General features: G+C 38.9%; 2 protein-coding genes across 7 annotated transcripts; both read right to left on the bottom strand.

The window, feature by feature from the left end:
* Positions 1-24,740: 24,740 nt before the first annotated feature.
* Positions 24,741-50,474, bottom strand: LOC114651850 (C-C motif chemokine 4 homolog). 2 transcript variants are annotated; one of them, XM_051928225.1, is made up of 3 exons: positions 50,302-50,474; positions 48,510-48,627; positions 24,741-25,394 (listed from the first exon to the last, which is right to left on the bottom strand). In XM_051928225.1, exons 1-3 carry the CDS (start codon positions 50,375-50,377, stop codon positions 25,277-25,279), a joined length of 312 nt encoding a protein of 103 aa, XP_051784185.1. In that variant the 5' UTR covers positions 50,378-50,474; the 3' UTR covers positions 24,741-25,276. The 2 variants fall into 2 exon arrangements, with proteins under 2 accessions (XP_051784185.1, XP_028657709.1); XM_028801876.2 differs by lacking the exons at positions 48,510-48,627; positions 50,302-50,474 and adding exons at positions 27,864-27,981; positions 29,926-30,130.
* A 71,735-nt stretch (positions 50,475-122,209) lies between these two features.
* Positions 122,210-261,145, bottom strand: tbc1d14 (TBC1 domain family, member 14). 5 transcript variants are annotated; one of them, XM_051928218.1, is made up of 15 exons: positions 261,048-261,145; positions 260,374-260,534; positions 227,816-228,563; positions 191,953-192,076; positions 163,636-163,754; positions 148,229-148,311; positions 140,566-140,683; positions 137,556-137,662; positions 137,272-137,352; positions 135,364-135,458; positions 134,308-134,379; positions 130,826-130,954; positions 125,892-126,001; positions 124,980-125,238; positions 122,210-122,734 (listed from the first exon to the last, which is right to left on the bottom strand). In XM_051928218.1, exons 2-15 carry the CDS (start codon positions 260,375-260,377, stop codon positions 122,669-122,671), a joined length of 2,115 nt encoding a protein of 704 aa, XP_051784178.1. In that variant the 5' UTR covers positions 260,378-260,534; positions 261,048-261,145; the 3' UTR covers positions 122,210-122,668. The 5 variants fall into 5 exon arrangements, with proteins under 5 accessions (XP_051784178.1, XP_028657707.1, XP_028657708.1 ...); XM_028801874.2 differs by lacking the exon at positions 261,048-261,145 and adding an exon at positions 260,888-260,994; XM_028801875.2 differs by lacking the exons at positions 260,374-260,534; positions 261,048-261,145 and adding an exon at positions 260,888-261,001.
* Positions 261,146-288,358: the final 27,213 nt, after the last annotated feature.

Here is a 288,358-nt window from a genome sequence, read left to right as displayed (position 1 = left end):
GTCCACCTTTAAAACATCTTGTGAAAGCAGTCAGTAATAAGGCAGGCCTATACACAAAAGAGACCTTTTAGAGTGATGTGTGAACAGACCAGAGTGGAGGTGTTGAGAAGCAGAAAGTGTGGGCACCTATATGTCAAGGCATGAATTTACAATGAAGCCTAACCACAACCAGAGATGTCTCCGCATTAAGGGCAAGTGGAACACAGACTTCAATCCCCCGGCCAATGGCATTTTTTTTTTACAAAAATTAAATAGGTGGTAAACTAATTTCAATGTTCTAAAAATAGCAAATTCAACCCATAACATTCATGATCACATTTTTAGAATGTCCCAAAATATCCTCAATGAAACTTCTTATTTAGAAAAATATTCATTTGTTGAGGATGTGAGATTTTCTTGGTGCTGCTAGCCTCTTTCTGCACTGCCCTTCAACCCTGGTGGGTTCAAGACATACCTTTGCCCTTGAGTGCACATGTGCAGCCTAAATGTCACTTTGGAATTTAAAGGCTACAGTCCTTTAACTGACGCATTGAATAATTTTTTTGTGACACAATTTAAAGAGCATGTGATCTTACACACTTCACTATTTTGAAATAGACACTATTATTATTATGAATCATATCAATTACTCATGTACAGTACAATTTAGCACATTGACCATAGGAAATTTATTATTTTTCATCACCATTTCTGCTTTTAGTGTTGGGTATTTGATGCTGAAAATACTGTTCTTTGTTGATTCTACTCTGTGACCAAATAATTTGTTGATAGTTTTTTCATTTTGATTTTCATAGCGTTATTGGTGTTGGTGGCCTAATACATTGTGAAATGTAGTGTCTCTCCCTTTCTTCATCAGAACAAATCCTTCCTTCTTTGGCTGCCCTGCAAAGCTACTACACCTGTTCTGCTCTTCCATGGCTCCTTCCATGCATTTGCAAGGATCTTTTCTCTGCCACGTGCACCGCCTGCACATTCACACCAACAATTTACCTCATACCACTCATTCAGGGTCAGAGGCAACAATGCACTCACTATCTCCAAATCCATAGGACGATCTAAGCCAGGATCCTTCTTAAAGTTCTCCAGTGGCCATATACCCAGACCAGTGGATTTTAGCAGAGGAGCAGTTGTTGTAAGTCCCGCTCTGTATGTGCATGATCATTTCTGTCTTTCTCTATCTCACTCTCTCTCACACATATACATATATACGCTGTATATACACTGAATCTTGTATGGTCGTCCTATCAGGATTGCTTCACCTTCTGACATCATGTGACACGTTTCTCTCCCAGGTCATGTGGCCAAAAACACCACAGGCTGCAACATGAAGCCATTGGAGGGAGGGAAGCAGGGGGTGGTTTAAGTGAGGCTGGGAACATTATACACCAGTTAAGTAGAAACATTCAGGATGAGTTGTACGGTTTGCTAACTGTTACTAGGAGCTTTGGCGAAAACAAGTGCGTTAGTGATGAGCTGAGGAGCACAGGCTGCGAAAAATGGTTAAAACTTGTAAAAATTTTCAAGAAGTGTCAGACCTGGGTCAAAAATGCATTACTTAAAATAAAGGAAGGAAATGTACTGATCTTTTTTTAAACTGATGCTCTTGTGGTTCATGACTCTGCATTTGACAAAGAAGGTGCTGCACAAGCCATCTCGCTTTTTCCCTCATCTGAATGCATTAAAATTTCCTCTGAATTGTCATGTGGTGAAGTGACAATCACACCTGTTTACACCACCAGTCACATGGCATCAGTGGCCTTTTGCACAGGGTGCATCACGCATCATACCTGGATAGCACAGGCTGCCTTATGATTGTGGTGATATTCTTATTAATTTTTATTTCTGGTTTCTGCAGATTTTTGTGTATCTAAATTATCATGTCTCTGGAGGTTGAAGATGTAGTGAAAAAGATTTTCTGTGAATTTTATACAAGTAAGTTTCCAGGCAAGATTCTTATTTTAGAAGTGTGAAATTTAAACTCACATTGGCATAGTTTAATTTTTCAGTAACTGAACATCCTTTGCTTCCACTATTTTACTTTTGTCTACTTCATCTTTCAGGCTATACCAGAAATAAATTCTTGTTGTTGTTTAAAAGTTGATTACTTTTCTTTATTTATGTAACACTTTTTGCAAAGGTCACATGACCTTGATTGTTGTATAGATAATATAACAGAAGTTGCACTATAATTATGGAGGCGTTTATACTATATAATAATAATAACTAATTACATTTATATAGCACCTTTCTAACCTACTCAGCCACCACCAATGTGCAGCATCCACCTGGATAAACCACTGACAGCCATTCTTGCGGCAGTAAGTTCACCACATCTTAGCTATTAGTTGGTGAATGGATGAGAGAGATAGCCAATAAGCGACAGGGGTGACAAGGAAGTCAGAATGAACAAAATCATGGTGGGCAATATAGCCAGGACTTTGGGAACACACTACTGTTTTGAAAAGATGCCCATGAATATGTTATGACCACACAGAGTCAAAACTTTGTGTTTTATGTCTCATCCAAAGGAGGGTACCATTTTTTCAGCATAATGTTCCCAACACTACACTGAGGCACAGGGATCCACACAGACCACAGAGTAAGTGTCTCCTGCTGCCCTCATCAACACCTCTTCCAGCAGCAACCCAAGATTTCCTGGTTGGTCTCCCATCCAAGTAATGGCCAGGCCCAAACATACTTAGCTTCAGGTGGATGACCTGTTCTGAGGTGCAGGTGCATTATTTTGTTTTTACTATTTGGATAAGGGGCGGCACAGTGGCTCAGTGGGTAATGCTGCTGCCTCGCAGTTTGGAGACCCGGGTTCGCTTCCCGGGTCCTCCCTGCGTGGAGTTTGCATGTTCTCCCCATGTCACCCCAGTGGGTTTCCTCCCAAAGACTTGCAGATTAGGTGCATTGGTGATCCTAAATTGTCCTTGGTGTGTGTGTGTGCCCTACGGTGGGCTGGCACCCTGCCGGGGGTTTGTTTCCTGCCTTGCGCCCTGTGTTGGCTGGGATTGGCTCCAGCAGACCCTCGTGACCCTGTAGTTAGGCTATAATAGATGGGTATTTGGATAAATCGACCTAAAGAAATCTTTAGCAGTAGTTAGTTTATTTCTCGAGTAGGTCTTTGATTCTCTTGTATTGTCTTTTCCTTTTGTTCTTAGGAGACCCAGTTTCTTCTGATGTCACAGCTCTGACACTTGCTTTGCCTGACCGTGTCTTGTTCTTATTACCTCCTGGCAATTTTATAAAATAATAATAATCTCCAGGTACTTCTGTGTCTATAACACATTGGTAGTGAAAAGACTTTTAAGTAGTGGCTGATTTTCAATATGCATGTGACACTAATGTAATTGATGCATATGATTTTGAAGTAAAGACTCCATTACAGTAAATCATACTCCAATGATGTTTTCAGTTCAATAATTTAATTTCAGATTTTCAGTCATAGATCCAGATGTGACTACTTGGTTTCATTTGAACCAATTTTATAATTAAGGGCTGCTTCTTGCTTCTAATAATAATTACTTAATTAGGCTTCTGTCCATTCAATTCCCTTTGTACAGTATGTACAATATAGTTTGTCTTTATTAATTTTTGCATTGAAGAGTCTGCATCAGTTTGTTTGTACAGATCCCTGACATGTTATTTATGTTGAATGCCTTTAACATAAGTAGACATTATTCAGTGCACAAACATTTGCATGTAACACAAAGCATGCTAATCCAGAATATATAATAAAGAAAGAGTAAAAGTTATTTTTATGTTGAAAACATGAAAAGAATGTTATCAACGCAAAATTTGAATGTTTACTGAACCTCCTTAATTTATGGAAATTATTATGCCTACTCAGCCAGCTTCATCAAACAGACAGGAACTGGAATATGCTTATTGTTTTGTTCATAATTTTCTAACCTTCTTTTTTGTTAATAGAAGTTTATTAGCATACTTTGATGGACCGGCTTCGTTTTATTCCAAGGCATCTGTTAATTCAATGTTTTCATTTTTTAATCTTTGCTAGCTTTTTTATATCAGGCTCACTTTCTTACAACTAAAAGAACATACGTCTATTCTAACCTCAAGTTCTCTGATCCAGATTTCACACCCACCATTTTTCTATAATGTCAACATAATTACACACTTTAATCTTTTTGCAGATCCCTTCCTTTTTTCCTTCTTTTACTTAGAATGCTATTTTCATGCTGTCATCTTTTACTCTTCCTTTTATTCTTCTATTCTGTCTGATATCTTTAGTTTGTTGTACCCTGATTGAACTGAAAAAGGACAATAAAATGGCAGAGATTGTGTTGCAACTCACCACACTGAAAAAAATAAAATCTAAGCAAGTTATATCATGACATTAAGTCTTGTTTTCCTTATTGAAAGAATTATTTAAGATTATTTAGCTTACTTGAAGAAATCATGTCAAGTAAATTTTGCTTACCCCATTGGCAGATTTTTTTTGCTAAATAAAAGTAAAGCAACTTCTATTTAAAGTTTTTTTTTGTCTAGTTTTTGCATATGCATTTTTTGCAGTGGTATAGCTTGAAAGCTTTCTTACAGGCACTGGCGCCATCAGGCAGCACATTATTCGCTGTCAGACTGCAGAAAAGCTTGTGATACTTTGGAAATGTGAAACTGTGCCACAAAGTCCGCATTGAGTCACATAGTTGTCGTCCCCTGTGATTTCTAGTCATGAATTCAGACATCTTCACGGATATGAGATCCAGCAACTGAGTTTGACATCTCCTCCAACTAGAAGTTGTGTCAGTTTATCTGACTCTGAAGAGCGATATGTTATGGTGATGGGCAATTTATCTAATACTTAAATGATTTTGGTTAATATCTATGCACCAAACGTGGATGATAGAGCTTTCTTCCAAAATGTATTTGCACCTATCCTTAATGTGAACACTCAGAAAAATTATAATGGCTGGAGACTTTAATTGTGTTTTACATCCAGACCTGGATAGATCCTCAGATACAACGGCAATAACAAAAACAATTACAGTTTGTAATGGATCATAGCTTTTCAGCCCCTTGGAGGTTCTTAAATCCTAACCTAAGACCATACTCCTTCTTCCCATCCATAAATCATTCTTACTCAAGAATTGATTATTTCCTTATAGGCAATAATTTTTTGTCCTCTGTCAAATCTTGTAAGTATGACGCTATTGTTATGTCTAACCATGTCACCTCTGATCATGGAGCTTAAATTACTGCATCCTACACACTCATCTCATAGCTAGCGTCTTAACACTTTGTCATTAGCTGATGAGAACTGTACAGAATTCATATCCAGGCAAATTAATTATTTTCTTGAGACAAATGCATCCTCAGAGGTCTCAGCTGGTATACTCTGAGAAACTCTTCTAGATATGTGCTAAGAGGCAGGGAAAAGGTTTAAGTGTACTTTTTAATTGGAAGCCTTTCTTTAGTTACAGGAACATGCTGAGGCATTTATAACAATTAAAAAGATCTCCTGACAGCACCCGTAATTCAGTTATCATGCAGATTTAGTTATAAGTAACATTATAATACATCAGAGATGCCTACAACTGAGTTTTATTAAAACACAGCACAGCCAGTAGAGTCAACACTGCTACCTCACAGCTTCAGGAGACTCCAGTCTGGTTGCTGTCTGGTCACTGTCTTTATGTTCATTCACATGTCTAAAGACATATAAATTAAGTGGCTTTGTAAGTCTATATTGGCCTGGTGTTAGTGTGTCTTGTCATGGTCTACTGTCTCATTTAGTTGTGATGGATACTGCCAAAATATTCTTAATCTACCTTTAACACTGAACTGCACACATCTGTTTGTTAGATGCTAAGAACTGACAAATGTTGAAGTTATAGTGTAATAATAATATTCTCAGTTGTTCCTAGACAGGAATGTGTTATTAAGTTAATTATTAGGTCAATTTTTTATGATCTTTAAGGGAGCTCTGCTCTTGGGAGACAGAGACTATATTGGCACCCTGAAACTTTATTAATGTATTTTCCGTCTTGCTAAAATACGTCATCGCACCTCTTGTGTCACATGTTGTTCACTTTAGCGCAACAATTTAGGCATTATACTAAAGGAACAAGGAGTGCCCCAAGGATTCTTTTTTTAATAAAAGCACGCCCTTCTTGTACCTAAAGATTTGCACTGTAGTACAGAGTGAAGATTTATTGCAAACAGAAGCCTACGTCTCCATTAAAATTTCACTTCCATGTGCATGACTTAACTCAAACTTTTAGCACAAGGATAAGACCAAAGGAATGGAAGCTGCTTGATTATTTTAATGTAGTCAATAATTTTTTTTATCAGTGCTCCAAAATTTAGGGTATTTATTTATATACTGTGAACATTCAAGAACATTTCTTTTATTCTTATAAATCAGGAATTATATGTAATATAAATGTTACTATTTTCCTCACACATCCAAAAGTTATGTATGTTTGGCTAAACTCTAAATTGGCCCCCAGTGAAGGTAGGTGTGTTTGTGAGTGAGACCTATGATGGACTGGTGCCATGTTCACAGGAGGTTCTTGTGGTGGTGCTGCTGTGCTATTGCACCAATGAATAAGATAAAATGTTCAGTAATGTATGGCTTGCTGGCTGGATGGATGAATGGATGGAATTTCTGTGGCTTCAAAAGGGTGTTTTGGCTCATTGGACTCATTGGTTTTCAAGCATGTACCCTACATGTTAGTCTGTACCTTTCTAGCACAACATAATAATCCTACCACCTTAAAATAAAAGATCTGGATCTTCATTCATTTTCACATACAGTATAATCAAAGGATTTTAACATGAAACTTGTTGCTAAAAACTGAATTCTGCATATTACACTGCTGAAAAAAAATCAAGAAATTCTAAATATTGTAGGATAAGAACAGGGATGGTTTATTGCCTGGACAAGAAGCCAGACCAGAAAGACAAATGGATTGGCCGGTGGGAACAGAAAATATCTTTGTGTCTGGCCGGTATAAAATAAAGGAAGCCAGGAGTAGGGAGCAGTCGAATCCTCCATACGTTAGGTGGCAGTTGTCCTCACATGGGAACCCAGTCAGGACACCCACAGGGGTGCTTGGGATATGGAGTTCAGAAGTGCAGCCCTTTCTGGATCCCTTCATTCCAATAGAGGGTGCTGTTTGGGGGGAGAACCTCTCTACTTTCATTATGACCTGGAAGTGCTTACCACATGATGTGGATTGACCCCGGAAACATTCCCGGGTCCAGCATGACTTGGATGAGTCAATAGTTGGGAGGCAGTGGGCAACATTCAGCTGGAAGAATGAAGGAGGAAATATTGCACTTTATTATTAATTTATTGTATTATTGTGGCTGATTACTGGAGACAGGATTGGGAAGAAGTGCCTCTTTATTTGATCCTAATAATGTGTGGTACTTTACTGTGTTTGTGGTTTGGAGTTCTCTGGCGCCCCTTTTAGTTACAATATGTAAATAAACTCATTCCGCCTAAATACTAAGCAAAGTATATTTCAAGACTCAAAGGTGTACATAAAATTGGTGAATAACATGAGATAAAACTTAGCTAAAGCAGTGTCTTTGTAGTAAAAAATGTTGTTCAACTCTGAGGCTAGGGATTTGCACTGGCGATCAGAAGGTTGCTGGTTCGAATCCCGTAAAATGCCAAAAGGGACTCTGCTCTGTTGGGCCTTTGAGCAAGGCCCTTAACCTGCAATTGCTAAGCACTTTGAGTAATGAAAAAAGCGCTATATAAATACAAAGAATTATTATTATTATTATTATTATTAAATGTTGATTTGTTTAGCCACAATAAACTTTAATCTATCTATCTATGTATCTATCTATCTATCTATCTATCTATCTATCTATCTATCTATCTATCTATCTATCTATCTATCTATCTATCTATCTATCTATCTATCTAAGTGACAAGATGAACACCTTAACTGGTACAGTGCCCCTAAGGTGTATATGAATGAAGACATCCTTTTATGTTGTCCCAGAATGTTGGCATTTTCCAGCTTTGGTTAAACACCTTTATGATAATATTAAACTTCACTAAACAGTCTCCTTTTATTTCTATTTCCAGAAAGCGTGCAACTGTTCAACAGCACTCCTCAATCTCTCTGTAACATTCAAAGTGCTAAACTAAAGATATTCCTGAAATTACACAGGCAAATCTTAGATAAGGGAAGTCTGTCGCCTGAGCACGTGGAAAGCTAAGTCAGTGTACTCTGACATTTCTTCTGGTTTATATAAGAATTCATTTTTTCTCAACAGAGTTGCCCAATACTAACATTTTGCAATGTCCATAATTATTATGTAAATATATGTGTGTGAGTGCACTGAAGCACATTCATATTGTCTAAAAAATATCATTTTAAAATTTAGATTTAAAATTAATTTATTACATCACACCTTAGTTTGGACAGTCGTCTCGTGTAATTGCTTTGGAATTTGAGTTTTCAGGAACTCAAACCATCACATGTCTGGTTTATTATCACCTAAAATGTAAAAAGCTGAAAAAAATCTGTAAGTTACTTACAAGAAAAGTTGAAAATAAATTTGTCAACATTTGACTGTGATTGAACACCATATGACACAATAAATACAACTGGTTGAATCCTCATACTGTCTTTTGCTAGTTTATCCATTTTTTTCTGTATTCTGAACAGACCCCAAACAGAATCTTCCAATTTACTTGCACACTGATACCTTTGTTCCACTTGTATAAGCATAGAATATTCTTCACTTTCACAGAGAAGTCTTGGTTTTGTACAGTGACTTAGCTTATTACTAATCGTGACACTCACTTTTCCATTTCTACACACCTCACATATCCATCTGCCTTGAATGTGCACACACAGTAACAATCAAACAGCAGCAGACAGCCTCTGCATATCTGTGGTGAAAAACCTGAGGGAAGAGCACTTGACGAAATCCTGAGAGCACCTTCATAATTTACAGTTTGAATGTTAAATAGAAACTTACTTTGAGCAAACCTTTCTGAACACAGAGTTCCAAGAACAAGAGCCACAACAGCTAAGAAGTGTGGTTTCATCTTCTTTTCTTTAGAATCCTAGACAGACTGCCATTGATTACCATGCAGTATTTTCACTAGGCTGCATAGAACTGAGCTTTTGAAGTTTGTTTTTGTTTGTTTCCTTTTTCTCATTTTTTGGAGGATAAAGTAATTATTTAATCGTGAAAAAATTAACAACTTTAAAACGAGTGTTTTTCTGATTAGAAGTGTTTAAAAAAGCACTTGAAGTGTTGCCAGGAAGCTGAGGGTAGTTAACAACCAGCTTAGCTAACCTCACTGTCTTTCTTAAGGGAAATAGAAAAAGGTGTCACTATTGTAATGAATTGTTTATTTCTTTGAATTAGATATGGTTATTTATAAAGTGCCTATGTTAAAACAACACCATGACTTGTCACATTTTTTTTGTGTGTGTTCACGTCACAACGGCCATGTATGTTAGCATCCATCCATTTTCTAACATTCAATTCAGGGCCTTTTGTAGCAGCGTTAGACTTACAGTGGGCAGAATGGCAGGCCTTCTAAGAGTCACAAATAACCAGAACTTATGAATTCATCAAAGGTCACACTCACACATACACCTACAAATATACTGGACCAGTTTAGAGCCTAAGACACACATTTTTGGAATGAAAGATCAGAGTACCTATAGAAAAACTTCACACAGAAACAGGGAGAAAAAGCAGATGGTGATATTAGAGTACAGCTTACAGTATAAGAGGTGCAGTACCAGAGAATAAATGAATTTACATTTTTATTACCCTTGCAACAGTGGCCCAATATAGTATGCATAATTTATATCACACTGTTCTGGTCTGTTATGGTTTCCATGTAATATTTTGACTAAACATTAAATGAGTGTGGATTAAAATATTTCACTGCAAGTTCTATCTATCTATCTATCTATCTATCTATCTATCTATCTATCTATCTATCTATCTATCTATCGTGAATGCTGAAGTCGAAAACAATGGGATACAAAAACACCAATTTAAAATTAAAAGCAATTTCGTTATTCTTGGTGAGTTAAAGAGACTGGAGCCCCCACCCCAGCTCAGTGTCACTCACTGGTCAGAACAGACAATCTGCCTCAAAAGAAAAAAATTCCTCTCTTTATATTACATGACTTGTTCATTAGCCAAAGAGAAAAAACATGGCATTCATGTTCATTTTGAGGTCATACATAGATTGCTGTAAGTTACGGTTACATCCTGATTTATTACATTCAGGAGAGCACAGAGTTTCTTACCAAAATAAAGAGTTATCAGGCACTCACATTCCTAAGGAATACGCCCTTATCAGCTCACATACACAAGACCAGTTTAAAGCAGTTTCTTATAGTTCAGTACATTAGTTATAAAGAAATTACATTCTTATAGCTTTAATATCTTCATTAGATTTTGTCTGGTTAGATTAATAAATCCTTATTTAATAAATCCTTATTTATTAATTCATAAGAGACATGTTTTTTATAGTTTTAGAATTCAGAAAATGATCACATTGATTTATAATAACACAGGGTGTTCTGTTAGTATAAAGAGATCAGCATTTTCTCATAAAGAATGCAAATTAGTCCCTTAAACTGTGCACAAGCTTAATTCCATCCATCCATTTTCCAACACGCTGAATCCGAACACAGGGTCACGGGGGTCTGCTGGAGCCAATCCCAGCCAACACAGGGCACAAGGCAGGAACCAATCCCGGGCAGGGTGCCAACCCACCGCAGGACACACACAAACACACCCACACACCAAGCACACACTAGGGCCAATTTAGAATCGCCAATCCGCCTAACCTGCATGTCTTTGGACTGTGGGAGGAAACCGGAGCGCCTGGAGGAAACCCACGCAGACACGGGGAGAACATGCAAACTCCACGCAGGGAGGACCCGGGAAGCGAACCCGGGTCTCCTAACTGCGAGGCAGCAGCGCTACCCAATGCGCCACCGTGCCACCAAAATAAATCATATAGAAATAATAAATCATATAGCTCTCTGCAGCATGATTAATACAAAATACAGTCCTTGATATTCATGAGTTAAATACTTATAATCATTACAGTTAATAATGTTTTTTCTTTCTCACTATCTATCTATCTATCTATCTGGTAAAAAATATAACCTGTTAAAAGTAAACGTAAACTCAGAATTTTTCCTTTACCTGGAATTTTACAAATTTTGTTTTGCTCTAAAATACTAATGACATATATACATGGAGAAAGTAACAAAGAGCCTGAGTAATGAGTCTAGGTTCTGTTTCCAGAATGCAGAAGGCATTTTAAATTAAGTTAGAAATGTGTGTACATTTTAGAAAGCATGAGCTTAGAAAGGTTTACAAGGTGAGAAAGTTTAAATTGGCTTTGCAAATATTATCTGTTATAGTGAGAATAATGCCTTGCTATCAGCAATGTGTTGTTTCTTGGCCTTTTAGTATCATGGTCTCTACAGTAGTTGACGAGAGTAGTATTTCAAAATGAGCTGCACTGCAATAAGCATCATCTCTAATTTTCATAACATAACATTCTCAAACCTGCCCTGGCCAGGTCACAATCACAGAGAACCAGAGCCTAACAACATCAAGCACAAGGCAGTAACCAACAATGGATGGGTCACCAATACATCACAGGACCCACTCACATACAAACCCTCACTGGTTCAGTTTAGAGACCCCAGTTCACCTAAACTGCATGTCTTTGAAGGTGTAAGAGGAAAACTGGAGTAGCTGAAGGAAATCCATATGGACACGAGAAGAATGAGCAAACTACACTCAGACAAAGGAAGAGCTGCAGGATTCAAACCTATGATGCTGGTTCCATGATGCTCCATAAAGACAGCAAGCACTGTTTAACATGGCATTGTTGTGCCGGCCTCTTAATTTTCGAGTAATGAAACAAAGTTGATGTGGCAAGTTACATTTCTTTCAGAGCAGTTTGTATGATTCATTCATATTTTCCTATATAAGCCTTTGCAGGTCTTGAAATCAACATCACAAAGCAAATGCTGGAAAAATTTAATGAATGGGTAAACACCTATACATTTCTTTGAAAAATGCAGTTAACAGGAGAAACACAAATTAAAAATCCTGTCATCACAGGTGCCAGGTTCTTAGACTTGTGGTCCATTGGTGCACAGGCTGTAGACAGTGGTGCATACACTGGAGTCTGCAAACTGGGCAAAAACAGACAACTTTTGTACAGTCTATAAATAGAAAGGGATAACCTACCTCTCCCCCAAATAAGTACTGAAGTTGAAAGATATATAAATTGCTTTACTAAGTCCACCGGAAGTTCAGTCATACCCATAGCACCACGCAGTGGCAGAAGCAGAAAAAAAAATAACTAGCGGTTCCCCTTGGAGGTCCAAAAGTGCTCTGACATGCATAGAATATATCAAAGAGTATGGGTGGTGGTCACCCTTGGACGTGCAAAAGCTCAGGGAAATATGTGTTGGTAAATGTGTCAAAGTGATGTTACACAGACATTAATTATGGGGAAGTGGTGAAGTGCCAGTGCTGGTACCCACTTCAAGCACTGGCATTGCACCATTTTCTTCAGCAGATCAATGGACTAGCGATTTCTTCAGATTGTGCTATTTGTTATTTTAACATCTCTCTATATATAAAATCCAACGTCTGTCTGTCTGTCTGTCTGTATGTACAGTATGTCCACTTGTTACGAGAGAACTACTTAACGAATTTAGATTGGGTTTTTTTCTATAATTTGCTTGAACATTCCAGTTGATTTTGTGACTTCTCTCATTCACTTCATAGTTTGCAATATATTTGCACTAATCTGAGACAGAGGCTGAGGGCCAAGGGGAGGGGGAAACCTGACGTCAGGAGTAAGGAGCCGAGCAGGGCCCTCCTCATTGTCCTGTTTCACTACTATGTGGGCTGAGCCATGGGGGATGGCTACTTATATATAAGCCTATAACTCAATGATAGTAACCATTTACTTTTAGATCTACAGACTAGAATATGGTGAAAATATCTTTACTGTATTATATCCCTTTATCAGTGAAAGGTACTTGGTAAGCCAACTGGAAAATATCTGCTTTACACATTCCAGGAAAACTATAATACTATGCTTTTATGAAACTATAACTCCTAAAAATGTGAAATTGTGCCAGAGTAAAATGAAGCTGTTCAAATTTAGACAAACAAATATTAGCATTGGCAGGGAATCCATCCATTCATCCATTGTCCAACCCGCTGAATCCGAACACAGGGTCACGGGGGTCTGCTGGAACCAATCCCAGCCAACACAGGGCACAAGGCAGGAAACAATCCTGGGCAGGGTGCCAACCCACCGCAGTTGGCAGGGAATACTTTTATTTATATTTACCATGAGCTCAAAAAACTTCTCATAACCTTTTATTGATAGCACTAGCTACCAAAACCCAATTAAAATGGCCTAAAATCAAAGTAATCAATATAGGCCTCAGTGTTAACGTTTGCAGTCCACAGGAAATGCAATGTCTCTGTTATATGCCATTTTGAATTGGATTAGTAAAAACAGTGTTAGCGTTTGTGATGCGCCATCTGTTGGAATGACAAATGCAATGCATTTTGTGACTAAATATGTTTGTGATGCACCATCTTTTGGAAGTACAGAGACCTAGCAACTGGACAGACACACATACACGTATGCTTTTTTTAAGATGGACGTGTTGAGATTAAGGACAGACATTAGAAGTATCGTCAATCAACAAGTTAACTTGTCTTTTCAGGGCCCCTTCTAATTTTTCTGAGCATCTGCACCATTGGAAAGTGAAATAATTAAAAGTAGTAAAGCAGACATCTATGCCAAATATCATAATTAATAGCAAAAAAAAAGTCTGTTTAAATTATTGAAATGAAGTAAGAAGTACATTTTGAGTACATGTTTTTCCAGTTTAAGATTTTGGGGCCAATCCTGAGCTTACAAATGAAGAGTCCTGTTATAATATCCACTTTTTTTCAAAATGTCATTCTGCAAAAGATTATTGTAAACCCAGTACTATTTAATAGATAATGAAAACTGGTTCACCCAAAAAGGTTTACATTTAGAATGATTGAATCACTATAAATTAAAAATTAATCAGATTCTTTAAAGAAATAGATTATGAGCACTCACTTGGACCTAACATTTTATTTCCTGAGCACTCCAGGAGCTGGCAGTACATTGTCCAGTACATTATTCAGCCAAACTCAAAATCAGTTCTCCAAAATTCAGAATTTATAACACAGGAAAATAGAGCAACAGGCCCCATTATAAGTTGCCATATCTATGCTTTTACATTAAATAATTACATTTTATTGGTGTTACACAGTGTGTGCTTCTGAAGCCATTTTATTTTTTTTACAATTGCACGCTTAAAATGTCTTCATTTTTGAGTGGCCCTTTAGAATATTCCCAAAAAATTTGCCCTACCAAGAGAAGTGTGTCTGATGCATAACTGTAAGCTGAATTTCAGCATATTCTGCACAAGTTGATGAATGATTAATAATAATATTACCTGCGATATTTATAAAGAGCTCTCTTCCCAGCAGTGAACACTGTAATAATAAATGATGAAGTGTAAAAATACTGTCAGTGCTCCTCTCATTACTAGTTCAGATATTTTCAAGTATAAACATTGATGCATAATTATATAACCTGGACAAATTCTTGAATAAAGTTACTAAGTTTTAAACAGAAAAATATTTGTGATGAGGGACCTCCATATCTGCAACAGAGTTGCTCAAACGGTGGCAAGGACTTTCTTAATTTAAAGATCTCTAAAGGTTGAGATACCTAATGATTTCCATAAATTAAATACTGTGCAATTGAAGGAGAGGTGAAATGCAAAACTATCCCTTAGCAGAGCCACAAACAACATTGCCTCTGCCTGTGTTTCCTACATTGGTTCTATATTTTAATGAACTGATCACAATATTTTCTTTCCAGAACTGACCAAGTAGGTTAATTCTACCTCTCCCCATTATCTAAAATTATGAACATAGTTAAATATGAATGTATTGGAAGTCAGAAAGCACCGTGCCACCTTCTGCTTTCAGTCTATGCAGTGTGTCATATATGCACGTCTGTGGACCACCCTCCGCTCTCATCTGAAGCAGGTACTACCACCCCGGGTAGAGAGGGGACACTCCTGCTAACCTTCTCCTCTTTTCTTCCTTCCATAGCACTGAGAAGATACTCAGTGAGGGCAACTGACTCCACCCCTTCCAGTCTCCCGGCCAGTCGTTGCTGCAGGAAGGAGACAGCCCATTGTGAACAGATAGCACTGTAGAATGGAGCTCCCTCTCACTTTAACAGGACAATGTTATTAGAGCCAGATGGTTTTCCTTGTTTTTCTATTTGTAGCAGCAGCCTTTTCTCATTATTTTGTGACTGAAGTAAACTGGGAAGCCCGGGTTGGCTCCCCAACATTTACCTGTGGGAACCTGCATTGCTTTATTTGACCACAAGTGTCATCTTTAAATATGTGATTTTTATGCATTCCATATAAGCAAGACTAGAATGTGATTTGTTTTAAAGGATTTGTTAATAAATACGGTAATACTGTGAAAAGGAAAATAAAAAGTTGTGGAGGATATCCATTTCAACTATGCTAATTCTGTTCACCAGAGAGATCTGAAGAGTTGTCCATCTATTATTATCTTATTTAATAACTTCCATCAAACTGCAAAAACTGTTTTAATAAGATCTTTGAATTTCTTTGTAACTGAAACATCCAAAAACAGAACTTTTCTGAGAATATCAGTATAATGCCCTCGAACATAGCATAGTACACTAGTGATTTAACTGAAAAAAGTAACTTTTATCCAAATTAATTTTAAACCCATAAATCTTGGAGTTCTCCTCCAACTTATTTTCTGCACATTCCATCCCTAGTCATGCTGAAATTGACCCTTTCTTATTTAATTTGAGCATATCTAGATTCTTCATAGATTAAATTTTTACTCAAGATGTCCCATGACCATTATTGAAATTAAAGAGACTTTGGACTCTGTGCAGTCTCTGAAACCATCAGAGCCAGATGGGATACCACCTGAACATTTGTCAATATTCTGTAAGTAATTATCAGGACCTTAATTTCAAATGCTCTGTTATCTCCTTCACTCAAATGAATGACACAACAGCACATGATTTGTCTTTAGTAAGGGCAGAAGATCAGTAAAAGGAATAACATGTACCGTATATACTCACGTTTCAGTTCTCCCGTGGATAAGTCGGGGCTCACTGTATAATTTCCGGTAATTTATAATGTCGGTTGTATAAGTCGAATGCGGAAAACTCACACTATTATTCCACGAGATCATGATATGCTAACACCCACCTGAGAGAGAACCACGGAGCACACTGCCTTTTTTTTCTATGTATTGTGCCTACGTGACCACACGGTAATACCCGATCTATTCCGAAATGACGTTTGCACTGTTTTGTGTTTTTTTGTATCTCATGCCCTCATACACCTTCATCCTATTTATCCACCTTAATAAAAGCATCCCTTATCTACGATGGAACGTTCAATCAGATGAAAATATGAAGCTGGTTTTAAATTAAAGGTCGTTGAAGTGGCGAAAGAAATTGGTAACTGTGCTGCTGCAACAAAATTCGATGTGTCTGAGAAACTGATGCGAGATTGGAGGAGACAAGAAGAAGTAAAAAAAATATAAAAATGTAAGTGTCATATTTTTGAACAGGCATATAAGTCAGGTCTGATTTTATGATCGATATTATTAGGTTTCAAGACCTGACTTATACGCGAGTATATAAATTATTTTATTCATTCAAAAACATGCTGCTACCGTCCTTGTCTCCTCTTTTTTTCTACTATGTTCTCAACTTTTGCTTTGTTTTGCTAAATAATTCAAACCTTTGACATAGATCATTTTTAATGTAATGTAAGAAAATAGTTATGAAAGATGCTGATCTGATTAAAAGTAAAATACGACAGAGCAAGGTACATGGAATAGAAAATGGAAAGATAAGCAAAGATTAGAGACAGGTACCTGCTTAAGAACCTAGGAATCTGCTCAAGGTCCACTCTTTCCAGCAGTCAAGCAAAAAGAGATTTTTTTTTTTCCACATAAAGTAATAATAATAATAATAATAATAATTCATTACATTTGCATACCAAATATCAATAATTTGTATCTACTTTGTAATGCCAGGTTTGGGATGAGATCTGGAAATAGATGACTTATAAGGAATACACCTACTACTCCAGTTTTGAAGCCAGTCCCATCCTGAATTCCAAAAAAGCAAAAGAAATTTGAGAAACAAATAGTGCTTTGCCACAAGCAGAATTTGTGCCAAATATTTTATTATAAATTTATTTTATTACACTGAAGATATAACACTTTGATACAATGTAAAGTAGTCAGTGTACAGCTTGTATAACAATGTAAATTTGCTGTCCCCTCAAAATAACTCAACACACAGCCATTAATGTCTAAACCGCTGGCAACAAAGGTGAGTACACCCCTAAGTGAAAAATGTCCAAATTGTGCCCAATTAGCCATTTTCCCTCCCCGGTGTCATGTGACTCATTAGTGTTACAAGGTCTCAGGTGTGAATGGGGAGCAGGTGTGTTAAATTTAGTGTTCTTGCTCTCACACTCTCTCATACTGGTCACTGGACGTTCAACATGGTACCTCATGGCAAAGAACTCTCTAAGGATCTGAAAAAAAGAATTGTTGCTCTACATAAAGATGGCCTAGGCTATATGAAGATTTCCAAAACCCTGAAACTGAGCTACAGCACAGTGGCCAAGACCATACAGCGGTTTAACAGGACAGGCTCCACTCAGAACAGACCAAAGAAATTGAGTGCACATGCTCAGCATCATATCCAGAGGTTGTCTTTTGAAAATAGATGTATGAGTGCTGCCAGCAATCCTGCAGAGGTTGAAGGGTGGGGGGGGGTCAGCCTGTTAGTGCTCAGACAATACACCGCACACTGCATCAAATTGGTCTGCATGGCTGTCGTCCCAGAAGGAAGCCTCTTCTAAAGATGATGCACAAGAAAGCCCGCAAACAGTTTACCTGAAGACAAGCAGACTAAGGACATGGATTACTGGAACCATGTCCTGTGGTCTGATGAGACCAAGATAAACTTATTTGGTACAGATGGTGTCAAGCGTGCGTGGCGGCAACCAGGTGAGGAGTACAAAGACAAGTGTGTCTTGCCTGTAGTCAAGAATGGTGGTGGGAGTGTCATGGTTTGGGGCTGCATGAGTGCTGCCGACACTGGGGAACTACAGTTCATTGAGGGAACCAAGAATGCCAACATGTACTGTGACATACTGAAGCCAAGCATGATCCCCCTCCCTTTGGAAATTGGGCCGCAGGGCAGTATTCCAACATGATAACGACCCCAAACACACTTCCAAGACGACCACTGCCTTGCTAAAGAAACTGAGGATAAAGGTACTAGCCTGGACAAGCATGTCTCCAGACCTAAACCCTATTGAGCATCTGTGGGGCATCCTCAAATGGAAGGTGGAGGAGCACAAGGTCTCTAACATCCACCAGCTCCATGATGTCATCATGGAGGAGTGGAAGAGGATTCCAGTGGCAACCTGTGAAGCTCTAGTGAACTCCATGCCCAAGAGAGTTAAGGCAGTAATGGAAAATAATGGTGGCCACACAAAATATTGGCACTTTGGGCACAATTTGGACATTTTTCACTTAGGCGTATACTCACTTTTGTTGCCAGCGGTTTAGACATTAATGGCTGTGTGTTGAGTTATTTTGAGGGGACAGCAAATTTACACTGTTATACAAGCTGTACACTGACTACATTGTATCAAAGTGTCACATCTTCAGTGTTGTCCCATGAAAAGATATAATAAAATATTTACAGAAATGTGAGGGGTGCACTCACTTTTGTGAGATACTGTATATTTTCATTCTATCTGCAGTCGTCTTGTCCATGTACAAAAGAATTGTAAAATGTATTCTGGTGTACAGCATGGACAATGGGGCATAGCTGGAGGGTTCTATTCAATAAGGGCGCGCACAAAAAGGCGACCTTCAAAAGGGCGACATCAATTGGGCGCGGAGAATAAAAGCGCACATAAATAAAAGCGATCTTCAAAAGGGCGACCTCAATTGAGCGCCGAATAAAGGCGTGCGTAAATAAAGGCGAGCTTCAAAAGGACGATCTCAATTGAGCGGCGAATAAATGCGCGTGCAAATAAAGGAGCGCTTCAAAAGGATGACCTTCGGAGCGAATTAAATTAATTGTCCTTGATTATGCTAATAGACAGCATCTCGAATATCTACGTGGCATTGCACATAATCTACAGCTTCAAGTGTAAGTTGCTTTCACCTTTTTATACATTCAGTCATTGCCTTAATCGAATTTTCTGTAATTTTGAAAACAACGAAATATAGAGAGCTTTAGCAATAGTTCTTTAGAAGTAGTTCGTTAGAAGTTCATGCATTAATTATTTGGATGTTTTAATATTCTTGCTTTCACCTTTTTATACGTTCAATCATTGCCTTTAACTAATAAATTTTCTGTAATTTTGTTGCGTTTGCCTTTATTCGCTGCGCCCAATTGACGTCACCCTTTTGAAGCACTCCTTTATTTATGTGCGCAGTTATTCGGCGCTCAATTGAGGTCATCCTTTTGAAGCTCGCCTTTATTTGCGCGCGCCTTTATTCGGCGCTCAATTGAGGTCGCCCTTTTGAAGGTTGCCTTTATGTGCGCGCCCTTATTGACGGATACCTAGCTGGAGAACACTTAACCTGCATACACTTCAGATGCACTTCTCAGATCCATTGGCCTGCGTATGTGGCCTGTGGTGAGCCTCAAGAAAGAATCCTAGATTGAATCAACTTATGGAGCTGGGAAAAGTCAGCAAAGATGGTGTTACCTCTGACCACAAGTGAGCAGTACGAGGTGGAATGTGAAGGCAGTGCGCAAGACAAATGAGAGCTTGTGGAGCCACATGGAAGGAGCCATGGAAGATTGGGGTGGTTTTGGAGAGCAGCTGAAGAATAACCCTTAGGGAGCAATATTCCTTGCTTTCCACCCCATCAAACTTTAAAACCAAATTTTAATGATTTTTACATTTTGTAATGGCAGAATCACATGCAAAATAAGTTTTCGGGGCAATTTTGTGAAATTGTATGCAAAACAATTTTGCTCATTGCTAATCATAAACGCAAACAGCAAGACAAATGAGAAGGAACAGTTCAGTCCATCAGGTTTGTTTGGTAGAGCTAATAACTTCCTTGTCTCAATATCTCATCCAAACACTTTAGAATTGCCACATTTCCACTTCAACTACATGACTTGGTCATTGATTCCAGATGTCCACAAACATTTCAATGAATGCATCTAATTTTTCACATGATGTCATTCTCTTTTCAACTGAATATGAATTCTTCTGGGTTAATTCTATCAATGCTTTTGAGTATCTTGAATACATGGATTATTTCCCTATACAGTCCAATGCTAGATGATACACTATCACTATAAACACGCTCCACAGTTGGTGGATTCTTCAAGGAAAGCATATCCTACAGCATAGTAGGAGATTAATAGGCCTAAGTAGTGTTGTGATGCTTTTTGAAAGTTTGTCTGTTCCAGAGAATCTTGAACTTCACTACAGTGGGAGAAATTTGTATGATCAAGGGAAGCTCATTCCAATGCTTGCAGGTAATTCCTGGAACTTCAACTTATCTGGTGCGTAGGCCTGCAAAATAACTATTGGTCAAGTAGTTGTCACTAGAAGCCAATGAAGCGAGAGAAGTAGAGGAGTAGTGCAGTCAAAGTAAGGAACAGTACACGAGATTCAGGATGACTTGGAGAGCTGGCTAACAGACACCAGGGACTTTGGCAAGAGAGAGAAAACAAAAGCTTGAGCAGTAAGCTGAGTAACACAGGCTAAGAAGAGTGGCTAGATCTAATAAATATTATGAAAGAAGAAGTGATAGACCCTGGACAAAACCTCTCTTTTACTTGATGTTTTTAAGATCAGAATTCTATGTACAGGAAGGAAAAATACTGATCTTTTTTTTTCTTTTTAAATTGGAGCTCTTGTGGTTCCTGACTTTGCATTTGACAAGCCATCTCTCTGTTCTACTCTTTGTAATGCATTAACGCTTTCATCTGAAGTTGCAAAGATGCAATTGCACCTGTTTACATTACCAGTCAGATGGTATCATTGGTCTTTTGCACGCAGTGGCCTGCTCACCATTCCGGAAAACACTGACCGCCTTATCATTTGTGTGATATTTTGTTTATTTTACTTTCTGCCTTGCAGCTTCATGAGTGTCTAAATTATCACATTTCTGGAGTTTGAATAATAAATTTCTTTTAATATGACAATGATGGCCATTCAAAAAACACTTTTCTGAATATCACACAAGGGAATAACTTGGTCCTTATTTCAGAAAAATGCAAAAAAGTTAGATTTAACGTCACATTTACATTATTCATTTCTCATTAAGTATTAGAACATCTAAACATTGTCTGCTTCTTTTACTTTTTTAATAACTGCAGGTTCAGGGAGCTAAAGGCTATCTTTGTGGCAATAGGCACACGGTGCAAAAAAAAGATCAAGCCAAGACAAAGATGTTATGTGTGTGGACTGCGGGAGGAAGCTGAAATTTGGATGTAATGTGGATTTAATTATTTGTATTTTAAAGGGCAAAGAAAACCACAATTAAGAAAATGAACACTTATTCAATTTATGCAGCAATTACAGCAAAAGAAACCCTTATGACAATGGAACACTCTAGCTTGTAAGTGAACTGAACTGGAAACCAAGAGCTGCAAGACACCCATGTTTGGATCAATTGCGGACTGGAAGCAAGGTTGCCGTGTCAGTCAAGACCACTGTCGCACTGTGTGAGTTTAAGCAAGTCATTTAACCTTCCTATGTAGCACTTAAAACGAATATCTAAAAAACAATAATCTCATGCTTCTCTACATACGAAGCACAATGCGATAGTATTCATTAAAGAAAATGGAGGAGGCCACTACAGCCACACTGTTTATGGAACTTGACCTTGTTGGTGACTGCTACTCTACCTGCAGTTAGTGAAAAGGCATAACGTGGTTTGAGTAACTGTAGCCCTTTAGTGACAAGCTGTAAAATCTGACATGGCTCTCTAGGCACCACTGTTTTAGGGCTGCAGCTGTTACTCTGCTCAAACTCTGTCAACATTCACCAGTCCAATACATCAATAATCTGCCACCATTGGAAATGAAAAGAGTCGAGTTTTTGGAGCAGGCCAATGTAGCTTCTCTTCTTGAAATAAAACTGTTCACTGTTCATTTCATTTCAACATTTTAGGCTGTATTTTTCAGTATTTTTCTTCATACAAAAAAACAACATTCTGTAAGTATACTGAGAAGGGACTTCATTCCTAAAGTAACAGTCTTCATATTAAAATGCATTTCCCCTTTTCTCCTAATTGCACAATTAAAACTGGGTTAATAAAACTCTTTGAAATTAATTTATGAAAAAAAGATCTACTTGTCATATAAGGTAATTATTCTCTTGATTAGCATCCCTACCATTGTATAGTGGGGTGGCAATTCATTTTCACAGATGGAACTATAATATGGAAACCTGCATCACCTGGATGCTCTAAGAAGTTATAAGCAGTTGAACAAAGTTGTTAAGGAAGTATCTCATAAGCCGGTAGGCACTGCTCTCTTCCAACTCCTTATTTTTACTGTTCCTTTTTATTTCATACTAGCTGTGTAAGCTGGTGCTGTAAAAAGAACAGGCTCCTAGAAACCAAGGATTTTGGAACTTCAATCAATCAATCGCATCGGTTATGCGTTAGTGGCTAAGCGAGGTTCTCTTTCCTCGGCAGTTTCGTTATGCAGACGTGCTCACCTTCGTTGTCTATCAGCAGGCCCGGCCTTAGGCATAGGCGAAGTAGGCGACCGCCTAGGGCCCCGGCGTCCGGGGGGCCCTGGATCGACTCCTTGGTCTAATTTTCACGCATTTCGCAGAGCTTCCAGGGGGGCCCCTGTACCCCCCTTTCGCCTAGGGCCCCATAATACCTAAGACCGGGCCTGCTATCAGCGGCTACGCGAGTTTCTCTCTCTACTCGGAGGTTTTGTTTTTCCGATGTGCTCACCTTGCTTGTGTATTAGCAGCTAATCGAGTTTCTTTTCTCGGCAGTTTCACTTTGGCGATAGACTCGCTTTCTTTGAGCTCTATGCTGTAGCCTCGCACTTCCAGGCCGGACAGACAGAATCAGACAGACACACACACTTCCACGAGTAAGCCATTTGTGTAGCTTTTAGTATACAGTGTAGTATTCAAAACAGTTTACCCACCTGTTATGTGTATAATTAAAACTGGATTCATGATCTCTGGGCAGGTAAGTCGAAGGCTGTCGGTTCGAATCCTGGCAGTGACAGAAGGAATGCTACTCCGATGGGCCCTTGAGCAAGGTCCTTAACCTGCAATTGCTGATACCCAACTACTCCATCTTTTTATTGATACATTTTACTTCTTTCATGTATATTTAACCTAAAACACAAAACTCAGGTTATATAAAAATATGATTAAGTTATTCCTGTTCCACTGCCTTGAGAGGATGATACATCTCCAGACATAATTTTCCACTGTTTTAGTACAGTTCAGTGCATGGTCAACAAAGGGAACTGTTTCTTCAAGAAATGTAAAGTCAAATTTCATGGGGGCCTCCCACCTTTCCTCATTCTGCTTTACAGAAATTTCTTCAGCAGTTGGTTTGACACTAAAAAGTCCTGACTCTCACATCCACCAGGGTAGGATGGTGTTGGCTATTTAATATTACTTAAATATATTCAGTTAATGGGGCGGCACGGTGGCGCAGTGGGTAGCGCTGCTGCCTCGCAGTTGGGAGACCTGGGGACCTGGGTTCGCTTCCAGGGTCCTCCCTGCGTGGAGTTTGCATGTTCTCCCCGTGTCTATGTGGGTTTCCTCCCAAAGACATGCAGGTTAGGTGGATTGGCGATTCTGAATTGGCCCTAGTGTGTGGGTGTGTTTGGGTGTGTCCTGCGGTGGGTTGGCACCCTGCCCAGGATTGTTTCCTGCCTTGTGCCCTGTGTTGGCTGAGATTGGCTCCAGCAGACCCCCATGACCCTGTGTTCAGATTCAGCGGGTTGGAAGATGGATGGATGGATGTTTAATGTTGTTCTATCTTTAAAAAGGGCGGCACGGTGGCGCAGTGGGTAGCGCTGCTGCCTTGCAGTTGGGAGATCTGGGGACCTGGGTTCGATTCCCGGGTCCTCCCTGCGTGGAGTTTGCATGTTCTCCCCGTGTCTGCGTGGGTTTCCTCCGGGCACTCCGGTTTCCTCCCACATTCCAAAGACATGCAGGTTAGGTGGATTGGCGATTCTAAATTGGCCCTAGTGTGTGCTTGGTGTGTGGGTGTGTTTGTGTGTGTCCTGTGGTGGGTTGGCACCCTGCCCAGGATTGTTTCCTGCCTTGTGCCCTGTGTTGGCTGGGATTGGCTCCAGCAGACCCCCGTGACCCTGTGTTCGGATTCAGCGGGTTGGAAAATGGATGGATGGATATTCAGTTAATAAATAATAAAAGAGGAAACGCTGTTGCAACATAATACAGAGAAAGAGACGGGTGGCACACTTCCTTAGACACATTCAGATGTTTCCTCAGCGTTGGTTCATGATAAGAAACGATACTAAAAAGTAGCAATTCTGTATTTGTATGTCACAGTATAAAGAAGTAAGTAAACCATTTCATCAAAACTGGTGCTTAGATATTTTATTAAAATAGATGACTTTTTTCAAAGTAAGATAATCGATACTTAAATAAGTGTTGTGCAAATTTCTACTTTCATCTGAATTCCAATCCTATGGGGCTGGATAGAGACCTTTTGACTTCATCCTTTGACTATAATAACAGTGTGTTGATAATCTTAGACTCAAGCAATACATTGAACTCTGCAGATGGAAATTTGCACCTCCTACTCACACCATGCATGTGCATAATGATACTGGCCTTTATTCAGAGAAAATTACAGAAATGCTCCTACATTTATGGCAAAAGCTGTCTTAAAAGATATTGATTATATTATCAAGAGTATTTTTGTAAAAAGTTTAGCTTTTCATTATTTACATACATATAAACAGGTTATGTGTTTGGTAACCCACAGCGTACAATAGATGTCTAATATTGCAATGTCATGCTTGGTAGATTCGGGTATTTCTTTGTTCAGAACAATTGAAAGAGAAAGCTGAGTAAAGAGAGCATTGGGGAGAGGCATTAGATGCTTGTGAATCCTTTCATTTCGGTGTCTGTCCACTTCCTTTGGGTGCTTGCTGATCAAAGTAATTCATGTGCCTCTTGACCCAAGCGTATTTTGGATTGGCACACACTCTTTTTCCATTTTCAGCAACGAGTCTGCAATGCAAAATATGAAGGTAATTATTTTGAAAAAAATAGGTAAAGGTTATTTTTCATTCTGAAACCACAAGAAGAAAGTTAGAGACACAACATTTTACAGTTTGGGGAATCTAGTTAATTGAATATACACAGTATAAAAAATCATGTCCTTACCTAGCCAGTCCTATCAAACAGGAAAGGATTGGTAGGCATTTCTTGTTTCTATTTATATGCATTGTTTTTAGTACTAGGGTGTTGTACCGTGTTAGCCATTATGAATGTAGTGAAAAGTCAAGCAAAATTACACCTTTTATTGGCTAACTAAAAAGATTACAATATGCAAACTTTCGAGGCAACTCAGGCCCCTTCTTGCATTGTTTGTTAACCTCTATTTTTGTTATTTTTTAGTATTATTACTTTCCTGTATACATAGTATAGAGAAAGTATAGTAATCACGAAAAAATTCGACCTCAACATTTTGATGAATCTCCACATTTCATGTGCTCCTGAACACATTTTGACCATTTTTGCAATCATGTGTGTGTCTGTGTGTATGTAAAGAAACACGATAACTTGAAAATACTTTGAGCTAGAAAATAGAAATTTGCATATGGGTGTTATATCATAATGTTAGTTTTCTATCGATTTTTGGATAACTTACGTCAACTGGAAGTGGTACTTTACCTGAACACATTTAAAAATGTTTTCAAATAAACCGATGCATAGTTTAAATAAACAATTCATTGAACTTTTGTATAGTAGTTTTTCATGTGAAATTGCATCATAAGAAGAGAAAAATCATTTAAATTTTATATCGTTGTTAGTTAGGGTAAAAAACACATAGATATAGAATTTCACCTTAAACGGATAACTTGGAAATGATATCTTAACAGGTATCAGCACTGTTACATACAGTATGCATAAAAGAGATAAATAATTAAAATTTTGTATGATCCTTACTTATCGTTAGTTGACTGGAAGTGATATATTACTGACCACGAAATTTCATTTTGACTGGATTTACCGGAAGTAGTTCTTTGCCATATAAACTTGCATAATAAACAAAGATAAGTGATTGAAATTTTGTAAGAAACGTACAGATTTGAAGTTTCATTATAATCGGACAACCGTAAGTGGTATCTACTTTAGCTGAACAGGTATAAGGAAAGTGGAGTGGAGAACAATTCAGATAAATTTATGCTTTATTTGTGGTGCTTTACAAAAGAATGACAAATTAATTTGCATTCATCAATGGCCTTAACAAAATAACTAACTATAGTGAGCATACAGAAGTATACTTCCGACATTTGGTATGGTTCATTGTGACACAGCTGGTATAATAAAAGTTTATTGCCTCGTAGGAATGACGTTTTTAATTTCTGTCTGCCTTTTTCACCTAAAACTAGGGATTTTCTAGAATTTACCCTGTGACAGACTTCCAGGGACCTTGCCCCACCAGGATGCCGGGAGAAGGGAAGTGACGTGGCCACCACCAGGGGGCGCCCGGACAGCTCCACAGGGTTGGATTCCCCGTGGCCTCCATGCAATCCAGGGAGGCTGCCCTTTTGCGTTCCAGGGAAGATGTTGCCCTTCTCCTGGTCCTTCCCTTCTCCCGGCGTCCCAGTGGGGCAAGGTCCCTGGATGTCTGTCACAACCCCAACAATTTGATTGACTGACAAGATTTCAATATGAGTTGTTGAAGCAGACACACATACACACAAAGATATAATTGCAAAAATGGTCAAAATGTGTTCAGGAACACATGAAATGTGGAGATTTGTCACAATCTCCAGGCTGAATTTTTTCACAATTACTGTACTTTCTCTGTACTAGAGATGTACTCTTAGCCAAACGCTGTAATCCAGCAATGCAATGAAACTATTATATGAAGTAGTTGAGAGGGGAAAAAAAATAAGGTAGCATCTGTGGTCTTACATGAGGTTTTGCTCTTGCCAGTGCTCTTATTTAGGTTTTGTGTGCACCAATGAAGGCTTCCTCCCATCAGACCAAACACACTCCATCTGCCTGATGAAAATTGTAGTCCCCTCTTTGTCACTGCTGCAAGGTTGCAGATGAGATGAACATATGGGGCATAAAAAATGTTTTTATATATACTAAAACACCTTTCTTTCAGGCATTCTTGTTGCAAAGTGAATTTCACTTGAATCACTGGCTTGTCACTAGTAATGAACAAAAGTGGCTCAGGCCTGAATCTATGCTGTCGGATAAGCCTAAGAGCGTACTGTATATCTCAGCAGAGATCTCACAGATATTTTTGAGAAGCAAACTGTAGTTAAGCACTGAAAACTCCATGCAGGAACTGAAGACATTGTAAACTTTAATTCCTAGACTGTAAATTTTGTAAAGTCTATCATTTTTATTTAAATAATGTGTGCGTGTGTTTGTGTGTATTTACAATTTACCATATGTACTTGGGTGAAAAGCTTCATTTCAAATTATAATAAAAATAGAAAATGTGTTTCTTACATTACACCCAGGCTTGGGCAGTCATCTCGAAGGGTTACATAACCAACAAAAAAGTGCCTCGGAACTTGTTTTTGCTGGAAGTTGAAGCAACACTCATCTGGCTTATTTGCATTAAAATCTAAAATGTAAGCACATCAACAAAATGATCAAAGTTATTTTGAAGCAATGCATTCATATTTAGCAAATTACATTTTTATTAAGTACGTTGCATCTACTGCAATTGAACACCATCTGACAACAACAAATACTACTTGTTTTATAAATCCATCCCATACATAAGGAAAGAAATAAAAAATTCAGTGCAGTCTGCTATTAATGTTAAAGACACTCACAGGAAAAAGTTCATTACAAGAGAAAATCCTGCCAGTTAAAGACCACAATCCACTAAAATATTCAATTTGTCTGTATCAGGAAGCTTTAAAAAGACGGTATGAAGTCTGAGACAGTGGTATGAATTGTTTTTAATGTCTGTGGTACTTTATCCAGCTTCACTTAAGAGGATACTTTTACTTAAATGCTTGGACTTTACTTAGGAATAGCTTTTAAATGGAAAGTGATATTTAAAAAAAAATCATCTTCACTGCTTGAGAATTGAATGTCTGGCCCTAAATGAAAGTAAATTTTCCTTTAAATTTTGTGTCAATTACTTTGCTTTGCTGTTAAATGATTTGCATAACCTTTATTGCTTTATTCTTGCAGTCTGATAAAAGCACGCATTTTACCAGACAGAGAGAGAAGGAGCTGCTGTGCAGATGGCACCACAGCCACACAGCAAAGCAACTGATGTACCCTAATAAAGTCAAATACCATGAACAATTAGGAATAGAGTGCCATTCAGTAAATAAGGAGCCCAGCGTCACATATCGTAATTTATACACTTTGAAGTACTTTTATAAATAACACACTATTCTCAAACCTACTTATTTAAAATTGCTGAACCACTTTAACACCCATCTAATACAACAATATATCTTTATTTTATAGTCAAATACATTAAAAAGCTTTACACCTTTGTCTGAAAAGCACATTAAGGCATTTTCTTCATTCATTTCATCCCTAACCCAATGGTGGTCTGTGTGGGGCTTGAATGTTCTGCCTTTGTATGAGTGGAAATTATCCATAAAAAAGATTAGTGGAGCTTAGCTAGTGACCCTAAACTGACCTGGTGTGGGTTTGTCCTCAGATGTCCCACCCAGGATTGTCTTTTTAACTTTCACCCAGGGCTGCCAACATAGGTTGTAGGATGAAAAGTAAATAAACCAGAATTTGAAGATTAAAAACAATTAAAATGGAGAAGCTTTCATTAGCACTTCATTTGAGTAAATACACATTTTACATTTATCATCATATAGTAACCACATACAAATAAACGCACCACTGACTGTATAAGTAACCGCATCCTGAAGTGCTTTGAAAAACCAAACCCATGCTTGTTTTCTGATTAAAAGCAAATATTTAATAAACATTATTTTGGTCTGTCAGAATTGCAAACCTCCTTTATCCTTTAAAGGGTTGTGCAGAGATGATGCCAGTGCTGCCAGCATCAGAGGCACAGACAGCCTCTAGAGAGATGACAGTCCATCACCCTTCTAATTACATCCACTCTCACTCAGACTGAACCAAATTCAAGTCATTAATTTACTCAAACAAAAATGTTAAAGACAGTGCCCGGGCCAGGAATTGAACTCAAGTCATAGGAATCATCACACTGTTTCATCTTTAAGTTTCACTCATTGCCCTGCAGCTGCCTAGACTCTGAGCAGACCTCCAATGGACTCTTCTCATCTCATTTTCTAGCACGTAGGACTCATGCATGTTTGTGTTCAATATTCATCCAACATTCTTCATTTTTATAGAGAATTATAGAATTTAAACTGAATAGGCTTATTAATAATCATATGACTATTATTAGAAGCTTCACTTCTTTAGGTGCCTTCACTATGCAGTCAGAACACCAGTACACTTGTGAATAACCACAATGAAGAACTTGATGACAGAACACCTCCTAACATGCTGAGCACAGTGTTATAGTATACAGTACAGATCTTAAACAGACACTTACGTTGAGCTAACACTTCTGAGCATACTGTTCCAAGAATAAGAGCCACTGCAACCAAGAAGCAAGATTGCATCTTCATTTCTCTAGATTTGTAGACTGGCTGTCAAATCTTCACTAAGCTGCTCTAGACCCTAGCCACCTTTTAAAGGGTTTGACCAAGCTTTTTTTTTCTTTTTCTTTTCTTTTTTTTTGCATTATTTGCCATTACCGTGGCAGGCTGAATTAATGATTTAGTGGAAAAAAAAAACCTACAACATTAAGTGTTCTTCTGGTGATGTCTGTTGTTAAAAAAAGCACTTGGTGCTTGGGCAGGAAATTATTAGTTTTGTTAACCTCGTTGTCTATTGAAAACTGAATATAAAAAGCTTCATCTATTTTTTTAAATATGTGTGTTTGTTGTTCAACGCATTTTGTTCTAACAATACTCTAATGTATCACACTTTTATTTTTTGTGTTCTCTTCACCACTGACGTACATGTTAATAACCATCCATTTTCTCTCTCACTCATTCAATTCAGGGCTTTTCTTGTCACCATGAACTCATGATGGAAAATGGCCCTGGACATTTGAAACCTGCTCAGTCCAGTTCAGAGGTGACAGATAGCTGGAGGCTACGGATTGAACAGACAGGATTATGCAGGACACATTCATACAGACAACTGAAACCACTCACAATGTGCATGGGATGAAGACCTTAGTGCTTAGAAAAAAATTTAACACATATACAGGGAGAAAAAGATAACTCTTATTATTATTATTACTAGAATATGACTTGTATAGTACTTGTATGGTGCCTAAGAATTCTTCATCTAGAATTTTACAAATTGCATTTGCCCCTAAATACTAACAAGATGCACACACTGAGTGAGTAAAATGAATCACAAAATGTGCACAGATCAGTTTACTTGTACTCTGTTTTCAAAATGGGGGTATTTCCAATTACAGTACATTAAATTTAAAAATATATTGATATGAATAAAATATGGTGAACATCTTTAAATTGGCTTTCCAAATCTCCTCTTTGTTGGACTGTATTGCCAATAGATATCTTTACTTTAATCTTTCTAAACTGTTGCTGGGGGCCTTGCTTTGTTCTGGACGTGTTCTGTCTCTAGGTATGTCAGAGGACTGGGACTTTGTGAAGTGTGATAGCCTCATTTAGGGAGGCAAAATGGGGGGGGGGGGGGGGGGAGTGAGGAAGCTGTGGGGAAGAGAGAGAAAGAGAGCAAGCGATTTCGAATCTTATCCTTTTTACCCCACACTTGTAAGTACCAACACAATAATAGGCTTCATAGCTATAACTCCTGGAAAAATTGGATATTAAGGTTAAAGCTATCTTAATAGTAATAATAATGCATGTGCTACCTTAATTTAAGACTATAAAATGTCAATAAAAGTTTAGAAGCGATGTCTCTATGACCAAACAGTGAACTTTGTGAACTGGAATGTCAAAGGTCTCAATCATAAATTAAAGAAAAAGAAAATATTCTCTCACCTAACAAGTCTAAACTCCAAGATAGTATTTTTACAGGAGATTCACTTATTAAACCAGGATCAGTTTCAGTTGCAATGTGACTGGACTGGCCAAATATTCCACTCCAGTTATACAAAGAAAACTAGAGGTGTGGGGATCTTAATTCACAGAACAATTTCATTTGTAGTATCAGATATGGTATGTGATTCTGAAGAGAGATATGCAATCGTTATAGGTAACTGATTTAATTTTAAAGTTATTTTGATAAATATATACCCACCCAATGTGGATGATAGAGACTTCATCCAAAACATATTTGCATCCATTCCTAATGTGAACACAATTATAATGGCCAGAGACTTTAACTGTGACCTGGATAGGACTTCAGCCACAGGGGGATAACATAAAACACTGCAGAAACAACTACATGGTTTGTAATTGATCGTAACTTATCAGACCCAAGGAGATTTCAAAATCCAATTTTAAGAACATATTCCTTCTTCTCCCCAGTACATCATTGTCAGTCAAGAATTGATTTTTGCCCACGATCAAATCTTGCAAGGACATTATGGAGCTAAAATCAGTATGCCCCCACATACTCATCTCGCAGCTGGAGTCTTAATCCCATGTTATTAGCTGACAAGAACTTTAAAGAATTTGTATCCAAGCAAATTAATTGTTTTTAGCAACAAATTCATCCTCAGGATGCCTGCTGTCACCACTGCTGTTTGCAATCGCCATTGAGCCATTGGTTGCTCGTTTTTGAAATGCATGTGAGATTAAGAGAAGGACTTGAACTGAAAATATCACTGGATGTAGATGATATAATACTACATATATCAAATCCACAAAATTCTGTGCCGGCAGTCCTAACAGCGCTAGCGAATTTCAAAAGATATCTGGACTCAAAATTAATTTAAATAAAAGTGTGCTTTTCCCAGTGAACTCTCCAGCAAACAACATTAAATTGGACATCTTCCCTTTAAACATCACACATCAGTTTAAATGCTTAGGGGTAAACATCACATGTAAATGTAAAGCTCTTTTTCAACAAAAAATTGCTATCTGCATGGAAAAATGTTAAACAAGTCATGCGTAGATGGTCTACCCTCCATCTCACTTTAGCAAGGAGAATTAAGATGAAGATGAATATCCTTCCTAAGCTTCTTTTTCTATTTCAAAGCATCCCCATGTACATTGACAAATCATTTTTAAAGATATTAGATTTAACCATAACCTCATTTTTTTGGAATTCAAAACATCCACATATCCAAAGGGCGACTCTACAATGACCTAAAGCAGAAGCTGGCATGGCTCTACTGAACTTTCAGTTTTATTACTGGGTGGCAAATTTTCAAGCTATAAAAACCTGGACATTGACATAAATAGATGAACACACAGAAACTTAGTCCACAATAGAAATAAAATTGTGCAATATATCTTTATATTCCTTGCTTTGTACCCCAGTAAATATAAATTATTGTCAATATACTAACAACCCAATTGTCCTTCATTGACTTAGAATATGGAACCAATGTAGGAAGCACTTGAAGATAGAAAAGCTTTTATCTGTGGCACCTCTATACAATAACCATCTTTTTCCCCCCTCTCAAACTTACGCAGTTTGAAATGTTTGGAAAATGTACATGATTAATGTCTTTGCATCCTATGAACAATTACATTCCAAATTTAGCTTCCCATCAATACAATTTTTCCACTATTTCCAAATTAGAAACTTTGCTAAATGAAATCTGCCCAATGTTCCTCACCTCCCACCTATTTCTATTCCTGAAGGAATATTGATTAGACAGCATTTCTATAATATATAAAAACATTTTAAAGTCCCTTCCTTTCAAAGATCCCAGAGTACAGTGCACCAAATTAACATAATTCTGGGACAAAATCATTAACTGCCTATCAGACTCCAAATCCATTAACAGCTGTGTATGGTGGAATTAATGTGGTGAAGGACAAAAAAACTGGAATTGTCTTTATTTCACTGCTAGCATGTAGACTTATCTTGCCTAACCAGAAGAATCCTAGCCCACATCCTTTAGCTCAGTAGGAATCTGATTTTATATACTATTTGAAATTGGAAAAAATCTAATTCTCACTTAGAGGATCTGTTCAAAACTTTTTGAAAAACCTGACAGGATCTAATCAATAACATTTTTTAGGGAAAAGGATTCTCCTCCCTTTTTTCTACTCTTAAAGTTTTACTTTGACTATTGGCCTTCCTCTCTTTCTCTTGGGTCGGGCATTGAATTGAATTTAGTTTTGTTAAGTTTGACTTGTTTGTATGAAATGTTACTTGCCTTTAATAAATTCAATAAAAAAAATATCATCTGTGATTGTGAGAATAATTTCTTACTATGAACAATGTGCTTTATTTGTTCAATATCATGGTTTCTACAGTAATTGAAAAAGGCATTATTCCAAAATGATCTATATAGAAATAAACAACATCCCATAATATTATGTTCTTAAGCCCTCCATGCCCATATCATACAGAGTAAAGTCTAACCTGCCAGCATTAAGCACAAGGCAGGAACCAACACTGGAAGGGTCCCCAGTCCATCATAGGGCCCACTCACCCACACTGGGCCAGTTTAGAGTCACTGGTTAACCAAACTTGCACACTTTAGGGATTTGAGAGTTAAACTAGAGTACCAGGAGGAAAAGCCAGACTGAGAGCAAAGTTCAAACCCAAAATACTGGATCTGTGAGGCAGCTGTGTTTAACATTGTACAGTAATCCTTCCCTAAAGTAATTATGTTGATGTGCAAGTTACATTTCTTTTAGAACATTATGAATGATGAGTGAGTACACTGATCAGCCACATTAAAACTACCTACCTAATATCGTGTATGTCCCACTCATGCCATCAAAACAGCTCTAACATGTCAAGGCTTGGACTCCACAAGACTTCTGAATGTCTTCTGTGGTATCTGGCACCAAGACATTAACAGCCGATGCTTTAATTGTACGTTGAGAGGTAAGACCTCCATGGATCAGACATGTTGTTCCAGCACATCTCACAGATGCTGAGTTGGGTTGAGATGTGGCGAATTTGGAGATCAATTTAAAAGCTTTTCCATGTCATTTATAATGAAGTTGGCATAAAATATGCTACAGCATGTGCTCAAGTTCAAATGCCTGTCCACTAGAGATCATTGTCATGAAATAGTCATTGTCCATGTGAGTGCCGTATGGGCGCTGTTAAGGTATGTAATAACCCGTAAGGAAGAGAGGGAGCACTATCGCTAACGTTGACTTCTCCTTCTTTCCCTGAAGCACAGAGGAACTGCCCAGTGAGGGCATCTGACTCTGCCCCTTCTGGTACCCTGTCCATAAGATCCCTAGCTTCCCGGAAGGAGACATCATTTTTACAAGGGCAACCCACTGAATGGAACTCCTGATCAAACTGACCCCACGCTAAAAAGTTATCTTTTTCTGTTGTAAATTTCACCAAAAAAGACCAGAGCAACGACACCAAAATGGGCGATTCTTTTTTATTTTATTTATTCATTAAATGTGACAACCTGGTTGACACCTCAAATTTTCTTCTGCCAGTCTGTTGTTTCTGCATGCAGCAATAGTGTTTTGTTATTTCAGGTATACTGTAGTTATTTTAATATGTTTATTAAGTTGTACATATAATTTGCTAGTATATCACAAAAATGTAAACAAATACATTTTAAAACAAAATAGTAAATTATAAATAGAGTAGGGTTTGGAGAAAAAAAAACTCCACATAAAAGAATAATTGGGGTTAGCATCAGGTCATGAGCAAAGCCAGTGCACAGTGTGGAAAACGGGGCATTGGGAGTCAGTGTTCTTCAGGTGGCCTGCAGAGGAACAAAAGGAAAAAGGGTCAGGTGACAGTGTCAACCCCCTGGTCCAACTGAAAAATAGTTCTATTTTATATACGTATATCTCCCATGCATACGTGTGTTATAAAAGATAATTACAAAGTTACATAGCACAATAACTGAGGCCCACTGACGCAATAACTGAGGCCGGGTAACACAGTTAGTCTTCTATATTAGCTTTTACAGGTCTTGACGCTATGTTCATTTCATAAACTAAATGTGGAAGTTTTTAATGAATATATTATAGTATATATCTTACTTTTACAAATTCAATTAACAGGAATATCACTGATTTAAAAATCCTTCCTGAAATGGCACCAGATTCAGTGAGTTTTGGACTCCTCAATTTTTACTGTAACTAGGACAGGCTGAAGGGAAGTGGCATGTGCAGTGGAGTCTGAAAGAGAAACCACGCACCTTTACATACTAACTGATGTTAGGTCTAGGTTGAATGATAAATAAATGACATTAAAAGCCCATCACCCATAAACTTTGCTCCATCAAGTCTACTGAAACTTTAATAGCATCAAGGAGTCTTCTGTCTTTAGATCCTTGGAGCAGTCAATTTTTCAGATGATGCTACTGTATTTATTAATTAAAAGTAAATAAGGATATGACTTATTCTTAACAAGCAGTTATATGGACTTGTATAACTGGCTGAAAAAATCTTCATATTTGCTGTATCATTCGTTCTTACTAGTGAGAGGTGTTTTTTGGAAAATACCTGCTTGGGGGAAAAACTGATTAAACAGAGCTTAGTAGTTTTGAGAAACACTTAAACACTCTTAAATGTGTCCAACTTTGTGGCCCAGTAAAGTGACACTGTAAGGTTTTAGCAGACAAGCATTAGTGTTCAGAGAAGACACCTTTGCTCATTTTCACCTAGAACTTATCTTATTTTTTATTTGAAGAATATGTTGCGGTAAACATTTTACAATAGAAATATAATCAAACATCCTGAGATTCACCAGATAGTGGTAGTGGTTGTGAATTCATCTTCGAGCACTGAAATATAAGGTACTAGCAAAATACCCGCGCTTCGCAGCGGAGAAGTAGTGTGTTAAAGAGGTTATGAAAAAGTAAAGGAAACATTTTAAAAATAACGTAACATGATTGTCAATGTAATTGTGTTGTCAGAGAAAAAAATAAAATGTATGTATAAAATAAGTTTAATTGCCAAATTTATTTTTCCACAAATAAAGAGCACTTACAATAACATAGAAATCAATATAAACAACATTAACATCATTATCATTTGAGAATATGAAGTAATATATAAGAAGCACATTGCATATAAATATAAATTATTAAACATTAAAATGTTCTTCTATAAAACAGTACCGTGGCTATTAGTTTGTCTGTCCAGGATTTTAAATGAGCTGTAGCTCGCAAACCGTTTCACCTATTGACTTGAAATTTGGTACACAGATACTACGTCACGTCTACTATTCGCTTTCCCACACATATGAACACACATATATATATATATATATACACACATACATATACACACACATACACATATATACATATACAGTGGTGTGAAAAACTATTTGCCCCCTTCCTGATTTCTTATTCTTTTGCATGTTTGTCACACAAAATGTTTCTGATCATCAAACACATTTAACCATTAGTCAAATATAACACAAGTAAACACAAAATGCAGTTTGTAAATGGTGGTTTTTATTATTTGGGGAGAAAAAAAAATCCAAACCTACATGGCCCTGTGTGAAAAAGTAATTGCCCCCTGAACCTAATAACTGGTTGGGCCACCCTTAGCAGCAATAACTGCAATCAAGCGTTTGCGATAACTTGCAATGAGTCTTTTACAGAGCTCTGGAGGAATTTTGGCCCACTCATCTTTGCAAAATTGTTGTAATTCAGCTTTATTTGAGGGTTTTCTAGCATGAACCGCCTTTTTAAGGTCATGCCATAGCATCTCAATTGAATTCAGATCAGGACTTTGACTAGGCCACTCCAAAGTCTTCATTTTGTTTTTCTTCAGCCATTCAGAGGTGGATTTGCTGGTGTGTTTTGGGTCATTGTCCTGTTGCAGCACCCAAGATCGCTTCAGCTTGAGTTGACGAACAGATGGCCGGACATTCTCCTTCAGGATTTTTTGGTAGACAGTAGAATTCATGGTTCCATCTATCACAGCAAGCCTTCCAGGTCCTGAAGCAGCAAAACAACCCCAGACCATCACACTACCACCACCATATTTTACTGTTGGTATGATGTTCTTTTTCTGAAATGCTGTGTTCCTTTTACGCCAGATGTAACGGGACATTTGCCTTCCAAAAAGTTCAACTTTTGTCTCATCAGTCCACAAGGTATTTTCCCAAAAGTCTTGGCAATCATTGAGATGTTTCTTAGCAAAATTGAGACGAGCCCTAATGTTCTTTTTGCTTAACAGTGGTTTGCGTCTTGGAAATCTGCCATGCAGGCCGTTTTTGCCCAGTCTCTTTCTTATGGTGGAGTCCGTGAACACTGACCTTAATTGAGGCAAGTGAGGCCTGCAGTTCTTTAGACGTTGTCCTGGGGTCTTTTGTGACCTCTCGGATGAGTCGTCTCTGCGCTCTTGGGGTAATTTTGGTCGGCTGGCCACTCCTGGGAAGGTTCACCACTGTTCCATGTTTTTGCCATTTGTGGATAATGGCTCTCACTGTGGTTCGCTGGAGTCCCAAAGCTTTAGAAATGGCTTTATAACCTTTACCAGACTGATAGATCTCAATTACTTCTGTTCTCATTTGTTCCTGAATTTCTTAGGATCTTGGCATGATGTCTAGCTTTTGAGGTGCTTTTGGTCTACTTCTCTGTGTCAGGCAGCTCCTATTTAAGTGATTTCTTGATTGAAACAGGTGTGGCAGTAATCAGGCCTGGGGGTGGCTACGGAAACTGAACTCAGGTGTGATACACCACAGTTAGGTTATTTTTTAACAAGGGGGGCAATTACTTTTTCACACAGGGCCATGTAGGTTTGGATTTTTTTTCTCCCTAAATAATAAAAACCATCATTTAAAAACTGCATTTTGTGTTTACTTGTGTTATATTTGACTAACGGTTAAATGTGTTTGATGATCAGAAACATTTTGTGTGACAAACATGCAAAAGAATAAGAAATCAGGAAGGGGGCAAATAGTTTTTCACACCACTGTACATACATAGTGCGTTGCAACACGGGCTGTGATTGTTACATGGGAGGGAGACGACAAATCACAGCTTCCCGCTTTGTAATCGGGCTTGTGATTGCTGCTTTGACGGATGCCCAGATCCCACAGTATTTCCCCTTAGGAGAGGCGTTAGGCAAGTGTAATTGAATAGCGGTGGTGCAAGTTATTACTCTTTTTATCTTTATTTTATTTTATTGTAGAATCAACTCAGAGCTGCGCGCACCAGTGCGTGCGTGGCGGATGCGTACGGCTGACGTTTTCATTGTCTACCACCTTCACTAATCATTCTTGAGGCAGATTGAAGACTCAAGTGCCAGCTTAACTGAAAAATTAAAGAAAACATACTAAGTTTTAAAAGAAATCAGTTTTAACGGGAAAAGATGCCGACGAAAGAAGAGAAGCAGCGGGACGCTAGGGTGAACAGCTGCTCATTAAGCAGCAAGCGCATCAACCTCTGAGCAAACGAATGGTAAACGTACAGAGAAAGAGGATAAATACTATGAATGGTCATGTCAAGTGTATTCACTCCACGTTATCGTGCAGTGCACTGTTACTGGTATTTTGATAAAAGAATCTGAATAACATATAAGAATCGTATAAATTATTAAACAGTAAAACATTAACATTTAAGAAGTAAAGATACATTGAGTACTACTGTAGTGCTTTCGGGTATAGTACATTTTTTGTTTGCCCATTACATGCATAAATGTATAAATTTTTTGGTGTACCTACCCAAGAACACGCGACATGACCCGGCAGTTAAAAATTTATCGCTCCAGCAATTTTAACTCTGTTACAAAGTCATCTAATATGGTATTGCAAACGGCAGCGGGAGCGTTTCTATAAACTCAATTTAAAGTTACTGTTTACACCGTGCTTTGAAGATGCATAGTATGCGACACGTGTTTCGCCGTAATTGTGGGCTCATCAGGAGTACACAGTCACGGCACTCCCTTACGGGAATCGATCCTCGGACGTAGAGGCGAAGCCCCTAACGTTGTGCTACGGCGTGTGGTTCGTTCATTTGACAGCATGTAGATCGGGGTAATTACATTGCAGGCATTCGTAGTCTGATTCACAATCTGATTGTATGGGTGGTTACCTACCAGGTAACGCTTGTGGTTGGTGAGCAAGTCGGCTAACTTCTGCCACGGTGCCCTCTTTCAGTTGCAAGAAGCAGATCATACAATGGTTGAAATAGTTTAATATATATAGCAAAATCACCGCGCTTCGCAGGGGCAAATATGGTATTGCAAACGGCAGCGTTTCTATAAACTTAAACTTACGGTTTATACCGTGCCTTGTTTCATATTCTTTTCCTACCTTATCAATTGTGTAATGTGTTTTTTGAACAGGTTTCATTAATGGAAGTGATCACTCCTGCTGCGTTCAGTCACTTCACGTGAGCCACTCTCTTGTGTGATGTTGCGATGTCCACGGGTTTATTTAATGTTAGCTAAGACCCGGCAGTTAAAAGTTTCTCGCTACAGCAATTTTAACTCTGTTACAAAGTGATGCAAACTGTCGTTTATACCTCGTGTCTTCTCATTAAACTTGTATCTCGCGAATATGGCATTGCAAACGGCAGCGGGAGCGTTTCTATAAAGTTAAGGTTACGGTTTACACCGTGCTTTTTTATACCTCGTGTCTTCTCATTAAACTTGTATCTCGCGAATATGGTATTGCAAACGGCAGCGGGAGCGTTTCTATAAAGTTAATTTAGACTTACGGTTTACACCGTGCTTTTTTATACCTCGTGTCTTATGAAGATGCTTGTATGCGTCACTCACTCGCTTCTTATTGTTTCGCTGCCTTGTCAACTGTGTAACGAATGTTTTCTTCTGCGCTCTTTGGGGCTCCTCCTTCTTTTCTACGTACTGAGTTCACAGTCAGTTCACGTGATTACGTGGGAGGCGTGATGACGCGACACGCAACTCAGTCTCCTACGGCCATCTTGCTGCCTACCATTACAGTATATGGACAAAAAAGAGGTTCCAGTTATGACCATTACGCGTATAATTTTGAAATGAAAACTGCCTAACTTTTGTAAGTAAGCTGTAAGGAATGAGCCTGCCAAATTTCAGCCTTCCACCTACACGGGAAGTTGGAGAATTAGTGATGAGTCAGTCAGTCAGTCAGTCAGTCAGTGAGTCAGTCAGTCAGTCAGTGAGGGCTTTGCCTTTTATTATTATAGATAAGGAGGAGAATATAAATTAAAGTCTAATGAATATATGAATATAATACTTATAATAATTAAATTATTAATGTGAATAAGTGTTATGTCTTGGTAGAGTAATATATTACTCTACTTTCCCCTTTTGTATTATTAATATGTAGCCTTTGTCAGAATGCCTCAAATCTCACAGACTTACCACTGCTTATAAGATATTGTACCATATAACTTCTCCTCACCTTCCCTTCTGCATTGATAACCTCAAGCAATTAGGCGTAGTAAAAGACAAGCAGGAGTTAAGTTACAATTTAAATAATGTATTATTTATAATAGATAGATAGATAGATAGATAGATAGATAGATAGATAGATAGATAGATAGATAGATACTTTATTAATCCCAATAATATTCATAAATAATAACAATATGCAAAGTACATTTGAATATTGGCAACCATACAACCTGATAAATGGTGATGTGTAGTTTCAGGCAGCACACAGACTTGTTAGTTACTTAAAATATCTCTAGTTAAGTCTTCATTTTTGGTCAGCTTTCTTCACAACAGGCCGCATGCCTGTCTCAATATGGCTGCTGAGCTATGCTCTTCTTTGTGTTGTCCTTTTCATTTCATGGTGTGGGATCGTCATTCATCAGTTTGGTAAGAGAGAGAGGGTGAGGTAAAGCAAGTGAATTTATAGGCTTTCTGTCCAACCCCTAGAGCCAATAGGGCGTCATCGTACTTAACTGCTTCTGATACAAGCCAGTTCCAAACAGCCATACTTCAGACCAATGGGGCAGCGAACATCATCATACCTGCCCCCCAAAACCATATGTTAAGGTAAAGTTTGGCAGTTAGGCAGCCTGGCTTTGTGTGGGGGTTGACTGAGAGACTTCAGCAGAGAAATATTAGCCAAACTTGTTTGAGGCACTTCCCTCAACCCTGTCGTAAAATTACAAAGAGACTCATTCCTAAAAGGGGGGAAGGGGTTCTTAAACCATCAAACCATTGCTGTTATTAAGTATATTGTAACACTTATATTACATTGCTTTGTCTAAGTTACAAATAAAGACATACAAAATATTTATCAACTTGTATGCAAAATTTCACATCACAACAATAAGCAATTGTTAAAAAACAAGCACATTATAATTGAAACTGAAATGTGTTATCTGTACATTGAAATATGCACCACGCTTCATCCACATTGCTATCTAGGAGACAAGTTACATCTCCCTGATTAATGTTTATTAGCTCAGCAACAGAAAAGATTCACACTGTTACTAATATCTAATAAATAAATCATTTTGTCCCTAGAATGCTGGTGACTTCAACCAGGTGAAGAGTGGAACAAACAAGCCTCTATTAACATGTTCCACTCATGGCCACAACAAGCTGGACCATCTCTATTTAAATGTGAATGCCTTTAAATGTAAACCTGTGTCACAACTGGGCAGGTCTGACCACAACTTTCTGCCAGCTACAAGCCTGTGAATAACAGCAATAGTTCTCTTATTATCTAAGCCAGCTGATCTTATGTGTATTTAGGTTAGAGTGCCAGCTGGGTGGAACTGATCTCCCGACCAAGTTGGTGGGATTCCTGTGTGTGCAAAACCCTTGTGAAATGGACGGATAAGAGAAGACTAGTTATCAGAACTGCATTCTCCCTAAATTTGGCAGGTGGCAGCATCCTGGGGCTAGAGCACCCATGTGCATACCAGTAGGGTAATCTGGGTATCATGGTTCTAGAGTACAACCCTGCTGGATGCCATGGATACTGCCAGGGGACGCTGCTTGTAGTAAGCATCCCTATTCGGACTGGGGTTTGCCTATCCATGAGGCACTAACTCGGTGGGTTTCTACCCTCTCAAACCTACGCAGCATTTAATCTTAGGAAAATGTCTGGGGTTAAAACACCTAGCGAACTATATATAGATAATGGTGTTGCATCTTATAAACAATGACACTTCAAATTTAACTCCCAGCAGCACAATATTTCCATTACTTTTAAATCAGAAATTTTGATAAAATATCCTACCCACCCATTTCTATTCCAGAAGAAATACTGATTAGTCTTGAAGACTCAGACAACATCTCAATAATATATAAAAACATACTAACGTCTCTTCCTTCAAAGATCCAAGGGTACGGTGGGGAAAGCATTTTTCACTTATTATCTCTGGAAAGCAGTGGAAGGCAGTCATGTATAGAATACACTCGAGCTCCATATGCACAAAGCATACAATTATTCACCGTAGAATCTTTTATCAATCACGTTGTCCAAAATGTATCCAGGGCAAGAGCCAACCTGTGAACGTTGCAATCGAGCTCCTGCCTCACTAGGTCATGTGTTTTGGAATTGCACTGAATTAACATCATTTTGGACAAAAATCTTTCCATGCTTATCAGACAACTTTGGTATCACAATCACTCCTAACACATTAACAGCTGTTTCTGGTGTACTCCCAGATGGGCTTATAGTAATATCATTGCCTGCACCACACGACTCACACACAGAACAATCCTAGCCCACCTGTTATAAGTCACCGGGTAACTGGTGTTAATATTCTACTTGAAATTGAAAAATGGTTAAATTCTTGCTTAGACGATACGGAAAGACCTAATTTATTTGGGAAAAAGAATAATTTCCCTACTTTGTTTTTGTTGGTTTTTTATTTCTATTTTTGCACATACGGTTGGCTCGACCTCTCTTTCACTTGGGTGGGGGTTGAATTCAGTTTTGTTGCTTTCCTTTTTTTTTACTTTCTACATTTTCTTTTCATTTTTGTTTTTTATGAAGCCATTTGTTGTATACAATATGTTCAAGTTGATTGTATGCATGGAATTTATTTTTCTTCAAAAAGAATTTTCTTTACTATATAAGGTATCCTAAAAATCTTATGTGCCTTTTCAGATTTAATTAAGTCACTCAGTGTGTCTGTTAGACAAAAGACTAGACTTAACCTGGTATGAAGGCTATTTCTCTTAAAGTTGAGACATTTGCATTTGTTCCCATTCCTCATAAATCGCAAAGAAGATTATCTCAATTCTTTCAGATTGGAAAGTTTAACCTGTAACTGTAAATTCCAAAATAGGTCGAACAAGATCTGAGATTGAGAGAGTGCTACCCTGGTCAACAAATCTTCTGCGAATGAAGCTCCTCTATAATGAAGTTCGGGTAGGGGTGGTTGCTGGAGGAGTGTGGTTGGGTATGGTTTCTGTTGTAAATGATCTGATTCATTTTAATTAATTTATTATACTGGAAATATTTTATAGATAGATAGATAGATAGATAGATAGATAGATAGATAGATAGATAGATAGATAGATAGATAAAACTTTGTTTGTCTCATTTGTCCCCAGGGGAAATTTGGCTTTCTACACAAGCTCTTTAAATAAATATATATTTAGATCGGTACATAATTAAATAAAAAAATAATTATATACACACACACACACACACACTTTGGTCTGAGCACACATCAGACTATATGACTATAAAGCAAGAAAATGAAAAAGAATGAAAAGTTCTGCCTTGGCTGTCATGGTCCCAGTGAGGCATTACGCAGACATATTATTAGTTGCTATCTAATATTGTAGACAGAGGAAATTTTCAATATTCATTTTGAAATGTAGGTGGCCATTATCACCCGAAAAAACTGTTAGAGTGCTTTCCAGGAGTAACCTTCACATGTTATTACTATAATAAGTACAGTAATCAAACAGGTACACATTCATTTTCTCCAGACACTTTAGTTTCTTCTCACATCCCAAAGAGGTACTATGTTAGGCTTAGACGAACTAGTGATCCGAAACTTATGTGTTGAAAGTGACTATATGGATGATTCCCTCCATGATTATGCCCTGTCCTGTCTTTATCCAGATTCATTTATTATTTATGGCATCTCTAAAATCGAAAAAGCAGGTTCATGAAGTAGATGGGTGTATAGTTGTGCATGTCAGGCCTTTTTAGACCACAGAGATGTACATACAGGACATGAAGATACCAGACATTTAAGCCAAGAAGTTTATTTATTAGTTCTTGAAAGGTATGCTGTGGTACAGTACATACATAGAAGAAGAAAATCAAAGATTACTGGTACCCAACTTCTCCATCTTTTTATTGATACATTTTATTTCTTTCATGTATATTTGACCTGAAACACAAACTCAGGTTATATAAAGTATATTATATAAAGTTATTCCTGTTCCATTGCCTTAAGAGGATAATACATACTCCAGGTATAATTTTCAGTGCTTGGTCAACAAAGGGAACTCTCTCTTCAATAGTTTTAGAAATGCAAGTTAATTTTCATGGAGGCTTCCCGCCTTTCCTCATTCTACTTTACAGAAATTTCTTCCGCAGGTGGTTTGACACTGAAAGTCCAGATTCTCACCTCCACCAGGGTATGAGGGCATTGGCTATTTTATAATACTTAAATATATTCAGTCAATAAATAGTTTTATCAAAAAGAGGAAACACTGTTGCAACATAATACAGAGAAAGAGACAGAGAGGGGGGCACACTCACACTTGTCATAGACACATTCAGATGTTTCCTCAGTGTTGGCTTATGATCACAAAAAATACTAAAAAGTGGCAATTCTGTGTTTGTATGTTTACAGTGCATATAATGCAAACATGTACAGTAAGATCACAATATAAAGAAGTGAGAAAAACATTTAATTTAAAATTGACATTTAGACATATTATTAAAGTGAATGATTTTTTCCAAGTAAGATAATCTATACTTATTATGTGTTGTGCGAATTTCCACTTTTGTCTGAATCCCAATCCTATGGGGCTGGATAGAAACCTTTTGACTTTATCCTTTGACTATAATAACAGTGTGTTGATAATCTTAGACTCAAGCAACACATTGAACTCTGCAGATGGAAATTTGTTTCCAAACTGAACTTATACTCCAAGAAAATTCCAGAAATATTCTCTCTCATACAGCAAAGACCTCCATGTCTGTGTGGTTTTCCTCCGAGTGCTCCGGTTTCCTCCCACAGTCCAAAGACATGCAGGCTAGGTGCATTGGCATTTCTAAATTGTCCCTAGTGTGTGCTTGGTGTGTGGCTGTGTGTGTGCCCTGCAGTGGGCTGGCGCCCTGCCCGGGATTTGTTCCTGCCTTGCTCCCTGTGTTGGCTGGGACTGGCTCCAGCAGACCCCCGTGACCCTGTAGTTAGGATATAGAGGGTTGGATAATGGATGGATGGATACAGCAAAGACTGTCTTAAGAGATATTGATTTTATTATCAAAACAATTTTTTATAAACATTACTAGTAAGTTCATGGAAGCATGCTTTTAAATAAGAGGCGCAAAACCCACATTTTTCCTGTGGTTGGTTACCCAGATTGACCAGTAGATTCTAATATTACGATGCCATGCTTGTTAGATTCTTATATTCCCTTATTTTGAACAATTTAAAGAAAAAAGCTGAGTAAAGGGAGCATTGCGGAGCTGCATATGAATCTTTTAATTTAGGTGTCTTTTCTTTATTTAGTCAGTGCTTTCTGATCAAAGTATTTCATGTGCTTCTTGACCCAAGCGTCGTCTGGATTGGCACACACTTTTCTTTTACTTGCAGCAATGAGTCTGTAAAATACAGAATGTGAGGTTAATCATTTTTAAAAAATGGATAAAAGCTAGTTTCATGCTGAAATCACAAGAAGAAAATTAGTTGCAACATTTTACCATTTGCTGACTCCAGTTAATCCAGTGTATTGAGAGAAAATCATCATCTCACCCATCAAAGAGAAAAGGTTGGCATGTGTTTACTGTTTTGCACTTACAGGTATTGTTTGTTAACCTTCCTTTTTTGGTATTATTTTATTCCGAAACATTCTGTTTCCTCACACAACCTCATGCATTGTTTGTTTGGTATTTTATTTTATTCTTAATACTTGACTGTCTAACCTTTGTTGCACATTCTGAAGTTCTCGTCTGCTGTGTCACTTCCATTGTCTGTTATAAAACTTAATTTCTTAACTACAACTACTCCTTAATTCCAAAAAAAAAAATTTTGAATAGTGTGGACAACTGTAATAAAAAACAAAAAACAATTGATTTATTAATTCTGTAGATTAGCCTGTAAAGGAGTGATCTGTAAATTCTATAGTTTAGCCTATAATTTCATGAAAATATCACATTCATTTACCTGACTTAACCTAAATTAACCATTTTATATTATGTCCATATTTTATAATGTCCACACGGATAAGAAAAAATAAACCTCTTTCATCACTCTGATGTAGTTTTTAAACTGAGCGGCATGTTCTCTAAAATATACATTGTGAAATGTAATGGAGAATCAGTGTGTGTTGTCATTTTTTTACACCAGACATTGACACCACCTCTTTAGTCGACCATCCTCAGGTTGAATCTTGTGCCTGAGTGTTGTCCATGTGGAGTGTGTGTGTGTGTGTGTTTGTGTGTGTTGTCCCCATGACAAATGTGTTTGTGTAATTCATGACTGTAACTTGACCTTCTGTGAGTGTGACTGCTTATGTGCACAGCGCTGCCCTGCAATGAATCGGTGACCCATCGAGCGTTTCTCCCTGTCAGGCTCTTGAGGCTCAGCACCAACAACCCTGAACTGGATCAGGAGGGTTCATTAAAATATATCATCTTGAATTTCAAGAAAGTTTTTTGGCTGATTGTGCTAACACACATTTTTTATTCCATACATTTTAAGTAAAATATGAGGAAAGTCTATAACCTTTCCTCCCTGCGTGGAGTTTGCATGTTCTCCCCGTGTCTGCGTGGGTTTCCTCCGGGCGCTCCAGTTTTCTCCCACAGTCCAAAGACATGCAGGTTAGGTGGATTGGCGATTCTAAATTGGCCCCTAGTGTGTGCTTGGTCTGTGTGTGGGTGTGTTTGTGTGTGTCCTGCAGTGGGTTGGCACCCTGCCCAGGATTGGTTCCTGCCTTGTGCCCTGTGTTGGCTGGGATTGGCTCCAGCAGACCCCCGTGACCCTGTATTAGGATATAGCGGGATGGAAAATGGATGGATGGAAGTCTATAACCTTGCAATAAGAGATATTGGTGTCTGGTTTTGTAAAATTTGCATTTAACAAAATATTACGTTTGAGTCAGCCAATGCACATACTTTGGTGGCAAATGTGCATTTGAGCAAAACTCAGATACAGTCCAAATTATTTTTTAATGATAGTACATTAATACAGTAAACATCAGTATCCTGCTCTATTCTTCTTGTCTAACAGCCACACTTAATAAACCAATCTAAGAGAGCACTGTATATCTAAATACAAATTTCAGAGGTGTTTTCAAGATGAAAGCTACTCTTAAACAATAAACGCCATACAAAGAAAATAAACATTGTTTTGTAAACTATTTTTTTAATCTCTAATCTCGTAAGCTTAAATGTTAGGAAAAGTGTCTCTTGGGATGAAAGGAATAAATAAAAATTGAGAGTAACATGAAATGAAAGTTTGTAGTAAATGTGGATTAGTTTAATGTAAAAGCAACAAGAACGCTGATTCATCAGATGATCAGCACTTTTAAAAAGGGTGGACGTGGCAGTCTGTATTCTGTCTAGGTGTCTTAGAATGTATTGCTTTGGGCTCCACATGTTTTAAACAGCAGCAAGCGTCACTAAAGAGCCATTCTTTGTTATTGCTAGAGAGTAACGTGCAACTGCTCAAGAGCACTCAGGATTGCCAAAATGCAGTCCTCTTGTTGCGTAGACAAATTATACACAATGAATTCTAATTGCGTAAATATGCACATTTTTTTCATAACAGAGTTTGCTCAACAGACTGTAAAATTTGCAATGACCGTCATTAGCATGTCAATAATCTGTGTATTTGTGCATTTCAATACATTCAGCTTCATTTCAGATTTGAATTGAAATAGAATTGTTTTATCTTCTTACATCACACCCAGGTTTGGACAGTCATCTTGAGTTTCTTTATAACCAACCAACAAGTGCCTCGGTATTGGAGTTTTCTGAAACTTGAAGCAGCAGACTTCTGGCTTTTGTGCATTATTAACTGAAATATGAAAACAAGAAGAAGATGAGAAACGTTCATTTGAAAGAAACCCTAGAATTATTTTAATTGTTACACTGCATCTACTGCTATTGCGCACCATCTGGCACAACAAACACTACTTGTCTTCTAAGCTGAGGGCACCTTGCCAGAGAAGATCCTGCCAGTTAAAGTCCAAGACTGGAAAATGTAAAATGTAATATTCCATTTGGTTTTATCTGAAAACTTTAAAAGTCGGTAAGAAATTTCATTGTTTAGCAGGTATTGTTTTTAATGTGGTGGTTTAGTTGAAATGTACAATGCTGTACTTAAGAAGAGTAATTTTTACATGAACAGAATGATATTCTGAAAAAATATTCTGCACTGCTTCACAGTGGAATGGCTGACCCTAATGATTGCATGTTTTCTTTTAAGTGATTCTTTATTGCTTTGATCTTGCAGTCTGTAAAAAGCACATTTTATCTAACAGAGAGAGACGACACCACAGTCACAAAGCAAAGCAGCTGATGTTCCCTAATAAACTCAAATGGCATGAACAATTCTGAGTGCCATTCAGTAAATTAGGAGCCCAGTGTAGCACATCTTAATTTATAAATTTAGTAGTGTATATTTTCATAACATAAAATTGTCACCCCCACCTAATCAAACTCGAGGCTACATTAGGGCCCAGAGTCTCCGTTGGTAATGCTGGGCTCAAAGAAGCAACTAACCCTGGACGGGTCACCTGCCCTTCACGGGGTCCATTCGTGAAAACTATTCACTACTCACACGTGATCAATTCAGAGTTGCCAACTAACGCAATCTGCACATCTTTGGGAGGAAAACTGAGACAAACACAGCATAGACACTGAACAGGACAACCTGTATTTGAAGATAAACAAATGTGAAAAGATAAAGGCTATACAGGGCTTTGTTCACTTGCTTTGTGTAAATACATTTTTATATTTATGAATCTATGCTTGTTTTAGTGAGCAGCTTCTTTAATAAAGGATTGGGCAGTCTTTATTCACTGCTGCTTGCTTAAGCAATGGTAGTATGAAGTGCTTTGAAAAACCAAACCCATGCATGTTTTCTGATTAAAAGCAAATATTTCATAATCATTATTTTGGTGTGGCAGAATTTTAAACCTCTTTTTTTGCTTTAATGGGTTGTGGAGAGCCAGAGCCAGTGCTGCCAGCATCATTGGCAGATACAACCTTTGGAGAAATGCCACCCCGTCTACTTAAATCCACACTCACTTAGACTGCACCAAATTCTAATCACCAGGAATCGAATCCAGGCCCTAGGAATCGTCACACTGTTTCTATTTCATTAAGAGTTTATTTTCATCTCTAACTTTCACTTGCTGCCCTGCAGCTGCCTAGACCCTGAGCAGACCTCTAATGGGCTCCCCTCATTTTCTGGCACATCGGACTTATATTTGTTTATGTACAATATTCATCAAAGATTCTTCATTTTTATAAAGAATTATAGACTACACTGAATAGGCATGTCAATAATCTTCTGATTATTATTAGAAGCTTCACTTCTTTAGGTGCCTTCACTATGCGATCAGAACTCCAGTACACTTGTGAATAACCCGACTGCATTACAATGAAGACCCCGATGGCAGAACACCTCCTGACACGCTGAGCGCAGCTTTATAATATACAGTACAGATCATAAATAGACACTTACGTTGACATAACACTTCTGAGCATAAGGTTCCAAGAATAAGAGCCACGGCAACCAAGAAGCAAGATTGCACCCTCATTTCTGTAGATTTGTAGACTGGCTGCTGTTGATTATTACCCAGTTTTCACTAAGCTGCTTTGGACTCTGACCACCTTTTAAAGGGTCTGACAAAGGGGTTTTTTTGGTTCTTTGCTAACACCATAGAAGGTTGAGGTAATGGTTTAATGGAAAAAATGTACTGTATATACAAAACAAGTGTTCTTCTGATGTTGAGTTTGACTAAAAAAAGCACTTGGTGCTTTAGCAGGAAGTTGAGTAATCAATTTTGTTAACCTCACTGTCTATTGCAAAGTGAATATAAAAAAAATCATCACTATAAATAATTTTTAGCTCTTTAAATGTGTGTGTTTCTTACTCAATACTCTAACGTATCACACTCCTTTACTTTGTGTGATCTCTTTACAAACTGACATCCGTCCGTTTTCTAACCCGCTCAATTCAGGGTTTTTCCTGGCATCACTAAACTCATGTTGGGAAATGGCCTTTGGCATCTGAAACCTGCTCAGTCCAGTTCAGAGATCATAGATGGTCAGAGCCTACAAATTGGACAATAGACAGGATCCATTGCAGGACACATTCACACAGACAACTAAAACTTCTCACAATAAGCTAATTTAGAGCCTAAACACACACATACTGTATTTGGGATGAAAACCAGTGAGCTCAGAGACAAAAAGGGAGACAAAGGTGACTGTTATTATTAGAATACTGCTTACAAAATTATAAGATGTTCAACACCAAAGAATAATAACATAATAATAATAATAATAATTCATTACATTTATATAGCGCTTTTCTCAGTACTCAAATAAATGAATAGAAATTTTGTTCAGGCATGCAACAATGGCCCATATAATATTTATAATTTAAGTCACACTCTTGTGGTCTGAGGGCAGCACAATGGTGTAGCAGTAACATTGCTGCCTTACAAAAAGGTGACTGGGGTTTGCATACCTGTAAGTAGTTTGTATGTTCTCCCGTGTCCACAGGGGTTTCCTGTGAGTGTTCCAGTTTCCTGTTACAGTGCAAAAAAATACAGGTCAGGTTAATTGGCATTGGTAAATCGTCACTGGTGTGTGTTTTCCAAGCAACGAACGGATGCCCTGTCCAGGTGTTGTCCTTGCTTTGTGCCCGGTTTGTTTTTATTTGAAAAGAAAACAACATTCCAAAATGAGCCATACAACAATAAACAAAATTCTAATGTTCACATTACATTCTCTTCGGTGGGCTGGTGCCCTGCCCGTGGGTTTGTTTCCTGCCTTGTGCCCTGTGTTGGCTGGGATTGGCTCCAGCAGACCTCCGTAACCCTGTAGGTAGGATATAGCGGGTTGGATAATGGATGGATGGACATTACATTCTCAAACCCTTCTTGCCCAGTTCAAGATCATTGGGAAGCAGTACCTAATCTGGGAATACTGTCCAGAGAATAATGGACAGGGTCATCAGCCAATCACAGGGCCCACTCACCCACACTGGGCCAGTTTAGAGTCACCAGTTAACCAAACTTGCACACTTTTAGGGATTTGAAAGTAAAACCTGAGTACCGGGAGGAAAAGATCAAGGTTCAAACCCAAAATGCTGGATCTGTGAGGCAGCAGTGTTTACCACTGCACCATAATCCTTCCCTTCTAATTTTTATGTAAAGAAAAAAATGTTCATGTGCAAGTTACATGTCTTTCTGATCAGTTTGAATGATAAATAAGTACACTAAAAACGCATGCCTGATAATGTGTAGCCCAGCCTCGTGCTGTCAAAACAGCAAAACAGCTCTAACGTGTCAAGGCTTGGACTCCACAAGACCTCTGAAGGTGTCCTGTGGTATCTGGCACCAAGACGTTATCAACAGATGCTTTAAGTAAGTTGTGAGATGAGGCCTCCATTGATCAGACTTGTTTTTCTTGCACATCCCATAGATGCTCGATTGGGTTGAGATCTGGAGAATTTGGACATCAACTGAACACCTTGAACTCTTTGTCATGTTCCTTAAATCATTCCTGAACAAGTTTTGCAATGTGACAGTTCACCTTACCTCGCTGAAAGAGGCCACTGCCAGGGAATACCGTTGCCATGAAGGGGTGCACGTGGTTTGCAACAATTTTAAGGTAGTTGATATGTGTCAAAGTAACATCCAAATGAGAGTCAGGACCCAAGGTTTCCAAGCAGAACATTGCCCAGAGCATCACATTTCCTCTGTCAGCTTGCTTACTTGCCATAGTGCATTTTGCTGCCAACTCTTCCCCAGATAACCAACACGTGCACACCCGACTGTCCACATTGTCTAAAGAAAACATGGTTCGTTACACCAGGCAAGCTTCTTCCTTTGCACCATGGTCCATTTCTGATGCTCATGCTTTCAGTGGTAGACAGGAGTCAGCATTTGAATTGAATTTTTTAAGTAAAATATACACCACTCAGACCCAACATTAAAACCACTCACAGGTGAAATGAATAACACTGATTATCTCGTTACAATGGCAGCTGTCAACTGGTGGGATATACTAGGCAGCAAATGAAGAGTCAGTTCTTGAAGGTGATGTATTGGAAGCAGGAAAAATGGGCACCCATAAGGATGTGAGTGACTTTAACAAAGGACAAATTGTCTCATTGCGCCAAGAATCATAGTTTGCTTGCGGGACTGATTTATTTGCGCGAATCCAAGAGAGACACATTTAACCGAGGGGAGGAGGCGGGGTCCTCCTCACTCACGCGCCAGCCTCGGGGCATACCTTACCTCTGCTTAGCTAGCGAACGAGAGAACTACTTAACGGATTTAGATCAGGTTTTCTTCTATAATTTGCTTGAACGTTCCGGTTGATTTTGTGATTTCTGTCATAGTACTAAATATAAGAGTTTACTTGCATGAATGATTTTGTAGCGTGGCTACATAGTTAGTGTTGTTAAATGTCAGTTCTGAGTGCGTCTTGTTTCCATTGTGCCGTTTGCTGTTTATGTGTGTGTATCAGTAAATGCCGTCACCGTAAAGGGGGACGGATGATGGAAGAAGACCGCAACCTCAAACCTGGAAAACACCTGTTCTTAATTAATCAATTACAGCCGTCACAAGGACTATTTAAGTAATCAGAAAGGAGAGAGGAAGAGAGAGAAGAGAGGAGAAAGGAGACCATTTGTTTTCAACCACGTATCAACTTACTTGCTGTTTTTCCACATCGCGCCTTTGCACCAGTTTGTTTTTCATTTTGCCGGACTGTCTTTCAACCTTCATCTGCTGAGACCCCGGGGTTGATTCGCCATCCACCATACGCCAAGGAATCACGGTGAGGTTACTCCGTTTGCCGGGAAAATCAAACGACTCATTCATCATTAGTTCATCCATCCATTTTCCAACCCGCTGAATCTGAACACAGGGTCACGGGGGTCTGCTGGAGCCAATCCCAGCCAACACAGGGCACAAGGCAGGAACCCACCCACCGCAGGACACACACAAGCACACCCACACACCAAGCACACAGTAGGGCCAATTTAGAATCGCCAATCCACCTAACCAGCATGTCTTTGGACTGTGGGAGGAAACCGGAGCGCCCGGAGGATCATTAGTTCAGTCATCCGTATTCAGGACAGTTTTTATAACTGGACTCAAGTTCACAGTCATTCAGTATATCATTCATTTTTGTTATTCGTGTTGTGTGTTATATGTTACAGGGGCAAGGGAGGGTTTTGTTGTATTTATATATGGTGGTGTCTCATTGTTGATGTGGTGGAGGGATATTTATGTTTCTATTTTTGCATTTGTCTTGTGGTTTTATTTAATACATTTAATCAATTTATTTTTACGTCATCTGCTTTTTGCGTGCTTATATTTACACCGTCGATTGTGGGGGAAAAGTGTAATTTGTTAAGAGGTACGGCTTGATAGTTTAGATTCATCTCAGTAAATTATCCAGGCCACAGGTCTTGGAGGTGTAGCTGCCGGCTGGGTAAGGGGTCGGCCGTTACAATTTATTCAAGCGAATCTGAGACAGAGGCTGCAGGCTGAGGGGAGAGGGAAGCGTGATGTCAAGAGTAAGGAGCCGGGCTGGGACATCCTCACTCACGCGCCAGCCTCTATTCGAATTGCTCTACCTCTGACCATGTTTTGGAGTGGACCTTGCCTCCGATTACCTAGCAATACCTGTTTGTTTGTTTATTGATTTTTAAAGTCTGTCCTGTTTCACTACTACGCAGGTGGAGCCCCAGTGGACGGCTAGTTTGAAATATATTAAGAATTCCTGCAATATTTGCGGTATTAAGTTACTGAATTAAATTGTAAAAGGAGGCATTCTAGTCTGAAACCACAACCAAGAGCAAAAAAGATTAATTTTAATTGATGTGATCAAGAAACATTTCAGTTTTTGACCCTGGGTCCAAACATGAATTTATACATTGCCACTAGTAATGAGCCCCACCATTCTATCCAATTCTTTCAAAAGCCTTTTCAGCACCAAGTGGCAAGTGCGCTTCTAAGCATTTAGTAATCTATTCAATGAATCCAGTCTGGCCGTCCTACATAGATTTTATAGTACCAATGGTTTAAAATAGTGTTAGTGGTTGATTCAATGCGGTTGTGAATTCATCTTATAACACTGAGATATCAGGTATGACAAGGAGAGCATTTATTAAAATCTAATGTCATATAATGTTGACAGTAATTTGTAAATAACTTATCTCATTTTGTTTATTAGTTGTTGGTCAATCTTTTTTTATTGATTTTAATTAGAACCAGAAAACATTCCATATAATCAAGTCAAACTTAACAAAGCAAAGCAAAGCAAAATTCAACTTCCGTCCAAGAGAAAGTGAGGAGAGCCTGCAACCAAAGCTACTCTGTAAAAGGAACAAGAAAGGAAGGGTATTCTTTACCCTGAAATGGAAGCTTATTCCAAAATGTTATTGGTTAGATCTTGCCTTTTTTTAAAAAAAGTTTTGAACAGATCGTCTAAGAGAGAATTTGATTTTTATCCATCTCAAGTAGTATAGAACATCAGTTGCCCACTGACTTGAAAGTGGTGGGGTGGGACTCTTCCAGTTTATCAAGATAAGTCTACGTGCAAGCAGTGAAGTAAAGGCAATTACAGTTTGTTTGACCTTTTATGCTTTAAACCCATCTGGAAGTAAACCAAACACTGGAACAGTGTGAGTTTTATTACAGTGGCTGGAGTGCAAATCATGCTTCCAACTCCCAACTTTTCCTGTAAATTGGAGGATCTGCTTGCAGGGCTGGATGTAGATTAACATCATACCCAGGACGAAGCAACTGCAGGTTTAGGACCTCGTTCAATCTGTGCTGGCATTCAGATATCTTGGAATAACATCTTGGAACAACATTCGGACAACATCTTGGAAAATATCTGTCATATTTCAGACGGGGTTCCTTCCCTGGCTGGTGTTCAAATTACTGTTTTATGTCTTCTTTGTTCATTTTTGAGTCTTGCACTGATGTCACTGTTACTTTTGTTAATATTTTGCTCTATTCCCTATACCTGCATTATATTCCTCGTGTTTTATTGAATGGCTCCACAAGAGGTGGGGCCAGCTCTCCTTCAATACAAGGGAGTGCCCTCAGCCCTATAAAGGCTGGGACAACCCACAGTTCCTTTGGGTTTATTTGAATGCGCTTGGGAGTTGGTGACGGCTGTGATTATTTCTGTGCTTTGTCCTTCTGTGATTTATTGGATTATCAACTTTTTTGCAATGTTTTTCACAACACTTTGGAGTTCATATTGGGACTTTGTTACCATTGGATTGCTTTTGCTGGCAACTCCTTTTTACTTTTTGTCCTCTGTGGAGCTTTGTGCTATTACAGAGCATTTTTATAAAGAATAGCTCTTTAATTTTGTAAAAATCCTGTGTTGGCTCTTGTTACTAGGTGGCATTTGACAGTCATCCCTCTATTTGGCATTTTTGGAATTCTTTCAAGACTTTGTGTTTGGAAACTCACAGCAATATCAACTTTGTTATCTGAGACATTACTGTAACTGGCAATTTGTTACCACTATAACTATATGCACATAATAGAAAAAAAAGAATATTGTATTGAAAATTAATCTAAACACTCGATGTTTTGGATATTTACTAGGTTTTTCGGAAATTTTAAAATACAAAGTCAGATGTTTGAAAGAGCATTAGGTATTGAGAATGAGCAATCCACTCCTAGTCTCCTGCTAGTATAAGCACTTTACATGTTCACCCCTTGTAGTTTTGGGAGAAGAGGTAGAAATAGTAGGTGAAAGTAAATCCCTAGGAATTTATGTCAATGAAAATGTAATCTGGAATATAAAAATAAATACAGAAAACATCAGTAGTAACAGCAATCAACTTTATTTCTACTCCACCAACTCAGACTGTTCAAAGTGGGCAGGGATCTTATGCTCTCCATTTGTCAAAGTGTGATCCAGTATTTCATCACTTTCAGTTCCGTTGTCTGGCTTAGAGTTCTGACACATCAATGTTCCAGCAGGTTATCCAGCATGCAACAAAAAACACTAAGATTTATTGTGATGACATAAGCATGTGTAAGAGGGTGATGCTGAAGAAACTGTAAATCCTCTCAGCAGATGACAGACATCCATGTCATACAGCACTTATTTTGAGTAAATTAGGGAGAATAGGTGCTTCAAAGACTAACACTATTCACTGTGCTCCTCTGTGTTATACAGCTTTTAACAAAAATAAAGAAAAAGTAGTAAAGGTTTTGAGGTTGAAGAGTATCTTCATATGTATATTTGTGACGGTGCAGGTCAGCTCCTTGCTCCCTCTTCATTTTTGGGAGCTTTTCGAACCCGACACCGTGTGGGTGTCTATAGGGTGGCTATAGGTTAAGACAGGGGTGGGCAAATTCATTCCTTGAGGGCCGCAGTGGCCGCAGGTTTTTGTTCCAACCCAGTTGCTTAATTAGAAAACAATCCTTGCCAATAATTACATTTCATGGCTTGTTAGTGCTTTAACTCTGCTATGTCAAGTCATTCTCATATCCTAGATTTTGTTTTCCATTCTAAGGATATCATCCAAATACTTTGAAGTGTAAAACGGATGGGTAATTCTCAATCCTTCACTTTTTTCTCTTCTCTTTCCTTGCAAGTATTTAATTAAACCAAATAATGCACGATAAATACACACAGGTGTAACGGGTAACAAGCAAAATGGATAACTGCTGGTTTCTTTTGTCATTTGCATCTTATTGCTAATAAGGAGCAATTAAAAAACCAAGAATGCAGCTGTTTAAGACTTAAATAAGCAATAAGGTTCATAATCTTAACGAGGGAGATAACTAAAATGAAGCAGAAGTGTTTCTAGAGCAATTAGTGCTTTTTATTAAGCAATTGGGTTGGAACAAAAACCTGCAGCCACTGCGGCCCTCCAGGAATGAATTTGCCCACCCCTGGGTTAAGACAAGAGTTTTACACTGGATCCTCGTCACAATTAGAAGCCAGTGAAGGACTTAGCGTTGGAGAAGCAGGAAAAAAAATACACACCATTCGAACAGAAGCATTCAGGATGAGTTAAAAATTTGCTTCACATTTCCTGGGAGCTCTGGCAGGAGAGAGAACACAAAAGCTGAGGAGCACAGGCTGTGAAAAATGGTGAGATTGTACAAAATATTATGAAGAAAGAAGTGGCAGTTCTGAGTAAAAAACCTTTTACAAATTCTATTCTTTTACTTCATGCTTTTTAGATGACATGAATTACAACTAAAATTCAACTTTTTTTTTCTGCTGTTGCTTTTGTGGTTCCTGCCTCTGCATTTGACGCAATTGCAGCACAAGTCATTTTGCTTGTACTGTGTTTATGGTTTCAACTGAAGCATGATGTGGTCAAGATGCATTCACATCTGTTTACACTACTGATGGCAGCAGTGGCTTTTTGTACAAGATTCACCACTGATAGCCTGTGCAGCACTTATGTTTTTTGTCATATTCTCATTTATTTTCTTTATGTTTTGATGATTTTTGAGTAACTTATCACTGGAGTCTAAGTAATAAATAGTTCTTAATTAGGTAGTGACGTCCATTCAGAAAATATTTTCTGAATATCACGCAAGAGAATTATTTAGCAAGATCCCATTTTAGGGAAAAACACTGAAATAGAACATTTAAAGTCAGAATGGCATTATTTAATTTTTCTGCTTACATTTTTTGTATACTTGGTATTTCTGAGAGCTAAAGCCTATTTCAGCAGTAAACGGTGCAATGTGTAATAAAAAAGCACCTTAAAATACCCAGTTTCATAGCTACACTTGTTAGACTGAAAATCAGTCAGACTGCATGTGTGTGTGAACTTCAGGAAGTAACTAAAATTAGAAGACAACCCTCACCTAATTATTTACATTTTAAAGGCCAAGAAGAGCTGGAAATAACAAAATGAACAGAACTAATATCTTACTCGATTCACCTTTGGCAGCAGCTACATCAGAGGAAACTGTCCCAAATATGGGAGAAATATGAAGTTCTCTGCAAGGCTGGTGGGGAAATCAACATAATTGTCACAATGTGTGAGTTTGAGCAAGTCACTTACCTTGCCTACGTACATTAAAACGGTAGTCTGATGGTTCTCTGCATGTGTTGACAGGCACCATGAAGTATGCCGCTATAGTGACACTTTCTTTATGGAACTTGACAGGACTGGTGACTGTTATATGCCATTAGTGGAAAACCATCAGTGGTCATGGTTACTGTGGCCCATATACTCTGACATGGCTACTGTAAGTGTTACTTCGCTCAAGTAGTGTCAGCCTTTATCAACCCCTGTCATCTGTGCCATGCTTAACCCCTTAAGACTAACATTGGAAATAACAAGTGTCACAAGTAACTCTACTGACCAGGAAAATATCAGCAAGTTTGCAATATGTCTGCAGCATGTCTGGCACCTATTACCATGCTATATTCAAAACCTTTTTAATCCCATCCATTCTCTGTCTTTATTCTTGACAGACACGCAATCTATTAATTCCTGCCAATCTGTGTCTCTGATGCGAGTGTGAGCAACACTGGAGCAACACAAGGAACAGTCCTGTCTCCTTTTCCCTTCACTCTGTACATCTCAGACTATGAATATAACACCAGGGGCCTCATGTATAAACGGTGCGTACGCACACTAATGTTGCATACGAATGTATCCACGCTCAAATCGTGATGTATAAAACCTAAACTTAGCATAAAGCCACGCACATTTCCACGGTACCTCATACCCTGGCGTACGCAATTTCTCCGCTCAGTTTTGCAGACTGGCGGCACTCAGCGTCAAAGCAGTGCTACTGTTCCTGTGTGATCACCCTTTCTTTCTTAGATCCACATTCCTGACGCGGCTTTATAAATACACTGAAACTAACTGCATATTGTTTATTAGTGTAATGCATCTGATTGTAATTAACCTGCAGCAATATAATGGTCCAGGGAATAGCCATAGTATTCCAAATACCATAACTGCTTTAGCGTTGTTACTCTCAATGCATCTTCTTCTTCTTTCAGCTGCTCCCATTAAGGGTTGCCACAGCAGATCATCTTTTTCCCTATTACTCTCACTGCACCACTCGGAGTATTTATATCACTGTATCTGAGTGGGGAATCACAGCAGCAGCTGATCGGAAAGAGAATTATCGGTACACAGCATGAAGCAGACGCTGCCTGAGCCACGGCAAAACATTTCAGACTTCTCTGTACGGACTTCGCGGTTTAGAAAACGTTTCATCCCAAGAACTGTAAACGCACTCAATCAGTCCATCAAGTGCTCCTTGTAGAACTGTTTGGACTTATAAGTACAATTACCTCACTGTAAACTTGCACTACAGTTATAATATTGCACAACCTGCGCCACTTTATAAAGCGCGCATTTACATATGATGACGATATCATTTTTAAGATGAAATGCAGCAAAATATGTTGATTATATTATACAGATAAAACTTTAACTTCATTTAAATAATCTGTATTGTTAATAATTAAACATGTGAGGACACAGTGCCACAGCGCTAGCTAGTTCAGGGATTGTTCCTGCATTGCGTTGTATTCTTGCTGGTGCTGACGCGACACTGGAAGGATAGACGGATAGAATACTTAAACATGTACTACAAAGATATTTCAATGTTCCTTAAAAGTTTTGAAGAATCTGCGTTCTAAGCTTACAGATGGCTTCACGTCTGTTACAGAGCTGATTGTGTGGCGATTGGGTATTTGGAGAAAGAAAAGTAAGGACAGGAATTGGAGGTTAGTACGTTTGAAAGAGACAGTACTTCTGTAATAAATTATTTCATCGAAGGTCGCGCATGGCGCAGCAAGCCTCTTGCGTGAGACATGAACAAGCACTGTGCCACTGTGTTCCCATGTTTAATAACATGCTTTCATTCCTATCATCATGAAAAAGATATCACGTATACATCTCAGTATTTTAATTATCCAGAGAGATGTAATATCACGAATGTAATGGATTATGTGTCCTGTCAGAGAAAGAGAAAGCCCGTTTAAGAAGCAGGTAGTGATTCACACACATAGAAGATCAAATACAGAACAAAGCATTTAAAGTGCTACTTTAGTTACAATGGGATTTGAGAAACTAGTAATTTAAACGATTTTAAGATGAAGTTTATAATGTTTTACTTTAATGGCAAAATAAACTACGTGATTAAAGTGGACATTTCGAGATTAAAGTTGACATTTCGTGCTTTTTTCCCACTGTGTGCCTATTTTTTTTTTTGTCAGTACCCTAATAAGCTTTCATATGACACTCAGACGGTGGGCTACAACTCGCCTTTTCACGGCGACTTTGATATGTGATTTCTTTTTTATTTTGGGCACTGTGCGACTTTGTGAACTTGAGCTTTTGAGTTTCTCCTACACTCTGTCACTCGATCAACTTCCTTTTGTTGTTTATATCACTGTTTAAACCAACAAATAGTACGTTTTTCCTTTGCCTCCACTTGGTATTTGCTGAAATTCTTATATTTTTCCCCGTGCTTTTCCCATTGTCTTTTCACGGAAGGCTATTTATATTGATTTGCATATTCAAAGAGGCGTAATTCTGGGAGGAGTTGGGGCGGGACAGAAGGCGCGTGCACGTGCGTTACTTTTCATGCTGATCGGGATTTATGTAGTGGAAGAACGTGAAAGCTTGCGTACGTACAGATCCCTGCATCTGGATTTTTCTGTGCGTACGCACATTCCCGCTTTTGTGCTTACGCCATGTTATAGTGTGAGTTCTACGCAGGGCGTTATACATGAGGCCCCAGGTCATGTCACCTGCAGAATTCTCTGCATCCTAACATCAGCAAAACTAAGGAACCAGTGACTTTCACTGCACCAAAGAGCCTTTATGTCCGGTCACTATTCAAGGAGTGGATGTAGAGGTGGTCCACTCCTGCAAGTACTTGGAGGTCCACAAGTTTGGAGTGGTCTCTGAAGGCAGAGGAACTAGATAAGAAAGGACAGAGCAGGCTCTTTTTGCTTGGGAAACTGCACTCTTTTAGATAGATAGATAGATAGATAGATAGATAGATAGATAGATAGATAGATAGATAGATAGATAGATAGATAGATAGATAGATAGATAGATAGATAGATAGATAGATAGATAGATAGATAGATAGATAGATAGATAGATAGATAGATAGATAGATGTTCTACAGCTCTCTGATGGCCGGTGCGATTTTCTATGCTGTAGTGTCTTGATGGGTCACAACCTTATGTCCTTTACCTTTCTTAAACATGTGTGTATACTTTTTGGATTTGGACATCAGAGAATCCACCACAAGTACTAAATCTTTCTTATAAGGAATCTTTACTACTTTTAGACCTCCAATTAGTAATTTTCTAGGTTTTAGAATATTTTTGTTTTAGTTTTACTCAGGTTTTTTGTTCTGTTTTTTAGCTTTTTATTTTTAGTTTTTCAGCTGTTAACTTTTAGATTTTGTTACATTTTATTAATTTTGTATTATTCACTAAAGATGTCCACACATATTGGTATTGTGAACTTAATGATGCTGTGCAGATGCACCACAGTGTTAGCTTTTTCATAAACGTGAGGTTATGCACTGAGAATAAAAAAAATCTGGTGTAATCAATTGATCTCAGATTTATTGTCACATGTCACAAAGTGATCAACAATGTTTCACGATGTTTTTCTTTTCACCAATAGGACCCCACCTCACTCTTCTAATCACGCTCGATACATGAAGTGGGAAAACACCCATGCAATTTAAATGATGTCTTTGGCTTCAAAATGGACTTAAAAAGATAAAACTGAGTCCCAAGGCCACAAAGGTTGAGAATAACACTGCTCTAACATAAACGCTGGAATCCAGAGAAAGATAATGAAATTGATATCCCAAAGAAGTTGAGGGAAAAAAATGAGCGATGATGAAGTAGCGCATTGGCTGAATGGAATTGTAGTCCCCAATTGCACAAGCTAGCACTCACAAGCTAGGTTTCTTATATAAACACTTTGAAACTTATTAAATAAGGATCACTAAATTCTATACTTCAATGACTTTACACCTTCTATTATTTCTTAAAGTAACTCTTCCCATCACTCAAATGTGATACACAAAATTCTCATGGGCAGTACAATGACATAGTGATTGGCAATACCACCTCACGGGACCTGGGACTTTGAATTTCACCGTGGAAGTTAGGAAGTTTGTGTGTGTCCTGTGTTGGATTGGCACCCAGTTCAGGGGATGGTTCCTGTCCTGCAACTAACCAGTGTTGCTGAGTCAGACTGCAACTCTCCATGCCCTGAAATGGATTAAATGAACTTGAAAAAGGACAGATGGCTTTGTCTAGTGAAGGATCAGAGTCAGGTGGAGCCAAAATGAGTTAACATTACAGTGATCCCTCGCTATATCGCGCTTCGCCTTTCGCGGCTTCACTCTATCGCGGATTTTATATGTAAGCATATTTAAATATATATCGCGGATTTTTTGCTGGTTCACGGATTTCTGAGGACAATGGGTCTTTTAATTTCTGGTACATGCTTCCACAGTTGGTTTGCCCAGTTGATTTCATACAAGGGACGCTATTGGCAGATGGCTGAGAAGCTACCCAACTTACTTTTCTCTCTCTCTCTCTCTTGCGCTGACTTTCTCTGATCCTGACGTAGGGGGTGTGAGCAGGGGGGCTGTTTGCACACCTAGACGATACGGACGCTCGTCTAAAAATGCTGAAAGATTATCTTCACGTTGCTACCTTCTGTGCAGCTGCTTCATGAAGCGACATGCTGCACGGTGCTTCGCATACTTAAAAGCTCGAAGGGCACGTATTGATTTTTGACTGTTTGTTTTTCTCTGTCTCTCTCTCTCTCTGCTCCTGACGGAGGGGGTGTGAGCTGCCGCCTTCAACAGCTTTGTACCGGCGATGCTTCGCATACTTAAAAGCCAAACAGCCCTATTGATTTGTTTGCTTTCCTCTGTCTCTTTCTGACAGTCTGTGCTCCTGACGCGCACTCCTTTGAAGAGGAAGATATGTTTGCATTCTTTTAATTGTGAGATGGAACTGTCATCTCTGTCTTGTCATGGAGCACAGTTTAAACTTTTGAAAAAGAGACAAATGTTTGTTTGCAGTGTTTGAATAACGTTCCTGTCTCTCTACAACCTCCTGTGTTTCTGCGCAAATCTGTGACCCAAGCATGACAATATAAAAATAACCATATAAACATATGGTTTCTACTTCGCGGATTTTCTTATTTCGCGGGTGGCTCTGGAACGCAACCCCCGCGATGGAGCAGGGATTACTGTACATAGAGCCAATGCTAAATGAAGGGACATGCCATTGTAAATTTTTATTTAGTATGTTGTGGCTCATCAGATCAGATCATATCCCCCATATAATGTGTTGAATAAATAAGCTTAAGGATTTCTGCCTCTAGGGGTGTTAAAGGGGGGTTCTAAGCTTATACTTAACCCTGGTGTGAAAGTTGTTAAGTCGTGTAGTTCTTAAAATGTAAAGTAACACCTTTTGGTCCAAAGTCTAAACAAAGTCCTGATTACACTTTGAAGCAAAGTGATCTACCACAATCAAAATTAAGAGCATAACACATTTTACAGACAGGAAGAGACCATTTAAACCATTATGGTAGATAAAAGCTGAACTGTTCTTACATCTCACCCAAGGGTTATTTTTTTTATAGATGATGCAATTTTTGACTCTGCCATTTCCATTCAACTGTTTGAGAGTGCCGTGTTTCCAAAGAAGTGCTCCAAAGATGGCACTCCGAGGAAGGTGACCAGGTGTTACTGTCTGTGTTAGTTTTGTCACCGTTGTTTGTCCTGTATATGTTGTCCATTGTTCAAATTACAGAATTGCTAATACCATTCGAAATCTTTGGAAAATACATTGTATGATGCCAAACAGATTTTCTGCAGTTTTTCTGTCTTTCAGAATTCTTTCTCACTCATCCGGCCTCACCAAAGTAGCCATGGTCATCATAGTCATCCCTAACAGAGGCCTGGGGCACAGTGTCATAGTGGTAGCAGTGATACCTTACAGTAAGCAGACCAGGGTTTGCATCCTGGGGTCCTCCATGTGTGGAGTTTGCATGTTCTCCTTGTGTCTGTGTGGGTTTCCACTGTGTGCTCTGGTTTCCTCCAACAGTCAAAACTGAACTGGCCCTGGGAGTGTTTGTGTGTATTCAGCCTGTGATGTATTGGTGCCGTGTCCAGGCTATTGTTCCTACCTTGTGCCTTATGCTTGCTGGGAAAAACTCCAGCCTCCTCTGACCCTGCTCAGAATTAACTGGACTTAGAAGATGGTATAGTGTATATTCAGTGTATAGTAGTGACTATCACTCGTTTAGGTAGCTTGTTATCCTTAAAAGGACCACTCACTGTTGCCTCACTGGATGAAATTGATATGCAACTTTTGGTAGGCTTGCCATTTTTATAGGCTCCTCTGCCACTGACTCATTTCAGTGATGGAATGGTAGCTCATGTTATGGGGCTGATCCATAGTCCTTCCTTTGAATTTTCTGCCCCTTCCCTGGCATCCACTTCTAATTCCTTGAAACAGCAGGGAGGTCTTCATTTCTGGAGTGGTCATGCAGACACATTGATGGGGGTCTTGAGCACTTTCTTGTCAGGTGGCAGAGCAGGGATGTTCAGTGGTGCAGAGGTGTTTAACGCTGCACTTCTCACTGAGATTCATTCATTTTATGTGGGTAGGTGAACCTTCTTGTATGAAACTGCAGATGGATCTCTTGGCTATTTTTCTTAACTGAACTGATTCTGCCAGTGGTGTTCCAAGTCCAGACCTCAGCTTTGAGAATCTTCGTCCTTGGCTGTTCTGTAACACCTCTACAGTCTGCCTCACCCTTTGCCCATGCTGTTTTACCACCGGCAGTACTTCACACTGCTCACCTGGGGTTAGTGGTACCTCTGGCTCCCACACTTTTTCCCAGCATCATGAGCCTATTTCTTTTACTGTGAATATCATGGCAGTGTGCAGGTGGAAGCATCTGGAATATCTGTACTCTTTGTCTCCCAAATTTTAATCCAGGTATGTCAGACACTGCAGGTGGCTTTTACTTTCAAGTTGTATGTTTGGAACAGCAATGTATAAAAGGCAGTTTGAAAGCCAAACGGAGGTAAATGATGTTGTATGCTTTGTTCGTCATGAGAGAGGCTCCTACAGCTCCTGAGGATTTCAGTGTAGTACTGCAGCCTAGCTGTTTTATCCTGACATTTCTGAAATAATATCCTCCCCTGTGTCTTATATCAACATGTCATATTTTGACTTTGTGGATTTTCAATTTTTCTGCTAATTGTACAACTCTTTCAATCATTCAATTGATTTCAGCTCACCAGAAGCCAAATTCTATTCTAGCACCATCAGTTGCAAAGCAGAAATGAAACATGTCTGACTTGCAATCATTTCCGCATTCAACTTGGGACAATTTTCAGTTGCTAATTAGGATAGCTCTTGAATTGGTGGATGATTTATTTAAATGTTCCTTAAACTTATGCCCCTGTGATGGAAAGACTGGGGGAGAAGACATATTCGTGGCAATACCTCCCCCCAGAACATGAGGGAGCGCCTGGACAATTACGGAATCCTGGACTCCAGCACTTCCCCCACACTCGGACGTGCTGCCAGAAGAGGATCCAGGTGCACCCGGAGTATTTCTGGGTGCCCATGCAGCACTTCCACACCCGGAAGTGCTCCTGGATGACCGAAGAGCACCTGGAGCACTATAAAAGACGCTGCCTCACTCCGTTCAAGGAGCCAGAGTGGGGTGGAAGGTGGACAAGCAGGTCAAGTCGAGTCTGTGGATTTAATCAAACAAGTCAATTCCATTTAAATCTTGATAAGACTTGTGTAACAAAGTACTGACATTTTCCCCACTACCTGCAGCTAATCTAACTACAATCACGTGTGATGTATTCTAACAATTAATTAAATGGAGATCAGACATTCTTAGAGAAAAAATTATTAAGAAGTAGTATTAGCAGTTTACATATAAATAATTAGTTTAACTTGAAGTAATCTGCAAGTGTATTATCATTCACATTTTCCTCATAAGTGAATTGCATCTAAAACACACTGTACTTAAAAAAAATAAATGTTGAAATGCCACAGGTATGTCACTTTATATTAATGTAGTGTAGCTATATAATCTGTTCTCATTTTGAAATAACTACATATTCCTATACATTTATAAATTGAAAAAAAAATATGTAATATATACTGTAAAGCAGAATCTATGTTTGTTTGTCCGCCATACAAATCTGCACCGGGCGTCCGATCGCCACCAAACTGGGCATGGGGCTGCTTTGTGACCAGGAGGAGGTCATGGGGTATGTTTGGTTGGGAAAAATGGCAGCACCATCTAGCGGCATGTTTGGTCTCTGTGCATCCCTCTTTACCAAAGTTTCTTTAAATTGCCAAGACATTGCGGAAGTGTCCAAGTATGAGAAAGCTGACTGCTTTCATCACGTGAAGGGGAACAGCCATATGGATGTAAAACGTGAACGACCCAGTGCGCGTGACTGGCTTTGCGTATTTGCGGTGCTATTTGCTCGCTTTCTGACTCACAGTAAGATTTCAGTCTTGGTCTTTCTGACTGACTGGTGCTATTTGTTCGCTTTCTGACGTATTGTAAATAACATACAGTACATTCATCTCACTCTGGTGCCTATTCCGTACGTAATACCATGTGACACATTATAATTGTCCTGCTTTTTGCTAATATACCCATGCCACCAAAAAAAAGACATGGCATTAGAAAGTCCACTTCCAATGCCACAAAAAAGTCTATTTCAAGGCCGTCTCAAACATTGCGCAAGATGTCAAGATGTTTTCATACCAAGAATTCCGCTGATTCCAAATGATTTACCCTTTGATTTCAAAAGGCTAGAATTTCCTATTCGTTTGGATTTTGCTATGTGAATTACTAAGGTTGAAGGGCAATCACTCCAAGTTAAAGACATCAATTTCGAAAATCCATGCTTTTCACATGGACAACTCTACGTTACATGTTCTACAGTGGGCAATCCTCACAATTTGTTCATTTTCAGAACCCCAGGACAACACAAAAAATATACTGTATCCAAAGCCTCTAAAATGACCACTTATATTACCTATTACAATAAAATGTTGATCAGAAAAATGTTTGTTTGATTTCTATGTTCTGTTTCTTTCATTTGGGAAATTCACCAGTTATAGATTCCCGGGCAAAGCTGGGAACTCCTGCTAGTGTATATATATATATATATATATACAGTGGGTACGGAAAGTATTCAGACCCCCTTCAATTTTTCACTCTTTGTCATATTGCAGCCATTTGCTAAAATCATTTAAATTAATTTTTTCCCTCATTAATGTACACACAGCACCCCATATTGACAGACAAAAAAAAGAATTTTTGAAATTGTTGCAGATTTATTAAAAAAGAAAAACTGAAATATCACATGGTCCTAAGTATTCCGACCCTTTGCTCAGTATTTAGTAGAAGCACCCTTTTGAGCTAATACAGCCATGAGTCTTCTTGGGAAAGATGCAACAAGTTTTTCACACCTGGATTTGGGGATCCTCTGCCATTCCTCCTTGCAGGTCCTCTCCAGTTCTGTCAGGTTGGATGGTAAACGTTGGTGGACAGCCATTTTTAGGTCTCTCCAGAGATGCTCAATTGGGTTTAAGTCAGGGCTCTGGCTGGGCCATTCAAGAACAGTCACAGAGTTGTTGTGAAGCCACTCCTTCGTTATTTTAGCTGTGTGCTTAGGGTCATTGTCTTGTTGGAAGGTAAACCTTCGGCCCAGTCTGAGGTCCTTAGCACTCTGGAGAAGGTTTTTGTCCAGGATATCCCTGTACTTGGCCGCATTCATCTTTTCCTCGATTGCAACCAGTCGTCCTGTCCCTGCAGCTGAAAAACACCCCCACAGCATGATGCTGCCACCGCCATGCTTCACTGTGGGGACTGTATTGGACAAGTGATGAGCAGTGCCTGGTTGTCTCCACACATACCTCAGTGCAAGACACAGGACAGCCCGCATGGAGTTTGCTAAAAGACACCTGAAGGACTCTGAGATGGCGAGAAATAAGATTCTCTGGTCTGATGAGACCAAGATAGAACTTTTTGGCCTTAATTCTAAGCGGTATGTGTGGAGACAACCAGGCACTGCTCATCACTTGTCCAATGCAGTCCCCACAGTGAAGTATGGCGGTGGCAGCATCATGCTGTGGGGGTGTTTTTCAGCTGCAGGGACAGGACGACTGGTTGCAATCGAGGAAAAGATGAATGCGGCCAAGTACAGGGATATCCTGGACAAAAACCTTCTCCAGAGTGCTAAGGACCTCAGACTGGGCCGAAGGTTTACCTTCCAACAAGACAACGACCCTAAGCACACAGCTAAAATAACGAAGGAGTGGCTTCACAACAACTCTGTGACTGTTCTTGAATGGCCCAGCCAGAGCCCTGACTTAAACCCAATTGAGCATCTCTGGAGAGACCTAAAAATGGCTGTCCACCAACGTTTACCATCCAACCTGACAGAACTGGAGAGGATCTGCAAGGAGGAATGGCAGAGGATCCCCAAATCCAGGTGTGAAAAACTTGTTGCATCTTTCCCAAGAAGACTCATGGCTGTATTAGCACAAAAGGGTGCTTCTACTAAATACTGAGCAAAGGGTCTGAATACTTAGGACCATGTGATATTTCAGTTTTTCTTTTTTAATAAATCTGCAACAATTTCAAAAATTCTTTTTTTTGTCTGTCAATATGGGGTGCTGTGTGTACATTAATGAGGGAAAAAATTAATTTAAATGATTTTAGCAAATGGCTGCAATATGACAAAGAGTGAAAAATTGAAGGGGGTCTGAATACTTTCCATACCCACTGTATTTCAACAGTCACATTGAATGCATTGCATTTGCTGAAAAATAAGCTTGGCCAGAATTTATCACTTGTTTGTGAATGATGTGGCTTTCTTGTCACCCCTCCATGACTAAAGACAGGGTGCTGGCACTGCCAGTATATAAGCATTGGTACTTTGAATAGAGAGGGTAATTAAGTTTGACTGTAGCCAAAAACAGAAGTTCTTCATTTAAGAGTAGTAGGCCATCATACACAGTGAAAGGCGGAAGAAAACAAGTATGTCCTTAACCGACTTTTAAAAACCTGACTAGAGGATGAAGACCTGATGTGAAAAAGCAAGTCATTCCAAAGCCTAGGAGCAATAAATGAGAAATAGTAGTTATAAAAGATCAAAGACGTTAATAAAACAATAGATTTTACTGTATACCTTTGCCAGTGTTTAACTCTTTATCATCAAACAAGCATATTCCATCCATCCATTTTCTAACCCGCTGAATCCGAACACAGGGTCACGGGGGTCTGCTGGAGCCAATCCCAGCCAACACAGGGCACAAGGCAGGAAACAATCCTGGGCAGGGTGCCAACCCACAGCAGGACACACACAAACACACCCACACACCAAGCACACACTAGGGCCAATTTTAGAATTGCCAATCCACCTAACCTGCATGTCTTTGGAATGTGGGAGGAAACCGGAGCGCCCGGAGGAAACCCACGCAGACACGGGGAGAACATGCAAACTCCACGCAGGGAGGACCCGGGAAGCGAACCCAGGTCTCCTAACTGCGTGGCAGCAGCGCTACCACTGCGCCACCGTGCCGCCCTAACAAGCATATTTTCAAATCATTTGCTAGGTTACAGTGAAAGAGCACAAAGGTCTCTAAACTAGCATTCAGTCAATGAGTTAAAGAGATCAAGCAATCTTAACTGATGTCACTTAGTTTACATTTAGTTCCTATGCATTTCAGCCTTCTAAACAGGCATTTAATTAATGTCATTTGCGACTCATAATATAGGTAGTGGATTGTAACGCATCGTCCCTTCTGCAGCATTGCTATGAAAAGAAACCCTGCACAGCCCCAATGGGATGGCACTTACTGCACTTGATGCTCTCCTCTGTTTCCTTTTGTGTGACTTGGCAGAGGTTCTCCCAATACTTGGATCGGCAGATCACAGTGATGTGGAAAGCCAGTGGAACATGTATCATGTTAATGGGAAGAGTGTGAAACGCGAAGTGGTGCAGGAGAGTGAGGTTCAGGGTTAGAGAAGAGCAGCGTGAAACAGGGTCTTTGGAGCTGACATACAGCCTGTGATTCCTGACCCACAGATCTTAGATGTTGGCTGTCCCTTTCTTTGGAGGACAATCTACAGTAATTTGGGAATATCCAAAATTAATAATCATTGGTGCACACTGATTACCCCTGATGACTTATGCAAGTATGGAGCGCGAAGGGTATATTATAAGAATGTAAATTAAAGGAATGCAATTTGACAAATAATAATTGTGGCGATATAACGTAAGACTTGGTAGGTCATTTGTCTTCCAAATTTGAGTCATGTATAAGCACGACTAAGTCGAGTTTTTTTTTTAAAACATTGATAAGCAAGTCATGAATCAGAAAAATTAAGGCTCATGTCAGACTTGAGCTGCCCACCCTTGTCACTTAGTAATGAATCTTAATATTGGTTAATCCCTGCAACAGTGTTCTGTGTAACGGTCACAAAACTTCCACCTTCTACAGATTGTCCAATCAGTGTCATTCAGCAGGAATTGGGATTCATCAGACCAAGTGATGATTTACCAGTCCTCCTGTGTCCTATGCTTTTGTTTTTATAGCACTATTAAATGCTCTTGATTTTTTGTTACTTGTAGCATTTTACCTGCAATTGTTCTCTGATCCTTAGTCTTAGTTGCACCCCCTCGGCTGCATAACATATGCTGGTTTCAAAAGATGAATTTGAGACTACAAAGACATTTTGGGGTGGGGTTAGTGTTTCCCTCTTAGGAGTAAAACATTGTCTACATATTAGAAGAAACCTTAAAACATAACATTATAGATTTTGCGGTATGTGTACTTGAAGGTGAGATGCACAGGTGTGAAGCAGCGACAGAAAATACAGAGGTAGGAAGTTAATAACAAAAATCACACTGTCAGAATGGGTGTGAAATGTGGCCATCAGAGAAGACAAAGGCTAAAGTTAAAAGGTCGCTTATTCGGCGGTGGGTATATGTGTGACGTATGAGTGATCCCAATTCACATTTAAAATTATACGATTCAGTTATCAAAAATAAGTAGACAATATCACTAAAATGTTGTAATGGGTTGCCTAGCTGGGAAGGTAATGCCAATAAAGAAAGGTTGACATAGACAGAGACCTGCATGGCTCTTGAGAAGAGAGGGAGAAAGCTGTAGTGTCAGGCGGGGATACAAATCCAATCTAAGGAGGTGGTAAACGCTGAAGGTGTAGCTAGTAAACAAGAAGCAACGAGAGAAAGGGGAAGGGAAGCTACAGAGATCCCTTTGTGGTGGATGGCCGGCTAAATATTCCGGCCCTCACCTCCAGGCCGCCAGGTGGAGTTCTCTCGACAGCATGGAAGTTCCCCGAATTCCAGCAGGGCCTCATGGACTTTGTAGTTTGTATGCACAGCCCTGCTGGATACCATGGGGGCCACCAGGAGTCGCTGTAGGGAGGCGGTCAGACTGTTATGTGCCCTATAACCTGGAAGTACATCCTGGTCACATGAACAGGAGAAATGATGTACTTCCAGGTTGAAGAAAAGGACTTTGACTCTGACCCAGAAGTAATACAGACTTATTGTTGGACAGGAACCACTTCCAGGTCAGGGGGTATGAAAGGACTCTGGGAAAGCCCAGACGCTGAGCTGAGCTGGGAGGAAGGGTGGCGAAGTGTCTGGGTTAGGAGGATTGGTATTGTGATTATAGAGAATAGTATTGATTTATTGTATGTGTAGTGTGGAGTGGAGGGTGCTTTATGCACGTAATTATTATAAAATAAATAAGTCTTGGACTTTTACCTGGTGTTTGGCGTGGTACCTGAGGGTTCAGGAGGTCAATAAAAGCCTCTACTGCTACACCTTCAAGATACCCTGAAAGCTGGTATTCCAGAAATTTCTGGAGATAGAAGTCATAGGAGCCTGGGAGAAAGTCAGAATGCCTTCTAACTGACTGAGGGCAACACAGCATTTTACATGACAAAGAATCACAGAAGGTAATGCATTAAACTACTCCCTCACAAAGTCTCTCAGCACAAATTTAAACTTTCTAAGGATGTAAGCTCTCCCATTTTGACAGCCTGACATGCTTCTTGACTGAGTCACCAATTTTTTTGTTCTAATGTGGGAAAACAAACAAGACACTTTGATCAGATAAGGCTTTCATGTGTTTGCATGGTCAAGAACACCTGCTTTCCTTCTTTCCTTTCACTGACATTGTACAGTATTTCGACTGGCTGCTCTTTGTCTTTCAGCTTTCACATACAGAAGTCCACCGTATGACTTAAGAAAGTATGATTTTGATGTGATTTGTGGCAGAGTATTACGACTATATTTGATAATCTCACCAAAATAATATAAAGGAGAGTTAAATCATGTAAATATTAACAAAACATCTATTTGTTCATTTATTTTTTTAACACAATGCCACTGTGGCCAGTGGTTGTCCCATAATCTTTTTGCCCGAGGCAAAAGCCACTCAGAGGCCAAGTATTGAGCAGAACACAGAAACACATTTTATCAGTAATTGTAATATGGAATCTATGAATGAAATTATTTAGGTAATGCGTGTGACTAATGCACTTAAAAGAGTAATGTTTTGAATGTTATGAAGTAACATTTTAAAATTCTGCTTTTGTGAATTATAGTAAAGTGGTCAGTAATATATCTAATTTACATGAACATAAAATTGTACAGTTTGCTTCTTTGATGTTTTTTGTTTCATTTTTTTTTGTTCTCATTTCTGCTTTGACAGGTTTAGAGTGTGTTAATTAAATGGCTTTTATTATATGAGTGACAGTGTAGAGTCGTTGTGTGTGCGAGTCATGTTTTTGTGGAAGAAAAATGTGACTGTGTAGTCTAATATCAATATTATGTTAGTTGTGGCAGAGAGTAAGAAAATATTTTTCTTCTTTATATGTAGTAAAAATTTCTTCATATTAAGTGTTCTGAGATGGAATTATTATTATTATTATTATTATTATTATTCAGCAAAACAGTTTTTAATCAGGAGTATAAAATTTACAAATGACGCTTCTATGCACAAATCTCATTCATTACACCTGACACTGACATTTTATGACGTGCTGTATGAGTATCTGGTAGCAACTCTAAGGTTGATTTTAATTCAGGATAAATTTTGATGAATCCATGTTTTTGACATCTTTAGTGTTATTTTTTTATTTTTGAAAGTTCTGTATGTGCCTTTTCTGTTGTTTATTTATGGTGCCAATATTTTGTAACTGTTTTCATATGGTTGCAGTCATTTTGTTAATGGTTGTTCAGCCTGATCCCATTCACATGACACAGAAGTCATGTGACACATTGCACCATCACATTCCATGTATTTAAGCTGGCAGCATTAGGGTTGTCTTGATACTGAAATTTCAAATTTCAACAAGTTCTTTGAAAAATATCAATATTTAGTACCATTTCAATACCACCAGAGGCCCTGGGAAGGGGAGCGCACACAAAATTGAATTAATTTTTTTTTGTCAAAGAGATAAACTAAATAAAGCTATCTATCATTGTTGGCCACAACACTGCATGAACCATCCCTACTCTTACTGCCTTTTTGCACTTGCGAAGGAATACTGCAAAATATCCGACGTACCAGCATATCTGGAAACAGCAGTTAACAGACTACTAGAATTTAAACAAGGCTCAAAATCAACAGCAGAATAGTTTGTTAGTTCAGAATGTTAGCAGCTTACGTAAGGTAGGACGAGCCACCCTTAAATACAATTTCTTTAAATTAAAGACTACAGATCCACATTGTATGGGTACTGCCCCCATCCGGGCACCACACAACCTTTAGCAGTGAAATTAAAGACTAGAGCTCCAGTCTAGTTCCTGTGTTGAATATTTATTTGTATTTTCCATCTCTGCGTCTCCTATGTCACATCAGTTTGACGGGTTATTATTATTTTTAACGTTATTGTTAATATATGTTGTAGCTTGTAATTTTTGCCCTTGCCTGCTCTCCCATTTATAATGAATTGTCACCCATGAACGTGGGACAAAGCTTTTCCAAAAAATGCACAGCAATAAATGGGCTCACATTGAAGGCATTGCCTCACCTTTTCTGCCAGGAGTATTTGCAAACACAATTCTCCCTGCAAAGCGGCTACTGGGGCTAACAATTTTTCAGTCTTGAACAGTTGCTGTGGGGTAAAGAACAAGAATTCAATTTAGTGGATACCTTAAAAAGCAATGAGTTAGGTTTGCCAGCACATTAAATGTTATTAGTTTTACATTTTGTGCCATGTGATCATATTCCCGCCATGTCCCAATCAGGAAATGTCCGTCGTAAACATTGCTTGCAACAATTATTACTGATTTCTGGATGGGCACCACTTTAGACTTAGACTATGAGAGGGATTAAACATTATGTGGAGCTATAAACTGCACAGACTATCCAGTTATTCTTTAATTTACATGATATTGTACGAGTTTTTGGCTTCAAAAGGTTCAAAATGTACCTGAATGTCCTAAAATATGCATTACTTGAAAGGAAGAAACTAATACAAAGTCTAGTTTGTAAAGATATCCAAAATCAGGTTCATTATAAAAGAAAACTCTTATTGACAGAAGGCAACAAATAATAAAAATGGAGTTGCCTAAAAGACAATCGTAAGCTAACGAGTCCTAAATCATAACCAAAAGGGCAGAAGAAAACAGACAATGCTCATAGAATTATTGTAAACTCCTAACCACACTCAGTGAACTGCTGTTGACTCCTCTCTCCATTGTAACAACCATATTCATGCTCATATGGTGGCAAGTTATCCGCTCTGGCTCAGCTACTTCAAAATTCCTTTACCCTTCCTTTCCCATCCTCCATTAAACCTGAAACAAATAAATTAGTCAAAGATAAAGGTTCAGTATTTGTAAAATGAATATAACGGAAGACAATGAGATATAACACACATATCCCCGTATTCCCCAATCTTGGTGCAGATGCAAATATATACAGTAATACAAAAAAAATCCAAAATGGCTCCAACCTCTCTTGTCTTAACTTGGAAACATATATAAATTACAAAATGAAAAACAAACATTTATATACACACAAAGTCCATTGTGAAACCAAGGAAACTGCAGAGATTGAGAAATGGATGAAACCCAGCCAAGTCCCAAATGATGAAATGACAGCAAATCACAATTCGAATGGATGATGAAAAGTCCTAACCACCTTAATGCCGTGTGTAACTGGATGAACAGCGCTAACCTGTGGTTCCCTTTGATGAAATAACAGCAGCATTTGATTTGATAAATCCTTCTTTTCAAATGCGTGGTCCTATAAGGAAACCCCACTTTCTAAAGGGTCAAGTGCCGTGTTTGGGGAGTTCCTTGCAGATGCAGCGAGGAAACTCTTCTTCAGATATATATATTTTATACATGAAAAAGGTCAGACAAACACAATACTTAATAAACATTATACAAACACAATTGACGTTTTATGTAGCCCTGCTGCACCGTTTAGTCTTGCTAGGTCAGACGTGACTCTCAAATGAGAGCATACGTCTCGGGGTAACTTGCTAAACAGTGAATAGTGATGAAATCTGCCACTGAAAGGTTCCTCCCACATGCTTTATTTTTACAAAGCCCACCCAATTTCATCCTGTTCACACACTTTAAACAGGCAACTGTGCAAAATAACTATGAAAAGACAGGAGGAGAGAAAAAGAAACTGAACAGAAGTCCTGACGCTGAGAGAAGACAGAAAGGTAAAATTGCTGTTATCAATTCAGCAGCTCCTTAGCACAAAGTAACTGGATCTTAATGAATAATTTATATATTATAATGAACGCAACAGGAGAAGACACACACACACACACAAGTAGTAGTCCACTGCGGGAACCTGGCCCCAGACAATTTAGAATTGCTCTGTCTGCTATTACTCACTACATAGTATAATAACAGCAAATAGGGTTTGGTAAGCATTGTGGTCTATTCATATATTCTATTTGTTAAAACTCTGCAGCTATTTTGTCTTGGCATGTTTGCATTTTCAGGTAGACATTAATGTTAACTTATTTTAGTTATTCGCTTAGACATGCAGTCAGATGGTGGATGCTTTGCAGCTTCACCCGTGATTCTGCTGGAGTCGTGTCCGTATTGTTAAGCAAATTTATTGGAAGGGTGTTTGGGGTGCAAAAGTCTGCATTTCCTGTGGTTCTTCATTATTAAATCTCTTAACATCAGTCATTTTCACCTTCTTTTCATGGGATATGACACACCATTTACTTCAAATGCATCCTGAACTCTACCAACAACAACATATCATTCACTTTTACCATTAGTGCATTGATGTCTTTCAATGCCAATATTATAACCTGATGTTACAGAAAGGTTTTACCTTTGCAACAGGCTATGTTTATTTTTAACACATGCAATGTTCTCTTCACACATGTGACACACATTTATATTTTTAATACAGATCCTTTTAGGAGACTTTTTGGCTGTTGAGAGTTTCTCATAATCAAAAGCTCTCTGCCATACCAGGTTAACAAGACCACCATTGCTAAACGTACTTAGAGCGCCACCTTCATGAAGTGATTTAGAAATGTGATACTCCTGGAGCCTTCTACTGGTTCCCAACCACTTTTAAGCAAAACTCCATCAGGAGTGTCTCCAGACATATGTATTATAAGACTCTCCCTGAAAACAGAAATAGTCAGCAACACTGATGTCAGGGTGGCCCTGCCTCCAGAGGTACCACTTACAAAATATATCAATAACAAATACATAGAAACATATTAACAAAAATTACATAAACACATGTATCATATTCAAAAGAAAACAAGGTAGACATAAATAAGGAAAATACACATAAGCTAGGGAGCAAATGTTGGCTAATAAATAACAGCTAAATTTTCCATGGTGCCAACCGTGAAAGGTTTCCCTTGTTGTGTGACCTTTTGCACGTTACTTGCTGCATGTTACACTGGATATGTCACAAATGTGCCTGACTGATGCCCAAGTCACTCATCTGTCTGTGCCACTGCCTGGGTGGTCAGGTTAAGTTTGTATGTTCAGTTGTAAGACAGGGCACTGCAAGAGCCTGCTGCTGTATGGGTGCAGTAAAGACTCTGCTCTCCTGCCATCGTGGCCATCAGTAGCTTCCTGCCAGCTGCAATGCTTTCAGTAGCTGAGAGTCTTAGCTGTGTTGACCCTTCATGAGGTCTCAGAGATGTTTTTGTTTTTTGCTATCAGCTGAACAGTTTGTATCAGTTTCTTTCTGTGGTTAACAACTGAATGATTCTGTACGCCGATTTTATAAAAGGCTCATATCTTCATGCAAGTGCATCCTGACTTCAGGCATGAGATTGGTGCTAAGCAATAGAGGACTCGCCCGACAGCTTGTGTGTCTGTCTTTTCACATGAATTGACTTTGATGACATTTTATGATCCTATTAGCACGGCGACATAATGTTTAGCTTTTTTGCTGTAGAGACCAGGACTGAATCTGAAGCCCCATTGCCTACTGTCGTGGTCCCCTGTTAGGCCTCTCTTTTATGAAGAGGTGTTCCTGACACATTCTCTGACAATTTTCTAGACTTTGGAAGCTTATTCCAGCACCTATGGAAGTAAGATTAACATTCAAAGTGCATTTTTTGGTTAAAATGTTACTGTAACACATGCATGCAACATAACTAATTCTACAACTGAAACAATTCTGAAAGAGACATGTCTGCCTATTATTTTGAGTGGCAGAACATGAATATCGAATAAAGGATGATAAAGTTAAGGCCAGTTAAATAAAAGCAGCAAAAAGGCTGAGTTTAAAGGGTTAATTAAAGCACTGCAGATTTGTTGTAGAATAACATTAATGAAATCTTGCCAAATTCTAAAGAAGCTCTGCACAGTTCCATGCAAGGAAAACTAGATTTTAACAAGTTTTAGATAATACGTATATCGTTTTCCCATTGAGATATGGTGGAGGTTTTAGTCACATGACTTTCCACGACTTTTACTTGTAGGGAGTTGGGAGGCAGTTACAAAGTGTTCCCGTTACCATCTGTTATGTAAGTGTGACATATGCAGCAAATCAGTCCAACTAGTCTGCAACTTGCACCAACAAAGTTTGATTTTGGCTTTAATTATATAGTGTGGGACTGACAACCGATGAGTGCTCAGCGAGAAGTGCAATGCACAGAACGCAGTGACAAGCAATTAGGAATACGAGTGTTTGTCTGTCTGATGTTTCGTGTTCTACGGACTATAACAGAATTGAAAAAAGGGGGCTGAGATAATGGCTTCCGGTCAGACAAATGGGGGTAAGCTTGCAATTCTTTGAAATTTTGAAATTGTGCTGGAAAATTGCCACAATTTGTCTTGCGCCATGATTTCAAGTCATATAAATTGACATACCCGGATGACAAATTTATCCATAGCAGTCATTAAGTTTGACATACCCTCTGACTAAAAGCTATAATGATACATTGGCTTCAGCAGACACACAAGCAATGTATTGTACTTAATACCTGTCAGTTTATCACCAGATAGTCTGAGCTTGTCTGAAAGAATTTCAAAAAATACAGTAAGATGACTTGTGATGATCAAAGATTATATAATAACTGATAGATAAGAAAGAAATCTAAAGTGTGATGAAGGAATTCATTCAGTATTCACAATAGACCCAATTGAAAAGTGCAAACATTTATTATTAATATAAAGATCTCTGAGGACTGATGTCTAGTATCTTCCAAAACTTACATACTGTGTAAATGAGGGAGGGCCTGAATGCAAAGTTACCATGCAATCAAGCAGCAAACAACAGATTTATTTCTTAAAGAAATCTCTACATTGACACCATCTTTTGAGTGAGTGAAGCACAACGTGATTACTGGTATATTGGCAGAAATTAATAACCTGAGCACAGAATGGCACATACAGTACAGACAGGACTTATTACAAGATTTTCTTTCCAGATCCAACCAGGCTGGTGTGTATTGATCAATGTCTTCTTCTTTCCATTGTCTAAAATTATAAATATTCACAATCTAATAGCATCGCTAAAGATCATTCAGTGCCAGGCCACCTTCTGCTTTCCACCTTTTGTAGTGATGATATCTCAGTACATAGTTTTTTTTGCCTTTTGTATTATTGAGCTGATAATGATATCAAGCTTTTTTTTTAATAGAAAGGATTAATTAATAATTACAGGAATACCCTGAAACAACAATAAAAATACAATAAAGATAAGGAGAAGCTATATTTTAACTACCAGTAATGGCGCACTGCACAATAACATGCAGCGAATACACTTGACTTGAGCATTCCTAGTTTTCATACTCTTTCTCTGTACGTTTAGCTTTTGTTTGCTCAGAGGTTGATGTGCTTGCTGATTGCTGAGCAGATCTTCTTTTCTCCACCCTACCGGCCCGCTTCTTCTCTGCTTTCATCTTTTCATGTTAAAACTGATTAAGTCAGTGTTTGTGTTGCTATTACTTAGTACGTTTTCCTTAATTTTTCACTTAAGATGGCACTTAAGTCTTCAATCAGCCTTAAGAATGATTTAAGATATGAAGAGGTAGGGGAAGTGATGGCAAAGGTGGTAGGGAATGAGAATGGCGCCTGTGGTGCCACACTGCCACCCTGCTGGCTGCTGCCAAGAATTGATTCTACAATAAAATAAATATAAAAAGAGGAATAACCTTGGAGGTCAAGCATCACCCCGAAAGCAGATAGTACATGTCACATAATATGTGTGTACCAAATTTCAGGTCAATAGGTCAAACGGTTTGCGAGCTACAGGTGATTTAAAATCCTGAACAGACAAAGGGAGAGCCGCAGTAGCTTATTATATATTCATTCTGCCTGCTAGAAAGAAGTGAAGATTGACATCTTGTCTGGTACTTTCCATAATACTGTCAAAAAATGTGTTTAAAAAGATCTTGAGGCTTCCTCATAACTGTAACTCTCAGATATTTAAACTGCTCTGAAATTGTCAGCAGATAGCATTCTAATATATAGCTCAGTGCTAAAGAGTGTGCTGGAAAAAGCACACTTTTTTCAGATTAATTTTAAATCCAAAGATCTTGTGAAAGATATTTTAATAAATGAATCTGGATCAGCAGAGATGCATTTGGGTTTCTAAAAAACAGAAGCATATTGTCCACATAGAGAGAGATTTTTTGCGTCAGTCCTTCGATTATAATTCTCCTTAGTTTTCCCTAACCCGCATCTTATCTTGATTGAGGCGGCAACAGAAAAAAACAACATCAACATGTAAGGATGTGTCAAAAGGCATACATGCAACCATGGCCACCTTCTCTACTCCAACCCAAAATAATAATAATAATAATAATAATACATTTTATTTGAAGCGCCTTTCAAAAAACTCAAGGTCACTGTACAATCAGGTTAAAAAATAAACATTCAATAACTATAAAATTTAAAATCCAAATAAAACATCAGATAAAACACCAATAACAGTTACAATGAATAAGCAATTTTGAACAGATAAGTTTTAAGATTAGCCTGAAATTGGTGAAGGGTAGTCATATTCCTAAGATAAGCAGGTAATGAGTTCCATAAGGAAGGTGCCGATCTGCTAAATGCTCGATATCCCATCGTAACAAGACGTGCTGGTGGATTATTTAAGTTAATGGAAAAAGAGGATCTGAGCATACGAGAGGGTTTAGTGACTTGTAGGAGCTGTGAGAGATATGTGGGGGCAAGATTATGAATGGCCTTATATGTAAGGACTAAAATTTTGTAGTTGACCCTAAACTTTATTGGCAGCCAATGAAGCTGCTGAATAACGGGTGTAATGTGATCAGAATAGGGTGTTTTAGTAATTATACAAGCAGCCGAATTTTGAACAAGTTGAAGTTTATGTAGTAACTTTTGAGGCAGACCAAAGAGAAGTGAATTGCAATAGTCCAGGCGGGAGGTGACCAAACTGTTGACTAAAATGGCAGTAGAGTGATTTGACAAAAATGGACGCAAGCGATTAATGTTTCGCAGGTGAAAGTAAGCTGCTCGAGTAACAGAACTGATGTGAGACTGGAAAGATAACGTGCTGTCCAGAATTACACCAAGGCTTTTTATCTGATCAGTACAGGTAACAGAAGTATTGTCTATTAATACTGAGATCTTTGATGCCTTCGCTATTGCAGATTTCGTGCCCATAAGAAGCACCTCAGTTTTATTAGAGTTCAACTGCAAGAAGTTGGAAGATAACCAAGACTTGATCTCAGCAAGGCAATCAGTAAGTGAGGATGGTGGAAGCGATGCAGATGGTGAAGTGGAAATATATAACTGGGTGTCATCTGCGTAACAATGAAAGTTTATCTTCCATTTACGAAAAATGACACCCAAAGGAAGCAGATAAATGATAAACAGCAAGGGGCCAAGGACAGAACCCTGAGGAACCCCAGATACTACAGGAGTGGGAGTGGAGGTACATGTATCCAGCTGAATGAATTGAGTTCTGTCTGTAAGATATGACTTAAACCAAGTTAACGGAATGTGAGAAATACCTAGTGCAGATAGCCTTTTTAGCAGGGTGAAATGACAGAGAGTGTCAAATGCAGCACTGAGGTCAAGAAGAACAAGGATTGTGATTAGGCCTGAGTCTGCAGCCACTAAAAGATCATTCTTGGTCTTGAGTTACATTTTACATCAGTGAACTGTTAATGTTGTGCAGCGCTGAAATGAGCACGTAAAGGCTCTTAAATCAAGCTACACTTTGAAGGATCCTTCACTGAGCAGTACCTCTGAAATGAGATTTGAGCTTTCCCACACCGAATCACTTCATTATGCTCTTTTTGGACCTCAAGTAATACTTTGCAGCACTCAGATTAGTTGACATTCCCCTCATTCACTTTCTTGTGACAATGCAATTGAATCTGCAGGTCATGAAAGGTGCGTGTTGCTGCTCTTCAACTGCAAATTTTGTTCCTTGAGTTTCTGAAACTTGTCTCTGAGGTATGAAAGGAGCCTTATTCTGTTGATCAGTCATAGAAAATCCAAATTAAATCCACTGCGATTCATTGTTGTATAACATGTCACATGCATGCGCATAGGAGATAAGGGCGTTGCCGTAGTTTAATTTGTGGGCAAGTTCATTTCCTTCTTCCTCCGAGAAAATTCTGATCTCATCCTGCAGGTCAAATACGTTGGATACAGTGCATCCGGAAAGTATTCACAGCGCATCACTTTTTCCACATTTTGTTATGTTACAGCCTTATTCCAAAATGGATTAAATTCATTTTTTTCCTCAGAATTCTACACACAACACCCCATAATGACAACGTGAAAAAAGTTTACTTGAGGTTTTTGCAAATTTATTAAAAATAAAAAAATTGAGAAAGCACATGTACATAAGTATTCACAGCCTTTGCCATGAAGCTCAAAATTGAGCTCAGGTGCATCCTGTTTCCCCTGATCATCCTTGAGATGTTTCTGCAGCTTAATTTGAGTCCACCTGTGGTAAATTCAGTTGATTGGACATGATTTGGAAAGGCACACACCTGTCTATATAAGGTCCCACAGTTGACAGTTCATGTCAGAGCACAAACCAAGCATGAAGTCAAAGGAATTGGAAGGTTTCAGAAAAATTTCTGCTGCTTTGAAGGGCCCAATGAGCACAGTGGCCTCCATCATCCGTAAATGGAAGAAGTTCGAAACCACCAGGACTCTTCCTAGAGCTGGCCAGCCATCTAAACTGAGTGATCGGGGGAGAAGGGCCTTAGTCAGTTAGGTGACCAAGAACCTGATGGTCACTCTGTCAGAGCTCCAGGGGTATTCTGTGGAGTGAGGAGAACCTTCCAGAAGGACAACCATCTCTGCAGCAATCTACCAGTCAGGCCTGTATGGTAGAGTGGCCAGACAGAAGCCACTCCTTAGTAAAAGGCACATGGCAGCCCGCCTGGAGTTTGCCAAAAGGCACCTGAAGGACTCTCAGACCATGAGAAAGAAAATTCTCTGGTCTGATGAGACAAAGATTAAACTCTTTGGTGTGAATGCAAGGCGTCATATTTGAAAGAAACCAGGCACCGCTCATCACCAGGCCAATACCATCCCTACAGTGAAGCATGGTGGTGGCAGCATCATGCTGCAGGGATGTTTTTCAGCGGCTAAAGGGATAAAGGGAAAGATGACTGCTGCAATGTACAGAGACATCCTGGATGAAAACCTGCTCCAGAGTGCTCTTGACCTCAGACTGGGGCGATGGCTCATCTTTCAGCAGGACAATGACCCTAAGCACACAGCCAAGATATCAAAGGAGTGGCTTCAGGACAACTCTGTGAATGTCCTTGAGTGGCCCAGCCAGAGCCCAGACTTGAATCCGATTGAACATCTCTGGAGAGATCTTAAAATGGCTGTGCACCGACGCTTCCCATCCAACCTGATGGAGCTTGAGAGGTGCTGCAAAGAGGAATGGGCGAAACTGGCCAAGGATAGGTGTGCCAAGCTTGTGGCATCATATTCAAAAAGACTTGAGGCTGTAATTGCTGCCAAAGGTGCATCGACAAATTATTGAGCAAAGGCTGTGAATACTTATGTACATGGGATTTCTCAGTTTTTTTATTTTTAATAAATTTGCAAAAACCTCAAGTAAACTTTTTTCACGTTGTCATTATGGGGTGTTGTGTGTGGAATTCTGAGGAAAAAAATTAATTTAATCCATTTTGGAATAAGGCTGTAACATAACAAAATGTGGAAAAAGTGATGCGCTGTGAATACTTTCTGGATGCTCTGTAAGTATGATGTGTTTTGATAATGTGCAGCGTTCAAACATAGTGTTCAGTCTGATGGCCAAAACACTCACTTTTGATCTCATCAAACCTTCTTCAACTTGATTGCAGAGTCTCCCTTATGCCTTCTAGCAAACTCTCTGTGGCCTCCCTCACTAGTTTTCTTCTTGCTTGATCACTCTGTTAATGTGGATGGTCTGCTTTAGTCAGATCTTTCCAGAGATCAGTTTCCACATTAATATTAAAGAGCCTTTTTCTGTTGATCATTCACAGAAAATCCAAATTAAATCCATTGGGATTCAAAGTTGTATAACGTCACATAGGGGACAGCTGAAGGGCTCTAGTGACTGTAATTCTACTGCCGCACCAGGGGTTAGTGCTGTGTCCTAATGCCTTTCTCTGTTCCTCCCCCTGCAGACCGGATTGACAGCTTTAACACCTCTGACATCAATCCATCACTTGGACTTGCCTCTTCCAGTTGGAAGGTTCCAAAAAAAGAAGCTCCACCATCTTTGTCAGTTCAATCTTGAACTTGTGTCTGGAAAGGTGTCTCTGCAATTATTGTGTATTTTCTTTTGTTTAACAAATTAAATTATAATGGGTTACCAGACTGGTACCCCAACTCTTATCTCTGGTGTCTTGTTTCTCTTCAAACAATAAAATGTGAAAACTACCAAGTGGTGATTGCTTTTTATAGGGACTGTCTGTTGGACAGTCTGAACCCCTCCAAGGTTTTTTTGGAGTTTTCTTCTTACTCTAAACTAACACCTGCACTTAAGGACACCTGTGAGTTAGGACATTTATGACATGATGCAGACAGCCTGATCCACCTTGTCTAGACTGTCAGCATTCTATATAACCAATTTTTTTAATCTAAAATCATTTCAAGGCTAATGGGAATTCCAGTTACATTAGCCATTGACACAAACATAGAGGGTAACATGTCTCAAGTTCAAGCTTACGTGAACATCATAATGAAAGAAAGACACACTGCTGAATTTGGATACAATCCATTGATATAGTCAGCTGTATTTCACTATCAGGGACTGGCATCTACTGTACGACTGCAACCTTTGGGCACACGGCAGGAGCCAACCTCAAGACACGGTGCCAGTCCACACTGTCTCATGTAGACTCGACTGAGAGTTACCCACACATTTCTGGAGTGTGCAGATCTCCCACCTATGTGAATTTTTTAACAAAGTCACAAGTATGCAGCTCTTCAAAAGCACCAGCCAAGCTCATTTTTGTATAAGCATGCTTTATCATTGTGAGAAGTCCCTTGGGTGCAGACCTGTGGTTTCTTGGGTTTTTAGACCTTTGCTGGCAGCCACCCACATTTTGCAGGCTCTAAGACAGCAGGTTGTTGCATGATTTTCTATTTATGTAACCACACGTTTCTTTCTTTTTATTTTGTTCAGGTAAATTCATAGTAGACTGAAATGCACAATGACGAAGCTGAGCGTCCATTTACGTCAAGGCTACTGTGGGCATGAAACATATTTGGCAGTTCAGCAGCACAGAGTAAGGAGAAGAGGTTATACAATCACTACTGAAAGGGAGCAAGCAGCTCATAAAATGTGCAAAGAAAATGACTGTAACAGATATTCACAAGAAAGGCGACTCGTAGTTGGTCGTGCCTTTGCACTTATATTAAGATGAAGCAGTTTCCTGCCCAGAGGGCTGTGGTGGCCTGAACCACAGAATTAGACTCCAGCAAAGCTGCATTTCTTAACTATGTAGTTGAATGAGGCATAAAATATTAAGAGATAATGTAGCATTTTAATTTGTACACAGTAGATATTGTACCTTTTATAAATAAACTGTATATATAAGTATCAGTCATAGGTGAACTGGAAATTCTGTCTCACTGTAAAACACAGTTTTTCCAGTTCAACTACAACGTGTTAGTAGCCACATTTAGAAATACACCCACTAATAACTCATAATTCAGAATTTAATTATGAAATGATTAAGAGTTTTGAATGAAAAATTTGCTTTGGCATGTGGACTACGGCATTGCGCATTACCATATACAGTACGCTTGACATGTAGCCATTTACTGAGCACTCAGTTATGCACGAAAGACAACTTTAACTAATTCGTGTACTGGCCAATCTGTGTAAAGAAAAACTTTCTAATGCTTGTGTGAAATTTATCCTTAAGACGTTTCTAACTGTGTCCCCGTGTTCTTGATGAATTCATTTTAAAATGACAGTCTCGAACCACTGTACTAATTCTCTTCATAATTTTATGTCTCCTCTTAATTTATTTTTGCTTAAACTGCTTAAACTGAAAAGGATCAGCTCTTTTAATCTTTCCTCATAATTCATTCCCTGCAGTCCTTTATTTAAAGGTTACGATTTGCACCAAACTGGGAAGAAGGGTGATGTGGAGATTCTGAATAAAAAACTCATCAACATTAAACAGTAAAATCATAATAGGAAAAATTTTGGTTAAACATTTTTGCAACATTTAAGATTTTAGCATCACTGCTGTAGAGTATATTAAAAATTAAAAGATCTAAATACAAAAATACGTCACAAACCTGTACTACACGTTAAAAAAAGAATTTCTCACCTGCCTAGACACATTTCCACCACATAGTTTCAGAACGCCACAGCTAAGTTTTTTCAGTGTGTAGGTGTTCATATTACAGTTTTTCTTTATGCCATTTCACATAAGCACACTGTCATGAGTCAAAATGAAGCAAATATATTTACACTACTATAGTGCATCTAATCAGCTGCAGCAGAAATTAAATATGCTATGGTATATTGAAAAATATCATGAAATATGTGCTTGCTCCATATTTCCTGCAAATACAGGTGAAATATAATTAAAAGTATTTCTTCAGCAATATACTTTAAAAACTATAATTTTTTCTTAGTAAAATGTAATTTGCAAAAGAAAGCACCATTTATCAATTTTTTTTTACGTGGTTATATACAGATATGGATGAAGTTGTTGGTACCCTAACAGCTGACTGAGAAAGTGCTGTATGTCTCCTGAAAAGTGATTACATTTGTCCCATGAATACCTGCATGCCTTTAATAGGTAATGAAGTAAAGCAAAGCAAATGTGAAAAGTGAGCAAGTATTGCTTATTCTACAAAAATATTCTCAAATGGCCTGGACACGTTTGTTGGTACCCCTAGAAAAGATCATAAATAATCGGATTAGAGTCATTTTTCAAACTAGCTGTTTTCTTTAATTACATGTCTCTAAGTGTACAATCAGTCATTCAGCCTATCTGAGTAGAGAAAAGTCATCACTCTGCTGTTTGGTATCATCGTGTGTCCCACACTGAACATGGACCAGAGAAAGCAAAGGAGAGAGTTGCCTGAGGAGATCAGAAAGAAAATTATAGACAAGCATGTTAAAAAAGCTATACGACCATCTAAAAGCAACTTGATGTCCCTGTGACAACATTTGCAAATATTGTTAAGAAGTTTAGGGTCCATGGGACTGAAGCTACAAGAATAAAATTGACCCCAGAATGGGCAGAATGATAGTGAGAATGGTAGACTAAAAGCCAAGGACAATTTCCAAACAGATACAAGCTGAACTCCAAGGTGAAGGTCCGTCTGTGTCTGATCACCCTGTCCGCCACTTCTTGAGTGGGAGTGGGCTCAATGGAAAGGCACCCAGAAGGACTCCACTGCTAAAAGAAAAACTTAAAAAATCCAAACTGGAATTTTTTAAAATGCATATTGACAAGTCACAACGTATCTAGGAGAATGTCTTTTGGACAGATGAGACAATAGTGGAGCTTTTTGGCAAGTCTCATTAGCTCTATGTCCACAGACGAAAAATTAGGTTTTCAAAGAAACAAACTCCATACCAAGTGTGAAATATGGAGGAGGCTCAGTTGCTTTGCTGTTTCTGGTATAGGGTACCTTGAGTCTCTGCAGGGAACAATGAAATCTCAAGACTTTTAAGACATTCTGGAGCGAAATGTACTTCCCAGAGTCAGAAACCTCCATCTAAGTCGCAGGTCATGGATTCCCCCATCAGGATAATGACTCAAAACACACAGCTAAAAGCATCTAAGAATGACTGGGAGCAAAACATTGAACTATTCTGAAGTAGCCTTCTATGAGTTCTGATCTGAATCCAATCAAATATCTACGAGAAGAACAGAAACAAACCGCCTGGAGAAGGCACCCTTCAAACCTGACACAGCTGGAGAAGTTTGCTCAGGAAGAGTGGGCCAAAGTACCTGTTGATATTCTCACCGAGAGCTCCAGGAATCACTTGTTTGCAGCAATTGCCTTTCAGGGTTATATAACAAAATATTAGCTTACAGGTCCTATCATTTTTGTCCATGCCATTTTCATTTGTGGTATTATTTGAAATATTCTGTTGAATCAAAACTCTAAAGCAAACTCTAATTCTTGTTAAATACAGAATAAACAATGATGGGTGCCAATTACTCTTGTCAATTTCAAGTGATTTCAGAGACAATTGTGGGTTCCTCTTTTTTGTGGAGGGCTACCAACAAATTTGTCCACGTCTGTAGTATGTGAACTCTTCAACCATAAAATACCTAATCAAAAACAATGATTTTTTGGTGTTTCCTATATTTATTGAGTTCTAATAGGGATTTACATTAAATATTATTATCTGTTCTGCCATAGCTTCACAAGACATTGCACAGAATGCGTTTTATATCAACAATTGTGAAAGTTTAATTAACTTCACTTTACTATTCTTTATTTTTTATTCAATTAAATAAATGTATATTTTATTTTTATACGCAATAGTGTATTTATTATAATAAAGTCATCAAACATTGAAACTATATCATACTATAACTGAAATGACTTTTACTTTTATATTGTTTGTTATCGGATCTTTTTCTAGGTGAAAGTGACTGCCAGATTTGTCTTGATTACAGGGCTTATATCAATAAAGGTGAAATTTCAGTAAGGAGTTCTAGACTTGAAAACTGTAAATAAAATATGTTTATAATATGTTGAGACACATATCTTAAAATATATATGCATATATTAAAATAAAATACTGTATGCATATAAGCACATACTATATTTATGTATGTACGTACAGTATACATGTATATGCAAGCATACACACTGTTCAGCCACAATGTTAAAACTACTGACAGGTGAAGTACATAACATTGATTATCTCGTTACAGTAGCACCTGTCAAGGGGTGGGATATATAAGGCAGCAATTGAACAGTTATGTTTTGAAGGTGATGTGTTAAAAACAGGAAAAATGGGCAAGTGTAAAGATCTCAGCGACTTTGACAATGGCCAAATTGTGATGACTAGGCGACAGGGTCAGAGCATCTCCAAAACAGCAGATCTTGTGGGGTGTTCCTGATGTGCAGTGGTTAATAACTACCAAAAGTGGTCCAAGTATGGACAGCTGGTGAACCAGAGACAGTGTTATGGGTGCACAAGGCACATTGATGGCAAGGGGAATGAAGGTTAACCTGTGTCTAATTCTCCAGAAGGGCTATTGCTGACCTCTATCCAAACCACTGCAAGGAACTGGGCCATGAAGCAATGGAAGAAGATGGCCTGGTCTGATGATAATGTTCTCTTTTAGATCATGTGGATGGCTTGGTGTGTGTACATTGTTTACCTGGTAAAGAGATGGGATGGGGAAATGGGGAAGAGGTGGGACCAGGATGCACTATCTTCTGGAGAGAAGGTGACCTAGCAGGTGTTCGAGACGTCCATCCTTTTGATAGAAGAGTGAATATTGATGCAAACATTTTCTGAAGCTGCTTAATTCAGTGGAGGGTGGCAAGGAGCAAGAATTTATCCAATGTGAATTTAGCGCAAAAAGGAAACCAATCCTACACATGGTGCCAGACCATCTCAGAGGATTTACATTGATATTAATCAACCTAATGTTTACATCTGTGGTATATGGTAAGAAAACTACAATACTTGGTGGACACAAAGAGGCAGACAATGTCACACAAACAGCGGCCCTAGAACGGTGACATAGCACCTATAAAAAGCCAACACTGTGTTGCTTAAGTAGTGTTTAATTTTTTTCTAGAACTATTCATTCATCCATAGATCTGAAGGTTATGGACACAAGACCTGAGCCTTGAATGCCACACCTGTTTTTTGTGTAGAATTTGCTCCTTCTCCACCTGTGTGAGAGGGGGGTATTCTGGGTTTTCCACCCACATTCCATAGACGTCCTGGTTAGGTTGACTGGCAATTCTAAACCCTCACGTGGCCCATGTAAATGTATGTGTGTGTGTGTGTGAGTGAGCAGTGCGATGGACTAGCACCTCCTGTAGATTTGTTTCTGCTTTGTTTCATTCTTGCCAAGATAGACTCCATCCTCTGGTGACTCTGGACTGGTACGAGAATCTTATGCTATTATCTGGAGTATTCATTAAAATATGATTTACAAAAATATTGAAGGGTAAAAATAATCATCTTTAATCTTCATAAAAATTTCTCTGACACATGGTGGAAATATTTCTATAACCTTCAAGTCCCACCTCATTCACTTTATCATTTGTCCAGGTGACAATTGTGGTGGTAACAGCCAGAACCCAGCAGATCAGACTTTTCTTTTTTCATTTCCTCAAGTGAATTCCCAGGTGATCATCGGCTCTAGGAGAGACATAAAACCCCACCAGCCTGACCTGAATCACCCCAAGGTAAGCTGTACCCATGAAGTGCCATGGGTGACACATAGCATGTTCCTTCACTAAATGCCCCAATTCCTACAAATAGGTAATTTCTTTTCCTGCCCCTAGTTGTTAGTTGGTTGCCAAGTTTCTTATCCCACCACGTTCAATGAACTCAACAGCTGTTTACAGGAATTTCATTTTGTCTGCTTAAGCCTAAAATTCCATGTTTTTACTTGCTACCCAAAGCCAGTGAGTATAAAATGGAGAAGTACATTGACAGGAAAATCCAGAGCTTGGTCTGTTGCCTCTCGCTTTACCACCACACAGTACAACCAACCTATTTGTTAATTTCTTTATTCTTTCCTCTTTACTCATAAAGTTCAATCACTTGACCCACAAACCAACTTTTCTTGAATATAACTCTAACCTCAGATTTAGAGGTGCTCCTTTATAGTTGACTGCAGAGCACTTTATGATGTGCTGGAGATCACAGTCTGATGAGGAGAAAAGGAGAGTAAGGCACCCTGCTTCTCAGTATGGAGGAAAGCTTCAAGAGCATTGGGATTCTTTACAGTTATACCGAAGGAACCATACACTTCTGGTAAGATTATCCATCTAAGGGGTCGTGTTAGACAAAATGATCCAAAATGTTATCATCCACTACTTTGTTCACAGTATGAAGCCCATCACCAGTCCCTGGAGTAAGGCTTTGGAGCAGGAGATGTTCACAGATGAGTGTCCAGTTTTTGAGGGACTCGGGTAATCCAGATATGTACAGCCAGCAATTACTCTGTGTAACCACAATCTGGACTCACAAGCTCCAAAGTGAATGGTCAGGTGCCATGCCAATCTGACCTGGACCCTCCTGAGTTTCATTTTATTCACAGAATTTAATCATGCTTGTCTACTATTCGAAAATGCAAATTCAGTGTTCATCTTTAAAAATATGATGTTTACCTTTGTACAGTAGGTACCTTCAGTTCTGCCATATTTCTACAGGTTTTTTTTTTAAATAAACCTGTTGCCCACTAGGTATTGACTCATTAACACATACAACGAGCATAATTATTTTTAGACTTCAGTAAACTCAACTTGACAGAGAGGAAAATGAGTAGGAAGTAAGAGGTGTGGGACAGCTCAGCCGTGGGGGTTGCTTGAAAGCAGATGGTAAATTCGTTTTGAATGACACAACTCTGCCAGGGTTTGCGTTTGTAATTCAGAGATAATATTTAATGAATGCATCAGAGATATTGAAGCAGTATTATTTATAATATTGATTTTCAGGTACTGCTTTCAGTTACTCAAAGAATTTTGGTTTGTAGTTGGTATCAACTAAGTGAAGGAATGAAAGGGCATACTGTGCCATACACCCTATAATAACCATACAAACCTATGAACTTATGACAATCTGGAGAAAGGTCTGGTCCACATCTGTAATAATCCGGAGCTCCAGAAGATTCTTGCAATAAGTGATGGACAGTGCTGAACCATGAACCATGTCATAAAATGGAATGGAGTGAATGGGTTTGAAAGAAAACTGCTGAAATAAACGGGCATTTGAACTTTGTCCACCATCCTGTAAGGTTGTAGAATCCATTTAATAGTAAGTTAAGCACACAATATGAATGTTCCTTAAGGAATAGCCAGTCAGAGATGGTCCCAGTTATGAAACAAACATACAAAAAAATAGTCTCCCTAAGCCTTCGTGTAGCACCATCTTGTCCTTGGCTTTCAGAGTCATGTCCCTCAGAAAGTAAGTTCATTTTTGAAGCTGAACTAATTGGGTTGGATCAGGTTTGTGCTCATTTTGTTTCCACCCAGGGGTCTGTACATGTTTGAAAATGAAGAACATCATGTTGTGAGGCAGTATCTGAAGTTGGAAAAAACGGAACTACTGGTACTTCTTATGATGTGTGCTGAATAATTTAGAGGGGACCGATCCCTCCTTCAAGCTCAAAAAGCATGCTGATATGCACAGGTAATATCACATAGCATAGTCCCCCTCTGAGGGCTGAAACCATGTTAATAATGTAAAAAATCAGGTTGGCACTGTGGAGCGAAGTGATTGGTACCCATAAGCCAGGAACAGAAGTGCTGGCATGGACTGAAGGTGTATTTTGCCCCTTCACACAGTGCTGTGAGGTAGCTGGAGCTTTGTGTCATGTCTCCTATGGCTTTCCAAGTCAAAAATTGTAAGACAAAGCATACCTGAAGAATGTAAGAAGGTTAAAAAAGAAAAATGACAATAATACACAGGGGTATTAGACACTGAGGGCCACCTTCAAAACATAGGCAAGTGGGCTAAGGGTGGTGGGTTAGCTAACTGGAGATGTGCGAGTGTGTCTATGAATGGGCACCCTGCCTTTGTGGTAAAGCACATAGCCAAAGCCTTACTAGAGTAAAGACTTTGAATTCAGATTAAGTTTGCATGAAAGACAAGTAAAGTAAAGGCACTTACCTTTTTAAACATTTGAAGTGTGAGGGAGCGCATCTGCTAACATTTTAGCACCCGGGGGCAGGTGGCAAGGGTGGTTGTAGTATGGGGAGTGGGGTTTAAATTGTAGAGGGCTGAGGGTTTGTGTTGCAAGATGTAGATGGAGAGATGTAGGAGGTCCATGCAATTTTGCATGGTGTCTGGACCAAGCATTGGCATCTCTGTGGCCAGCTGTTTCTGTGGAGAAAGAGGTACTGAGTGTTTAGTTTAGTGGCAGCTAACCCAGGTTAAAAGTAAATTAAAAACCTACCGTAGAGTCGGAAAGTGTCGATATCCTTGGGCTCAGCACTGCACAGACTGAACGTGCCCCCTTTAGCCACAATTGATGGAATGAGACAACAGAAGGCATTAATGGTCAGACAGAAGTCAACAGAGTATATGCCTTCAGGGGTCATCGTTACAAGTCTATTGATTCTTTTGACCGTTTGAAGTGGTTTATTGCAGAGCATTTTCAGGTTCAATAAGAAATTGGAGATTTTGCATATTTTTATATATATATATGTTTTTTCTTATATTGATATAGATATCTCCTAGTAGTAACGATTGTTTGGCAACTGTGTTTATATGTTTGGGCTTTTGGTGCACTTTTGGCAAATACTCTTACTTTTTCTTCTTGTAAATATGTTTGAGACTGTGGGTTGTTTTCATGTTTCTAGGGTCATCTTCCTGAACTGTGTTTAATAGAAAATCATCTTAATTCACTACTGTATACACATTTTTCTTTTTTCACTGTAATTATTGTAAATTACCTTTTTCTTTAAAATTGGTTTCTGTGTATCATTGTGGGTGAACTGTATTACTAAGCTCACATGACACTGTTCTTGTCCCTGCACTTGTAAATAAGTTGCACCATTGTGTCTGAACCCAACATTTTTGTCTGTGGCTCTGTGTCTTGCATCACTCCGGTTGCTCCTGTTTGGTCCGAAACTACAAGGACACCCAGTGTTTAGTTTGGTGCCCAAATTGCCTCTACCTGTAGTGTCACAGCCTTGTGTCCAGTACTGCCAGGATAGGCTTTTCCACCTTTGAAATTCTTGATTTGATTTATCTAGTTTGAAAAGGCTCGGGTCTGTTTTGTGTTTTATGGGAAAGAGCCTTCACCTGCTAAATACAATCAATAAAGAATAAAACCTAAAGCTTATTGAAAGTTACTAATGGTATGTAGCAACCAGCATGCCTTCAATTAGTGTTTGACATTTGTAATATGCAATTCCAACAGATTATTGTTGGAAATGTATGTAATTGCTGAAACCTATATTAATTCTTTGTACACAGTATGAGCAGCATGGGATGGACTAATAACGCATTCTTGATTTTGCTTTCCCTTACATAGTGTCAATAATTTGTAAAAGCATCACCCCATAAAATATGATTTATCTTTCAGGTAACAAATACAGAAGTTTCCAGGTCAGGGTGTTCTACTCACTGATCATGGCGCTGGAGAGTGGGGATGTGATGCCTGTCAGTTAGCACATACTAGCAAGAGCTTCACTGTACTCTGCACACATCAGAGTGATGAACCTAAACACATAGAAATGAGAACTTGCATATTATTGGAATGGCACTGAAAGCAGAATTATAAAAATAGGATTATAATGAAATAAACAGAGCAGCAAAAGTATGAGAACAGAGTGGCCTATCTGTCTACCAACAAACAGCGCCCACCCATCCTTCATTTGGAATTGCTCTCCCAGTGCAAATAATTAAAAGGTAATCTGCTCGAACATTCTTAATAGAATTTTATTTTTAATTTATAGTTACATTCCTTGTAACTATTACAAGGCTGATGTTATTTTATTTTTACTCATATTTCTTACGTAACAGATGGATCCGCGCTCTTACATGAACAGTTGAGTTTTAAGTTGTGAGAAATAAAACACAAAGAGATCAGTAGGGGTTGGGGTACTGGCTGGTGATTCCCATATAATTGATACAAGTTGCAGAAAGATTTGACATCTTGTCAAGATAACATCTGTTCACATGGGCGACCAAACAGAGACTGAGGAAACTTGGTGGCGGAGACGTTTGTAAGACAAGGTAGGTAGAAGGGGATGATTCAGACAACTGGAAACCAGAAGTGACGTCAGATGTCCTCGCACCGTCGATCTTCTGGTCTACAGCTAGAAGAAGAGGAGAGGCATTAGGTGATAACACCAGCCCTCGACTCAGGGTGGAATTAACCATTCAAGAAGCCCTGAAGTTGTCCCCCAAATGTATGTGTGTAAAGACATCTATATATATAAAATCCCTATGTGCATCCAGGTGTCCATGTGTGGGTGTCTTCTGGTGAAGTGCGCATGCGTGGGGCACGGTGCTATGTGCGATATTACTGTCAGAGAAAGTTAGAGGCGTTTTACGGAAATACAAACCAGTATTACTGCGAGAGGAAATTAAAGGTACACAATACAGTGACGCATATTACAGCCACATACAAGCCAGTATTACTGTCAGAGGAGATTAAAGGCATATTACCGACGCGCACACCTGTATTACTGCCAGAGAAAATTAAAGGTATATTACGGACATACGGACGTATATTACGGACGTACAAACCAGTGGACGTACAAGACGGTATCCTTCAATAAGGGCGCGCACAAAAAGGTGAGCCTCAAAAGGACGACCTCAATTGGGCGCAGCGAATAAAGGCGCGTGTAAATAAAGATCTGCACCTGTTGCTCTTCACATATTCCAGAGCCATTTGAACTAAATTATCTACGCGCCCTTATTGAACAGAGTCGTACAAGACAGTATTACTTTCACAGAAAATTAAAGACACACAATACACGGCGGCAGCCCACGAAGAACGGTCAGCTCAGCAAGTAAACATCAACAAAAGAAAGGCAGAAAGAAAGAAAAATACGACCAACAAAAAGAATGAGGTCAAAGTCCCATGCCATTTAATATAGACTGTTCCTACTAATGTTTATGCACTACTGTTCTAGCGCCTGTTATTGTAACAGGCTAAATAACTAGTATAAGAATAAAATTAGTGGTTAAGTTTAGCCTGTTTCTTTTTAAGCATTGTTTTCCTCTATTCTTAACAGAACAAATTTTCTTTTTGGAAAAATACATTTTTCCTTCCATCCATTATTTTTAAAACTTTGTTAATGCTCTTCAGGGTCATGGAGGGCTGGAGCCTATCATGACAACATTGGTTTGGACTGGGTGCCAGTCTTTTACAGGACTTAACCTGAGATTTAAAAAAAATGAGTAAGAGTAGTATTACAGGTTTGCATGGCTAGTTCGATTGTACTGCATCAGGCTGGCTGACCATATAGGCCTCTCTGTCCACAGTTACCAATTGCATCCTTACAGGAGCTTGAAAAACGTGTAGAAAATGCAAAATGAATTGCTAATCTTTGTGAGTCTTAAGTTGTCATTACATGCATGGAAGTATATTGAAACACTGACTACTACATATGAGTTAAAAAAAGTTTCCCTTTTTGCATTCACACGTATCTTTTCATTAGAAATTAAAAAAACAGAGGTGTTATACAAAAATAACATTGACATTAACTCTGAGTTTCCTACATACTTGCAGCGGCGCATCGTAGTGATGTACTACACAACGCCAAGGGGGACAGTTCACAGGTCTTCATAATGGCTTGCTCAACCACAAATTGGAAATGCCAAATTCCATTACCCAGAAAAAGAGTGAGTTCACTGATAGCGGACCACTGATGTCATGCCTAACACTATTTAAAAAAGAAAAGAAAAAAAAAAGTGTGAGCTTCACTGTCACTAGAGTGTGGTTAATGCACACATCTCTAGGTATTTCCATTCTCTTTCATGATGGAAATATGTAACATATTAAAATATTTATATAGAGGCGTTGTAAAGCAAATAAGGGCATAAGTGCAACGGACACAAACCCCACATCATATACTTATGCTGTTGCTTGGCTCATCCCTGAAGAGGAGGCTGTAGGAAATATCTAGCAATACACTTTAATTACAGAGATAATTGCTTAATAATTCATAAGTAAGTACTCAATAAATAGTTATATTTATGTTCACATCCTTCAATATTAGTACAGTAGTGCATACTGCATAAAAATCATATTTACCTACAGCTCATAAACACAGAAGTTCTCATAAATCTCCCGTCTATGTTAAGCAGGCATTCAGTATATTTATTTAGTATAAATCTACTGTATATAGTTTTATTGTGTACCCTGCTGATAAATGGTCACATCTACAATATAATATTGACACAGTGAATATTGTGGAAGTACACAATCAGTATAGAAATCTACAGATGAAGTAAATCATCTTATGTGTAGAAATATCAACAGAAATTTGTACACTCAGTGTACCTCGGTGTGCACACTTGGCAAATAGACATTCAAAATTAGCAACATTATTGGAAATTACTGTGGACATGAATGGAATTATACAGACATATATTTAGAGCTTCTATATAGTAATTAAGGTATACAAACATGATGAAGAGGCCTACAATTATAGTGTACCTATACAGTAATTTTGTATCTACATAGAATGTTCAGATCTATAATTATAATATGCCTACATAGTCATTAATGTGTACAAGAATGGTTAAGACTTCTTAAGTTATAGTATGCCTAAATAATAATTGTGGTGTACATGAATGTTAAAATAACACAACACCTACCCAGTAAATAATGTGTACTCAAGGTAACGAGATGTGTGATTGCAGCATCCCTACAGAGCACCTACATAGCATTCACAGAGCATTGTCAATATGACGGTGCGGCGGGTGTCGTTTCAATGGTGCACAGAGAAGGATTTGGGTGTGACATGGCCTATTCCATGTTTCTCATTTAAGCCCTCAGACCTGAAGACCTTGATCCCAATGACCCCCAAGTGCCACCTTGACTCCTGGCTCTTCTCTTTAAAGATTACAGGAAGTGGTCATTATTTGCAAGACCATGCCTAGCACCAGGCCTATCACCGTGACCCCATGCTCTGGCACTAAACTGCTTATTGAGTAATTTTATTTTTTCAGGAATGTCTTTTATTTAGAAATTAAAAATTACAACAGAACACAAATCAATCAAGCAAATAACACCGAAAAGTACAAGAGAATGCTTTGGAAGAAATCCATAAAAGTCAGCATTCAACCACCACCCAAATGGGGTCTTAAATAAACATGGCTAAGAATTATGGCACTAACTGGGTGGAAAATCTTCTATAAATGCCCACAGGAGAGCAATGTGGACAGGTAGATGTCCCCCTCTGCAGTGCGTTTAGAGCACCTTGAATTTCAGAGAGGTTTGTCTAGCTGTGGATTGAGCGCTGCCTTCTTTACACTGTAAGAACCTACAGTATTCCTTAAACACGTTTCATTATTTCCCCTACTACATTATTCATTTATAAGTTTCTCTTTTTCATTTGTAGTCAAAAAATGTAATTCTGATCTTAATGCCAGCCTTTTCCTATACAATGCCTCATTTCGTGATTTTGAAGAAGAAATATTGGTAATCAGCTCTGGTATCTTTCTAGTTTGTAGTTTACTTTTTTGTGAAACGTACATTATCTGAAATGTGGGCTACAATGTGAACTGTGGGCACATGCGAAGATGAAAAGCGAGATAAAATCTCTCTCTTTGCCTCTAATGGCTATTAAATGGGCTTATTTTGAGGTACCCCCAATGTTTTTATGTGCTCCATTTACAGTACACACATGCTAACTGCTGTGCCCTGTATATTAAACACTCAGATATATGATTACAGTGCTCCTAAGGTATAAAAAACAGTAACTGGTGATCCAACACCTTCAAACATTCAGTACTGTATATAAACATATCTACATAAGGCTCACTATGTATGTATAGCGTGTACATGGTACTTGAACATACAGGCATCGTGAACATTCACATTTCTTAACATGTGCATACATGCTTACCATACATAGTGCCCAAGCTCATTTAAATTACTCTCAAAGCACCCGAGCAGTGACAGGGTAAAGCACATACTTTCTGAGTCATAAATGACACTATTGGTGATGATAAAATTCTTGTCATTCATTCAATAACAATATTCGTTTGTGAGGGAAAGCGGAAGAGAGAAAACTAAGCCTGAGAAGAAGAACAGAGTCAATGTGAAATGTAGCATTATGAGAAGATGGAGGAGATGAAGCGAGAGATGAAAAGAAAAGTCATTCAGTGCTGTCAGGTATGAGAGACAAGTTTTAAAATGAATTTGGTCGTTGCTGCTTTCCTTTGACCGCTTTGCTCAAAGCTAAACTTGTCTTTCAGTTCAGTTTACACAAATGCTCCTAAGTATTGCAGAAATATGAGGTATAGTATCAGCCTATTAGGAAAGAACCAATTCAGGCGAGAATGATATTTGCCTCTATAGTTTTACTTTAAAAGCCGAGGCCATGTGCAGAACAGCATATCCTGTATAAGGAGGCAGCCCTTGGCCAGGAAGAACCAGAAGAGACGTGAAAACTGTCCTGGCTATCATGACCACACCGCCTTATGCGCTACATTTCATTTGTCTGTTAATCTGTTAGCTTTCTACAGTATTGGCCAAACCTTTGACACAATAATCAAAAATAATATGAATTGCCACCACAAAAACTGAAGCCACAAATTTTGCAAAACACATCAGTTGTGTTGCTTTAAATTAAATCAAAATTCACTTTACAAGGGCCTGTTGAAATTCTTCTTCTTCTTCTTTCGGCTGCTCCCGTTAGGGGTCACCACAGCAGATCATCTTCTTCCATATCTTTCTGCCCTCTGCATCTTGTTCTGTTACACCCATCACCTGCATGTCCTCTCTCATAACATCCATAAACCTTCTCTTAGGTCTCCCTCTTTTTCTCCTGCCTGGCAGCTCTATCCTTAGCATCCTTCTCCCAATATACTTAGCATCTTTCCTCTGCACATGTCCAAACCAACGCAATCTTGCCTCTCTGACTTTGTCTCCCAACCGTCCAACTTGAGCTGACCCTCTAATGTACTCATTTCTAATCCTGTCCATCCTCGTTACACCCAATGCAAATCTTAGCATCTTTAACTCTGCCACCTCCAGCTCTGTCTCCTGCTTTCTGGTCAGTGACACTGTCTCCAACCCATATAACATAGGTGGTCTCACTACCGTCCTGTAGACCTTCCCTTTCACTCTTGCTGATACCCATCTGTCACAAATTACTCCTGACACTCTTCTCCACCCATTCCACCCAGCTTGCACTCTCTTATTCACCTCTCTTCCACAATCCCCATTACTCTGTACTGTTGATCCCAAGTATTTAAACTCATCCACCTTCGCCAACTCTACTCCCTGCATCCTCACCATTCCACTGACCTCCCTCTCATTTACACACATGCATTCTGTCTTGTTCCTACTGACCTTCATTCCTCTCCTCTCTAGAGAATATCTCCACCTCTCCAGGGTCTCCTCAACCTGCTCCCTACTATCGCTACAGATCACAATGTCATCAGCAAACATCATAGTCCATGGGGACTCTTGTCTAATCTCGTTTGTCAACCTGTCCATCACCATTGCAAATAAGAAAGGACTCAGAGCTGATCCCTGATGTAATCCCACCTCCACCTTGAATGCATTCGTCACTCCTACTGCAGACCTCACCACAGTCATACTTACCTCATACATATCCTGTACAACTCTTACATACTTCTCTGCCACTCCCGACTTCCTCATACAATACCACAAATCCTCTCGAAGCACCCTGTCATATGCTTTCTCCAGGTCCACAAAGACGCAATGCAACTCCCTTCTGGCCTTCTCTACACTTCTCCATCAACACCCTCAGAGCAAACATTGCATCTGTGGTGCTCTTTCTTGGCATGACACCATACTGCTGCTCACTAATCATCACCTCACTTCTTAACCTAGCTTCCACTACTCTTTCCCATAACTTCATGCTGTGGCTCATCAATTTTGTCTCCCTGTAATTACTACAGTCCTGCAGATCCCCCTTATTTTTAAATATCGGCACCAGTACACTTCTCCACTCCTCAGGCATCCTCTCACTTTCCAAGATTCTATTCAACAATCTGCTTAAAAAGTCCACTGCCATCTCTCCTAAACACCTCCATGCTTCCACAGGTATGTCATCTGGACCAACGGCTTTTCCATTCTTCATCCTCTTCATAGCTGTCCTTAATTCCTCCTTGCTAATCCATGGCACTTCCTGATTTACCATCTTCACATCATCCAACCTCTTCTCTCTCTCGTTCTCTTCATTCATAAGCCTCTCAAAGTACTCTTTCTAACTGCTCAACACACTCTCCTCGCTTGTGAGTACGTTTCCATCTTTATCCTTTATTACCCTAACGTGCTGCACATCTTTCCCAGCTCGGTCCCTCTGTCTAGCCAATTGGTACAGGTAATTTTCTCCCTCTTTAGTGTCCAACCTCTCATACAACTCATCATATGCTTTTTCTTTAGCCTTTGCCACCTCTCTCTTCACCTTGTGCCTTATCTCCTTGTACTCTTGTCTACTTTCTGCATCTCTCTGACTATCCCACTTCTTCTTTGCCATCCTCTTCCTCTGTATACTCTCCTGTATTTCCTCATTCCACCACCAGGTTTCCTTTTCCTCCTTCCTCTTTCCAGATGTCACGCCAAGCACCCTTCTTGTTGTCACCCTTACTACATCTGCTGTAGTTTCCCAGCTGTCTGGTCACTCTTCACTACCACCCAGTGCCTGTTTCACCTTCTCCCTAAACTCAACCTTGCAGTCTTCCTTTTTTAACTTCCACCATTTGATCCTTGGCTCTGCCTTCACTCTCTTCCTCTTCTTGATTTGCAATGTCATCCTACAGACCACCATCCTATGCTGCTTAACTACACTTTCCTCTGCCACTACTTTGCAATCTCCTTCAGATTGACTCTTCTGCATAGGATGTAATCTACCTGTGTGCATCTTCCTCCACTGTTGTACATCACCCTATGTTCCTACCTCTAGTTAAAATACGTATTCACCACAGCCATGTCCATCCTTTTGGCAAAATCCACTATCCTCTGACCTTCTTCATTCCTCTCCTTGACACCATACCAACCCATTACCTCCTCGTTTCCACTGTTCCCTTCACCAACATGTCCATTAAAATCTGCTCCAATCACCACTTTCTGTCCCTTGGGTACACTGTTCATCACTTCATCCAACTCACTCCATCTTCTTTCTTATCCATTGCACACCCAACTTGCGGGGCATATACACTAACAACATGCATCATCACACTTCCAATTTCCAGCTTCATAATCATTACTCTGCCTGACACTCTTTTCACCTGCAAAACACTCTTGACATACTGTTCCTTCAGAATAACCCTGTTGTGATGTAAGATTTTGCATATAACTTGATAAATATTTTGTATGTATTTATTTGTAATTTAGGCAAAGCAATGTGATTTAGTGTTACATTAGTGAGTGTTTACTCCCCCAACCCTAACCCCCGCAAGAAAGCCATAAAGACATATGATCTTGGGGGTGGCAGGTTTTAAGATGTTGTATTCCTCCATTGGTCTGAAGTATGGCAGTTTGGAATTGGCTTGGATCAGAAGCTTTTAAGTACCATGATGTCCTATTGGCTGTAGGGGTTGGACAGAGAATCTATAAATCTGCTTGTTCAACCACATTCTCTCTCTCTTACTAACCGACATATGATGAAGAAGTATCTCTCTTACTAACATCTGATGAAGACCATCACACCATGAACTGAAAGGACAACACAATGGAGACCACAGCTCGGTAGCCATTTTGGAACAGGCATATGGCCTGTTCTGAAGAAAGCTGAGCAACAATGATGCCTTAACTAGAGACATTTAAATAAGTCTTTGTGCAACCTGAACTATACATCACCATTTAATCAGGTTGTATGGTTGCCAATATTCAAATGTACTTTGCATATTGTTATTATTTATGAATATTATCAATAATACATTATTTTATGTGCAACTTAACTCCTGCTTGTATTTTTACTACACCTAATTGCCTGAGGTTATAGATAAAAAAGGGAAGGTGGGGATAAGTTATATAAAATAATACCTTATAAACAGTGGTAAGTTTGTGAGATTAGGCATTCTGACAAAGGCTACTTATTAATAATACAATAGGGGAAAGTAGAGCAATATATTACTCTACCAAGACAAAACAACACCTACTCCATTTCTCCTCCTATCCACACCATGATAGAAGAATTTGAATCCACCTCTGATCCACCTGGCCTTACTTCCCTTCTATTTAGTTTCTTGCACGCACAATATATCAACCTTCCTTCTCTCCATCATATCGGCTAACTCTCTCCCCTTACCAGTCATACTGTCAACATTCAAAGTTCCTACTCTCAGTTCCACTCTCTTTACCTTCCCCCTCTCCTCCTGCCTCTGGACAGGTCTCCCCCCTCTTCTTCTCCTTCTTCTTCTTCAGCCAAAAGTAGCCCAATCTCTGCCAGCACCCTGTTGGCTAATAGTACTGGTGGCGTTCGTTGTTAATTCAGGGCCCGACCGATCCGGTATGGAAATTTGTATTGTTGTCCGCATATTAATTTGGCAAAATTTTACACCGGATGTCCTTCCTGACGTAACCCTTCCCATTTATCCGGGCTTGGGACTGGCACAAAGAAACACACTGAACTATTGGCCTCCAAAGAGGAGGGCATAAAAGGCTATAAAATAAACAGCAGCACATAAGGGTCAAATAGACCTTAAAAATTGAAATTGTGAAATTGTCTTCATCACTGTCATAAATAGTCTTCTGTTTTAATACATCTGCGCCATCAGATGTTCCATGGAAATAATCTTGCCAACAGGTCATACTGGTTCAAAGGATGCAGAAAGGCACAGTGTATAATCTAAAGAAAATAATTTCATTTCATCATGGTGCAGGCAGAATCTCCACTATCTGAGATGACAGTGAATTGAACTGAAGGGTGCCAGTCATGACATACTTAGGAGTGCAGCTCTGACTAAAACCTAAAAAGCCTTTTGTCACTTATTAAATAGAGCAGTATAGCAGTGTAGGGCTTAGTGTTTCTGCTGCACAGCTCCAAGGATCGGGGTTCAAACTCTAAAACTTTTCTATATTTTGCTCTGTTTTGATCTGACAGTGGAAATTTTACATTTTATTACAAGATGCCTTTTTAAGCACGGTTACTTAGAACATTAGAACACTCTAGACGAGAACAGGCCATTCAGCCCAACAAAGCTCGCCAGTACTATCCACTTATTTCTTCCAAGAAAACATCAAGTCAAGTTTTGAAAGACCCTAACGTCTTACTGTCTACCACACTACTTGGTAGCTTATTCCAAGTTTCTATTGTTCTTTGTGTAAAGAAAAACTTCCTAATGTTTGTGCAAAATTTACCCTTAACAAGTTTCCAACTGTGTCCCCGTGTTCTTGATGAACTCATTTTAAAATAACAGTCTCGATCCACTGCACAAATTCCCTTTATAATTTTAAACACTTCAATCATGTCACCTCTTAATCTTCATTTGCTTAAACTGTAAAGGCTCAGCTCTTTTAATCTTTCCTCATAATTCAACCCCTGTAGCCCTGGAATCAGCCTAGTCGCTCTTCTCTGGACCTTTTCTAGCTCTGCTATGTCCTTTTTGTAGCCTGGAGACCAAAACTGCACACAGTACTCAAGATGAGGCCTCACCAGTGCATTATAAAGGTTGAGCATAACCTCCTTGGACTTGTACTCCACACATCGTGCTATATATCTTAACATTCTGTTAGCCTTCTTAATGGCTTCTGAACACTGTTGGGAAGTCAATAGCTTAGAGTCCACTATGACTCCTAAATCCTTCTCATAAGGTGTACTCTCGATTTTCCGACCGCCCATTGTGTATTCAAACCTAACATTTTTACTTCCAATGTGTAATACTTTACATTTACTGACATTAAATTTCATCTGCCACAAATCTGCCCAAGCCTGTATGCTATCCAAGTCCTTCTGTAATGATATAACGGATTCCAAATTATCTGCTAATCCACCTATCTTGGTATCATTAGCAACCTTAACCAGCTTGTTACTTATATTCCTATCTAAATCATTTATATATATTAAAAATAGCAGCAGCCCTAGCACTGACCCCTGTGGAACACCACTCTTAACATCGGCCAGTTCTGATGAGGTTCATCGCACCATCACCCTCTGCTTCCTTTGTCTGAGCCAATTCTGCACCCATCTACAAACATCACCCTGAACTCCCACCTCTTTTAATTTGATGCCCAACCTCTAATGTGGCACCTTATCAAATGCTTTCTGAAAGTCCAGATAAATAATATCATAAGCTCCACTTTGATCGTATTCTTTTGTTGCCTCCTCATAGAATTCCAGCATGTTAGTAAAACACGACTTCCCTTTTCTGAACCCATGCTGACTGCTTAGAATAACTCCTGTCCTTGCCAGGTGTTGCTCGATCTTATCCTTAATAATTCCTTCCATTAATTTTCCTGTGATGCATGTTAAGCTTACTGGCCTATAGTTGCTTGGATCTGCCCTGTCACCCTTTTTATATAATGGGATGATATTTGCCATTTTCCAGTCCTTCGGAATCTCTCCAGTGCGCAGTGACTTCCTAAAAATATGCATCAAGGGTTTATATATGTACTCACTAGCCTTAAGAACGCGAGGATAAATATTATCTGGTCCTGGTGATTTGTTCGATTTCAGCTTATTTAATCTGAGCAGTACTTCTCCCTCTACAATTTCCAAATCCCTCAGTACCTCCTTAGTAGTCACGTTTACCTCTGGGAGGTTATCCACTTGCTCACTTGTAAACACCTCAGCAAAATGTAAGTTTAGGGCATCCACTATTTCACTGTCTGTATCTTTTAATTCCCCTTTACTATTCCTGATGCACTTGACCTCCTCCTTGACTGTTCTTTTACTACTAAAATACTGAAAGAATCTCTTAGGGTCTTCTTTCACCTTATCGGCTATATTCCTCTCCAACTGTCTTTTAGCCTTCCTGATATCCTTATTAATGGTTGCCCTCATGTTCTCATACGCTCTACAATTCACTTTGCAGTCATTAGTCTTATATGCCTTATAAAGCAGTTTTTTCCTTTGCAACTTCTTTTTTAAATCTTTATTAATCCACCGTGGAGTTTTTTTTAGTTTCCTATTAATTCCAAATTTAGGTATGTATCTGTCCTGCATTACATGTAAAACATTTTTAAACCTGTTCCACTGCTCCTCGACTGTTTCCACACTTAAAAGCTTATCCCAGTGTATCCTACTTAGACTTTGTCGCATCTGCTCAAAATTAGCCCTACCAAAGTTCAACTTAACAATTTTAGTCTTTGCATCTGCACTCTTACAAAATACTGAGAACTGTATTACATTATGGTCACTTGACCCTAGTGGTTCAATCACCTCTACACCCTCAATTCTATCCTGATTATTACAAAATACTAAATCCAGACAGGCTTCACCCCGTGTTGGTGCTTTAACTTACTGTGTTCAAAAACAGTCATTGATTACTTCTAAAAACTCCTGCTCTTGTACTCCGCCATCTGTAAGGTTATCCCAGTTAATATTTGGATAATTAAAGTCCCCCATGACTATAATATCTCCCTGTAAACTTGCCTTTTTGATATTACTAAAAAGATGCGTGTTGAAATTACTGTCTGAATTGGGTGGTCTATAACACACTCCTAAAATAAGACCTCTTTCCCTAATATTTTCCAGGTGAAGCCACATGTCCTCACTAAGATGAGGCTCATCATCTAACTGAAGAAGACTTGCATTTAAATCCTGCTTGGCATAAACAGCAACCCCACCTCCTTTTCTGTTCTGTCTATCCTTCCTAAAAAATGTGTATCCCTCTATGTTATACTCATCCCCATCTTTGTTATTTAGCCAGGTTTCCATTATTGCTATAATATCATAATTATGCTCTGCTACATATAACTCCAACTCACTTACCTTATTTTTGATACTTCTAGCATTAAGGCAAGCTATTTTTAATGTATTACTCCTTCTACATTTAAATGGTTGCTTAGAATTTACATTACTATGCATTCTTGTTTCTACACCATTGTTTGTTCTTCCATGTATAGATCAAAACCTGGCCTGTCCTAAACTCCCTGCCCCCCCATTCCCTAGTTTAAACAATCCTCGACTAGCCTACACATACGCCTCCCCAATACATTGGTGCCCCTCCAGTTCAGATGTAACCCGTCACGGCGGAACAGGTCCCATCTGTTCCAAAAGGAATCCCAATGCCCCATAAACCTATACCCTTCTACCCTGCACCAAGATTTGAGCCACACGTTAAGCCTTCTAATCTCCTCAATCTTACCTGGACTGGCGCGTGGCACAGGCAGAACTTTGGAGAAGACTGCCTTGTCAGTTCTGCTCCTCAGCTTAGCACCTAACTCTAGATGCACATGTTTGTGGATATGAGATTGCAAATACCATACATTGCATCAATGTTCATATTGCTAACTACACATCAATATTGCCGCTACTTCGTTGTCTTGTCTTTGCACAATGTCTTGTCTTGTTTGTGTTTTAATTTTAAATTTTAATTCTATTTTTAATGTATTATTTGCACGTCATGTTGTTACACTGTGGACCCTGAGCTTAGCAATTTCATCTATCTGTATATTTGTATATGGTTGAGGTGACAATAAAGTTCACTTTGATGATCTGTTGAGATTTTTTGTTGAAAGTGGTTTTGCTTTTATTGACCTATTGAGTAGGGACCTTTGACAAAAATAATATGTATAACAAAACTCAATGTTCAAACTATTGTTAGTCTTTATTGTATGGTCTGCTGCTAGTTTTTGGCTCCCAGTTTCATCTCCTGCCAAAGGTGGCTACATTAAAGCTGGCTGATGTGAGTGAGCGTGCTCTGTGATGGACTGTTGTGTCTTGTCTGGCTAGGTTGAGACCCTGTAATTGACATAGCCATTGCAGAAGAGATAAATTAATTTAATAACTAATGGTTTATAGCACAAGAGTACCAATAAAATCAAAACAATACAAGCTGAGCTATCCTATTATTAAGCCAGTCTGTTTGTATTCCCTCCCATTCATACAATAAGCCCCCACAGCCTAGCTACACTACTGCCCTGACAGGTCCTGTCAAGTGGGGACCCTTCCTACTGCTCCAAGGGTCCGGTGACCCATACGTCTGAGCTGAATAATCAAACAGGTGGAAGTCACCACAAGGTACTGCTTTCTGATGACTCAAGCCTTAATTAAGCCTTACATAACCTTTAATATTTGCCTCATGCTAAGGCCATTGAGGGAATTCCCATGTAGAGTTTTATCCACCTTCATGACTATCTGCCCTACAATATCCAAGTCGTGTTTTCTTTGGATGGATTCTCCTTTCAGCACTGCATATCCCTCAATAAGCTGTTTTTGTGTCTTATTCTCCTGGGTATCTGCAGGAAGCACTTGAATGAGTAGTTAACTCACCACATTAGCAGAGGGAACTTCCAGTCAGAGTCTCAATCCACAAAAAATAAAGAATGGACATGGTCCAACCAAAGCCGAGCTAATGCACCTTTTGAAATAAACAGTTTTGAATAATACCCAATGCGAAGACAATAATAGAAGTTACCACTTCTGTCTCATAAATCTAGCATCCCAGGTCTGAACTCAGTCCTTGCCTATATAGTTACTCTGATTTTCCCCCTACATTATAGTGGTGCATGGAAGATGGATTATAAGGTCCAAGCTGGCTTCTTTCCAAGCGTGAGCAGGGTGTGTGTGATTGGGAGGATGGACTGGCATCCTCTCCACTATTTTTCCCATCATGCATCTTATGGTTCCAGGGAAGGCTGTGGCCCTGTCACACTATGAGTTGGATGAGCTGGGATTGAATATTTAGGATGTGTACAATTACAGGATAAAGAGCTGACCGTTCCCTTAATCTTTCAAAAATGAAAGCACTGGCTTGTCTTAATAATCCTAAAGCTTATGTCATCTCATTTGCAGGAGCACCACAGTTGAAGGGTTAGGATTTCATTCTAAATTCCACTCTAGAACTAGAGGAGGCATATTAAAACATAAGTGAATGACAGTGGGGAACATCAGACAACAACTTCTAGTGCTGATGTAATGGCCTGAGAGAAACAATGAAGTCAGCCACTGGTAATTCTGAGAAACAGGTACTGCAAAAAGAAAAAGGCAGTGCCTTCTAACAGGAGCAGAAACCACAACAGCAGATAATTCCTAACTGCATCCAAGCAAAGATGTTTAAAACTAACCAATTGTGAAACAGGATCATCATGATTTAGGCGAGGTTATGGAAATTGATGGCTCTGCTGGAACTTACAAGATGTCCTCCTAAGGTGTGGTGTGCTTTCCAGCTTCAGATCCTCTTAAGATCTTTTATGTCCATTATAGTTAATTACATTAAACATAATCTGCCACATATACATCCATCCATCCATTATCCAACCCGCTATATCCTAACTATAGGGTCACAGGCATCTGCTGGAGCCAACCCCAGCCAACACAGGGCATAAGGCAGGAAACAAACCCCAGGCAGGGCGCCAGCCCACCGCAGGGCACACACACACACCAAGCACACACTATCAGTCAGTCAGTCTAAAAAACTTTAATGTCACATCACAAAGACATGCACAATTGGTTAACTGAATGTTTAAACTGGCCACGATGGACAGGCGCTCTGCCCAGAGTTTTTACCTTCCTTCTTTATGCTTAATGTTGCCAGGAAGGACCTCTGCATGGATAGGACTTAAAACCATGTCACATTAGATGACTTTTCCAGCAATTTTCCATTGCAGCCAACATTTACATAATCTTAGAGTCGGAGGCAGTTGACAGGGCATTCCCGTGAAGAACAGTCATCTAGTGTGACATGCCCAGTGACTCACACCAATAAAGTCATACATGTTATGTCTTTAGCCGTAGGGACGGACTCAGTGTACATGACAGATGACAACCAATGAATGCTCATCTGGAAGTACAAGTACAATGCATTGCATGTAGTGATAATAAATAAAGAACACAGGGGCTTTGGACTTCACAAACACAGGAGAGGCTTTCCTATCTGATGTTGTGTGTTTTATGTACCACAACAGAAAAGGAAAAAAAGGACCAAGCCTGAGACTGAACCCCTACAGTTAACTCTTGTATAGTACCTGTTCTGTCAGGCAGCAAATTATTAGCTGTCACAAAAAGGGACAAGCATGACTGCACTGAAAGGTTGACACTGAAGTCATTAAATGTGACATGCCTAGTGATTTTCAGCCATTTAAACTGACGAGTGACAACATCAGCAACTGCAGTCAGCAAGTCTAACACAGCCAACAACTAGAAGTCATGTAACGTGACCTTGCCTTTACTGTAGACTTTATCTTCTTAAGGGTTCAAAACATTTTGAAATCATAAAAATTACTCAGATTGTTCATGTATTGAGCTGCCATGCCTTTTGTATAAAATGTTAACTGTAGGGGATACTATTGAGTCTTCCCTGAATATAGATACAGACATGGGAGGTCAAAGGAGGAAAACATGTGTGGTGGACATCTGGAAGGTGGAAGGACCGGGAAAGGGACAATACCTCCCCCGGGACACGAGAGGACAGCTGCCCTGGTTTGCATCAGGGCCACAGGATCAGAGCTTAGAAGCTCAACCCTGTTGGGGCCCGTGGTCACCACCAAGGGGCGCCCGGAGGATTACAGAGCCTTGGACTGCAGCATGTCTGCCACACCAGGAAGTGCTGCCGGAACAGGAATCAAGTATACCAGGTACACCAGACCCATTGGTCTAATGCAAAATAGTATGTTTAAAGCAATCTGACATTAAAAATATCTAGGTGGTTTCAGACTTCTGGTTCACCTTGTACATTCATTGACAGTGACTCTCATTTCTCTGTTTTCATTGTGTATATCTTGTGCATAACAACTGTTGCAGTCTGACAGAGCTGCATAGTCTCTCCCACCCACTTCAAAGAAAGGATCACAACTGAGACACTGGAAGACCATCTTGGAACACTCAGTAATGCAGGCAGGACCATCAATAACCTTCATTTCGCTGATGACATTAGTTTGTCTTTCAAAGAGGAAGAACATGTAAAAACCCATGCTGCCCATGGAGAAAACATCTGCAGTGCATGGCATGAAAAGACACACTGAAAAAAAACAAACTAAAAAGACAAACAACATAATTGGCATCAGAAAAGACATCAAAGTAAACAAGCAAAAACTTGAAATCATGAAAAGCGTCAAAAATCTTGGTTCACTTGTTCAAAGTAGAAGGTCTCTCCAGAATTTGTAGAAGCAACAGTAGTTTCTACAAAGCTCAAGACCATATGTAATGAAAAGAATATCACTCTCAGCTCCAAAACAAAATTGATGTGAGCACTTTTAATTTATGTCTTTCTCTAGGCTTGTGAAACATGGACCCTGACTGTGGACCTCTAAAGAAGAATCCTGGCCATTGAGACATTTTCGTAAGATCCTGCACATGTCCTACAAGGACCATATCACCAATGCAAAAGTGCATTGAAGAATTTAAGCAGCCAGTGGATTTTTTGGGGACCTGCAGACAACTGTATACAAGAGGAAGTTCAGGTGGTATAGGCACATTGCTAGATCATCCATGTGCACAGAAACCATCTTACAGGACACTGTACCAGGAGAAAGGAAATGAGGCAGTCAGAGAAAGAGGTGGGAGGGCAACATCGAGGAGTACACTGGATAGTCTTTCATCAGCTCACAGAGAGCAGCACAGGACAGACAGGAATGGCGAAAGATTGTCAGGACATCTATAATGCCCCAATGACCTAATGGTTACAAGACCAATGATGATAGATAGATTGAAAAGTTTTGTAATTTCTTAAATGAATAAAAGTTGAATTAAAATGCTGTTAAAGGTAGTTCAGTCGTGTCTCCCACAAAGTCATCTCCCTTTATGATTAAGTAAATTGTCCAAGGAGTGATAAAAAAAATGACTGGAAAAGAAACAAAATGGAGTGTGGCTTAGGAAAGGCAAGGACAAGTTTGTGAACTGCAATGCATGTCTACAGAGCGGCAAACAAGGACTAAAGCCTGGGGAGTCCATGGAGGTGCGTGAAGGGCTGAAAGAACACACAAACTTGTGCAGTGTGAAAACACAATGCTACACATAACACTCGATGACAAGCAGCGATAATCACATGACTCCTGACTGAGAGTAGAGGCACCCTCTGGACACAACTGGTTTCCAACCTAACATACAAAGAAATTTTAACTGACCTTCCCTCAAGGATCTAACAGAGAGCTACACAAACAAGGAAAAGAAAAACAATCACTATTCAATCCTAAATAGCTATAAAGAACAAGGAGAAAATTTCATGGCAAGAAAAGCTGTCAGACTGAACCCTTCATAACAGTGCAGATGTACGTGTGAGCAGAGAGACCATGATAGAGCAAGCCTGATGTTGGATTTTGCAAGCCCACTGAATGGCCTCCTCTTCAACTGCATGGGATTAGGCAGATCCTTTGTAATCCAAAGATCCCTGGTTCGTGGGCACCACTGGGCCTTGAAACATCACAGCATGAAACTCTGAAGACCCATGAAAGAGAATATTCTGTTCCTGTTCAGGCCATTAGAGATTGCTGCAGTATTCATCTGAATCCATCATTATTCACACCCATCCATCCATCCATTTTCCAACCCGCTGAATCCGAACACAGGGTCACGGGGGTCCGCTGGAGCCAATCCCAGCCAACACATGGCACAAGGCAGGAACCAATCCCGGGCAGGGTGCCAGCCCACCGCAGGACACACACAAACACACCCACACACCAAGCACACACTAGGGCCAATTTAGAATCGCCAATCCACCTAACCTGCATGTCTTTGGACTGTGGGAGGAAACCGGAGCGCCCGGAGGAAACCCACGCAGACACGGGGAGAACATGCAAACTCCATGCAGGGAGGACCCGGGAAGCGAACCCAGGTCCCCAGGTCACCCAACTGCGAGGCAGCAGCGCTACCCACTGCGCCACCGTGCCGCCCTATTCACACCCACCTTGTGCTATTTAAGACTGCAGGTAATGACAGTCTCAAGGGAAGCAGGTGTCAGGAAAGAAACAAGCCTCAACAAAGGGTCAACTTCATTCATTTATATATGCTTGAATGTAGTGCTCTTCAATGAAGACAGATTTATACAAGGGAGTACCCGAAATTAACCGGAATCTGTACCTAGTGAGCAATCTAGACTTAGTTGTGAATTTTACCCCTTGGTGTAACATACTTACAGTATTCTGTGGCAGTCTGCCAAGTGGCATTGCTCTGTATTGTTCATACAGCACTCAATTTCAGTTTTTCTTGGTGCTTATTAAATGAATTCAGCCATTTTTGTACTGGGTGATCATAAAGAACAGCAAGTTGATGTTAAATTTAGTTTTCTCTTAGGGACAACAGCTGCTGAAACTGTAGCGATGCTTGAAACTGCTTTTAAAGAGGAAGCTTTAAGTAAAACACAGGCCTATGGGTGGTTTTCACGTTTCAAACAAGGGGAAATGTCACTTGATCTTGCTCCGTGTGACTTTTTCTCGTTCCTGCATATGAAAAAAGAACTCAAAGGAAAGTGTTTTTGTACCGTGGAGGAAGTCAGAGAAAATTCGCTGTGGGCATTGGACAATGTTCCTCTTCAGCGATTCCAAAAATGTTTCCACCAGTGGGACAAGTGAATTCATTCACATGGAGAGTAATTTGAAGGAGACTAAAGTTACTGTAAGTGAAAATTATTAAAACAATTGTTTTTTTCCAATTCCCATTAATTTTGGGTACCCCTCATAGATTGCATAGAGCAACTGAACTTAAATGACCGTCAACATCATGGTTCACAAAAAATAACCCATGATGTATTCCACTTTGTCCAGTTCAGCAGCACACTGGATCAAAAGGCCATCCTAGTAGCTTCAGATGAGAGAAAGGATCCAATCATGGATGATATGTTAGTAAATTGGTTGCACACCCAAGCACTGGATGAGTTACAATGACCAACTGGGCTAAACACATGATTATGAGAAAGGGAGTGAGGGCGTCAAACAGAAAAGAAAAAAAAAAACATGCAGCCAAAGATGGAGAACATGCAAACTGCACAGAGGTAGAGAGATTTCTCTGTTCTAATACACATGCCTGTCCAGAACCTAAGCTAAATGGCCGGCTCTTGATGTTCTTTTTAACAGCAGGCATATGTATTAATTTCCAACCCTCACCATATCAGACTGAACAGCTTTGACCCACCTTTTCTGATTGGAATTACTCTGTCAGAAATGCATTCAGGCTTGGTTGCTTTACAGGGATTAAATGCAATTCGCTAATTGTATAAAAAAAAAATTAATTCCATTCAATTTAGTGCCATTACAGTACAATGAAAAACATTTGTCAGTAGTTCTACTGGTACAGAAAACAATACAGCAATACACTCCACGGCCTCAATTGACCTATTTGACTAAAGGCTTCATCCAAGGTGACTTATAATAAAACATTTGAGATACAATTGGTTACATTTTTTGTTTTCTAATTGGTGCACAGGCAGGTGAAGTGACTTGCTCATGGTCACACAGTGCCAGTAGAAGAACTTGAACCCGCAACCTCAGGGTTTGAAGTCCAAAGCCTTGACCACTGCACCACACTGCCTGTGGCTATGACATAGGTATGGCAAAAAGAAAGAATTACAAATAGACAAGTTGTAAACATACAAGAATATAAAGTGGAAGACACATTATAGTTATAAACAAGCAAAGTACATCAGACAGAAGATGCAAAAATAAAGACCAAGTACTTAATTTGTTCAATTTCAACTGTTATGACTCTGAACTAAAGATGTCAAATTTGAGGAGATGAATTAATTCTGGCTCAATTTCATGTGGGGTTTATAAGGAAGTATGATTCTTAGATGTTCCCAGACTCGGAAAACACCATTTACACTTGGGTGAAGGGAACATGTAGGTCCCAAATAGCAAAACATTTTGTGGCAGGGAACCAAATAAATAACATGGTATAAATCAGAACAAAAAACAAACCTCTAAAGTGTCAGTAAACTTGGAGTTTATTAATATGGACACTTTTGTTTTCCCCCACAATGCTTCTGGTCTTTTCTTGTGGATGGCTTGCCACTCATTACGTTTAGTCGCTGTTCATCATTTCCAGGAACTTTCAGAGTATCTCAACAGCACCATCTACAGGATAATAGAAGAACTAATCAAATATACAGGAAATGTATCGCAAATCTCACAAATGACACCTTTTAAAAATTTCTTTTATTTCAATTTTCCCATTTAATATTGTGTGGCATCAAGCATCAATATTTTAAAAGATGGAAGCATCTCAAAATGAAACAAGTGGAAATGCTTTACCTGCATTCTGAGGGTGCAACATCAATCAGAAACGAAGATGTGTGTGCTTTTAAAAAGTTCCAATACATATGCAAGAATGCTTGAATGCTTTACTCTGACTGAAAAACTGAGGCTGTCATTTGATATTGTGGGGCAGAAAGTGCATCAGCAGGCGCTAAATCAGCATTCAGGATTCTTTGAAATTAATTGGTTGTTGTCCGTCTTCTGTTTTTCCTCCAAAATTCCAAAGACACAGGTATTAGGTTATTTATTGAATCCATATCAACACACTACAAGTGTTGGTGTGGCCCGCAGTCTACTGATGCACCCAAAAGGGCTGTCAGGAGAAGTTTTGACCCCAGTAGGCCTGAATTGGATTCGGCAAATCTGAAAATGTTGGGATAAATTAAAAATTGGAGTCCCCTAGCAAACTAACAGCCAAGAGATTCACCTAAAAAATCCAATCCTCAGTTTGTGCTCTTTGTACATGGCTCCTCATCTTATGTGCCGTCCACTATGATGGTTACACTAGATGTCTTTATAACATTAAGTATCCTATTTTGTTTAACAGCTGAACATTCTTCTTGCATTGTAAAACATGCCTCAAATAAATTGAATGAAATTTTTGTAATTAATGGTACATTTTTGTTCATACCAAGTAGAGGAAAAAAATTCTGGAATCACTCAAAGATGAGGAAAAAATTATGGAATCATTAACCCAAAAAAATATAACTAGTACTTTGTTACACCTCTTCTGGTTTTTATGACAACTTGAATTCTTTGAGGCATAGACTTCACCAATGAAAAACAATATTCTGCACCTATCAGGTTGCAACTTTCTTACATAGCAGTTGACAGATCAGCTTTGCTGGAGGGACCATTTTTTTTTTCAATTTCCACTATATATTTTCAATCGGATGGAGAGCCGGACTATTTGCTGGACATGTCATTGAGTTGGTATGCCCTTCCTGAAGAAACACTCTAATGCTCTTTGCTTGGTGGCAAGATGCATTACCATTCTGAAAAAATACTTAATCATCACCAAACCTACTTTCTATTGATGGAATGAATGTCCAAACTTTCAATATACACCTGTGCATTTACTGTAGAGATAATGACTGCCTCCTCCCCTGAGCCTTCACCTGACATGCAACCCCATACCATCAATGAGTGGAAACTTGCTCGTTTTCTTCAGGCAGTCAGCTTTAAATGTTTCATTGGGTCAGCAACAAACAGCAGGTTCCAGCATCATCTCCTTGGCCAATGCAGATTTTAATTATGGTTTATGTTTGGCTTTTCTGTATGTAAATAACATTTCCTTCAGCCAATTTCTAAAAGTTCAGTCACAAATATTGACTCCTGCTTCTACTCACTTTTCTTTTGTTGTGCATTTTCCGTTTTCCAGGCATATTGCCTTTTAGTTTTCTCTTCTGATGCTTTGAAGTCTTCCTTGGTGTACCTGTAGGATTCCCTTTTCTAACTTTCCCATTTTGTTTGTACATGCTCCAAACTTCAGGCACAGCTAACGGAACCACCACCATCTTTTGCCACACTCTATGCTGAATTACCTTCTTGAAGGAGATTTATAATCCTTTCCATTATTTCTGACAGGTCTGTTGTTGGGGCCATGATTCCTGTAAATCAGGCTGGTGCAAAATCTTGTCACAACCTTTGCACTCACATTTAACTGAAGACTAAATGGCCTATTTTGACTTGTGCAGGTACAGTATTTAACATTGCAAATTACCAGGTGATTTCACAATTATTTCCTCATTGTTGATTCCATAATTTTTTTCCTCTATTTGAGCTGAACAAAAAATGTGCTATTAATTACAATTTCATGTAATTTTTTGAGGTATGTTTTACAATGCCAGAACGTTTAGCTGTTAAATTAGTTTTGTGCCATATCTGTGATTTGTTTTTTGCAAAGTAAAACAGCTAAATGAACATCCTTCCAAGAGTAGTGATTCCATAATTGTTACTAGGGGTTGTAAATACTGAGGAATACGGAGGAAAACTGAACAGCAACACTTTGATTTCTGCCCTGCATGTCAGTCCCAGTTTCAGGTAAAATTAGGACTCTAAACTGATGAAATGGGTGAGTCATTGGGCCCTTCAATTGACAGGCAACTAGTGGCTGATGGTTTGATTGGCTTAAAATTGAAGTGTTCTCCAGCCAACTGAATATTTGAAAATGTTACCTACTTACCTTTCAAATCTCTGGCTACGTGACTTGGCATCAAGTCAGGGTGATTTCCTGATGATGTGGTTATTTGGATAAGATTTATCCAGTTTTTTGCCCAATTTATTTTCATCAATAATGAGAATCACAGTTTGGTTTAAAAAAAAAAAACCAAAAAAACACAAAACAGCCACAGAGGTTTTGATTTCAACCACACATGTAAAATTAAATTCAAACATATTAAAGAAAGAAACTTATCTTCAACCAGGACCTTTGAGTCAGTAAACAGGAAGGAGAAAATGTTGTCAATCTGTTGTTTATTACTCTTCAGCTAATGCTTGAACACTGAGCATTCTTCTACAGGATGATCAGAATGGAAGAAGCAAAGGATAGAGTTCATTTTATAAGCTAGTTTAACATTTTACTCTGGATGGTTCGTCAGTTTACACCCAAATTACTTAAATAAAAAATGTCTATTACATTCTTATTCTTTTTATACCCTTTTGAGTTGCTCAAGCACCCTTGAAATTTCTCTATGTAGAAATTGTCCAATCTTGTTGAATACAGGACACCTGATCTCTTAAGTCATCTTTTCTGTACACTATGTATTACATTTGTATTCTTCACTTGACCTTTAGTTTCTAGTTATACCGGAACAGGTTGACATATATTAAGAAACCATCATACGATTTCTTTAAAATGAATGCTATATTTTAATATGGAAAGTATATCAAAACATTATCCTAAATGACTTGACCCCAAGTCTAATTTTTCTTCCACACATGACAGATTATTCCATTTCTAAAAGAAACTCATTGTAAATTAAGTAAATTCTCACCAGCAAAAGGAAACTGGACACCTTTTTAAGCTGGTGGCACAATTCAGAAGGTATGCCAAAAGGGTTTGTGCGCTTATTAATTTGTCCAGAAATTAAGTATATTTTCATTTTAGGTGCTTACCCTAACATAACTGACAAAAAATACATCCTATATTGTTAAATTTGGCACATAGTCTGATACTATGCATGTGCAACCATGGAATTTTAACTGAATTCTAAAATAAGAGAATTAGAGTGTTCTAATTAGATCACTGCATAAAGTAAGTCAGAAACATGGCTGAGTAGAACATGAGTAATCATCCTTTGTTTATACTGGTGTGCTTATTTTTTGCCATCTTCCCAACGTGATGACTACATTAAGAACATTTTTCAGCATTATATGAAAAGCAAAAAAAAAAAAAAAAAAAACCACAGTCTAAGGCACAAATAGTTTTTAGAAAGCCCAGAAACAGATCACATTGGCCTTTGATACGATTGCCTAGTGAATCTTGCCCGAGCACTGGTCTGTCATACATGTGGAGAAGGATATTTGATATTTCACAGAAATATGCATAAGATGTCTGTAAAGGGAATTTTCATTGAGTATGTCGAACGGTGTAAAGGCATGCTCACTACAATTTTTGCATGGAAGGAAAAATGGATTAAAACACTAAAACAAGCTAGAAAAATCTCTTAATGACGAAGTGGGATATTATCTTTGATGATTTAAAGACCTCATAATTATACAATTACACAGATGACAGCAATTTTAAAACCCAGTTTGTAGTAACTCACTCCAATTCTCTAGAGTAAAACATACTGACTGAAAAAAATCTACTGAATGAAATATTTTAGGGCTTTAAAATTTACTGAATCAGAACTGACTATTAAATTGCTATAGGTCTTCTTGGAGTTTAGAAAAAAAAAAAAGATGGAGGGATCATGGTTATCTGAACCATGCTGGAAGCTTACATTCTATGTTTATCAATTAATGTCAATATATTCCACGGAGTGAAGTGATCTACATAAGAGATTTTCAACATGTTCAACGACATGGAATGCAGTAGAACGAATGTCAAAAAGACTAAAGAAATATTTGACACAGGTGAACATTAATGGGAGATTTGTCTCTTATCAGTGTTCAGGGGGAAGAAGTAGTGACTGAATGAAAATATTTAGTAACTATGCAAGATAATAGCCTTAATTGGAATATTAATACAAAAGGCATACATAAACCTAAGAACCATAAACATATTTACAATTTTATTTAATAAAATATTTACATTTTCAACAAAACATACATTTACTTATTTTACCTTTCTTACTGAAGCAGACTGTGCATTTAGTATTTATATTAAAACAGAGCAAAAGAAAATAATCATTCTTCGGTACCTTTTAAACTGCAATTGGTTTGCTGTAACAAATGATGAAAAATAACATCAGAAATTAGACTGTTTAGACCCATATTTACACAAATCAACAATTGGTTGGATCATGTATTGGGGGGGTGGGGGTCTGGTAATTACAAAACGATAATTCAAAATGAAGCTTTAGTTGGCTTAAAAGCACTGACATCAATTTACAGTATTCTTTTTTAGATCTTTGACTTTTCTTCTAAAGGCATTATTAGTGGTTTCTATACATATAATATGGACAATTTTTAAGACATGTACAAAATGAAAAAAAAGTTAATTCTTTGATAATGGAACTGGAATTTTCATTCTGAAACTGAGAAATACACAAAAAAGTTGCAAAAAAAACCAAAAAAAAAAAACCCAGTGCCATACAATTAAGGGTATGCTAAAATGGGCATATCCGAAGTGAGAAAAGTGCATTTTCGTTAGCTATATTTCAGATCTCTGAAAATGGTGTAGAAAGTCTTAAAAAAATTCTTTAAAAAGGAAAACAAATGCCACAAACTGTGTGAAACCTTCTGTTGCATTTTACATCACTAGGCCAAAGTAAAAACTGTACATTGATTTTATACAAGAAATAATTTGAAGATATTAAAATTATGAGTAATCGGGAAAACAATTCTATACAGATACTTCAATATAAAGATCTGCAGCTGAATAGAAAACCCAGCACAGCAAAGAATGCCAATTATTCTGCCTCTTAAATTACTGCAATAATTTTCCTATTCAATTCTACTAATTCCATAATGAACAGTATTCAGCAAAGGGGAAAAACAAATACATAGGTCGATAAAAAAACAGCCGATACAAATATTGTGATGCTAACAAATATTACAAATATAAAGTTAAGAACAGACTGAACCACTGTCATAAATGAGTTTGTTTCAAATGTTAATTTCTTTGTGTGCTAGTCTCCGTGTTGCAGAAGCAGCTAGTATTTTATTATGCTAATGATATATTTATTACATTTAGTTGATATGAAATACCTGGGGAAATTAGAAAAACAGTTCAGATCAATTCTTTACAACAAATTATCAGCTCACATAATATACATTAATGAATTTTCAACATCTGAATTAATTACACTTTAACCTGTTAAAGGATAAGTTACATTTTTGGTGTTGGTCAGACTGAATAAAAGTTAGCAAGTACAATTTTAAATCAGTTCTCACTAATGTTTTATAACAAAGTGATTTAATTCTGTTAAGTATGGCCATTTAAAGGAGGCACTTAAATTTTATACAATAAAAAAATCGAGAAAAAAAAAAAACTATTGCACTTCAGATCAGTAGTAATTTGGTTCTTCCATCAAGTGGTTATCTTTCAGAACTGCACAAAAGCGTACCTATGACACTCATCTATATATATATATATATATATATATATATATATATCTATATATCTATATATCTATATATCTATATATCTATATATATCTATATATCTATATATATCTATATATCTATATATATCTATATATCTATATATCTATATATCTATATATATATATATATATATATATATAAATTGCTGTATGGTCAAAAATAAAAATGATAAATCCACAATGTAACTGTTTATACATCAGTAGTATTAACTCATCAAGAAACAATAAGACACAGCAACAAACCGAAAAAAAGTAACTACAATGCACTGCATTATAAAATGTTTGCTATCAAGTATATAATAATTATCAGCAGAACAAATTGTGCAGAAAAGCAGAATATGTGCATATCATTAAAGCACATTTTTGCATTATATGCTAGCATCTTAATAAGTATGGATTACTTAAATAAGCAAAAATAGGTAAAAACAGTTTATTTTCAGATTAAATACACCTAGGAATTTACAAAAAAATATCAAACAGTGTTTTCAGCATATTATGTTCAGTGTACAGAAATAAATTTATCAAAAATTAAAATGTATTTAAACTTAACACAGATTTATTTATGGAAGGAAACAGGAGGCCTAAAGTGACAGAAAAGGTGACTGGAAACATTCAAATAAAACCTATAAAAAGAGTTTTTCTATCCCATTATTTAACACTGCATTCAATAAGATTGCACTTTTCATTATACATACAGCAAGATAAATATTAAGGCTTTAGTCCTTTGCTCAAGGACAACTCCAGCATAAACGAAAAAGAAATTCCTTATAACAAGTTCTTTGCAAATTAAAACAGCAATTTCTTGATATTCAGGGCCTGCCCTGTAACACTTGATCACTTCAACAGTTTTTATTCTTGCTATATGGCTTTTATCTTCAGCGTTTTAATATTGGGCTACATCGTTCCTGTTCTTTGTTGTCTCTTTGTAATGCAGAAAGTACCTGAAATGGAATTAAGATAGAAACAAATGAAAATTTGAAAGAAGTTATGAATTTTACTCTGATCCAAAAGACTGTTTTTACAAGGCAGAGTAAATACTTCATGACAGGCCAGAATAAAAGCAGTATTAACTCATCTATATTATCTGTGCTAATTTAAAGGCAAGAACTAGCTTCTAATCAAGAAATAAGCGTGAATAAAACCCTGCAGCCACTGTGGTACTTAACAGCCTTGTTTTATCATTTGAAAAATATCCTACAAACTAGTACTCAGTTGTTTAAAGGCACAAACTCCCCAAATATACAGTGCATACGGAAAGTATTCACAGCGCATCACTTTTTCCACATTTTGTTATGTTACAGCCTTATTCCAAAATGGATTAAATTCATTTTTTTCCTCAGAATTCTACACACAACACCCCATAATGACAATGTGAAAAAAGTTTAGTTGAGATTTTTGCAAATTTATTAAAAATAAGAAAAATTGAGAAAGCACATGTACATAAGTATTCACAGCCTTTGCCATGAAGCTCAAAATTGAGCTCAGGGGCATCCTGTTTCCCCTGGTCATTCTTGAGATGTTTCTGCAGCTTAACTGGAGTCCACCTGTGGTAAATTCAGTTGATTGGACATGATTTGGAAAGGCACACACCTGTCTATAGAAGGTCCCACAGTTGACAGTTCATGTCAGAGCATAAACCAAGCATGAAGTCAAAGGAATTGTCTGTAGACCTCCGAGACAGGATTTTCTCGAGGCATAAATCTGGGGAAGGTTACAGAAAAATTTCTGCTGCTTTGAAGGTCCCAATGAGCACAGTGACCTCCATCATCCATAAGTGGAAGAAGTTCGAAACCACCAGGACTCTTCCTAGAGCTGGCCAGCCATCTAAACTGAGCGATCGGGGGAGAAGGGCCTTAGTGAGGGAGGTGACCAAGAACCCGATGGTCACTCTGTCAGAGCTCCAGAGGTCCTCTGTGGAGAGAGGAGAACCTTCCAGAAGGACAACCATCTCTGCAGCAATCCACCAATCAGGCTTGTATGGTAGAGTGGCCAGACGGAAGCCACTCCTTAGTAAAAGGCACATGGCAGCCCGCCTGGAGTTTGCCAAAAGGCACCTGAAGGACTCTCAGACCATGAAAAAGAAAATTCTCTGGTCTGATGAGACAAAGATTGAACTCTTTGGTGTGAATGCCAGGCGTCACATTTGGAGGAAACCAGGCACCGCTCATCACCAGGCCAATACCATCCCTACAATGAAGCATGGTGGTGGCAGCATCATGCTGTGGGGATGTTTTTCAGCGGCAGACACTGGGAGACTAGTCAGAATAAAGGGGAAGATGACTGCAGCAATGTACAGAGACATCCTGGATGAAAACCTGCTCCAGAGCGCTCTTGACCTCAGACTGGGGCGACGGTTCATCTTTCAGCAGGACAACTCTGTGAATGTCCTTGAGTGGCCCAGCCAGAGCCCAGACTTGAATCCGATTGAACGTCTCTGGAGAGATCTTAAAATGGCTGTGCACCGACACTTCCCATCCAACCTGATGGAGCTTGAGTGGTGCTGCAAAGAGGAATGGGCGAAACTGGCCAAGGATAGGTGTGCCAAGCTTATGGCATCATATTCAAAAAGACTTGAGGCTGTAATTACTGACAAAGTATTGAGCAAAGGCTGTAAATACTTATATGTACATGTGATTTTTCAGTTTTTTTATTTTTAATAAATTTGCAAAAACCTCCAGTAAACTTTTTTTCACGTTGTCATTATGGGGTGTTGTGTGTAGAATTCTGAGGAAAAAAATGAATTTAATCCATTTTGGAATAAGGCTGTAACATAACAAAATGTGGAAAAAGTGATGCGCTGTGAATACTTTCCAGATGCACTGTATACTAAAACAAAGCTCTGCAGAACATTGCCTTAGCAAACGGCAATTTCATTTACACGTGTTACACTTGACATTTAGATACATGCAAATTCATTTGTAGACGAGAGAAATCATAGAAACTTGCCTAGAGTACAAAAAAAAACAACCTTTTTCTGCCCTGAAACATTTACTATGATGTAGACAACTAAATGAACAAGAGCCTCAGTTAATAGGCTCTTCAAAGCAGCTTTACCTTGAACTGAGAAATGTTTCTCTACATAATTACAATGGAAAAATGCTACTTTTTTTCTTCTTTAAAATCTTAAAAATCTGCTAGAGCATCTTAATAGAACATAGCAAACTAACAATGAACGCCAAACCATACCTGAGTCCATTTTTTGTTTCTGCTTTGCATTTGGATGGCAGCAATAGCTGCAAATAGCTCTTCAGTAGGAATATCCTCTGGTAGCTTTGTCAGGAACTGAGCAATGTGGATAAAATCCATTTTGGTTAAAATATCTTCATAAAGTTTCAAGATACCCAGAGCTGTACGGAAAAGAAATTCATCCCCATCACGGCAAAAAACATCCCAAACACGACAGGCAAGATCTAATGGCAATGACTTGCTGTACAATGTGAAAATCCTGCAAAAAACAAAACTGACTTAACACAAAATGATACACAATAATAAATAGTTTTGAGAGTTCAGCTGAAAAGACTGTAGTCTGACAATGTTTTGATTGGCAACATCTACTTATTTTAATAGTTCCAACTTTTTATTATCCCAATTGTACTAATATTTGGTTGTGACTTACAGTAGGTCATCTTTTCACAGTCTACCTGGCTAAGGCTGTAATAGCGAAACCTGTTTCCAATAATGTGTTATTAAGATTTTAATAAATATTGTATCAGCTCCCACAATATCTGTGATGAGCTGAACTTATATCTCATAAGCAGGCATATACAGATTATAGCCCAAAGATTTGCAGATTTTTCTCACATTTATACTTCATTGGAGATCTTAAAATTACAAGCATCAAATTACTGCCAGTAACAACAAGTGCTTGTTTAAAAGTTATTCAAGTAAAATAAAATGATTGTCTAAACAGAATAGTGACCCCCTTCAAGGATATTATCTATGAACCAACAAGATTTAGACCTTTATCACTTCACATTTTACACTTCCTTAAAAATTATACTTCAGTATTGGTACAGAGGTTTAATAATATATGTGAAATATAACAATAATCATAAAAATTTTAAACAATTAATTAAGAACCAGTAATAAACTACTTACCAGTCAATTAAATAAATATCTGGAGTTAAGTTACTCTTTTTAAAATGAGCAAACAACTTTGGTAAATTTTCTTCGAAGAATACTTCAAAAGCTGCAAAATAGGTCAACATCTGAAAATAAAAAATGCCAGAAAAAACAAGTTAAGAAGGTATAGAAAAAAAATCAAAGGAAAATGTTTAAAGTACAATGTCTATCAGAAACATACTGTATCCAACTTGGAACAAAAGATTAAAGATTAAAACCTTTCAGAATAGGTTTGGTTCATCATGACCCCAATCTAAATTAAGTAGGGACTGGAAGAAGGGAAATTTGATTTAATACTGTTACTCTTAAATAATAAATGCTTTTAACATTAAAAGTAATATGGAACTGTATAAAGGGATCTTCACGCTGACCAGGATAGCTTTTAGAGATTCGGTCTCACACATTACCTGTATTAAACTGTATTTTAAAAATCTGCAAACTGGTGCTGTGAAATTGCTCCAGTGTGTATGAGCATGGGAGTGTCCAAGAATGTACCCAACTAACAATCCCATTCCTGGACCAATTTCCTGCCTTGCACCTGATCCAGATGGGACAGAATCTGGCTCCCCTCAGGTCTTTATTCGACTATATGGGTTTAGGAAGTGATATAAACATGCTTGATAGTCTAAAAATATGCCTAATCAAACAAACTTAAAAACATGCAAAAAATGTACATATTTACAAAATTCTGTTATCCATATTAATGAATAAAACAATGCATTCTTATTTTGCTCTTGACAAAAAACAGCATTAAAAACTCGGCCCACCTTAAATCCCTTTGCACCTCTCCGTCAGCGTCTGTCTTCTAAATGTGTCAATAAGCCCAAGCAGCCTGCTATACCACCCCCCCCACCTCAGAACGGGCAAGAAGTTCTCCCAGTTCCTGCCTTGATTGATTGTCTGGGAGTGAGCTACCCAGAATTGTAAGGGGAAATAATTTGATGTGTGTTTTGTGTCTACAACAATCTATGTAAACACATTGTTAAAACCAAACGTTTTTCATGTTTTAGTCATAAATAACAAAATGTAGACATGGACTGTATAATGTGTGAAGGCTGATGATCAAATAAACACTTTCACAAAAGGCGCAAGTACAATACGACAGCTTTCGTGGTATAGTGGTAAGATCTGCTGACTTATAGTCCGGAGGTCGTGAGTTCGAAACCGGCTCCCAGGCAAATTTACCATTTTGAGTAGTGAGTAGCTCTTATTGTTAATATTATACAATAAAAACATACATTTGATTTGTGTTTGGAAAAGCCGGTGCAAATTTATAGTACTTGTAAAAGTTAGTTTTTTTTTTCCCCCTCACTTTTATTCTCTCAGTCACGATCACGATACAACACCCACCACCCCACACCCCAGATCTGACGCAGTTACTTTTTATCTGAAAATGGGAATAACTGTAGATGTCAGTGGTGTTTTTAAAGTTCAAGTGATCTCAGCTTTTTTCTTCTGATTGGATCTCTGCTTTTATTACTCTAAGAATATATTTTATGTGCTGACTATGGGTTAATAAACCTAATATTCCAGACATTCAGATGAACTCTGAAGGCACTGGTCACTACAAACACAACAACAGTTTGTCAGGAAAATACACACCTTGGAGGACTGCATTAGGAATGGGATAGCGAGTAGGCAACCCGAAAATTGGACTGACTTAGTTTGTTTAGACAATTTGGCCATTTCCTACTTGGCTTCAGTCACCAAAATTCTTACTAGCATGTACTGAAAGACAAAGACTTTTGTGTAAGACAAATGAGATTTTCTCACGTTTTCCCCAATGTATCACCACAGATAACTACAGAGATACATTAGTCTGTGTGAATATATAGTGTAATAAATAAAATCTTTGTTAGTTAGCATTAAAGGGCTACTTCTCCAGCTTTAACTTACATAAATAGTGCTTAATGCTTAGAGCTTCAAAATAAATGCAGGGTTAGAAATAACAACACCAATATAAATGATGGAAGACAAGTTATGAATTAAAAAGTATATAATTGAAGTAGTGCTGGGCAGTATACCGGTTCATACCAAAAACCGTTTTTTTATTTTTGTTATGATATGGATTTTTCTTATACCGCAATTCCGGTTTAAATAGCCAAAACAACGTTTGGAATATGGCGCAGTGGGAAACTGCTTAAGGGGGGACCTTTTTCACTGCTGCACTGCTAAACACGAATGCAACGGAGTACATGCGTTAGTGGAGATATTGAATGGTGAAAATGGACAGAGAACATACTGAAACTGAAGCTGTAGTAGACAATAAACTTGAACATGATGACACAGAAGAACTTTTGCCGAAAAAAGGAGCCGTGTCTGGAGATACTTTGGTTTTAAAAGGCTGCATGTGGACCATTCTGTTCAAATCTGACTGTTTCTATATTACTGTAGAGAAAAGCCAAGCAAAATGACACCTTTTATTGGCTAACTAGAAAGATTACAATATGCAAGCTTTCGAGGCAACTCAGGCCCCTTCTTCAGGCAAGATGTAATCAATATATTACTGTGTAATAGATTGACGACCTGTTGAGTTTATTCGACATTTCTACTTTATTCTTGCTGTTTATGTCGAGATTAAAGTCAACATGTTGACTTTATTCTCATAATTTGTCATTAAAGTAGAACTTCGTAAACTAACTTCATCTTAGAATATTTAACTTACTAGATTTTCTCAAACACCATCATAAGTTATGTAGCACATTAAATACTTTGTGTTAAGTGTCCCCAGAGCCATGTTAATCGCAACTTGCTTCTTAAACTGATTTCCTCTTGCACTAAGAGGAGGCGAAGGCAGTGATCACCAAACAGAATACATTCATTTCATGATATTCCTGCTCCCTGAACATTTAGAATCTATATATATAATTCACTAAGCCGGAAGACAAGTAGCCACCCATGGAAAGCACGCCGGAATGGGCGTGGATTCACTAAGCCGCCAACAAGTAAGACACCCATGGCACACGCAGGAAGGAGCCACGCCCACCAACTCTAAGACCATTGGATGCGACGACAACTCGCAGAGCCACGCCCACCAACTCGGACGCGACGCCTCGGAAAACATGCCGTCATTTCTGTTTGTCTGTGCCACAGTCCACATGCAGCTCTGAGCCACGTTGACTTTTCATTAGTCAACCTCAGTGGAACCTTGGTTCACACAGAGGCAGCGCCAGAGAGAGACAGAGGCACACACAGGCAGCCCGAGAGAGAGAGCCGCGCACACACAGGCAGCGCGACAGAGTCGCGCAATCCTTTAAAACGGAGGTTAAAACACAATGAAGGAAGCAGTCTTTAAAAACCAATAAGCCCTGTGCCTCTTTTTCATTAGCGTCTCACCTGCTTCACCGCCCTGCAACAGTCGAGACGCTTTCTCAGCAGCTGACCTTCTCTGTGCCTGACTCCACTACTGTCAGTCGCCTGATTAAAAATGGTAAACTCCTGCAATGTTACTATCTTGGTTGGCTTTTAAATAAAGTTCGGATTTGTTCAAATGTTCCTTTTTTTCCCCCTGTGCTTAAAACTCATTTTAAAAAAAAAAGTGTTTATATAACTGCTGCAATGTTACAGAGAGAGAGAGGGCTCGCGTGCTGCTGAGAGAGAGAGATGGTTGAAAATATGTTGTCAAAATTTTAGTTTAAGTTGTATGCAAACTTTATTCAATAAAAAGTCTATATTTTGACTGCATCTGTCATGCAATGTGATTCCTTCGCTTCATTAGTGCCACCCCCTTGAAAACTATCACTTCATTGGGCCATGCAAACCTGTATTAATACTTGTGTGCACATTAAAATGTTTTTTGTACAATGTACAATTCTCATGACAGTGGAATAGGTTATTCTTAGCCAGTAATTGCAGTGGAAAATGTGGTTAACTCTTGCATGGGAAAAAATACCATCCAATACCGTGAAACCAGTATAATTTTGAAAAATACCGTGATATAGAATTTTGGTTATACTGCCCAGCACTACTGAGAGAAAGGAATATTTCCACAAGTATGATTAAAAAACCTCTATGGTTTTGACACGCTACAATACTCTGCATAATCTGAAATTAAAGCACTTTTAAAGTTATCTACAACTACAGCTACATATCTGCCTAAAGATGGGTTTAATACATATATAAAATCTAATAGGTTTATGAGAGCTCATACTGGGAGTTAAAGTGCAAGTTCAGTATTTTTCAGGCTGAAGTTACTTTTTCAAAATCATGGCATACCATAAGAACAGTTTCCTGTGGCAAATTATGTAAAGCATTTTTAAAAGGAATTGGAAAAATGCTGCATCTTATTACCCAAAACTGAAAAAAAAGTTTATCTATAAAGAGTATTTTTTTCAGTATTTGGCACAGAGTCATTCTTGACTTAATATTTATGAGGAACCACTTCAGTTTGGGTAGGTGGATTTAGTGTTCAGTTTGATAGAATTGTTTTGGAGAGTATGTATAATATTTGGAATAATGTATTTTTTACTGAACTGTGGTTTATTTAAACAAGAATGAAAAGAAATTAAGATTCAAATTAAATAAATACATAAACTACATATATGATCACCCAAGTTGGGGTGCGAGTACAAAAAGTTCTTTACTGTTGGTCTTACTTTCTTTAGAATTATATTTACAATTAAAAAAATAATTTCTTGATCTCTCTACCAGATTATTTGAAACATTTTTGTGTATCTACATGGCCATTAAACCTTCTTACAATTTTAACTTTTAGAAATCTTTCACAAAACAGTATTAACCTAATCATGTATTTTCTAACCACAGTGTCAAGCTCAAGGTTATAGGTAAGGCAGAGCTATAACTTATTCAAATAGTATGACAAAACAGTACATTTCTTTACATTAACTGCAGGGATAAAAAAAAAAAAACATATAGGTTAATAGGTAGTTTAAAAAAAATAGTACACTTACAAGGCTATGGTCCACCCGAAAGAATGCCATTTGGCAAGGCTTATTCAGAAGGTTGGTAAAAGCAATGAAGGCATCTGCAGTATCCAGATTAAGAATCAAAACTGCTGCAATAAAAGACATTCCTTGCACCTAAAATATGTTAAAAAATAACATTAGGACAGTTTTGAGAAGAATATGCAATTGAGCTCAACAAAGCTCTTACATCTCATTTATCAATTAATTTATCCAAAATGAAATGAGGGTCCAACTGTTTACCACACTGCTTGGTGAATGGTAACTCGATCCATGTCACAATAGCTCCCTGTGTGGAGAAAATGTGTATATGAAACTTACCATTATCTGGCTGCCACCTGGGTTTGTGTTGAATAACTCATTTTAAAACTGGGAATCGCTGTACTAGTTCTCATCATGATTTTAAACACTTCAAGCATGTCATACTTGAATCTGTTTACTTAAACTAAATAGGTTTGGCTTTTTCTTTCATGGCTCATACGTCTCAGAGATGTATCAGCCTAGTTCTATTTTCTAGCACTGTTATGTCTATTTGACAATTTGAATGCTAAAACTGCCACACAGTATATTAGGTGAAGTTTCACTAGTATATTACATAACTAAGGCACAACCATGCTTGACTTGCACTACACATATCAGTAACAGTGTATAAACCGTTATCAAATTAGCCTCCTTAATTGTTGCTGTAGAGTGAATATAGAAGACAAATAGTCCACAAGAACTATTAAGTACTTCTCATAAAATATCTATCTATCTATCTAAAACAAAAGACATCCCATCAATTAAGTTCAACAACATGATGCATTTTTTCACCTCAACCTTTCACCTTTTTACAAATCTTGCATTTAAAATTAATGCCTGCCCTATCACAAAACATGTACTGATCAGGCAAACCAAAAAGGATGGAGGAATGATTTATACTTTAATGTTTATTTCTTATCTTAAAGGGAGTGGTGATTACTAGAAGAATAAACAGGTTCAACAGAAAAAAAGACAATTCTGCTCACCCATAATGCTTTACTCTTCAAATACTTGTAAAGTATTTCTTCTCATCTCAAACATACTTTGACATTTGTATTCCCGAAACTGAGCCTTTGCTCAAAATACATGACCATTCAAGTAAAGTATGTGTTGTAAGACATGCTTCTAGAGCCAGGGTAAATTTGTAATATCACAAGACAAGATATATTCCACCACACAGCCAGCCAAAAACAAGACTACTCTTAATACAACTTTGACAAATAGTATTGATAATAGCATGTTACACTCATTTATTAACCTTATATACTGTACAACAAAACTAGAAAAGTATATATGGGATGTGCTTACATGGGTGAACAAGCATGTCTAGACACCACACTAAAGATGCCACACAGTATCTTGACCAAAACATATCCTCCTTGATAGATTGCCCCAGACAAATTATGCATGTTCCTCTGCTTCATCTCCACTCCCTTTTCCTGACCCAATCAACTCTAGTATAAGCTACTATCTTAGTTAGAATCCAGTTATGCAAAACAAGACGCATGAAAGATTAGTTATCCTCTGTAATATATCCTCTTACTCCTTTTATATTTGTTTTTCCATAGAGAAAAGATACAAATAAGAAATCCATTCTACAGGATACATAAAACAAACTAAACTTGAACTTGAATAAGCCTATTTAAAAAAGATGTATTATGCTACCTGCAGCCTCAATAAAAACTTTAGATTTTTGGAAACCTTTTTTCTTCACTTTAACACTCATTGTTGTATTGTGGTAAAAGTTAAAGGTCCTTTGGTTTGACATAGAAAGTACAGGGTCAGGAAACATAAGCCAGAGATGGAGGTGGTAGCCTTCATCAATCTAACAGTATAAAATTGCCAGCATAAATAATGCAGTAGTTCAGCAAGGTGGGGAAAAGGATGTCTAAAAGCAATTCTTCAAAATGATCATTCATTCTTCATATCTATTATGTACAGGACCGGAGTGATACGATGCATGTAATAAATTACGAAGAGGAAATACTTCGCTAATCTCTTTCATAATAAAAGAAGACCAATATATCCATTGTATCCCTGAAATCAGTTCCATCAAATAAGGATCTGGGATTATCACTGGCATCACACTTTTAGGCCAAAACTCGAAACACTACATATGGCACAGATCCAACACTACCCATGTCTCAAAAAACACCACCTCTAAAGTTAAGTACGGCAGTGGCAGCATAATGCTTATGTGGATACTCTGTATATGCAGGGAATAGAAATCTTGTTAAGACTAATGGAAGAATGGATGGAAATAAACACAGGGAAATACTGGAAGAGAACCAATTTCAGTTGTTTGAGAAACAGAGGCATGGGATAAGGTTCATCTTCTAAGCAAGACAAAAATCCTAAGTATAAGGGCAAGTCAACACTTAATTGGCTCAAATGCAAAATGCAAATGTAATTCCTAGTGTGGCAGACATCTAGGGATCCTACCCAGATGGGACGCCTCGAGGGACCGGGAGAGGGACAATGCCTCACCTGGGCCTGGAGGACTATGGAGCCCTAGACTGCAGCACTTCCACCACAACCGGAAGTTCTGCCAGAAGAAATTACAGGCACACCCGGAGTGCTTTTGGGTGCTCATGCGGCACTTCTGTCACACCAGGAAGTGCTGTCGGAAGATCGTTACAAAGCACCTGCAGCACATCCAGGGTGTTATCGCTGCCTCACTCCATCAGTCAAACCGGAGACAGGTGGAGGAGGATGGAGCTTGTGTGTGGAGGAGTGAAGGCGGCAGAAGAATAGGAGTAAAAGAGAAAGATGGGACTGAACCTAATTGGGGGTGATTTGTGCACTGTGCTGTGTGTAGCAGAAAAGAAGAATAAAATGTGTGTGTTTTGGGACATTTGGCGTCCGTGTCTGTCTGTGTCCAGGTTCAAGTTCCACACTAGTCAAACTCAAGATTTCAACCCCGCTGAAAATTGCAATCAAGGTGCCATGCAACTAACCTGAAAAATCTGCCATGAAGAAAATCTGCCATGATGAAAATGAAATAAGAACTTGTGAGCCCTGTGCAAAGCTGGTTCATAATTACCTTAAAAGACTGAAGGATGTTACTGTGTCAGAAGGGGTCCTACTAAATAGTGGCATGTGGGGTTTAATTACTTGTATAAGGAAGATTTTTCAACTATTTATTTTTTAGAAGTACACTTTCACACATTTACTTTGGTAATTGTCAATAAAAGTACTTTTCAAAGAAATGTGTGTATGTAACTTTTGAAATCCAGGGAATGAATGTGAATATAAGAACAAACAAACAAATTAATATTTCAATAATATATATAATACTTGCAAGCAAATGTACTTTGTACAAATGTACTAGCATTTGTAATTAAAAGCTTGTATTAGAGCTACTCAAATCGTCACATACAAACGTATAAACAAGCAAACTGACCATAAAAATGTTTATAAAGAATGTATAATTTTGCATTAACACTTACGTATCCAACATCAGGTCTATAGCAGGTATATGCTCCCAAAATGCTATGCAGCATGTCATGATATGGACCTCCCTATAGAGAGAGAGAAAAAGGCAAATTAATCAGGATTTAATAAATACTTTAACAAGTCATAACAAAATTTAAGAGCATATAAATCAATTTTAAATATCTATTCTCAGAATAAAAGAAATGTACCACTGTGAAATAAGCCTGGCTATAGGGTATTTTGAACTGTCAACTAAATGCAGGTTTGCTCTGGCCCAGAGACTATCCACCGGACCAGGGATATCTACCATCAGTGCAGCAATAAGACAATATACTGCACTAATCTGTTTCTGAAGAAAATGATTATTAATTACTCTAAAAAGTAAGTTCCTAACTATTATTATGTCCTACTTTCTGGGGACTGGTTTTGTGGTGACCCATTGGTGTTACTCATCCTAGCCTACCATTTCAAAATTCTGCAAGGTCCTGAATGTCCCTAAACAGTTTGTACCTCTCACCTTGCATTTACAGCTGACTGCAACCAACTATAGTATCTACACCTCGTTGATCTGGAGTTTCCTCCTGAAACACTTCAGACAGAAAGGTAATTGCAGGCAAAGTCAGACAATGCAACTTTTTTTGCAACTCCACCCAATAATTATTATTGATCTGTTACCACCTGTTGTACATACTAAAGGCAGAGAAAACTTCCTAATCTCATATTATAAAGAACAAAGATAAACTTTCTGATAAAATAGGCTTTAATAGCCACCAAAAATTAAACAGTTGACAATAGAAAACATGTAAGAAAAAAATGTTTACTTGTGTTGGATAATCCATAAGTCAGATATCCAGTCATATGCTCAAAATGTCCCAAAAACATGTATTTTGCTAAAATATTGTTAAATAAATCACTTCTAGAAAATTATCTTATGAACAGGTGGTGAACACATTCAAATGGGAATTGATGACCTGACTCTGCCCTCTCCCTTGTTTATTATTGTACCCAAAAGTAAAGGAATTTTAAGAAATGGACAAAAATACATATCACTGCAGTAAAAACCCAATTACCTTCTGAAAAATACAGAGATTAGGAAATGTTCGTGAAATGTCTAGTTTTATAAGTTCCAGACTTCCTTCTTTGTCAGCCAAAGGTACTACAGGTTCTAAAAATATGAAGAAAAAAAAAAAACCAAACAAACAAAAAAAAAAAAAAAACACACCTCATAAATGTTACATAACACAACGATCATACACAAAATATAGCACATAAAAAAAAAAAATTAGTGAACTTTGTTTCCTTGTAAAAACAACCCTTGTCCATACATACACTTCTATTTTAAAAGAACCTGATAAAACAGCTCTCTAATGAAACAATTTACTGGGCTCTGATCCAAAAAAACTGATTATTGTGAAATTTGGTTAAAGTAAATCAGGATTCATGATAATTGGGCTAATCTGTTCCAGAAAACCTGGACTAGGCCAAATCTGCCTATCTGGAACAGATAAAGCCATAATTGTGAGATCCATGAAGCTAAAGATGCAGATAACTCATTATTAAGGACCTAGGATTTACCTGTTCCAGAAAGAAAGATTTGACGAAATCTAGCTCAGTTACTGGGGAAACCAATGCTTTGAAAGTAACCTTCCTGAACAACCAACAAAGAGGCACAACTCCTTTTCCAATTTTTACCCAGAAAATGTAATTAGACCCCAATCAGATATTCTAGCATGCCCAAAGCATGCCAGTCTGCATTAAAGTTAATGTTCTATATTTGAGGTTTTAATATATCTGAGCAACCTTCTAAAGCATGACAAGCTCAATTTTACACATTGTGGCTTTGAGCTGACATTGATGTAAATTACAGAAATGTCCTTTTTATTTTTGGTAAAGGACAGTTTTTTCCACACAATACTGAAGATGCTGCACATATCAACAAAACGATTGTAAAAGTGCAATAAACTTTGAAGCAGCATCTGCACTAGACATATGGGCTGTCTTTCTGAGAATGGAATTCCTCTTTGATGGTGGTTATTTCTAAGAGTTGTCGGTAGGGCAATCAAATTTTAAACTGCTACAACATTTTTGAGCAGTAAGAACTAATTATAAACTTGCTGGTGGAACAAGATGCCCACCTTCAAACCTTCCGCCTAGTTCCTCACATTTTAAAGAAATGCCATTGAAGACTCTCCTCTTCATTGAATGCCTATGCCCAATATGTTTATTAATGCAGTTTTGATTTGGAGTTCTGTAACAATATTATTTCTGTACTGTATTGAAATAATTAACTTTTGGTTTGTTTTGTCATGTAATTACAGGACAATACAGGGATCAGTGCAGGAATTATAAGGTTCTACATCTCTCACAGTAATGACTAACAACTGTATGTATACTTGAACACTTATTGTCATGGGTCTTTACACACACTTTTTTGATATTAAAATTGCAAAAATGGAACAGACTGCTTACTTGAGTGCACATGTCTCAAGTAGTAATATGGCCAGGACTACATTTTGCACAATGCAAAAATTTACCACACAAAGTTTACACGACTTTCACTGATTAACTGTTTTATGCATTCATTCTTTCAGTGATATTCCTCCATGCCATTTCCCTTTCCTTAGCAGCTGCTGCTTCTACTGTGTTTTTCCTCTTTTGGAGGATATGCAAATAATCCATCACTTCCAGTTTTGCTGGCATTAAGGTTGTTTCCTCTGTTTCACAAATGTAGTCCATGATTGATCGGCTGTTCAGTGATTAACTTGTAACGACTTGTAAATTCTGCCATAAATGCATTTTTATCTAGATCAACCTATCCAGGATCACATGAATCAAATGAAATCTGGTGTTCTGGCACTGGCTAATCTGCTGGTACAAAATGGCGCTACAGCAAACTGGAATTTGTTCTGAGATCCAGAATTATGTAATCTTACTTTCTGGAACAGTCCCCTGGACCTTAGATTAAAAAAAAAAAATACCTTCACTTTCAGCCTCTGGGCTTGCAACTGGCAAGGACTTCCATTTTTCTTTAGCTCGTGCAAGACAGATATCATACAGTTCTAAATTAAACAATTAATAGGGAGAAAAAAATTCTATTAGCAAAAATAAAAATCCATTATCTGTATAAAAACAATTTTGAAAAAAGAAAACATTTATATTTTTATTAACATCTTCTTTAATTTACTAAAAAACTACTTTTTTGTGTAGTCTGCCTCTGTCACAAATCACTCAAGTACTGACCACACATAGTTAATATACATACCATGGGTTATATTTAGGTCATTGCCAATAGCCAGGCTCCACACTTTTCCTCTCACACACGGAGGTATACCTTGCCACCACAACTCCCGCACTTTTCGAGAATGGCACCTGTGTCATGACAGATAATTAAAAACTTTACTTCAAATTTCAATTTTCAGTTCTCACTTTGTTGTATTACACAATTATAAGCTTATATCTATTTTCATGTCTGAACATGAACACCAAAATATATGAAATACTATAACTCAGATATTTACTTAGCTATACTAATTTGACAAACACCTAGTGTTTCTTGAAAGTCTGAGTACTGTTTTGCAGAGAAATACCTCAAGCTAGCCACCAGTTTAGGGCCTAACATGCTCTGTCACTTATAATACTTAGGAATCTTTGTATACTGTAGAAGCTATATACAGATTATAAGAGCAACATGATTACTTTCTTTGTATGGCGATACATACATACAGATATAGATACATATAGATATATACAGTCATATGAAAAAGTTTGGGAACCCCTCAGCCTGCATAATAATTTACTTTCAACAAAAAAAGATAACAGTGGTATGTCTTTCATTTCCTAGGAATATCTGAGTACTGGGGTGTTTTCCAAACAAAGATTTTTAGTGAAGCAGTATTTACTTGTATGAAATTAAATCAAATGTGAAAAACTGGCTGTGCAAATATTTGGATACCCTTGTAATTTTGCTGATTTGAATGCATGTACAGTGCATCCGGAAAGTATTCACAGCGCATCACTTTTTCCACATTTTGTTATGTTACAGCCTTATTCCAAAATGGATTAAATTCAGTTTTTTCCTCAGAATTCTATACACAACACCCCATAATGACAACGTGAAAAAAGTTTACTTGAGATTTTTGCGAATTTATTAAAAATAAAAAAAATGAGAAAGCACATGTACATAAGTATTCACAGCCTTTGCCATGAGGCTCAAAATTGACCTCAGGTGCATCCTGTTTCCCCTGATCATCCTTGAGATGTTTCTGCAGCTTAATTGGAGTCCACCTGTGGTAAATTCAGTTGATTGGACATGATTTGGAAAGGCACACACCTGTCTATACAAGGTCCCACAGTTGACAGTTCATGTCAGAGCACAAACCAAGCATGAAGTCAAAGGAATTGTCTGTAGACCTCTGAGACAGGATTGTCTCGAGGCACAAATCTGGGGAAGGTTACAGAAAAATTTCTGCTGCTTTGAAGGTCCCAATGAGCACAATGGCCTGAATCATCCGTAAGTGGAAGAAGTTCGACACCACCAGGACTCTTCCTAGAGCTGGCTGGCCATCTAAACTGAGCGATCGGGGGGAGAAGGGCCTTAGTCAGGGAGGCGACCAAGTACCCGATGGTCCCTCTGTCAGAGCTCCAGAGGTCCTCTGTGGAGAGAGGAGAACCTTCCAGAAGGACAACCATCTCTGCAGCAATCCACCAATCAGGCCTGTATGGTAGAGTGGCCAGACGGAAGCCACTCCTTAGTAAAAGGCACATGGCAGCCTGCCTGGAGTTTGCCAAAAGGCACCTGAAGGACTCTCAGACCATGAAAAAGAAAATTCTCTGGTCTGCGGAGACAAAGATTGAACTCTTTGGTGGGAATGGCAGGCGTCACGTTTGGAGGAAACCTGGCACCATCCCTACAGTGAAGCAGGATGGTGGCAGCATCATGCTGTGGGGATGTTTTTCAGCGGCAGGAACTGGGAGACTAGTCAGGATAAAGGGAAAGATGTCTGCAGCAATGTACAGACATATCCTGGATGAAAACCTGCTCTAGAGCGCTCTTGACCTCAGACTGGGGCGACGGTTCATCTTTCAGCAGGACAACGACCCCAAGCACACAGCCAAGATATCAAAGGAGTGGCTTCAGGACAACTCTGTGAATGTCCTTGAGTGGCCCAGCCAGAGCCCAGACTTGAATCCGATTGAACATCTCTGGAGAGATCTTAAAATGGCTGTGCACCGACGCTTCCCATCCAACCTGATGGAGCTTGAGAGGAGCTGCAAAGAGGAATGGGCGAAACTGGCCAAGGACAGGTGTGCCAAGCATGTGGCATCATATTCAAAAAGACTTGAGGCTGTAATTGCTGCCAAAGGTGCATCGACAAAGTATTGAGCAAAGGCTGTGAATACTTATGTACATGTGATTTCTCAGTTTTTTTATTTTTAATAAATTTACAAAAACCTCAAGTAAACTTTTTTACATACATTTGATTTGAGTCTGTAACCGCCACTGTAAATGTATGGTACTTGTAAAGGTTAGCGTATTGTTTTTAAATTCTGTTTTATTCTCTCAGTCTCGTTCACGCTTGCCCCGATCTGACACTGCTGTTTTCAAATAAAGATGTGCTATAACAGGTGAACTCAGATTGGAGAAAGAGAACAGAAGACCTCCCCGTAAGAAACGTCCACTTACATATAAAAACACCACAGCTGCACCAGGCGTAAAGGCAAAAGATAGCACCGTTTGGATACGGGACGAGGTCCGGCATCATCCTGCCAATCACCTGTCCTTCAAAGAAACAGCACGGCTTACAGAGCTCGCCAACGTATCGTGTAAACTCCGGTTTGTGATTATGTTTTGTGATGGTCTTCACATAAGAAGCATTTATATGTTACTTATATAAAAGCCAGATCGAATGTTACTTATCTTGATTTATTTACTTATCTTCCTACAGCGTAAAGTCACAAGCAGACCGCAGAGCTTCCTCTTTTTGATCGACAAGGGCATGCTCACAAGGTACACGTGTAATGCCACGGAAAATGCCTGCTGGCACTTTAGTACGCGTGCTTATTTGATGTTTTGATTTCAGTCAAAAATTACAAACTAATTACTTGTTAAGAAAGTGATTAATTCAAATAAAGTTTAATTGTCTTATTATTACTACTAATTTGTATTTTAAACTTACAAGGAAATAAAAAAATGGGATCAACATGAGAAATTCTTTTGTCTCTCATCCCATCCAAATGTGCAATAGAAGGTTTAAAGTTTTTTTTAAACTTACATTGCCTCCCAGTTTGGTAAAATTTCCTGATTCCAAGTCAAGGCAGCATTTCCAATACTTTCCTCCAGCTTGCATCTTTCTTCCAATTGCTTTCTCCTCTTTTGTGCATCTTTCAGTTCTATGTTAAAACAATGCATTGACAAACTATTACACAGACAAAAAAATATTTCAACAAATACAAAAAACAAAAGTTTAATTTCCCCTTTGAAAATACATAGCACAAACAGAGCACTGCCCTAATTTGTTAAGTTTTGTGGTACAAAAAGTCTTATCCTGTTTAAAAAAAAAAACCAAAAAAAAAAAAAAAAAAAACCTCATAAGCAGAATACATGCTACATTTCAGGAATGGTATATGTATGTATTTTGGTCTTTTTATAATCTAATGTCTGATGCCAAAAGGAGTTAATACAACAGGAGACACCATTTGTGTAGACTTACTGTATATAATGAGGCAACTGAAAGGACATTCATCTCAAGCTTGTACCCACAAACATTTTTAACCAAAAGGTCTCAATCAGGCATCTATAAACAACTATGGACCAATAACTGGAAAGGGACTCAGGTTCAATCAGCAGAGCCTACACCGGTCTGTGCTTACATTTCTTAATTCTTGACGGATAAGAATCACTTTGTCTAGATTTAGAAAGCTTAATTACTCCGTAGCCAGAGGCTCACCCATTCTCCTTGGGCATAGAAGACTTTCCTCTCCTTGGAACTCTTGGAGTTGGATGTTCTGGAAAACCTCTGAAAACCCTTGTGGAGGGCAGTGGTTGAGGGGGACCACTATCTCTGAAATCTACTCTTCCAAGACTAAGGTATTTTCCAGTGACTAAGCACAACCTAGGAGAAGCTTTTTATTTAGTAACTAGTAGCAGCAGACTGCATAATAACGTGTAGTGAATACATTTGACTTAAGCATTCCTAGTTTTCATACTCCTTCTCTGTACGTTTATCAATCATTTGCTCAGAGGTTGATGTACTTGCTGCTTCCTGAGCGGCGGCTCTTTTCTCTACTCTAGCGGCCCACTTCTTTTCTTTTGTCGGCATCTTTTTGCGTTAAAACTGATTTAAGCCAGTGTCTGTGTTGCAATTAGTACATTTTTATTAATTTTTCAGTTAAATCATTCTTGAAACAGACTTATGTGCCAGCTTAAGATATGAAGACGTAGGGGAAGTGACGGCGAAGGTAGTAGGGATGAGAACTGCGCCAATACGCATGCACCACATGGCCGTCTTGCTGGCTGCTGCCGAGAGTTGATTCTAGAATAAAAGCCAGCTTGCCAGCTTATAAATTTGAAGATCCTGCAATCAGCCTATGTTAAATTGTTTATGTGCCTCCAATGATTTATACATTTTAAACTCTAGCAAAATATATGTATGGAGTCCATGAATGAGGTTGTCTATAACGCCAATCCATGTAAGTGAAGCTATCTTGTTAGGGCACTTGGTCATTCCTTGGCTGGCAAGTCAAACCAATCCAATTTATTCAAGTTCAACTTGTATCCCAATTCAATTTGTCATGGTATGATCCTACCTCTTCCCTGTGCTCATTTGCTTTCAAAAAAGAACAACTAATTTTGTTGTTCACTGTAAATAAACCAGTACAGTCCTATAAATATAGTATTCAAGCCCCACAATGAAAAGTAGTTTGACAATTACTTATTCCATACAGAGCAGGAGGTGTTACTTAAAACCATTATCTATAACTAGCAAAAAGCTACAATGCAAACACCATTACATGTTCAGCCAAAAAATGTTTTTACTCATTTAGCAGAATACAGTATTTATCATTGTTTTCTGTTTTTGGCTGAATACTTTTGATGAAAATTTAATACATTCCTAGTTACAACATACATTAAGGGTATGCCATTGGTTATAAGGCAGGAGTCAAACAGGACAAGATGTCAATCCACTGTAGAGCATATTCATACACATACAACTTTGCAGAGGAATTCAGAGGGATACCTATTAACCATCATGAATATCTTATCTAAGATGTGGCAGAAGAACAAAGTACCCTAAAGAAAAAAACATGTAAGCTCCCCATAGACAATGACTGGCTCAGCATTCAAACCAAGTTTCCTGGAGCTGAGAAATCAGTGGTAACAACCGAGCCACCATGACAATCATATTTACTCCTGCTCTTCTTAAAATGCCTAGAAATTAATCCTAATAGATAATGAATAGTGTCAAGGCTTTCAGAGACTCCACTTGATATTGCATTCACTTTTCTGAATATTTAATTCTAAATACAACCCTCCCAAAACATTTCCCCAGTTACCTAGAAGAGAGACTTCTAAAGGACCATTTTTTTGTTTTCTTACCAAAAAACCATATTAATATTTCCAAATAAATATCTTCACTATCATGGCTTTGACAATTATTCATACCCATCATAGTGCTGTCCAGGATGCTGCTAAATGGAACACCATTGCTTTATGTGCCAACTATTATCTAATTTTCTTTATTTCCTCAAACAAAAGAACTCCATTTGACATACTATTGTATTTAAAATTGGGAAAACCTTACTCAGTTCCCATTAAAACTTCTCAAACTTTTAACTTGTAAATTTGTATCATTTTATTAACTTGATTGCCTTCAAAATGATGTATTCTGCCTGACCAGGAATACAGGAGCTGGTTACAAGAGACCACAGTACAATTTTTGTTTAACTTGTTACTAGTTTCAAGCTTGACTACAATTTTGCTCCAGTGCAGGTACACACTCAGTAAACAGACAAACTGTTCCCTCATTTTTCAGAACAATGAATGTATTCTGGTGATAACTAAGAAAATTACATGTAGTTACTTCTTTCTACGTCAGAGAACTTTTATTTGAATCTAACAGCATTTGGAGAATTCAGTAATGCATTATCATTTTCATACATGCATAAAATTCTAATTTAGTATCACTGATAAAAACAGCCTTTTCTGGCAGCATTAGCTGTAAGGCAACAAAATAAATCAATAAATCAGTTAATAAATATATCATTCACTTGGTTCGCCAATTCGAAGAATTGCATCATATTAAACAACTGGCTATTTTGCACTATTTATATACATTTCTTACAGTATAAAAACACAAATTTAGCAGTTGAGGCTAGTGGTGGGGGAAAAATATATTTTAAGTCACTTTATTTTAATACATCATTTATATGAGTGTTGCTGCAACTGATCGGCCACAACTCTAAATGACTAGATTGTTGAAGGTAAACTTGCTGATCTCAAACAAAAAAAACCACCAACCCTGTATGGAGTATCACAGTCTGATGCACAAGTGTGGTTAAAAAATGAAAGAAAAAAAAAGAGGGATAAACAAACACTTCAAAACATCAGAATTGGCCAATTCTTGTAACAAAATACGTGAAATATGTGATACATTATATTGACACTCGCATAGCAGTCCTTTTATATTCAGAATATACTACAGATGGGATAACTCAAACATTAGCACCAACTCTGCATAAATTCCAACAACACTTGCTCCGCTGAAATTTGAGTATTTGGGGTATTCTGTTTTTCACAATTTAATAAGATAGTGAGGACACTACTATAAAAAATGTACACGCAATGACAAACTGAAATTAAGTATAAAACAAAGCTGGCAAAAATGTCTGAACGTTGTTTTATACTCAAATTAATATGCTCATTGACACAAACTTCAGAAAAAGAAACTGGAAAATTGAAAACTAATCACAAATCATATGAGCTAGTGTATAAAAATACTTTATTGTGAAAGTTACATGTTAATAGTTCTTACAATTTTAAATGGAGATTTGTATAGTGGGTATAGAAAAGAATATATTTGCCCAATCGTCTTTACAGAACTGTTCAAGCTCAGTCAAACTGGATGGTGACAGATGGTGGGCTGCAAACTTCAAATAATTCCACAGATTTTCAATAGGGTTTAAGTCTGGGATCTGACTAGGCCACATAAGGACATTCACTTTTTTCTCTTTCAGCCACTATGTGGTCAATTTTCCTGTGTGCTTTGAGCCATTGTTATGTTGAAAGCTGAGCCTTCTTCCTATCTAACTTTCTGACAGAGGTCAGCAAGTTGTCTTCAAGAATTTAACGGTATTTTGCAGTTCTTCTTTCTACACTGTCAAGTACACCAATCCATGCTGCAGAGAAAACACCCCCAACAACAGGAAGCTACCATCTTCATACTTAAATGTAAGTATGGTGTGCTGTCTTTGCATTCCACCAGGTGTACTGTTTGGTGTTGAGGCAAATAGTATGGAAAAATCAAGCTATTTTTTCCATTTGGCCTTAGGTGCATTTTGACAAACCTCACAGGAGACTTAATTGTCTTTCTTGTGGAGTAGCTTTATTCTTGCTACCCTCCTATACAAGCCACATTTGTACATCAAAGTTGCCGTTGGCCTCACCTTTTGGTAGCCTTTCTGACCAGTTTCCTCATCACTCTTCTATCACGTTTGGAGGGATGGCCTTGGATCTGGGGAAGGTTCTAGTGGCACCAAACACTTTCCTCTCCTTAATTATGGAATTTACTATGCCCCTAGGGATTGATAAAGCTTTTAAATCTTTTTGTCCACAACTAAACAAGTTGTTTTGAAAGTGCCTTGCACCCTATAGGAAATTGTTTGCTTTCAGTTGTACTACCAAGGACTGAATTGCTCCAGGAATCGCTGTTTTTATTCTAAACTAGTCAAAATGATCACTGGTGGAAGCCAGTTCCCTAGGTATGCAATGGAGAAGGGGATTACTTTTACCTGACTGAGTTTACAAGTATTGTTTGGGTGGAGAACGGTCCTTTTTTTCTTATTTTTCAAAACTGGTGCTATTCAATCTTTGACTTGGATGTCATAGGCAGCATAGAGGAAAAAAGGTGAAAAAAATGTGTTATGTTATTTTAGGTTGTAAAGCAACAAAATGTGAATATAGGGTGTGATTCTTTTCTATATACACTGTATATATTAAATTTAAATATGAAACATTCTCAACTCAGCCATTGGTTGACACTCCTGCTGCAAACGTAAGGGCCCATCTCACAAGAGTTAACTCAGACATGAATTTTCACATTTGTATTGTATCAAGTACCATAACTTAGTTCTTTAGTCAAAACATGAAGACAGTTCACATATTTGAAATCCATTTTCACATCCAAAAAAAAAAAGAAAAGATTTAGTTGGGATGAACAGAGTTAAGGTTTCTTTTTGACTGCAGAAAATTTTAACTAAACACAGTCAAAGAAAATAAATACAACAAACTACATAATTACATCACAATCATTTTTAAACGATAAAAAAATAGACAATTATTGCACAGTGACCAAAATATCAGGATTACATTGTATCACACACTTCAGCGGATTCCTTTCTTAATTACTTCACTTCCTATTAAATTGATTTGAAACATTTTTAAAAATCTTCATTTAGGCACAAGAGAGGCAAATAGCTAAGTTCACCTTTAAAGAATTTAATGTTTATACTCCATGTGTTCTGACCCAAAAGGTTAAATAACATTTAAATGAATTAATCCTGGGAGCCATTTAGTGGTGGTGTTACTCGGTCATAAAATGTATTGGCTGTATGGTTTCTAACGGCTGCAGCCAATCATGTTTAAGTTTACTTGTTAGGGTGATTACCCTCAGACGCTTTGACATCCATTTTGTTTATTCAGCAAACAATAGTTGATAGACCATATGATCAGAGCAACACAGCTGCATATGGCCCAATAACACATCTTTCCAATCCTTTGTGTAATAGTTTTTGTAAGTACTGTCTGTAAGTAGAAATCTTAATATACTGTACTTGTGTAGAAATATAAATATTTCTTTTTTCTACTTTTTGGTATTTGCTGTGAAAGGTAATAGTAACAACATAAAAACAATTTAAACTAAAACAGTTATTAGGGTATTATTTTTCACCTTCTGTATAGTATGATGGAAACGTGCTTTGTTAATATACATGCTAGATTATTCCAGGGGGGTTATAGCACAAAAAAAATATGCTGATATTTATGCTGATGTGATGCTATAAATTACTCATTTTTACATGTTCTGCGGTGGGTTGGCACCCTGCCCAGGATTGTTTCCTGCCTTGTGCCCTGTGTTGGCTGGGATTGGCTCCGGCAGACCCCCGTGACCCTGTGTTCGGATTCAGCGGGTTGGAAAATGGATGGATGGATGGATTTTTACATGTTTGAAAGGAGTTGTCTGTCTAGCTGAAGTTTCATAGGAGCAGAATAGTATATATTAAAACAAAACATGTAGGTGTTGTTAAAACTAACAGGACACCTAATATTACAGCTGAAGGCAGTAAAACATTCTAAGGGTCCCACATCAATTTGCAAAGCTTTGTGCAGGTCTGTGAAGATTTGTGCATTATCATTTTTTAACTGCAAATTATTTTGTGTTTTAAGTCAAAGATATTTTCAAATGTGCACAGTGCTTTGAAAGGAAATCTATAAGAATAAGTTGCACTGTTGAACTTAGACCTGCAGAAATTTGACAAATTTATTGAGCAATATGTATACAGTAACAGTATCTATTATAATAAAAAAATCTTGGGTCGAGACGTGATCTTCTCGGAAGGACACTTTGACATCCCGCGAGACTAGACTTTACAACCTTTGTATGCAAGACCCGTGAGACAATGACTTTTGCACGTCACGCCCTACTTACAAACAATTTAAAACAAGATCAGGGACATCTAACCTCTCAGTTGTTGGAATGCTTTTGGCAGACAAACTTCATGTGCTCCCAGCTCTTAAAAATTTTATACATTCTAGATGGCACGTCAACGGCTAAGTAAAATTGCCTGCACCAAGTGGAATTGAAAACCAGAAATAAAAAAAGACTTCATAAAGACGTTCAAAAACATTGGCGCGATACACATGAAGAGCAGGTTAGAGATTATAAAAGCAGTGGAATTCGGAAGGCTCAAACAAAAAAAAAAAAAAAAAAAAAATTGTTGGCACGATACACATGCAGAGCAAGTAAAAATATGAAAGTAGTAAAATTCGAAAGTATCAAAAAAAAAAGTAAAGATCACATTAGCACAAACAAATGGAAATTATTATTTGGTGAAATAACGGAACAGCAAAAAGAGATTGAATATATGGACATAGGTGATATGTCAGAAGTATGTAAATATTGTTAAGGCTTTAAAGTTTAAGTCGGAGACTTGTAGATCGTCAAATTCATGTTGCCATCAGGGAAATGTAGTGTTGCCTCCCAATGAAGAGGTGAACCCGCGAGAATTAAAAGATTTGTTGTTTGGTTAAAGTGAAATCCACAAACACTACAGGCAAAATATTCGAGTCTACAATAAACTTTTCGCAATTGCATCATTCAATGCTCAAAACGTAGATTTACACAATAATGGACCATAACGTTATGAGAATCTGTAGTCCCACAACAATTAAAGCTACAACAAGTTTAATTTCAAAGAAACCACAATTCGGTCAGGATTATATTTATGATCACGGAGAAGCGATGCAACATATAATCAAAAGAGTAGGTAACAATTCACATGAAAATAATCTCTTTAAATTGTATATCCGGATAATCAAACCCAGGGGTGGGCAAGCGAAGCAAGCAGGGGGTGGAGCCCCTTGTTGTATAAAAAATAATTCATATCAAGTTTTAAAAACAGATTCAGTAATCTGTACTTTACAAATATATATTTGTGACAAACCTCTCTTCTTTGCCTGAGCCACCATTTCTTCATATTGCTGTCTGTGTTTCTGAGCTTCTTCTGCTGGTTTTGCTGGGAGATTTCTGAAATAAAAAAAACAGATTGGTAACATGGTAATGTGTGGTAGAAATCAACATCTTAATTAAAAAAGCAACTTATCCTCTAATAGGACAAACCAGTAATCAGGCAGGAGAAAAGCTGTCAGAGGGTGCATTCTTCAAAAGCAGTCTGTTACAGAATCATCACAGAATGAAAGCAGAAGCTCATATTTACTGACAGTTGAATTTACATAACAGGGCTGATTAATGCTTACATATCATACGCTGACTGGTTAAAAGACTGTGGTGTTTAGAATAGAGCACAACCAGCCTAAATAAAAGCCTTTCTCCATTATATCTTTGTTCCTCAATATATCTTAGTTTAGACATTACCCTTGAAATCTCTGTAAATGTTACAACTGTCCAGTTTTATTGCTTACAGAACATATGCTGATCTCTTAATCATACCTTTGGTGTATTACATCAACCTGTGCCTGGAACATTCCTGTTTTTGTTGTTCACTTGACTTTTATCTTGTTTCTGACATATATTAACCTTCTTATACTTCTAAGGCGGCAAAACACTATCCTAAATGACTTTGTGAGCCCTAAGTCTAATTTGTCTTCCACAAATGATCTTTAACACTATAGAAAAATGTGAACTTTAAATAGCCAAATTCTAATGCTTTTTCTATAAGAGAGTAGCAATCAATGTAATATGAAAAATACAGAAACCGTCTTTTGGTCAACATTTTCTTTCTAGTCTTTTAGAAATGGTAAATCCAACTATCTAACCATCCATTTCAAAACCACTTTAATCCAACTCAATCCTGCAGAGAAATAGAGCTGCAACTAATAATTATGTGTCAAATTAATTGTTTTGAGTAATTGAGAAATTTAAAAAAATGCAACATTTATGCTAAACTTCAAGACTTTTATTCAAGAATGAAAGGTTTTCTTTGAACAACAATTATACTCTAAAACCAGTAATGGCGCACTGCACTATAACGTGGAGTGAATACACTTGACTTCAGCATTCATAGTTTTCACACTCTCTCTGTACGTTTAGCATTCGTTTGCATAGAGGTTGATGTACTTGCTGCTTTGTGAGGAGCTCTTCTTTTCTACACCCTGATGGAATGACTTCTTCTGTTATATTTGTGGTTAACACCAACCTTGGTCAATGGAATGGTGAATGTTAACACATAGCAAATAATTAAAAACAAAATTCAATCTATTTTCATCATCAGTTAAAATAAATGACATCAGTTAGTTGTTGTAGTCTTATAGATACTTAAGCTTATTTTGTTAGTACTTTGTGTAAATCATAACATGTTGGAGGACAGACTATCTTTTTCCATTGGTCATGACATGGCCCATCCTCCATAGACCATTTGATACACACTCTTTCAACTAAGGCCTTGTTTACTACAAGATTATATAAATAAGCTTTTCACTTCTGGTGTACAATATTTCACCCAGAGAAATAGCCCAAGTGAATAAAATGAAATGTTGGAAATGGTAAAAAAAACCCTGTTGTATCAAGATATCACATTAGGTTTTGAGAACACCGTTTCCTCCTTTCTGAATCATCTTTTTTCCCCCCCAACTAGCACAAGCTGACTGTAAAATGTAGCCTTACGGGTGTTTTTTTTTTCTCTAAACCCAAGTAAAACTAATCCAAAGGAGTTAATTTATAATGTGCAGATACTGTAAACTACTGAAAGCACATAAGATGCTAGCATTAACATTCTGCACAAAAATCTGTCACATTAAATTACAAAATAAAATGTTAAAGAAATTAACTTATATTTTATTGTCAAAATGGCATGTTCATGGCTGAGATCCCCCTGCACTGTTTGCTTTGAAATACTGACAAACACTTAAGCAAACAAACAATAAAACGTTCAAGTAATGTATCACATTAAAAAGAGTATTTAAGTGTTGTATTATAATACTGAAAAGATTAATAAAAGAAGGCATAATCTCTTCCTAAGTAATATAGTCAAGCAGCTAATCTTGAAGCACAAATACTGCTTAATTAATGTTTTAGTAAGTGAGAATGATCTAAACGATGTATTCCATAAGGTACAGCAACCCAAAGGTACACCGGCAACAAGTTTTCACGGAGACTGTAGATTCAATTATACAACACAAAAGCAACTTGGATATTTCTGGATTTTGGAATATTTGCATATTTGTATCTTCCTAAAACAACTTTTTTCCTCAATTCCTCCAGTCCATGCTCTTAACTGCCAGGGTTTCAGGGAGAGAGCAAAAAAGACTGCAAAAAACTTGACTTGTTAATAAAATAAAAATTTAAAATAGCCGATTATCTATTCAGGATCTCAGTACTACAAGGTAACTGAAGCTTAATGATTAATGAGAGATGGACAGAGACATGTAGATCACTGAAGCTACTTGGCATAACACGTTTGGTAAGTGCTTTTGTCTATGACATTGTCCTCGTTTTGACTATTGCATCACTATATGGCATAACAGCTGCAAGCAGAGTTTAGATAAGCATTGTAATCTACATAATCAGTGCATCCGGAAAGTATTCACAGCGCATCACTTTTTCCACATTTTGTTATGTTATAGCCTTATTCCAAAATGGATTAAATTCATTTTTTTCCTCAGAATTCTACACGCAACACCCCATAATGACAACGTGAAAAAAGTTTACTTGAGGTTTTTGCAAATTTAGTAATAATAAAAAAACTGAAAAATTACATGCACATAAGTATTCATAGCCTTTGCTCAATACTTTGTCGATGCACCTTTGGCAGCAATTACAGCCTCAACTTTTTGAATATGATGCCACAAGCTTGGCACACCTATCCTTGGCCAGTTTCGCCCATTCCTCTTTGCAGCACCTCTCAAGCTCCATCAGGTTGGATGGGAAGCGTCGGTGCACAGCCATTTTAAGATCTCTCCAGAGTTGTTCAATCGGATTCAAGTCTGGGCTCTGGCTGGGCCACTCAAGGACATTCACAGAGTTGTCCTGAAGCCACGCCTTTGATATCTTGGCTGAGTGCTTAGGGTCGTTGTCCTGCTGAAAGATGAACCGTCGCCCCAGTCATCCAGGATGTCTCTGTACATTGCTGAAGTCATCTTTCCCTTTATCCTGACTAGTCTCCCAGTCCCTGCTGATGAAAAACATCCCCACAACATGATGCTGCCACCACCATGCTTCACTGTAGGGATGGTATTGGCCTGGTGACGGGGGTGCCTAGTTTCCTCCAAACGTGACGCCTGCCATTCACACCAAAGAGTTCAATCTTTGTCTCATCAGACCAGAGAATTATCTTTTTCATGGTCTGAGAATCCTTCAGGTGCCTTTTGGCAAACTCCTGGCGTGCTGCCATGTGCCTTTTACTAAGGAGTGGCTTCCGTCTGGCCACTCTACCATACAGGCCTGATTGTTAGATTGCTGCAGAGAGGGTTGTCCTTCTGGAAGGTTCTCCTCTCTCCACAGAGGACCTCTGGATCTCTGACAGAGTGACCATCGGGTTCTTGGTCACCTCCCTGACTAAGGCCCTTCTCCCCCGATCGCTCAGTTTAGATGGCCAGCCAGCTCTAGGAAGAGTCCTGGTGGTTTCGAACTTCTTCCACTTACGGATGATGGAGGCCACTGTGCTCATTGGGACCTTCAAAGCAGCAGAAATTTCTGTAACCTTCCCCAGATTTGTGCCTCGAGACAATCCTGTCTCGGAGGTCTACAGACAATTCCTTTGACTTCATGCTTGGTTTGCGCTCTGACATGAACTGTGGGACCTTATATAGACAGGTGTGTGCCTTTCCAAATTATGTCCAATCAACTGAATTTACCACAGGTGGACTCCAATTAAGCTGGAGAAACATCTCAAGGATGATCAGGGTAAACGGGATGCACCTGAGCTCAATTTTGAGCTTCACGGCTACAGGCTGTGAATACTTATGTACATGTGCTTTCTCAATTTTTTTTATTTTTAATAAATTTGCAAAAACCTCTAGTAAACTTTTTTCACGTTGTCATTATGGGGTGTTGTGTGTAGAATTCTGAGGAAAAAAATGAATTGAATCCATTTTGGAATAAGACTAACATAACAAAATGTGGAAAAAGTGATGCGCTGTGAATACTTTCCGGATGCACTGTATGCTGTGTGTTAATATGGTGCAGGTTTACTTCTGTTAGTTTTTCATTTAGATGTACAGTAAGAAAGTGGATACTATTCTCATGTTGTTAGGCACATTTACTGATTCTGTTGTTTTGAGTATCAAAATCTGCATTCCATATCAAATCACTTAACAGCAGTCCTTTCACCTCCTTCTGAAGGAGTGTGAAACTTTGAATGCATATTTTACAATTAGTATTTTCACAAGCATAGCTACTTATTCTTTCAGGCTTACATCATTCAATTCTTTCACTATCATCCAACAGAACAGCAGCACTTTCAGTCTGGCACTCATTCACAGCAGGAGGCTCGCAAGATTTCTAACTTTAGCAGTAGTGAGTTGTAGCTGAGGGACGGCAGCCTGGTTAGTGAGTCACGCAATAGTTTAAATGGGAAGACTGCAGGTATATGCCACTATGGTGCCCCCATGATTTCTTGTTCTTTACACTGCACTTTTAAGTGGCTCACTATCCTTACAACGATCGCTCACTGTGTCCACACAAATTGCAATTCATTTGAGACTTTGGTTGGTTTGCCTGTTTTAAAGGGTCCCCTGAAGCCACTCATATGAGTGATGGAATATCAGCTTATATGGTGTGTGACTGATTCCCAGGCCAAGGCAACCTGTCAACAATGTTGCAATATTTTTCATTCACCAACCATTTTCATAACCTGCTTATTGTGGGCAGTGTCTCAGGGCAACTGAAGCACATCTTTGAGATGTATTATTTTACATAACCAACACAAGATTTGGGCACTGGAGAAGGAAAGTGGCAGCGTGGCAGTACTTGTTTGGTTGTGCATGATGGTGATTGAAGTGGGCCTGTATCAGTGGCGTTCAGTGCTTCATGGGGATCACCCTTTCCCTTCGATATCAAATATAAACGCACCACAACCTCCAAGAGGGATCCCCGTCAGTTTGCCATGCAAAAACAACTAATTGGAACATTCAATTTTACTTTATTTTTTCTGCAGCCATGTCGTTTGCATACATAAGCAAAATATGTGCTGCAGTCAAACCATAATAAAACAAAATTACAATTTTTTTCTATAATGCATGCAAGTCACTTTTTTTGCTCCAAAGATGGTAGAAAGAACTGAAGACTCCCTGTCTGAGTGAGTAAAAGTAATCTGTAACCTCAACTTTCCTGTTGGTAGACATTCAGATCAATTTTAGGAGGCAGATAATGTTAAAGTTTTCTGCCAATATGGCACTAACATTTGTAGAATTTTAAATGAACCTGGAACAAGTCACCGTTGAATCATTGTAATACTACCAGATATCCCTTTGTGTGCTTGACTGCAGCAACCTGTGAGACAACAAAACTAACTCCTGCATCCTAAGCTAATATGCCCCTGGCACCATTTCCTCACCACCTTGTGTAGACACTGTTGTGGTACATGGGTAGAGCAGCTAATTATTCTTAATCCCCTCTTTCTCTCCAAGCAAGGCACCCCACACAATGGCATCGAAAATTGATGCTTTGAAATGACAATGTGAACTTTTAACACATCACACAGCTCTAGTGTGTGTTCACTTTTACAAAAGTTAAAACCACCAGAAAATGCTGAAACACTTTTGCAAATGTGATAAATGACTTTGTTACATGTTAAATAGAGTAGCACTACTTTGGAAAAAAATTTGGAATATGGCTCTGCTGTAGTAAAAATATAGTATGCCAGCTATGCAGTACCAATGAAAACACCATTCTAAGAGTCAGAAACTGAGCACTCTTATTTTGAATATTTAGTATGGAAGCCTATGAAATTCCATCTCATCTCATATAAAATTCATATTGCACTCTCTGTAATTTTTGTATTAATGTTTTAATGAAAAGTATAAGGCATTTTAGATGTGAATATTTAACAATTAAAATTTTCAGTGTATGAACACCTAATTGCACATCAATACCTGTGTAGTTTTATTTTAAATGATTTTTTTTAATAATGGGTGTTATTACAGTAGCTGCAAAGGCCTTGACTGTGGTTTGATTTTGAGGCAGGATGATTATCATGTGGGGTTTGGAAATTATCCTTGTATTTACATGGCTACTCAGACAACAGATGGATTATGAATAGATACTGTAGATATGATAGTGCCCTCAAATGATGTCTCAGTTTTATCTATTCAAAAAAATCTGTTAGGATCCCATTGTCATTCTGAAGAGCATGGATACATATACAGCAAAATACAAGAACAACTATTTGTAAGATGTATGGCTATTAACCTTAAGACCAATTTCTGAATCTACTAATGTAAGTGGTAAAGGTTCTAAATTGACAAAAGGCAGGGAAGAAAAAAAACTTGGTAGGTTGTTTATTAATACTGTTTGCCTGTCTAAGGCTGTGTATGCAGTGTTTATTCTGAAAATACAGCTGTATGCTGGTAAGTATTCTGTGCCACCTTTAGCACCCGGTGGAGTACTACATCTGAACGTTATAGGTGCCATGCCACAATGTTATGCAGCCAGTGAGCATGGACCCCACTTTGTACCTATAGAGGCTGATGATCAGAAATATAGACATAAAATGAACTGAGTAGTAAAGAGCCTTCATGATGACAACTACAAGGTGCTATGCCTAATTCATGTCATCTACCACTGTTATACCCTCTCAAAAGTATCCCTTCCAATGTGGAGTGTGACCTGCCTCCTGATGTCTATGACCATCTCCGATATTAAGGAAGACTGTTGTTTTGGCACCACTATGTCTGAGGACAAATCCCTTCTTTGTAAGCCACCTCACCATCTACTCAAATGTGTACCAAACAGAAAATTGGTTTAAAACTTAAAACTGCTTTGTATGCATATGAATTGTGTGCTTGTTCACCTTAATAAAAAGATGTGTGTGTCCGTCTGGTAGTTTGTCATTCCAACCGATGGCGCATCATCAACATTTGTAGTACAGTAATCCCTCCTCAATCGCGGGGGTTGCGTTCCAGAGCCACCCGCGAAATAAGAAAATCCGCGAAGTAGAAACCATATGTTTATATGGTTATTTTTATATTGTCATGCTTGGTTCACAGATTTGCGCAGAAACACAGGAGGTTGTAGAGAGACAGGAACATTATTCAAACACTGCAAACAAACATTTGTCTCTTTTTCAAAAGTTTATACTGTGCTCCATGACAAGACAGAGATGACAGTTCTGTCTCACAATTAAAAGAATGCAAACATATCTTCCTCTTCAAAGGAGTGCGCGTCAGGAGCACAGACTGTCAGAAAGAGAGAGAGAAAAGCAAACAAATCAATAGGGCTGTTTGGCTTTTAAGTATGCGAAGCACCGCCGGTACAAAGCTGTTGAAGGCGGCAGCTCACACCCCCTCCATCAGGAGCAGAGAGAGACAGAGAAAAACAAACAGTCAAAAATCAATACGTGCCCTTCGAGCTTTTAAGTATGCGAAGCACCGTACAGCATGTCGCTTCACGAAGCAGCTGCACAGAAGGTAGCAACGTGAAGATAATCTTTCAGCATTTTTAGACGAGCGTCCGTATCGTCTAGTTATGCAAACAGCCCCCCCTGCTCACACCCCCTACGTCAGGATCAGAGAAAGTCAGCGCAAGAGAGAGAGAGAGAGAGAGAGAGAGAAAAGTAAGTTGGGTAGCTTCTCAGCCATCTGCCAATAGCGTCCCTTGTATGAAATCAACTGGGCAAACCAACTGAGGAAGCATGTACCAGAAATTAAAAGACCCATTGTCCTCAGAAATCCGCGAACCAGCAAAAAATCCGCGATATATATTTAAATATACTTACATATAAAATCCGCGATAGAGTGAAGCCGCGAAAGGCGAAGCGCGATATAGCGAGGAATCACTGTAATGCATTTTCTTGGGAGACTACACTCCTTGTAGCAAATTCCTCTATTTAAAATGAGTTCCAAGGCACACAGAAGAACCTCTTTACCTTTACCTAAACAGTTTAATGCAATAGGTTTTGAAATGGATAGAATTTTGGCCCTAATTTGATCCCCTTTAATGATGGTGACTTTTATAAGCAAGGCAAGAGAAAATAACCACCTAGACTTGTTTAATACAATGAAACAAGCTTTGCACATATTAGAGAAATCCAAACATAATTATACATACAGTAGTGCTAATAAGTTTACAAACCCTGGTAGAATTTGTGAAATACTGGTCATTGTTTGGATAATATACTGCTCACAAAAATTAAAGGAACACTTTTTAATCAGAGTATAGCAACAAGTCAATGAAACGTCTGGGATATCAATCTGGTCAGTTAAGTAACAGAGGAGGTTGTTAATCAGTTTCAGCTGTTTTGGTTTTAATGAAATTAACAAAAGGTGCACAAGAGGGAAAACAATGAGACAACCCCCAAAACAAGAATGTTTAACAGGTGGAAGCCACTAACATTTTTCCCCCTCTATCTTTCCTGATTGTTCTTTCACTAGTTTTGCATTTGGCCACAGTCAGTGTCACTACTGGTAGCATGAGGCGATATCTGGACCCTATAGAGGTTGCACAGGTAGTCCAACTTCACCAAGATGGCTCATCAATACATGCCATTGCCAGGTGGTTAGCTGTGTCTCCCAGCACAGTCTCAAGGGCATGGAGGAGATTCCAGGAGACAGGCAGTTACTCTAGGAGAGATGGACAGGGCCATAGAAGGTGCTTAACCTATCAGCAGGACCGTTACCTTCTCCTTTGGGCAAGGAGGAACAGGATGAGCACTTCCAGAGCCCTACAAAATGACCTCCAGCAGGCCACTGGTGTGAATGTCTCTGACCAAACAATCAGAAACAGACTTCATGAGGGTGGCCTAAGGGCCCAACATCCTCTGGTGGGCTCTGTGCTCACTGCCTGGCACCGTGGCGCTCGACTGGCATTTGCCATAGACTGCTAGAATTGGCAGGTCCACCACTGGTGCCCTGTGTTTTTCACAGATGAGAATGTGAAAGGGTTTAGAGAAGCTGTGGAGAATGTTATGCTGCCTGTAACATCGTTCAACATGACTGGTTTGGTGGTGGTTCAGTGATGGTCTGGGGTGGCATATCCATGGAGGGACGCACAGACATCTACAGGCTAGACAATGGCACCTTGACTGCCATTAGGTATCAGGATGAAATCCTTGGACCTATTGTCAGACCCTATGTTGGTGAAGTGGGTCCTGGGTTCCTCCTGGTACACGACAATGCCCGGCTTCATGTGGCGAGAGTATGCATGCAGTTCCTGGAGGATGAAAGAATTGATACCATTGACTGGCCCACATGCTCGCCTGACCTAAATCCAAAACACCACCTCTGGGACATTATGTTTCGGTCCATCCGATGCTGCAAGGTTGCCCCTCAGACTGCCCAGGAATCAGTGATGCTTTGGTCCACATCTGGGATGAGATCCCTCAGGACACCATCCATCATCTCATTTGGAGCATGCCCCGATGCTGTCAGGCATGTATACAAGCACGTGGGGGCCATACAAAATACCGAGTACGATTTTGAGTTGCTGCAATGAAATTTCGCCAAAATGGACTAGCCTACCGTTTCATTTTTTCAATTTGATTTTTGGGGAGTCTGAGTTCAGCCCTCTGTAGGTTGGTAATTTTCATTTCTATCAAATGATGTGGCATCCTTTCATTCCTAACATTATCCAGTTCATATCAGTATAGATATCCAGCATGATTTTTTCCACCATTGAGATCTGATGCGTTTTCAAAGTATTTCTTTATTTTTTTTTTGAGCAGTTTATAAGTAATAATGCAGAAAGCTCTCTTTTTAACTAGGTAGTGTGCTGATGTGAAACAATATCACATAATTGTGTGGGCCCTTTTTAAATCATGATAACTGAAATCATCCAAATAGGCCTGACCAAAAGTTTATATACCCTTGAATGTTGAGGATGATAATATACATACAAGCTAACATACACAGGTTCAAATTAAGAGCAATTAAGGGAGGGTGTCCATACCTGTAACTTATTGTAATCAGTGTGTGTATAAATAGTGAATTTAAATTGATGCAGAGCTGCACTGACTTTGCTGGATACCGAGCCATGGGGGAAGCAAAAGAACTGTCAAAGAACCTGAGAGAAAAGGCTAAATTGCAGAAATCATGAAAAGGATATACAAATATATCCAGAGATCTGAAAATAGCTCTCAGTAGGTATTAAAAAACATTTTTTAGGTGTTCTGTTGTTACCAAACAGCGGTCAGGCAGACCAACCAAGATTTCAGCCACAACTGTCAGGATCTTTGTTGAGATGCCAAGAAAAACCCACAAGCCACTTCAGTTTAAATACAGGCTTTTCTGCAAACAAGTGGTGTTGCTGTTTCAAGATGTACAATAAAGAGGCACTCGAACAAAAACAGGCTGCACAGCCAGGCTGCAAAAAAAAAAAAAAAATCCTTTATTGTGCCAAAGCCACAAAACAGCCCACATACAATATGCCAAACAGCATCTAGACAAGCCTCAATTTCTGGAACAAAGTCCTCTGGAGTGACGAGACCAAAACTGAACTTTATGGTCACAACCATAAATGCTACGTTTAGGGAGGCGGCAACAAGGCCCACAATAAAAAGTACCCCATCCCTACTGTGAAGTATGGAGGTGGACCTCTACTGTTCTGGGGGGTGTGTGAGTTATAGCAGCAAAGGTAACAGTGAAAATTGATGTCAAGATTAATGCAGCACGTTACCCAATAATATTGGAGGACAACTTGCACTCATCAGTCCGGAAGCTCTGCATTGGATGCACTTGGATCAACATGACAATGATCCTAAGCACAAGGTCAAGATGACCCTTCTGTGGCTGCAGCAGAAAAAAGTGAAGGTGCTGGGAAGGTCATCACAGTTTCATGACCTCAATATCATTGAGGCACTTTGGATAATCTCAAAAGTGGAGCTCATGCAAGAGAACCCAAGAAATTACAGGACCTGGTGGCTTTCTGCCAAAAAGGGGCAGCTCTACCACCTGAGAAAATCAGAGGCTTCATCCACAACTATCACAAATGTCATCACTGTCACTAAAGGGGGCAATACACAGTATTAATTACTAACGGCATGCAAACCTTTGAACAGGGACCATTTCATTATTTTCCTTATTACTATGTTTTATTTAATTATTGTGCTATTCTGTGATGCCTTTATAGTTTAACTTGGATTCCATTCAAAATAAATGGAATGTATTTTACCTGGTCACTCATCTTTTTAGTATGGTACACATCTTAAAAATTTTGCCAAAGTATGTAAAACATACGGGCACAACTGTATATTCACCCATAGAATATCCTAACTGAAGGAAAGAAAATAAACAACAATTTAAAGGGTAAATACTGAATAGCCACCTCTGTAACAGAACTGGCCTAGTACAGAAACAAAGAAGGGAAAAAAATAACACCTAATTATAGGCAAAGCATCAATATAACCAGCACACACACATTGGGGGAAAAAAGTATTTGATCCCTTGCTGAATTTGTAAGTTTGCTCACTTACAAAGAAATAAACAGTCTCTAATTTTTATGGTAGTTTCACTTTAGTCGAAACAGAAAACCAACCAAAAATCCTGGAAAAACACATACATAAAAGTTAAACTGATTTGTACGTCATTGAGAGAAATAGGTATTTGATCCCCTACAACCCAGCCAGAATTCTGGCTCCCACAGACTGGCTGTATGCCCATGTGACACACAGATTACAATCAATCAAGCAATCAATTACAGATAATCCTAATATCAATTTATAATGTGTATAAAGCACACCTGTCCACAGAATCAGTTTCCTCCATTCCAACCTCTCTACAACCGACTCTTTGGTCTTGCCCATGGTGGAATGGAATAATGAATTTAGACAAAGGATAAACCCTCAGATTTACAGATGGGCATACAGTCACCTTCCAAAAGTATTGGAAGAGCAAGGCCAATTTGTTTTTGCTTTACTTGAAGACAATTGTGTGAGATCAAAGGATGAATATGGGAAGAGAGATTAGAGTCAACTTTTATTCCCTGGTATTTGCATCTAGAATTGTTAAACATCATAGAACATAGCACATTTTGTCTCAAACCACACTTTAATAGCATATTATATAAAAATCTCACAACTAGTTGTATCCTACAATTCTTTGAATTATTTTGAAGAGTGGGAGTTTCATACAGTAAAAGAACTTTAGTATTATACTACTTTGCTATTAACAACAACATTCAAATGAATAGCAGAACAGTCAAATTGTCTCCTACATTTTATGGACAATTTATTTAATCCCTAAATATTAAATGCATTTCTGTTTCAGTTCACTATTTTAAAACAGGATAGTGCAAGCGGACTCCTGGGTTAAAATCCCATCCTGGTTGAAGACTAAGTGGAATTTACATTTACTCCCTGTATCCACAAAGGCATTTGCCAGGTAGTACAAGCTTTCTACTAAAACCAGGACAATCAAATTTCAAAAAAGTTAAGTCAAAAGTTAACAGTTAGGACCAGGTAATATTTATTTTGGAATGCTTAGGAAGACTGCATTGTAGATATGCTATTGATACTTATTTTGCAAAATTCACTGCATGTGGGGGAAAATTCATAAGGATTTGAAGCTACCAAATACTCTCCCATTGCATAAAAAGGTGTGTGGGCAGATCCAAGTAACTATAGGCTAGTGGGCTTAACATGCATAAGGCCGGGGATATACTCAACGTTATGCAATGAGTGTGCTTGAGGACGCTGCTGCTACGCAAACAGTGTACGGTCTATACTTGAATATGTATATTAAGTAAATCTGGAGGATTCCACCAGGTGTTAGTGTGGGAATTCATCATGGAGAGAAAACAACATTCGGTTTTGCTGTGTTGTGAGCTGAGGTATGAAAGAAGTTAGATAATTCTTTGCATTCTGAAGAAAAAAAAAGCAACAATGACACAGACCTTTAAATGTACTGCATCATTACAATGACAAATATGCAACACTTGTATTGCCTATGCATGAAATGGATGAGGGGGAAAAAAAAAAGGCACCATGAATACATTCGTGTGTCAGTATTTAAGTTTGATGATTTGCATCACCACATCGAACCATTCATCAAACATCAAAGCACGCAAATTTATCCTGTTGGAGAGTTGAACCACATCAGAACGCTGGGAACGTGTGGCAGTCATGCTGCATGCGTGTATGCATTCTGTGCGTGAAGTATAAACTGACCCTAACATGTAAATGAATGTAAGCTATTATTAAGGGAAAGATTGCTAATACACCTGTTCTTAACAGGCTGCTCAAACAGAATGGGCTCAGACAGGAGAAATCATTTTACTAACATGCTCTAGCAACAAATGCACATAACAAGAGATACATATATTTTGATTTTCATAAGGTTTGTGATAGGATAACACGTGAAAGGTTGGTGACCTAAATAAAAGCGGTGGTTTGGTCATAAAATTTGCTCAAACACAGGATGCCAAAGGTTAAGAGGAGGGAAATCTTTTCAGAATAAGGTGACCTTGGGTTGATTTGTTTGGAACCTAGTTTTGTAAAACTTGATTTGCTTGTATGGGATGTTATTTGATTTTTATATATTCAGTAAAATGTTTATATTAAAAAAAAAACAAAAAAAAAAAACACACACACTAGGTGATGTTGAAATGGGTGTCCCTCAGGACTCTAAATGTGTATAGATAAATTCCGACACAAATGGCAGGATTTATAAAAGAAAACTTGATTGGGGAACATGCGTATATTTAGGGCAACTCTGAATCATGGAAAAACAGAAATAATCAAGTAGGAAGTTCAAGCCAAACCAGCTAAACGATGGCTCTTGAAAATTATTAATATCACTGAGCCATTACTATAATGTGTGTTGATGTGACAAACACATTACACCTCAAATATATAAATATGATGCACAGACTGTTTTTTTCCTTTTTTAGAGGGCCAATACTACATATTTGTACTGAAGAACTATTTTTTTTCCCCAATTTATATTGGCTACCTGTTGTCACTCCTCAAGGACCTGGCTAACAGTTGAATAAAATCTCACCTAGGCTTCCTGTTAACCAACCAGTGAGGCGCTATATCCAGTTTTTGTATGGTATGGGTGTATATACATAAAACATAACATGTTTTTGCCAACTGCACTCCTGCTGTAATAAGGGTACCTAGTGAGAATGGAGCTGCTTTTGTTAACCATAAACAGTTATATTCCAGTAATGTAAAGTCATCAAAAACTATCTCAGTGGCCTGGGTCAACCCATGATTAATTTATTTTGAGGAAAACTTTGACAGATGTGATGGTGTTGTATGCTTTGGCTGACTTGTTGGTAAAGTATCCGACTGAACCCTTGATGTTTCATATGGCCTGTACTATTTATTTTAACAGCAATCATTTTATTACATGTTCCAGGTGACAGAGGCTACCCACTCAGCTGATGGTGCCCTACGTTTTGTCCAGACCCCAAGAGTGCAGAGGAGTGGCATTATATAATGCCACGCATGATCTTGTCTTCTCAGTTGTGAAGCACATTTATGCAGGTGGCGTGGTCTCAACGTGTCAGGAGGGAGCTACTCTACCAGCCAATTAAGCTCTGCATTGAGATTGCATATGTATAAGTGTGATTAGCATGCTCATATGGATGTTTCAAGGGCAATGTTGGAGGTGTGCAAGGCATTTGTGATTTATAACTGATAAATTGCATAGAAATACACCAGATTTTATAAATTTGATTTTTTTTTTTTTTTGGCATATGCAGATTTTCACGCTCAATTTCAGGCAAAAAATGTATAAATCTGGCCCTGGAAAAAATCACTAAGCAGTATTTTAGAGACTGGTAATTTACAGACTTAAAACTTGATGCTATCTTTGAAAAACAAGACAAACAGGATTAGGAAGCTTTAATAGTCTGTTCTTATCAAAAAAACTGCTCTTATGTTCAAACCACTTTCTATACAATTTCTAAAACTGCATTAAAGGGATCATCTGTTAACTATAATATTTTTTAAACTAGTATAAGGATGTCCCTCTAACTGAATTACCTAAACTAGGGAGACAAATGGCTTTCCATAAATGGGTAACTGATGATTAATAGTCTAACAAAATCACCCAAGCCTTAGAAACAAATTGATGGAATCTGTTTACTTGGGTACTTTTTACCAGTTTGCAAGCAAGCCCAATAATAGGAATTTAGGCAACAAAAACATGATCCGACTGTTAGTTGACAAAAGAGATGTGAATACTTTTTGTTAATTTTGAATAGAAAAAGGCGTAAAACAAAAATGTGCAAACTCACGATGGTCGATCTTCAAGTATAAGAGCTGTGGTAGAAAGAGGTTCGAAATCCAAATTCCTTCTCACTGTCTGTTGAGGAGAAGGGGAATTATAAGACTGTTCAGATTTGTCTTCATATTCCTGAAAGAGAAACAAAACTAAAATGTCATTTTGTGGAGTACTACAAATCATTGATAACACAGTGACCTGTAACTACAAAAAAGAATAAATCAATAAGAAGGAACAAAAACAGGTCGTCTTTCCGTGGAAACTCAGTTTAAAAATAAACAAAATTAATAACACTTTTTAGAAGTCTGACTCTTTTTTACGATTGCTTTTATATGCATGGTTGGGAATCTGTGTTTAGAAAAAACATCTGAACAACTGTTAAAATCAGAAGCAGAACTAATGATCTGTTGTATCTTTCATTCACTGCACTGTATCTCAAACAAGTTAGAATGAAAGATCTTATGATTCTGTCAGACAACAGTCATTCATCAGTTTTGCAAGTTTAATTTATTGCTATCAGGGTATAGGTTCCTAATGGTGAAGAGCAACGGACTGAAGAACGGTTATCCCAAATGAATAAGCATTTTGAATTCAAGTATTACTACTCCTGATAGTTCTGAATTACTCCTCTGTGGAGTTAGAGAATATTATTTTAATTAGAAGAAATCTTATGGATACTGGTAAAGGTGCTAAAAATGATTATTCAGTATGCTGTTCTGGCCTTTTTCATGTAAATGTGTAACAGTCCAATTTTTGTACATTCCTGCTGCAAAGTCCTGATTAACACTAGAATTACCACAGTCTACGAAAAAACTCGTAGATCCAGCCCACCTAAAAACTGTTCTCACCTCTCTTTTGTCTTCTAAATGTGCTGATTAAGACGAGCAGCAAGTAGCCAGCTATTCCATCCCCCACCGTCGCAGAACATTCACTAAGTTTTCCCAGCTCATGCCTTGTTTGATTATCTGGGAGTGACTGAACTGCTGGAGTTTTAAAATGGAAATAGATCGTTATTTGGAATACACTCATTTCATGTGTGTTCCGTTTCTACAGTAATCTGTGTAAACACATTGCTAAAACAGAAACTTTTTCATATTTTAGTAATAAATGTTACAAAATGTAGGCATAAACTATAGAATGTGTGAAGCCTGAAGTCCAAACATCAAATAAACACTTTCACAAAAGGTTAAAGGATGCTACAACACTTTCCGTGGCTTAATGCTAAGATTTGCTGACTTGGAGCACAGCAACCCTGCCGTGCTACAGAAATGCTAGTTCGATTCCCAGCTTTGGAGAAAGAGGTTTTTTTTTTTTTTTTTTTTTCCTCCTCAAACGGACATAAAATTTATAAATTGGTAGGCACTGTAAATCGTTAAGTTTAAAATGCAGATCGCGGTTATTTCTGTTGATTAATTCATGCCTTTTACTTAGAGTCAGAACAGGAGCTTTTTCAGCTTCTGATCTGACTCAAACAGCGTCAGTATAACTTCACACCCAACCTGACGCTGTTCGCTTTCAAATAATATTGCATTACTTTGACGATGTTTTTTGATTGGTACTATTCGCGTCATAAAATGATTTCTTCAAAACATCACATATATTTGTCTCTTTTTTTAAAATGTGCGTTGTAGCACGCAGCAACTGGCCACCTGCATGTTCTTGCACACACTGAATAAGACAGCGCTATATGCAATCATCAGATTCAAATGTTAACAGTTATATAGCACGGAATGGAAATCAGCAGTTCTTAGCATTGCACCACGCAAGCTGTCATATCAACCGCCTACTGTAGCTTGCGCTTTTTTCTCTTCGGTTATAGTCTTGAATAAAAGTGCACTTGTTTTGTTATACTTTTACAACAACATATGTTCCTGTGTTTGAGCTATATGGGCATGCTCAAAAAATACATGTGTAATGCCACGAAAAGTGCATGCAGACACTTCAGTTCGCAAGCATTGGTACGACAATGCAGTCACAAATACACTGCAGAGCTATAGTGCGTCTTTATGTGAAAACAGCAGAGTCAGATGGGGAGTGTCTGATGATTGCATATAGCGCTGAAGTTACTACTCTTTACTATGCTTTCCTCTGCATGTCCTGGAGTACAAAAGAAACAGCGTACAGCAACAGGTGGAGACTGGCAAGATTGTGGGGAAAAAAAAAAAAAAAACGTGGTCGTATGTATTGTGATACACTGCAGAGCTATAGCGCGTCTTTATGTGAAAACAGCAGTGTCAGGTGGGGTGAGGGGGGGTGGTAGGGAAGGATCTTGAACGCGACAGGGAATGAAAAGTGAATTAAAAAAAAAAACAAAACAAAAAAAAAAAAAAACAAAGCTAACCTTTGCAAATATCATAAATGTGTTTACACAGATTACATGAAATACATGTTTTCCAAATAACGATTTATTATTTCCACTCTAAAACTCCACTTCACTCCCAGATAATCAATCAAGGCATGAGCTGGGAGAAGTTCGTGTACATTCTAAGTCGGTGGGGGGATGGAATAGCTGGCTGCTTGCAGTATGTCTTTATCAGTACACTTAGATGACAAAAGACGCTGGCGGAGAGGTGAGAACGGTTTTAAGAAGCGATTTAAGGTGGGCCGGATCTACGAGTTTTTTCGTAGGCTCTAGTAAATCTAGTGTTAAAATCTACCCACCTAGCTAACATGTAGAAAAGCAGCCACTCTATTTTGAAAAACGTTTGTTAGCCTCAATTTGGAGAACCTAGTTCTAAGCCAAGGGATGCATAGTGGTATATTTTTACAGCTGCCTTTTAGATCCTGGGTTTGAATCCCACAGCTGATGGTTGTCCATGTGGATTTTACATATTCTACCATACTGTTATGGATTTTCTTTCCATATTCTCAAAGTTGTAAAGATCACATTAACTGGCAACGGCATACTGGCACCATGTAAGCACATACATGTGTGGACCCTGTGCAGGGCCGTTTCCTGCCTCATGCCCAGTGCTTCCAAGATCTTAACATGACACCACCCCTCAATGAAAACCATGTATCTATTACTATAAACTAAAAGTGGTAAAATAAACGGTTTAAAAAAAGAAATTATGGTAGATATCCTTATATTGTTTACTTTTTTTTTTGTTACAAACTAAAAAAAAACATTCACTGTTCTGTGCTGCCTTTCGTGCATTTTTAAACTGTATTATTCATACTGCCTGCTTTATCCATATTACTAACCGAGAATGGTAAACCGGATGGCATGGACGCAGGTACACGGCAATGGGACCATGAGACGTACCGTGCAGGCGCGTACAGCTCAACTAATGGAAATAGCAAATAAAACAAATGTGCTGCTTGGTATTGTACAAACCGCCGAACACTTTACACCAAACTCAAACACAATACAGCTCAACTAACACATGGCCCCAGAGAACGGCTACAGAACAAACACACACAACAGGATTCGGCCCCCGGCCAAAGTCAAACCGGAGTACGGATGCCGCAAACGTCCACACTACACAGCATAGTGAAACCCGAGATAATACGGAAGGCGCAGGCGTCACCGCCATATTGTGAGTGGCACTACTGCGGAGTCAAGTTAGGAATAATGTGCTGCTTGGGATTGTACAAACCACTGAATGCTTTACACCAAATTCAAACACAATACAGCTCAACGATACACACACGAGCCCACCTGGATAAGATCAATGAACGCAGGCGCCTACAACGCGCGTCTGAAACTGCGGAAGCAAAGCAGGCACGGGTTCAAAACGAACGAGCTCGATAGACGGATATACAAACACGAGCCCGCCTGGATAAACAAAGCGCCCATAGCTGAGGACTAACGACACAGCCACACAGAAAAGAGGATTCTGCACTGCACCCCAGAGTCAAACATAAGACACTACGGGATCCGCAAAGGTCCACAAAGATAGTACGGAATATATAAGAGCACACCCATCAAAAAAAAAATCAATCATGTAAAAGCACATAGTACACACAAATCATGTGCTCTCAGCGCATATAAAGCGTATAAGGACAATACGGAGAATAGAGACCCAAAGGCATTGGAGAGAAAAAAAGACAGATAAGAGATTATGAAAGCAGTGGAATTCGAAAGGCTCAAACAAACGATGGCGCGATACACATGCAGACAAAGGTACAGAATATGAAAGCGGTAAAATTCGAAAGTATTGTAGCGTCCCAGCCAGGTTGAGGGCTTTTTGGTTTTAAGTGACTGTTAGGTCTGATCGAGGGAAGGCAGAGTACAGCACGGAGGACTGATAGCAGGGTATTGATTTGATGCAGTAAGAGGGGGCGTTGGAGAAGGTGCTAGAAAGTTGTGTTTGGGGTTAGGAAGTCAGCGATTATTCAAGTAAAACTTTTGTGACACTTTATCATGTAAGTCACTACAGTATCAAAGAAAAGATAGAAACGATTGCATTACCGCAAACAAAAGGTGATTAATCATCAGAACCAGGTGTAATTATTAAAATACCAGGACAAATTGAGGTCTGAAAAAAAGAGTAGACAACAAAGTCTTTTCGCATTCGCATCATTCAATGGACAAAACGTGGATTTACACAATAATGGACCATATGCCATGAGAATCTGTGGTCCCACAACAGTTAAAGGAACGACAAGTTAAATTTCAAAGAGTACACAATTCGGTCGGGTGTATATTGATGATCTCGGAGAAGCGATGCAAATTTTAACAGGCAAAGAGAAAGGTGATGTATATATTCCGCGAATAACATTACACACCAAAGGAGATCGTGATATGCCATTCGTAGTAAAATGTTTACAGTTTACCGTGAGAATAGCTTTTGCTATGACAATCAATAAATCACAGGGACAAACAGAAAAACTCGGATTATTTATTACAGAAACAATATTCACTCACGGGCAGTTATACGTTGCGTTGTCACAATGTGTCTCCAAAAAATGTTTAATGAAGCTTTAAAGTAAAAGTGAAAATAATGAAATTGAAACAATTCCAAAAACAAAATGTAAAATTATATATCCAATTAACCAAACACAGGGGTTGGCGAGCGAAGCGAGCAGGGGGCGAAGCCCCCTAGTAGATATCTAATTCACATTATGAGTTACCCTACTTAGTTTTAAGGCAAACTTCGGTTTGGATCTTGTACATCACAGTGATTCAACTATTTATATATAAAACACTGTTGCCAACATTATCCAAAATTAAATGCAGCTCTCATAAAAAGTAACAGTATCACCACAGCACGTTTGGCCACACTTAAAATCTCCACAACAATGTGTCATTTAAAGCACTAAGGAAGCAGAAGATTGAGGTCTTGCAATATAAGCATGGCCGTTAAAGATGCTTTACCTTTGGCATCAAAATGATGTAGCTTCCCTAAATAGAAAGTAACTTAGCATGTGTATGTGCATAAAACCCATTTGGCAAAGAAAACAATGCATCATGGATAGCATGTACGCATAATGTAAAAATACAAAAAAAACTACCACCCCTTTGCTGAAAACACTCAATTATAAACACTATTTTTTTCTTTACAACAATAGGCTTAAAGTATTTACTCCTTTCACACTCCCATGACAACAATTAATTCAAGCACTGCTCTACAAATCAGTGGAAGTGGAAAAACAATCTAAAAACATTACCACAGATCTAAATCCTTACACACATACTAGCAATACAACAAGGACAAACACATATGTTCTGACAATGTAAAAGGTAAAGTTACACTAAACCCTGGAGGCTGAATGGGCATAAATGTTAAGTAAATGCACAACTATCTTGGCATTGTTGTATCTGCCTTTAGGAACATTAACCCACAAAAGATGTGATAGTTTACAAAAAAAAAGTGTGATACATGATGCTTATGTATACAGTAAGAAAAAAATACTACCAAAAAAGAAGCTATTGTTTGCTTCTGTAAGAGGTGGATTAAATAAACATCAGAACACATGCAATGACAACTACCAGGACAACACTATCAGGAATCTGGATTTTAATTATGCTACAAAGGCCACCGAAACATCAAAGATTAGCACCATAAATTAACTCATTGCAAAAGTGTATATAAATAAGTGATTATAATATTAAAAGAAAAACCTGAATTAAAACTTATACACCCCTACAGAAGTTAAACATGATGCATAAAACCATATCAGAACTGAAATAAATTATCAAGGTGGGGTCTAGATACAATTAGATTGTGTCTGGAACAGAGAATACAGGAAAAACACAAATCTTAAATATCTTTTGAAAATAGTTAATCAAAATATAGTATCTCCAATTAAATATACATGCCCTGAAAGAAAAATATGGGAAAGGAAAATATCTTGTAAAAGTACTTGAAAAAAATTCAAGCATTACAATTTTAAATACAGAAAGAAAAATATTAGTAAAAACTATGAAATTGGAAGTACATTTAAAACAGTTTAGAAAAATTAAACACAATCTATTTCAATTATTTCTATAGGAAAAAAAGCCCAAATCTATTACTAAAATAGCATTATGTAATACTAACCTAGATACTAGATTAGGTTCCCATTTCAAAAATAACCTTTGAAGCTATTAAACTATTAAAAGGCAATCAAAAGTGAAAATTTAAAAATGCAAACATTTTTTTCATAAATGACAAAATCCATGAGCTGTGCTCTTACCATGAAAGCTGCTGTTGCTTACAATAAAGCGCATTCAAACCCTACTGCACTCGGCATTTCTGTTTCAGGCCTTGCAGTGGATTAGCTGAGAGAGATGGAAGGCCTGCTGAGCTAAGAGAAGCTGCATGATACACACAATAAGTAGGAGATATCTTAGTCACTCGAGTTTATGTAAAAACAAAGTACTTTTATATAGGAAACTAATCTAATATTATAAACAAGCTTCCTCCTTGCTTAAATCACACTGGCAAAAAAAGAAAGCCAGCAGTCATAATAATCATCACCAGATGGTTGGTTCATAATCAGTTCCTCTGTATTCTAGTGTAATGCCTTCTGGCCTGTGAAAATGAAGAGCTCAGCAGAGTGAATTAGTTCAGATGCCTCTTGGGTGTTACTGAAACAATGACGCATTTCTGCAGCAAACGCAGGTGGACAAAGCTATTGTAAATGCTAATCCCTTATTTAAAGGGCAGTAATCAGAGACAAGTGCTTTGTTAACAAGATCAGGAGAGCACAAATAGAAAGAAATGTGAACTGAAAACGGCATTACTAATACGTATGCACATGGGGAAATGTGCATGTTTTCTTTATTCAAAGGCAAGTCTGCCAAATGTTAAATGGTAGTTTCATGATAGGAAAACTATAATGTCCTTAGCAGGCAAACTTACCATTTTTTTGGCATACACGAGCAGCTTGATATGTCATTTGTTTTTAACACAACAGAACATAAAAATCACATTGTTTCTAAGTATTTTTGTGCACTTTTATTTTAATCAATAATAGCAGATTCAGCCTCTCCAGGTCAGTGAAACATATATAACCATGACAAAATACAAACCTCAGCATTTAGTACTAGATCTTTGTTTAAAAAAAGAAAAGGCATTATTTAATGTTAAAGCATCATTCTTTTAAGAGACTGCCGTCAATGATGTTCACTGCTCTTGAATAATGGAATTAAATACATTAGGAATGAGCTGATCAGTCTTATGTTTTCCAAGTTTCTGCCCATCAATTTCTTGTTGGCATTTGTTTTATAAAGTTTCACTCAAAATTTCAGCTAAAGACATTAGATTTTTCTAATGTAACAGGGGTGGTTGTGTTGGTACTTGTCTAATATTGCTCTGATGTTAAAATCAACATTTACATTATTAATCAAAATGAACATAGCTATTTTCAGATGGCCATGTATGTCCAAACAAAACACTAAAATCCATTACAATTCACAGATAATTTGAAACACTCATTCCTGTATTCTGAAGAAAGATCCAATTCAATAATCCCACTCTTGCAACGGATGAAAATTTTGCATCTTGTTGCCTCTGTGAAAAACCATATAAAAAGGTACAGTTATAAAAATGCCATCAACTGCACTTTCTATGACCCACGTAGCTGGTGCAAATCAAACCCACAAATATACTCCAAGGCTGTTAATTTTGCTATGTCCATTATGTATCACAGGAGCTGTTCATCTTTCCAGCCTTTGATAGAGCAATTCCCTGGGTTTTATTATAATTTATGTGCCTTGACCATATAAACATACACTAAAGGGAAGAGTACATTCTAAACTACACAATTACATGTTAATTTTGTGAAAATGTATTCATTAAAATAAAAAGTTCATCTCAAATCTTACAATTCATTATTGTTACTTGAAAAGCATTACAAGTTCTATTTTAGGTACTGCAATTTAATATTTGTAAAAAAAAAAAAAAATAAATTTGGTTAAGTGGTTGCCTCGATTTAGATTTTTTTTTTTTTTTTTTTTTTAAACTGTTATTTCACATATATATTTAAACTTTGTATTAGATGATCCTACCATATCCAAAGGCTAACTTTGGGGATTTAAAAAAGTGTTTACAGAGGTAAAAGCAATCCAGAAATTCTTAAACACAGTTTGGGAAGGAAAAAAAAATCCAACAGTGATGAATTTATGTTTGTGTTATTTAGCAATTTATTAACAAGCTATCTTCCCTTTCTAAAACAAGGAGGTCATAATGTGAGATGAAATCCTGGTGCCTTAGAAGCTTAATCACCATTCCATTATGAACACTTTCATTGAGTACTTTCAGCAGAAGTTCCATCATACTTATGGTAACACATATTTCCCTACACAAGTGCAACACAAGACTAGACTGGAATCCGCATGCTTCAAAAATTAAATATTTTGAATTGACAAATGCTTTCCAGATCTATTTATGCTTCCAAAAACTTTAGTAATTTAAAGCAAGATGGGGCCAACTATGCAGAACACATATAGAATATACATTTTTTTTTATTTAGTAAGCAGCTATACAAAAGTTTGTGCTTAAACTGTCAAAAAAAAAAAAAAAAATCACCAGTTCTCTCTTTACGATGGCAAAAAAAACAAACACTCGCCAGTTTACAAAAATTAGTATCAGCAAATGTACTGCATACTTGATGTAGGCGACTATTGATTTAAATCTGCAAACTCACATTCTTTAACATCCTGAAAACACACACAAATTTGTGATTGCTTGTGATCTTATCACTCTTTCTTCCAATCAGTGTATATTCACTGAAAGATCAATATGTCACAGGACAATTATTTACTAGGGCAGAAGGAAAGCCACATTTCAACAGCCATGGCACAAGACATTTCTACAACTCTCAACAGTACTTTAGTTGCAGAAACAGGCAAAAATATAACCAAGAATATTCAGTGTGCTCACGTACAGACTGTGTGTGTGGTATGGTAGCTGCACTTCTTCAGAAAGGAAAGTGCTCCACAGTGTCGTCAGGACAGTGGAGAGAACAACTGGTTGTACCCTCCCCACTCTGGAACAAATCTACACCTCCCAATGCCGCAAAAAAAGCAATAGACATTTCACAGGATTCATCACATCCTGGTCACTGCCTCGTCCAGCTTTTGCCATCAGGCAAGAGATACAGAGCAATGAAAACCAGGACAAACTGACTTAACAGCTTTTATCCAAAAGCAATCATGGCCCTGAACTCAGAATAAAACTGCTCATTCTTTCAATGTACAACATAGACCTTAAGTCAAACAGTGCAATTTGTATATATAACAAGTGCAATTTGTATATTTTGTAAAGTACTTTTATTACTTATTGGTTTATTATTTTCTCTCCTAGTCTTTTTAACTCTTATGCCTCACACTGAGTTGACTGCACCTTCAATTTCGTTGTTCCTTTGTAAAAGTGACAATGACAATAAAGATCTATCTATCTAAACAACTGACACTGTTCTCTATTTGCCTTCATAACAAAGAGATGCTTATCTTTGTTTTACTACAATACACATGGAACCACGACATATTTATACTATGACTTTCTCAAACCCAAGATTACTTTACATTATAAAATGGGGGTGTCCATCTCCGGTTCTGGTGGGCTGCGGGTTTTCATTCTCACTATCTTCTTAAATAGTGAGCCTTTTTTGCTGCTGATTAACTTGTTTTGCCTTAGTTTTAATTGACGTGACTCTGGCCCCTTAGTTGTTTCTTTTTCCTTAATGTGCAGCCAAACAATAATGAGACAAAAAACAAGCCGCCATATGACCAGTTCACCTGAAAATAAAGAAAGGTGAAGGTCTCGGTCATGTTGGGTGCGCATGTCACCAAAACATCTTGACGGTGGTCTTGGAAAAAACAGAACAACAACAGTCGGCTTTGGCAGAATGAGAGCAGCAACAAGTCCTGATATTCAAGAATGGCTTTAATTAACAGCAAGAATTGGCTTCTCATTAAGAAACCGGTTGGAGTGAAATTGGCTGGTGTTTGATGTTCCACTTTAGCTGGTCATCTGTTGGCTTATTTCACAACTTATTTCTGTTTGGCTGCCATTTAATGAAGAAACAACTCAGAGGACTGAATCCTTAAAAACAGGGCCATTAACATGAAGGGAAAAGAATTGGCAGTGAAAACTGGTCACTGATTAGGAAAAGGGTCAGAATGAAAACCTGCACCCACTGAGGCTCACCAGGACTGGAGTTGGACACCCCTGTTATAAACCAAACATTTTAAAATCTCCCACAGTGAGGTAGAATTTACTCACAACTGTAAAAACAGCAACTTTAACAGTTAATTTAATTAGGTCCTTGGATGTGCAACAGCTTCTTGCAGTTCTGAACTGCTTAAGTAGGTTAGAGAACAGTATGTTGTGTTCATATGCTATTAGGATTGTTGAGTTATCATTTGTCAATTCACACCAATAAGGTGAAGGGTCAGGGGGAATGTCACAATTCATGAAAAAAAATTAATTCAGTAACAAAGTTATTTCTTAATTTTCCACTGGAAGCTATTGCTTTGTAGAATGTTTATGTGAAGTTTTAAAATGGGGAGTGGTTATTTCCTGCATTTTTTAAAGCATTTTATTACCCACTACAGTTAGCTCTGACAGGGCGTGCAAATTAGTTACATTCAGGTTCTGACATTCGGCCCATATCGAAAGAAAAGGGGTTCTCAAACATTTCTTTTGGGATACCACCCATGGGATCTGAAATGTTTCAAAGTAACATTTATGCTTTTGGGGGTGGCACGGTGGCGCAGTGGGTAGTGCTGCTGCATCACAGTTAGGAGACCCGGGTTCGCTTCCTGGGTCCTCCCAGCATGGAGTTTGCATGTTCTCCCTGTATCTGCGTGGGTTTCCTCCGGGTACTCCGGTTTCCTCCCACAGTCCAAAGACATGCAGGTTAGGTGGATTGGCGATTCTAAATTGTCCCTAGTGTGTGCTTGGAGGGTGTGTGTGTGTGTGTGTGTGTGCACCCTGTGGTGGGCTGGCGTCCTACCCAGGGTTTGTTTCTTGTCTTGCGTCCTGTGTTGGCTGTGTTAGTTGTATTGCTAACAGACTATATGGGCATAGAATTATCATATTCAAGGATCTGCAATTTTTACTGATCTCTACTATTTTCAGCTGTCTTTTCAGGTTCTTCTGTGTTGGCGATTTGCACCACCATCGCCACCACCTGATCAAGGCACCATGCATCCACCTGTGATGATGGAGGGTGTCTCAGAATTCCACAAGATCAACTTCTTCAAATCCTACCTTGCCTGGAAGCCTGGAAACAGAGGACTGATTTAAGAACATGTTAGATGGAATTCCCAGTCGGGACTGGGCGGTCCGCAGATTTTATTTTTTCTCCAGCATAACTATTTTTTTTTTCCTATATTCCCAACCATCTGACCTAAATAAATGTTGTTTATCTGCATCCCCCAGGGGTTTAACAAGATAGCTTTTCCTTGTGTTTTAATTTTTTCTTACGTATATTTGTTTTAGGAGTATTTTTAAATGCGTGAAAAGTGGGGTTTGATAGAGAATTTAAATTGGAAAGCCAAAAATTTACATGCTTTCAATTTTCAAACTATACACAGTTCTGAGCTTAAATTTAATGTGTGGCATAAATTCTGTCCCCTCTCCCCCTCAGGTATCAATAAATGGAGAGGATTTTATTGGCTTTGGATGATTTTAGCATTAGGTTTATAAACACTGACAATCATCATGGACTGCCTGATTTATCTTATCAAGTGCAAAATAAGTACTTAACTAGCTACCTACCTAAAACTCCTTCTGAGTTTTAAAAATCAATCTCTGGGAAAGTTCTGGGTTCATGTAAGAATACCTTTTATCTTGATGTTGAGCAGAGTATATTAAAACCCCACAGCCCTCAGGTTCCAAATCCCTTAAATCTAAATCAATATCCATACTGAGAAGCAGAAATTACTGAGGATGGATGCCCTGGTAGTAGTACTAAACACCATCTTTCAAACAACTGGAGAAGTGCAAAAACTAGTCAGTTTGTTTACAGATTTATGCAGTAGTGAGCAGCATCTTTTATTTGAAAAATTGACAAAAAACTAATTTTATTATTTGATTTTTCTCCTGTATCAAGCGAGTTTTAACTGCTTCATCCATAAAAACTATGAACCCTGGCACCAAGGCAACATTGTACCTCGTCTCTCAACAATGTACATTTTGAATGAATGATTGGAAAGACTATTCCCTAAATCACAGGATGTTCTGTTTTTAATATGCCAATGAAAATGCACTTTTTTTTTTTTATTTTTTTTTAACAAACACAACACTTCATTTCAACAGATTTTTTTCTTAAAAAGACTTTAAATTTTAGTTGAGAGTCTCATTTTTCTTGAGGTTAACTTAAAGAAAAAACAAAATGATCAGATATTTTACTGTAACATCTACTTGCATTATAAACTGAATGATCAAGTCACCTCCTAGAAATGTTTAGAAATCTAAAGTTCTAATATAACCATCCATGAGAAGCCTTATGTTACTTATTACTCTTGGTATTTTTACAATTAAAACTGCATATCACATTTTGTCAGTTAATTTTTTTTATTAAAAAACTAAATATAAAAATCGATCAGTGACCATAAAAACACTAAGATAAAATAATCTTAAAATGCCTATTTCTTAACTAATAAAACATGTACCCAAATAATTCTCAATATGTACAGCGTAAAAGAAAATACACTGTCATAATTACAAGCCACAACTGTAATAAAATGTTTATAATATTTTATCAACAAGATGCATGGCTACAATGCTTAACAGGTTTACACATAAAATACATAAATCTGGTTTTAGGGCTAACAAGCCAATTCCTTACTAAGCACCAACAGCTAATTATTTTTTCCCCCAAATTTTAAAATGAGGTGTTGCACTTATCACAAGCTCACTCACTGTCTACACTCAGACAAGGAGTGTGTTTTAATTTTAAATTAAAGAAGATTTCTGCTGAAGATGTGCCTGTCTTCTACTTGTTCAGTGGAAGATGGACAACATATAGAGTAAAAGCTTAATTATCTGTCAGGAGTAGGGTCCAAGGCCGAGAAGGATAAGAGAAAAGAAGGGTTACACTTATCTGAGCTATGGAGCACACCTCCAAAACAATAAAAGAATGCTTTACCCAGGTTTTAGTTCATCTCCTGCCACTCACATTCGGTCTTTCTTTATACCACAAACACTCCAGATTATTGTCTCCCGACTCCCTACTCAAAGCTTCCTCCCGCTGTACCTTCCTTTTTCCCTAACTTCTCCTGTCACTCATCTCCTAAGCGGTGTCTCTACCCCTTAAATATTTTAGGGCTAATTTTTTTTTGTCTTTTCTTCCAGGGCTGAATATTTTTCCAAAAACTAACTTTTAAAAAAAAAAAAAACACAAAGCAATGGTTTAATACATCAAAGCAACAAAAAATATTTATTTTTGACAAATGTTACTGTCTTGCATGTTGTATGAGCCTGATTATATATATATAATATATATATATATGATTTCACATATTACACAGCAAAGTATGATATCACTCAAAGCAGCCAATTACATGCATTGCCACATTGCACTGCTTACAATATGTTGCACTGGTGCCTCCCTTTCAATTGTCCTTTGCTGTACACAACACAGTCAGGTTTGTATTTTTTGTCCTCATATGTTGCAGGAAAGTGGCGCTCAGTCAGCCTGTCTGGCACTGCTCTTTGTGATGGCTTTCCTTGCTTTGCCAAAGACACTGCAACCTGCTCTCCTAGCAAGCCGTCAAACACCTTCTTGCGGATATCTGCTGCAGTCATAGTGCGGTCACTGTTTTCCTGCTTGAACAATATATGGCCATTTGTATGTGCAATCTCACGCATGCGATGGTACACAATGTGGTACCACTTGGTGGACTTATGGCCATAAGCATATGACCCCAGCATCTGATCCAGTCGATCAGCTCCAGTCATTTTAGTTATACTCCTTAAGTGTAACTGGCTTGTCCAGCTCCTACATTCTGGGTTTCCTTTTGACGAATAACTTTCTCACATACAGTACTGTGCAAAAGTTTTAGGCAGGTGTGAAAAAATGCTGTAAACCAAAAATGCTTTCAGAAATATAAATGATTGTTTATTGTTATCAATTTTCAAAACGCAAAGTGAGCGAACAAAAGAAAAATCTAAATCAAATCAATATTTGGTGTCACTACGTTTTGCCTTCAAACTAGCATCAATTCTTATAGGTACACTTGCAAAGTCAGGGATTTTGTAGGATTATAGTCAGGTGTATAATCAACCAATTACCCCAAACAGGTGCTAATGATCATCAATATGTCACACATAGGTTGAAACACAGTCATTAACTGAAACAGAAACAGCTGTGTAGGAGGCTTAAAACTGGGTGAGGAACAGCCAAACTCTGCTACCAAGGGGAGGTTGTGGAAGACAGTTTCATGTCATGGCAAGATTGAGCACAGCAACAAGACACAAGGTAGTTATACTGCATCAGCAAGGTCTCTCCCAGACAAAGATTTCAAAGCAGACTGGGGTTTCAACATGTGCTGTTCAAGCTCTTTTGACGAAGCACAAAGAAACGGGCAACGTTGAGGATCGTAGACGCAGTGGTCGGCCAAGGAAACTTAGTGCAGCAGATGAAAGACACATCAAGCTTATTACCCTTCGAAATCGGAAGATGTCCAGCAGTGCCATCAGCTCAGAACTGGCAGAAACCAGTGGGACCCAGGTACACCCATCTACTGTCCGGAGAAATCTGGCTAGAAGTGGTCTTCATGGAAGAGTTGCAGCCAAAAAGCCATACCTCCGACATGGAAACAAGGCCAAGCAACTCAAGCATGCACAAAAACATAGGAACTGGGGTGCAGATAAATGGCAGCAGGTGCTCTGGACTGACGAGTCAAAATTTGAATATTTGCTATAGCAGAAGGCAGTTTGTTCGTTGAAGGGCTGGAGAGCGGTACAATAATGAGTGTCTGCAGGCAACAGTGAAGCATGGTGGAGGTTCATTGAACGTTTGGGGCTGCACTTCTGCAAATGGAGTTGGAGATTTGGTCAAGATTAATGGTGTTCTCAATGCTGAGAAATACAGGCAGATACTTATCCATCATGCAGTACCAACAGGGAGGCATATGATTGACCCCAAATTTATTCTGCAGCAGGACAACGACCCCAAACATACAGTCAAAGTCATTAAGAACCAAGAAGAACAAGAAGTCCTGGAAGTGATGGTATGGCCCCCACAGAGCCCTGATCTCAACATTATCGAGTGTGTTTGGGATTACATGAAGAGACAGAAGGATGTGAGGAAGCCTACATCCACAGAAGATCTGTGGTTAGTTCTCCAAGATGTTCGGAACAACCAACCAGCAGAGTTCCTTCAAAAACTGTGTGCAAGTGTACCTAGAAGAATTGATGCTGTTTTGAAGGCAAAGTGTGATCACACCAAATATTGATTTGATTTAGATTTCTCTTTTGTACATTCACTGCATTTTGTTGATTGATGAAAATAAATGATTAACACTTCCATTTTTGAAAGCATTCTTGATTTACTGCATTTTTTTCACACCTGCATAAAACTTTTGTACAGTACTATATATTGTTAGTGTGTACTGTAGAGAGACAAGTCACCCGTCTGACATCGTGCCATGCCACTGCCACCAAGTTTTCCGCCGGCATGAAAACCGGATTGTCACCTCTTTCCATCTTCAGTCTGTCTGGCTTCAACTGTGAAGGCATGTGTCTCCTGTTCACCCTCACTATGCCACAAGCTCCAATTCCCCTGCTCTACAGCTCCATGAACAATTCTGGTGATGTATAAAAATTGTCCACGTACACAATATGACCCAAATGTTCATAGCCCTGAAGCAGCTTCTGCCAGTACAAAATCCTTTATGCCATACTTTGTGGGCTTGTCTAACATATATTGGCAGAAAAAGAGGCGTCCCTTGTATTTTATCATAGACTCATCCACAGACAAATCATGGCCAGGCTTATAAAATTGTTTACATGTTGGTTCCACAATGTCAATCAGGGGCTGAACTATATACACGGGGTTATAGCCTGGCCCCATCCTTGGGTTTTACTTCTGGTTATCACAGAAGTGGATAAAACTTTGCAGGAGCACGTACCGGTCACATGGCATAACTTGTCAAAAGCCGCCAGGGGACACAGCACATTTGAACCAATGCTCCCTGAAGTTATATCGCCAGTCTAGTCCCATTTCTATTTGTAATGCCTCAAAGCCCTTCATCACGTCTTTTGTTGTGGGTTTCCACTTTGAAAAACAAGAATGCTGTGCAAGTGCAGCTCGCGATTCAAAAAATTGCTCTGCATACCTGTGTGTCTCATCTGACAGTAGCTGAAAGGCAGCCTCAGGAAAGAACAGCCTGAAGTAGTCCAGCGGCTGGTAATCTGTCGTGTCCAACAGCAAGCTATGCTGTCTTGTGAAGTCCAGTAGCCAGTTTGGCTCCCACGGATCAATGTCTGGGTATTCCTCCCGCACGAACCTTGCTGTAAGTGCATCAGCTGCGCAAATGCGCTCAGCTGGCAGCCGATCAGCTGGGGCAGAATTGGCTGGTGTCTGATCAACTGATGCCAGTTCCTCACTCTCTTGCTTGATCTCCTGATCACTCTGAACAAAATCAGATTCTGAAAAATCAGAGTCTGACTCCGCAATAATGTGCAAAACATTGTCTACTGAGTATTTTGTTGTCTGCACTCGCTGTGCTCCCTCGTGAGATGACGATGCCATCTTGCCTTTGTTTACATTTGGTTACATTTCATAACTCACGCACGCAAAACGATTAGATGCCGAGTCAATGAGTCTGACATTCCTCCAAGCAGAGAGGGACTGCCTTTAACGTAAGTTTTTAACGTGAGTTTTGTCGCCATTAACAGCTGATTGTCATCCTCTACCCCTGGATGTTAACTTTTGTCGACAAAAGTCACATCTGCCATAAAACAGTTAAAGATCAGACCCACTTCATCCAGTTCCATCATTTACACAACATCATTCCACCCTTCTGCAGAAGTCTCACCAACTTTAGAGATTACCTTCAATTGAATGTGGAGAAAAACAGTGGAGGTTACAGTCAAGGAATTGGAAAGCCAGTTTTAAAATAGGAGTGGAAATACACAGCATGAAAGCTCACATGGGTATGCATTTATTTGCTGTTTCTCTCTTCTATCATGATTAATGGCCAGATAATTTAACCACTTTGAGAAAATGAGACTGACACTAACTGGTATCGAGAAGTCATCTTGAACACATGTAAGGGATGCTGGAGACTGCTAAAAAAAATCTGATTAAAGGCAAATTCTTAGATAAGGCTAATAAGTGTTTGTGCAAGTCTTTCTGTGCAATATTGTCAGTTTTCCCACAGTATTCTACATCTTGTTGAGATCATGCTTGTTGTACCTATTTCAGCAGCTCAGTATGAACATGGCTTTTCAGCACAGAGCAGAATATAATGAAAAGTGGAAAACTCACTCAAATGTCTCAATCACGGATGACTTATTCTGGATCATCACAGAATACCCATCACCTGAGCAGTTTGATCCTGATCCCTGTGTCAAACGCTGGCTCATTTCAAACATGAGTAGAAGACAAAATTACATTAAATGGGCCTCAGACACTGACATTCTGATAATCAATGACTCAGACTCAAATACACTGTTATTAACACTAGAATCCCTGAAGCTCAAGACATAACTCGTAATCCCGGGCCACCTTAAAATCCTTCACACCTCTCCATTAGCTTTTTTGTTTTGTAAATGTGTCGATCAGAACAAGCAGCCTGCTATCCCATCCCCCCCCACCGCAGCTCTTCTCAGGCAAAAAGTTCTCCCAGCTCAAGGCTCTTTATCTGCTTGTGAGGTGCCTGGAATTGTATAGGGTAAATATATCGTTATTTGGAACACATGCAATTCATGTGTGTTCCATGTCTACAACAATCTACAGTGGTGTGAAAAACTATTTGCCCCCTTCCTGATTTCTTATTCTTCTGCATGTTTGTCACACAAAATGTTTCTGATCATCAAACACATTTAACCATTAGTCAAATATAACACAAGTAAACACAAAATGCAGTTTGTAAATGGTGGTTTTTATTATTTAGGGAGAAAAAAAAAATCCAAACCTACATGGCCCTGTGTGAAAAAGTAATTGCCCCCTGAACCTAATAACAGGTTGGGCCACCCTTAGCAGCAATAACTGCAATCAAGCGTTTGCGATAACTTGCAATGAGTCTATTACAGCGCTCTGGAGGAATTTTGGCCCACTCATCTTTGCAAAATTGTTGTAATTCAGCTTTATTTGAGGGTTTTCTAGCATGAACCGCCTTTTTAAGGTCATGCCATAGCATCTCAATTGGATTCAGGTCAGGACTTTGACTAGGCCACTCCAAAGTCTTCATTTTGTTTTTCTTCAGCCATTCAGAGGTGGATTTGCTGGTGTGTTTTGGGTCATTGTCCTGTTGCAGCACCCAAGATCGCTTCAGCTTGAGTTGACGAACAGATGGCCGGACATTCTCCTTCAGGATTTTTTGGTAGACAGTAGAATTCATGGTTCCATCTATCACAGCAAGCCTTCCAGGTCCTGAAGCAGCAAAACAACCCCAGACCATCACACTACCACCACCATATTTTACTGTTGGTATGATGTTCTTTTTCTGAAATGCTGTGTTCCTTTTACGCCAGATGTAATGGGACATTTGCCTTCCAAAAAGTTCAACTTTTGACTCATCAGTCCACAAGGTATTTTCCCCCAAAGTCTTGGCAATCATTGAGATGTTTCTTAGCAAAATTGAGACGAGCCCTAATGTTCTTTTTGCTTAACAGTGGTTTGCGTCTTGGAAATCTGCCATGCAGGCCGTTTTTGCCCAGTCTCTTTCTTATGGTGGAGTCGTGAACACTGACCTTAATTTAGGCAAGTGAGGCCTGCAGTTCTTTAGACGTTGTCCTGGGGTCTTTTGTGACCTCTCGGATGAGTCGTCACTGCGCTCTTGGGGTAATTTTGGTCGGCCGGCCACTCCTGAGAAGGTTCACCACTGTTCCATGTTTTTGCCATTTGTGGATAATGGCTGTCACTGTGGTTCGCTGGAGTCCCAAAGCTTTAGAAATGGCTTTATAACCTTTACCAGACTGATAGATCTCAATTACTTCTGTTCTCATTTGTTCCTGAATTTCTTTGGATCTTGGCATGATGTCTAGCTTTTGAGGTGCTTTTGGTCTACTTCTCTGTGTCAGGCAGCTCCTATTTAAGTGATTTCTTGATTGAAACAGGTGTGGCAGTAATCAGGCCTGGGGGTGGCTACGGAAATTGAACTCAGGTGTGATACACCACAGTTAGGTTATTTTTTAACAAGGGGGCAATTACTTTTTCACACAGGGCCATGTAGGTTTGGATTTTTTCTCCCTAAATAATAAAATCCATCATTTAAAAACTGCATTTTGTGTTTACTTGTGTTATATTTGACTAATGGTTAAATGTGTTTGATGATCAGAAACATTTTGTGTGACAAACATGCAAAAGAATAAGAAATCAGGAAGGGGGCAAATAGTTTTTCACACCACTGTATGTAAATGTAGGATGACAGGAAATGCGAGGCAAGAAATGTTGAACACATACCAAAAAGTTTTTTTTTCATGGTATAGTACTAATGACAAAATTTTGACATGAAGTGTATAATGTGTGAAAGACTGAAGTCCAAAATATCAAATAAACACTTTTTACAAAAGGAACATGTATAACAAAGCAAGTGCACTTTTATTCAAGAATATAACTAAAGAAAAAGAAATCGGGTTATGGTACGACGCTGACACGACCGCTTGGGTGGTACTTAAAGATTACAACCACACTGATAAACTAGTACTAGACTTTCCACACAAACTATCCGGACACATCTCGGGAGGAGGGTGTAAAAGTGCAGAGTTTGTACTACTATGGTGCAGTTACTCACAGCCCAAGAGAGCTACAGCAGCTTCCCTTCATGTTTCCTATATCTTGGCAAAGAAGAAAAGGCCATTTACAGACTCTGAAGCCGTGAAAGATTGTATGGCTGGATATTGTGAATGAACTGATAAATGATGACAAAATTAAAACAAGAGTGATATCTGCTATTAAAAATGTACCCGTCAGACACGTCAAACATTTGCAGGGTTGAAATACTTGCTACAGCTGTGTTTGAAACACTATTAGAAGATCTGAAGAAAGCTGATACATGTCTATAGCAGTAGATGAGCCCAAAGACAAAACTGACAAGCACACAACAGTGTATATGTCCGTTCTTTTGTTAACAGCAAATGCTTCAGACAGTTAATGCTCAGCTTACCGCTATTAGAAAGACACACAACTGGCGAGATGGTCTTTGACAAAAGTATAGTATAGTCTTTCTATGGGAGTTTACACTGCTAATCTTGCCTCACAACAGGCCTTTCTATGTCTATCAAGGTTGTTCTCCTTAACACGGGGTGGTCAGTGACACTTATCTTGCAAAACTTTATTACCTCAAGGAAATAAGCTCTTTTTCATCGCCAAAACCTGGACTGTTAATGGTTACTCTTCTTGTTTTACTGACTTGGTACCCCTTCAGGTTATTCATTTTTGAACTCTCCTCACCTGTCTTGTCGTGGGGTGGGAAGTTGCCACCGTTTTTAAAACTTTGTTTCTGCGTTGGAGCTTTACCAGGGGATCGTTTAGTAGCTTCGAACTGCAACTTTTCTAAGTGTGTAGCTCTTCCTCTTTGCTGTCTTCCTGTGGTTTATAGGCCTCCTGTAATTAATGATAAATTCGTTTCTGGATTTTCTGATCTCTTGGCTGATATTGCGCTCTTCTATGAAAAAGTACTTATTTTGTTGGTGATTTTAACATACATGCTTGTTGTCAATCTAAACCTTTGCTTAATGAATTTTTATCATTATTGGATTCATTTGATTTCAGCCAGTATATTAATGCCCCAACTCATTCTCTTGGTCAAACCCTTGATCTCGTTCTTACACAAGGTGTTTCAGTTAACACTGATAATGTGATGTTCCTTTTACTGATCATTTTTCTCTAATGATGGATTTGAATATTACTGTAGATGTTGCTGCTGCAAGCCGGGCTCCACACTATTCTCGCTTTTTAAATTCTTCTATTACATCAGATTTTAAAACCATGTTTTTCAATTTTGACCTACAACCCCAATTCCAATGAAGTTGGGACGTTGTGTAAAACATAAAAACAGAATACAATGATTTGCAAATCCTTTCCAACCTATATTCAATTGAATACACTTCAAAGACATTGAATGTTCAAACTGATAAACTTTAATGTTGTTTTGCAAATCTTCACTCATTTTGAATTTGATGCCTGCAACACATTCCAAAAAAGCTGAGACAGGGGCATGTTTACCACTGTGTTATATCACCTTTCCTTTTAACAACACTCAAGCATTTGGGAACTGAGGACACTAATTGTTGAAGCTGTGTAGGTGGAATTCTTTCCCATTCTTGCTTGATGTACAACTTCAGTTGCTCAACAGTACAGGGTCTTAGTTGTCATATTTTGTGCTTCATAAATGCGCCACACATTTTCAATGGGAGACGGGTCTGGACTGCAGGCAGGCCAGTCTAGTACCCACACTCTTACTACGAAGCTACGCTGTTGTAACATATGCAGAATGTGGCTTCGCATTGTCCTGCTGAAATAAGCAGGGACGTCCCTGAAAAAGACATCGCTTGGATGGTAGCATATGTTGCTCCAAAACCTGTATGTACCTTTCAGCATTAATGGTGCCTTCACAGATGTGCAAGTTACCCATGCCATGGGCACTAACACACCCCCATACCATCACAGATACTGGCTTTTGAACTTTGCGCTGATAACAATCCGGATGGTCCTTTTCCTCTTTGGCCCAGAGGACACAATGTCCATGATTTCCAAAAATAATTTGAAATGTGGACTCGTCAGACCACAGCACACTTTTCCACTTTGCATCAGTCCATCTCAGATGAGCTTGGGCCCAGAGAAGCCGGTGGCGTTTCTGGGTGTTGTTGATATATGGCTTTCACTTTGCATGGTAGAGCTTTAACTTGCACTTGTAGATGTAGTGAAGAACTGTGTTAACTGACAATGGTTTTCTGAAGTATTCCTGAGCCCACGTGGTAATATCCTTTACAGAATGAGGTCGGTTTTTAATGCTGTGCTGCCTGAGGGATTGAAGGTCACGGGCATCCAGTGTTGGTATTCGGCCTTGCCGCTTACATGCAGAGATTTCTCCAGATTCTCTGAATCTTTTGATATTATGGACAGTAGGTAAATAAGTAAATAACATTCGATCTGGCTCTTATATACAAAGTACAGCGAAGGCAGCTTCCACCTTCAGCTATAGACTCTCGACTCTAGTGTTTAGATCTGGACGGTGCATTGGCCCAAAACATTACATTTATATGTTACATACATCTTGCCTGAAGAAGGGGTCTGAGTTGCCTCGAAAGCTTGCATATTGTAATCTTTTTAGTTAGCCATTAAAAGGTGTCATTTTGCTTGACTTTTCACTGTTTTACTTACATAAATGCCAGATTGAATGTTACCTTAATTTATTTACTTCCTACAATGTAAAGTCACAAGTAGACTGCAGAGCTTCCTGTGTTTGATCGACACGGGCATGCTCAAAAAATATGGACTTGTCCGGGGTCGAACCCGTGAAGTTTTGATTATCAGTCAACAGTTGATACCGTTGCGCCACCGAAGCAGTCGTAGAAAATTCATGTCAATGTCGCACCCTAACACGGGTTCTTTTTCTGCAGTTATGTTCTTGAATAGAAGCACACTTGTTCTATTTGTACCTTTTGTGAAAGTGTTTATTTGATATTTGGAATTCAGGCATAACACATTATACACTCATGTCTACATTTTGTCAATTATTACTAAAACATGAAAAACATGTTTTAACGATGTGTTTACTGTACATAGATTGTTGTAGACACGGAACACACATGAAATCATGTGTTCCAAATAACGATATAGTATTTATAAAAGGTGTCATTTTGCTTGACTTCTCACTCTATACAACTCCAAGCAACTGACACGCAGGCAAACAGACTTGAGCTCAGAAAACTGTGTGGCGGTGGGGGATGTGATAGCAGGCTGCTTGCTGCTTATCGACACATTTATAGGACAAAAGATGCTGATGGAGAGATGTGTAGTGATTTAAGGTGGGCCGGATCTACGAGTTTTTTCGTAGGCTCTGGTAATTCTAGTGTTAAGCAAGGACCGTCCGCATCATGAATCACCCGGGAACCGCTCCAGCCACACTACCACGCCCCCTTCTCTAAGTGATTATTTAAAAAATGGCCTTTGATCTGAGCTGTGGACCCATTATACCACAATGTTTTGTTGGTTAAAGTACTTTAATGAAATTATTTTAGTATTTTCATGATCACTGAACAACGTTATAGAATTTCATTTTGTTAATGAAAATGAACAGGTAACACATGCTCATTAAACTGTAAAAAATACCAAGGTTAACACATTAATACAGAACACAAGGCTTGCACATGGCCGTTTAAGAACTTGGTGTAAAAAGTGTTTTAAAAGGAAAAAAAAAAAATCTGAACTGGACAATTTTGCTAACATGAAATCAGTGATTGATATCAGCCCTAAAAAAAGCTGTTTTGTTTAGCTTTTGTGTTTTATTTTGTTTAACTGTTATGTCTTTGTGTGTAAAAGTAGCATGTTTCAGTTTTATATTGAGCTGAATTTATTAGTTTAGAATGGGTCAGTTTTTTTAATATTGTTTGCAAGGCATTATTACTAGTCAAACAACTCCAATATTGGATACCAGATATCTGCAAATAACTGCTAAGTAAGTGCATACTAATTAAATTCAAAACCTTATTTTTCTCACTGCAATATTCGAGATCTCATGGTCTAAGCATCAAATGTAATGAATTATTATTATTATATCCCCTCTTTTACCCGCCACCTTATCGTGGTGGAGGGGTTTGCGTGTCCCAATGATCCTAAGAGCTCTGTTGTCCGGGGCTTTATGCCCCTGGTAGGGCCACCCAAGGCAAACTGGTCCTAGGTGAGGGATGAGACAAACAGCGGTTATACAAACCTCCTATGATGGAAAACAATTTTGGACGGCGTTTTCCCTTGCCCGGACGCGGGTCACCGGGGCCCCACTCTGGAGCCAGGCCTGGAGGTGGGGCTCGATGGCGAGCGCCTGGTGGCCGGGCCTGCACCCATGGGGCTCGGCCGGGCACAGCCCGAAGAGGCAACGTGGGTCCTCCTTCCCATGGGCTCACCACCTATGGGAGGGTCCAAGGAGGTCGGGTGCAGTGTGAGTTGGGTGGTGGCCGAAGGCGGGGACCTTGGCGGTCTGATCCTCGGCTACAGAAGCTGGCTCTTGGGACGTGGAATGTCACCTCTCTGAAGGGGAAGGAGCCTGAGCTAGTGCGCGCAGTTGAGAGGTTCCGGCTAGATATAGTCGGACTCGCCTCGACGCACAGCTTGGACTCTGGAACCAATCTCTTTGAGAGGGGCTGGACTCTGTACCACTCTGGAGTTGCTCCCGGTGAGAGGCGCCAAGCGGGTGTGGGTATACTTATTGCCCCCCGACTTGGAGCCTGTACATTGGGGTTTACCCCGGTGGACGAGAGGGTAGCCTCCCTTCGCCTTCGGGTGGGGGGACGGGTCCTAACTGTTGTTTGTGCATATGCACCGAACAGCAGTTCGGAGTACCCACCCTTTTTGGAGTCCCTGGAGGGGGTGCTAGAGGGCATACCTTCTGGGGACTCCCTCGTTCTGCTGGGAGACTTCAATGCTCACGTGGGCAATGACAGTGAGACCTGGAAGGGCGTGATTGGGAGGAATGGCCCCCCCCGATCTGAACCCGAGCGGTGTTTTGTTATTGGACTTCTGTGCTCGTCACGGATTGTCCGTAACGAACACCATGTTCAAGCATAGGGGTGTTCATATGTGCACTTGGCACCAGGACACCCTAGGCCTCAGTTCGATGACTGACTTTGTGGTCGTGTCGTCAGACTTGCGGCCACATGTCTTGGACACTCGGGTGAAGAGAGGGGCGGAGCTGTCAACTGATCACCACCTGGTGGCGAGTTGGCTTCGATGGTGGGGGAGGATGCCGGTCAGGCGTGGTAGGCCCAAACGTGTTGTGAGGGTCTGCTGGGAACGTCTGGCAGAGCCCCCTGTCAGAAGTAGCTTCAACTCCCACCTCCGGCAGAACTTCAACCACATCCCGAGGTAGGTGGGGGACATTGAGTCTGAATGGGCCATGTTCCGTGCCTCTATTGTTGAGGCAGCTGACCGGAGCTGTGGCCGTAAGGTGGTCGGTGCCTGTCGTGGCGGCAATCCCCGAACCTGTTGGTGGACACCGGCGGTGAAGGATGCCGTCAAGCTGAAGAAGGAGTCCTACAGGTCCCTTTTGTCCTGTGGGACCTTGGAGGCAGCTGATAGGTATCGGCAGGCCAAGCGGAATGCGGCTTTGGTGGTTGCTGAGGCAAAAACTCGGGTGTGGGAGGAGTTTGGGGAGGCCATGGAGAACGACTTTCGGACGGCTTCGAGGAGATTCTGGTCCACCATCCGGCGTCTCAGGAAGGGGAAGCAGTGCAGTGTCAACACTGTATATGGTGGGGATGGTGCGCTGCTGACCTCGACTCGGGACGTTGTGGGTCGGTGGGGGGAGTACTTCGAAGACCTACTCAATCCCATTAACATGCCTTCCAATGAGGAAGCAGAGCCTGGGGACTCAGAGGTGGGCTCCCCCATCTCTGGGACTGAGGTCACCGAGGTCGTCAAAAAACTCCTTGGTGGCAGGGCCCCGGGGGTGGATGAGATACGCCCGGAGTTCCTCAAGGCTCTGGATGTTGTAGGACTGTCTTGGTTGACACGTCTCTGCAACATCGCATGGACATCAGGGACAGTGCCTCTGGATTGGCAGACCGGGGTGGTGGTCCCCCTCTTTAAGAAGGGGGATCGAAGGGTGTGTTCCAACTACAGAGGGATCACACTCCTCAGCCTCCCTGGAAAAGTCTATTCAGGGGTCCTGGAGAGGAGGGTCCGTCGGATAGTCGAGCCTCGGATTCAGGAGGAACAGTGTGGTTTTCGTCCTGGTCGCGGAACAGTGGACCAGCTCTATACCCTTAGCAGGGTCCTGGAGGGTGCATGGGAGCTTGCCCAACCAGTCTACGTGTTTTGTGGACTTGGAAAAGGCATTCGACCGTGTCCCTCGGGGAATCCTGTGGGGGGTACTCCGGGAGTATGGGGTACCGGACCCCCTGATAAGGGTTGTTCGGTCCCTGTACGATCGTTGCCAGAGCCTGGTCCGCATTGCCGGCAGTAAGTCGAACAAGTTTCCAGTGAGAGTTGGACTCCGCCAGGGCTGCCCTTTGTCACCGATTCTGTTCATAACTTTTATGGACAGAATTTCTAGGCACAGCCAGGGCATTGAGGGGGTCCGGTTTGGTGGGCTCAGGATTGGGTCACTGCTTTTTGCAGATGATGTTGTCCTGTTTGCTTCATCAGGCTGTGATCTTCAGCTCTCTCTGGATCGGTTCGCAGCCGAGTGTGAAGCGGCTGGGATGAGAATCAGCACCTCCAAATCAGAGACCATGGTCCTCAGCCGGAAAAGGGTGGAGTGCCCTCTCAGGGTTGGTAGCGAGATCCTGCCCCAAGTGGAGGAGTTCAAGTATCTCGGGGTCTTGTTCACGTGTGAGGGAAGAATGGAGCATGAGATCGACAGGCGGATCGGTGCGGCGTCCGCAGTAATGCGGGCGTTGCATCGGTCTGTCGTGGTGAAAAAGGAGCTGAGCCGCAAGGCGAAGCTCTCAATTTACCAGTCGATCTATGTTCCTACCCTCACCTATGGTCATGAGCTATGGGTAGTGACCGAAAGAACGAGATCACGAATACAAGCGGCTGAAATGAGTTTCCTCCGCAGGGTGTCTGGGCTCTCCCTTAAAGATAGGGTGAGAAGCTCAGTCATCCGGGAGGGGCTCAGAGTAGAGCCGCTGCTCCTCCACATCGAGAGGAGTCAGATGAGGTGGCTCGGGCATCTGATCAGGATGCCTCCTGGACGCCTCCCTGGTGAGGTGTTCGGGACACGTCTAACCGGGAGGAGGCCCCAGGGAAGACCCAGGACACATTGGAGGGACTATGTCTCTCGACTGGCCTGGGAACGCCTTGGGATTCTCCCGGAAGAGCTAGAAGTAGTGGCCGGGGAGAGGGAAGTCTGGGCATCTCTGCTCAAGCTGTTGCCCCCGCGACCCGACCTCGGATAAGCGGGAGACAACGGATGGATGGATGGATGGATGGATGATTATTAAATAAATGCTGAAGATCCATTATATTGGGATTGTATTTACTAGTTACAGTACCTGTTGAGACTGCTCATATTGCTTGCTAAATATTTGTACCAATCATTGTGAATGGCTGTTACTAAGTCATTTTCAAAGCTCATCTTTTCTTCGTGTTGTAAGGCGACACTTGTTGTCAATGACAATTTCATCAGATACTCTTCACTCTTGGAAAGGAACCGTGGAGAGGTTGCACTTCAGCCAATTAGGAAGTACTGCAGTCCACAGAAAACAAACAAGTCAATGCTGGACCTTTCTGCCACTGTCAAGAAGGCATTTTCCAACTAGAGAAGAGTGAAATTAGAAGACAAACCTTGGCACAAGCAGCTACTAATTTACCTATAATTCAGTGGGATAATTATGAGCTCAACTATAGTGTTAAGTTTTAAACACACAAGAAAAACATTCACTTTTCAAGAGAATACCTAAAGCAAAGCAAAAAAAAAAACCTATAATGGTGACATTTGCTCATTTCTTTTCAAATAAAATGTATATATTACAAATGTCTAGATAAAACTGACACAAAAATCTGCAATCTTTGTCAAAAATATTGGGAAAAAAAAACACATGGTTTAGCACAATACCTTTTGCACTTCCTTGGGATTTTTAAGTAGGCCATCACGAAGGGGTACTTTGCCAAACAATTTCCAACCAGGTCCTTTTTGATCCGCAAGTTTAGCATCTTTAACTTTCTTTACAAACAAACTTCTGTATAAGGAACAAAAACACAAATAATTGAAGCAATATCATTAACAAACTATGAACACAAGCAAAGATCTGAAATTTGCATTTAAATGCATAAAAAGATTAAAATTATGTACCAAAAACATTTATATGGGCCACCTGATTCATGCTAGAGTGGTTTCAAAATATTGAGCCATACTCTGTATTGAAGGACTAAAGCTATTCTCTTTTTTTAGGCAAGCTACACAGTCTTACAGGTAGCACTGTGGTATATTGAAAATACTGGTATTGGTCTCACCTATTTTTCTGTTAAAAGGAAGGCAACAATAGTTGCTGTCTGCTCTACCTGCAAAAATCAGATAATGGGAGGAGGATGCAGAATTAAATTATTCCATACCACAAATATAATTACCCATCAGAAGAACCACCATAATGAATTACATACAGAATTTCTAGTAGCTAATGCTACCAAAATGAAAGTTAAATCAGACACTACTTGGCTTACTAGCAGTAGCATCATACAGCAAACCCTTTAAAATGTGAAGGCATTTCCTCAAGACAGTGTCAGAGCTAAAGGCATAACTACTAAAATAATGCAAATGATCGTATTTGATGACCAACCCTTTTCCCTTGTTAAGGACGAGGCATTTCGTCAGCTACTGCACCATTAGAAACTTGGTACATTTTTCCAAGCCGGTGATACTTTGCAGATGTCTCACTGCGTGCATTATATGATTACTACACATATCCAGAAGCTTTTAAGAAACAATGTCACCAACATTAGGTTCATTACAGATATGTGGAACTCAAAAAAAGTTGTTTTGCATGCTAATGAGTTCTCCAGTTTTCATTCCTCAGCTTTCATTGCACAACCTTTCAATTCCGTGTTAGCGAATTGGGAAATTTCAAAAAGTAATGTGCTTTATGACAACGCTCACAATATGGTAAAAACTATGGAAGAAAGTGGCTTTAAAGTATAGGCTACATGGCTCACACTTTGCAGCTTGCTGTAAATGAAGGCTTATTGAACCAGAGAAGCATCTCCGACTGCTTTGCCATTGGGACACAAATAGTTACTCATTTTAAGCACTCACAGCTTGCCATCTTGTAGCTGAGAAAACTACAAATAAATCCAGTTACCCCAAAAAGGATGTTTCATCCAAGATGTCCCAACTTGTTGGAACAGCACATATTATATGGGATTTAATTTAATGGGCACTCAGCAAAAACCGGTTCACCTGCATTCTAAAATGCAGCTTCAAGTATTGCACCTTGTGAAAGATGTGCCCCCTGCGTCTAAACTGTAAAAGATTTTAAAACAAGATGTACACCTGTTCTGAGGCTGTGGGGAGGATGGTATAGCAGGGTGCTTGCTGCTTGGGCTTATCGACATATTTAGAAGACAAAAGATTCTGACGGAGAGGTGCAAAGGGATTTAAGGTGGGCCGGATTTACGAGTTTTTCCTAGGCTCTGGTAATTCTAGTGTTAAAGAGGCCAACTTAAGCCCAGGGTTACTAGCCTTATTGTACCTTTAATTATACTTTTACTAAAAGTACAGTGCAGCCAAAAATTATTTGTACCCGTGGAAAGAATGGTCAAAATGGAAAAGAAATGGAGGACATTAAAGAACAAACTTTCAAAATTGTCTAAAATGTTACAATTACTTGTGTGTAATGTAAAGAAACAAGAACAAGTTGTTCAAAACATTCTGAAAGTGTTTTCAAATTATGTAATTTATTGCCTTTATAAACAATTATTTGAGAAAACTAATGGCCAGGTGTACAAAGTCCTGCTCAGTATTTGGTAGGCATTCCTTTAGCAGCAACAGCAACATGCAGCCTCCTGGGTATGCTTTCAATAACGGTTTTGGATATGGCTGGGTCAAGGCTCTCCCAAGTGTGCTACAGCATGTCTTTCAAACTGTGTTGGTTGGTAGGTCTGCTGCACATTTCTTTTTCATCTCTACCCAGAGGTGCGATCGAGATTGAGATCTGGACTTTGTGGGGACCACTCAAGCACTTTGACCTTTTTGGCGAGGAAGGCTTTCACACACTTTTGCAGTGTGCTTGGTGACATTATCTTGCTGAGAAATGTACAGATGCTCAAGTAGTTAGGCAGCAGATGAGAACTGTTGATGCCTTCAATAAAATGCAAACTGCCGACACTGGAAGCTGCCATGCAACCCCAAACCAACATGTACCCACCACCATGCTTGACGGTTGAATTTAGGCACTGGGGACTATACTCCTCAGAGTTGTGCCACACTCTCTGATGACTGTCTGATCCAAACATGTTGAATCTGGATTCATCAGATCATAAAACTGATTTCCAGAAGCAGGTAGACTTGTCAACATGTTCTTTGGCAAATTTAAGATGTTTTAGTTAGTTGTTTGTTTTTACTTATAAATGGCTTCTTACAAGGAACCCTTTCATGTGGCCCACATTCATTCAGCCTGTTCTTTATTGTTTATGTGCAAACCTGAATTCCAGTAACCGCCTTGACTTGCAATTTGTGGAGCAGACAACTTTTTTTTTTCCCCCCCATGGAAAGCTCTTGGATGTACCTGTTTGTCATTGAACTAGTCAGTTCACTGTTCCCTCTAGATTAGCAATTTCACCAGACTTCTTGAATTACTGAATAATGTAGCACATGGTAATGTGCCTCATATCAAGTTTAATGGCAACTTTTCAAACAGAAAGACCATGTAATTTTATGATTCTTTCCCTAAATTAACTGGGTATTTCAGAGGTTTTAACCATGTTGGGGAAACTCAGCTAACCCTACAAATGCTTGTGTGGAGAATGACCACCAAGGCTACTTGTAGATACTGACAGCACCCAAATTGGGAACACCTGCTGTGTTAAATGATCTCAATTGTCACTGGGAACTCCACTCATTGTGCTATTCATTCAACTCTATGAATGGCCAGGTGTGCAAATAACTGTTTGAAGGCAATAAATTGGATAATTTGAAAACACTTCCCCGAATAGGTTTTCAATAAATTTGTTTCTCGTTTCTTTACATAACATCCAAGTAATTGTAACATTTAAGACACTTTGTAAAAAGGTTGTTCTTCAATATTCTCAATTTCATTTCCATTTCTGACCATTTTTTCAGTGTACAAATAATTTTTGGCTGCACTGTACAGGGTGGTCCAGATCTAACTATGCAATTATTGCATTGCATTAAAAGTTGCATAGTTAGATCTGGAACACCCTATACATATGACTGATTGTGGCACAAAGAATATGCATTCATTTTTGGTTTATATATCCAATGTCATGTTATGCAATGGCATGGTGTCTTGATGTGCTTAAGTTACCCAGAATGTGTAAGTAAAACAGATTTTTGTACATGACCTGAAGCATTTCTGCTATAGAGATGGGGCCATATCTTGCTTCCAACAAAAAGCACTGGCTGCTTATATCTATAGCAAAGAAGAGCATAAAAGTCAGCAATAAAAAGTGTTCAGCTTTGTTTCACATGTTGCTGTTTCTCTGATAATGCCAAATACATTTTTAGCATAACAAAAAAATTCAAACCTGAATTAAAAAAAAATATATATATAAAAAATTGGCCATTAGCAATGACAAATGCGGACAAACACATACTGGTTATTGGTATCGCCCAGAATTTACATATCGGTGCCTCACTAGTAGAAGATTTAATAATCTGACTTCACTGAATAGGGACAACACAAACCTACCAGCTTACAATACACTCATTTTCTGGTCACTAAAGACCCGGGGTATATAATAGCATTTCCTGAAAGACTCGCGTCATAGCTGGGTTAAGAAAGCTTCAAAAAGCTCAGAAACTGGTCAGCCAACAGACATGGCACTAACAAAAACATCTGCAAAACTATCTGCAGATGGCTGATGCAAACGGTGAGTGTGATCCTATAAAATGGTGGAAAACCAATAAGAGCCAATTTACCTTGAATGTGTCTCCTTACAAAGAAATTATATATTCCTGCAACTAGTGCCCCATCTGAAAGGGCATTTAGCACAGGTGGAAACACTTAATTGGCATAGAGCATCACTCAAGCCAGAGAGTGTAGATAAGCTTGTCTTTCTGTCCCACAACATGACAGTTTCCAGAATACCGAATTAATAAAACCACACGACCTCGACATCTGCACTAAAGGATCTGTATATCTGAGTGTGCAGTTTTTGGTGGTAAATGTTTTTTGTTCAGTTTTGCACATTTGATATATTTTAAGTAATGTCTAGTAAAAGTTAATTATACAGTAATGGCATGTGGTGAATGCTTTTATTACAATGTCTGCACATTGTAAGATTGTTTTAAAAGAATAAGTTATAATACATAAAGATTACTAGCCAACCCACGGCGTAGCATACACAGCATAATTATGTATTGATGGGTGAACACTTCCTGAAAGACACAGTTGTCCAAATGGGGTTGGGTTTTGAGGATACGACTGTAGGTGAATGAAAAGATGGAACTCTGGAGAGGGCAACATACAATACAGCGTTTTACACGCTGCATACAGTGATTCACATCCACGACAAACATTGTTTTACACGCTGCATACAGCGATTCACATCTGCGACAAATATGATTCTTCTTAGATGGTCCTGTCGCGTCCACCCTCACTCTCGAAGCATACACATTGCCTGGTCATGAGCCCAGCAACTAACAGAGACCCGCCCACCAACTGTAAAACCATGGGATGCCCCTCGCAAACTGTTTTACACGCCGCATACAGCGATTCACATCCGCGACAAACATGCTTCTTCTTATGGGGTGCGTTTGAGGATACGACTGTAAGGGAACTCTGGAGAGAGCAACATACAATTGTCCGTGACTGAAAACTGGAGAACTGCCGCCGTGCCCCCACCTCCCAGAGGGAGGGACAGGGCTGGACGGGGTGTGTGGGGAAGGAAGCCCAGTGAGGACGATGAATTGATGGGTGAACAGTCATCTCTTAGTCATCATTCAGTACGCACTGCCTGCTCATGTGCCTGCCCCCAACTCCTCACCTGAATTGCTTTCGTCTGTGTACAGTCCACATGCACTTGTGAGTCATGTTGACCATTCATTTTCCAAACCCCGCCTCAGTCAGTTTCGCATCTGCTACAGTCTACATGCACCTCTGAGCCACGTTGACTTTTCATTTTTCTGTTTGTCCGGGCTGGGTGAGGTTTCCTGTGTTGAGTCTAATTAAGCCAAAGGCTCCACACCTGGTGGTGCCCTTCCGTCAATTCCTTTAAGTTTCAGCTTTGCAACCATACGTCACCCGGAACCCAAAGACTTTCGCGCGAATTGTTGGTGAGCGGGGCTCTGACGTGCATGTGCCATGGTCGGCTGCTTAGTGAATTGTTAGTGGGCGGGGCTCTGAGCTGGCGGGCGTGGCTGTCACAGACAGACAGATTCTGGAAATAGGTTTTTTTGTCTGGTTAAATTTCGAAACGTAATTTTTTTTTTTTTTTTTGAGTACTGGTGCTTTGGAGGCACAGTAGCATTATCTTAACATATATTTAAATGTTAATAAACACCATACAGTCATGATAAACTGGAAAATTATGATATTGAATTTTATCAATACTGGCCACTACTTGTATGTAGTGTGGCAGTCAAAGGCTGGGTTTATACTTCACATGACACATGCTGCAGCGGACACTCCTGCAATGCAAGTGTTGTACTGCTAATACTATGATAACTATGATGCTGACAGCACTGCTCTTCAGTACGGTAATTACCAAGACTTAAAGCACTTAAGTCATAGAAGACATCCTAAAAACACAACAATCACCTTACCGCCCACAAAATGGAAACTGTCAATTTTATTTTTCTTGCAAAACATTTCTTTGAATATGCTGGAAAAATGCTCAAAAAAACTACCTAGATTTTTTGGTTGGATCTCTATGCCAACCATTAAACCACCAATTTCCGCAATTTGCACATGAAGTTCATGTTAGCATGTTGTTTGAACTTGAATGCTTTTGTCAGACACAGTTCCTGCGCTCTCAGCTCTTATAAATTATGTTTTCCTCACTTTAAGTTCCCAATAAAAGACTTATGTCCAACCCTTATTGATGAATTTCATCCCGAAGAGTAACCAACAGAAGAAATGCGTACACACGCAATCCTAGAACAGAGAAACTTTGAAGTCAAACAAATTAACTCGACAATTGTCGATCGGTTACATGGCAAATTGGTTAAATGCGTATCAATAGACTGCTGAAGCAGTTGCTAGTGATAGTGTGGAAGTTGAAAACTTACAGTATCTTGTAGAGTATCTACAACCGTTAACAATGTCCGGTCTTCCACCGGCCAAATTACTGTTGAAAGAAGGATGTGTTGTAACGTTATTGCGTAATTTATGTCTGAGTGATGGGCTATGTAATAGGACAAGATTAGTTATACAGTGATCCCCCGCCTATCGCAGAAGTTACGTTCCAGACCCACTCGCAAATAGGTGAAAATCTGCGATATAGAAACAATTTTTTTTTTAATATATATATTAGTTTAAGCCTTAAAATACCCCTTCCACACGCTTTAAACACATGTAAACTTATTAAAACACACTTTGGATACACATATGATACACGGATGTCGGGCTAAATATATGAGTAACAATAATCACCACCAGTTTTACCTTCTCCTGTATGTTCAAGGCCTTCCTCTGGCGCTTAGACTCACTGCTACCAGAAGGCTTACAAGATGCAGGACGCTTGGGAGCCATCATAGGGCTTAAAACAAAATGAAAAGTTCACAAAAATTTGCTCAGAAAAGTCGGACCACAAGCAAGGTACGCGATACGCTATTTGTTTGGGACCCACAGTTGCTGTTCTTGCGAGATTACACCACGTTAACAGCAGCTAATCAGAGCCCAATAGAATAAAATCTGTTCTGGTTGGTTGAGTCTCCTCTTTCAGCCAATAACGGCTTTGTAAGAAATCATCTGGGTGCTGTAACGCGAAACTCTGTCTGCTGAAAACCATATGCTTTGTTATGAATTGGCCGCAAAGTACACTACAGGTAGGATGTACTTATTGAATTTTTCCGTGATAGCTGAACCGCGATATAGCGGGGGATTACTGTATTCCAAAGTGGTCGAACAATTCTGATATGTAAAATTTTAACAGGCGACAAGAAAGGTAATGTAGTACATCTTCCGTGGATAAAAGACAACTAAGGAGATCTTGATATGCCATTCGTATTAAAACATTTACAGTTTCCCGTTAGAATAGCTTTTGGTATGACAAATCACAGGGACAAACATTCTAAAAAGTTGGTTTACTTATTAGAGAAAGAAACTATATTCACTCACAGGCAGTTATACGTTTCGTGGTCACGGTGCAAGTCCAAACACAATCAAAATTCAATGAGACATTGACAAAAAATTCAATTGTTTTTACTGAAGTTTTACAGTAAAAGTAAGTTTAAAAAGTATTTGCGTGTTAAATTCAAAGCCAAACAGAAGGAAAACACAACACAAATACCTCTAACGCAAAATAATTTTCTTTTAATATACAGTACAATCCCTCTTAACTGGCCTTGCATTAACCGGCCTGTTAAAATAAAAATTTTTTTTTAATCCTGAGTTGTTCTTTATATTATATGTATGCACTTCTTTCCTGGAAGGTGAGAGGGCTCCTACTTTCAGAGTGATTTCCATTTACATATTCCTTTATGAATTTTCCACGGGCCTTCTTCCTACCTGCCGGCTCCCCTGCTTCTCCCATCGGGCTTCGCAGGGGAGTTGCCCTACCTGCAGGTGCAGCTGCCTTCCACACTAATCCGGTAGCCCTCAGATCCCTGGCTACGTCAGGTCCATCCAGACCGAGACTTGGGTTCTTTCCCCAGTGGCCAGGGTGCTCACGCTGGGGCTAAACAAGCCCAAAGCCTCCACGACTGCCAGTCGTCTTCAATACCGGTCACTCCAGCTATGTGATCGCTCAGCTGGAGCGACCGCTTTCTTCAGCCCCACCGAGTGTCAGCCAAACACTCATCTGAGGGGTTCACCTCCCAGCTACCTGCCTTTGCTCCATCGAATCTGCTCTCGCTCGCTCTCGTTCTCCCTCCTGCACCTGCTTTCCTCTATCTGCTTCCTTCTCCATTAACCTCCCGTTCTTTCCTGTTCTCCCCCTAGCCGCCTCGCGCTTCTATTTATCACAGGGACGTGGATCAGATGTGTCAATTAGCAGTTCTGGGAACAATTATGGATGCAGACGACTCCTCACCTGTGCACTTAAGCTAGGATCGCCCGCATCACGAATTCCCCGGGAACCGATCGGCCACACATACTCGGTCGCGAGTGCGGCAATTATTTAAAAAGTGGTCTTTTTGACTTGAGCTGTGGACCCGCTACACCACACTGTCCAGTCATCGTATGAGAAAAGAACCTGTGTGCGAAATCGTGGATGAAGCCTTGTGGATATGGTTTCTTCAGGAATGAAGAGGTACAGTACATACCTTAGACATATTTTTCTGCATGAAAATAGGTATGCGTCGGATTAACCGGCCAAAACGGCAACCGGCCATGGGTCCAGTCCCGAGGTGGCCTGTTAAGAGGGATTGCACTGTATTAAGTTTCACTATTTTTTACTTTGGTTAATTACTCGCTGTAATATAAAATTATATACATACATACATATATATACCCACACATACACTCACACCCCCACCACCCCCCAAATCGGCAACACGTTTACAGCCACTTATCTATGCAATTAACTAATGAGCCAATAAATGTGTCAGCAGCTCGATGCATAAAATCATGCACATACTATTCAGGGGCTTAGTGGAAAATTAATGTGGTTACATGAACTCTGATAACCACTCTTTACAACTCAGAATGCACATGTCAAACATTTAGGCAAATGGGCTACAACAGCAGATGACAATGTTGGGTTCTATTCCTGTCAAACCACAACAGGTTCACCAAAGCTGGACAGTTGAAGACTGTAAAGCTTAGCCTGGTTTGAATCTATATTTCTGCCGAGGTACACATATGGTAGGGTCTGTATTGGGTATCATCCAACCTGCCTTGTGTTAACAGACCAGGGTTGATCATGATGGTGTAATGGTATGGGAGATGTGTTTTGGCACTCTTTAGGCCCATTAATATCCAATCAATCATCACCTGAATGACAGTATTTTAGAATTGTTGCTGACCATGTGCATCACTTCATGGCCACTATTTACCTATCTATATTCAATGGCTCTTTCCAGAATGATAATGTACCATGTCATAAAGCAAAAGTCTTATCCAACAGGTTTCATGAACATGATGTGTTCAGTGTTCTTTAATGGCCTTTCAAGTCACATAATTCAACAGAAATCTTTTGGAATGTGGTAAAACCAGAGAGATTAACATGCACCTGACAAATCTGCAGAAATTGCATGAGGCAATCATATGAACATGAAACAGCATCTCAATGGAATATTCCCAACATCTTGTGGAATCCATGCCACCAATAACAGGCTGTTCTAAGAGCAAAAGGAGGCTCTACCTAGTGTTAGTATAAAACATTCCCTAATAATTTGCTTAGCAAGTATATATTATACATTGAAACACTAAAATAAACTTGTAAACTCAAGAGTTCACACCATTACTTCCCGAGAATGTCTCTCTCTCAATTCATACGGATACTGAATTAAAATTTAAATCAAACTGAACGTCTTTGCCATTAGTTAGCCTAAGTATATAAAAATAATGGATCTGAACCTTATATCTGAAGGATGCCACAACTGTCTACTACAACGAATGGGGGTATTGCCTTTAAACTTTTACACACATCAAAACATATTTCACAAGTATGACAAACCTGGAAAAGAGCACAACAGTTAAACATGTGACAGAATGCAGGGACAAAAGCTGCTATTATATCTGACACCACAATAATGAAGCATTTCCAGCATCTGAGAAAACAATTTTGAATACAAGTTAAACCTGTTTCTGTACTGTATGCAGATTAAAGTTCCATCTATAGTAAAGTCTGTAGTTAAGATTTGATCTGTGAAAATACCTTTTTTTTTTTTTTTTTTAATTTATGACCTAAAATTTAAACCAATTTGCCATTTCTAAAAGCATCCATGACTATTCTCTGAAGTGGTTTTCGGAAGAATAAGCCTTTCTCAGTGAATGCTACTAATATAAAGTAGTATGTCAGAACATTAAGCTTTCATATTTGTCAGTAACAATTTTTTTTTTTTTTTTTTTTAATTAAACATTTGCATTAACTCAATCATTTTCTAACCCTGTTCATGGGAACCATTTGAAAATGGAGATGTAAAGTTCTCCATTAACTGCCTTATACTGGTTAATTCAAAGCAGACAAGGAATCATAAAATAAAATGTTCTCCATCTACACTCATTTTGGAAGTATTCAAAGGCACACAGTGGCTGCAGAGATTTTCCCCTAAAAATTGCTAAATTAGAAGTACGTCCCTGCTGTGAAGTGTTCTTTGCAAAACATAAGATTGAATATATATTCTTAAAAAATCATTGTCTGCAATGTTTAGCGGGCCACAGGGCATTACTAGGCGTTAACTTGTCTCTGACATTTCTTTCCAAATATTAAAAAGACAGTATTATCCTATTACTAGCCAACCCGCTACGCCGCATAATTATGTACTGATGGGTGAACACTTCCCGAACGTCACAGTTGTCCAAATGGGGTGGATTTGTGGATACCACTGTGAGTGAATGAAAAGATAGACCTCTGGAGAGAGCAATATATAATTGTCCGTGACTGAAAACGGGATCGGCTGTGACTAAGAAGGCCACGCTGGTGAAAGTTACTTCGTTGGTAAGGATAAGTATCAGTACTTGTAGATTAAGGTGTAGCGAGTCTTCGTTGTTGACGCTTAATATAGCTTGCGTACTGAGATGTTCCAGAGTCACAGTTGAGAAACACTTTTTTAATGTCTTTTAAGCACAGGGGAAAAAATGAACATGTGAAACATCCGAGGTACTCGTGCAGAGATTTGATCTGAAGTCTGGTGCCGTTACAAAGTTTTGGTGGCTGTAAGTTTCATAGTAACATAATTGGTGTGCCAACCTTCAAAAGTTGAGTATGCGAAGGCATGCCCGGAAGATTAAGAATGTGAAGAAACACCATGTCTAGTTCAACAGGTGTCGACAGACTTGTATGTTTTTGTTTCAGAAGTTAGTTGGTCAAGTAAAATGGTGTTCATATATGTGAAGTCATGTCATTTTTTGGTGTTAGAATAGCTCTCTCCCTCAACCATGAGATGTCCTTTTCATGCAGATTTCGTAGGTTGGGGTAAACATTTTCAATAAAGGTTTGTAAGGTATTCACCAGGAGACAGATTGTTAGAAACATTGATTTTACAGTTCTGTTCAATTAAATTACAATCATCTATTTTGAGGAGGACAGCAGCGAACTGTCCGGCTTTTTTGTTGCAGTTCAAGTAAACCCTCACATGTATTCTTAAGGTGAACATTGGTCTTAGGCCATAGGTATGAAGACTTCAGACAGGCTTTAACTTCGTTGGCGTGGGTTCCTCTTGGGACAACTGGTAAGGTCTGCCAGAAGTCCCCAGCCAATAAGACTGTCAAGCCTCCCATCATTTTTGTTGTGTTTCTGATGTCTTGTAGGGTCCTGTCTAAAGCCTCAACACCTACTCTGTGTGCCATAGTGCATTCATCCCATACACTGAGCTAACAATCGTGCAGCACTTGCGCCATGGTGCTCTGCTTGGATATGTTACACATGGGGGAATCAGTATGGGTGAGGTTTAGAGGTAGCCAGAAAGAAGAATGAGCAGTCCTTCCACCCTTGAAGCGGTGGAGTAAAGAAGAAGGGAGCAATGAGCACGACAAACAGTTGAGAAAAGTAAGGAAGCAAGTGAGGAGGTACATTAGCATGGGATGTCGTTAATGTATATAGGCAGGGAGCCAACCACGTGGTAGGTGAGCGGACAGTGGCCGTACGGAAAAAAGGGGGACCTGGGACGGCCCTTGTGTGTCTCTGCCATGAAATAAATCTGTTAACGTAAATAAGGAATGAAACCGCCAAAAGGAGAGGTCAGTTTTGAAAGTTCCTTATGACATAATGGGGAGAACCACCAAAAAGAAGACGTTATTTTCGAAAAGTTCGTTACTTGGCACGGTGCGAAATGACACATTTAACGTTTGTAAGTACAGTGTAAAGGATGAGCATGGAAAATTTGGGCTTCCTACGTATATTGGAAGTCGCAGAAACAGTGAGGAAGGGTTTCCCCCATCTATAAATACAGTTTAGGGGGTACACCCGCTTCCCCCCCTTGGGTGTTGCAATAGGACATGAAACATACCTAACTTTTGTAAGTACACTACAAGGAATGAGCACGTGAAATTTCAGCTTCCCACCTATATGGAAAGTGGGAGAATTAGTGATGTGTCAGTGAGGGCTTTGCCTTTTATATATATATATATATATATATATATATATATATATATATATATATATATATATATATATATATATATATATAGAGAGAGAGAGAGAGAGATAGATAGATGGTCACAAGCCACTAGTTTAAAAAACATGTGGCAATGAATAAGGATTGTTTTTCATCTTGTTAGTCAATGTTGTCCTAGTCAGTCATCAAGTTTGCACTGTGTTCTTAAGCTGCATCACAACTTAGGTCAACTTCTCTAAAGCATAAGAGATACAAACTTCTCCACACATGATAGAAGCAACATTACAGTCTCAATAGAAGCAGGTTCTACATTTTTCTCTCCCATACATCACAGACACATGGGTTACAAAAATTCCTAAGCGTGAAACTTTACTCTAACGGGATTAGTACAAAAACAACCATAATATGAACATGAATATTTGTATATTATACTGACCTACTACATTATTTAAATAATGTAAAAAGTGAGCACATTAAGTGCATACATTGCCTTAAAAAGTGTTAAGCACACAACCCTTTTTTCACATAAATAATCACAACCCGGGATTTTTTCAGTCCTATGATGCAGCGTCTCTGATTTTTCAGTGCAGTCACGCTTAGTGAAGGTGTCTGTACTCAATTACAACACTTACTTGCTGCCTGTAACAGGGTAATTGTCATTTTCCACTATTAATATATCATGGCAGTTTCAATTAATATATGATTAATTGTGTAGCCCTAGCGGAACTGCTTCTTATAGTCACTTATAGCATAGTAGTCTTTATGGATAAATCTGTGTTCATTTTGCATAACGTGATGAAGCAACATTAGCTCATTGCAAAGTTGTATTTAGCAGGTACCAGTAACTTATTTTGCTGTCGGAAAGTGTTCACAAAAGTACTTTAACCTCTGAGGTTCTTTTAATATTGAGGGACAAGCTTAGTTGAAAAATGCCTAATTTATTAGCTTAAAAGGATAAAGGACCTTTCGTTAAGACTTTCACATTACAAAACCCAAGTGTAAGTGGACAACAGTTTTTAGGTCTTACCCCAGATGATCAACAGGGTTCAAGTCTTTGAGCCACTCAGACATTTTTTTTCTCCATTTTAATTCATTCATCTGTTGTTCTGGCCATATGTTGCGAGTCAATATTCTGTTGAAAGACAATACTCCACCCCAGTTCAAGATTTCTGGCAGTAGGGAGCAGGTTGTCTTCCAGTCTCTGGCTGTACTGTATAGCATTCACCTCAAACTGTGAGACTGCTACTACACAAAGCTGAGCAGACTGCCAGTGTCTGTGGTTAACAGGTATCCCCACAACATGATGCAATTTCCATCACCAGACATGTGAGCCGTTAGATTTACAGTACTCTAGTTTCACTTTAGTCTCATCAGATCATAACATTTTCTGCCACACCTTTGCATTATAGTCCAAATTACATTTTATAAGTCCTTTATGTGCAAGTATTTTTCCCCCACTTCATTCCAAGGCTTTGTGCTTACCACTATTTCAAAAATGCCCATTTTGTGCAATGTTTTGCAGATTGCTCTGTGGAAATTTCTTCCCCCTCTCTCACAGAAGTCCAACAGTATTTGTCCTCATAACTTAAAATGATGATCTACCCATTCCCCAGGTTTATGGATTCCATCAATAAATTGGGAGAGTTGGTAAAGTAATAAATACACTGCAGCCAGAGAAAGACTTAGTTACAATCATTGCTGAAAATGCTGTCTTCAATTTTAAAGTCTTTACCATGATGCTTTAGTTTAGACTTTAGCAAAAAATCATGCATTTTACAAGCATACCGAGTATACGACTGGACAGCTAACATGTGGATTATGTGACAGGAGTAACGTGAAATTTTTTCTTTTTTCCCCCATGGACTTTACATTGTTTGCTTTTGTACAGCATTGGTTGATATTAGTTTTTCTGTCCACTCTGCACGAAAACAGATAAAATGTTTTTCTCTCTGCGTTTACTGCAAAATGCACGGGGTAAGTAATATACAGTGGAACCTCGGTTTGCATGTAACTTGGTTTACAAGTGTTTTGCAAGACAAGCTAAAATTTTTAATAAATTTTGACTTAACGAGCGAGGTCTTGCAATACAAGTAGTATGTATACGCTTTGTCTGCTGAGCATCATGTGATCACAACTGAGCTGATGGTATTTCTCTCTCTCGCTGCGGGATTGTGGGCAATCGTCTCCTATTCTCCGTCTGAGTCAGCGTGCCTCACTCAGTCAACATCCGTACGAGTGTATACTGTTTACTAGAGCATTGCGACTGTGTGTGTGTGTGTGTGCTGTGACGTGCGAGTCCCCATCTTGCACCCCAAAACACAAACCTGAGTCTCAGTACTTTAGCAACACCAGCTTTATTCAGCTTGAAACAGCAACAGCGCGGATATTTATTGTAGCGGGATCTGCCACTCTCCTATACACAGACACAGCAGTCAGGCAGGGTCATGGCCAAGTAGTACTGTGCCCTGCGCATTTATAATGTTCCTTGTATCACCCATCGACAGCAGGCGTTTATAGCATGTCCGCGATCTTTTCGGATTCGCTTTTACAGCGAACTGCTACAGCGCTGGGAGACTGCGATTGCTTTGGGAAGCTCTTCCGCATGTCGTCCTGTTGGATGGAATCCCACAAGAGTTTAGAAACTCACTCACACCAGCCATGATTCTTTTCAAAGGTAAAGTGCAGGTTAATTTGTTTTATGTATTCATGGGTTATGTGGACAATGGGTCTTTTAATTTCTGGTACATGCTTCCTCAGTTGGTTTGCCCAGTTGATTTCATACAAGGGATGCTATTGGCAGATGGCTTAGAAGCTACCCAATTAGAGCATGTATTACGTATTAAACAAAACTCCTCAAATATATTGTGAGCAGGGGGGCTGTTCGCACCCCTAGAGGATACAGACGCTCCTCAAAAAACACATTGCTCCCTTCCTTGCTGGGTTAACTTGCGGCTGCTTTGTCAAGAGATATGCTTCCCGCACAGTGCTTCGCATACTTAAAAGCCCAAACAGCACCAATTGATTTTTGATTGTTTGCTTTTCTCTCTCTCTGACATGCACTCCTTTGAAGAGGAAGATATGGCTGCATTCTTTTAATTGTGAGACTGAACTGTCATCTCTGTCTTGTCATGAAGCACAGTTTAAACTTTTGAAAAAGAGACAAATGTTTGTTTAAAGTGTTTGAATAAAGTTCCTGTCTCTCTACAACCTCCTGTGTTTCTGTGCAAATCTGTGATCCAAGCGTGACAATATAAAAATAACCATATAAACATATGGTTTTTACTTTGCGGATTTTCACCTTTTGCGGGGGGCTCTGGAACGCAACCCCCACGATGGAGGAGGGATCACTGTATAAAAAAAATATTTTTGGGTGAAATACTCCTTTAATATCTTGCGCTGGAGACTTTTTGAAAGCATATTGTGACTGTTTTCTAAGTTTGCATCTCTAGTCAATGTTTAAAGTATGTCACTGTGATCTGTTAAGTTTTTTTCGTTGTATCGGATTTTAATTCATGTGAACAGAAACCAGACACATTTAGGTAGCCTAAGACAGGTGATAGAAAAAGACATGCGACTCTCACATGAGGCAAGCTGACTGACAGAGGGGGCAGATTCACTAGGATTAGCAATATCTCAAGAAGATAAGCAACAAACGCCATTTGCTACCAAGTTGGGAGGGAAACACCACATACACACACCAAAAATCTAAAATGCGTTGCTGATAGATATTTCTGGGCTAATGCAGCAAAATATTAAAAACACTTCTTAATTAAACTTCTTTCAATTTTAAAAACGCTGCTTATATCTATTTGAGCTTATTCTAACTGGAACAGAATGGCAGTTTTTTAAGCATATTTTATAATTTAAATATATTATGAAGCAAAATATTTTTAAAAATGTGCATAAGAAATTTTGAAGATCAGATATTCTCAGATAGCTCAGTGATGAGCCCTCTTTTCTGGCAGCTCTCCTAATTACTTTGCAAGACAGCAAGCCACTTTCAGGTGACTGAAGCCCTGCAACAGTTATCCCTTTCAGCCATTGCAAGAGAAGTCAGTCGTTCCAGGTCTGATGTCTAGAATATTGCAGCTTTACAATGATATTCATTCAAGTCCTCCAAAAATGCTGGTCATCCATGTAAGATGCTTGCCAGTTCAGCATTTAACAGGGTAAGGATCTATCTTGGCATACAGTATCTTGCCATTTAAGCGAATTCAAATGGAAAGACTACTCTGCAATAACCAAGTATCTAATCTCCAGAAAGAATCAAAAGACTAGATTAAACTTTGCTAAGGAGCATGTTGTACGGACAGAGGAGAATTGGTTCAGAGTTCACTTTAGTGAGGAGAGTAAGTTTAATTTATTTGGGTTTGATGGGAAACAGTATGTATCTGTATCAAACTGGTGAAGACTGACCCAAAATACATAAAAAAAAAAAAAAAAAAAAAAAAAAGTTTAGAGGAGGAAGCATCATGGTTTAGGGGATGTTTTCTGCAGTAAGAATTGGGCCTCATGCAAAGCTACATGTCACGGTGACAGCAAATTTTTTATTAGAACCTCCTTCAGTAACACGTGGTTCCTTACATACGAGTATCTCCCAATCAGCCTGCCATTTTATGAAAGACAATGCCCCATGACACACTGCAAAATGGGCAATGCAGTACTTTAACGTAGAGATGCACGTTATATCGGGAACTGTATTATCGGCGGATGTTCACTAAAAATGACATTGAAATCGGTCATATGTGTACATTTTAACCGATACAGCCAACCAATATAATTCAGGCTTGTCAACAAGAATGCCCTTTATATGACCCAAATCATTATGCATCAAGCTTTCAACATCACTAATTTTAATTAACGGCTGTGGTAGGTACAGGTAGTTGTCCTGTTTTTATTTACCACAAATGTGGTCACACTAATAATAATTTATTATTTTTATATTATAATATAGGTAAACGTTTGCAATTGTTTTTTCAGCTGAACACCACTTAGCGAACCACTATCTCCTGAAATAACTGCACCCTCCAGTATTGGAAAAGCAATGCAGCCCGATTCCCAACCTTGGCCAAGGCAGTGATCAAGTACCTATCAGCACCTTGTACTAGTATAGACAGTGAACGCCTTTTTTCAGCTGTGTCAAATATAGTAAATGAAAAGAAACAGGCTTGCTGCTGAAAAGGCAGAAATGCTTTTTTGTTAAGAAAACCTACCATTTGTACTTTTAAAGAAGCCAACTTAAGCCCAGGGTTACTGGCCTCATTGTACCCTTTATTTTAGTTTTACTTAAAGTAATATATGTCTGATTATAGTACAAAGAATATGCACTCATTTTTTTGTTACCCTAAGTTCTTGTCTATAAGCCGGACTCATGTATTAGCCGGAGACCAAAAATCATACGAATTTTTAAAATAAAATCGTATCATAGATAAGCCGGACTCATGGATAAGCCGAACGTACTATAACCTATAACTAATAGAAGGGAGGGAGGTCAGTGGTCTCACTCGCGCCCATTTAATTCCTTTAAGGGGGGAGAGAGTGTGAGATATTGCCGTCTCTCTCACTCCCCGCATGGCGCGGTTGGAGCAGCCGGAGCGCGTTCTTTCTGCTCTGGGCGTCGCCGAGTCAACACGAGCGCGTAGCAGTCATTTAAATTGTGATTTTATATGTAAGCATATTTAAATATATATCGCGGATTTCTGCGGACAATGGGTCTTTTAATTTCTGGTACATGCTTCCTCAGTTGGTTTGCCCAGTTGATTTCATACAAGGGACGCTATTGGCAGATGGCTGAGAAGCTAGATTGCTTACTTTTCTGTCAATCTTGCGCTGACTATCTGTGATCCTGACGTATGGGGATTGAGCAGGGGGGCTGTTTGTACACCTAGACGATACAGACGCTCGTCTAAAAATGCTGAAAGATTATCTTCACGTTGCTATCTTTTGTAAAGCTGATTCCTGAAAAGACATGCTGCACAGTGCTTCGCATACTTAAAAGCTCGAAGGGCACGTATTGATTTTTGACTGAAAAACAAACTCTCCCTCTCTCTCTCTTTGTCTGCTCCTGACGGAGGGGGTGTGAGCTGCCGCCTTCAACAGCTTTGTGCCGCGGTGCTTCGCATACTTAAAAGCCAAACAGACATATTGATTTGTTTGCTTCACTCCTTTGAAGAGGAAGATATGTTTGCATTCTTTTAATTGTGAGACGGAACTGTCATCTCTGTCTTGTCATGGAGCACAGTTTAAACTTTTGAAAAAGAGACAAATGTTTGTTTGCAGTATTTGAATAACGTTCCTGTCTCTCTACAACCTCCTGTGTTTCTGCGCAAATCTGTGACCCAAGCATGACAATATAAAAATAACCATATAAACATATGGTTTCTACTTCGCGGATATTCTTATTTCGCGGGTGGCTCTGGAACGCAACCCCCGCGATGGATGTATAAGCCGGATTTATGTATAAGCCGATATTCTATTTTTTTCATTTTCACAACTTTTTTCCTTAGATAAGCCGCGGCTTATTGACAAGAACTTAGGGTAATATACCCAATGCCATGTTATGTAATGGCATGGTGTCTTGATGTGCTTAAGTTACTCAGAATGTGTATGTTAAGCAGATTTTTGGACATGACCTGGAGTATTTTTTCTATAGAGATGTGCCATATCTTGCTCTTTTCCCCACATAAAGTACTGGGTGCTTATATAGCAAAGAAGAGCATAAAATTCAGCAAGTTAATAAAAAGTTAATCTGTTTCACATGCTACTGTTGTTTCTTTGATAATGCATAATATATTTTCAGCATACCTAAAACATTCATACCTAAAGGTTAAAAAAAAAAAAGATGCATCGTTATCGGGCGGCACGGTGGCGCAGTGGGTAGCGCTGCTGCCTTGCAGTTGGGAGATCTGGGGACCTGGGTTCGCTTCCCGGGTCCTCCCTGCGTGGAGTTTGCATGTTCTCCCCGTGTCTGCGTGGGTTTCCTCCAGGCGCTCCGGTTTCCTCCCACAGTCCAAAGACATGCAGGTTAGGTGGATTGGCGATTCTAAATTGGCCCTAGTGTGTGCTTGGTGTGTGGGTGTGTTTGTGTGTGTGTCCTGCAGTGGGTTGGCACCCTGCCCAGGATTGGTTCCCTGCCTTGTGCCCTGTGTTGGCTGGGATTGGCTCCAGCAGACCCCCGTGACCCTGTGTTCGGATTCAGCGGGTTGGAAAATGGATGGATGGATGTATCGTTATCGGTATTGGCAAAGATGAACAAAAACATCAGTTATTGGTATCGCCCAGAATTTCCATATCGGTGCATCACTTCTTTAAAGCAAACATTGAAAAAATGAAATGGCCAGCCCAGAGTCTACATCTAAACCCAGTTAAGAATCTCTGGAAAATCCATGGCGAAACGTTATGGCTAACAAACTCAATACAGTTACTGAATTGCAGAAGAGACTGGAAGAAGAGTGGACCCAAGATCAAACCAGAGAAGTGTGAGAAACTAGTGATGCCCTGTGGGAAGGGTCTCTAGACTTCCTATTAATTGTTGAAAGCTGTAGAACCCTCTAGAAATTTTGGTTGTACAGTAATCCCTCCTCCATCGCGGGGGTTGCGTTCCAGAGCCACCAGCGAAATAAGAAAATCCGCGAAGTAGAAACCATATGTTTATATGGTTATTTTTATATATTTTAAGCCCTTATAAACTCTCCCACACTATTATAAACATTTCACGCACAATTAAACAGCATAAACCCTTTGTATTCTCTTAGATATTAGGTAAGATTCGTTGAAATTATGTATGTAAACACAGTTTACATACAGTAAAACCTAAATATTATTTTAAAGATATCGAGCGTCTCCGATATCACATATGTTAAAGCCATTACGACAGACAGGCCACCAGCAATAAATACGTACAATGCAAGAAAAATTGTATACAGTAAAACGTGTGTACAGTGACACTAAACTATGTACATGTAATAAGTACTGTACGTAAATAATTAATTATGGTTACTCACCAACAATGACACGACCACTTGTCCGATAACGATGAGTTTAATTTTACTGCACTACAAAGGATAGCGTTACAGCTCTTCTAAAGGAGCCTCTTCAGGCGACTGTTTAGCACCGCCGTTGTACTTCTTCCATCACTCTTCAATCCAAATCCCTAAAGCAGATTCCATCCAGACTACTGCCTTATCACGTCCACTTGCAACTCGTTTTGCACCCTGGTTAAAGGACACTGCGGCCTTATAGATCTTATATGCTTTTCCTCCTTTTTAAATAAAAAGAATCGTGGATTCATTGATGCTGTAATGGTGTCCTGCAGCGGTGTAGCTGTTTCCTTCCTTCAACATATCCAAAACTTTTACCTTTTCTGCAATCATTTGCATCTTCTGTTGGCGCTTGGACACGGCTCCTGCAGCAGTAGCAGTAACGTGCGTTAATGCTGAATGAGTGAGATTAGACTTCCTGGTTAATGCAGCACTCCGTCGCTGAGCCAATCAGCAGCACACAGGAACTTAACCGAAGGCTCTGATTGGGTACCTTCTCAGCCATCCGTCAATAGCTTCCCTTGTTTGAATTCAAATGGGCAAATCAACTGAGGAAGCACACGTACTGTAGACCGCAGACATCCGCGAAGCAGTGAAAAATCCGCGATATATATTCACATATGCTTACATTTAAAATCCGCGATGGAGTGAAGCCGCGAAAGACGAAGCGCGATATAGCGAGGGATCACTGTAACCTTTTCTGCCACAATGGTAACTGCTCTCTAATTTTGATCACTGCATTTTCCAAAAAGTTTTTTTGAAGTGCCTTTTGTAAAACATGTTAGCAGAACAGTGATATACACACAGCTAATATTCCTTCAGATTTTAAGCAACGAACACTAATATTTTAGAAAAAGCTAGTATTCATAAATTCTTCTCTAATTTTGATCACCACTGTAAAGGCTAGAAGGCATGTCGGCAAAAGCTACGAGGAAAAGGTAGAAGGCTAAATATTGATAAAAGTGGCTAATAGTGTATTATTTGTGTTTTATCTAGACAGATGACGGCAACGATCACAAGATGAGAGGAGTGTCACATTTCAAGACTCACTTTTCTTAAACAGTACAGCATTAAAAACCTGCTATCACTATTATCAAAAGAAATACTCTCTAAACAAGTTTTGCATATTGTAGATGCTAGAATAAATAGAACAGGACAATCAGTGTATTTACAAAAACCAGGAAAAGGCAAGTAAGCTGGTTCAATTAAAAAGTTCAATTAAATAATCCAATGAAAGGTCCAAGTAGAGGTTTAAAATCAAAATGAATCTTTTAAAACGAGGTTAAAACACGGGCAGAAAATTGTCTTTAAAAACCATCTCTTCAATACTGACGTCTTCTCTGCTCACCCCGTATGAGGACTCGCAGCAGAGGAGTCGCCCTGCTGACAGACACAGCCAACCTTTCATAGGTCTAAGCCGTTCCATGCCTACAAGAAAGGCTCTCAATCCAGACCGAGGCTCGGGTCCCCAAAGGCCATAGTGCTCACATTAGGTCTCCCAATCCGAACATCTGACTCCCACTACCTTCCTGAACTTCTGCGGCGAGCCACCTGTACCACCTGGTCAGTCTAGCTCCCCGAGTTACTCAGTTGGATCTGTCCTCACAGTAGCCTCCTTGGCATTGGCCACTCACTCCCTTAAGGGGCTCTCCACACAGCTGCCTGCCTCTGCTACTGCTCTTGAGCTCTCTCGCTTGTTCACTCACATGCACTGGTGCCTTTCGCCTCCTGCCTTTGTCATTTGTATGAAATGCTATTTGTAATAAAATCAATAAAATAAAAACTGACACTTTATGAATATTTGGGATGTTCCGATCAGGGTTTTCAGAGCAGATGCTGGTCACCGATTCCATATCACTGTCATTAGCTAATCCCTATACGGATCACTGTTATTTTTATAGCCAAGCTCTTATGCATCACCAGCCACATACATAAGCTTCACATCCCACAATAAAATACCATTTTTGGGGTTTTTTGGTGTGTTTTTAATAAATTTTAGACCAGTGGTGGAGCTTAATTTTTATTTACAGATATTAACTGTTGCATGATGATTATTCACTGACCTTTTTACTCATAAAATTTATTGAAACCTCTGGGGAAAAACTTTATACACGCAGAACATCTGCCCATAATACATACATAATGGAACAAAAACCAGCTGAAACAAAAACACTTGTCTTACTCATACACAATGATTCTAATAAAAAAAAAGTTAAATTAGATATTTAACAAGATTGCAGTCTACTACAGCAAGAAGAAAAAAAAGCTTTACTGAACTCTTATTTAAGAATAAGCATCTCTGCATTTTTTTTTTTTAAGACAGTCTGCTCCTCCCACCATCCACAGTGTGTGCTGCTGCTACTGAACTGAACCTTGCTGTTCACATTCGTACAAGAAGCGCAAAGGCAGATGTGAGCTGCTTTTGCTAGAGTAAGAAAACTGCTTTTATTGCTCCTCCAGAAAGCCAGAGGCACTGCGTTTCCTGGGAAGAGGTTTGCACAGATTAATCCCTGATGCTCGTGACTTGTCCTTGTAGCAAACATCGTTTTTATCTTTACTGAAAATTTCTTCATTCATTGCTTGCAAAGATCCTCTCTGCAGTACGATTAGCAGGGGGCTTTGTTCCTTTTGATCTCTTTGGCTGTACTCTACTGCTCGAAGCATGTTTGAGTGACCCAGACAATGTCTCTAGGCAGTTTATATGCTTCTGATTTGCGATCTTCAGTGAAATAAATTTTGTTTTGAACCTTTAATATGATATATACAGTAATCCCTCGCTACTTCGCGGTTCACTTTTCGCGGATTCACGACTTCGCGGATTTTATATGTAAGCATATCTAAATATATAACGCGGATTTTTCGCTGCTTCGCGGGTTTCTGCGGACAATGGGTCTTTTTACTTCTGGTACTTGCTTCCTCAGTTGGTTTGCCCAATTGATTTCATACAAGAGATGCTATTGGCGGATAGCTGAGAAGCTACCCAATCAGAGCCTTCGGTTAAGTTCCTGTGTGCTGCTGATTGGCTCAGCGACGGAGTGCTGCATTAACCAGGAAGTCTCATCTCACTCATTCACCATTAACGTGCTACTGCTTCAGGGGCCGTGTCCAAGCGCCAACAGAAGATGCAAATGATTGCAGAAAAGGTAAAAGTTTTGGATATGTTGAAGGAAGGGAACAGCTACACCGCTGCAGGCATCAATGAGTCCACGATTCTTTTTATTTAAAAAGGAGGCAAAGCATATAAGATCTACGGCCGCAGTGTCCTTTAACCAGGGCGCAAAACGAGTTGCAAGTAGACGTGATAAGGCAGTAGTCTGGATGGAATCTGCTTTAGGAATCTTGCAACAAGGTCGACGATGTCATGACCGCCTACAAGCTGCTACGTGTACTTCGCTATACAGTAAGTGTAAACTTATCTACCGATTTCATATTGCTTAGCAGTTGTCCCTGTTATTAATAGAGTAAAGGGTGGGTTGTAAACAATACAGGGAGGGTTTAAAAACATCCAAATACACGTTAAATAATTAAATAAATATGGTGTCCCTACTTCGCGGAAATTCAGTTATCGCGGTCAGCCTTGGAACCTATCTCCCGCGATAAGTGAGGGATTACTGTATCTTTAATTTGGGGAAAAATTTGCTTACAGTAAACTTCATGCTGTTACATTTGTTAGAAAATGTTATTCTATAGCAACAATTCACATAATGCTTATTAGGCATGTTTAGTATTTAATTTTATCCTGGACTACAGCTGCATTAATTAGGTTTGTAATGTTCTGCCCAGCAAGTAAATGAGGGGGCTGATTACAATTTATAACTAATTAACATCCACTCGATAGTGACTTATTTATGTACAAGCTTGGTAAATCCCCGTGTCATTTTTCTCCTATCTATACGTTCACCGAAATAAAAAAAAAAAAAAAAAAAAAACCCTCTGGTGAAAACATCTAATGCACGGCTTACTAATTATAACAATAAAAAAAGTCATCAAACACTAATACATAACTATAAATCCTCACTAACTATCAAAGAAACAATTACAATAGGCTGTCTTTCCACAACCAAAGTACAGGTGCATTTATGTCTCATAATACTTTATGTTTACCACCTTAAAGCTCAAAAAAGCAGAGCCTCAAAAATATATACATCCTAACAAGTTAAGATATTACATGCACAGACTAAAACTTACCTTGGATAGAGTATCAATGTCATTATACAGAGAGGCTCTGATGCTATACTGATGAATCTTGTTGCAAAAGGTTCTCAGAGTGTGCATTTTGACGTTTTTATACCTTGGTCTGACTATCCACCTTTATCAAGATGCTCTAGAGCCCTAAAGGACGGTTTGACATCTGTAGCAGATGAGTCAATCAGCAAACTTCTTGTTATCTCTTCCAAATATGCCAAGTGGGAGCCCATTTTTTCTATTAATTTCCACAGTACAGAAATGAAGATCATATTATACTTGGCTACACAAGTCAGCAATACCTGTTTTTGCACCAAACAGAGTGTAAAATATTACAGTGGGGCAAAAAAGTATTTAGTCAGCCACCAATTGTGCAAGTTCTCCCACTTAAAAAGATGAGAGGCCTGTAATTTTCATTGTAGGTATACCTCAACTATGAGACAAAATGAGAAAAAAAATTCAGAAAATCACATTGTCTGAGTTTTGAAGAATTTATTTGCAAATTATGGTGGAAAAAAAGTATTTGGTCAATAACAAAAGTTCATCTCAATACTTTGTTATATACCCTTTGTTGGCAATGACAGAGGTCCAACGTTTTTTGTAAGTCTTCACAAGGTTTTCACACACTGTTGCTGGTATTTTGGCCCATTCCTCCATGCAGATCTCCTCTAGAGCAGTGATGTTTTGGGGCTGTCGCTGGGCAACACGGACTTTCAACTCCCTCCAAAGATTTTCTATGGGGTTGAGATCCGGAAACTGGCTAGGCCACTCCAGGACCTTGAAATGCTTCTTACGAAGCCACTCCTTCGTTACCCGGGCAGTGTGTTTGGGATCATTGTCATGCTGAAAGACCCAGCCACGTTTCATCTTCAATGCCCTTGCTGATGGAAGGAGGTTTTCACTCAAAATCTGACGATACATGGCCCCATTCATTCTTTCCTTTACATGGATCAGTCGTCCTGGTCCCTTTGCACAAAAACAGCCCCAAAGCATGATGTTTCCACCCCCATGCTTTACAGTAGGTATGGTGTTCTTTGGATGCAACTCAGCATTCTTTCTCCTCCAAACACGACGAGTAGAGTTTTTACCAAAAAGTTCCATTTTGGTTTCATCTGACCATATGACATTCTCCCAATCCTCTTCTGGATCATCAAAATGCTCTCTAGCAAACTTCAGACGGGCCTGCACATGTACTGGCTTAAGCAGGGGGACACGTCTGGCACTGCAGGATTTGAGTCCCTGGTGGCGTAGTGTGTTACTGATGGTAGCCTTTGTTACTTTGGTCCCAGCTCTCTGCAGGTCATTCACTAGGGGCCCCCCGTGTGGTTCTGGGATTTTTGCTCACCGTTCTTGTGATCATTTTGACCCAGATCAAGGGAGATTATCAGTGGTCTTGTATGTCTTCCATTTTCTAATAATTGCTCCCACAGTTGATTTCTTCACACCAAGCTGCTTACCTATTGCAGATTCAGTCTTCCCAGCCTGGTGCAGGTCTACAATTTTGTTTCTGGTGTCCTTTGACAGCTCTTTGGTCTTGGCCATAGTGGAGTTTGGAGTGTGACTGTTTGAGGTTGTGGACAGGTGTCTTTTATATTGATAACGAGTTCAAACAGGTGCCATTAATACAGGTAACAAGTGGAGGACAGAGGAGCCTCTTACAGAAGACGTTACAGGTCTGTGAGAGCCAGAAATCTTGCTTGTTTCTAGGTGACCAAATACTTATTTTCCAACCTAATTTGCAAATAAATTCTTTAAAAATCAGACAATGTGATTTTTTGGATTTTTTTTTCCCCCCTCATTTTGTCTCTCATAGTTGAGGTATACCTATGATGAAAATTACAGGCCTCTCATCTTTTTAAGTGGGAGAACTTGCACAATTGGTGGCTGACTAAATACTTTTTTGCCCCACTGTATGTATTGTATCACCCTGTGTTGACATCCTACAGTAACCTTTTCGTGGGGCTGGCCAAGTCGTTTTTGAATATCTTCAAATCGAGGGTAAGCTAGGTGAGGATCCTTGAAGAGGCCAGTTATGAGTCTTCTTACAGCCATCAGAAATGACATGCAGAGACAGGACTCTTCAATCACCACCAATTGAAGGGCGTGTGCCTTGCAAGGCAGACTAGGTAAGTCAGCATCTCTCAAGGCCTTTGTAATATTCTTATCATTCACACAGTATGACATGCAGTTTCTCTTCTGTAATGTTCCAGACTTGCACATATTATGTAACAACTAAAGCTGCAGCTGTTATTCGACCCTGTGAATTCTTGGCAGCGGAGAGTCGTTCATTTCAGTTTAAAGTTTTTATTCATTAAAGGCGCAGTCAGGCTCAGTCCAGACATAGGAGATAGCTTAAACTCCAAATACCATTTCTAAAACTTAAGTTTGGTAATGTTATCTTATAGAATGCTGTTGATATGCATATGCACAGTTTAATACAATTATGGCAAAGAAATGACTGTAAAATACTTGCACCCCAGAGGATGGTACCGTGGATCTAAATTAGCTAAAAGAAGTTTAAATACAACATCTACCGGAACTGATAATGATTGGTTGTCAAGGCTTATGAATTACATAATTTTCCTAGTTAAGCTTTTGGTTTTCTTGCTGTCAGTACAAGGATTGAGTTTTCTGATTGACAATATTGAAGGCTGAGTAAGTGTAGGTGAGTAAGATGTGGTCGCCTCAGCCATTCCACATGCTAGTTCTTTATACTCTCTGTATTCCTTTTGGTGCAGACTTCTCAGATATCAAATGAAGTTTGTAGTACTGAAAGTTTTAGCTTAGAATCATCCACGAGCAACTTCTTTTGCACAAATAATATAAACTGAAAATTTTTTTTCCCTAGAAACGTGATAAAACTACCAGACTAGGGAGGAGACTTTTCCACATTTTCATAAAGTCAGAAATTGGTCACACGTTTTATGTCATCTAAAGATCGAATTTTAAGATTGACCAATACGCTGATCACGGCCTATTTTTCACTCAAAATGATGATTTGATGGTGGCCAATCAATTGGAGCATCCTTAATATGCTTCTGTTAGAACATTGCATGCACCACACTCTTTACTGCTTGCATGTGAAACTGCGCCTGGCAAATGACTGGGATGCCAGTGCATGTATTTCTTTCCATATATCCAGTAGTGCTGTGATAAGAACGATGCAGGTATATTTCATTCAATAAAATAAGTATTGCATTAGGTTACTTGTTAAAACCGTGTTACCCCAAACACTGCTTACAATATTGTGCTGCTCAGTTCATCACTGTACATTCAGCTCATCAAAATAATTTTTTTTTTATTTCAGAGACAAATGCATTTTATCCCCCAGTTGACTTCTCAAAGTTGTGTTCCTGTACCAAGTAAGCTCAATTTTAAAGATCTTGCAAAAGAACAATTTGAAACCAAAAACACAAAATTGAAATAACTAAAGATTTAAGTTCTTTGATCTTGGGCCTTCTACCATCATCCTCCTCCTCAGTATCTTAAAATGTGATTAATGTCACTCTTAAAGAAATAACATGGGTTATGATGTATACGGTCTAAATTTCATGTATGGGAGAGGGGGTTCCCCAAAAGTAATTTTAAATATTAGTAGTGTCCGTATATAATGCATAAAGCACTTACTGAGATACCCTTGCCGGTGTATGCGCATGAGACAATTCTGTCCCCAGTGGACTAATTTTGTTGAAATGTGGCAAATTTAGTCAAGAAAATTTGTAAATAGTTACTGAGCTATTAACAAAATTGTGCTTTACATGGTTTTGAAATTTTAAATCTCCTGTTGAAAAGCACTGGTGAATCTGCAAAATCTATCATCAATTACAGAAAAGCTTTCTGCAACTTCGACTACAAATGACTTTCAAGTATACCTTGCCAGTGGTTACACCAGCTTGTATATTGTGTATTTTCCTCTATTTTACCATTGATAGTGGCTACAGACAGCAAACAGATCTCCAGTACGAGTTAAAACACCAGAAGACTCGCTTGTGCAGGCAGGCTATCACTCTGTTGGCAAGTCCAGCTGGGTGTGCGCAAAAACCACTGGATAAGCAAGATGCTTCTGCTTTATGAAGTCTTCTTAGCTGCTTATGCGCAAAATGAAGAGGGCCAGTGCACCATTATTTCACTCCTCCAGATACTTTAAGTTATAACAGGTAAATTAATCTCTCTTTTTAACTGTGAAAATTAAAATTCAAGCAACATATACAAAAAAGTTATCTAGATGTCAATGAAGAACCCTGTGGTGTATATGCTTTTATGCACAAAGTAAATAAACATTTATGCTCATAAGCACTGTGAATTTAAAACACTGCACTCTATGTGGAGGAAACTGGACAAACACTCCACAATAAACATGGTAAGAGGGATGTTCCTGTAGGAGTTCACTTCAGCAATGAACACTGTGAGAAGAATTTTAAACTCAACAGTGCTTATGAACAACTTAAAGACACAGCAGGAGAGGAAAGAACAGGAACTAAACTAATGCTAAAATTTAACATAACATGATTTAAACAGAGGAGTATTATGACCAGATATGAGGACTATTTACAACTCTCTGACTGACCCACAGGATTTGACTACAGATCAAGATAAGGAGATCTTTACTATACATAGTTCTCATTTCCGGCTAAATGGATCATAGCCTGGAGTCTTAATTTCTGAAATTGAAGATGGCCCACTTTTGTTCCTAGTGCATATTTAAACACAGAACTCCAGTTTAAGAAAACATTTCAAATACAGTAATCCCTCACTATATCGCACTTCGACTTTCACGGCTTCACTATCGCGGACTTTATATGTAACCTTATCTAAATATACACAGTTAGGTCCATGAATATTTGGACAGACAACTTCTCTAATTTTGGTTCTCTACATTTCCACAATGAATTTTAAATGAAACAACACAGATGCAGTTGAAGTGCAGACTTTCAGCTTTAATTCAGTGGGGTGAACAAAATGATTGCATAAAAATGTGAGGCAACTAAAGCATTTTTTTAACACAATCCCTTCATTTCAGGGGCTCAAAAGTAATTGGACAAATTAAATAACTGGAAATAAAATGTTAATTTCTAATACTTGGTTGAAAACCCTTTCCTGGCAATGACAGCCTGAAGTCTTGAACTCATGAACATCACCAGATGCTGGGTTTTCTCCTTTTTAATGCTCTGCCAGGCCTTTACTGCAGCGGCTTTCAGTTGCTGTTTGTGGGCCTACCTGTCCGCAGTTTAGTCTTCAACAAGTGAAATGCATGCTCAATTGGGTTAAGATCAGGTGACTCACTTGGCCATTCAAGAATTTTCCACTTCTTTGCTTTAATAAACTCCTGGGTTGCTTTGGCTGTATGTTTTGGGTCATTGTTCATCTGTATCATGAAACGACGGCCAATCAATTTGACTGCATTTAGCTGGATTTGAGCAGACTGTATGTCTCTGAACACCTCAGAATTCATTCGGCTGCTTCTGTCCTGTGTCACATCATCAATAAACACAAGTGTCCCAGTGCCACTGGCAGCCATGCACGCCCAAGCCATCATCTGTAAAACACGGTGGAGGTAGTGTGATGTGGTATGCTTTGGATAATGAGCTGTTCCACGCCTTCTCCATACTTTTTTCTTGCCATCATTCTGGTAGAGGTTGATCTCGGTTTCATCTGTCCAAAGAATGTTTTTCCAGAACTGTGCTGGCTTTTTTTAGATGTTCTTTAGCAAAGTCCAATCTAGCCTTTCTATTCTTGAGGCTTATGAGTGGCACCTTGCAGTGCACCCTCTGTATTTACTTTCATGCAGTCTTCTCTTTATGGTAGACTTGGATATCGATACGCATACCCCCTGGAGAGTGTTGTTCACTTGGTTGGCTGCTGTGAAGGGGTTTCTCTTCACCATGGAAATGATTCTGCGATCATCCACCACTGTTGTCTTCCGTGGATGTCCTTTTTGCATTGCCGAGTTCACCAGTGCTTGCTTGCTTTCTCAGGATGTACCAAACTGTAGATTTTGCCACTCGTAATATTGTAGCAATTTCTCGGATGGGTTTTTTCTGTTTTCGCAACTTAAGGATGGCTTCTTTCACCTGCATGGAGAGCTCCTTTGACCGCATGTTGTCTGTTCAAAGCAAAATGTTCCACATGCAAGCACCACCCCTCAGATCAACTCCAGGCCTTTTATCTGCTTAACTGATAATGACATAACGACGGACTTGCCCACACCTGCCCATGAAATAGCCTCTGAGTCAATTGTCCAAATACTTTTGAGCCCCTGAAATTAAGGGATTGTGTAAAAAAAAAAAAAAAAAAAAAAAAAAAAAATGGTTTAATTGCCTCACATTTTTATGCAATCATTTTGTTCACCCCACTGGATTAAAGCTGTTCACACCCTTACAGGATACAGACACTCCTCTAAAAACTCTGAAAGACTACCTTCACATTGCTCCCTTCCTTGTTGGGCTTACTTGCGGCTGCTTTGTCAAGTGATATGCTTCCCGCGCGGTGCTTCACATACTTAAAAGCCCGAACAGCACCTGATTTTTGATTTTTTTTGCATCTCTCTCTCTCCGACATTCTCTGCTCCTGACACGCACTCTTTTGAAGAGGAAGATATGTTTGCATTCTTTTAATTGTGAGACAGAACTGTCATCTCTTAAACTTTTGAAAAAGAGACAAATGTTTGTTTGCAATGTTTGAATAAAATTCCTGTCTCTACAACCTCTGTGTTTCTGTGCAAATCTGTAACCCCAAGCGTGACAATATAAAAATAACCATATAAACATATGGTTTTTACTTTGCGGATTTTCACCTTTCGCAAGGGGTTCTGGAACACAACCCCCGCGATCAAACAGAGATCACTGTATATGTATGAAATAGCCCATGAAAAGTTTTCGTAAAACTCCCAAATTATGGGAATGGTCATGCGATCAAAACTGACACTTCCCAAAGCACCCAATCCTGGGGTTCCCTCAATGCTAAATCATATTTTTGTGGGAAACACTACATTAAAGTGCTCCCTGTTTCGTCTGATTTGCATGGTCTTATTTTTTATTTATAGCACTGAAAATCACTTATTTAACAATTATGGTGAACAAAGAACTTAAGGTACACTTAGGCTTCCTTTTTCTGTAATTAGATTTAATTCAAAGCACAATATACTATATACTAATGGAAGTGTTTAAAATATCAGTGCTTACACTCACCCAGAACCAACCCCATGCAATCCTCATGGTCTGCAATTGTTACTCCTCTCAGATGATAGTACATGATTGGAGGATTTGACCCTTGAAAATTTTCATTTCATTTTCATTCAAACGCAGTAAACCCTCCCCCATAAAATAAAACTTTTACTTCCTCATTTACCACCAAAAGAACTGCTGGTTGTTTCAGTGTCTGCTCATGAGTTTACAGCTGTGGTTCATTCTTGCTCTATTTTGGTGGTTTATTCCAGTTCTGAGTTTGAGTTTTCACTGATGTTACAACAAAGCTCATATCCTCTCACTTTCTTTGCCAAAGGTTATTTTTATGCTGAAGTGATCAGAATGGTAAGAACCACATACATTCCTAATTCTCTGATCATCTATATTACAATTGTGCTTGAAATTTTGTGAACCCTTTAGAATTTTCTATATTTCTGCATAAATATGACCTAAAACATCATCAGATTTTCACTCAAGTCCTAAAAGTAGATAAAGAGAAAACAGTTAAACAAATGAGACAAAAATATTATACTTGGTCATTTATTTATTAAGGAAAATGATTGAATATTACATATTTGTGAGTGGCAAAAGTATGTGAACCTCTAGGATTAGCAGTTAGTTTGAAGGTGAAATTAGAGACAGATGTTTTCAATCAATGGGATGACAATCATGTGTGAGTGGGCACCCAGTGTTATTTAAAGAACAGGGATCTATCAAAGTCTCCTCTTTACAACACGTTTGTGGAAGTGTATCATGACATGAACAAAGGAGATTTCTGAGGAACTCAGAAAAAGAGTTGTTGATGCTCATCAGGCTGGAAAAGGTTACAAAACCATCTCTAAAAAGATTGGACTCCACCAATCCACAGTCAGACAGATTGTGTACAGATGGAGGAAATTCAAGACCCTTGTTACCCTCCCCAAGAGTGGTCGACCAACAAAGATCACTCCAAGAGCAAGGCGAGTAATAGTCGGCAAGGTCACAAAGGACCCCAGGGTAACTTCTAAGCAACTGAAGGCCTCTCTCCCACATTGGCTAATGTTCATGTTTGTGAGTCCACCATCAGGAGAACACTGAACAACAATGGTGTGCATGGCAGGGTTGCAAAGAGAAAGCCACTGCTCTCCAAAAAAAACATTGCTGCTTGTCTGCAGTTTGCTAAAGATCACATGGACAAACCAGAAGGCTATTGGAAGAATGTTTTGTGGATGAATGAGACCAAAACAGAACTTTTTCGTTTAAATGAAAAGTGTTATGTTTGGAGAAAGGAAAACACTGCATTCCAGCTTAAGAACCTTATCCCATCTGTGAAACATGGTGGTGGTAGCATCACGGTTTGGGCCTGTTTTGCTGCATCTGGGCCAGGACAGTTTACCTTCATTGATGGAACAATGAATTCTGAATTATATTAGAGAATTCTAAAGGAAAATGTCAGGACATCTGTCCATGAACTGAATCTCAAGAGAAGGTGGGTCATGCAGCAAGACAACGACTAAGCACACAAGTCGTTCTACCAAAGAATGGTTAAAGAAGAATAAAGTTAATGTTTTGGAATGGCCAAGATCTAAGTCCTGACCTTAATCCAATCGAAATGTTGTGGAGGACCTGAAGCGAGCAGTTAATGTGAGGAAACCCACCAACATCCCAGAATTGAAGCTGTTCTGTATGGGGGAAAGGGCTAAAATTCCTCCAAGCCGGTGTGCAGGACTGATCAACAGTTACTGGAAACGTTTAGTTGCAGTTATAGCTGCAAAGGGGGGGGTGGGGGTGGGGGGGAGAATGGGGGAAATCACACCAGATACTGAAGGCAAAGGTTCACATACTTTTGCCACTCACAAATATGTAATATTTGATCATTTTCCTTAATAAATGACCAAGTATAATATTTTTGTCTCATTTGTTTAACTGGTTTCTCTATCTACTTTTAGGACTTGAGTGAAAATCTGATGATGTTTTAGGTCATATTTATGCAGAAATATAGAAAATTCTAAAGGGTTCACAAACTTTCAAGCACAACTGTATGATCTGCATGAAGCAAAGTTGAAAAAAAAACGCAAGACATGGACAGTTGAGAGAGCTGGGAGTAAGATATGCTGAAGAGATCTGTACTCCCCAATACTTCTTTATCAAGCAACTAGCAAAATACCCGCGCTTCGCAGTGGAGAAGTAGTGTGTTAAAGAGGGTATGTAAACATATATATACACAAACACAGACACACATATATACATATCCATATTTACAAATCTAGAGAGAGATAGATACATATAGACATACATATATATATTATACATACATATATATATATATATATTATACATACATAGATAGATATAGAAATAGATATATTATTATTATTATATATATATAGAAATAAAGATATATATATATATATATAGAAAGAGATATATATTTCTATATATTTCTATATCTATATCTAAATCCCCGCGAAGTACTGCTTTTAAATTTTTAAGAAGAAGAAAAGAAAACCTTTTTAAATTGAGGGAAAATATACCAATAACAATTTGTTAAGGATCTGTTTTTTTGTGAAGCTGCCTTCACACACCATCTCCGCTGTTTTATAAACGAACGCCATATAAGGTCTTCCTTTTTCCTTGCTTCTCCAACGGAAGCAGCCTTTTTATTTAATCTATGGGTTGTTCGCCGTTTTTTTGTTCGTTTATTACGATTGTTATAGTTCTGTTTGTATACCACGTTGTCAGTTCAGCACTCCGGTTGTAATATGACCAAGTAGTGCAAGCACTCTCTTGAGAATGCAACGTATAGTTGTACAGGAGAAAAGCAATCATGCCTCAAATCAATGGCAACCTTTTGTAGGTCTATGAACTTAATTTAAACTTTAGGTTTACACGGTGCTTTGTTTCCGACGTGCTGCGTTCTACGTGCTGTTAGCTAAGACGCGGCACTTAAAAGTTTCTCGCTACAGCAATTTTTAATCCGTTACAAAGTCATCGAAAGTCTCGTTTATACCTCGTGTCTTCTCATTAAACTTGTTCCCGCTGCTGTTTGCAATACCATATTCACGAGATACATTTCTCATTAAACTTGTATCTCGCGAATATGGTATTGTAAACGGCAGCGGTATTGTTTCTATATACTTAATTTAAACTTACGTTTTACACCGTGCTTTGTTTCCGTAGTATCGAAGTGATCACTCGTGATGCATTCAGTCAGATCACATAAGCCGCTCTCTTGTGCCTTCTCAATTGTGTAATGAATGTTTTCTTCATCGCTCTTTGGGGCTCTTCCTTGTTTTCAGTTCACGTGATTACGTAGGAGGCGTGATGACGCGATATGTGACTCCACCTCTTCCATTACAGTATATGGACAAAAAAGAGGTTCCAGTTATGACCATTACGCGTAGAATTTTAGAAATGAAACCTGCCTAACTTTTGTAAGTAAGCTGTAAGGAATGAGCCTGCCAAATTTCAGCCTTCCACCTACACGGGAAGTTGGACAATTAGTGATGAGCGAGTGAGTCAATCAGTCAATGAGTGAGTCAGTGAGGGCTTTGCCTTTTATTAGTATAGATGTCAAGTTGCTTCCTATGCCAAGATGAATTTGATTTTTAAATATCTAAGAAATTAAAGAAATGAAATGACTGATGTTTTCTTCAGCATTTCACCCCATGGTCCATCTTTACCTATTTACCAATTCATAGCACATAAAGCTTATAAACTGAGTTTCTGACCAGCACTCCAATATTTATGCTCAATTCTTACCCGTTACTAATGATTTAAAATATTAGTTAACAAAAAAGGCATAACATTTAATCCCAATACAAAAAATGTATGAGTGAAAAAATAAACACCTGCCAGCTGAATCTAGTCACTGTTTTGTATTCTAAATAACATGAAAAAAGTATGAAGATGCTAAATGAATGTCTCATTTGAATTGTCATAGTTATATTGAAATATTTATTAACTGTGTATTACCTGGTAAAGAAACTTGCAAAATGTCCAAGTTTTCCAGACCTGTTTCCTACTTGGGTACCTGAACGAGGCCACTGTAGAGTCTGCTCACACACATCAGGCTGAGATGTGAGTGTGACATCAGAGAAGTGTGCTTCATCCGTTTCAAGATTAACAATAGCACTAGAGTCACTGGTGACCATGAAATCCAAAATATCCTCATTGCTAATTGAAAGTGTAGTAGATAGTTCTGTACTAAGGCTGGAGACACTGCATACAGAGATATCATCACTCCTGTTCAAAGCATGTGAAGAAGGGCTACAGAGCTTTAGTGTGTCAAATCCACTCCTAGGAAATGTGGAAGACTTTCTTAAACTGTTCTCAGAGTTCAAGTTCAGCACAGCCCTGGCCTGGTAGCTGGAAGGCATATCACTAGAACTTGTCAAAACAGGATCACAGCAGAACATATTACTGGTTTGGTAATGCTTAGTGTTCATTCCAAAACAGTTTATAGGCTCGGGATTACTTATCTCAAGTGTAGGAATGCCAGAGTCTTGGGATGCAAGGCTGTTTGTATCTTCGTTATTGTGCCCCATAAAGTGCAAATCAGGTTTGTAAATCGGAACAGAATGGGAACATGGTGCATTTAAATGACAGTTTTCAAGATCCTGCATGACTGAATTAATGCAAACTATATCTGGAATGCCCATTGCTACAGATGATTTCTGGTCTGTGCTGAAATTTATATCCATCAGACAAGCTGGAGATTTACCTGAAAACAAAAAGCAAAGAAAAAATTTGTGAGCATGATGAGTAATTTAACGTACAAAGAAATTTAGAGTGCTCACCACTGCAGTCACTTATGCTAAAGAAACCATAAGCACATTATTGGAAGGAGCACAAGTAGTCTTTAATGTTCTTGCTACAGAGAGTCAAACAAGAAACATTACCAGACTTTTCTTTCAACCAAACTATATTTTAAAAAGTTTTTAATAAAATGAATCTGTATATGCTGCCGTTTTATATTTATTTCTTGATTCAATTAATAGTTCCAAATTGTATCAGTAAGAAAGGAAATTAGACAGACCCAGCAATCAGATTCTCTTTTTCAAGGTTAAACAGCATTACTGCAATTGTTCCACATCAGTTTTTAAAACAAGGCAAAATTATCTGTAGCACCTCTGCACGAGAACCAACTTTTTCCACTCTTTCAAATGTACACAGTTTTTAATGTCTGGAAAACATTCGGGATTACTTCAATTAGAGATCTGTACAAAGACAATGTCTTCGCATCCTATGAACAATTACACTTCAAATTTAACTTTCCAGCAACACATTTTTTTCCACTACCTTCAAATTACAAACTTCGTTAAACAAAACCTGCCCAATTTCCCTCACCTTCCACCTACCTCCATTCTGGAAAAAATACTGTTCAGTCTCGAGGACTCGACAGCATTTATGTAATATATAAAAACATTTTAAATTCCCCAGAGTACAGTGGGAAAATGATCTCTCACTCAAAATCTCAGAAAAGGAGTGGAAGGTAGCAATGCACAGAATTCACTTGAGCTTCATATGCACAAAGCATACAATTATTCAAGTTTAAAAATTATCTATCAAGTGCATGTGTCTCGTTTAAAAAAATTGTACAAAATGTTTCCAGGGCAAGATCCAACCTGCGAATGTTGCAGTCAAGTTCCAGCCTCATTGGGCCATATATTTTGGGCAAGCACCAAATTAATATCATTCTGGACCAAAATTTTTAAATACCTTTCACACAGTCTTGGTGTCACAATCATTCCTAATCCACTACCCGCTGTGTTTGGTGTAATTCCAGATGGGCTTAAAGTGGAGAAGGACAAACAAACTATAATTGCCTTTACTTCACTATTGGCACATATCTCTAGAAGAACGCTAAATCTAACTCGCCTCTTTTAAGTCAGTGGGTAACTGATGTTATATATTATCTAAAATTGGAAAAAAAATTCTCACTGAGAGGATTTGTACAAAACCTTTTCAAAACTTGTCAGGATCTAATCAATAACATTTTAGAATATGCATTTAAATTGAAGTGGATTCTCTCCTTTTTTTATTCTATTTATTTTTATTCATTTATTAAAACATTTTTACTATTGTTAAAGGTTTGCTCTGCTGGCCTGAATCCCATGGGTGGGGATTGATTCTTTTCGAACCGAGTTTTGTTAAACCTGACTTGCTTGTACGGATTGTTGTCCGATTCTAATAAAATTCATAAAATGTTAAAAAACACACATGGACGAGGGTACCATACCATCCCAGTTTGGCACGAGGTCAACAATGTTTGACCCCTGTTCAGAACACTGAAGTTATAATTTCTATCCCATTGTGAAGGACACTTGAAGTGTTGAAATACTGATACTGTTGCATGACATCGTTTTGTGTTGGGAGTTAGGAAGGACTTCCTTGGCCAATTGGACAACATAATTTAGCACCCAATTAGACCTGGCCTCGGGAAACTGTTAAATGCATGATGTGGTTACAGTATAGCTAGATGCTTAAAGTTCCACACAAGCCATCTCTCTACCTAAAACTAAAAGAACAAGCAAGCAAGACCACTCTCTCCAAGAAGGTAGCAAACAGGTTGTAGTGCGATACAAAACATCCTTTTATCAAAGCCGCAGAATCCTCATTAATAACAAGTTCAGCAATTGATACCACTGTAATGATGCATACACATTGTGCAAAAAAAATATATATTCTGTGGTCAGTATAATAAGACTGTTTGCATATTTTATCTATCTGAAAGTCTCCAGGGTTTTAGCCAAACTTAAAAACCTTCCTGTGCCTGAAACTTGGAATGAAAAATTCAATGGACACATCCAATAACCATACTTAAGTGCATCCTGTTGGGACAAATGTATATTTAACTACTTGGGTAAAATGATACCGCTACCTGTAACTTTATGTTAACCACCTTCATAGACAATGACCCTTAAATGCATCCATTTGTCTTCACAGCTATGAAAAAAAGATTGTGCAACATAAATGAAGCATTCCAAAACAGATTACTAACAGACACAAAAAAGTAATGAAAACATTAAACAAATATTTATACCATTACGATAGATAAAAAAAAAATTATATATAAACAAAAATCTGCAGCTAAACAGTCGAGCTAGAAAGCACACTTTTCATACAAATTAGCAAGTGGCTGAATTTTTGTGAATGACACATCCTGTTCCCTACATTTGGGGATAAGCATTTTTGGTTGCATACATAGCCTGGTAAAGTACCAGCAGCTGCTATGATGGGTATGGGCTCTCGCTTCTTGTGAAGGTAATGTGGAGTGGAGAGCACAAATAGCGCTCAGTATCATGCCACACCAAACAGTATGCTCAAATGCTACGTTCACATATTGCTGAAAAGTGCGAAATCTCACGTGAATAATACCCTGAGATATGAGTTGCCAGTAGCACAATTATATATAAAAAAACAACAAAAAAAAATCCTGAATGGTAAGGTAACAAAGTACCACCTCTGTAAAAAGCCCCAACAGAAATTTAAGAAAAGGCAGCAAGTTGATAATACCATAGCATCTCCAAAATGTCCATATAGTGCAGAAACAAGCACCAGGTTAGTTGAACCTATGACATCAAAAACCATTACAAAGTTCTTCATTCCCATTTTTCCAACAACCAAACCTGCCAACATTTATTTTTGGCATCTCATTCTTATGATATGAATTTGGGCAAGTCTATAGAATACACGTTTCCAGTGGATATTTCATATCATGCACATAGTATGCCGATAGTAATACACATGCTGCAGTTGGCTACTGACTGGTTAAATAATAAGAATGGAATGTTTCAAGTTAAACGTTTGTGAAGAAATAACTTCATAACACATCGGAAATTAAGTATTCTAGAAATTAAAAAAATACACACAGCATGTAATACATCTATCTGGCACGCACTGGCAATTTTGCAATTGAGGCTATGTGGCACAGACCACCACCACAAGAGCCTGAAAACTTTCCGAACATACCCACTTTGAAGAGGCAAAAGTTTTAAAATCGGAAAACATGCCTTCTGTGTTCTGACATGTTTCTGAAAACAATAAGGAACTGGAGATCATTTTATTGAATATCACTGGTACTATTTGCCTTGAGGTAAGAAGACCTTTTCTATTTGCTCGTGTGATGATAGTGACTTCATGGGAGGAGTTCTGACAAATACAGAAGTAAATCAACAATACAAAGCATGTGGTGGGAGAATTTGACTGTGATTTGGTCTTTCAAGAGGAAACCATGCCCCTTTAAAGGTTATTGTGGAAGATGACAACAGATGAGAGAGTGCGCACAATTGGTCTTTTAAAATGGCTAAACCTCAAAATATTAGTTTGTTTTCTGTTTGAAAAATTACATGTATAAGCTATTTTACAACATAAGTGTAATCAAGACGTGTTTAATGCTTGATAACTTTCTTAGATTGAAAAATAGATTTTTTTTTTTGTTTTTGTTTTTTTTTTAAAATCATACAGAGGTGCTCTGTACACCATAGCCCATAGCCTCCGTTATAGAGCACCAGTGCGGAATGTTTTTTGTAAATTATACAAAACACTCAACTTCAGAACACAATTTAATGGGGGCAATGCATATATACCATGTTTGTGAAGAAATAACTTGACACACCAAACCTATCATTTAACAAACAACCGTGCTAGGAAAAAAGTTTGGTTATGGTAGGAATGCTATTACACAACGCTTATGACGAGAATAAAGTCGACATGTTGACTTTCTCGTAATTTGTTATTAAAGTAGAGCATCGTAAACTAAACTTCATCTTAAAATGAATATTTAATTTACTAGATTTTCTCAAACCCCATCATAAGTTTAGTAGCACATTAAATGCTTTGTGTTAATCGCTATGTGCTTCTTAAACGGACTTCCTCTTGCACTAAGAGGAGGTGCAGGCAGCACACAGAATACATTAATTTCATGATATTCCTGCTCCCTGAACATTTAGAATACAGTAACCCCTCGCTATATCGCGCTTCGCCTTTCGCGGCTTCACTCCATCGCGGATTTTATATGTAAGCATATTTAAATATATATCGCGGATTTTTCGCTGCTTCGCGGGTTTCTGCGGACAATGGGTCTTTTAATTTCTGGTACATGCTTCCTCAGTTGGTTTGCCCAGTTGATTTCATACAAGGGACGCTATTGGCAGATGGCTGAGAAGCTACCCAGCTTACATTTCTCTTTCTCTTGCGCTGACTTTCTCTGATCCTGACATAGGGGGATTGAGCAGGGGGGCTGTTCCTACACCTAGACGATACGGATGCTCGTCTAAAAATGCTGAAAGATTATCTTCACGTTGCTATCTTTTGTGCAGCTGCTTCCTGAAACGACATGCTGCACCGTGCTTCGCATACTTAAAAGCTCAAAGGGCACGTATTGATTTTTGCTTGCTTGTTTTTCTCTGTCTCTCTCTCTCTCTCTTTCTGTGCTCTTGACGGAGGGGGTGTGAGCTGCCGCCTTCAACAGCTTTGTGCCGCGGTGCTTCGCATACTTAAAAGCCAAACAGCCCTATTGATTTTCCTCTGCCTTTATGACAGTCTCTGCTCCTGACACGCACTCCTTTGAAGAGGAAGATATGTTTGCATTCTTTTAATTGTGAGACTGAACTGTCATCTCTGTCTTGTCATGGAGCACAGTTTAAACTTTTGAAAAAGAGACAAATGTTTGTTTGCAGTGTTTGAATAACGTTCCTGTCTCTCTACAACCTCCTGTGTTTCTGCGCAAATCTGTGACCCAAGCATGACAATATAAAAATAACCATATAAACATATGGTTTCTACTTCGCGGATTTTCTTATTTCGCGGGTGGCTCTGGAACGCAACCCCCGCGATGGAGGAGGGATTACTGTACTAAGATAAATACTTTATATCATTTTCATGATGAAATGCATTAAAGCTTGAATTAGTCATGTAGGGGCACGGAGGCGAGGAGGATGCACTGCTGCCTCGCAGCAATGGGGTCCAGGTTGTTCCTTGTAGTGCTGGGCGGTATGACCAAAATTCTATATAACGGTATTTTTCAAGATTGTACCAGTTTCACGGTATTCGACGGTATTTTTTTCTCCATGCATGAGTTAATCACATTTTCCACTGCAATTACTGCAGTAGACTGGCTAAGAATAACCTATTCCACTGTCATGAGAATTGTACATTGTACAAAAAAACATTTTAATGTGCACACAAGTATTAACAGAGGTTTGCATGGCTCCATAAAGTGATAGTTTTCAAAGGGGGGGGGGCACTAATGAAGAGAAGGAATCACACTGCATGACAGTTGCTGTCAAAATATAGAACCTTTTTATTGAACAAATTTTGCAAACCGCTTAAACTAAAACTTTGACAACAAATTGTCAACCATCCAAAGAGGCATTTAGTTGTATTGCACTGAACATGTCTTAGAAAAGGAATGGCAAATATTTTTTGTAAACCAACTACACTTTCTGTTAATGTTAACAATCTCTGTCCACTGACATGTTAAAGTGACTTTTTAAACAACTTTACCATCATTAAATTGCATAATATATAAACTAATAAATAATAATAAAATAAATAGTGCAACTTCCAGTAATAATACTATTACATCAAAACTTCAAGCCCAGGTACATTACACAGTATTCACCAAATAAAACAAGTGCAACTTGGAGATGACATCTTTACCAACTGAACCGTCATTAAAGCAAATTGCATTAATATAGACCTTGCTTCAAGCTAAGCTATATAATATATAATAAAACTGCAACTTGCATTTATAATACCACTAGCAAAATACCCGCGCTTCGCAGCGGAGAAGTAGTGTGTTAAAGAGGTTATGAAAAAAAAAGGAAACATTTGAAAAATAACGTAACATGATTGTCAATGTAATTGTGTTGTCATTGTTATAACTGTTGCTGTCTTTTATATTATATATATATATATCTATATATATATATATATATATATAATATACACACACACATAAACATTTATATACATATACATATATATACATATCTACATATACACATCTACATATATATACACACATACATAAACACACACATAAGACTTACTGACTGAAACGGGCTTTCATTGACAATCATGTTACGTTATTTTTAAAATGTTTCCTTTTTTTTTCATAACCTCTTTAACACACTACTTCTCCGCTGCGAAGCGCGGGTATTTTGGTAGTATATATTATATATATATATATATATACACACACACATACATGCAGTTTTAATAACACAGAAATCAATATAAACATTATCATTATCATATGAGAATATGAAGTAATATATAAGAAGCACATTTCATATAAATATAAATTATTAAACAGTAAAATCTTCTTCTGTAATTTGCTACCATGGCAATTTGTGTGTCTGTCCAGGATTTTAAATGACCTGTAGCTCGCAAACCGTTTCACCTATACACTTGAAATGTGGTACACATATAGTACGTCACGTCTACTATCCGCTTTATGGGTGATGATTGTTTTACTCTTTTTATCTTTATTTTATTTTATTGTAGAATCAACTCCTATCCGCGCACAGCAGGGCAGCCATGGGCGGATGCGTATGGTGTATTCACTCCATGTTATCGTGCATTGCGCTGTCAGTGGTATTTTGATAAAAGAATTTGAACAACATATAAGAAGCGTATAAATTATTAAACAGTAAAACATTAACATTTAAGAAGTAAAGTTACATTAAGTACTACTGCAGTGCCTTCGGGTATACCTCATTTTTTGTTTGCCCATTACATGCTTAAATGTATACATTTTTTGGTGCACCTACCCGAGAACACGCGACATATAACCGAGCGTGGGAGAAGCATGGATTTTAAACACGCGTTGAGTTGATCTGCTGGTCTCCCTCGTGGAATAACTGGTAATGTTTGACTAAAATCTACAGCGAGTAAAACGACATTACCTCCTATTTTTTTTTTTTACGATCCCTGAGATCTTGGTTTTTTCGGTTCAAGGCTTCATAAGCTCTTTTATGTTGTATGGTGTACTTATCCCAAACCATCATCTTTGAATGTTGCAAGACTTTCGCCTTGTATGTAGATCAGGGTAATTACATTCATTGCATTCCTAGTCTGAATCACAATGTGATTGTATGGGTGGTTACCTGGCACTGTAGGGTTGCCACCCGTCCTTTAAAATACGGAATGGTGCCGCGTTTGAGAATGAAATTGCGCGTCCCGTTTTGAATCAATACTGGACGGGATTTATCCCGTATTTTTTTTATCATTTTTTTTTTTAAAGCAGCGTCTCATGCAAATCATCCCACACGCATTTTATGAAGATGCCTCCTTTCCTACTTTTGATTGGGTAATACTTGATGTCATCGTTACTTTGATTGGTCTTTTTAACTGTCCAGTGAGGAGGGCGTGTCTTTTAAGTAGAGTCTGCAAAGTGTTGGCACTGAGATGTGGCGTCAGCGCCATAGTTGAAGCCCCTAACGTTGCGGTCAGCAAGTCGGCTAACATCCGCCATGTGCCGTCTTTCAGTTGCGAGAAGCAGATCATAGAATGGTTGAAACTGTTGCCCCTAACGTTGCGCCACGGCGTGTGGTTCGTTTATACCTCGTGTCTTCTCATTAAAGTTTTATCTCGCGAATATGTTATTGCAATCTGCAGCGGGAGCGTTTCTATAAACTTAATTTAAACTTACGTTTTACACCGTGCTTTGTTTCCCTTATGAACATGCTTGTATGCTTAAGTCGCTCCGTTCTCAATTGTTTCATTAATTTTTTGGTGTTCGCTGTTTGCGGCTCTTCCTCCATTTCCCCCTACTTCGTTCTTTTATCTCGCGAATATGTTATTGCAATCCTTAACGGGAGCGTTTCAATAAACTGATTGAAAATAGTTTTGCATTTACCTTTTTAGTAAAAGGCGAGCTTTTAAGCCTGAGAAATCACCCCGTAAATGCACACGTTTAATTGCACATGTGTTAATATGTATGCTTACACAGTATTAAAAGACAGTCAAAAAATTAACGTCATTTACCTTCGTTCCCGCGTGTGACTCGTGCTGTAAATCTCTTCCTTGTTTTTAGTTCACGTGATTACGTAGGAGGCGTGATGACGCGATACGTGACTCCGCCTCCTCCATTACAGTGTATGGACAAAAAATATGTTCCAGTTATGACCATTACGCTTTGAATTTCAAAATGAAACCTGCCTAACTTTTGTAAGTAAGCTGTAAGGAAGGAGCCTGCCAAATTTCAGCCTTCCACCTACACGGGAAGTTAGAGAATTAGTGATGAGTCAGTCAGTGAGTGAGTGAGTCAGTCAGTCAGTGAGGGCTTTGCCTTTTATTATTATAGATTTGTTGTTTAGTGGGTCAAAAAAAACAAACAAAAAAATGGTCCGTATTTAAATCCAGTTCGCCGTGTCTGTCTTCGTGGGCGCGATTGCTCAACCACAGGGAGTTGATGAGGCGATTGGGGCGAGTCGCATCTGATCATTCTCAATTGCTTCGTCGGCTTAGTGTGGCGTGTGAATAAGGCGCTGAGCCCACGGACGGAGACGTATATTTATGGGCTGGCAGGATGGGGGAAGGAAAAAAAAAAAAAAGATAGAACACAAGGAGGTTAAAGAAGGGAAAAGGCAGTCATGGGAGACGATCCAGACACCAGGAAGGAGAAGGCAGCACGAGCTGGGGCTCCATGAGGGAGTGCTGGCTTAGGCGATCTAGGGGCTGGTTCACCCCACTGAGTAAGCGTGTGGAGTGGGGCAAGCAAAATGTAAGACCTCCAAATGGATCTGAGGAGTGACTGAGTGAGCACGAAGGAAGACGGAAGGTGTGCCGACCTCGGACGGTCTGGCTGCGCAGTGTGGCGGCAGCCAAAACAGGGGTTGGCAGAAAGCAGTTCGTGCTGCAAAGGCTCCGTCAGCAACGCCAGTGAAGGGTGAGCCGTGGAGACAGAAGGTGGTGTGCTGCGATCGGGCGAGGAGAGAGACTGCATTTTAACGGATATATTTATTATGGATTTTATCCCCACATTTCACTGGCTTCATGGATTTGCTATTTATTTGGGTACTGTATTTTTCTGAACACTGTCCAACGGACACTTTTGATTTTACTTTGACTGTTTTTAACAAAAACACTTGAGCACTTTCCAACATCCCCTGGCTTCAATGAGATTTCTCAGCTCATCTCGGTCATAACTATCGACGGTGTTGGTTCAACAGACTCCCATGTGGGAAGAGGGAGTCTGTAGGGGACCAGCACCGTCACAGTATTACACAGTAACCAGATACATTACACAGTATTGAAAAAAAAATAAAACAAAACAAGTACAACTTGGCTTGCAGTATTATCCAGTAGTATAGAAACAGTATTCATACATTTGAACATAATGCTCCACATCCGACCTTTTAAAACCAAAGTATCTACAGATAACAGACACAGCACCTTTTTTCATCAAAAGTTCTTGTGTTATTATGTTCAACTTTATCGTCTGCTACAGCTTCAGTTTCAGAATGTTCCCTGTCCATTTTCACCGCTCAATACCTCCACTAACACATGTACTCTGTTGGATGCGTATGTTGCGGTGCACCAGTGAAAAAGGTCCCCCTTAAACAGTTTCCCGCTGAGCCACATTCCGAATGTTGTTTAGGCTATTTAAACCAGTGTTCCGGTATAAGAAAAATCCATATCATAACAAAAATAAAAAACGGTTTATGATATGAACCGGTATACCGCCCAGCACTAGTTCCTTGCTTTGAATTTGCATGTTTTTCTGGTGGGTTTATTCGCCGTGCCTCAGTTTCCTTTCAAAGTCATGTAGGATGTGGGGTTTTGTTATGCTATATTAAACATGCTAGTGTATGTATTGCTCGTATTCACCCTGCGATGTGCTGGCGCCACGTTCAGGATTTGCTCCTGCCTCACACACAATGCTTACTGGGATGGGCACAACCCTGAATAGATGGCATAATTAAACATGTATAACAAAGATTTTTTTTTAAAGTTCTGAACACTCCGTGGTCTAAGTTTATAACTACGTTTAATTTCACAAAGACGTTTATCGTGTGGCGATTGGTTATGTGGAGAAAGAAAAAGGAAAGATAGGAACTACGTGTTTGTATATCAGACAGAGAAAGCACGCATGCAATAAAGAAAGAAGAACATGCATTGAATTCTGTGTTCGTGTCTCCGACTACCAGATCGCAAACCCAATATTTACACAATATTTAAGTTAAACCTGTGCGATACCCATTCATACATAGTTTTTTGGAGCCTCACCACACCTGCCATAAAGTTCGCTACACTGAACGTACACCTGGAGACCCCTTACTGTGAGGAAGCAGCACTACTGTGCATGTTTAATACCTGCTTTAACACTAGAATTAGCAGAGTCTTCGAAAAAACTCGTAGATCCGGCCCACCTTAAATCGCTTCTTAAATCCGTTCACACCTCTCCGCCAGCATCTTTTGTCCTCTAAATGTGCTGATAAAAGACAAGCTGCCAGCAGCCGGCTATTCCATCCCCCCTCCAACTAAGAACGTGAACGCACTTTTCCCAGCTCATGCCTTGATTGATTGTCTGGGAGTGAACTGGAGTTTTAGAGTTGAAATAATAGATCGTTATTTGGAACACACGCATTCTATGTGTGTACCGTTTCTATAGTAATCTGTGTAAACACATTGTTAAAACAAACTTTTTCATATTTTAGTAATAAATGTTGCAAAATGTAGGCATAAACTATAGAACGTGTAAAGCCCAAGTTCCTAAGATCAAATAAACACTTCCACAAAAGCTTCACACACCATACAACAGTTTCCGTGGTGTAGCGCGCTAAGATTTGCCTCTCAGAGCGAGTAGCTTTTCTCTGCCTCACAAACATGAGTTCAATTCTCCGCTGGGGATAAAGTGTTACTTCTTTTTTTCTTTTTAACCTCAAACGGACATAAAATTTGTAAATTGGTATGCACTGTCAGTTAATGAGATCGTTATATTTTCATGTGGGATGCTCCTTTTAAAATATTTTTTTAACAATTGAGACTGCAATTAACATTAACTGTCCTTAAAACTTATTTTTTCGAGATCCATAACACACAGACAGACACAGCACTGCGTAATACAGAGACAGACAAGCAGAGATATACAAACAAACAGGGAAGGCACATGTACTGAAAGAAAAAAAAGATCAACATGTGCGTTTGTAATAAAAAGGTTTTCTCTGTAACAGGAGAAGGGATGAAATAAAGGAGTAAGAGGGGGGGTTGGTCGCTTCAGTGCAAAACCAGCTACAAAGATTGGAATGTTTGGGATGATAGCGAAAGAATGTGCAAAAACTTCTTTCTCATAAAGGGTTTCAGAATGTTTTAGGGAAAGGTTAATTAATGCAAGATGTTTTTCTGTAAGTTGTTTTGATGTCTCTAAGAAGGGTTGTTTTAGGCTTAGTAGAGATAACACATAAGTTGTCCCGTGGGAAGATGTGTGCAGAAACTGATCACTTCTGTATACACTGCTTACACGTAAGCCATTTTGGGCAAGGACACTCAATTAGTATATAAGGGAAGGTTCCGCCCTCAGTTTCTTTGGAAGCTCAACCGTGGGGAACGTGCACATCGCCCGGTATTGGACCAGGCTCACGAGTTGATCCTCTGACGAGACTGACACGCGGGCTCCCTCAGTCTACTGGTCTAGGATGATGGCTCTGGGTCTTTTGATATTACTGTAAGTATAGTATAAGTCATATATATATATATTACTGTAAGTCAATAGTACAATTCCTATATCTGCATGTATATTGCTATTATATTGTATGTAACTGATATTATATTTGAACAAGTAAACACAATTGAAGTATTGGACCTTTCCTCTCTGATTCCTGCCTGCTTATTTTCTCTTAAAACCTTGGAACCATTTTCCCAAACTAAAACATTTTGGCGTAGTCGCTGCAGGATTTTGGGGAATTTGGTAAAATATTGAATTACTAAGTGAGGCAAAGGAAATCAGAGATGTTTAAGAAATGTCAGGTGTCTGTAAAGGAACCCATAACGGGCTTGCAGACGCGGGGGTGGGTTTTGCTAACTGCGGTTAAAAATCTGGACAGTCTGATAGACGAAAAAGAAAGGGAGATTAAGAAAATGCAAATGGACTTGGCGGATGCGTTAGGGCGGGCCTCAATGGCCGAATCCCAGGTAGCTGTATTATTGCCGCGGGTACAGAGAGCCGAGGGGATGGCGGAAAAGGCAGCCTTTTGCATAGCCAAGGTGAATGCGAAAAAGAAGCGCAGACCGGATGTTGCGAAGGTTAAAGCGTTTGTAGCCGCAGCTAATGTCCATGAGTGGGATCCTGAAAAATGGGATGGTAACATTTGGGATGATGATTATGAGGATGATGACGGACCCGATGCAGGGTCGGTAATTGATCCTCTGCCTTTACAGGCTAACCCCGTGATGCGTCGCAGACTTTTTACTGACGCACATGGTAATGTTAGGAGGGGAGATGTTTATGAAGATTACACTGCACAAGAAAGAGAAGGATTTAGATCACGTTATGCACAAGGGCGAAATGAGCCAGTAGACACATGGCTTGTACGCTTGCATGATGCAGGAGCCGGGCATGTGTCACTGGATGGGGGGGATGGTAACGAATTTACAGATTATGCCATCGATCCCCGTTTTAAACAAGCAATGAGACAAGAAATGACCAAGTTAGAAGGGGATAGTACGTTGTTGGCGCTGGCGGCGAACGCAGCATTTGAAATATATCCGCACCCACAGAATTGGCCTGAAGTAAAATCATGGACGACTTTGCAGCAGGCGATTCGAGTGGTTAGAGAATTGGCAATGAGGGACGCCGTGGTAGCGGGCCAGGCGGACCAGTTAGATTTGTTCCTATTTACATATATGGCCAGGACCGTCCTGATAAGAACAGCCCCTGCTAGTTTAAAAGGAATAATAATGACTCTTTTACTGAATGAGGTAGGTGCAGGAGTGGGGGAGGTTGTGACTAAATTACGGGATTTAGGTGACCTGGGAGAGTGGGGAGGAGCCCCGCCAGGGACAGCTGCAACACAACCCACTGGGGCTACATCAACGAATAGCGCCTATAGAACAGGGGGAGTGAATAGGAAGGAGTTATGGGGAGCGTTAATTAATGCTAAGGTCCCTAAGGAGGAGATAGATGGACAACCTACAGGACTGCTCCTGGACAGGGCAAAGAAAAAAGGACTTATAGATAAGTCTGGTGGAATAAAGAAACGAGTAGCAAAGTCAGAAGTACATTCACTTCTTACCTTCGCTGAATGGGAAAAATTAAGTAAAAAGCATGACGAAGTTTTTACTTTTGCTGAGTGGAAAAAGTTGAGTAAGAAGCGTGATGAAACTGGCCCCTCTTCATCTTCCGAGAGCTCCTCGGAGGAGGAGGAGGAAGACAGGGGGAAAAACCGGCGCAAGAGTAAACATAAGAAAGGAGGGAAGAAAGCTAAAAGCAAAGGGAAAGGGAAAAATAAAGGAAGGACTTTATATCCCGTCGAAGAATTAGAACGCGCAGCACGAGATTGTTAGGGATGGGGCCAAGCACAGGTGAGAGCTCTAAATTGGCACGATGCGGACATTCGACCTTTTGTACCGGTAACGATACATTGGGAAACTAAAAACAAACAAATAGTAAAGGCTCTCATTGATACGGGTGCGGAGGCCACTTTAATATATGGGAATCCATCTAAATTCAAGGGGAAACGATTGACAGTGCAGGGGATTGGGGGAACGGACATCCCTGCCACTCAGGTGACGGTGATGTTACAAATTGGTCAGTTGCCCGTGAGACCCTACCCCGTACTAATCACCCCAGTGAAAGAGTATATAATAGGGATGGATCGTCCACAGGTGGCAAATATGCTGTAATCGCATGCTGGCATACAGCCGGCAAATGTCAGCGTGCATCAACAGCATTTCTGAAGTTTTTTAGGTGTACGGTAGAATCAGCTTTTACAGCTGTGTTTTCTTCGCTAAAAATGGAGACAGCAGTAGTTGCAACAGAAACTTTAACGGCAACGTTAACTGTAGTAGTAGCAATAAAGAGAGTCGAATCGGAGGCCGTTGTGCTTTCCTCGAGGAGGGCGGAGTCAGCTGCACCAGCTGCGCTAGTCAAAGACGCAGATAAGGTGTCTCTGCAAAAAGTGGAGGCAAAGGCGGTTAAAACAGAAAACCTACACTTGTCTGCTGGTCAGACAGATTGTGTATGGTTAATAATTATTATAAAGCAGTTAGATGAGGAGGCAAAAGAGAGGAGTAATACCTGGCTAAAAAGTCACGAGCAGCTAGCAGTACACGTAGCGATGCATAAGGAGAATGCCATACGGATTAAACAACGACCGCTCAGTGTTAAAGTGTGTGCTTTGATTTCGGGGTCTTTTGACCCTGAGGAACAGCAGTAGAACTTAAGCTGGTTATTGGGAGCACTCCTTTCAAAGCCCCTGTGTTGATTATTGCTGCAGAGAAAACAATATGTATATTGGAGACGTCAGTTTACAAGTAAAGCTGCTATAATGTGAGGGTTACTTGTATGTAGTAATGAAGGAAAGTGTAAGTGACAATATGGTGTGCATTTGTTTAAATGCAATAATTGGTATGAAAAATGGCATGTGGCAGTATAAAAACAGCCAATGCCAAATTGCAAGTTAAAACAGAGGACTGAAAGAAAAGGAAAAGAGTAAGAATGTTTTCTTCCATTTATTCTCTACTGCACTGCATTCTCTGTATAATTCTGAGGTTTAAAAATGTTATACCAATAGTTAATTCATAACTTTTTGTAAAAGTAACCAGTGCTAAGGTAAGATTTGATTTAGACATTGAATGTGGAGAAACTGGTGGATTTGTATAGCCATTGTAGACTGCAGGGCATGAGTTGAATAATGTGACTGAAAACTAAGTGAATTAAAGAAAGAAATCGAGGAGATGAAAGCAAAGCACGTGTTTGTATATGAAAGCTTTTGAAAGTACTGCATTTGAATTAATGGAATGGCCATTTTAGCAGTTAGTTGGAATGAAAAAACTTATTGGTGTTTCAAGCAGCACATTCATATTGGGGAATAAGTAAATGAAAGGCAGTGGCTTACCATCCAGTTTTTGGAGCTCAGCATGTAAAACAAAGGGGTGAAAATCCCGAAGGGACACTACGGGCATGTATGCCCAAGATCAAGTCTGGCGCTAAAGGGAGTCACTGTGCTAGCAGGCGTAATCGACGCAGATTACCAAGGGACCGTCAAAGTTCTGTTACAATCCTCAATGGGGGATCCAATCAAATTGACTAAGGGAGATCGAATAGCGCACTTGTTAATAATACCAGTTCACATGGGAAAAGTGCAGGAAAGTACTGCACCAGTAGTTAAGACTGGCCGGAATGTGGGGGGATTTGGATCAACAGATGCTCCTAAATTGGTTAACGGGGTGAAGGTGTGGGTTAAACAACCCCATGAACCACCCCGCCCAGCAGAAATCATCGCAATGGGACAGGATTTGATTGTAACTGTTCTATACAATGGAGAAGAAGCATGGGTAAATGTTCCTGTAAAACACTGCTATAGACGGGAGTGAGGAGTGGGTGCAACATGCTGTGCTCTTGTTTTACAGAATTGGGGGTGTTCTGAATGAAGTAGGAGCCACCACATTAGGAGGCGAGGCAACGGAGACGACTCCGGTCTGATGGTGGTGGAACAATTCCACTAAGCCCAGACGTCAGGAGAACATCACGTGTCCGGAAAATCAGTCTTGCAATGTCCTCAACATTACGACTGGTGACGGGTGCACCATCTACTCCTCGAACTTGAAGGTGCCGGGGGTAAAACCACAGAAGTATCTGATTGAGTGCTCTGAAAACTTAAATATTACCTGGACGTCGAAAGTAACTTGGTGTATGGGGCCCTGGAACGGCTCCAAGGTACAGTGCGAGGTCAATGCAACATCAGGCGAATACACCTCTAATAAGACTGGGCCCATTGGCTGGATCAATGCAACTGAAATTATTAACAGGACTATACCAATGCTTGCTATAGCCGTGTGGGCTAGAACCCCCATAACGAGACAGTCACATGTAGAACCAATAATTGACACATGTAAACTTGTTTCTATGACAGCAAAAAGGACTAAGGTTACATGGCAAGTGACATTTCCACTGTTGCCACAGTGTAAGCGTGCTAAACGGGCATGGTATGACACTTTCTTAGGAGGGGTTGGCACCACCCTAGGAACTTTAAACACCATAGATAATGAAATAACTGCAAACAAGCTTGAGAATGTGGGACGACATACTCACAAAGTGGCAGACCAAATGGCTAGGTGGTTACCTCAGTCCATGGTCTCTCATCAGCAAACAGTAAACTGGGAACAACGCGCTTCAGATTGGATAATCATGGCTAGCAATGACATTCGATGGCTAAATGTCTCAACTTTCATGAACTGGACTGTATGCACTTTTAATATATTACAAGCACAGATACAGAAAAATAACATGCAAATGGCTTTAAGGACTAATACTATGCAAATATGGCAAGATATATGGAACATTAGCAGTAGCTTATGGTTAACGGTTAAACCTGAAAATATTAGGTGTAATGATACAATATGTAATGGGTATTGGTTTCAATATAATGTTACCACTATGATAACCTTGTGTAGATATCACGTTTTACCTGTTGTTGCACATGGACACCCTTTGGTGCTGCTTATTATTATTATTGCTTTAATGACTATATTTAATTGCTATGTGTTTTGTGTTTTAAAACGAATTAATAATAGAGCACGACAGACAAGGTTGCTGATTTTGCACTGAGCGAGGGACCGATTGTAATAAAAAGGTTTTCTCTGTAACAGGAGAAGGGATGAAATAAAGGAGTAAGGGGGGGGTTGGTCGCTTCAGTGCAAAACCAGCTACAAAGATTGGAATGTTTGGGATGATAGCGAAAGAATGTGCAAAAACTTCTCTCATAAAGGGTTTCAGAATGTTTTAGGGAAAGGTTAATTAATGCAAGATGTTTTTCTGTAAGTTGTTTTGATGTCTCTAAGAAGGGTTGTTTTAGGCTTAGTAGAGATAACACATAAGTTGTCCCGTGGGAAGATGTGTGCAGAAACTGATCACTTCTGTATACACTGCTTACACGTAAGCCATTTTGGGCAAGGACACTCAATTAGTATATAAGGGAAGGTTCCGCCCTCAGTTTCTTTGGAAGCTCAACCGTGGGGAACGTGCACATCGCCCGGTATTGGACCAGGCTCACGAGTTGATCCTCTGACGAGACTGACACGCGGGCTCCCTCAGTCTACTGGTCTAGGATGATGGCTCTGGGTCTTTTGATATTACTGTAAGTATAGTATAAGTCATATATATATATTACTGTAAGTCAATAGTACAATTCCTATATCTGCATGTATATTGCTATTATATTGTATGTAACTGATATTATATTTGAACAAGTAAACACAATTGAAGTATTGGACCTTTCCTCTCTGATTCCTGCCTGCTTATTTTCTCTTAAAACCTTGGAACCATTTTCCCAAACTAAAACAGCGTTGTTCCTGCAGCACTGAATAAGTTCACGCACTCTAACATCACCCCTCCCCCGATCTGACTCTCTAAGTAACAGCGCAAGTACAGACACAAATCAAGTGCATGTGTGTACTGTATAATATTAACAAAAAGAGCAGCTTACTACTGAAAACGGCAAATATAGGAGTGAGTGGGAATCGAACTGGGACTCTTGATTACACTTTTTAACCTTTGAGGTTAAAAAGAAAAAAAGAAGTAACACTTTATCCCCAACGGGGATTTGAACTCATGTTTGTGAGACAGAGAAAAGCTACCTGCACTGAGAGGCAAATCTTAGCGCGCTACGCCACGGAAACTGTTGTATGGTGTGTGAAGCTTTTGTGGAAGTGTTTATTTGATCTTAGGAACTTGGGCTTTACACATTCTATAGTTTATGCCTACATTTTGTAACATTTATTACTAAAATATGAAAAAGTTTGTTTTAACAATGTGTTTACACAGATTACTGTAGAAACGGTACACACATGGAATGCGTGTGTTCCAAATAACGATCTATTATTTCAACTCTAAAACTCCAGTTCACTCCCAATCAATCAAGGCATGAGCTGGGAAAAGTGCGTTCACGTTCTTAGTCGGAGGGGGGATGGAATAGCCGGCTGCTGGCAGCTTGTCTTTTATCAGCACATTTAGAGGACAAAAGACGCTGGCGGAGAGGTGTGAACGGATTTAAGAAGCGATTTAAGGTGGGCCGGATCTACGAGTTTTATCGTAGACTCTGGTAATTCTAGTGTTAATGCATTTCATCATGAAAATTTATCTTAGCATTCTACATTTTCAGAGAGCAGGAATATCATGAAGAGAATGTATTCTGTGCGGTGATCGCTGCCGGCGCCTCCTCTTAGTGTAGAGGAAGTCAGTTTAAGAAGCATGTACAGCGATTAGCAACTGGGTCGGGGAACACTTAACACTAAGCATTTGATGTGCTACACTTAACTTATGACAGGATTTGAGAAAATCTAGTAAATTAAACATTGATTTTAGGATGCAGTTTAGTTTACGACATTCTACTTTATTCTCAGTTTATTTGGTCATTAAAGTGGAAATGTTGACTTTAATCTCAACAGTTTTTTTTTTCTTCACTGTGGCCCTCATACGCTTCCGTAGGGCTATACCACAAATAGCATTATAAATGCAAGTTACAGTTTTATTATTTATGTATACAGCTTAGCTTGAAGCAAGGTCCATATTAATGCAGTTTGCCTTAATGATGGTTCAGTTGGTAAAGATGTCATCACACTATTCCCTTCCTCTCTTTTACTGTTGAGTATGGATAAGAAATAATCTAGTTGTTAAAACAAATACTGTATACTGCCTTGGAGCCATACACTAATCTTATATGAAGATGTAGTTCTTTGTAATATATTTATTTCAAACCACTAAAGTTCAAAATTACTTTTTAAATGTGATATTGTTGTGTTAGGGAAAAAAATGTACAGTTTATTTGATAAATCATTAAAATGTTTTCTTTTTTTAAAGACCAAAAGTCTGGTGGAAACAAAATTGCTAGAAGCGCTCTAAAAGGTCTCATTTTCCAATGGAAACTTAAAAAAAAAAATCTTTACAGTAAGACCAGCAAAAATGTTCAAAAAGCTAAAATTGTCTATTAAATCAGTAACACATCTAATTTCCCAGCAGAGAATGACAAGTATTAGCTTGCTAACTCTACAGTATTTAAGAACCTTGATGTAATGTTGCGGATAAGATTTTTAACACGTTCATTGTCACGTTAAGTAGAACAAAACATTAAATATTCATCAATGTAAATGCAGATCTTCAACGACTAGACTAAAAAAAGCTTTATTTCTACAGCTGAGAAAAACTAGTGTAGTGTATCCATTAGGGATGCAAACCCCAACACAAGCAAACACACAAACACCGTTTTGAAACACGTCACAATGGCCTGTGTTTTCAGATGCTTAAGCAGATAATTAATCCTGTTCTTTGAACCCATAATTTTTTTTACAGAGCAGCTGATTTTTCTTCTTTAGTTAAAAAAACAAATGAATAAAAAAAACAATTGAAATAAGGGCTTACTCATGATACAAATTCATCTTATTTTAGGCAGGTGTACAATGGATTTAATATAACAAATAACACGACCTAATGGTAAGCATTACTGCTATGGAACTGGCATCACAAATGGGTATTACTATCAGGCTAGGACTAAAACCTGAATAACCTCTTATCTCATATTCTTGATTTCATTATCAAATCAAATGTGATCTCTGAATAAAGTTTTACAAAGTTATTAAAATAATGTTAAGGCATAATGAAACACTATATACTAGCTGAAACTAAAACATGCTAATGAACAAATACATAAACAAAAAGTGTTAAAATGTAATTTACTACTTCTTTCAAATTAGATTACACCATTAATGGTTTTGGTTTATTCCAGTACAGTGCATACTGTAAAATGACCAGGTTACACAAATATTCAATTGAATACCTAATACAATTAAAACTCTCTTCACTAGACGAGGCAACTAATAGTAGAAGCATGGTTATAAGTATACAGTCAAACATAATAGCTAGAAAACTTACCACAGTGATCTCAATTGTTACTTTAAAAACAGAAAATGAAGCATTTCATTGATTAAAAAAAAGTGCCAAATACTACAAAATTTGAGATGTTGCCAATTGAGTAAATGCCATTTTTCCAAATCTAAAGCAATACAGGGCATTGTTTGCCCATACTATATACTGGGCAGTAGTGCTGGGCGGTATGACCAAAATTCTATATCATGGTATTTTTCAAAATTATACCAGTTTCACGGTATTCAACAGTATTTTTTTCCCATGCACGAGTGGAGGTTAACCACATTTTCCACTGCAATTACTGCAGTAGACCAGCTAAGAATAACCTATTCCACTGTCATGAGAATTGTACATTGTACAAAAAAAAACATTTTAATGTGCTCACAAGTATTAATACAGGTTTGCATGGCCCCATAAAGTGATAATTTTCAAGGGGGTGGGACTAATGAAGAGAAGGAATCACATTGCATGACAGATGCAGTCAAAATATAGAACCTTTTTATTGAACACATTTTGCAAACAAACTAATTTTGACAACATATTTTCAACCATCCAAAGAGGCGTTTAGACTTAGTAAAATATCCAGAGGTGCTTGTCAAATGTTGTATTGCACTGCACATGTCTTAGAAAAGGAATAAATAGTAAATGTTTTGTAAACCAACTACACTTTGTTAATGTTAACAAGCTGTGTGCACTGACACGTTAGTTATATGGATTGTAATGGCGTTGGTTATCTCGATCCACCGCTTGCTTTTTTTCGTCATAGAAAGTACCTCTAGCTAACATGTATACAAGAGACATCTGACTCGAGTGTCTTCTAGCTTTTTCAGTTTTACCTGAGGAGGTGGAGGGTGCCAGTCTTAGTTCCATATATTCGTGGTACTCCAAAGCATGTTTGCGGCTAAGGTGGTGCAGTAAATTGCTTGTGTTGCCACCTCCAGCGACAACTTTAGCTCGACAGCATTTACAGTACCGGTAAATATTTTTGTCCACATCCGACCTTTGAAAACCAAAGTATCTCCCAGACACGGCTCATTTTTTTGGCAAAAGTTCTTCTGTGTCATCATGTTTAAATTTATCGTCTGCTACAGCTTCAATTTTGGAATGTTCTCTGTCCATTTTCACTGCTCAATACCTCCACTAACGCATGTACTCCGTGGTGCATTAGTGTTTAGTGGTGTAGCAGTGAAAAAGGTCCCCCCTTAAACAGTTTCCCACTGCGCCACTTTCCAAACATTGTTTAGGCTATTTAAACCGGTGTTGCTGTATAAGAAAAATCCATATCATAGCAAAAATAAAAAACTGTTTTCGGTATGAACCAGTATACCTGCCAGGACTAGTGGGCAGGTTATAATTCTTCAGGTTGAGTAAAATTACAACAATCTAAACGAAAAATAGACCATTCAGCTCAGCAAAGCTCACTAGTCCTACCTACTCAATTATTCAAAAAAAAAAAAAAAAAAATTTCAAGTTGAGTTTTGAAAGTCCCTGACATCTTACTGTCTACCACACTACTTGGTAGCTTATTTCATGTGCCTATTATTCTCTGTGTAAACAAAAATTTCCTAATGTTAGTTGGAGATTTAAGGATAAATTTCACACTAAGTCCCTATGTTAAACTCATGTTAAAGCAGCAGTCTTGATCCACTGTACTAATTCCCTTCAGAATTGTAAACACTTAATATCTCTTAATCTTCATTTGCTTAAACTGAAAAGGCTCCGCTCTTGTAGCCCTGGAATCAGCCTAGTCACACATCTCTAGACTTTATCTAGTGCTGCTATGTCCTTTGTAAAGCCTGCAAACCAAACAGGACACAATTGAAAAAGATTAATCATTTTCAAGTTCTCAATCAATTTTTCTACATCCAACATTACACCAAAAGGGCTACGAAAGCATAATTATGGAAGAATGTTTCAGTCAAAATTAAATAAAGGCGCAAATAAAAGTACTGTGAAATGTGAGGGGGAAAAAAAAAAAAAAAAGGGTCACGAAGTATGCTTTCTGTTGCATATTCATGAATTTTTCCCCATAATATTCCTCCAAATGCATTATGAAATATGGCGTGAAATAAAACTCACTTTAACTTGTCAAAGTTGAGAGGGTGGGCTCTAGCACATACTGTGTTTTGATTGGTAAATCATCTTCTGTAGATTGCTCATATCTAATTCAATGTCTGTGCAAGAGAAAGAGGTAAACGAGATACCGCAAGAATTAGAAAAGGCTTACTACCGTCAAAGAAAGGTTCTGCCGAAGATATCACATATTTTGGAGAGAAAATTGAAGATTTATCAGAAGAAATTACAATGTTGGCGTCTCTTTTAGACTACGATATTGATGAAACTACTTTTGAAAACATCGAAGAACTGGTGCAATGGACTAGACTACATGGAAGTTCAGGTGACAAAGTTACCTGCCCTCGATGTCCATTCTTTGATGCTCCAGCGGAGTCAATAGAATGCTTTTATGCAGTTTAAAAAGAAGAACAGATCTATAGGGTTTATGGGAGAAGAAGATATAGGCTGCAGATCATGTTTATATTAAAACCAGCGACTGAAAATAGAATTTCAGCTTCTTTGACTTTGTTATTGTTTTATTTGTACCCCTTATCCACTGACACAAACAACATGCATGCTCACATTAAACTCCTTAGACAAGTTAGACCCAAACATCACTTGAGCTATGAAAACTGTGCTAAAAGCATTAGTCCGGAGTTTCACTCAGGCCAACTATATAGATGCATCTCACGCATGCATTAGACCCAAGGATTACCCAGGCTGTAAAAGTGCTAAGAGCGTTAGTCCCAAGCATTACTCTACCAACGGTATGCAGATGCCTTACCCAAGTGTCATGCCCAAGAGTTACCCTGGCAATGATGTAGAAGCATCTTCTCCTAGCCTCTGTGGCGGACACCCCTGTGATGGAAGGACAGGGGAGAGGACATATTCATGGCAATACCTCCCCACCCTCCCGGAACACACAAGGGCAATCCCCTGGGTTACATCTGGGCCATGGGTTTGGAGCTTAAAAGCTCAACCCTGCTGGGGCCTTTGGCCACCACTAGGGGGCACCTGAACAGTTCTGGATCCCTGGACAGGAAGTGCTGCCAGAACAGGATCCGGGAGCACCTGGAGCACTTCTGGGTGTATTATAAAAAAGAGGTTGCCTCACTCTGTTCAAGGAGCCAGAGTCGGGAGGTGGTGGCGGCAGAGATGAGAAACAGAGAAAGAAAGAAGAAAAAGAAGGGACTGAGCAGTGTTGTACTGGACAATTGTATACTGTGCTCTGAAGTGTGAAGCGGAAAATAGAGCTGCTCCAGGAAGAAATAAACTGTTGTGTTTTGCACTTGTGTGTCTCTGTGCCTGTCTGTGTCCAGGTTTGGGGAGCTGTATGTCCCCATGGCTTTCACACCTCAGAATGTCATATCATAAGAAACATTTTTCAACAGCCCAGGTGTCGCAGACTTTTGACAGCAATACGAGCAGTGATGTTGAGAAGCCCCTAATAATGAATGAAGATGAAACGAATCTCTTCACGCAATGACAGACATGGACAGTGAAACCGAAAGTGATTCTGATGAATCCAGAAGGGATACTCGTGCTTGGGTTTCAGCTGACTTTGATTCAAATAAACCAGCACCACCTGGTTTTGATTTTGTGGGGCAGCTAGGAATAAAATTAAATTTTGACAGCCAAGATTCAATTACTTGAAGTTATTTCTTCATAACAATGTGATCAGAAGAACTGTTGTTGAGAAAAACTGTTATGCTGAACAGTGTCGGGTTAATAACCATACACCTAAGCAGTTTCCCCGTTTAAAGATATACCACACAAAAGACATTTTGACAGTACATACAGTATTAGCATTAGTTATTTATTTCATATTATTACTGATCATTATTTGTATCATACTTTTTACCAGTCTGACTTTGTACTTTGTGTTTTGCAAGTTTTACAGTAGAAAGACAAGATTTAATAAAAATGTAATGTAGCCAAAAAAATGCACACTTTTTATAAGTATTTTTGAAAAAAAAAAAAACAATGTTAATTAAGGAGGTTAATTCTGTCTGAACTTAAGAGAAAAAATTGCTCCATGTTACTACAAATCTAGAATCTCTGAAAATTGTGACATGAGCCTTAGAACACACAAGGCAACAGCTTCAGTCTAAGGCCAGGTTTATACTTCATGCGACGCATGCTCCAGCGGACACTAACATCTGTGGCAGAGCGAAGGGCGCTCAGCAGGCTCCTATCAATTATGGAGAATCCACTGCATCCACTAAATAATGTCATCTCCAGACAGAAGAGCAGCTTCAGCGACAGACTGCTGTCACTGTCCTGCTCCACAGACAGATTGAGGAGATCGTTCCTCCCCCAAACTATGCGACTCTTTAATTCCACCAGGGGGGGTAAACGTTAATATTTAACATTATACATAGTTATTGTCTGTTTTTTTCACCTGTATTATTATCATTCTTTAATTTAATAGTATTTATTGTATCAGTATGCTGCTGCTGAAGAATGTGAATTTCCCATTGGGATTAATAAAGTATCTATCTATCTATCTAAATCTGGAACATTCCACCTGGTGGCAGTGCAAGATATAATCACGGCGAGAAAACATTCGGCTACGCTGTGTTGCGAATTGTCTGAAACATCCATTAAATTCAGAGGACACCTTTCCACAATATCTCTGAAAAGGATGTTTAATGATTACATCCATCAATCCAGGGATGCACTCATTCCAGCAAGTATCGGGCACGAGAGAGAAACAAAATCCCTGGATGGGGCATCAGCTCATCGCAAGGTGAACACACGCATACACATACACTAGCATCATTTTAACATCACCAAATCCCCAAAACTTCATGTCTTTGGAAGGAAACTGAAGCACACTATAAAAACCCACCAGGAACACATGCAAAGTCCAGGCAGAGAACAGCAGGGACGTGACTCCCTGCGAGGCAGCAGCACTACCGCTCTGCCACCGTGCCACCACAACATGTGTAACTATTATCAGTACTCATTATTTAAATGAAGTTAATGACTTATCTGTAAAATGTAACATACATATCTTAATTCATTTCATCATGAAAATGATATCAAGTATAAATCTAAGGATTCTAAGCGTGCAGAGAGATGGAATATCATACTGTAAATGTAACGTGTTCTGTGTGTGGCGATTGCTGCTGTTCAGGAGGAAGCCATAGAAACACGCAGCAATTAACAACTGGGGTGGTTTTAAGATGACATTTATGACTGTCTACTTTAATGATAAAGTAAACTACGATATTAAAGCCGAAATTTCCACTTTTTTTCACCATGCCCTATTGTCTTCTCTGTAGCTCAAATACGCTGTCATACATTCTAATGCCATTGTGAAGGTGCCAAAAAAAAAAAATAAGGCACAGAAGATGGTATGCGAGACCTTTAAAATACATTATGCTATTAAGTTGGGGAATATGCGACACTTGAATATACAAGCACCACGAATGCATTTGTATGTCTGCATTTTGCTTCAACACATCGAAGCACGCACATTGATTCCGGAGGATCCGCGTAGTGGCTTTCTGTCACATGTAGATAATAAACAGACTCTGATGTCACATTCCAACTTTTATCACACTGCGCACTCCAACTTTTTGCTGGTACTTTAACTCGCGCACATGTCATGTTAATTTCTGAGGATGTACTCAGAGGACGAGTCAAATGAATGCTGGGAACACGTGGCAGACATGATGCGTGCACATACACATTCTGAGCATGAAGTATAAACGAGCCCTAACTGGATGACCTGAAATATCCTTTAAGCTTCTAAAATAAAAAAAAAAACATTAGTTTTAATGGCATTAGAACAAACAGCAAGTTTGGTGCTACCAATTTTGAATTAATGGAGCACACAAATTACTCTAGCATGTTTTCACAGATCAGTGTGCAAGTACAAAAATGTTCAGATATCTTAATTTTTTTCAGATATCAACACCCCACTTTTTACAGTGTTCAACTATTTTTAATAACATTCTTTCCTTCTGCTGTGCCACACATTGTAAGTAGCAGAGCAGACTCCTGCCTGGCAACCACTGCTAAATATGAAAAACTATTCATGTCCACACTATCATGGACAGCAAAGCTAAAAACTTCAGTTTTTTAGTACAGCTGTTTGTTGATGTCTAATTATGTCATACATTTACTCACAATATTTTCAATAGCTCTTGCAGAAACAGGCATTTATCTAATCACAAGGAGTACAGCTTTGTTAAGTATACCATCAAATAAATAATCTGTTGCATGATGTTGAATGCTTCTTTAATATAATCTAGATCACTGAAGGGCTTCAAGTGCTTGGCAATGCACTGGGCAACCTTGTATCTTGCCTCAGTAGAAAAACAACACTTAAATTTGAGTATGCTGGTCTATTTCGCATATCTGGAAATTGCTCACTCCAATTCATTTTTACCAGCTTAGTCTCAAGTCTGACCATCTCCACCATCACTGCATAAGGTACTTACAGCTCAAATGGCTGGAATAATCCAACATTTTTTTCTCTTTTTGAAGCCATGATAAACTTGCACTAGTAATCGGATTAGAAGGTGCAAACATTAAGTTAGTCAAATGAACAATACTGCTGTGCTTGGCCAGATTGTTCACATTAAGAAGGCACATGTTAGGGTAGAATTGGCCTGTTTTCAACCTATGGGCTGTCTAATGTAAAAGACTGTTGTGTATCTTATAATTGTATTAAAAAAAAAAATGGGAAAAAAAAATGTCCTTTCATATCAGTCTGTATGCCAGGCACACATGCCCATCAAATGCAGATTCCTGGTGCACACTGTAATAAGCATTAAGACTTGACTGCATTTACTTTTTACTCCATCTTTTTTTATATAATTATGTGGTTCCTAAATCTTCAAAGTCCTAAGCATATTTACTGGAAACAAATGCAGTCATTCCATCCAGCACTGTAACTCCAGTTACATGGCTGGCTGGAGTGTTTGCATCTCTCTCAACTCCCACAACAACTTCATATATAGCATCACCTTGAATCTTTAGAAAATTTCAAACTGCCCAAGCCCTGGGAAAGACTATTCCATTATGCTAATGTAGTCTTCCAGAAAAGACTACAGACGAATACAGACTAAAACATTTTAACCTTGCATTACAAGTCTGCACGTTAACCTTGTCTGCAGTTATTGGGTATTTTGTTTGGTCACTACATTATAAATTTATGACTGTCCTTAAAAACTTTTACAAATCTTTGGATGCACAAACTTAAAACATGTTAACAGGTTTATGTTCCTAAACTACATTTATATGTAAACAGACATATAACTTACCTATTTTTTGACATCCGATAAATATGAATGTTCTTAACTTTACCTATCGCCTAAATTTTTCCCTTCTATCAGTATAAGCCTGCACCACAGGGTGATGAGCAGGGAAGCATGAACTCAAAGTATAGGCAGGTAATAAGAATTTGTATCAGCCCCCACCCTCCTAAATGAAACTGACAGACAGAGCAGTGAATATGATGTAATAGTGGTAGGGAGTAAAGATACTTGAAGTATACACTATCAAGAGTGGCCACATAGTACTCTATTCAACTTTGTGTAAGGACTGCAATAAAAGCTAAGCAAGAAAAATGTACAGTGACAACAAATTTCCAAATGCTGTTTAAATGTACAAGTTGCTGTAAACTGAGCATTCCGACTGTTTACAAGTTAAGCTGCCAAATCAGTGTCACAATAAGCAAGGTATAGTCTAAGATTAGTTGTACTATACATAAAATACCAATATTTATACAATTAAAGCAAATGAAAAAGTAAACCAAATACATCAAAATGTAAATGTATACTCGGTATGTGATAATATGGAACAAACTAATTACAATATTGCAAATTCAGTGTTATGTGAACAGACAAGCAAATTGTATACAGTGCTTACAGAAAATCTAATCTTTTTAAAATACAGTGATCCCTCGCTATATCGCGCTTCGCCTTTCGCGGCTTCACTCCATCGCGGATTTTATATGTAAGCATATTTAAATATATATCGCGGATTTTTCGCTGCTTCGCGGGTTTCTGCGGACAATAGGTCTTTTAATTTCTGGTACATGCTTCCTCAGTTGGTTTGCCCAGTTGATTTCATACAAGGGACGCTATTGGCAGATGGCTGAGAAGCTATCCAGCTTACTTTCTCTCTCTCTCTCTCTCTCTCTCTCTTGCGCGGACGTAGGGGGGTGTGAGCAGGGGGGCTGTGTGCAGCTGCTTCCTGAAGGACAGGCTGCACGGAGCTTCGCATACTTAAAAGCTCAAAGGGCACGTATTGATTTTTTTTATCTGTCTCTCGCTATCTCTCTCTCTCTCTCTTCCTGCTCCTGACAGAGGGGGTGTGAGCTGCCGCCTTCAACAGCTTTGTACCGGCGGTGCTTCGCATACTTAAAAGCCAAAAAGCCGTATTGATTTTTTTTTTGACTGCTTGCTTTGCACTCCTTTGAAAAGGAAGATATGTTTGCATTCTTTTAATTGTGAGACTGAACTGTCATCTCTGTCTTGTCATGGAGCACAGTTTAAACTTTTGAAAAAGAGACAAATGTTTGTTTGCAGTGTTTGAATAACGTTCCTGTCTCTCTACAACCTCCTGTGTTTCTGCGCAAATCTGTGACCCAAGCATGACATTCTAAAAATAACCATATAAACATATGGTTTCTACTTCGCGGATTTTCCTATTTCGCGGGTGGCTCTGGAACGCAACCCCCGCGATGGAGGTGGGATTACTGTAGTCCCTTCTTTTGTCTTATAACCTGACATGAATATGTATTTTTTTCCCTGCTTTATTCAAACATTTTGCCTTGTAAGAATCAAGAAACAAAAAAAGGCAACAGTCCTGAAAATAAAATAAAAAAAAAACAAAAAAAAAAAACTATACAACAGGGATAGAAATGTGACCACTCTGCTACCTTTTACTTCAAAGACAGTCCATCAGTCAGTCACCAATCAGTCTCTACTAGGTTTGCGCAAAAAGACTGGTGAATATTTGCTCATTCATCTATGAACAATTGTTTGAGTTCAGTCAAATGTCGTGGTGAGTAGCAATTAACATCCACAGAAATTGTACCAGGTTTAATTCAGGTCTCTGACTTGGCCACTCAAAGACATTCACCATTCTAATTTATGCCACTGCATTGTTATTTTTTGGCAGTGTGCTTAGGGACGTTATTGCACTGGTAGATAAACCATCTGCTTATCTTCAGCTGTCTGGCAAAGGGCTGCAATTTTCCTTTAGAATGTTAATGCAATTAATAGCTCCTAATTGACCAATCAGTCTCCAGTGAAGAAAACGGCCCTACCAGTAGGTATGATGTGCTTGGTTTTCGCCAAGCATAGTACTTGAAGCTCAGTCAAAAAAGTTCAATCTTGGGCTACATCTACACTACTATGTTTTAATTTAAAAATAGGGGTTATAAATGAAAACTATCTTTGTACATACTAGAGTTTTCACATTTGACAAAAGTATCTTTTTCCACACTAAAAACACCCAAAAACGCATATGATATTGACTTTCACCTCTACAGGCATGCGTGCATCGGCTGTAAATTCCATGAAGTAAAAAATTCAGAGCCCTGTCAAAATCAGATTGCTTTGTGTTTTATGTACTTTCAAAAGTATCAGTGCATGTAGGATTCTGAAACTGCATTCACAGCATTGATGAAAGAAATTCATTCAGAATGTATTTTACTACAGGTTAAACTAGTCCTGTCTACACCAGAACACCTTGTTGTGCATGCTGAATAAAGTGGGATGGGGTATCCCCTTGGAGGTCCGAAAGCACATGGATATGCACAAGTTGTATTGATCTCTCAGGGATGAGATCCCCCTTGGAGGTGCAAATGCTGTTATAAATAAGGGCCTCTAATGTGGTCAGAACAGACTGGGACACATACCTCAACTACCGTTACTCATGAGGCAAAAAAATGAGGTAATGCCTGTACAGAGCACTGGGGTGCATCGGCCCACCTCAAGCACTGACTTTACCCCACCAGCAGATGCAACTAATCCCGTCCAAATAGGGTTTAAAAATTACAGAGGTGCCTAATATAACTAATTCAAACTAACCCTGTCCAAATATAGCTAAAGAAACCAAAACAGAAACCACACCTGATGTTTTCAAAATCTAATAAGAATATGACAAATTGTTGCTGCATAGCCAAAATGTGTTGAAACAAGGTCATCTTGAACTTTACAGGTGCAAAAGCACACTACAGCCTCAACAAACATCTTTCTTCAGCATGGAGTAACAAAATCACAAAAGAAATCATTACACTTAAAATGGCTTCGGGCAGTGCTGCATTGAGCAGAAAAGGTGAATGGTAAACTGCAAGGTTACCGAGTTACCCTGCAACAGTTACTCAACCTAACCTGTGTTGAAGCATATTAAAATGTGTCAATATTTTAAAAAGGGTTCTGATACAATATAAAAACAACACTTACAAACCTGCTTAATCCACAAGTGACAATAGAAACCATTGTAATTGTAAATGGAAAAACCTTCTGTGAATTTAAAAAAAAAAAGAAGACAGACTTATAAACCTGCTTAATCCAGAGGTTTATTATAGCATCACTGGGTATAAGGCAGGTGCCAGCCAACACTGGGCCAATTCATGCACACACTTACATGGGGCCAACTTAGACTGGCCAATTAACCTAACCTGAATCCCTTTTAGTTGCCAATAGGAAATCGCCAGGCTAATACAGTGGAGCACTTTAAAACACTGCTAAAAACATATTACTTTAACATGGCCTTCTCATATTTTCATTTTAGTTTAATCCTGATTAAACAAGCCATACAAACAAGCACACACAAACTACATACAAAAACTGATCAGACGTGGGGTTCAAACCAAAGCACAATTTACACACATTTCTTATTTATGAAAGAGTACCCATAATAAATAAACACAGCCTACGCATTTTATAGAAGTATCGTATGCTCCGTTTCAAAGGCTGAACTACTTCCATTTCACACGGTAAGAGAAAAAAAAGTTTGTTGCATTATTGTTAACAAATTTTGGCCAATGAATCACTTTCCACAAAAATCTCTTAACTGGAATTGGGCTATGAATAGAGGGTCTTGTGTGTTTATGTCCAAAACACAAAGTTTCGACGGAAGTGGAAGAAATATATTCACATATATAATGCCCTAGGCACAGTGCGTTACTGTAAATGTTCTTCTCGCAAGAATGAAATAAAAACTTCCAGAAAATTCAACAAACTCCAAATTCAAAGCCGTCGCAAGGTCATTTGTCAGCTCTCTCGGTGATAGCTACAGGTAGCATCTAAGTAACTCGAAGGTACGGTAAAGCCCCCCTCCGCCCGCCGCTCCAGACCTACCCCTACCGTTCCGTTGTCAGTATCACATACCAGGCCCACACCACCCCTGCGCTTACTCATAGTTCCATACCCTGGCTGCCGCTCCTTCTCCGAGGGGTTCCGGGGGGTTTACAGGTGCGCAGGAGCCGCGGCAACCGCCAGGCGTAGGTAGACAGTCTGCTCCATGATCTTGAGGTCCCCGGCTGTGGACTTGGCGACGCTCCTTTCTTCAAGGCAGCTTCACCGCAAAAAAGAAAGTCTCCAGTTAAAACGCTCTGTGAGGAAAAGTGTAACTGCCGCGCACCGCCATCAACCCCAAGGCCCACCACCTGCGGCGCACGCCGCCGCTGTTTCCATGCATTATTCATTCTGCTATAGAAACTCAGAATTAACTGAAGTTCTCTAAAGACAGACCAACCCCCCCACCTCCCACCTGCTGTACCACCAGCACCACTACCACCAACAAAGTAAATAGCACACGACAAGAAAGCTTCCAGCCCAACGGATAAACACTCCTATGGCAGAATTACTCCTGCTACAGTCACAAAAGCAATAAAAGAAACTTCTGAAGCTCTTTCGTTTAACTAGTACCTGTTTCTTCGCTGCCAGCGCCATTTTGAAATTAGTACTGCTGCTCTCCTGGAGGAGTGCCAATCGAGCGAAGAAAAACAAAACATCGATCAGGAGTTCACCTGTGAGCGGCCTGCGCAGGCAGTAGTAATCGCATGAGAGAGTGCGCGCTTATTTTTACCTGCACCTGCGGCTGGGCGCGTTCCCGAGGGAGATGGGTAGAAGTAGAGAAAGCACCGGAAGGGCTTGAATAGAAATCGCGTGCTGCTTCAGGGGTATTGTTGCATTCCCGTTTTATCTTTCTTCCTGACTGTAACCCGTGATGAAATGTGATGATGAAACATGAGAATGACAGGCATTTATACACGAAGGGATTTTTTGTTAATTTCCTAATGAAAGGAGTACCAAACAACTGTAGATACGTGCGCATTTTTTCTAGCATTACTTTATTCAGTATAATTCCACGTCATTTTGTGTTTAAATTAAACAAACTTGTACAGTACATGTAATTCTGATTTGGCGTTCTATATATTTCATTGTTGTACATTACAAGCATATACTGAACTGAGGGTAAATTAAGTTTTAATTGTATTAATGGAATATAAATGCATTAGTCCTAGTTGGAAAACGAGCATTTATTAGTGGTACAATGCAAACTGGGCGGCACGGTGGCGCAGTAGGTAGCGCTGCTGCCTCGCAGTTGGGAGACCTGGGGACCCGGGTTCGCTTCCCGGGCCCTCCCTGTGTGGAGTTTGCATGTTCTCCCCGTGTCTGCGTGGGTTTCCTCTGGGCACTCCGGTTTCCTCCCACAGTCCAAAGACATGCTAGTTAGGTGGATTGGCGATTCAAAATTGGCCCTAGTGTGTGCTTGGTGTGTGGGTGTGTTTGTGTGTGTCCTGCGGTGGGTTGGCACCCTGCCCAGGATTGGTTCCTGCCTTGTGCCCTGTGTTGGCTGGGATTAGCTCCAGCAGACCCCCATGACCCTGTGTTCGGTTGGAAAATGGATGGATGGATGGACAATGCAAACTGCTTCAGTAGGACAGATACCTGGACAAACACGTTCGCATAAAGTAAGCAAATAAACTAATCAATCAGTAAACAGTGGTGATATCACTAACAATTAAAAAAGGCGGGCCTAGCCAGTAGAGTTAAACTATTTCAATGGGAGTCCCAGGTCAGTTTTATTGCCAAGGCAGATGACTAAAGATACAAACAATAGAGGTTTCGTTTATTTATTGGGTGACGTCTTTATCTAAGGCAACTTACAACATTTTCTTTGTTTTTGAAGTTGGTGCACAGGCAGATGAAGTCACTTGCTCATGATCACAGGATTTGAACCTACAACCAGGATTTGATGTCCAAAGCCTTAACCACAACCCCACACTGTCTGCCTATTTTTGGAAGGTGCAGGCAAGGGAAGCAGTTTAAATTGGAGGATAAAGTACATGTGTGCTGTCTGACAGTGGCACCGGGCTCTCTTCTAGCCAGCTGTTTACTGAATATGACCACATTTAAATCTAAAAGCAGAACTTTACTTTAGGTGGTCTCTGTTAATTCCCCTCTTGTCTCTCATGTACCTCACAGGTTTAACACCATGTCTTATTTCCACCATTTGTTTTGAAGATCATAAAGCATGCTTTGGGTTATTTTTAGTACCTTGTAAATTTACCAACTACCGGTCACCTGAATGGCACGTTTAATTATTATTTATATTTATTTTGAAATCTACTTTATTTTATCTTTTTTGTCCAACTGTCTAGCCAACAGTTGCACTTTTAAAAGACAGGTTTATTTAATATAATCTCATAATTTTAGAAAAGTTTACTGCATTCTAGAAATTACAAAAATTGTAATGACAGTCAGTTGCACCACAGCATAATTACATGAGTCATGGCAAAAGGAGGTGAATACTTATAAAATTGGACATTTGTTATTTTCTATGCTTTTAGTGACAGTATCTCACTAAATAAGTAATATAGAAGTTTATTTAGTGAGATACTGTCACTAAAAGCATAGAAAATAACAAATGTCCAATTTTATATTACATACTAGCTGAGGTGCCAAGTCTTTGCTTGTATCTAGGCTTTCCTAAATTAAAACATGAAATTATAAAATATTTGTATGTACAGTATATATATGTATATGTACAGTAGATGTGTATGTGTGTATGTATATAAATATATATATATGTATGTGTATATGTATATACAGTATGTGTGTGTATATATATATATATATATATATATATATATTGGATAATGTGTTAGAAATTAACACCTGGCTACGGCAGATAGAGGGTCATTTCCAGAGGGTGGGACTGCCGAGTTGTTTCATCGTGTAGTGGGTGCGGCAACGCACTGTACCAGTTCATGCTCCCCAACTTGACTTGACTTGTGTTAGGAATGAAAGGATTCCACATCGTTTGATGGAAATTAAAATTACCAACCTACAGAGGGTTGAATTCAAATACATCCCGAAAATCAAAGTGAAAAAAATGATGCAGCAGGCTACAACAACATTTATTTATATAGCACATTTTCATACAAATAATGTAGCTCAAAGTGCTTTACATGATGAAGAATGAGAAAAAAAGACAAAATAAGAATTAAGAGAACACTAATTAACATAGAATAAAAGTAAGGTCTGATGGCCAGGAAGGACAGAAAAAACAAAAAATCTCCAGACGGCTGGAGAAAAAATGAAATCTGCAGGAGATCCAGGCCATGAGACTGCCCAGCCTCCTCTAGGCATTCTACCTAACATAAATGACATCAATCAGTCCTCATTGTATTCAGGGTTCTCATGGAAGGAATTGATGATGACGGTCACATGGACTTCTGGCCTTTAATCCATCAATGTAGGGACATCACGGTGCTTTGATTAGGTGGTGGTGGCACAGATCGCCACCACAGAAAACTGGAAAAAGAACAGAAGAGAGAGTAGCGGTTAGTATGGATTTTAGAGCCACCATGAATAATAATGATAATTAATTGAATATACAGAGCATCAGGATTAAACTAAAATGAAGCTATGAGAAAGCCATGTTAAAGTAATGTGTTTTCAGCAGTGTTTTAAAATGCTCCACTGTATTAGCCTGGCGAATTCCTATTGGCAAGCTATTCCAGATTTTAGGTGCATAACAGCAGAAGGCCGCCTCGCCACTTCTTTTAAGTTTAGCTGTTGGAATTCTAAGCAAACACTCATTTGAAGATCTAAGGTTTCGATTTGGAGTGTAAGGTGTCAGACATTCCGAAATATAAGATGGAGCGAGATTATTTAAGGCTTTCTAAACCATAAGCAGTATTTTAAAGTCAATTCTGAATGACAAAGGTAACCAATGTAGTGACATCAAAACTGGAGAAATGTGCTCAGATTTTCTTTTCCTAGTTAAGATTCTAGCAGCTGCATTCTGCACTAGTTGCAATCAATTTATGTCTTTTCTGGGTAGTCCTGAGAGGAGTGCATTACAGTAATCTAATCAACTGAAAATAAAAGCGTGAACTAATTTCTCAGCATCTTTCAATGATATAAGAGGTCTAACTTTTGCTATATTTCTTAAGTGAAAAAATGCTGTCCTAGTGATCTGATTAATATGTGATTTAAAATTCAGGTCACAGTCAACAGTTACCCCTAAATTCTTTACCTTCTTCTTGACTTTTAATCCTAATGCTTCAAGTTTATTTCTAATAATTTCATTATATCCATTATTGCCAATCACTAAAATTTCAGTTTTCTCTTTATTTAGTTTGAGAAAATTACTACTCATCCATTCAGAAACACAAGTAAGACATTGTGTCAGTGAATCAACAGAGTCAGGCTCATCAGGTGCTATTGATAAGTATAGTTGCGTGTCATCAGCATTGCTGTGGTAGCTCACGTTGTGCCCCAAGATAATCTGACCTAATGGAAGCATGTAAATCGAAAGGAGCAGCAGACCCAGGATAGAGCCTTCTGGAACACCATATAGAATGTCATGTGTCATTGAAGTATAATTGCCACAACTAACAAAGAATTTTCTACCTGCCAGGTAGGATTCAAACCAATTTAAGACACTGCCAGAGAGGCCCACCCACTGACTAAGGTGATTTCTATGAATATTGTGATCAATGGTATCAAATGCGGCACTCGGATCTAAGAGGATGAGAACAGATAAACGGCCTCTGTCTGCATTTACCCTCAAGTCATTTACTACTTTAATGAGTGCAGTTTCTGTACTGTGATTTGTTCTGAAACCCGACTGAAACTTATCAAGAATAGCATGTTTATTGAGGTGGTCATTTAGCTGCATAATGACTGCCTTCTCTAGAATTTTACTTAAGAAAGGCAAGTTAGAGATAGGTCTAAAATTTTCAAAAGCAGAGGAGTCAAGATTATTTTTCTTGAGTAGGGGGTTTAACTACAGCAGCCTTAAGACAGTCTGGGAAGACCCCCGTATCTAATGACAAGTTTACTATGTCAAGAATACTATCAATTGGCACGCCTGATACTTCTTTGAAAAAACTTGTTGGTATTGGGTCAAGGATGCAGGTGGAGGGTCTCAGTTGAGATTATTTTATATAAATCAGGTTAATCTATCCTTGTGAAAGAATTTAATTTGTTTATAATGGAGTACTGGGGCTTAAGAGGATCAGTGTTGGGGAGATGTACTATATTATTTCTAATATCATTAATTTTTTGATTAAAAAATACAGCAATAGCCTCACAAGTTTCACTGGAAGTATTTTGGAGGCATTCTATTGAGTGACCTGGGTTTAGCAGATGATCAATCGTAGAGAATAAGACTCTGGGATTACTAGTATCGTTATTTATAATTCTAGAGAAATAGCAGCGCCTCTCAAGATGGAATATGTTGTTTTGCCGAAATTTCATTGCAGCAAATCAAAAATCATACTCCATAGTTTGTATGGCCCCCCATCTTCCTAACACATTACCCACTCCATATCAGTATAGATATCCAGCATGATTTGTTTTTTTCCCATTGAGATCTGTTGTGTTTTCTTAGTGTTCCTGTAGTACTAGGGTGTTGTACCATGTTAGCCATTATTAATGTAGTGAGAAGTCAAGCAAAATGACGCCTTTTATTGGCTAACTAAAAATATTACAATATGCAAGCTTTCGAGGCAACTCCGGCCCCTCTTGCTTGTTCAGGCAAGAGGGGCCTGAGTTGCCTCAAAAGCTTGCATATTGTAATCTTTTTAGTTAGCCAATGAAAGGTGTCAAAGTGTTCCTTTAATTTTTTTGAGCAGTTATATAAAATGTGTGTATGTGTGTGTGTGTGTGGTCCTAAACATTGCTGTAGCACTTCTTTGTAAACTACATTTTTAGCTATGTCAGGGGCACAAGTAAAGAGTTCCTTGTATAGGTTACTGCTCATTTTCAAGCATGCTACATAAAGCTGACCATTGAAAAAGCTCCAGCTTGACTGAAAATTGTATTGTAATATTTTAAAATGGAAAAATGTAATTCATTTAGAGGAACTGTTAAGAATTTTTTTTAGATTTTAACAGAAATTCATTAATGTTCTCATAAAATAGCTTGCCAGGTCTTTGCTTGATCTTTGTGGTTGTTTTAATATACAGTATACTGTTCCAGGAATCAAAGTGGGCCTTTCTTTTCACATAGCTAGGTGATGTTGGTAGCAAAAGGAGATTATGTGTTTGTTTTTTAGTTTGAGAGATTTTTTTTTTTTTTAATGATTGTTCGAACAATGATTGTGCCACTGTATTGCTCTCAAGTGCATCATTGACTGAATTGTGTATTACTGTGTCTGATTTGCTCTCTTAAGTAAAATTAAAGTTGCGCAGCATACACTGACAGTGGACTGGTAGCATTTGAACTAGAATTAGATGGTGTTAAGGGTATTTAGGGGATGAACACCACTTCATCTTTTCTAAATCCCATTAAAATTGTTTCTTTAATCACATTTTAATGGAGGCTTAGAACTTGAAGTATTAGAGGGCTTCAGAAGTACTAGAGGGCTTAATTTGTTTAATGGGATAATTGGTGCTTCATGTCTTCATGGCTATCCCAAGACACTGGATTAGGTCAGTTGGAGGCTTTAATTTATTCTAGCATGACAGAGTGTGGGCTCTGCGATATACTGACTACACATCCAGATTTGCAAGGGAAGGCTTCAGTTCACCAAACCATGAATTTTTGTGGGTATAAAAATGGGAGGATGAAATAATTAAAAACTAAAAAAATTCTAAATTTTTAAGGACACATGACAAACCACCATTCATTAATGGGGTGAACGGTGAATCTAAACTAACCTAGTGTCTGGGTGTGTGTAGGTGATGCCTCATCGAAAGTTGGTTTCTGGCTTCCACCCGATCCTGTTCTATGCTTGGTTACTTTTTTAAATTAAGTGTCTTAAGAAGATTGATGGGTAGATCTTAGTGAGGTTAAATTGGTTTATAGCATCATTATTGTCACATGTACAGAATACTGTTAAAACTCTTAAGGTTAGATGACATAATAGAAATATGCAGCGTCACACATATGCACCATAGGCTCACCTGAGGTATGCAGTACCACTCAGAGACAAGATGAGGCGCTGTCACTAACAGTCTTATCTCCTTTTTCCCTCACAGTACCGAGAAGATGCCCAATGAGGGCAAATGAGCCAGAGAAGCCCCATCCAGTCCATTCAAGATATTGTAGGAATTTTTCATGATTAATAATCAACAAGACAGCCATCCAGGAGGATGCCATAATAATATAGAATTTGAAAAATAAATTTTATCTTGGTTAATTAATCAACAGTTTTGGCTTTGGCAATACCGGTGATAAATCCCAATAATACAGCAAGTCTCCTTCTTTATTTACCTTACCTTCTCTGTTGTAGAAAGTGGGTCTCTGGCCTTTAGGCTTGTATCAAGGTAACTGAGGCATGCTTGTTTTAAGAAACAATAATACAATTTATTGATGAACACAAGAATTATAGAAGTATGATGAATGCATGTATATATACCATTTTATCTTGGCACAGATAAATAGTTTTATGATCCCAAGTCTTTATGAACGATGTCCGATACTGTTAGGAGTTTTTGTTTCGTTGTTGCTCTGGGTTCAAGCAGATGATTCTTCATTCATTGGAGGGCACGTCTTTCACTTTGCGGCATGATCCTTGACAGTGCTATGCTGCTGCTTCCTCAGCTTACATTCTGCTGTCTTTTGCCACTTAATAAGGAAAAGGAATTCACTCATTCTGGCCCAAAGTTTAGATGCTGAAGTTCCCTTTTTCTCTGCCTCATCAGACTATTGGCATAAAGCTTTGGCTTGACAGACTGGGTCTCAGCTTCTGGTCCACAAAGATAAGAGTTTGTCAAATTCAGCTCTCAAAGCGAGAGGCTCATAGCTTTTCGGTTCAGAGATCAGAATTCAGATGTTTTCAGTCATTTTGGCGAGTTCCCCCTCCATGAGAGAATCCCCAGGGGGTTGAGTGATTGTCTAAAAAATATCTTAGAGAGAGCTTATCATGATGGTGCAGAGCATTTTAAAAAACACCTGAACCTTTTTGGATTGGACTAAAATCACTTCCAGTTACAAAATCATTGTCTTTTAATAGGTAGTTCCTTGTGTCCAGCTTAGTTGGCATACCGTGAATAGTAGGTCTTTGTCCTTGCTTGAGTTCATTTCGCACCTTTTAGCTCAAGACGTTTGCAGAGGGCCTCTGAAGAGATGTTAGTGCAACTGTGATTTACACCTTTCTTATCAGATGAAGTCCAGGCAGATCCTGGTACAAGCTGGAGTTCAGTCACTAAGTTTGCATTGCAAATGGGGATTTTATGCAGCTGAATGCCTGCATCCCTGTTAAATCTGTTTTTTTTTTGTTTTTTTTTAACAGGCCTGGTGGGTCATAAAAGCCTAGCAGAATGGACACTGGCCACTTTGTCCTACAACATTTTAGACAAGAGCAGGTAAGACACCACATTCACAGCATTCACGCCAAAGACCTTCAGGGAAACTGCCAAACTGCTGTGCATCACTCACCTAAGAAACATCCATCTGCTACCCGCAGATGGACGAACTGGATGAGTGCTTTAACCAGATGCTCAAACAGATGTTGAGGAGGGTGGTGTGAGCAGACTGCTGAGACTGGGACTAACTCCAACCACTCATTTTGTTTGCCTTCAGGAAAGTACTGCAAGCTTTGACAGGTTTCTCCCTATTTGAACCCCTTTATGGGAGGCAACCCTGGGCAGCTTGATCTAATCCAGGAAGGGTGGGAGGAGGAAGCAATGCCCTCCTCCTGTAATATTATTGAGTACATTGCAGACTTATGTATCCACTTCAAGAAACTGTAGCCCCTGGAGTGAGAACATTTGGAGAGAACACAGTGTTCACAGGCTCAGTTGTATAACAGGGACTCTCATCTTTGCATGTTCTTCCCAGGGGACAGGGTGATTGTTCTTGTCTCTATCCCATTCTAAGCTCCTTACTCATTGGCAAGGGTCATATGAGATATGGGATAGAAAGGGGTTGTTCAACTGTTTAGTGTAGCAACCCAATTGGTATTCGAATGAATGTGCCTATCACAAACAGCTCCTCAAACCATGGCACAACCTTAGTCCCCTGCAGAAGAAGGAACTGGGTGCCTCCATCACCTCTGTTACTGGGGTCATGGACCATAAGCCAGGGCGAAATGTCCACAATATTGTTACCTCACAAGGGTTTGTAGTTCAGGAACACCATTATCCACTCCCAGAGGCAAAGAAGACTGAGGTGGAAATGGAGATCAGCTTTTCTTGGACCTCTGGGTCATCAAGGAGAGCCACAGCCCCTGGATGAGCCATGTTGAGCCAAGTTTTTGAAGTAGCTGAACATGCCATAATATACCTCAACTGGAAACTGCTGGACTGTGAGACGAGATATGTAGCACTGGAGCAGGGGACCCTCACTGATACTGTCTTTTGGGGCAGGAGTTCACACTAGTGATCTCCCAGTAGTGTTCATAGATACTCCAACTCACAGGTCACCTAGTGATTTCTTCGCCTGCAACTCTTAGCCCTTCACACCAGTGCCGACACACACTCCTTGGCTCACAACCTCACAGTAAGGTCCGCTGGGACTAAGCTAAGGGAGAGGTTGTGTCAAACATGCATGCCAAAGGATCACTCACCTGTGCGGAGTGGTATGTATTACCACTCTGGGAAGAGGGCGGCGTGTCACTAACAGTCTTTTCCTCTCACAGTACCAAAGAGATGTCCAATAAGGGCAACTGAGCCACAGAAGCCCCGTCCCTTCTGGTCCAGGTGGTATAAAAGAGAAAGGTGGAGTTGTAATTTAGACCAGAGTAGCCAAGAAACTGGAGCTTTCCCAAAGCATGATGCATTAAATTTGAGACACCACACTATGGCAAATACTGAGGCGATTGCCAGAAATCCTAAATTATATCAGTACCATGTGCTTGTTTATTTTGTTTGCAATATTTGCCTCCATGAAATGGGGTGGCCTGGTTGGTGCCCCAACTTATTTTGGGACTTTTTCCAATTCTGTCACTCTAAGAAGCATTTGAAAACGCACATGTATTACTTTATTTAATAATCCTTCACAAGACCATAAAACATTTAAAAAAGAATAAGCAAGCAAACAAACTTAAATATGTAATGACTGTCAAGTGAAATTTTAGTGATTGGCAATAATGGATACAATGAGGTTATTAGAAATAAACTCGATGCATTAGGATTAAAAGTCAAGATGGAAGTAAAAAACTTAGGGGTAACTGTTGACTGTAACCTGAATTTTAAATCCCATATTAATCAGATCACTAGGACAGCATTTTTTCACTTAAGAAACATAGTAAAAGTTAGACCTCTTATATCATTGAAAGATGCTGAGTAATTAGTTCACGCTTTTGTTTTCAGTCGACTAGATTACTGTAACGCAGTCCTCTCAGGACTACCCAAAAAAGACATAAATCATTTGCAACTAGTGCAGAATGCAGCTGCTAGAATCCTAAATAGGAAAAGAAAATATGAGCACATTTCTCCAGTTTTGATGTCACTACACTGGTTACCTGTGTCATTCAGAATTGACTTTAAAATACTGCTTATGGTTTATACAGCCTTAAATAATCTCGCTCCATCTTATGTATCAGAATGTCTGACACTCTATATTCCAAATCATAACCTTAGATCCTCAAATGAGTGTCTGCTTAGAATTCCAAGAGCTAAACTTAAAAGAAGTGGTGAGGCGGCCTTCTGCTCTTATGCACCTAAAATCTGGAATAGCCTGGCAAATTCCTAATACAGTGGAGCACTTTAAAAAAAACTGCTAAAAACACATTACTTTAACATGGCCTTCTCATAACGTCACTTTAATTTAATCCTGATACTCTGTATATTCAATTCATTATAATAACTATTCATGGTGGCTCTAAAATCCGTACTAACTCCTACTTTCTCTTCTGTTTCTTTTCACAATTTTTTGTGGTGGCGACCTGCGCCACAACCACCTAATCAAAGCACCATGATGTTCCTACATTGATGGATTAAAAGCCAGAAGTCTGCATGACCATCATCATCAAGTCCTTCCAGTGGGAACCCTAAAAATAAGGAGGACTGTTTAATTTATGTTAGGTAGAATGCCCAGAGGGGGCTGGCCGATCTCATGGTCTGGAACCCTACAGATTTTATTTTTTCTCTCCAACCGTTTGGAGTTTTTTTTGTTTTTTCTGTCCCCCCTGGCCATCGGACCTTACTCTTTCTCTATATTAATTAATGTTGTCTTTTATTTTTATTTTCTTCATCATGTAAAGCACTTTGAGCTACATTATTTGTATGAAAATGTGCTATATAAATAAATGTTGTTGTTGAAAAAGTTAAGTTACATATGTTTAAATTGTAACTTCATATATTTATGTTTAATTAACTGCAGTGTTCACAAAGCAAACAGTTTTGTACATCTCAGAGCAGCAATTTCATCATTCTTTGTTAACTATAAGTTCAGTCCTTAAAAGGTCCTGGGTTACAATCTCATTAAAAGGCTCTATACATGTGCTCTGCAACATAAAAGAGAAATGAAACTGCAAAACACAGCTTTGGTTTCCTGCATTAACAAAGGAAATATGGAAATGTTTTTTTTAAATTCATGATTCAAGCTGTCTGATGTAAAGAGAATGAAAAGAAAATGCATTTCTTTAGAATTTAGCACATCATTACCCAGCAAATATGCACTGACCATTTCTCTCCATGTCTCTTTCTATGTCCCTCTCTTTTCTCTCCTTCTCTCTCCAAGCACCCCCCCCCCCCCCCCCCCCCGAGCTTTTATAGTTACTATGTAAATAATTGATCGATTCTTGTTGTATCTGAAGGAGTAGTTGCTCTATCATTTTGTTATACATGGTATAATGACAATCAAGGCATCCAATTCAAAGTGTCAGGTTTTATAAACATCTATCTGACCATCAGTCTATTTTCTAAGATGTTTCTTGTTATCATTGGGAGCGTAGTCTTACCTGTGAGCACTGAAATCAAAGCATGATCCAACCCTAAACAGGATCAATTTGAAGATGAAAATTAACATATACACCTATGGAATAGGTTTAATAAATATAAGGACTTAATATAACAGACATTCCAAGTCTCCCAGAAGCTCTGGGGGTCTCCAGGAAGTCCCTTTTCTTCCCAACTTCAAACCCCAAGGGTGCCCATCAGACTGTAAACCCCAAAAGAAAACACTCCCTCCCCCCTCCATGGTGACCATCAGACTGGAAACCACAAGGGGACCACAACCCCGATACCAGCAATTTCTAGAAAGGCCTTGCACACGGCCTGTTGGTGCCTTTATTGCACATATGCCCTTCACCCAAACCTCCTTAAAATTAGTTTTGCAAGTGTGAGATGTCAGATGTAGAAGGCATGCAAAAGGAGTTAAATAACTGCACAGCTGATCTTGTATTTTTGTACTTAATTTACTTTCAGTAGCATATAATGTATAGAGCAGAAAAAGCTTACAGAAAGATTTGGGGAGATCGGGTACCATGGACAAGTACTTCAAATCAAATTATGTATCATTGCGCCTGGAGTTCATAAAGAGTCATTTTTCCAACCAGCCTTAATCCTTCATAACTTTTTCCAGATGTAGTTAAGTAATACCAGGTTCATATACTCTAGGGTTTTCCTTGTACTAAAGATAAATGTGTCAGTGCCAGAACATTAGAGTAGATCCCTTTAAAACTGTGTGTGGATACAATGGTAACCTATGCTGGCCTTGGGGCTGCATACCTTTTCTAATTCAAGTTTTCAGTTAATGGTAAGTTGGAACAATGAAAATGGAGATATAATGGATTGTGGGAATTAGAGAGAGATTAAGTTAATTGAATGCTTGTTAAAGGTATTTTAAAGGATAGTTGGTCAGCATGTAAGTGAAAGTATAGATTAAGAAGCTTCAGTTTGAATTCAAAAATGGAAATGGAATTACAGCTGTAATTTTCATCTTGAGGCAGATATCAGAGGATGTAATTGAAGAAAGTGGGAAGATATACTGTGCATATATAGACTGAGAAAAAGTGTGTCATAGAGTGTCAAGGAAGGTGATCTGCTGGTGTTTGGGGAAAAAAGAGGGTCCTGGAAATAATTACTAAAACATTCCAAGAAATGTACATCAAAGCAAACACACTGATCCAAAAAATATAGAAACAGAGATCTAAATTAATTGTACGTAGGTTTAAATCCCGGGTCAGGGCTCAGCCCATACTTTTTATGATGGTGAAGGGCACACTAAGCAAAAACATCAGAAATGAAAAGTTACAGGAACTGCTGTTGGTGATGATTTTGCCATCTCAGCAAATTTAGAAAATAAACTGCACAACAATATGGAATTGGTAGGAAGCCCTGTAGTTAGTGAAAAGAAGAAGACTGAGGGGAAGGCAGAATTTTAATAAGAGAGGCTTGATGCCAAGAGATTGAAAGGTGCTGGCTCTCAAGACAGAGGATAGTTCATACAGGATGTGGTCAGGCGGTGAAAGGATAGACTGGAATTGGAAAGATTTTTGGGACGTCAGCCAGCCCGTCCCATTTATTTATCATTAGACAAAGTATTGAACAAAAAAGAAAAAAAATGCAGTGTTGCTCTGCTTCCCGGTCCGGGGTTTTCATACACTGGCTTCAATCTTGGGCTCTGCTCTGCAGCTTGCTTTGTTCTTCAAAAGGCAGCTTTTTTTAATCAGCCATTCCTTTATGGAGAATCAATTGGAAGGGGCGGGGCTAGGTGCCCTTATTGGGCACTTTCTCGGAGCTGTGAGGGAAGAAGAGAAACAGAACAAAGTTAGTGGTAGCCCCCCTCTCGGCTCGGTGGGATATTGAATACCTTTATCAAGCCCTAGGAGGAGTTCTTCAACACCCATGTGTGACAAAGGAAAATTGAAGGCACATGATCCAAATAGCTGGTCCCTAAAGGCTAGGAAGTGTTTTCAAGTGAAAGAAGAAGGGAACGTGGAACAACTAACTAGAATGAAATTAGTGCAGCCAGAGTATGTAAGGTGGAGGTAAGAGGGAGACTAACTAAAGTGATGGTATTTGTTGTGTGGATCCAAGCCACGTGAATGGCTAACTCTGGGAAAATGGTTTTGTGTATTTATTGTAGTAATGAGTAATTAGTATATTTTTTATTTTATGTGACGTCTTAAATACATATGCACCATCACATTGGCCCTTTAAAGCACAAAAAATACAATTTATAATCTATACTGTTTTGTAGATGGCACAGTAGCTAACAATGCTACTTCATACTTGCAGAGTCTTGACTTGTAATCTACTATTCTTTCATTATCTCACTATCTTTTCCTGACATTTCTTAATAACATGCATGTGAGGTTGATCGGAGAACCTACATTGACTCCATATAAGTGTGTATAAGCACAGCTTTTGTTTCCGGCAAGGAGCACTAGCTTTTCAGACAGACCAGGTTTAATGCTGGGAATCTCACTTAATAGAGGTTGTTCTGTTTTCAGTTCTGCCTCACAGCCACAACATAACAACAACACAACTCAATCACAATACAAATAATAACTGCATACAAATCCCCAAACAGGCTGTGTTAGGGACCCAAGATCAAAGTCAACAGAGATGAATGCAGTAGTCTGCTGTTATCGTCTCCAAAGTTTTAAGGGCTACAGTACCAAAGAAACAGGGTTGCGCAGATCAGCAGCTGTGGTTCACTTTTGTATCTAGGTTCCAGTGTTGGAGAGGTCTCAGAATGCCAGGGGTTAACAAACAACTTTCTCAGCTTTTCTTCCAAAAGAGCCCAGGGAGTAATTACTCACGAATGTATACTGCGTAAGAATGAAAAAAAGGCAAGCAATGCATAAGAAACATAGTCATAATAATAATCAGAAATATATATTATATTGAATATGAATTAATATTTCATAACCATGCTATTTGTATCAGTGCAATGCTTATTAAACACACATACCACAGTGATACACTGTGTATTAATTTACGTTGCTGCCTACAGCCTATGATGAACTGGTGTCCTGTTGAAGGTTATTTCATGCCTTACACCTGATGTTTCTGGAATAGGCTCTAGTTCCTGCAACCCTGAACTGGAGTAAGATGGTTTGAAATCTTCTACAGTACAGTACAGATTGCACCTAGGAAAGCCTTTAGCTTGTGCTGCATATTTGTAATTTGATACTTTTTCTGTAGGGCAGCATTGTTTGGTGTTGATGGCACACAGATCCAGTGTCCTCTTTTCAAATTCTGTATGTTTACTGACAAATCCAAAGTGTCCATGAATGAGAGAGAGTGTGTGTGTGTGTTCCTCATAATATGCTGGTGCTCTGTCCAGGGTTGTTTCCTAACTGGCACCTGGTGAGGACAGAAAAGGATATGACCCACCTAACTGGAGTAAGTGGATTTGAAAATGTTCTTCTTCTAAGATGTTTGTTTCATGTGCTGGTTCTTTGTTTTGTATTTGATGGTCTTTTTATTGTACTATGCCTAGCAAATAATTAGCTTTTTAATAACAGCTGACACATTATAATAATTTGAATTTAACATCTGGAACACTAATTGCTTTGATTTAAAAAATAACACAATTTATTTCATTTTACCTTGGAAGGTACCACAGCTGAAAGGCCATGCCCACTGTATTTGTGTGTGCCAAGCACTGGACTAATTTGGTTGGAGCCTTGTGCCCAAAACTTCCCACAAATCATAAAGGTTTGAAGAAATGATGGATGCATGGTATCATATATAATACATAGAATTTGTGATATTTGGGTGAATATTAAACAAAGAAAAAATGTGTCTATCAACAGATGCTGCTTCTCTAATATCATTATAACTGGAAAGTATGAATTAGGTAAGATGAATGTTATTGTTGAAAAAAGGAAAAAACAAAACAGAAATCCCTGAGTGCACGTACTTGTACAGGTGTACTAAGCTCACATCTCTCCTTAACTGTTGCTTGACAAGTATATAAACAGATAGATAATTTATTTACCCCAGTGTGAAAATTACAGTCTTACACCAGGCTACACACAACTATCAAATACACTCAAGACTAACAAATAATAAATTAAAAACTATGTCCACAGTGTACAACCCCAATTGCTATGTAAAATGTAAATAAAAACAGAATGCAATGACTTACAAATCTCTCAAACCCATATTTTATTTACAATAGAACACAGAAAACATATTAGACTTACATTGAGAAAATGTACAATTTTAAGAAAAGAATAAGGTCATTTTGAATTTAATGGCAGCAACATGTTTCAAAAGAGTTGAGACAGGACCATGATTACCACTGGGTAGCATCCCCTCTTTTTTTTAACAATAGTCCGTAAATGTTTGGGAACTGAGGAGACCAGTTGCTGGACTTTGGGAGAGGACTGTTTGTCACGTTCTGGTCTAATATAGGATTCTAGCTGCTTAACAGTCCTGGGTCTTCTTTGTGGTATTTTTTTGTTTCATGATACACCAAATGTTTTCAATTGGTGAAAGGTCTGGACTGCAGGCAGGCCAGTTCAGCACCTGAACTCTTCTACTATGAAGCCATGCTGTTGTAATAGATACAGTATGCGGTTTAGAATTGTCTTGGTGAAATATACAAGGTCTTCTCTGAAAAAGATGTCATCTGGACGGGAGCATATGCCTTTCTAAAACCTGTATATGCCTTTCAGTACTGAAGGTGCCTTTCCAGATGTGCAAGCGGCCAATTCCATAGGCAGGATAGATTATAAATGCAAGCTTTTGAGGCAGCTAAGGCCCCTTTATCAGGCAAGGTGAAAGCTTGTGTTTGTAATCCATTTAATTAGCCAATAAAATGTGTCATTTCACCCTACTTTCTCCTGTGTCAATCTATGGCTAACACGGAACAACACTCTACTGCTAACTCCATAGGCACTAATGCACTCCCATACCATCCGAGATGCAGGCTTTTGAACTGAGCGTTGATAACAAGCTGGATGGTCCCTCTCCTGTTTCATCCAGTGGACGTCGTGTCAGTGTTTTCCAAAAAGAATTTCAAATTTCTATTCATCTGATCACAGAACAGTTTTCCACTTTGCCTTAGTCCATTTTTAAATGAGCTTTGGCCCGGGGAAGACTGTGACATTTCTGGATCATGTTCACATATGGCTTCTTTTTTGCATGATAGAGCTTTAACCTGCATTTGCAGATGGCAAAGCGAAGATTTGTGGAGGTTTTCCTGAGCCCATGCAGTTAGATTTCCATGACAAAATCATGGCTGTTTTTAATGCAGTGCCGCCTGAGGGCCCAAAGACCACAGGCATCCAATATTGATTTTCGGCCTTGTTCCTTATGCATGGAGATTTCTCCAGATTTTCAGAATCTTTTGATTATATTATTTACTGTAGATGATGAGATATTCAAACTCTTTGCAATTTTACATTATGGTACATTTTTCTGAAATTGTTCCACAACTTGTAGACTCAGTTTTTTGGAGAACCTCTGCCCATCTTTACTTCTAAGAGACTTTGCCTCTCTAAAATGCTCTTTTTATACCCAATCATGTCCATGATCTCTTGCCAATTAACCTAATTAGATGCAAAATGTTCCTCCAGCTGTTTTTTGTTTTTTTTTAGTACCACTTACTTTTCTAGCCTTTTGTTGCCCTGGTCCCAACTTTTTTGAGATGTGTTCCTGCCATCAAATTTTAAATGAGTTAATATTTTTCAATATCTGATGTTTTTTATGTTCTATTGTGAATAAAATATGGGTTTATGAGATTTGCAAATCACTCTATTCTGTTTTTATTTATTTTACACAGTGTCCCAACTTTTTGGGGGCTGTATTCAAAACTAAGATATTACAATGGCATGTAACTGTAGTCTACCCAAAAGATGTGATATAACATGTATTGAAAGCTGTTAAGTAAGACCTCTGGCCATGCTCCCTCCCTGGAGCACCAGAGATCTGACTTTTCACAAAGTTGCTTCTATAGACTAGGGTATCATGCAGTGAGTCTTTGTTTTTACTAGTCAGAAACTGTTGCCAATATTCTTCTGTCCTGCTACTGCCAGGGTATCCAGAAGAGAACCAGCCTTCCCAATTAGCTTAATAAGTCTGTTGCCATCTTCGGTTCTTATATTACTGCCCTGACATACCACTGTGTAAAAGAGTACACTTGCAACAACAGATTGATAGAGAATATGCCAAAATGTTCTGCCCATGTCTAAGCACCCACACTGCTTCGTGAAATATACTCTGGCCCATTTATATAGATTCAGTGTTTGCAGCCCAATCCACATTTCTTTTTTCAGGTCAACCCTGTACAGTACTTACAATATGTGCCTGAAGAATCTCAAATTCTACTTCTTAAATGAAGATCTGACTTGCTCTTCATGAAATTCTTGGTTTTGTCAGTATTGAGCTGCAGATGCTTCAGACTACCTCAGTCAACAAAGCTACTCACTAGGCCCTCTGTATTCCTTCTCCAGTTCAACACCCCATGATTCCAGACTCTTAAGAATTTATGCAGATGGCATCTTTTAGAAATGTATTTAGAAAGTGAGATGTATAAGGTGAACTGATAGAGGGGCTAGAGCAGTTTCTTGGGGGTTTCTAATTGCTGATCACACTTCTAGGAACACAGCTCTGTAGCCTCATACACGCTCGGGTACAGCCACTAAGCCTTACTGACTAAGGGATGTCGACTTTCATTGACCTTAGCTTACATTCCAGCATTAAGGGCTTTGAAGTGTTAAAAGACCCTGAGTCAAATCTGTTAATAAATAAGTTTACTAACCTTGTCCCGATTTCCCTGTACTAGTAGTCTACCTGTCAGTGCATTGCCAGTAATCCTATCAATTCAACTTCACGTATCTCTGTCTTTAGTCATTTTACCTTACAAATCACTTGAGATCCAAGATTTATTATTAGGAAAGCCCTTCAGTCTCAAAGTAGTTTTGGTGTTTACAATATAGCTTGATGTATTCTGTGATACAGATGAATTAACACCATGCTTGTTCTTGCCATATGATTCACAGAAGATTTCTCAGGATACTGTATTTTCTCAAAACCTTCTTGAAGGGTATCACCTAGCATTCATTGGTACTTCCTAAATTCTGAGTTTACAGAAAGGTATATGAAACACCAAGTTGTGATCTGACCCCTGTTGAGGCAAGAGTACTCACCAGCCATATGCATCCTTAATTTTAGCATACTGAAGATTGAAAGCCTTTTTTACTGCAGCCAAGCACTTAAAATAATGAGTAAATATGGGCATAGAAGTGGAAAGAGAAAGGAACAATTAACCACACACAGTCATGGATTCAGAAGAGTGTTTAGAACCTGGCAGTAGCTGCATATATGATGTCACACATCAAAAAAAAAAAACAAAAACAGTTCAGTGTCCCAGCTACAGACATGTTCTTTAACACTATGGCCAACATTACACCCTGTGTTGTTAACAGAAGCAGCAAGCCATCCTCATTTCCTTGTATTGCTCTAATTTGAATCTCTGCCTGCCCACTCAAACTGGAACCTCTTGACTGTAGCAATTGAGTTTGGAATATAATCCTGTAACCACATTTCAATGAATGATACAAGGTTGCATACACAATTTACCCCTTGGTCCTTATTCACTACTGATCTCACATTCCTCATAAAAGCAGTTATGTGTATGCGTGTGTGTGTGTATATATATAATATATATACTGTATATATGCAGTATATATATTTATATATACTGTATATTATATATAAAAATCTTGGGACGAGGCAAGACTTTTTTAGAGAGACGAGATGTGACTTTCTCAAAGAGACACTTTCACATCCCATGAGACAAAGAGTAGATGACAAAGTAGAATGTCGTAAAGAATTCAAAAAACGTTGGTGCATTACACATGCAGAGCAGGTTAGATATAATGGAAGTACTAAAATTCGAAAGTCTACAAAAAATTATAGTAAAGATTGCATTAACGCAAACAAACCGAAATTATTACTCAGTGAAATAACTGAACAGCGAAAAGAAACCAAATATATTGTTCGGATTTAAACTTTAAGTCAGAGACTTGTAGATTGTCTAATTCATGTTGCCATCAGGGAAAAGTAGTGTTTCTTCCCAATGAAGAGGTGTATCTGCGAGAATTAAAAGATTTGTTGCTTGGTGAAAGTGAAATCCACATACACTGTCACGCTTGGGTCACAGAGTTGCACAGATACACCAGAGATTTTAGACACAGAAACGTTATTCAAACACGTCAAACAAACATAAGTGTCTTTTAGGAGTGACCCCCAACAGAAGCAGAGGATGTCTGGGGGAGAAGAGAGACAAGGCCATGAGACATAAGGACAGCTGCTGTACAGGCTTTCAAATGTTTGAAGCGCTGCGCGAGATGCAGATCACGCGGCACAGCAGCAGCAGCAACCCAGCAGCTGATCAAGCAAAGAGGAGGTAAAAAAAAAAACTATTTGTTTCCCATTGTATCACCATTTAGGAGGGGGTTTCGGAGGAGCGACCACGTCTCCTTGGGGTGCGTTCAGCCCCCCTCTTCACAACGCGAGTGGCAGAGACGTAAAGTGGCGTGCGCGTTGGGGGGGGGTTTGGTTGGCAAGTGAAGCGAGCACGGGGCAAAGCCCCCTAGTATACAGTATATACTGTATGTCCATTATTATTAGGTGATTCTGCTTCCAGCTTTTTCAAACACCCCAGTCATGTGGCTGCAACCCTATATATGGTTTCCACCTTAAAAAGAGGACAAGTGTCTATGTGTGTGTGTGTGTCCGCCTGGTTCTTATTTCTCTGTTATATCCCATTTGGTACAGGATGCATAATAGTAGTGCTAATGTTTATGATATGCCATCTGTTGGAATGAAAATTCAGTGTATTTTATTATTACATGCATTACAAAATACATTCCAAAAGATGGTGCGCTGCATATGTCAACACCGAATGCACCCAACAGAGAGTAACTGCTGGATGGACAGAAATCAGCTTATTAGACTTCAACCCACTTTAGACAGCTAATATAACAGGAATGCATGGGCAAATGGTTTAGCTGTTGTTCAACCACACATCAGAATATGTAAGACACATTATGTTAGATAGATAGATAGATAGATAGATAGATAGATAGATAGATAGATAGATAGATAGATAGATAGATAGATAGATAGATAGATAGATAGTGTGGAGACTGGCTCGGACACAGATAGGCAGACACACTCATGTCACCCAACACACGTTTATTTACAATACCTATTATTTACAAATGTCCATAAGTGCCACAAACCCCAATCTTCCCCAAAGTCCAGGCCAACCACTCTGCCTCTTCGGACCGCCTCCTTCTCTCTTTCTAGCACCTTGTCCTGCTTCCACCCGACTCCAGCCATTGAATGGAGGGAGGCGGCCCCTTTTATCCATACCCGGATGTGTTCCAGGTGTGAACCGGCAATCCCGCGGACACGTCCCAGTGTGGCGGAAATGCCGGCTGTCCTCCCGGAAGCACTCCGGGTGTTCCCTCTCTTCTTCCCACCAGCACTTCCTGGTGTGGCAGAAGTACTGGGGTCCAGGGTCCTTCAGGCAGGGGGACACACGTGATGTCAGAGCGACAGGCCGTAAGTCATTCAGCTCACTAGGACGTGATACCTTTGGGCCTGGGGTGATGCAAGATGTTTTCCAAAGCCTCGGGACTCTCCCCTGTTCCAGGCTCAGGTTGAAGATGTGCTGTAGAGGACTCCCCAGCTCCAACGCGCAGGCCTTCAACAGTCGTGCCGATACTCTATCTGGACCCACTGCTTTGCTGGCACGAAGTCTCCTCAGCTCTCTGCTTACCTGGGCTGCTGTAATTATGGGTGGGGGGAAACTCTCTCCTATGCTGGTATCAGTAGAAGGATTGGTGGAGGGTGCAGTACCCCGAGGTGAGAGTGGGTTAGGGTGGTCAAACCTGTTAAAGAAGTTGTTCATCTGGTTTGCTCTCTCCACATCTCTCTCGATGGTGGCACCCCGCTTCGAGCTGCAGCCAGTGATGATCTTCATCCCATCCCACACTTCCTTCATGCTGTTATTCTGCAACTTCTGCTCCAGCTTTCTTCTGTACTGCTCCTTTGCTGCCCTGAGCTGGATTCGGAGTTCCTTCTGCACGCGCTTGAGCTCATGCTGATCACCGCCTTTAAAAGCCCTTTTCTTCTGGTTCAAAAGGCTCTTGATGTCACTTGTAATCCATGGCTTGTTGTTAGCATAGCAGTGTACTGTTCTTACTGGAACTACAATGTCCATACAGAAGTTGATGTAGTCAGTAGTGCAGTCAACAACCTCCTCAATGTTGGTGACTGTAAGCACCTCAGAGGCATGTGCCCTCCTTGAACCTTCACAGATTTTAGTCTCTAGAGTTTACAGAGAATGGTATGATAAATAAAAGGCGTCTGCAGTTTTCTAGCCAGTTTGCCCTTTTTCTTATAAATGAAACCATTATTATGTCACAAAGCATGAAACATCTGAAGCTGGTTCCACAAACACAATCACAACTTGGGTGCACTTCAGCGGCCTTAGCAGTCTCCAGTTTTTAATCATTTAGAGCACATTTAGATGGAACAGGAGCTTGGCAACAAGAATACATGCCTGACAAATTTGAAGGGATGAATGTAATGCTGTGGAGTTGGCATGGGCCGAAACTACTGAGAAGTATTTTCAGGGCCTTGTTAAATCCATTCTTTAAACTAATTCAAGATGTCCTGAAAGTAAAAGAGTTGTGTACCTAATAAAGAGACCACTAAGCCTATACCTCCTCTTCCATGCTTTCTGTTTCACTCCAGAACTGCATCCTTCTTTGCTGGCAGATCATTTTTATTGTGTAAAGTACATCACTGGTTTTGCATTCAGTGTAAATTTTCTCTTGGTAGCAATGAAGGAGCCAGCCATGAATGGGGTGCTAAGACACATCCATGGGTTACAATGTAGAGCCATCAATCAAGTTAGCATCATTTGGACTGTGGGAGCACACTTGCACACAATTGTCTGGCCAGGCATATTTTATTGCGTACCAGGCAGTGTGGTTTAACAATTGCTAACTTAGAAATCAAAAGGATCTTGGTTCAGCCTGTACGTTTCTTAATGAAATGTGCTCTAATGAACAAAAATGTAGATCACTGTTATTCTAAAGTACCTTAGAAGAAGTACTCAGTACAGGTTGGTATTAAATAAAATCATGAGTGCTTGCTTGATTTATGCATGAAAGAAAAATGGCAAGGAATAATAAATAAACCTTTTAAATAGAATGGCAGATTAAATATTTGTAGTGAATTATCACTTTATCCAAACTTTCATTATATACATCTTGAAAATATCTACACTTCCAAGATATGAAAATCAGTTTCATCTCTCAAATACAAACTCTCATGCTTTGTTCTAGGCTGACATCTAGTGGAGTGGCCGTGAATGAATGTCCTCCTTTCATTAGCTTGGCTTCATTTCTGGCTGTTTTCTGCTGCTTTGATTTAACCAACTATAACTTCATCATCCTTCACTCGATATTCATGCTCTACCCCTCAAAATAAAGGTCAGACATTTCTCTTTCAGAATTTGTACACCTACAGTTATGGTGTGCACATAATTTGCAGCAGAATAAGTTGCAAACATCAGCAACATTTTTACCAAAAAATGCACTTTGAATGTTAGGTGTTGGAATAAGCTTCCAGATATTATAAAAGTGTCAGTGAATGTGTCAGGGTCATCCAGAAAAAGCAGTTATGAAATAGAAATAGCATAGTATATCCATTATTGAAGACCCCAGGCCTACATATTATTGTAAAGAGCAGATCTCTGTTATAACATATATAGTTGGTAAATAAATTATACTGTGCATCCAAATTAAAACACTATCAGCTGCAAGATTCACAAAATATTTACAAAAAAAAGTATAGAAAAGTGGAAGTCATTTAGTAGATAAGAGTCTATTATTTAAGTTGCACACAACTGAATCAGAAAATTCAAGAAAGCCATGGGAGGTGTGAGCTTGAGGGCAGGTGTTGCTTTGATACAGCAGTTTGGCTGTCATGGAGGAGAGAAAGAAAAACATTCCAATATGACATCGGGGTATGCAATACGGCATAATGACAAAACACTGTACTTTAATTACAGCAGTGAAAAATGAATGATTCTTCACAGTTTTCAAAAACTTTTACATTATTATTGTAAATGGTTGAGCCCAAGTGATTTATCCAATTGTACCTACATTTTAAAGCTGTGAATGAGCCAGCCTGTCTATTGAAAACATCAAGGCAGCATTTAATGTAGGATTAGGGCAACAGTGTCATGCTCAGAAATGTGCTAGTAATGTTAGACAGATTATATAGGAAAAAAGGTGTGTAAATGAACAAATACAAAAGCCCAAAGCACCCTCGATATATGGTGCTTTCAACATGTATTCAGACCCCCTTCTTTAACACATTTTGTTATGTTGCAGCTTCATGCAAAAAATGTTTACATTCCTTTTTCCCCCTCATCAAACAATGCTCGGTACATCAGAATGACAAAGCGACTGGATTTTAGGAATATTTGCAAATTTATTAAAAACAAAAAAATTGAACTATCACACTGACACACATATTCAGCCCCATTGCTATGACACTTGAAGTGTGCCTGAAATGCATCTGATTCTATTGATCATCTCTGACAAGTTTCTTTACCTCATTTGGCGTCAACCTGTGCTCAGTTCAATTGAGAGGAAAGGATTAGGAAAGACACACACCGGTCTTATAGAAAGTCCCGCACTTGACAATGTGTATCAGAGCAAAAGCCAAGCCGTGAGGTCAAAGGAATTGCCTGAAAAGCTTTGGAGAACGATGCTCAGCACAAAGCAAAGGAAACACAAGAGTTGCTTAGGGTCAGTTCTGGGAATGTTTTTGAGTGGCCCTGCCAGAGACTGGATTTATATTAGATTAGATTAGATTAGATTAGATTAGATTAGATTAGATTAGATTAGATTAGATTAGATTTAGGTTAGGGATAGGTTAGGAGGTAAGGTTAGGTAGGGTTAGATTAAATTAGATTAGATTTGCACTGGGTGTGACGAGGATGGATAGGATTAGCAATGAGTACATCAGAGGGTCAGCTCAGGTTGGACGGTTGGGAGACAAAGTCAGAGAGGCGAGATTGCGTTGGTTTGGACATGTGCACAGGAGAGATGCTGGGTATATTGGGAGAAGGATGTTAAGGATAGAGCTGCCAGGGAAGAGGAAAAGAGGAACGCCTAAGAGAAGGTTTATGGATGTGGTGAGAGAGGACATGCATGTGGTTGGTGTAACAGAGCAAGATGCAGTTGACAGGAAGATATGGAAGAAGATGATCCGCTGTGGCGACCCATAATTGGAGCAGCTGAAGAAGATTAGATTAGATTAGATTTATTCTATGGGGAAATTCAGACTTGAACCCAATCAAACATCTCTGGAGAGACCTGAAAATAGCTGTCCACCAATGGACTCTATCCAACCTTAAAGAGCTTGAGAGGGTCTGACAAGAAGAAGAATGGCAGAAAATCCCCAAATTCAGATGTGCAAAGCTTTTTGCGTCAAACTCAAGAAGACACCAAGCTGTAATTGCTGCCATTCTGTGCTCCAATAAAATACTGAATAAAGGGTCTGAACATTTGTGTCAATAGGATATTTCAATTTTTAATTTTTAGGAAATCTGCAAAAAATTTTTAAATCCTGTTATTGTTTTGTCATTCTTGGCATTGTGTGTCTCTTGTAAAAATACTTTCTGAAGGCTTTGTGGCAGAGATGAAAGTAAAGGAAGCAAAAATTAAAAAGAGGGGTTAAAAAAAACAGAACTCCCTCCAATGTGTAATAACATTATGATACATCCTTCTTTCAACAGTAATTCGGCCAGTGGAAGACCGTACAGTGTTAACGTTTATAGATATTCTATGGGATATTGTAAATTGATGTTTTCATCTTCCACACGATCACCACCAACTGCTTCAGCATAGTCTATTGATACACATTTAATCAATTTGCTGTTTAACCGATCGACAATTTTTGCATTAATTCGTTTGACTTCATCGTTTCTCGCTGCCATATTTCGATGAATGGGTGATTCTAAACTGGATCTTCGTAAGTGTGTGTGTGTGTGTGTGTGTGTTCATAAGTAAGCTCTTTAATGGATTGGTGTCTGTCCAGGTTAAGTACCGGAATGCACCTGATGACTGTGCTCTTGTTTGAAAATACTTGTAAGTAGGGCGTGACTTGAAAGAATCTCATGGCAAAAGTCTCCGTCTTGCGTGACTTGCTTCAAAAAAAATCTCTTCAAAAAGTCACATCTCGTCACAGGATTAGTCTCTTCTTGTCCCAATATTTTTTGTAATAATAAAGAGATTTTATTAATCCCTGAGGGGAAACTGTCATTTTGCATGAACTTTGGGGGGTAGGGGGGGTCAGTGTACAGTGCTCCTGGAGCAATTTTCAGGTTAGGGGCCTTGCTCAAGGACTCAGCAGAGTAGAATCCCTTCTGGCAGTAATGGGATTTGAACTGGCAACCTTCTACATGCCAGATAGAAGTGATGAACAAACGTTGCTGAGATAAACTTCACTGTGAGTTCCCCGATATCACGGAAATGTTCAAGATATTCGCCGAACTTGACGAACTGCATTAAAGTCAATGGGGAAGGACTGATTAAACTAGATTTGACCGGATTATAATGGTGCAGTCGTCTTTAAATTTTCCTCGAGAGCTAGGGAAGCGTCTGCCAGCTCTACTGGACAGATTATTGTGGTTAAAAAAGAAGTCCCGAGCTGTTCGGCAGCAGTGCCAACCACTGCAGCATCATGTCTCCATGAGGTCAAAGAAGAAATAACGCAGTCAGAGACGCGCAATCATATATTTCATCAAAACAATGCTGAAATGCCGAAATCATAGTCAAAAGTCAGAAAAAATATGTAGGTCTTTTAAAGGCACAAAATTCAACGTACCGTGTCATGATTGAAACCGCAGGCTCGTTCTATTTTTTGAAGTCGCACTGAAGACTCTCTAAACTAAGGTGACCATCCGTCCCCGTTTTCCGGGGACAGTTGTCCGAAACATATCCCCGTTTTGTCCCCTGTTTAAGATTTCGTTTCAGCTGGTTCACTTTTTTGAATGTATCTTGTAAAAACATAAAATGATGTAATTGAACAAAATGTATGTGTGTAAGTACAGAAAATAGAACAGAATGATCAAACTTGTTTGTGTTTTGCGTACGTGACAAAAAGCATGTATACTTTCTGGAAGTTTTCTTTCAATGATGTGTGTGACAAGAAAATATACCTTTAGGATAAGGACTTTACCAATTGGAATAATACAAAATGAGTCAGGACGCTATTTTTATTGCTTACGTGGTCAACGATCAGGAGACTAGAAAGGTATAAAAGAACAAGGACATCTGCGCTCGAGGCAGATGAAGTGCGGTGTCCTAGGACTGTGTTTCTCTGTCATTTTACCCTTGTCTGGTATGTATCAATAAAAGGTTTTTACTAATTTTAATTTTCTTCTCTGTCTTCAGTCACAAAAAGTGTCCACAGTTTTTTGGCGCCCGGACGTGGGGCAAGAGACGGCCGGTCGACTCCTCCAGCGAGACCATTTCAGTGATCCGTCTTACCAGCGGACTGCCGTCAACTTGAGCTCCGGCAGCAGAGCATGCAGCTCCGGCAAAAGTTAGGACTGCCCTGTCCTGAAAGAGTTCTTGCGTGAGGAGCCCCTGGTCTCCTCTTTGCTACATCCACGGTGACTGAACGGATTTCCAGACAGAGCTTGCACACTTCCAGGCTGGGGTAAGCACCGGGGAATTTCCGAACATTTTTTTATTTTCTAAATTACGGGAGGGCGAGTTTCCTGTTGACCATCTAGTCATATTCATATCTCAACGGGTTGCTTAAGGTGATGGAGACTTGACCCAAGCAGTTTGACGCATACGAAAGGTCTGACGAAAGGATACTGGCCTCACCCATATCCTAGACTTGGATGGACGTATTGATGTAGTATTCTGCTGAACCGAATCGGACACGAAGTCACCTGAGCTGGAATCCGGGGATGTGAGCGGAC

This window comes from Erpetoichthys calabaricus, chromosome 5 (genome assembly GCF_900747795.2).
Source record: "Erpetoichthys calabaricus chromosome 5, fErpCal1.3, whole genome shotgun sequence".
NCBI classification, from domain to species: Eukaryota; Metazoa; Chordata; class Cladistia; order Polypteriformes; family Polypteridae; genus Erpetoichthys; species Erpetoichthys calabaricus.
The sequence above is the reverse complement of the archived record's forward strand: the minus strand, read 5'-3'. Positions and strand labels throughout refer to the sequence as shown.

Excerpts from the sequence above, each read along its gene's own strand:
- LOC114651850 (XM_051928225.1), bottom strand. The coding sequence starts at position 50,377 with ATGAGGGTGCAATCTTGCTTCTTGGTTGCCGTGGCTCTTATTCTTGGA. Across the intron at positions 48,628-50,301 it reads CTCAGAAGTGTTATGTCAAC|TTAATAATGCACAAAAGCCA; the intron begins GTAAGTGTCTAT and ends TTCATATTTCAG. Across the intron at positions 25,395-48,509 it reads TGTCCAAACCTGGGTGTGAT|ACTCGTTGCTGAAAATGGAA; the intron begins GTAAGAAGATAA and ends TTTGCATTGCAG.
- tbc1d14 (XM_028801872.2), bottom strand. The coding sequence starts at position 260,664 with ATGAATAATGCATGGAAACAGCGGCGGCGTGCGCCGCAGGTGGTGGGC. Across the intron at positions 163,755-191,952 it reads ATCCCAAGGAAGTGCAAAAG|GAATATGAAGACAAATCTGA; the intron begins GTATTGTGCTAA and ends TTTCTCTTTCAG. Across the intron at positions 140,684-148,228 it reads GGCTCAGGCAAAGAAGAGAG|AACTGAAAGATGCACAAAAG; the intron begins GTTTGTCACAAA and ends GTTTTAACATAG.